At 39.9% G+C, this 288,358-nt stretch overlaps 2 protein-coding genes across 6 annotated transcripts; both read left to right on the top strand.

The window, feature by feature from the left end:
• The first annotated feature begins 88,849 nt into the window (after positions 1-88,849).
• Positions 88,850-105,931, top strand: RIPPLY2 (ripply transcriptional repressor 2). Its single transcript, XM_082474279.1, has 3 exons — positions 88,850-101,415; positions 101,730-101,794; positions 104,861-105,931. The coding sequence occupies exons 1-3, from the start codon at positions 101,047-101,049 to the stop codon at positions 105,006-105,008; spliced, it is 582 nt and encodes a 193-aa protein (XP_082330405.1). The 5' UTR covers positions 88,850-101,046; the 3' UTR covers positions 105,009-105,931.
• Positions 105,932-107,190: 1,259 nt separating this feature from the next.
• CYB5R4 (cytochrome b5 reductase 4) lies at positions 107,191-191,688 on the top strand. 5 transcript variants are annotated; one of them, XM_082474230.1, is made up of 16 exons: positions 107,191-107,422; positions 112,432-112,585; positions 134,629-134,729; positions 139,645-139,726; positions 152,866-152,895; positions 155,070-155,130; positions 156,548-156,605; positions 158,217-158,310; positions 160,126-160,158; positions 162,106-162,228; positions 174,260-174,400; positions 176,016-176,168; positions 179,175-179,325; positions 179,634-179,720; positions 188,700-188,864; positions 191,009-191,688. In XM_082474230.1, the coding sequence occupies exons 1-16, from the start codon at positions 107,348-107,350 to the stop codon at positions 191,061-191,063; spliced, it is 1,563 nt and encodes a 520-aa protein (XP_082330356.1). In that variant the 5' UTR covers positions 107,191-107,347; the 3' UTR covers positions 191,064-191,688. The 5 variants fall into 5 exon arrangements, with proteins under 5 accessions (XP_082330356.1, XP_082330352.1, XP_082330353.1 ...); XM_082474226.1 differs by lacking the exon at positions 152,866-152,895 and having other exon boundaries at positions 107,220-107,422; XM_082474227.1 differs by lacking the exon at positions 160,126-160,158 and having other exon boundaries at positions 107,220-107,422.
• The last annotated feature ends 96,670 nt before the right edge of the window (positions 191,689-288,358 follow it).

Genomic DNA, 288,358 nt, shown 5'->3' with positions numbered 1-288,358 from the left:
AAAATTAGGAAGGAAAAAGGAGAAGTTACAATGGACACTGCAGAAATACAAAGCATCATAAAACACTATTACAAGCAACTCTATGCCAATAAAATGGACAACCTGGAAGAAATGGACAAATTCTTAGAAAGGTATAACCTTCCAAGACTGAACCAGGAAGAAATAGACAATATGAACAGACCAGTCAGAAGTAATGCAATTGAAACTGTGAATATGAACTGAATATGAACTGAAGTACTAATAGAAATCAAGAGGCATGGCATAACAATACAAAGAAAAACCCAGCAAGAACATTGATCATAAACTTGTATTTAACCACATAGCCATGAAATACATAAAAAAAACCTAAGAAATAATAAGCAAACTTGATAAGTCCACAGTCATAGTGGGTGATTTAACACAGCTTTCAAAAATTTGTAGATCAAGCAGACATAAAATTAGTAAGAATATGGAAGATCTTAAAAATGTAATAAGAAGTTTGATTTAATGGACGTATAGAGAGAATTCTGTACCTTTCTATCAGACAAGCCCACATCGAACATTTACAAAATTGACCCTTTACAAGGGAAAAAGGAATTCCAGTAAATTTCAAAAAATTACTGCAACATCCACCAAATCCTCTCACCATAATAGAATATTAGAAATTAACAATTAAAATCCTATATTGAAAGTACAGGAAAATATATAGAAAAACTTAGAAAAACAGCAAGAAAAGAGTTGTCAATCATGTTTGTGAACATACCATAAAGTCACAATAGTAAAAATAGTGTTTCCCACTCAAGAATATATAGCTCAGAACAGACAACAGAATATTTTTTATATATTAAATAATTATGTATATTATATGTGTGTGGTATAATAATTGAGTAGAAAAGAAAAAGATTCAGTAAATTGTATTGAAACAAGTGGTTCATAATTTGGAAAAATTCCTTTATATTCTCATCTCGTAACACACACCAAAATCAGTTCCAGAGGGAATAAACTGTTGAATCTAAAAGTCAAGACAGAAGATAACTAGACAATAATAGAAATAGTGTATCTCTGAGCAGGAGAATATTTCCTAATCCTAGAAGCAAACAAAAGATATAGTAAGGAAAAGATAGATTTGGCTATATAAAATTTTGTTTAAAAAATTCCTGTACATTAAAATGTCTACAATAAAAAAATTTGCAACATAGATTCAAATAAAGACAATATCTATAACTATCACATACAAATCAGTGAGAAAAATGCGATGAACATCAGTAGATAAATGAACATTGGAAAACATGAATTATTTACCAAAGAAGAAGTACTGGGTTGGCCAAACATTTCGTTGGGGTTTTACCATAAGATCTTACGGAAAAACCGAAATGAAATTTTTGGCCAACCCAATACAATATAAATTTAAAATTTTCTGTTCACACTGTGAAATTTGATCTCCCTAATCAAATTAATAAATACCTTAAGCATCTGTGAGGTTCTGATGAGATGATCAGTCTTGTAAAGAATTGGTAATCAGTTTGGCAGTCTGTATCAAGAGTTTTGTAATGATGCTATGCCAAAGCATGAACAAAATTTTATTCACAATGATGATTTTCACCTCTTTACCTGAAAAGTGAAAATTGCCAATAATTTAAGTGTCTGGTAATGAAAGAATGATAAAGTAAATTATGGTGTCCAATAAAATATTATGTAATCATTAAGGTTATGATTATGAAGGATCTTACTACTTTATGACTATAGAGTATGATTATATGAAGTGTTTTTTTTTTGGTAGGCAGCCTCCAAGGTGGCCTTTATTTATTTATTTTTTTAACATCTTTATTGGAGTATAATTGCTTTACAATGGTATGTTAGTTTCTGCTGTATAACAAAGTGAAACAGCTATACATATACATATATCCCCATATCTCTTCCCTCTTGCGTCTCCGTCCCTCCCACCCTCCCTATCCCACCCCTCTAGTTGGTCACAAAGCACAGAGCTGATCTCCCTGTGCTATGCAGCTGCTTCCTGCTATCTATTTTACATTTGGTAGTATATATAAGTCCTTGCCACTCTCTCACTTCGTCCCAGCTTACCCTTCCCCCTCCCCGTGTCCTCAAGTCCATTCTCTAGTAGGTCTGCGTCTTTATTCCCATCCTGCCCCTAGGTTCTTCATAACCATTTTTTTTTTTAGATTCCATATATATGTGTTAGCATATGGTATTTGTTTTTCTCTTTCTGACTTACATCACTCTGTATGACAGACTCTAGGTCCATCTGCCTCACTACACATAACTCAATTTCGTTTCTTTTTACCACTGAGTAATATTCCATTGTATATATGTGCCACATCTTCTTTACCATTCATCTGTCGATGGACACTTAGGTTGCTTCCATGTCCTGGCGATTGTAAACAGTGCTGCAATGAACATTGTGGTACATGTCTCTTTTTGAATTATAGTTTTCTCAGGGTATATGCCCAGTAGGTGGATTACTGGGTCGTATGGTAGTTCTATTTTTAGTTTTTTAAGGAACCCCCATACTGTACTCCATGGTGGCTGTATCAATTTACATTCCCACCAACAGTGCAAGAGGGTTCCCTCTTCTCCACACCCTCTCCAGCATTTATTGTTTGTAGATTTTTTGATGATGGCCATTCTGACTGGTGTGAGGTGATATCCAATTGTAGTTTTGATTTGTATTTCTCTAATGGTTAGTGATGTTGAGCATCCTTTCATGTGTTTGTTGGCAATCTGTATATCTTCTTTGAAGAAATGTCTATATAGGTCTTCTGCCCATTTTTGGATTGGGTTGTTTGTTTTTTTGATATTGAGCTGCACGAGCTGCTTGTAAATTTTGGAGATTAATCCTTTGTTAGTTGCTTCGTTTGCCAAAATTTTCTCCCATTCTGAGGGCTGTCTTTTCGTCTTGTTTGTGGTTTCCTTTGCTGTACAAAAGCTTTTAAGTTTCATTAGGTCCCATTTGTTTTTTTTTTTGTTTTTATTTCCATTTCTCTAAGAGGTGGGTAAAAAAGGGTCTTGCTGTGATTTATCTCATAGAGTGTTCTGCCTATGTTTTCCTCTAAGAGTTTGATAGTGTCTGGCCTTACATTTAGGTCTTTAATCCAATTTTTTTTAAAGAGATTTCATTGTAATTAGTGCTGAATTCTTTTTTTTTAATAAATTTATTTATTTATTTATTTATTTATGGCTGTGTTGGGTCTTCATTTCTGTGTGAGGGCTTTCTCTAGTTGCGGCAAGTGGGGGCCACTCTTCATCGCGGTGCGCAGGCCTCTCACTGTCGTGGCCTCTCCCGTTGCGGAGCACAGGCTCCAGACGCGCAGGCTCAGTAGTTGTGGCTCACAGGCCTAGCTGCTCCACGGCATGTGGGATCTTCCCAGACCAGGGCTCGAACCCGTGTCCCCTGCATTGGCAGGCAGATTTTTAACCACTGCGCCACCAGGGAAGCCCCTTTAATCCATTTTGAGTTTATTTTTGTGTATGGTGTTAGGGAGTGTTCTAATTTCATTCTTTTACATGCAGCTGTCCAATTTTCCCAGCACCATTTATTGAAGAGGCTGTCTTTTCTCCATTGTATATTCTTGTCTCCTGTATCAAAGATAAGGTGACCATATGTGAGTAGGTTTATCTCTGGGCTTTCTATCCTGTTCCATTGATCTATATTTCTGTTTTTGTGCCAGTACTAGGCTGTCTTGATTACTGTAGCTTTGTAGTAGAGTCTGAATTCCGGGAGCCTGATTCCTCCAGATCCATTTTTCTTTCTCAAGATTGCTTTAGCTATTCAGGGTCTTTTGTATTTCCATACAAATTGTGAAATTTTTTGTTCTAGTTCTGTGAAAAATGCCAGTGGTAGTTTGATAGTGATTGCACTGAATCTGTAGATTGCTTTAGGTAATAAAGTCATTTTCACAATGTTGATTCTTCCAATCCAAGAACATGGTATATCTCTCCATCTGTTGGTATCCTCTTTAATTTCTTTCACCAGTGTCTTGTAGTTTTCTGCATAGAGGTGTTTTGTCTCCCTAGGTAGGTTGATTCCTAGGTATTTTATTCTTTTGGTTGCAATGGTAAATGGGAGTGTCTCCTAATTTCTCTTTCAGATTTTTCCTCATTAGTGTATAGGAATGAAAGAGATTTCTCTGCATTAATTTTGTATCCTGCAACTTTACCAAATTCACTGATTAGCTCTAGTAGTTTTCTGGTAGAGTCTTTAGGATTCTCTATTTATAGTATCATGTCATCTGCAAACAGTGACAGTTTTACTTCTTCTTTCCGGTTTGGATTCCTTTTATTTCTTTTTATTCTCTGATTGCTGTGGCTAAAACTTCCAAAACAGTGTTGAATAATAGTGGTGAGAGCGGGTAACCTTGTCTTCTTCCTGATCTTAGTGGAAATGGTTTCAGTTTTTCACCATTGAGAATGATGTTGGCTGTGGGTTTGTCATATATGGCCTTTATTATGTTGAAATAAGTTCCCTCTATGCCTACTTTCTGGAGGGTTTTTATCATAAATGGGTGCAAAATTTTGTTGAAAGTTTTCTCTGCATCTATTGAGATGAACATATGGTTTTTGTTCTTCAATATCTTAATATGGTGGATCACATTGATTGATTTGCATATATTGAAGAATCCTTGCATTCCTGGGATAAACCCCACTGATCATGGTATATGAAACTTTTAATATGCTGTTGGATTCTGTTTGCTAGTATTTTGTTGAGGATTTTTATATCTATGTTCATCAGTGATATTGGTCTATAGTTTTCTTTCTTTGTGACATCTTTGTCTGGTTTTGGTATCAGAGTGATGGTGGCCTCATAGATTGAGTTTGGAAGTGTTCCTCCCTCTGCTATATTTTGGAAGAGTTTGAGAAGCATAGGTGTTAGCTCTTCTCTAAGTGTTTGATAGAATTCGCCTGTGAAGCCATCTGGTCCTGGGCTTTTGTTTGTTGGAAGATTTTTAATCACAGTTTCAATTACAGTGCTTGTGATTGGTCTTTTTATATTTTCTATTTCTTCCTGGTTCAGTCTCAGAAAGTTGTGCTTTTCTAAGAATTTGTCCATTTCTTCCAGGTTGTCCATTTTATTGGCATAAAGTTGTTTGTAGTAATCTCTCATGATCGTTTGTATTTCTGCAGTGTCAGTTGTTACTTCTCCTTTTTCATTTCTAATTCTATTGATTTGAGTCTTCTCCCTTTTTTTCTTGATGAGTCTGGCTAGTGGTTTATCAATTTTGTTTATCTTCTCAAAGAACCAGCTTTTAGTTTTATTGATCTTTGCTATTGTTTCCTTCATTTCTTTTTCATTTATTTCTGATCTGATCTTTATGATTACTTTCCTTCTGCTAACTTTGGGGTTTTTTTGTTCTTCTTTCTCTAATTGCTTTAGGTGTAAGGTTAAGTTGCTTAGTTGAGATGTTTCTTGATTCAAGGTAGGATTGTATTGCTGTAAACTTCCCTCTTAGAACTGCTTTTGCTGCATCCCATAGGTTTTGGGTCATCATGGTTTCATTGTCATTTGTTTCTAGGTATATTTTGATATCTTCAATGATCTCTTGGTTATTAAGTAGTGTATTGTTTAGCCTCCATGTGTTTGTATTTTTTACAGATTTTTTCCTGTAATTGATATCTGTCTCATAGCGTTGTGCTCGGAAAAGATACTTGATACGATTTCAATTTTCTTAAATTTACCAAGGCTTGATTTGTGACCCAAGATATGATCTATCCTGGAGAATGTTCCATGAGCACTTGAGAAGAAAGTGTATTTTGTTGTTTTTGGATGGAATGCCCCGTAAGTATCAATTAAGTCCATCTTGTTTAATGTATCATTTAAAGATTGTGTTTCCTTATTTATTTTCATTTTGGGTGATCTGTCCATTGGTGAAAGTGGGATGTTAAAGTCCCCTACTATGACTGTGTTACTGTCGATTTCCCCTTTTATGGCTGTTAGCATTTGCCTTATGTACTGAGGTGCTCCTATGTTAGGTGCATAAATATTTACAATTGTTATATCTTCTTCTTGGATTGATCCCTTGATCTTTATGTAGTGTCCTTCTTTGTCTCTTGTAATAGTCTTTATTTTAAAGTCTATTTTGTCTGATATGAGAATTGCTACTCCAGCTTTCTTTTGATTTCTATTTGCATGGAATATCTTTTTCCATCCCTCACTTTAAGTCTGTATGTGTCCCTAGGTCTGAAGTCGGTCTCTTGCAGACAGCATATATACGGGTCTCATTTTTGTATCGATTCAGCCAGTCTATGTCTTTTGGTTGGAGCATTTAATCCATTTACATTTAAGGTAATTATCAATATGTATGTTCCTATAACCATTTTCTTAATTTTTTTGGGTTTGTTATTGTAGGTCCTTCTCTTGTGTTTCCTGCCTAGAGAAGTTCCTTTAGCATTTTTTGTAAAGCTGGTTTGGTGGTGCTGAATTCTCTTAGCTTTTGCTTGTCTGTAAAGTTTTAAATTTCTCCTTCAAATCTGAATGAGATCCTTGCTGGGTAGAGTAATCTTGGTTGTAGGTTTTTCCCTTTCATCACTTTAAATATGTTCTACCACTCCCTCTTGCTTGTAGAGTTCCTGCTGAAAGATCAGCTGTTATCCTTATGGGGATTCCCTTGTATGTTATTTGTGTTTTTCCCTTGCTGCTTTTAATATTTTTCTTTGTATTTAATTTTTGATAGTTTGATTAATATGTGTCTTGGCGTGTTTCTCCTTGGATTTATCCTGTATGGGACACTGTGCGCTTTCTGGACTTGATTAACTATTTCCTTTCCCATATTAGGGAAGTTTTCAACTATAATTTCTTCAAATATTTTCTCATCCCTTTCTTTTTCTCTTCTTCTTCTGGGACCCCTATAATTCGAATGTTGGTGTGTTTAATGTTGTCCCAGAGGTCTCTGAGACTGTCCTCAATTCTTTTCATTCTTTTTTCTTTATTCTGCTCTGCAGTAGTTATTTCCACTATTTTATCTTCCAGGTCACTTATCCGTTCTTTTGCCTCAGTTATTCTGCTATTGATTCCTTCTAGAGAATTTTTAATTTCATTTACTGTGTTTTTCATCAGCGTTTGTTTGCTCTTTAATTCTTCTAGATCCTTATTAAACGTTTCTTGTATTTTCTCCATTCTATTTCCAAGATTTTGGTTCATGTTTACTATCATTACTGTGAATTCTTTTTCAGGTAGACTGCCTATTTCCTCTTCATTTGTTTGGTCTGGTGGGTTTTTACCTTGCTCCTTCATCTGCTGTGTGTTTCTCTGCTTTGTTGTCTTTTTGCTTAACTTACTGTGTTTGGGGTCTCCTTTTTTCAGGCTGTAGGTTCGTACTTCCCGTTGTTTTTGGTGTCTGCCCCCAGTGGCTAAGTTTGGTTCAGTGGGTTGTGTAGGCTCCCTGTTGGAGGGGATTAGTGCCTGTGTTCTGGTGGATGAGACTGGATCTTGTCTTTCTGGTGTGCAGGTCCGCGTCCAGTGGTGTGTTTTGGGACGTCTTTGACCTTATTATGATTTTAGGCAGCCTCTCTGCTAATGGGTGTGGCTGTGTTTCTGTCTTGCTAGTTGTTTGGCATATGGTGTCCAGCACTGTAGCTTGCTGGTTGTTGAGTGGAGCTGGGTCTTGGTGTTGAGACGGAGATCTCTGGGGGATTTTTGCCATTTGATATTACGTGGAGCTGCGAGGTCTCTGGTGGACCAATGTTCTGAATATGTTCTCCCACCTCAGATGCACAGGCCTGACACCCACCTGGAGCACCAAGACCTTGTCATCCACACGGCTCCGAATAAAAGGGAGAAAAGAAAGAAAGAAAGAAAGAAAAAAAGTAAAATAAAATAAAACAAAATAAAGTTATTACAATAAAAAATAATTATTAGAAATATAAAAAGTAATAAAAAAAAGAAAGAAGAGAGCAACCAAACCAAAAAACAAATCCACCAATGATAACAAGCACTAAAAACTGTAGTAAAAAAAAAAAAAAACCGACAGAACCCTAGGACAAATGGTAATAGCAAAGCTATACAGACAAACTCACACACAGAAGCATACACATACACACTGACAAAAAGAGAAAAAGGAAAAAAATATATACATCGTTGCTCCCAAAGTCCACTGCCTCAATTTGGGATGATTCCTTGTTTATTCAGGTATTCCACAGATGCAGGTACATCAGGTTGATTGTGGAGCTTTAATCCGCTGCTTCTGAGGCTGCTGGGAGAGATTTCCCTTTCTCTTCTTTGTTCGCACAGCTCCCGGGGTTCAGCTTTGGATTTGGCCCCGCCTCTGCGTGTAGGTCGCCCGAGGGCGTCTGTTCTTTGCTCAGACAGAACGGGGTTAAAGGAGCAGCTGCTTCGGGGGCTCTGGCTCACTCAGGCCGCGGGGAGGGAGGGGTACAGAGGAGGCGGGGTGAGCCTGCGGCCGCAGAGGCCGGCATGACGTTGCAGCAGCGTGAGGCGCGCCGTGCGTTCTCCTGGGGAAGTTGTCCCCGGATCACGGGATCCTGGCCATGGCGAGCTGCACAGGCTCCCGGGAGGGGCAGTGTGGAGAGTGACCTGTGCTCACACACAGGCTTCTTGGTGCCGGCAGCAGCAGCCCTAGCGTCTCACGCCCATCTCTGGGGTCCGCGCTGATGGCCGCGGCTCGCGCCCGTCTCTGGAGTTCGTTTAGGCGGCACTCTGAATCCCCTCTCCTCGCGCACCAGGAAACAAAGAGGCAAGAAAAAGTCTCTTGCCTCTTCGGCAGCTGCAGACTTTTTCCCGGACTCCCTCCTGGCTAGCTGTGGAGCACTAACCCCTTCAGGCTGTGTTCACGCAGCCAACCCCGGTCCTCTCCCTGCGATCCGACCGAAGCCTGAGCCTCGGCTCCCAGCCCCGCCCGCCCCAGCGGGGGAGCAGACAAGCCTCTCAGGCTGGTGAGTGCTGGTCGGCACCGCTCCTCTGTGCGGGAATCTCTCCGCTTTGCCCTCCGCACCCCTGTGGCTGCGCTCTCCTCCGTGGCTCCGAAGCTTCCCCCCTCTGCCACCCGCAGTCTCTGCCCGCGAAGGGGCTTCCTAGTGTGTGGAAACCTTTCCTCCTTCACGGCTCCCTCCCACTGGTGCAGGTCCCATCCCTATTCTTTGTCTCTGTTTTTTCTGTTTTCTTCTGCCCTACCCAGGTACATGGGGGGTTTCTTGCCTTTTGGGAGGTCTGAGGTCTTCTGCCAGTGTTCAGTAGGTGTTCTGTAGGAGTCGTTCCACATGTAGATGTATTTCTGATGTATTTGTGGGGAGGAAGGTGATCTCCACGTCTTACTCCTCCGCCATCTTGAAGGTCTCCTATATGAAGTTTTGATTACGTTACAGGTAATAACCTGATAATACGCTTTGTCTTAATTTAAAATAAATCATCATACCAACCTATAAATACAGTATCATTTAAACTACATTAAAAAGTTGGAAGAAAATACATTTCACATGTTAAATGTGTTTCTCGGGTTGGAACTCTAGGTAATTTCTAGTCTTTGAGATATTCTCTTGTATTCTCCATGTAGGGCATGTATTACCTTTTATTAACAAGTAATTAAAAAATAGGGATCTGCACGTGGCTGGAGGTGAAATAATAGACCAGGTAGAAAAGTCAAGGATGAAGGGAGTAACAACTTTAGGAATCCTAGAAACTACAAAAATCTTGCCTAACGACAAAGAACTGCCTTTTAGCATTTGTATGACCCAGCTCAGGTAAAAACAAAACAAAGCAACAAACAAACAAATAAACACGGTTATATTTAAAATGGATAACCAACAAGGACCTATTGTATAGAACAGTAAACTCTGCTCAGTGTTATGTGGCAGCCTGGATGGGAGGGGATTTGGGGGGAGAGTGGATACATGTATATGTATGGCTGTGCACCTGAAACTATCACAACAATCGGTTATACTCCAGTATAAAATAAAAAGTTAAAAAACAAAAAAAAAAACCAATTTTTAATTTAATTTAATGTAAGTATTTACTGTATAGTCCTTATGATGGTGCTTAGAAATATTAATGAACTGCTGTGATACACTCCAAAGTATTCTCATGCAATTGGATTTCTCGTTCAGTTGATGGTAAAATCTTTTGTAAGGAGCCAAAGCCCTGCTTTTACTAATGTGTTGTACATTTTCATGTTATTGTTTCTCCAGGATCAATGAATGAATTGATCTGCAAATCTCTCCTGATGCATTTTATTTAGATACCTAGTTTCTCCCGGGCTCAGTTTTCTGGTACACATAATGAAGAATATTCTAGTGCTTTTCAGACTTTATTGTGTATGCAGATGACTTGGGGATCTTGTTAAACCTCCGATTCTGGTTCAGTAGGAAGGGAGCAGGGCTTGAGAGTCTGCATTTCTATCTAACACTTATTTTTAGCAGCAGGCTTCTGGAGAACTCTGAGGCGCCCAGCAGCTTCAGAGGCCTGTGGTTTCATCCGTTACTGTGAAGGTGATTCCTACAGAGGTGTAGGACTCAGGGCTAGTTATGCTGTAAAGGGCCATTCCTTCATTCTCTCCCCACTGACAATTTGATCAACCTGAGTCCTTTGGCTGGAGGGCAGAGGTGGGAAGAGATGACTGCCAGATGGTGACCATCAGTGTGGAAAAGATGGCTGAATGGTGACAGTGGAGGAGGAGGAAGGGGAATTACATGCTGACATGGGTCACTTTTGCTGACTGAGTTCTAGTTTATTGATATCGCCTCCTTCTCCTGACTTCTCACAGGAACTAATTACATAGGCCCATCAGGCTGATATGTGCTACAGCTTCAACCCCACCAAACTGTAAAATTACATTTAATAGTCCCAGTTGTCCAGGCCCTGGGGACTGTTTTATCTACTGAACTCGTGCCAGGCAATGAAGGCGGTAGAAAACAAGCCTTGTTTTTTTTTTTTTTTTTTTTTTTTGTTGCTCTGGAGGAGCTTACACTTTGGTTGAGGAGGAAAAAAGAGGGAGAAGAAGCAATAGGAGAAAGTGAGAAGAACTTGTATACTGTCACTTACTCTGAAGGACTGAGAACAAAATGTTAACCTTGCTTTGTTTGAAGAAAGTTTGCAGTGGCATGAATTTAATAAGAGGAAACATTGCATCTGAATTGCTCCTAATCAAGTTAATTGAACAAAGGGAAGAGTTCCAAGAATACCTTTAGTACTGAAGTAGAATATTTATTTTCATCGCCAGACATAGACCCCAATAAGCTCTCCATCCCTTTCTTGAATGAAATGTGACTCTGACAATAAGGTGGATGCTCTATTTTTACATCATTGATAGGATCAACCCATAGTATGTGGATTATTGATCAATGACACAAGCTCCAAATTTATAATACTAAAGTATTTTTTGTTTTTATTTCAAGAAATATTTTTGAGGAACAAACTTCCAGTTATGAAATAAATAAGCTATGGGGATGTAATGTACAGCATGGTGACCATACTTAATAATAATGTATTGGTGTACTTGTACGGTGCTAAGAGAACAGATCTGAAAAGGTCTCATCACAAGAAAAAAATGTTCTGTAACTATGGATGGTGATGGCTATTAACTACACTTACTGTGATGATCATTTCACAATATATACAACTATTGAATCATTATGCTGTACACCTGAAGCTAATATAATGTTGTATGTCAATTATACCTCAATTTTAAAAATCACACACACACACGAAATATTTGATACAATTCTTATTGACTGCCAGAGAAACAAAGGAATTTGATTTGACAGTTGGTAAGATAATCGAAAACAATGGTTTAGCATTCTAGCATTCCTGTTCTTGAAACTGTTGCTGAAAATACCCTTATCGGCCAGATACCAGAAGTGCACAGTGTGACCTTGTGAAGCCTAATGTATGGGAAACCGGTTTCAAATTAGTTCCCAGCAAAGCTCTGGTGTCCTGCGAGAACGTCCATGCTCTGCTTAGTGGACACTTTTCTTCTTGAGGCTGCTCTGCTGGTTACTGGGAGCTGTTTCAAGGAGGGAAAGCTTGGTGGTTACAGGGTCTTCACTCTTGTGATGAGGCCAAACATGGAACACTCTCAAGAGAAGAAAGGAATGAATGCCCCTAAATTAGGATTTTTAAATCGTCTACTGGATTTAACGTAGTGGTTAAACCTTTTACATGGCCAGGACAGCATTTAAATTACAGATTTATAGGATCCTGGTCTGGATTCAGGGAGATAGGATAAAGCTAAAGATGATTTTGGCAAATGGTTCCTAGATCCCAAGAGTCTGGCGGAGCCTCATTAGCTCAGAAATTAATATCTAAAGCAGGGCCTAAGGTCAAACATACTTCAGTGAGATGCCATGAATTCCCTTTTTCCCTTATCCTTTTCCCCCTGCTGATATTAAATCTCTTTTAGAGTTATATCATTTCCCTCCAAAACTTTTTTTCATACACAATCTTTCTTGAAAACCAAACTAGAAATCTCTTTCAAAAGTACATTTTAAAAAGCCCTCTTAGTGACCTTACAGTGTACCAAGAATTTAGGTCAGTGAGATTTGGGAGTATTTCCCAAAGTAAATGGAGACGTTTTGGCCCACAGTCTGGGCTGTAAATTAAGATCAGACCTGAATGAAACCTATAGTCTTTCGAGTGAAATCTGGGGTCATTTTGGAGGATTGGATCCTTTTCAGACCTGACCTAATCTGCATTCTGTCCTCATGCATCTCTGTGATGGAAACAATCCGCCTTCCAGGAAGGACTCAATGCCGGGGCTGTCAGCACCTTCTGGGTTCGCCTCAGCAGCAGACAGACCCCTCCCTCCAGGCAAGCCCTTCCCAGAGGCCCACATACAGTGACTGAAGTTGGCGGGCGAATATGGGTTCAGTGGGCACCACAATGATGAACAGGACGTGCTCTAGCTCCCTGGGACCTTGGCTGAGGCTTTGTCAGCCTGTATCACAGTCTGACGTTTCCCTATGCCCAATCTGCGTCAGCCCCTCCTTTACACATGTGTTGATTGTTTCATCAACAGATGCCAACCTGAGACAGTACCAGCAGTGGTCCAAGAACACAGATAATATGATGGGGCTTTGGAGCTGGATGACTCGCTGCCCAGCTAGCAATGAGGACTCCAATACTGGTAGCGGTGGAGCAGAGAGCCCTTGGTTCTGGCTGTGAATTAAGATGGTTGACTGGTGGGTGGAAGGGAACTCACAAGCAGGTGTGACTTATCAGGCTCGTTGAGAAGTTGAGGAAATGGTAACTATGAAGAAAATGGCATTGGATGGGTATTACTTAACACCATTGATATACTTGGAGATAAAGAAAAGCTACAGGTTAAGAACCAGTGTTCTCACCGATAGAAAAAATAAGTTGAGATTCAGATAAATAAGGAAACACATTTCAAGCCCCACAGAGCATCTTGTATAGGTGACAACACTCTGGAAGACAAAGAAGAAGGAGGAGGAGGAAGAGGAGGAGAAATTTAGAAGAGAATAAAGATTTCAGAAGAGTAAAAAAATGAGGAGTTCCCTCCATTAATACCACTTGTTTCAACAAAGCTGATTATGGTTGCTCACTCTCCTTACTAGTTTTCCTTTCCTACCATTTCTTGTGGTTTTCCAGCAGTTACTGCATCTACATTTGTGAATTTCAGCTGTGGCTGTTCAAATCCTTTCATAAATAAATGTGTCAGCTGACTTTCCTTGAGCTGTCATGATTGCTAATAACTAAGGGTGCAAAGTGATAACACAACTCTTTCGTTTATATTGGCAACACTTGAATTTTATTAATCTGAATGCATTCAATGCTGCTAATGCCAAAAGCAGAGAATATGAGTGTTTTTCTGCCTTTATCATTTTGTCACGTAGAATTAAGGCACCGAATATCCATAATAAGCATTTTTTAATAGACCAAAAACTGTTTCTCAATTCCCCGATGGAGATTGAAATTCTCCTTTTCCTAAGCCTTTTCAGAATCTTTCTAAATGATTTTTAAAACGAACAGAAAGAGGTACAAACCTCCAGTTACACAATAAATAAGTCACAGGGTGTAATATACAGCATAAGGGATACGGTCGATAATATCGTAATAATTTTGTATGAGGACGGATAGTTACTAGACATTATGGTAATCGTTTCATAATTGATGCAAATGTCAAATCATTATGTAGTACACCTGAAACTAACATGATATTGTACATCAACTATATTTCAGTTTATTAAAAAATGAACAAAAAGCCAAAAGAAAAAGAAGCTGAACACCGGTGTCAGAACATTGGTTTAACTAGTATCAGATAGAGATGTAAAATGACACCTGAGAGAAATATGTATTGCTTCTACTTCCTTCATGTTTATGGATACTCCTATGTGCTTGCCATTTTAAAATAACAAATTAACAGATAACCAACAAGGACCTATGGTATAGCACAGGGAACTATACTCAATGCTTTGTAATAACCTATAAGGGAAAAGAATCTGAAAAAGAATATATATGTATATATATAACTGAGTCACTGTGCTGTACACCTGAAACTAACACAACGTTGTAAATCAACTATACTTCAATAAAAATAAAATAACAGAAATTATCTAAAAAAGTTTTTGTGGAAAAGAATCAGAAATGTTCACTCACTCGTGAATGAAAGCCATCTCTCAGGCAGCACATGGAATCAATCTACACTGAGTGAGTTTGTTGAGGACAGTAAAAACAGCTTAGGATCTGGGATCCATGTGTTGCACATAGAATCAAGTTCTGGTGGGATCATTTTTCTGTAATGGAGGCGGCAGTATTGTTCATACACGTAAAACAAAGCTGGGAATCAAGAAAACCCGGCCAAGTCTCTTCACTTCCTGGGACCTCAGTTACCTCCCTGGCGTGTAAGTAGTTCTCAAACCTAGATGCACATTAGAATCATTCAGGAGCCTTTTAAAAAGAAAATTCTATCATCATACATTAGTTTTGCCTTTCTTTGAACTTTGTAAAATGGAAGAATACAGAATGTACACTTTTGTACCAGCTTTTTAAGTTCAGCACTATTTCTGTGAAATTATCCTTGTCATTGCATACCAGTAGTTCATCCTTTATTACTGCTGTAAAACATTCCATAGTATAAACATGTCATAAATTATTCATCCATTAACTGTTGATAGACATTTACATTGTTTCTAGTTGGGGGCTATTATACCTAATAGTGCTATGACAATTCTGATCTGTGTCTTAGAGTAAACATGTGTACTCATTTCTTTGGGGTAGATATGTAGAATTGCTGAGTCATAGAGATATTGCATGTTTCATTTTAGTAGATGTTGCCAATCAGCTTTCCAAAACAGTTGTTCCAAACAGCAGTGTACGAGAGTTTCAGTTGTTTCCTGCCCTCTCTGACCTACTGTATCATTAAAAAAATTTTAGCCATTCTGGCAGCTGTGTCACGATATTTCATTGTGACTTTAACTTACACTTTCCTACTGGCTATTGATATTGAGAGCTTTGTTCAAATTCTTATTGGGTATTTAGGTAAGCCCTTTTTTGTTTTGTTTTGTTTTGCTTTTTTATTAACCATTTCTTAAATTGAAGTATAATTTCAATGTGTGTACAGCAAAGTGATATATATATAGTTCTTTTTCAGATTCTTTTCCATTATTAGTTATCCTCTTTCATGAAGTCCTTGTTCAAGATTTTCCTCATTTAAAAATTAGATTGGCTGCCTTTTCCTTATTGAGCTATAATAGTTCTTTATACATTTTGGATACAAGTGCTGTGTTGGATATATGTATGGAAAAACTCCTCCGTGAACTGCCATTTCATTTGCTTTGTTGTCCTGTGATAAGGACAATTTCTTGATTTAATGAAGTCTAATTTATCATTCTTGCACTTTATGATTAGAAATGTTTTGTGTCCTGTTTAAGAATTCTTTGCCTACCTACCTCATGGCTATGAAATATTCCATGTTTTCTTCTCCCAGATTTATTATTTTGAAAGTTTTTACATGTAAATCTATAATGTGTTTGAAATGAGTGTGAGTTAAGGGTCAAGGTTCATTTTTTTCCCATCTGAATATTCAACCACTTATTTAAAAGATTTCTTGCATCTGTGTTCATGAGATGGACTGGGGTCTAATTTACTCTTCTTAAGATGTCCTTGTAGGTTTTATTATCTAGGTTGTGCTGGCATCACAAATGGGGAAATGTTTCCTGTTTTTCTATATTCTTAAAAAGTTTGATAAATTAGTATTATTTTTTTCCTTACATGTGAGAAGAATTCACCAATGAAGCCATCTGGGCACTTCCCAAATTAAAGTCCTGCTGGGTTACCATTATAGTTTTCTAGTAATTCTCTAGCCTGCTTGTGCCCACATAATTTTATTTGCTTATCTGCTCTGTTATAAAGCTATTTTAAAGCATGAAGGAAGAGTTGAATATAATTACAGAAGACTTTTAGAAAGTATTCACATAAATACCCAAGAAGGCAGTTTTAGTTATGGTTTAAAAAACTAGAAATCATGTGTCATTTCTCCAGAAAATGCCTTTAAGTAGATGAAACAGAAAAACAAACAAACAAACAAACCAACCAGTGTGTAGGTATGGTAAGTGCACTTTCCCTTTTGTACAAATTTGGATAGCTGTGTCTGTGATCTAAGGAAGTATTTGCTTATTTGTTAGATTTCTAAAAATGTGCCTTCAGTAACAGGCTGCTGGGTATTGGTAAAAATAAGCATTGTAATTAAACAAACGAAATGGCATGGCTGTTGAACTGTGAGAGTTTTGTTTCAGATGGAGATGACTGCAGTCCTGCTTAGGGGAGGAGTGGAGAATAAATAAGTAGATTGCCCAGGTTTGTCAGAAAATATCATCACTATCTGCTGTAGGAAGAAGAGGGAAAAATCATTGCCTACATTAACTTAGCGATATAGTAATTGACTTGAAAAGCATTAACTAATACAGCAGGTGGTAATTTTCTACAGAGACTCTCTCTCTCCCCACTTCTCGCTCTCTCTCTCTCCCTCTCCCTGACAGCTTTGACCTTCTATACTTATATTTCAGCTCCTTTGACCTCCCTGGCTCCCATCTGTTCTGTCAATACAGCCTAAGTACATGGTACAAAATAAATTCCCATCTTCCACCAAAATCAAAGGAAGACTAGATAGTAAAACAATTCAAATGGGCAGAGAATAAACCAACAAAGTCAGTCTGAAGAGGCGCTATGAGGATGCTTCCTGTATGGTTGAGGGGAAAGTACAGACCAGATGTAGTACTTGGTGAGGGGGCTGCATGGGGACCGAGGGGACCCTAAGAGGTGGAAAAGGATCATTGGAAAAATTGGAAGAAAACACGGGAGCTTTTAGAGGAGGTTTTAGAACACGAAGAAGTGGTTACATCATGGACGACATTGAGTTTCTGACCCAGGGATATATAATTAGTGAATATTTTATAAGCAAATTAAGTTACAGTTCGAGTGGGTTCAAGCAATGAAGTGGGTGTGACCTGGAAACAGAGGTGAAACTGTAGCTCAGAGAGAAGGGATTTCGCTTTCTCATTAACCAAGGAAGCTGGGAAAAGTAGCTCTGGTTTGCAAGGAAGGTGGTTGTACAAATGAATTAGGAGAGGGCCTCCAAAACTACCCTAAAACGCCATCACAGGTGTCAACTTATGTCAAAAGGAATGCAGTGCTACAAATTCATGCAGCTGTCACCCACCTGCCTTCTGTGGACTAAACTGATTGCGTATTCTATAGCGCTCACTGAACAACGGGCGGAAAGCACAACGGGAGAGCCCGAGAGCTCATGGTCCAAGGGGCACAGTCTCTTCAGGGGAAACATCTGATCTTCTGGAAGTTGGAGGCAGAAGGCAACCTAAGTCAAACTGCAGAAAGCCTTTTTGTAGCTGTCCTTGGCCACCGATTGCCCTGACACAGCAGCCGAGACAGGGATTGTTTACGAAGCATCTAGGGGAGCCCACTGTGATTGGCCGCAAGAATTCCATGTGCAATTTCATGTCGGTGTCCTGACCTCTAGGGCAAGATTTGCAACTTTGCCTTCTTGGTAGTCTATGAATTGCTTCAGCCCAAACAGAAAACCCCGGGCCCTGATAGCACCCTCTGGAATTTTCTGTCAGATACTATGTATCTCAGCTGCTGCACTGTTAAATTGTTCCCAACTGCACTTCAGTGGAACCTTGAAGCTTTCATCAGTGCCTTAGATGTATGGATACCCTGCCCTGCTTGCCAGTCACTGTGAAGCAGAGGCTGGCATGCTCTGCCGTTGATCTTCCTTGTGTGCCTTCCTCACTGGATGACCTGAATTCACCACAGCTTCGCTTCCTTTCCAGAAATAAACCAGACATACTTTGCTCAGACTTTTGAGGTGAAATGCCTTCGGAGTCAGAGGGATATAGCTTGATCCAGGTGTTGTATGTGCCCCTTGAAGCCATCCTAGGATAAAACTCAAAACAAGGGCTCAACTCTGCCCCCCTCTCTCTCTCTCTCTTTCTTTCTCTCCTCGTCCATTTTAGAGACAAGAAATCTGTTGGCAGGGAGTCATGGCTGAACACCAAGTTATGCTTGAAGAATACAGTAACCGGTTTTCTGGGGGTGGGGGGAGACTGCTAGTGATTCTGAGGAAGTTCCATGTTTATCAGCCCTGAACGGTAATTTTATTTATTGCAGATGGAGGAGATGATGCAGGTGAGACAGGCCAGAGGGGTCTCCAAAGGAAGTAGTCCCAAATAATATTTGTCTCTACCCTTGTTATTGACCACAGATAGTAAGATATGGAAACCTATATCAACTCTCCTCTGGTTTCTAAAGCATGAGATCCAGTAAAAGTCTGCGCCCACATTGAGTTCATGAAAGCCTTGCTGATGTTCATTTTTTGCTTATCCCTGTGCACTCATAAACTCCTACTCTGATCTCTTGCTCTCTGATCACTCTCTCCTCTCTGACCACAGCAGGAAGTGAGTAAATGTTCACTGACTAGATGAGTGAGGAATTTCTGGTTAATATCAGTGAAAGGAAGTGGGGAGAGTAGAGCAGCCAAGGAAGGAAAATAGAGCATGGAAGAAAGGGCTAGAAGGCAGAGAGAGCTGACGGAAAAGGGGCTTGAGGGACGAAAGTAGATAAGGTTTTGTAAAGGGGGTTGGAGAGATCTTAAAATAGTTCCTCCTCGATGTTAAATAGGAACCCTCATTCTCTCCCTGCCTCTTCTCACCCACTGTGGGAACCAATGGTCAGACATGGAAGAAAGACCTGGGCGTTTGACTAGGACCTATGTTAGTGGGTTTGGAGAGTATTTGGGGAGGTAAACCTACCAGACTCCTGACCCCTTTTTCTTTTAGATCCTTTGTGTGTATGTGTTGATTCTGTTTTCTAAATCCTTCTCTTCTTTTCCACCCCCGTCCGTGTTCCTTAATTCTGGCCCTCACATCATTTCCTATCTTGAAACCTAGAGTGACCTTCTAACTTGTTTCCCAGGTTCCAGTAGCGCAATCCACTGCCAATGTTGCTAGCAGAGATATCTTTATAAAACACATATCTGATCATATTACTACTGAATTAAAAATTCTTCCATGGTCCATTGTCTTCCAAACTCAGGACCCACAAGACACTTCATGGTCTAGCCCCTGCCTACCTCTTCAGTCTGACTCCTGCCAGGTGCCCAGGACCACCAAACCACTTGCAGCTCCAGGAGTTTACAGTGTGTCACTGACCCCAGTGCCTTTGCACAAATGGCTCCCTCTGCTGGGAATCCCCTGTGTTCTCCTCTTCATCAACCTCCCACTCCTATCACTCCTACTTATTCTCTTAAAATTAGCTCAGGCATCATCTCACCTGAGGAACTCCCTGGACTCCCAATCTGCTGGGGTGCCCTTTCGGAGTGCTTCTTTAGCATCGTTTACTACAGCTGTTATGACAATACCTGACAGCTGTTGCTAGCTTGCTTTTCTCTCCTCATGGACACATAGCTTCTTGAAAGCAGAGGCTGAGTCTTTCAAACCCTGTTGCCTAAAACAGTAATGGGCACATCATGAGTATTCAGCAACTACTTGAAAAAAATAAAGACACAAAGAGAGGAAGTTAAAAGAAGATTATACTAGAGAGTTGATCACTGCCTGCCTGACTCATAGCCCGTCTGCACCACGGGATCCTATTCCTCAGCCCCAGGGGATTAGAACCCTCAATGGTATGGCTCGTAAAGATGGGCTGAGCCAGTCAGATTCATTTCTTGGGGCTTCAGAGTTGGGGAATGAGAAACTGAGTGAATTAGGAAAGGAAACTGGAGCTGAAGGCATGATGTAGAGTCAAGAAATGGGCATGGTGGAAGCACAAATGAATAGTAATGAGAAGTCAGATAATAGAGGGGTGCAAACAGAACAGATGCACAAAGAAAAACAGATGTATGAGAGAGAAGTCATACAACCAGAGAGAGGGGAGGCAGACAGCCAGACTTCTGTGGTTCCTCTTACTTCTGGTGTCTGCTGTATTCTAACATTAAATCTTTATGGGAATGAATCTGAATGAATTTCTGCTCCTTGTAAATAAAAGAGTCTAAACTGAAACAGGAAGAGAGGAGAGAATAGGAGAGGAAAGGAGGCGTGACACTGTGATTTTTAATAAGAAATATATATTTGGTCTTCATTGCATTTTGGGCACAGAGCTCCTAAAACCCTTGGAATTTTCTAAGTGATGAGAGCAATAAAAGTGTCTTTTGTTGTGTTAGTGAGGCGACTTCTGGGCTGCACCTAAGGATGGGGGCTGGTTGCCGGGAGAACCAACCCTGTGAAAAGAGGGTTAGAACCTCCGTCCCACACCCCTGACTGCTGGGGGAGGGGAAAGGATCTTCAGATGGAATCAGCCACCAGTGGCTAATGATTTAATCCATCATGCCTGAGTAATGAAGCCTCCATAAAAACCCAGAAGGAAGGGGTTTGAAGAGTTCCAGGTTGGTGAATATTTGTAGATTCAAGGAGAGTGGCATGCTTGGAGAAGACATGGAATCTCTGTGCCCTTTCCCCATACCTTGCCCTACTTATCTTCCACCTGGCTCTTCCTGAGTTATATCCTTTTATAAGAAACTGGTAATCTAGTAAGTAAAATAGTTCTCTGGGTTCTGTGATCCACTCTAGCAAATTAATCAAAGGAGGGGTCATTGGGACCTCTGATCTATGGTTGGTTGGTCAGAGGCACTGGTGACAACATGCACTGAAGTGGTGAGTGGGGTTGGGTGGGGCAGTTTTGAGGGACTGAGCCCTTAACCTGTGGGATCTGATGCTGTTTCCAGGTGGATAGTGTCAGAATTGAGTTGAATTGTAGGACACCCAGCTGGTGTCAGAGAATTGCTTGGTGGTGTGGGAAAAACTCCCACACATTGGAATTGGTGACCAGAATTATAGGAGCGAAAGAAAGGAAAAGAGGAAATAAGACTTGTTTAGACAGCCAACTTCCCTTTTCCCTAGGCTTTTCTGCTTGCTTCAGGATTTACTCCACACCAGAAAGGATCAAAGAAACCCCTCCCCCTTCCACAAGCCCAGACCCTGGGGGATCTGATCCCCACTATTTTCTTCCTCTGTGGGCTCACCCTGGTCACTGCTCTGTTGCATTGTCATTGTGAATTGTGTACAAATGAACAGAGGTTTGAGGGAACATTGTAAATCCCTGGTGCTAACAAGAAATTAATTAAGGAAGTTAAAAATGTTAAATACTCTACTGAACTTCAGATGTAATTCATAACAGCAGAACTTCAATAGCAAAAAATAAATGCAGTCAAGAAATATTTTTGGCTTTAGGAAATTGATTACTAAATGTTTTTTAAATGGTCAAGGATTACATAGAAATGCTTTCAGAGAAAATCTGTAAAATAATAAATGAAAGACAAAGATTATTTTTTTCTAATTCTGGATCTGAACAATTGTTTTATTGTTGCAAAATTGACATTATGACCTAATGCCATAATGCCAAGAAATAGAACTCTTTTTTTTAAACTACTTTATGGATTTATTTAAAGGAATATGTTGAAAGTATGTCTTACAAAGACTTTCAAACATTTTCAGATACTAGTTGGTAAAACAAGAATTAATATGATTATGTTAAACTCCAAAAACTGATAGAAGAGTGATTTGCTTGTAGTTGGAAATATGGCTAATATTTTAACAATATTTTTAGGAAATAATTAAGAATTTATGACAAAATGTTAGATGTTGGCACAAATTCATTCATTAGCTATGTGATAGCTGCCATTGAGAGACTATCTTTGGGGGCAAAAAGTCCCTAAAGAATGTTTGTGTGGAGAGGACCAAAATTTCCAAGAAGGGTGGTTTTTTTTTTTTATTTTTTTTTTGAAGGGTGGTTTTTGACTTGCTTAATGAGAGGAAGACTCACATTTAATTCTTGAATTAGTTCCTTATGAAAAGCAGAAGCTGGAAAAATGCTAACTAGAATGATGGGTGTGCCATGCAAAATCTAACAGATCCTTTGGGAAATTCAATATGTATATTTTTTCAGCTTCACTGAGGTATAATTGCCAAAAAAAATTATAAGATATTTAAAGTGTTCATCCTGGTGATTTGATATACATACACATTGTGAAAGAATTTACACCACCTAGTTAACACATCATCACCTCACATAGCTATCTCTTTGGTTTCTTGGGGGGTAAGAACATTTAAGTTTTACACTCTTAGCAAATTTCAATTATACAATACAGTGTTATCAACTATAGCCAGCACGTTTTACATTAGATCCTCAGGACTTATTCATCTTATAGCTGAAAGTTTGTACCCTTTTACTGACCTCTCCCTATTTCCCCCACCTCCCAGCCCCTGACAACGAATTTCTACCCTGTTTCTATGAGTTTGACTTTTTTTTAAAAAAAAGATTCCACAAATAAGTGATACCATGCAGTATTTGTCTTTCTCTGTCTAGCTTATTTCACTTAGTAAAATGCCCTCAGGGGCCATCCATGATGTCCCAAATGGCAGGATTTCCTTCTTTCTCATGGCTGAATAATACTTATATATTATTATACATTGCATCTTCTTTACCTATTCATCTGTTGATGAACACTTAGGTTGTTTCCAAATGTTGACTATTGTGAATAATGTTGCAGTGAACATGGGAGTGCATATATCTCTTTGATATCCTGTTTTCATTTCCTTTGAATCTATAACCAGAAATGGAGTTGCTGGATCATATGGTAGTTCTATTTTTAATTTTTTGAGCAATCTTCATAGTGTTTTTCATAGTGGCTGCACCAATGTAAATTCCCACCAATAGTGCACAAGGATTCCCTTCTCTCCATATCTTCTTTAATACTTGTTATCTCTTGTCTTCTTAATGATTACCTTTTTAATTAGGTGTGAATTGATATCCATTGTGGTTTTGATTTGCATTTCCCTAATGATTAGTGATGTTGAATACCTTTTCATGTACCTGTTTTTTATTTGTGTGTCTTCTTTGGAAAAATGTCTATTGAGTTCCTTTGCACATTTTTTAGTTGAATATTTTTTTCTTATTAAGTTGTAAGGTTCTTCGTATATTTTGGATATTTACCCCTTATCAAATATATGATTTGCAAATATTTTCTCCCATTCTGTAAGATGCTGGAAATTCAATATATTTTTTAAATACATAGTTTATTTTATTAACAAAGAAACACATTAAGGGGATACGTTCTTTTCTACAGGAGCATTTTAGCTATATTATTCTTTATTAAGTAGTTTATGGTTAATGTACAGAAACCAAATTATATGTGCTATTCTTTCTTATAGAAAGTGTAAGTAGAGGACCCATTTTTGTACCAAATGCCATTAATTTCTAAATCCTAATCAGTCGTGTGCCATATAAAATTAAAAATAAATAAAAATAAAAAACAATTACTTGATCTCTTTTGAGAGGTACAAGAAATGTTTCAATCACTTATTTAAAAACTGACTAGGAAGAGGGAACATCACTACAGATCCCATGGACATTAAAAGGGTAGTAAAGGAATATTATGAACAACTCTATGCCCACAAATTTGATAACCTAGATGAAATGGACTAATTTTTTGAAAGACACAATCTGTCAAAACTCACACAAGAAGAAATAGACAATCTGAATAGGCCTATATCTATTAAAGAAATTGAACCAATAATTAATAACCTTCCAAAACAGAAGCACCAGTCATATATGTGTTCGCTGGTGAATTCTTCCAGAAGATAAAATCAAAGAGGATACTTCCTAACCCATTCTATGAGGCCAGCATTACCCTAATACAAAAAATGAGACAAAGATGCTATAAGAAAACTACAGATCAATATCTCTCATGAACATAGATGCAAAAATCCTCAACAAAATATTAGCAAGTCAAATCGAAAAATGTATATAAAGAATTATACACCAAGTGAGATTTATCTCAGGTAAGTAAGGCTGGTTAAACATTCAAGAATGAGTTAATGTAATTCACCACATTAACAGGCTAAAGAAAAAATATCACATCATGTATCAATAGATGCAGAAAAAGCATTTGACAAAATCCAACACCGATTAAGATAAACATTCTCAGTAAACTAGGAATGGAATGGAACTTTCTCAACTTCATAAAGAAAATCTACAAACAAACAAACAAAAACCCCTCTATAGCCAACATTGTACTTTATGGTGAGACACACGAAGCTTTTCTGCTAAGATCAGAAACAAGGAAAGTATATTCCCTCTCATCACTGCTTTTCAACACGTTACTGGAAGGCTTAGCTAACATAGTAAGACAAGAAAAGAAAATAAAAGGTATACAGATTGGGAAAGAAGAAATAAAACTGGCTTGTTTGCAGATGACATGATCATCTATGTAGAAAATCTGAAAGAATTGACCAAAAACTCCTGAAACTAATAAGTGATTATAGCAAGGTTACAGGGCACAATGTTACTATACAAAAGTCAATTGCTTCCCTACATAGAAGCAACGAATGAGTGGAATTTTAAATTAAAAACACATTACCATTTACATTAACCTCCCCCAAATACATTGGAATAAATCTAACAAAATATGTACAAGAACTATATAAGGAAAATGACAAAACTCTGATGAAAGATATTGAAGAAGAACTAAATAAATGGAAAGATATTCCATATTTATGGATAAGAAGACTCAATATTGTCAAGATGTCAGTCCTTCCCAACTTGATCTACAGATTCAATGCAATCCAATCAAAATCCCAGTAAATTATTTTGTAATTATCAAAAAACTGATTCTAAAGTTATATAGAGTGGCAAAAAATAATGAAGAAGAACAACAAAATTCAAGGACTAACATTATCTGACTTCAAGATGTACTATAAGGCTATAGTAAACAAGACAGTGTGGTATTGGCAAAACTATGGACAAATAGATAAATCGTACAGAAGACAGAGCCCAGCAATAGGCCCACATATATATAGTCAACTGACATTTGAAAAAGGCAATGCAATGGAACAAAGATGGTCTTTTCAACAAATGGTGCTGGAACAACTGGACAGCCACATGCAAAAAACTAAGTGTAGACACAGAACTTACACCCTTCACAAAAATTAACTCAAAATAGATCATGGACCTAAATGTAAAGTGCAAAACTATAAAACTTCTAGAAGTTAACTAGGAGAAAATGTAGAGACTGGGGTATGGCGATGACTTTTTATATACAACACCAAAGGCACATTCCACGAAGGAAATAATTGATAAGCTAGAATTCATTAAATTAAAAGCTTCTGCTCTGTGAAAAACAATATCAGGAGAATGAGAAAACAACCCATAGACTGGGAGAAAATATTTGCAAACAACACATCTGATGAAGAACTGTTATCCAAAATATACAAAGAACTCTTAAAACTCAACAACAAGAAAATGAAAAAGCTGAGTAAAAAATGATCAAAAGAACTGAACAGACATCTCACCAAAGAAGATATACAAGTGGCAAGTAATCATATGAAAAGATGCTCAACATCATATGTCATTAGGGAAATACAAATTAACACAACATTGAGATACCACTACACATGTATTAGAATGACCCAAATCCAAAATACTGACAAGTGCTGGTGAGGATGTGGAGCAACAGGAGCTCTCACTCATTGCTTGTGAGATTGTGAAATGTGGCAATCACTCTGAAAGACCATTTAGAAGTTTCTTACAAAACTAAACACACTCTTAAGATACAGTAATTGCACTCCTTGGTGTTTACCCAAATGAATTGAAATCTTATATCCACACAAAAATCTACACATGGATGTTTATAGTAGCTTTATTCATAATTGCCAAAACTTGGAAGCAGCCAAGGTGTCCTTCAATAGGTGAATGGATAAACTGTGGTACATCCAGACAATGGATATTATTCAGCTTTAAGAAGATACGAGTTATTAAGCCATGAAAAGACATGGAGGAAGCTTAAATGCATATTACTAATTGAAAGAAGCCAACCTGAAAATGTATGTACTATATGATTCCAACTATATTCTGGAAAAGGCAAAACTACAAAGACAGTATAAAGATTAGTGGTTGCCAAGGATTAGCAGGGAGGGATGAAAGAATAGGCAGAGCACAGGGGATTTTTAGTGCGATGAAACTATTCTGTATGATCCTACAATGGTGGGAATGTGTCATTATACGTTTCTCAAAACCCATAGATTGTACAATACCAAAAATGAGCCCTAATGTAAACTATGGACTTTGGGTGATAATGATGTGCCAGTGTAGGTTCGTCAAATGTAACAAACACATTACTCAGGTATGGGATGTTGGTAGTTGGGAAGGCTGTGTGTGTTGGGGGCATGGAGTATGTGGGAATTCTCTGTATTTTTCATTCAATTTCGCTGTGAACCTAAAACTGCTCTAAAAAATAAAGTTTATCATTTCAAAATACGGACTAGAAAACTTTATTCAATAAGCATAAGAAATAGTACATTGTTTCTGTTACATGCTTTAACCAGTTCAGGGAGAAGTGACCCTGTCACTATTACTAGTTCCTCCTTGCTCCATTTATTTATTTTTTTAAATTTCTATTGGAGTATAGTTGATTTACAATGTTGTGTTAGTTTCAGGTATACAGTTATACATATACATATATCCCCTCTTTTTTAGATTCTTTCTGGCTCCATATAAAGGCCCTAACTTCCAAAACTATCTATTCTTTTCCTAGGTCTAACAGAGGGAATTTGAAGAAAACCCTGAGAAATTTTAGAAAAACAATTTTTCAATAGACACAGTAGTTCTTCTGATTTTAATGACAAGAAACTTGTCCTTTAGAGACTCAACTAGAAAACCTCCACAGGAGCAGATGAAATTCAACCACTCAACAAACCAAATCATGAGTTAATGTTAAAACATCATTGTAGTCTTTGAATCTAGTCAACATTTATTTTCTCCTGAAACTGATAGAGGCCTTTAAATAATTTGACCCAGGCCCAGTCCTAAATCATGATTTACTTGTTAATTTACATGTCCTACAAGACCTGCAAATATCCCTAACTTACTAACATTTGATTATTATTTATGTAGCCACAGAAACGCTGAGAGAATGTGTTATAATTTCATGAACTGAGTGAGAATTTCAGAAGTAGGAAAGATCTTAGGAACCATCTCATAAGATATCTCCATTTACAGGTTAGGAAATTGAATGACAGTAAACTTAGTGACCTGACCAGTAAACTTATCATAGCTAATTAGCAACAAAGCTGAGGCTAGAACTCAGTTCTCCATAAATAAAGAGCTCTGAGTTCACAGAATGCAAAGTGTTGGCCTCAAAAAAGAAATCAGAGAATATTTGCAGACTTATGCTTTTACCAATTAACATTTTGAGCAATATGAATTACTAACCTGACCAAATAGAGTTAATGCACTGACTCCGACTTTCTTGGACTTGATATCATTTGCTTGCAGTAGCAATGCACTGTAACACAACTCAAAGAAACAAGGAATTTATAGCAGGATATGACTTCAGTTTGGTCTCTCCTTAAATAGAAGTCAGCTCTATTAGAGAACAGGTGTGTTATTAGGGTAAACACACCAACTTGACACTCTGAGTATCCTCTAATGCAGTACTTAGTTCCTGACAAAGAGAAGTGAGGAAATCTGCTGAATATTTAATGACATGCTGTTTTGTGTTTTCTCCTAAACCACAATGTTCAGGTAGTATTTGTTTGTCTTGAGTGATGATTCTACTTGGTGCATTATGTTCCATTTGGTATGTAATAATATACCATGTCAAAATCCTTAATGATGTGAGAGGAGGAACAAAACAAAAATGTGGTTGTTTGTGGTCCTAGAGAAGAGAAATGGTATTTTTTTATCAGTGGGTAAATCAGTTTTCACAGATAGAATGCATCTTCACCGGAAACAAGCAAATAAGAAATTATTCCCCTTATATGAGATTTCCAATGCGTCCTTTCCCTAAGATGACTCTTCCTTCAAGTTAAAGAATGTGTTTATTTCTTTCCCATCATTCAGTTCATTGATTTAGCACGCCCCCCCATCTATAATAAAGAGGATTCAAGAGCTTTTGTTAAGATGTTTTTAGATTTCTATTGGAAAACAAGGTCAAAGGCTTCCCACCTTGAACTTTATTCAAATATTTTGAATCTACCTGCATGACATTTCTTTCTCTTGCTCAGTCCTCAAACAGCTATTCTAATTTTAACTTTTCCCCTGACAGCTCTTCTATAGAAAGCATTTTGATTTTAGAACCAATACTCACTATGTGTAGCTCAAGCAGGCAGTGTATTGATTTTTTTCCCCTCTATTCCTTGCTTCTATGTAAGATAATATTGGCATTTTGAAAGTGTGTTATCACACCTCAAAAATTCAGTGCTAGACGCAGACTATTATATATGGGATGGATAAACAACAAGGCCCTACTGTATAGCACAGGGAACTATACTCAATATCCGGTGATAAGCTATAATGGAAAATAATATGAAAAAGAATATATATGTATAACTGACTCACTTTGCTGTACAGCAGATATTAATACAACATTGTAATTCAACTATATCCCAATAAAATTTTAAAAATTCAGTGCTAATTGTAAACATTCCTTTTGTCATATTCAAGGAAACATAACATTCTTTTCCTGTGTCATAGTTCCTTATATTGCTGAACTATCAGGCTGTTCCCTGAGCATTTGTTCATTTCCATCATTTGTCCTCTTCACACGTAGGTGTAAAGCATTGATGCCAGACATGCAAATAACTTTGAAAAACCATTAGGTGGCAGAAATTGTGTATCGATTGGCCATTCTTAAAATGTATAATTTCTCCTTCCAGACACTCCTGGTTATCCTACTGCTTCTCCTTATCACTGACAAAGCTGATGCTTTACCAAAGCAGTTATTGCACATCAATATTATATACAGAACCCATGACCCAGCAAACCAAAGCAGGAAGGAGGGGCACAGATGTCTTATGAAAAGTGAGATAATTTACGTAGAGTGATTTGTGTTTGCAGCATAAGATAGCATAAATGTAAATCCAAGGTATTCGATGATTATTAGGTCTTGTTGAAGCAAGGGCAGTCAACTGGGAGGCGGAAGCATTTATCTCCAGCCTCAGCCCTGCCACTAACCTCTTAGGTGATTCTGGAAAACACACTGAATCCTTTTCTCTTTGTATCTATTTGAAAATTAGTCCAACATCCAACCTATCATGTTTTTAGTAAAATGTATTATAATTGCTTGCCTATGGATCTTTCTCGCCTATTAAAGTTTTGTTCTCAAAGATAAAGAACCACATCACGTGAATGTCTCCACTACTCATGCATAACCCTATTACTGTTACAAAGTGTCGATAAATGCTAAAGGAACTTCAGCTGATAACTATATTTCACCAGTCTGGGCTTCTACTATCTTCTGGGTAGCCCCTAATTCTCCTGAGGCCTTCCTGACTTGTTTTTGATTTTGATTTTTTGGCCACACCATGCGGCTTGGAACCCAGGCGTGCAGCAGTGAAAGCAGCGAGTCCTAACCACTGGACCACCAGGGAATTCCTGTCCTGACTTGTTTAAGGCCCTGGGTACAAAGCCTGGTGCCTGTTTTTCCACATCTGATTTGAAATAAGATTTGTGTGATGAAAGGAGATGGAGGATACAAAGTGCAGGGGATCATTTTACAGGCAAAACCACTGTGGAATATCAGTTGCAGACTTATTCGGGGGAGGTGTTTTACACCACCGCTGTCAAGGTTTAAACGTATGCACGTGGATCTCCCATTGAAACGGGACTTCCGCACGTCAGAGCCTGCCACATGGAGGCTGCCTTCTCTCCTGCTGTCAGGCAACTCACCTCCCACAGCGGGAAAACCACCACACATGCCTGAACACACTGGGTTCGTAATGCGTTTCTGGGGTGTGCTCTTGAGCGAGCGCTATTTCTAGCTGTCCATTCCTTGTGATGTAGGTTTTACCTGGGTCATAGGGTAGTGCCTGGTTGGGGTACCATGTTTAGAAGGATTCTGAGCTTCTGTCTGGGTTCAGTAGAAAAGTGTGCCCTTGTCACAGGATGTGGCAGTACATAGGCCAACTGTTTGCCCACTCTGCTGGGTATGTCTGATATTAATAATGTCTAATATTTATTAAACACTTACTATGCCAGGCACTCCTGTAAAGCACTTTACTACTCTTAGTTCCTTTAATCCTTTCAATAATCTTCTGAGGAATGTACAAATTATTATTACCATTTTACAGATGAGGAAATGGATGCCCTGAGGTGTTGAGTAATTTGTTCAAGACGGCATATCTATTCAGCAGCTGGTCCGTGATTTAAACACAGGTGGTCATTTTCCAGGGCTTGTCCAGACTTATTCAATGTCCAGACTTATTCAATGTCCAGACTTATTAGATAAGAACTATCTTATCTACTCTCTAACAAAGACACCAAAATTTATGAGACTATGAAGTCTCTGAAGACCTCTGCCATCCGCCATGGCCTTTCCTTAAAGGGACAAACTGATGGCCACGGGCAGGGAGACTCCAAGTCTTCCTTATAAGGGGACTTGAAATAGCATGTCTCTGACATATGAGTCTTTAAAATGCATAAACTGAGAAGTTTCATGGGACTGTGGGCTTATGGCTTTCATTGGTGTTTTTCCACTTCTTTCCCAGTAAAGACACCAGCTATGTATGATATTACCTAACAAATGATTTTGCTTTGAATATACTTGCTTCTTTAGTAAAAGGCTCAATAAGGTGGCCTACGTTTCATTAACTCTAGAACAGAACATTAGCACCTCTCAAGAACTTGTGGGAAGGTACATAGTTGGACTTGACTTAGTGTTTGGAACACAACCAAATGCTATCATAAGGAGAAAAATGGAAAGTTTTTCAAATGAAGTGCATACCTCAGATGTGATTATATTAGGCTGCGGGCAGTGTTTGTGTGTGTGTGTGTGTGTGTGTGTGTGTGTGTGTACACAGCATGGATTCTGTTTCCAGATCTTTTCTGAGAAGGGGTAGCCTCATGCAATGAAGAAAAATAATGATTTCCCTCTAAATTAGCTCCATATTGCATTGAAATATCTGATCTCTCTTGTGACAAAGTTCATCAAGACATTAATAAAATGTAAGAACCTTCATGTTTGATAAGTAGGTATGTTATTGAAGAGAAGAAGATGCCCATTGGGTTGGCAAAGTATTGTTCTATGGTAACATTTAAGAACGATATTCATGGATAGTTTTGCATTAATATAGGTGAATTCTAACCTCCACAAGAAGAAGAAGATATCCTTATCTTTGCATAAGGATAAAATTTTCTCAGTCCAGGGAACTATACTCAATATCCTGTAATAACCTATAATGGAAAAGAATCTGAAAAAGAATAGACATATATATATATATATATATATATATATATATATATATATATCTGAATCACTTTGCTGTACACTTGACACTAACACAACATTGGAAATTAACTATACTTCAATAAAATTTTTTTCTCAGGCCACACCTCCAAATCCCATGTCTATTTAAAGGCACAAGTTGGTACCCATTTTGAGCCCAAGGTTCCGATCATAAAATGTAGGAGAAAAGGCTTTGGCGTATAGGATTTTGACGATTGGAGTTGTGAAATACCCTCATTCCCATGGATCCTCACAGGGCTTACTATGATGACGATGATAAAATCTTAATAGAGCTCTCCTCACTCATTTATTTGTGCAGAAATGTAAACTTACAAACCTGTCATATTCAAAAGATAGTTTTTGAGCAACTACTGTGTGCTAGCATCTGACAGATAACATTAACTGGAAATACATGCTGAACAAGTAAATGAGTTGGTATAATTGTTTGATAACATTCATTAGTATGCTAAAGCATATTTGACAAAAAGACAGTTTAGGTGTTGGAAAAATTAATATTTAGATTTTTAGAAATACGATGAGCTTCTCCTAAGGCCATTCTTAGTGCTGAGAGAGGAAGTCATAAAAATCAGTGTAGAGTGTATTTATCATCCTGTTTGTTATGGACTAGAGTCACCTGGTTTGCCTGGTTTAGTTCATGTTGATGTCTGTTGCCTGGTTTATTTTCTTGAAGTATAGTTGATTTACAATGTTGTGTTAGCTTCTGGTGTACAGCAAAGTGTTTCTGTTTCGTAGATAAGTTCATTTATGTCAGATTTTATTTACTTATTTTTAACATCTTTATTGGAGTATAATTGCTTTACAATGCTCTGTTAGTTTCTGCTGTATCACAAAGTTAATCAGGTATACATATACATATATCCCCATATCTCCTCCCTCTTGCGTCTCCCTCCCACCCTCCCTATCCCACCCCTCTAGGTGGTCACAAAGCACTGAGCTGATCTCCCTGTGCCTTGTGGCTGCTTCCCACTAGATATCTATTTTACATTCGGTAGTGTATATATGTCCATACCACTCTCTCACTTCGTCCCAGCTTACCCTTCCTCCTCTCCGTGTCCTCAAGTCCATTCTCTACATCTGTGTCTTTATTCCTGTCCTGCCCCTAGGTTCTTCAGAGGCAGTTTTTCTTTTTTTTTTTAGATTCCATCTATATGTATTAGCATACGGTATTTGTTTTTCTCTTTCTGACTTACTTCACTCTGTATAACAGTCTCTAGGTCCATCCACCTCACTACAGATAACTCAATTTCGTTTCCTTGCATGTATGTGGAACCTAGAAAAATGGTACAGATGAACCGGTTTGCAGGGCACAAGTTGAGACACAGATGTAGAGAACAAATGTATGGACACCAAGGGGGGAAAACCACGGTGGGGTGGGGATGGTGGTGTGCTGAATTGGGCGATTGGGATTGACATGTATACACTGATGTGTATAAAATTGATGACTGATTAAAAAAAAATAGTTGTGTTAAAAAAAATTACGTTTCCTTTTATGACTGAGTAATATTCCATTGTATATATGTGCCACACCTTCTTTATCCATTCATCTGTCAGTGGACACTTAGGTTGCTTCCATGTCCTGGCGATTGTAAACAGTGCTGCAGTGAACACTGTGGTACATGTCTCTTTTTGAATTATAGTTTTCTCAGGGTATATGTCCAGTAGGTGGATTGCTGGGTCATATGGTAGTTCTATTTTTAGTTTTTAAAGGAACCTCCATACTGTACTCCATAGTGGCTGTATCAATTTACATTCCCACCAACAGTGCAAGAGGGTTCCCTCTTCTCCACACCCTCTCCAGCATTTATTGTTTGTAGATTTTTTGATGATGGCCATTTTGACCAGTGTGAGGTGCTACCTCATTGTAGTTTTTTTTTTTTTTTTTTTTTTTAAATGGGATTTATTTATTTATTTATTTATGGCTGTGTTGGGTCTTCGTTTCTGTGCGAGGGCTTTCTCTAGTTGCGGCAAGCGGGGGCCACTCTTCATCGCGGTGCACGGGCCTCTCACTATCACGGCCTCTCTTGTTGTGGAGCACAGGCTCCAGACGCGCAGGCTCAGTATTTGTGGCTCACGGGCCCAGTTGCTCCGCGGCATGTGAGATCTTCCCAGACCAGGGCTCGAAACCGTGTCCCCTGCATCGGCAGGCAGATTCTCAACCACTGCGCCACCGGGGAAGCCCCTCATTGTAGTTTTGATTTGCATTTCTCTAATGATCAGGGAAGTTGAGCATCCTTTCATGTGTTTCTTGGCAATCTGTATATCTTCTTTGGAGAAATGTCTATTTAGGTCTTTTGCCCATTTTTGGATTGGGTTGTTTGTTTTTTTGTTATTGAGCTGCATGAGCTGCTTGTAAATTTTGGAGATTAATCCTTTGTCAGTTGCTTCATTTGCAAATATTTTCTCCCATTCTGAGGGTTGTCTTTTTGTCTTGTTTATGGTTTCCTTTGCTGTGCATAAGCTTTTAAGTTTCAATAGGTCCCATTTGTTTATTTTTATTTCTATTCCTCTAGGAGGTGGGTCAAAAAGGATCTTGCTGTGATTTATGTCATAGAGTGTTCTGCCTATGGTTTCCTCTAAGAATTTTATAGTGTCTGGCCTTACATTTAGGTCTTTAATCCATTTTGAGTTTATTTTCGTGTATGGTGTTAGAAAGTGTTCTAATTTCATTCTTTTACACGTAGCTGTCCAGTTTTCCCAACACCCCTTATTAAAGAGGCTGTCCTTTCTCCATTGTATATCCTTGTCTCCGTTGTCATAGATAAGTTGACCATAGGTGCGTGGGTTTATCTCTGGGCTTTCTATCCTGTTCCACTGATCTATATTTCTGTTTTTGTGCCAGTACCATACTGTCTTGCTTACTGTAGCTTTGTAGTATAGTCTGAAGTCAGGGAGCCTGATTCCTCCAGCTCTGTTTTTATTTCTCAAGATTGCTTGGCTATTCGGGGTCCTTTGTGTCTCCATACAAATTGTGCAATTTTTTCTTCTAGTTCTGTGAAAAATGACATTGGTAGTTTGATAGGGATTGCATTGAATCTGTAGATTGCTTTGGGTAGCATAGTCATTTTCACAATGTTGATTCTTCCAGTCCAGGAACATGGTGTATCTCTCCATCTGTTTGTATAATCTTTAATTTCTTTCATCAATGTCTTATAGTTTTCTGCATACAGGTCTTTTGTCTCCTTAGGTAGGTTGAGCGTTGAGATGGAGATCTCTGGGCGAGCTCTTGCCAATTGATATTATGTGGGGCCAGGAGGTCTCTGCTGGTCCAGTGTCCTGAACTCAGCTCTCCCACCTCAGAGACTCAGGCCTGACACCCGGCCAGCACACCAAGACCCTGTTAGCCACACGGCTCAGAAGAAAAGGTAGAAAAGAAAGAAAGAAAAATAATAAAACAAAGTTATTAAAATAAAAAATAAATATTTAAAAAAGTAATTAAAAACATTAAAAAAAAAGAGAGCAACCAAACCAATAAACAAATCCACCTATTATAACAAGTGCTAAAAACTATACTAAGATAAACATAAAAATCAGAAACAAGTCAGTCGCATACAGCAAACCCCAAGTCTACAGTTGCTCCCTAAGTCCACCGCCTCAATTTTGGGATGATTCATTGTCTGTTCAGGTATTCCACAGATGCAGGGTACCTCAAGTTGATTGTGGAGCTTTAATCCGCTGCTTCTGAGGCTGCTGGGAGAGATTTCCCTTTCTCTTCTTTGTTCGCACAGCTCCCGGGATTCAGCTTTGGATTTGGCCCCGCCTCTGCATGTAGGTAGCCTGAGGGCGTCTGTTCTTTGCTCACACAGGACGGGGTTAAAGGAGCAGCTGCTTCGGGGGCTCTGGCTCACTCAGGCCGGGGGGAGGGAGGGGTACGGAGGAGGCGGGGCGAGCCTGCAGCGGCAGAGGCCAGCGTGACGTTAGAGCAGCCTGAGGCGCGCAGTGCGTTCTCCCGGGGAAGTTGTCCCTGGATCACGGGACCCTGGCAGTGGTGGGCTGCACAGGCTCCCGGGAGGGGCGGTGTGGAGAGTGACCTGTGCTCGCACACAGGCTTCTTGGTGGCGGCAGCAGCAGCCTTAGCGTCTCTTGTCCGCCTCTGGGGTCCGCGCTGTTAGCCGCGGCTCGCGCCCATCTCTGGAGCTCGTTTAGGCGGCGCTCTGAATCCCCTCTCCTTGCGCGCCGCGAAACAAAGAGGCAAGAAAAAGTCTCTTGCCTCTTCGGCAGCTGCAGACCTTTTCCCAGACTCCCTCCCGGCTAGCTGTGGCGCACTAGCCCCTTCAGGCCGTGTTCACGCCGCCAACCCCAGTCCTCTCCCTGCGATCCGACCGAAGCCCGAGCCTCAGCTCCCAGCCCCGCCCGCCCCGGCGGGGGAGCAGACAAGCCTCTCGGGCTGGTGAGTGCTGCTCGGCGCCGAGCCTCTGTGCGGGAATCTCTCCGCTTTGCCCTCCGCACCCCTGTGGCTGCGCTCTCCTCCGTGGCTCCGAAGCTTCCCCCTCCGCCACCCGCCGTCTCCGCCCACGAAGGGGCTCCTAGTGTGTGGAGACCTTTCGTCCTTCACAGCTCCCTCCCACTGGTGCAGGTCCTGTCCCTATTCTTTTGTCTCTGTCTTTTCTTTTTTCTTCTGCCCTACCCAGGTACATGGGGAGTTCCTTGCCTTTTGGGAGGTCTGAGGTCTTCTGCCAGCGTTCATTAGGTGTTCTGTAGGAGCAGTTCCACATGTAGATGTATTTCTGATGTATCTGTGGGAAGGAAGGTGATCTCTGCGTCTTACTCTTCCGCCATCTTGAAGGTCTCCTCCCCTCTGTCATATTTTAGATTCCACATATAAGTGATATCATATGGCATTTGTCTTTCTCCATGTGGCTTCCTTCACTTAGTAAGATAATCTCTAGGTCCATCCATGTTGCTGTCCTGGTGTAGTTATTATTAGGACTCCATTTTACTTTCAGAATAGTCCTGGTTTGGATTAGACATTGTGTGATTACCTTAGCATCATCACGTATTGTAACTCATACAAGCTCAGGCCTGAGACATGCAGGGACTGAGCAACATGGCTGAAGTGGTGTCCAGAAGAAAAATCAACAGGATGGGAATGGAAGGAAGAGTAAAGAATCTCAAGAAACTGTAACACACTGAACAGGTCCAAAGTGGTGTATTTGGTTCAGAGCATGTTACACAAAATCCAGTCTGGTGGATGTGACCAGCAATAGGCAGTGCTCAAAACCAGGCCTACGGTCCAGGTCTGCTTAGGACAAGGCTCTGTGTGAGCGAGTGTTCAGGGAGCAGCCGGCTGTGGTAGTGACGGTGGAGGCATACTGGCAGTAACTGGGCTTGTCAGGGCTCCCCGAAGTGGACTGGCTTAGGCAGAGGCCATGACCCAGACCTGGGAAGGAAGCTAGATTGTTAGCTGAGAAAACTCAGGCATAGACTTTACTGTATGTATTGGTCTATACAGCTGGAAGTAAGAGAGAGCTGCAATGTGGTGGGTTCGTTCTGGGTCCACAACAGAAAGACCACAGATTCAATCCACCATTAGTGCTGCATCTCGTAACTGTCAGTGTTGGCTCAAGAGCTGGGTGTGAACTTCCACCGAATGACAGGTGGAAGCCATCATTGAAACTACTTATGGAAGGGGCTGGGAAAAGAGCTAAGTCTCTGGGGTAATAAGGAACCTTGATACATATTAGCTGATATTAGCTGTGCCATATTAGCTTGACACATATTAGATGGAGTGAATGAAGGCCCACATGGTGTGAAGTTTGCTACTGAGAAAACACCAACTGAAGGGAGCTGTTAATACAGATGCCGGCCAGAGTCTTGGAGGGAGATCAAGGTGTGGACCAGACGCTCACAAATGTCAAGGTCAGGAGTACAGTCACACACCACTGATGGAGGCAAGGGCCAGAAACCAGACTGGGTCAGAGGAGGAACAGATGGGAGCAAGGGAGGAAGGCCTGAGAGGATGGGCATGCCCACCACTGGATGACAGCAGCTGACCTTTGTGGGCACGCAGGTGTGGGCAGCGGAGGTGTGTCTGCTACAGATGCAGAGTGCAGCTGGGTGACTGGCAAAACCGACCACAGGAAGGAAGTAGCCTTGTTTTCTGAAAACTGACCCAGTTATGAAGCACGCTTTGAAAAAAGTGAGAGGGGCTAGGGTAACAGCCTGTTTTATGTCTTTTTTTTTAAAAATAAATTTATTTGTTTGCTTTCTCTAGTTGTGGTGAGCGGGGGCTACTCTTCATTGTGGTGCACGGGCTTCTCATTGCTGTGGCTTCTCTGGTTGAGGAGCACAGGCTCTAGGTGTGCGGGCTTCAGTAGTTGTGGCACGTGGGCTCAGTAGTTGTGGCTCATGGGCTCTAGAGTGCAGGCTCAGTAGTTGTGACGCACGGGCTTAGTTGCTCTGCAGCATGTGGGGTCTTCCCGGACCAGGGCTCGAACCCCTGTCCCCTGCATTGGCAAGAGGATTCTTAACCACTGCGCCACCAGGGAAGCCCTTATGTCAATTTAAAAAAACAGCATAATACCAGAAAGGCTTTTCTGCCCACCCTGGTTCACGTGGTGAGATTGTAATAAAGATTCAGAGAGTGTTTAAATGTTGAAATCACTATTGCAATCATAACATTTTCTCCTATATATGATTCTTGTTCACAAAGTAAAAAGGGTTGAAAGTGTGAAGGGCATTGAAGTAAAGAGAAAAGAAGAGAGAAAACGGAAGAAAACAGAAGTGATGTGGTTAAGTATCCCCCACTGTGTCCAGTTAGATGGAGAAGATGGAAGACTCATGACACACACAGAGGGAGGTGGAGTCCGCACCTCTAGGCATCTACAGAAAGCCTCATTCTAGTAAATGAAGAACAGCAGATAATTGTTACTGTCAACAATATAACATTGCAAAAGATCGAGAAAACAAAAAGAGCAACTTCTTTTTTTTTTTGGCTGCATAGGGTCTTAGTAGCTAGCAGCGCCTGGGGTTCTCTCTATTTGTGGTGCACGGGCTTCGTTGCGCCGTGGCATGTGGGATCCTAGTTCCGTGACCAGGGATCGAACCCACGTCCCCTGCATTGGAAGGTGGATTCTGGACCACTGGGGAAGTCCCCAGAAGAGCAACTTCTGATATACATTTAGTGTTAACCTACAACAAAACTTTCAGTTAAATGGAAATGATACAGACCTTGGAGAAAATCATGATACAGTTTATCATATCCGAGAGGCGAACTCCGAGATTTTCAAACCAGATCCCCTTTCGTGCTTCCTGCTATTTCCTCTACCCACTCTGCATTTCGATAAAAAGACGTTTTCAAGGGAAACACACATACATAAAAGGGGATCTAAAATTTCAAGGATCATTATGTGAGAGTGACATAAACCTAGGAGAAGATGATCAGAAAGGCTCAAATGTAGGATGTGCTGAATCTTGTAGAAATGCTGACAGTATTTTAAAAAGGGTTTCAAGTGATATTTTTATTAAGTCCAGAGCAAGAACAACAAAATAGAGATATAGCCAAGACTTGGGGCAGATGGTATGATATTAGCAGATGGTTCAAAAAAGACAGAACTAGAACTCTCTTTTTATTTCTCTATTAAGAAAATGGTATTTAAACTGGGACTCACAAAGTCAATGTAGTTAGGAGAGAACAAGAGACCAGCTTCAGAGAGGTAATCGTTGAAAATCACTTGCTTCTTTAAATGTCTCTAAAACTCCAGACACAAATCATACACAATATTCTTTTTTTCCCCCAGCTGTATTAAAAGATACTTGACATATAATATATCCAAGATTCTTAGAAATATGATCACAGAACCTCTATGGGTAAGCTTGGGGGTTCATGGTAAAGAGTTCAGGTGCCCGAAGTAGGAAAATGTAGCCACGATTTTTAAAAAGTCACATATTGAAGCGTGGATCTTGGAAATGCAGATCAACGAACTTGAGGTCAAATCCTGGCACAATTCTAGCAGGGATTATTAAATAGATAGAGAGTGAGCATTTAGGAAAGCCTATCACCAGCCACTGCTAGCCAGAATATTGAAAGGTTTTGACTCTGCTGCATCTAGGCTGCCTAGGACCATATGCCCTTTAAAGGGACCAACACCTGGCAACAAGTCCTCCCAACCAGCACTCAGTTTGGAGCATCCTACAGGTGTTTTCATTTCTTGGTGTACAAACAAAATCATATTTTGAAAAGAGAGAGAACTGCATCTTACTATACTGTGAAGTGTTTAAGATGCTGCCTTAGGGAAGCCCTGAGTTTTCCACAGCACTGAGCAATAAGCATTCACAAAGGAAAAACACTTTTCTAGACATCACGAAAATGAGTGTTGCAGAGGAAGTCCTGCCTCGCTAAATGCTATTTTGTCCTGTAACTTAACTTAAGGATGTTAGGAAAGAAACAGAATAACATGCTTTCTTTAATTAATTGCGGTGAATATGGCTTATCATTTTCAACATCAGTTTTTAAAAATGATAACTTGCCCCAAATTAGTTACTCTTGGCAAGACTGTACCAACTACTGTAGCCCATATTTCCTATATCCAGGCAATTCTTCATTAGGAGAACTTCATTAGAAGTTCAGTAACACAGTAAAAAAAAAAAAATTTATATTTATATATATATAGAAATATATATAATTTTTCCTTCTGACAGTTATATGGTCCATTCTGTTCTTAGGTAACCTTTCCTCAGATTAAACTTCCAATCTACTGTCTTGTATTTTTATCATCCTTGAATGTTTTCAGAGTTAGGAATAAAATGGATTTCTTTTTCTCCATGGGAAATCTCTTAAATTATATAACGTTTTCATTAGGTATTTTCTGCCATTTTACGAACTTCCTGACTATGTGATCAATACTTTTTAAAGAAATATGTATATAGTATTGACTATTGGAAGGTGCTTAGCAATTTCTCACCCGCTGTTCTTCCTCCTTCCTGACTCCTACCTCTAATTTTGACACCTTTTATTAGTTAAAAATACTTTCAGTAGCAAATAATAGAAAACACCCTTGCAGTGGCTTAAGTAGGCAGGAGTTCATTTTTCTCACATATCAAGAAGTCTTGAGGTTGGCAGTCTAGGGCATCTGGCAGCTCAGTGATGTCACTGAGGGCCCAAGCTCTTTCTGTCTTACAAACACCACCATCTTCAGCCTGTTAGCTTCTACGGTCAAGACAATTGCCTCATTTGGCTCCACCTTTGGGCAGGAATAGAGAGGAGGAGAGAATGGCAAAAGGCCAAAGGACCATGCCAGTCAAGTCTGTCCATTAAAAAATCCTTTCATTTACTTCATTGGCTCTAATTGGGTTACACTGGCATCCCCACACCCATCATTGGAAGGTGACCAGAGAGAAAGGTTGTGGATGGGACGGGCTCAACCAAGCAACACTATCGACCACATTCACCTATTTCCTCCTACTAGACCCTCCAGCTTAGTGAAAGAGTAGTTTTAGTGATTCCTGACATGTTTTGATTGTTCAGTATGTGCCAAGCATGATACAGAGTAAATTATCATCATTATTTTATTTAAACCCGATAAAATCCCATGCAGTAATCATCACTGTTATTATTACTATTCTCAGTTTAATATTGAGAAAAGAGAGAGGCTTGGCCAGCTCAAGGTCACGCAGCTAATGAGTGGCAGGGTGCGTGGATGGCCCAATGAAAAGTCCATGAACTTACTAACCATCCATTTGGCCTCTCAGCTGTGAGCTACAGTGTGAGAAGTGGGCTTAGAGATTGTTTTCTCCTAAAAACAAAAATGTGAAATTCTTGTGTGTTAACTCATTCAGACTGCTCTAACACTTAAACTTTTAAAAATAAAGTTAACCTGTAAGATGAAATGTGAAGAAAGGAACCACATATTTGCCTACAATCAATGATCCTTGTCCTATCCCCCTGCTGCACTTTTCTTTGAGAGGAGGGATGAGGGGTTTGAGAAGAATGCTAAGTCTGGGATGCAGGGTCTGATTTTGCATCACCAATTTAACACTCCTTAGCTGTGTGAACTTGGGCTGGGAAATGTTTAGCACCTGGTTCTCTGAGGGTAGCTCTGATGTGAATGTTGATTGATGTTACTTGCAGTTATGTTACCAAGACTAAAGTAAGGCCATGAAGATGTATGTTGGCTCTTCACTTGTTTGTCAATGATGTGACTTCTTCACTAAGTCGGATAATAGGATTTAAATACTGGAAGGACATTTTCTCAATTTTTTGTTCTATTCACAACGGAACAGCTATAGACAAAACATAAGTTTAATCTGATTTATTAACGTTTTCTTCACTTCTTTTGAAAATCTAGAAAGTCAACAAAATGATGAGTCAAATACTGACTTCCATGATGTAAATATTCTCTCTAGAGCCAGTTTCAAGCTGCCAACATGATGTTGCTGAATGTGGGACTGGAAAGACGGGCAGTAAGGAACACAACATTATATGGTGTTTCCATCATACGGATACAAGAGATGTAAGTAATCTTAAGAGAATACTAAAATAACTAGGAAGTGATGAGTTTTGGGTATCTACTACTTTTGTTTTTAATATGATATAATTATAAATTTATAAAATTTAATTTTTAATAATGGCTACATTTAACAACTAGCTCCCAAGACTCCCGAAAATTTAACGATTGGCTCTCAGGAGCCTGTTTAAGTGAACTCCAGTACCCAACTTAACCTATTTGAGTTACTGTTTCCTTACTATAAAATGGGAATTTAAATGCTTGCCTTGTCTAACAATCTCTGATTTTTGTGAGAATTACATAAAGTGATCCATTTGGTGAAAGAACTTTGTAATGCCAAAGTGCTATGTAAATATTACTTCAGGAAAAAAAAAAAACAGAGAAATGTAAGGAAGAGAAAGCAGGAAGCATGCCCTGCAGAAATGGGTACTGTTTCAAAGAAATAAAACTGAAAATAAATTTCAAATTAATCCATCACTTTAATTGTGAAGACCTCCTGCGAGAGTACTGGAAAAGGAAAGGAAATGAAGTCAGGGCTGTGGTGGATGGGAAAAATGGCCACAAGTCTTTGCATCTCCTTCCATCAAGAGGTTAACCATGGACAGACCTGGTGACTTGCTTTGGCCGATAGAATGTGGTACAATCAACATCGCGTTAGTTCTGAACCTGGCCTCGAGGCTTGGCATGCTTCTAATTGCCTCTCAGAACCCAATGACTGCGATATGACCTGGAGGCCAGCTGCAGACACCGGAGGGACCCCAGTAGAGATTAGCCAAGCCTGCCCAAGTCAGTGTAATGGCCCACTTGAGCCCAGTCCAAACTACTGACCTTCAGCACCATGAGCTAAATAAATGGTGGCTGTGGAAGTCACTAAGACTTAAGGTGGTTTGTTACAGAGCAAAAACCAGCATTGCCATGTTCAAGGGTTCAAGGGTTTATATTAGGTTCTTCGTATTACTTAAACTCAATCCTTATAAGAGTCCTGTGTGGAGGTGTTTTTTTTATTGAAGTATAGTTGATTTACAATGTCGTGTTAGTTTCAGGTGTACAGCAAAGTGATTCATATATATATATGTATATATATATATATTTTTTTCAGATTCTTTTCCATTATAGATTATTATAAGATATTGAGTATAGTTTCTTATGCTATACAGTAGGTCCTTGTTGATTATCTACTTTATATATAGTAGTGTATATATGTTCATCCCAAGCTCCTAATTTACCCCTCCCCCTCACAGTGAATAGGTATTTTTTAATCATATTTTAGTTCTTAAGGTAACTGAGGACTTCGGTTAGGGGAATGTGGTCACATTCAAGTTGAAGAGTGTGTGGAAGGACATATATGATTTGTGAAAAGAACATTCACAGGTGTGTTGGAGTTGAAAATCGGTATGTGGGAAGAGATTTGAAAGATGAGACATAGGGGAGTCTATTGTTGAGTGACTAATAAATGTATACTTTTGTGCCTGTAAAATTTGGGTCACCTGAACACATGTGGAAAATATACTCCTTCATAATTCCTCTACTTAGATTTTAAAATAAAGAATTTGGGAGAATCAGGTTTTTTTTCACAAAAAGTCTGAAATTGTATCTGATAGTTACTACTAGTGGTTCTACAAGTATAGCAATGTTTCCCAAATACCCTTGAAGGATTTTCATTTGTCCAGATATAACCTTCAATGCTTTTTAAAGTTGGATGTCCTTTCTGAATTTCATAATGATATTTTACATTCAAGGCTCATTACTGGCACAGTGACTGTTAATATTTATTGCATTGGACTAAGATATGCTGTAATTCCTTAATTTGAAGTAATAAATTCATAGAGAAATTTAAATATCTCTAAATTATACACAAACATGTAAACTCTTAGGTAATGAATTGATTCATATTAAATTAATTTAATCATGAAAGAAAAAACCCTGCCATGTCTTTACTCACATAAATGTTGGTTTTTATTAAGAAACTAGATATGAAAATGCTGAATTGCACTTATCTCTCCAATTCCCTATTGCCATCTCCTTAAAATATCCCCATTCTCACTTCTTAGCTTTTATATACATTTAAAAGCTTTATAAGAGTTCTGTGAGTAGGTATTTTTAATCCTATTGTTTTTAAGATTTTGTATTTTATTTTATTATTATTTATTTTTGGCTGTGTTGGGTCTTCCTTGCTGCGTCCAGGCTTTCTCTAGTTGTGGCGAGCGGGGGCTACTCTTCGTTGCGGTGCGCGGGCTTCTCATTGCGGCGGTTTCACTTGTTGTTGAGCACAAGCTCTAGGCACGCGGGCTTCAGTAGTTGTGGCTCACAGAATCTAGAGTGCAGGCTCAGTAGTTGTGGCGCACAGGCTTAGTTGCTCTGTGGCGTGTGACATCTTCCTGGACCAAGGCTTGAACCCATGTCCCCTGCGTTGGCAGGCAGATTCTTAACCACTGCGCCACCAGGGAAGTTTAATCCTATTTTAATTCTTAAGGGAACCTGAGGACATTTTTTGGATATGGATTATAAAACAGGAAATTCTGGTAATACTATCTGCATTCAGCAAAAAAAAAAACTGTTCATCGCTTACTTATTATCATGTTTTATTTCCTTTCTAAAGAAAATTATTTTGAGACCAGCTCTTAAAAGCCATAGGGAAACCAATGGAATTATTTGCACATTTCTTCATTAAGGGGGATTGCAGGAGCCATCAAGCTCACTCTGAAGATGCGTGTTGGTCACAAGCCAATCATGAAGATGGTCACATTTGTCTTTGAGGCTCCCATATCCTGACTCTGTGCTCATTCCCTTCTTCCACTAGTTCTCCCCCAGCATCGCCATGCTCCCTTCCCACCATCTTTGGTGGAAAAGTATTGTATTACTCATCTTAGAAAGTATTTGCATTTTTTATAAGAACCAAATTCTTAAACTAAATGGATAAAAGTTTACAGCAAGAAATTCTCAGGTTAGTTTGGCTGGGTGTGGGGGGGGCATGTGTGGTTGTGCACATGCGTGTGCGCACTCGCACATACAAAAAGGAGGGGCAAGTGATCATATGACATCACAGCATCACACTCCATGACCTGTTTAATGTGGGTGCATTTGAATCTCCAAGACTCTAAACAATGAGATTATACTGCCCTTTCTCCATTTGTAATTTAAAAGCAAAACAATATTAAAATATGACATAAATGCAAGGAGTTCAACAAAGTTTTGGCTTTTCTAATAGTGTGTACTTGAATTGGTTTTAACATCAATATGAAATACTTTCAAACATCTTTGTTTTGTCATTTTCTTTGGGCCGCTGCTCATGTCTGAAGCCACAGCCCAGATACTTAGTGCTGCCTTTGGAGATCCAGCACAGCCTGCATGGCTAAGATGAGAAGCTAGCTTTCCGGGAAAAGTAACAGCAAGACAGCCTCATCAAAGGCCATTCATCATGGGTGCAAAATGCTTACTTCTTCTTAGTCATTTTTCCAGTTGCTACATATTTGGAAAGCTCTTCTTTGGGGATAATTATCCTTAAAATCTGCACATAAATGCATACAAAGCCAGGAAGGATAGTAAAAGTGAAACATTTGGGATATCACTGGAGAGGAGAGGGGAGTGGACCAGGTTTGGATGGTTTCAAAAAAGGATTTTAACCTTACCTGTAATAACTTAGAATTTTTACAACGAATACATATTTATAATTTACTTGGGTACTTAAAAATTATTTTCAAATGAGTTCATATGTTTGAATAACTTCCAATGTCATCCAGAATTCTCTGATTTTGGTCCGCTTTAATTTTCCTTTGTCCATTTTCCCTTTGGAGTCTCAATGTGGTCTCCCTACTGTTTCTCCAAGCTTCTTTCAGCTCTCCCAGTTCCTGAGCCAATACTGTCTGCCTCATTCCCCCTCTGGTGAGATTTGGTACTCAAGCCCTAAGCTCTTGTCCTCATCTTAGAGTTGCAACTTGCCTCTTGTAGTATCTGCATTCTGAGAGTGGGGCTCTAGTATTTGCGCTCTCCTGTGGCTCTGCTTCTTAGCACTGAGCACCTATCTGCCTTGATCCCAATTCTGAGACCTTTTTGCATTAACCTGCACAGTTCACCAGTTCTATGAAATAAGTACCAGGGCTCTGCTTCTCTCTTGTTTGGTTCTTCCTCAAGATTGGCGATTGTCCTATAAACCCAATCTAGAAGCCGGAGCCTTGATCCTGTGGACAGATCTGCCCAGGAACCACTGCCCACACCTGGTATTACACCCCTGCACTTTCCCGTCACCATGCCAGATTCATCATCCTGCTGAGAAATCTCATTACAGCTGGGACTTCCTCTAACCCGGTGCTGACTGTGTGCTTGAATCCTGAATTGAGCTGTTTAAACAGGTCAGCCGGGCCAGGAGCTGTACCCCCTAATCCTTTGCTACATGAAAGAGACCCCTCAAGAAATTTCCAGAAAGAGAGAGATGTCAGGTGCAATGTCCAGTCGGAACACAGCCGAGGCAGCCAGAAAGACACCAGTTGTGACCTCAGAGGCAAAGGTGCAGATGTCAAGGCTAGAGCTAAGACTGAAGAAACAAAATAGTTAGGCAAAGTGAGGGTTGGGGGCTGTCAAGACAAATTAGGCAGAGGTGGAGCAAGGCCTGGCCGCCAAGCTGGGTCTGTACACAATACATCATGCTGATGGAACACTCAGGCCGATAGGCCTCTTTTAACCAGATTTGGTGTAATTCTGAGGATCTGGATAGGGTGAGGAAAGAGCTTAAAGTGAGGAGCTCCACTCATGCCTGCCCTTCGCCTTCTGACTTACTTCACTCTGAGTAAACTGCCATGCATGACTCACTAAAAAGAAAAAAAAAATTCCCAAAATACAGCTGTCAGATCCAGCAGTAGTCTGCTGAGTCACCAGTTCTGGCATTCTTAACCATACCAGGGGCATTTATATGAAAATGAGTCGTTTTATTTTTAAGTAAGTTTTTAAATTATTTTCTTATTTCAAAGGAACATACGATAATTGCAGAAAATTAGGAAAATGCAAATAAGTAAAAGGAAGAAACAAGAATCGGCCACAAATATACCACTTATATATGTTTTTTTAATATAAAATAATTTCTGTGTGTCCTTTTATACTTTAAACTGTGTACATGTGTAATCTATCTACCTACCTGTCTATCTAGCATCTATCTCTTTTTATTTATTTTTTACTTTATTATTTTTTTATTACTTATCTGTTTTATACATATTAGTGTATATATGTCAATCCCAATCTCCCAATTCATCCCACCACCACACCCCACCGATTTCCCCCCGTGGTGTCCATACGTTTGTTCTCTACATCTGTGTCTCTATTTCTGCCTTGCAAACCGGTTCATCTGTACCGTTTTTCTAGATTCCACATATATGCGTTAATATACGATATTTGTTTTTCCCATTCTGATTTACTTCACTCTGTATGACAGTCTCTAGGTCCATCCACGTCTCTATATCTCTTTTTAAATGAGGAGGTCAGACTATACATACTGCTGGTGGTTTTCTTTTCTTCATCCAACGGTATGTCGTAGATATCTTCAACAGAATTACTTTCAAGTAGTTCTTTTCTTTTCCCCCTTTCTTTTTCATAGAATGATCTGACAGCTCTTGAATACTGTACATTTATTTATTTTGAATGATCTGATATGGTTTTTTTAAAAGTGTTTTTTTGAACAGCCTCATACTAAGTTCAGTTGGTTTATGAAGAATTTTAACTGAGAAAGTGTCAAAGCAGGCAAAGAAAGCACAAGCAAAATGACTAAGACTGGAGAAGTGTTAACTAGAAACAAAAATAATAGTTTTTGAAAAATTTTTCCTGATTTTTAAATAGAAACAAACCACTCCAATTCCCAACTTGTCTCAGAGTTCTTATGACTTATATTTCAACTTCAATTATTCATAAATTGCTATTGTAATTGGACTCCTTTGGGTGAAACATGCAGTAAATATCGAAAAGGCAATTATTCTGTGAAAATAGAGGCCCAAGGAATGGAACCCAAAACGATTCTCAGAAGCAATCGTAATTCTAAATTTCATGTTTTTTCCAGGGCAGGGAAACCCACTGAATGTGGTCAGTGCCATTCTGTTGCATGCACTACTGCGAGATTTCTCTGCAGATGTGCCCACACAAAAGGCCTCTTGAGTTGTTTTGTTAGTTTGTTTGTTTTTTGTCCATTACCTGGAGATGTCTGCCCTGACCATGCCACTTCCCACCATCCATTGTGGAATCATTGCTTTTCTCAGTAGACCACAAAGCTCAGGCAGGTGTCAATGGTCTCTCAGTCAATTCCATTAGCACCTTCCTAAATCTTGCTGGAACATTTAAATTCTTGTCTAAATTATCTTTTTCTTCTCATCCAGGGAGATATCCTTCAATTATCAGATCGTAAATGTTTTCCTTACATACTATAATCTTGGTTTCAATATTTCCGTACTCATCTGGCCATTTTACCATGTTCAACAGCTGTGCTGTACCACTTTCCTGCCCTTACAAGAGTTAAACCGGGCTATTTGTTTCTTATATACTTGGCTGATCTGAAGCCCCTTGCAGTGAAATACTGTATGGTGCTTAAAAATAAACACAAAGATTTGATGATCAGTCATTACTTTTGGACATGTGGATTCTGTGGCTTAGCCATTCAAAGAGAATTTTTTTGAATAACAATAACCCTAAAACTTGTGGGGGAGTTTATGGCTGCTGCCTTTGCACAACTTCCTCTTGAATGGCCTATGCTTTTTGTTTTTTAATTGCTTCATTTTAAAAATATTTTTAAATTAAAGTATAGTTGATTTACAATGTTTTGTTAGAGTAATACATACATATACATATATATATATATTATATATATATATATATATATTCTTTTTCAGGTTATTACAAGATATTGAATAGAGTTCCCTGTGCTATACAGTAAGTCCTTGTTGTTTATCTATTTTATATACACTAGTGTGTATCTATTAATTCCAAACTCATAATTTATCTCTCCCCACCCTTCCCCTTTGGTAACCATAAATTGGCTTATCCTTTTGATGTTCCTCCTTCCAATTTCTTGGAGTCTCTTTGTAAATTCTTGTTATTTTTTTCCACACCTGGAATATTTACCTGTGGAATCCATGTAACTGGAGAAGCATTTTTTATGGAGTCATCGGGGGTGTTCAATAACACTTCTCAGAATTACATGACCACGGAGCTGTTCTTCCCAATTTAATTTCATTTCCTTTCGTGTCTTGACCACACTCTGCCTGTTCCCCAGAAGCAGCTTCCAGGCATGTGACTGGCCTCCTGGGCAGCCTTTCAGTGATTTGATGGAGGCACCAGCAATGTAAAGACCTCTTGGGTTGGGCTTTATAGCAGCCAGTCCTTGTCTTGCATTATAAGTTCAAATGTCAAATGGCTCTCTCCTTTTTCCTGTCCTGACGTATTCCCCAATATCAACTTGTCGTTGTTAACAATTAGAGTGACCCCAGGTTTCTAGGAGCCCACACGATGATGCTGTGTTCCAGGGTGGTCCCAGCCTCTGCTCCTCCTGGGCCCCGCCCATCGCTCACAACCCCTCTATTGTCCACACAGCTGGGTTTTTCATTTTCATTACCTTTTCCCTCAAGGGCTCTAGGAGCATTTATCTTCTCATTCAAGACCATCTATATCCACAGACCAAGTTTTAATGCTGTGTTCCATCAGATGCTTTCTCCTTCCACCATTTCTGTTCCAACGCCCAGGTTTTCTGGCACTTGCTTTTGTTTTCTCTTTGTTTTAAAACCTGTAACCTCTTCTCATCATTTTACCAGAACATAAAGTAGATTCCCATCAAACTCTTAGTGTAAGATTCTGTCGTATGCCATATTCAAGAAAGTAGTCTGTGCTTATTTATTATTGACACAGAAATGTTAAAATGATTTTTACCTTTGAAAAATGTAACATTAGCATTCCCTGGAGCCAACTCACATGGTGCAGAAGTTATAAATGTAGTAAATATAAATTCTATGGTCTTGTTCTTAATAGTTTTCCAAGCTACTATTTTTCAAAGCACATATTTACTTAAGTGTTCAGAAATTGTTCCTGGATGATTAGAGTTGTGATTCCATTCTGAGACTTTAAAAGCTTGTTAAATTAGCTTTTTGGATCATATGGTGCACTCTAGTGGGGTCTACTTGAATTACAAACAGTCCTGTTTCCAACTCTCCCACCATTTTGGGGAGGGTGGGGCATGACAAGGAGAGGCAGAAATTAGTTTAAAATATACTATAACACAATAGTCACGATAAAAAAGAAAAACAACTGGATAATTTTTTGAGTAAAAGAAGCATAGGTCTGGAAAGAGCAAGGAGATGTACAACTCACGCCATTGCTTCTAATGAGCACTTCACCCAAGACAACCCAGAAGATAGATTTCTATAGTAAGCGTTTGTCTGCAGGAGAGAAGGTGTGAATCATGTAGCATAACCATGTTTGTTTTCACTTTGAGAACATTTCAGATAGATGTTAAACACCCTTATAGTCAAATATTTACAGAGCATGGCTTGTGTACCTGAACTTGTACTAGATGTTATGATTAGTTTTTCCTGAGCCACTATGTACATTATAACTACTAACAAGCCGCTACACACAACTGTTCCTTTGCAGGTCAAATCATTTAATTAGAAACCTAAATAGATCTCTTCAAGGAGGGGGCAATATCCCACCATTGTGGGAAATACTCATGTTCTGCCAATACTGTTCAGGGGGTAAGAGACAGCCCAGCATGGGAAATTTCTAGTTCATTCACCTTTAAGATAGCACATATTTATTTCTGTCTGTTTTTTAAGAAAGGAAACACCAGTGCGGGTATGAGGTTATACAGTTTTGCAAAGAAGAGAGGACTGAAAGGTGAGAGATCTGATTCTAGTCTGTGCTCTTTCACCAGCCAGCTGGGAGACTGGGCAAGCCAATGACAGTCTGGACCTCCAGAAAGGTCACTTGCTCACCTGTCAACTTGGGAGGTTGGCCAAATATTTCTTCATTGGTTGGTTCATGAGTTGATATTATTTATGAAATTGCATGGTTCACAAGTAGAAAAACTATTTGGGTACTTTACCTCAGGAGATCATTTTAAGCCTGTTAAAACTGAGCACTAGAAAGGAACCCTCCTACACTGTTGGTGGGATTGTAAATTGGTGTAGCCACTATGGAAAACAGTATGGAGGTTCCTTAAAAAGCTAAAAATAGAGTTACCACATGACCCAGCAATCCTACTCCTGGGCATAGATACAGAGAAAACTCTAATTTGAAAAGATACATGCACCCCTATGTTCATAGCAGCACTATTTACAGTAGCCAACACATGGAAGAAACCTAAATGTCCATTGACAGATGAATGGATAAAGAAGATGGAATACTCAGCCCTAAAAAAAAAATGAAATTATGCCATTTGCAACAACATGGATGGACCTAGAGATTATCACACTAAAAGAAGTAAACTAGACAAAGGCAAATATCATATGATACCACTTTTATGTGGAATTGAAAAAAAAAAAGATACAAATGAACTTATTTACAAACAAAAATGGACCCACAGACAAAGAAAACAAACTTATGGTTACCAAAGGGGAAAGGGCAGGGGAAATAAGTTAGGAGTTTGGGATTAACACATAAGCACTACTATATATAAAATAGATAGCCAGCAAGGACCTACTGTATAGCACAGGGAACTATACTCAATATTTTGTTATAACCTATAAGATAAAAGAATCTGAAAAAGAATATATATATGTATGTACAACTGAATCTGTACACCTGAAACTAACATGACATTTTAAATCAACTATACTTCAAAAAACAAAAAACAAAAACAAAAAACTCCGAGCACTAGATACTTGTTCACATAATTCAGACAAATAAGGGCCACAGCAGAATATTCTTCAAACATTACCTTTTGTTTATGATGTTTACATTCTCTTGGCTTACCGGAACTCAGTAAGTGATAGCAGGTTTCTGGTCCTCAAAACAGGAAGGAATGCCTAATTGCAAGATAGGCACTTCTTGTTTTTGATAAGACAATGCAGTTACAAATAGACTCTATCAGAATCTTTACTATATCCTTCAGTTTGGCATGGGAAATCATTGTTCACATTTTTCTCATTGTTAATATTAAATTTATATTATATCATATAAAAATATAATATTTATATATGGATTTAAATATCTCTATATGTCTAAGGTTTTTTTTTTATTAAGCCATACTAAAATGGTTGTGGATTCTGAGTAACTATTTCCAGTTCTCCCTTAAAATTAATACAAGAGATATACTCTGCTAAGTGAAGTAAAGCTAGGGTAAGAATCAGTGACATGAAAGCTTCCTTGAAAGATGATTAAGTCCATCTCTTTGACCACAGCTAAACCTATGTGCTACGTTACCTGGGCAGAAAGAGAATATTGATCTATTTTAAAATTCCGCTTTCTAGTAGGTTCCTCAGGCCTCCTAGTAATGCTCACATTTCTGTGTTCAACTGTGTCTTCAGACCCCATCCTGCACTCCAGGATGCAATATTAAAAAACACTATCGAAGGATGAAAAATTAAGAAACAGGGTTCATACATTATTCTACAAAGTAATCTCCATTCCATACACACATATTTCCATTTGTTCTCTGGGTTTGCTTTTTTTTTTTTTTTAAACATCTTTATTGAAGTATAATTGCTTGACAATGGTGTGTTAGTTTCTGCTTTATAACAAAGTGAATCAGCTACACATATACACACGTTCCCATATCTCCTCCCTCCCGCATCTCCCTCCCTCCCACCCTCCCAGGCGGTCCACAAAGCACTGAGCTGATCTCCCTGTGCTATGCGGCTGCTTCCCACTAGCTATCTATTTTACATTTGGTAGTGTATATATGTCCATGACACTCTCTCACCCTGTCACATCTCACCCTTCCCCCCCATCACCATGATTATCAAGTAGACGTAGTTGAATTATAACTTCACTCTTCAGTCATTTGTTTAAATAATAGTTATTGGTACCTAGTAGGCTCTGGGCAGTATGTAAATGCTAGGGTTACAGCCTAGTGAATATTTTAAGCTTGCTCTTTTTTGGTTTTATTAATATCCCTAACGTCACAAAATGAGCTCTGTGGGTACCTAGTTGATACCAAGCTAAACAGTTGATTTGGTCAGAATAGTGCCTGACAACGTGTAATCACAATTTAAATAAAATTCAACTCAAGAACAAAGTCAGTTGAGAAAAAAGGAAACAACACTGTCAAAACTATATTTGGATTCACACCAAACCAAGTACACTGCTATAGCGTAATCTAAGTTTTATTAGTTTCTTGTATACACAGAAAATAAATTTTTTTTAAAAATAAATTTATTTATTTATTTATTTATTTATTTTTGGCTGTGTTGCAGCTTCGTTTCTGTGCGAGGGCTTTCTCCGGTTGCGGCGAGCGGGGGCCACTCTTCATCGCGGTGCGCAGGCCTCTCACTATCGCGGCCCCTCCCGTTGCGGAGCACAGGCTCCAGACGCGCAGGCTCAGTAGTTGTGGCTCACGGGCTTAGTCGCTCCGCGGCATGTGGGATCTTCCCAGACCAGGGCTCGAACCCGTGTCCCCTGCATTAGCACGCAGATTCCCAACCACTGCGCCACCAGGGAAGCCCAGAAAACAAATTTTTAAACATCATCAAAATAATACTGGTAAGGTACCTCTCCCTTATGCTAATGAAATATATCAAAATCAAGACATATAACATTCAGCTTACTACAAAAGCTTTAATCATCTGCATCACAGTTCTATATTAAGGCACAAGCCAAGAGCAGTTGAAGAATTTGTCATATAGACACCGAGATCAAGTTTCTACATTTAATCAGCTACGAATAGACACTATATTTAGATCATTTCTCAGAGCAGCACTTTGGTTATATCTCTATCTTGTAAAAGATATTAGTGGAAATGAATTATTTTAAAAGCTGATAAGCTTTCAGAAATACCCTAACTTAACAAATGCATGCTAAAAATGGATATTACATAGATTAGCACAGGAAACATAAAATACTGTAAGATGATTCAATTCCCCAGCAATTCACATGTAGTCCATCTCAGGAAAGAATTGGTTGTAATCCCATAACAATTACCTCCTACAAAGTTCTTACCTGTCTGTCATAGGCCATTTCCCATCATCTAGGTGTGCTCAGATTCTACAAATAAAACCATGATTAAAAATATCACACTATGGTGTCCTGGTTGCCATTTGAATAAACCGATAAAATTTAATCACAGAATTTTAACCTGTCCTTTCTATAAATGCTAAACAACCCCCAAAGAATAATCACATCTACTTTCATGAAATATTCTAATATCAAACTCATGAAGTACTAAAAGCACCATTGTGAGGTGGAAGCATTTAATATAATGGAAGACCTTGGAGGGAATATATTACATACAATAGAAATTCTCATTCGGGAAGGGTATGTATCTGCTTGAGCTGTTTTCTTCCTGTTACATAAGCACCTGGGAGTCAGCCAGTGGACATCTTGCCACGGAGAATTGACAGATGCCTACTGACTAAGATGGAAACAAGCCAGGAAATCCAAATTAGCATACTTCATATTGACTATGAGCAAAACATTTGCTGTAATGAAAGATATTCAACGAGTTTTCCAGTTTTTGACTTTATTAACACATGTATTGCCTCCTTCTCTGAGGTTTCTTAATAGCAATTCCTATATTTGCTTTTATCAGTGTGAAGGTGTTGTATTTATTATAGACCGATAAGTGTACTGCAATATGGTATGTGGCCAGAATCATAGAAGATTTCAATATTAGAGGCCTACACTGTTGTTTTGAGATGGCATGAGAAGTCTGTGTATTTGCATGGGAATTATCAATTAGCAGGGAAAAAAAGAAAAAAGAAACAAAAGAGTTTTCTGCAAATAGTCAACACTACATTTTATTAGTGAATCATGGTGCTTAAAATCCCCATTTTTGTTCTAGTTATCCACATTTCCAGTTTACCTCGTAGTTATAATGGAAAGGGCATAAGCTCTTAAATTGGACTGATCTGCCTTTAAATCCAGCTCTCCCACTTACTAGCAGAATGACCTTGGAACCTAAGGCTCAGTTCCATCACTTATACAACAGGTATAATAATATTTAATTTGAATGGTTGTTACAAAAATGAAATCAGGAAATACTGCTTGTCACAGTAAGTAGGCTATTATTTCACTTCAGATCCACCCTCTATCCTCAAAACAACAAAACAATAAAACCTGGGTACATCATGAGGGTATTGTGGTTTGGGGTGGTATGAAGCTTAAGAATACAAAATTAGTTTTAAAAAGCTGATTTTTTTAAAAAGCTGATTTAAAAATCCAGATGAAACAACATACTTTCTGTTAGCCTCCTCATATGACAACAACTTTTGTAATAGCATTTTTCTATATTGAGAAGAAGAAAATAATTTAGATTTTTTTCTACTACGTTGATGGAACTTTGGTTTTTAATTCTATTTAGTCTGGGAAAATTTTTTTCGGGGGTCATAACTTGTTCTTGGGAAAGAACATGTTGAATTGTAGAATTGTTGCCAATTTTAGAAGAGTTTTAATCAAGTTTCTTTCCTACATGAGTTACAAGATTTGGGGGAATTTCAAGTTTTCTCTAAGTGACAAATTTTAAATATCCTTTTGAAAGGATACTGGCAACACTTGACCTATTTTTTTGTTGATGTCCACGTGTCCTGATGTTGCATAGTATGGGCAGAAACTATTTCTGAAAGCTATTCTTGTATCTGGTCAACCAGCAGTAATTCAACTATACTCAGTTGTGACTTTGTAATAAATTCCAATAAATCCAAACTAAATGTATCTCCAATTCAACTTCCCCTTAATTTACACCCCATACTGAGGAGAAGTTAAAGAGGAAAGAAAATGGTCTTACAACAAATTTCAGTAAAAATATCTTGCTCTTGCAAAATTTACAAAACATACAACCATTATGGGTCCATTGCTAGCATTCCTCCCAGGGCCTTGGAAGGAGTCGTTGTAAGTAAGGGGCAGTGAAGCTTAAGCTTCATTAGCTTCACCTAAAATTCACCTTTTCTTTTCATCTTTTCCCTTTCTTTCCTGCCCAACCTCTGGTCACCTCTTTCTTTATATCCTCTCATTGCTTCAGTTCCCCATGTTCTGACTTTTTGCTCTATCAGTACTGAAATTGCTCCCACAAATGTGATAACATTCCATAGCTTTTCCTTGGTTTCCATTCGACTTGATCTTATAACCCTTTAGGCTATTATCACATGCTCCTTGAAACTCCCCCTTCCCTTTTAGTTTTTGGTGACTCCTTGGTTCCCCATTTGTCCTTCAGCCTTGCAGTCTTCTTTTTCTGCCATACTCTGGCTTGTCTCTTCCTTCACCTCCCACATCATATGCATCCCTACCATCCTTTTATCTGCCCTCTGTACTCATTGCTCTGTGAACTCCAAAGAGAACCCTCAGCTCTTACAGTTGCAGCTGGTACCTCCACAGGGGTGATCTGTTAATCTCTAATTCCCATCTTACCCTTTCAGTTTGCTCCAATTTCATTTTTCCACTCATCTGAAGGACAGGCCACTTCAAAGTCACATCAGCACCTTAAAATGAGATGTTCAAAACCTACTTCATCCTCACCTTTCATCAACTGACTCCACGTTGGTCTCAAGGATATAAATTTTACAGTAATTTTGATGAGATCCTCTTTGTCACATTTTACACCTCAGGCTATCACCAAGGCAATTCATTGAAAAGGCTTCCTTAACTCTCTCTCAGTATAAATTCCCATTTCCATCTGTTTATAAGCTTTGAACTTAACCCCAATAGTTTATTTTGAGTATTCAAATCTTACCCATCTTTCAGAGTTTCGTTCATAAACCACATCTTCCTTTAAAGTGTCCCTAAATAGGCCAATCAACATTTATTTTAATCACTTGGCCAAATCAACAACAACTCCCTTCTCTGAACTGGGCCTAATTTTGGTTCTTCTAAGTTAAGCAGTGGAGACAGAAGTTTGAGGACGCCAAGACACTTTGAGGCCAGTTAATTTCTCTACCACTCCTTTGTTTATTCTCTACTGAGAACAATAGTATACAACATTTTGGCATTACCCATTCAGGTTTTTGGTCCTCTGTTGTTGAGATTTTTTTTCCCCCCAGATGCCCAAGCAAACTGAACCTCTCTTTTGGGGGGTGAGGACCCAGAGTTCTCTGCACACCCAGGCTATTGCCTCACAGGGAGAGGTGGCGTTCTGACTATCTTTCTTGCCTCTTTTGTGACAAAAATGGCAGGTCACTGTGCTACACACTAGCTCCATGTCTTCATTTGAGGACAGTTCAGTCGGTAGGCCCCAATCTGGTCTTTAAAAGTGACCAAAAAAAAACAGCAAAGAGAAACAGCTTGTTCCACTTGTTACAGTTTGTGAAATTTATCTTCCTGAAAAGGCACTCACCATTCCTCATTGCAATAAAGAACAATCACATTGGCTATTCCCATTCATTTCCCAACAGTGAGGAAAAATTGTCCCTTGTGTGATTGACACGGTTACAGGCCCATGCAGGAGAATTTGAGCATGGATCTTCCAGAATGCAGTTCTATCACTCTTTTCTGGATTTCTACTTCACTTCTAGTCTGTATCTTGGGGAAGAGGGAGGAGGGAATGTGGGAGAAATAATGACTCCTCATATTTCCTAGAGATTCAGTACCAGAATCAGAATTTTTAGAAATGATTTCTTTATGGAGGTCTCACACATCAGCCCACAGACTGAGAGAAGGGAGAAACTCTGTTATGAGTTGAGTCCAAGCTTCCGTGGGGGGCAGGGATTGTTAGTGTACTATGCACTTGTGCTATATAATTATTTATTGATCTCTAATTAGGTATCATCTCCCCCCAAAGACTATAAATTTATGAAGGGTTAGAAACGTCTGCTGTTCTTCCTCCTCCTGCCCCCTCCACCTTCTTCTCCTTTTCTTCTTCTTCTCCTGCTTCTCCTCCTCCTCCTCCTTCTCTTTCTCCTTCTCCTGTGAATTCTCAGACAGCGCTGGTTACATAATGGCTACTTATTTAATATGTGCAGATGAAAAAATTAAAGGATTATTTTTAGAACATTGAGGAAAATTCTATACATGTTTCTCAAGTTCAACCTTGTTTGCCTAAATTGATTTTACAAGCCTAATACCTATTACATTTCCAGGAAATCTTGAAACATGGGGAAATAAGGGGAAACCACTAAGATTTATAAAATAATGACATATGTACAACACTCTAATTGTGTGGTCCTTCATTAAAATGAGAAAATCTGTCAAACACTACCATCTGCCATCCAAAGAATCATAATATTAAAAAACACAGGCAAATCAAGTCAATAGATGACTCACAAAATGGGTACACATTTGAAAGGCAACACATTACATAATGAGTAACAAAGTCTAAAACAATGGCAAAGCAGTGAGGGGAGGAGGAGGGGGAGTTCTGACGGTGATTATCCAGTTGCCATGTCACTGCTGAGCTACAAGAAAAGAATATGTAGTGGGGGGAAGATGACTAACTAAATTAACTATTCTCATCCCGCACCATTCCTGCAGAGACTCAGGAAAGATGTCTTTAATTTCAGGAAGATGTCTTGTTGTCCTTTAATCATGTGATTGTCTTTCATTTCTTGGTCAAATCTCTGATCAATGGTGGGGGAAGAAGGGAAAGGATAGAGAACCTCCAATTTACTCACAAAAACACAGTTAGACTCTAACAGAAGCATTTTGATCCACAGTTGTTCACATTTCCTCAGGGAATAACCTATCTCTGAATAAGAAAAATGTTCTTGAAAGGAGCTGGAGACTGACCTCACATGATCCAGACGGAGGAGTGATAACAATGAGAGTAAATCGTTGCCATGTACTGAGTTCTTACCAAGTGCCAGGCATCTGGAAGTGCTCTGAAATTACAATTTCATCGATCCACACAGAAACCTTATATATTTGGAACAGTTATTACCCTGATCTCACAGATAATGAAACCAAGGCACAGAAAGATTAAATAAATTGCTCAAGATTACACAGTTTGAAAGTATCATTAACCAGGATCTAAACCCAGGCAATCTGATTTTAAATTTCATGTCTTCATGAAGAAACTTCATTTTTATCCTATGCTGTTATATCACAGTGCATTTTAATGTATTTTAGGTCATGTTGTTATCATAAAAACAGAATAATATAGATGAGTTGTATTATGAAAATATCAATAAAACTGAAAATTCCGTAAAAGTAGGTGGTAGCTATTACCATTACTTCAGTTTTAATAAGAGAAACCCATGCATAAATGAATTAGAACTGAGAATCAATGTGAAATAATAAGATAATTATATATCATTTTTGTCTCCCCGGTGATCTCAGATTACATAGAGTTTTACAACTAAGTTAAAAACCTAAGTATTGTTAGGGATTTATCCACTTTAAAGTATAACTCATTTAAAATAAAAAGGAAAGAAAAGATTGAAAGCATTTATCTTCTACTCTTGCAGAAAATTCAAATACACAAATTTTATTGAGTATCTCAACTCAGAAAGTTTTGAAAGGGTTGATGAGATTTAAACCTGTGAAGTACTTAAGAACACCTGGCACAGGTATTTTTAAAATGCTTCCTTTAAGATAAAACTAATATATAATAAGTCAAATTTCCAGTGACCTTGTATCTTACTTTGGTGTCCCACAGAAGCAGACACTGAGATAAGACTTGAAAAGCAAATAGTTTGTTTGGGAGGAGAAGGATGTGACCAGAAGAGAGTGGGGAAGAGAGACAGGGAGGAGGCAACCAATAAAGGGCACATTAAGAAGCCAGTTATCACCTCGTATGAATGGGGCTTAATTTCCGTGGGGAAGCCCTGAAAGCCAGTGGAGACCATGCACCCAAGAAGGGTGAGGGAGTTGGGACACTGACACATCAACTCCCATCAGTTGTTGCTTTAGTCATCAAATGAGGGCTGCTCTGGGGAGGGGCAACGATTCTTCCATGGGTCAAGCCTGCCCTCTGTGAGGCAGAGTGGGCTCCAGTAGCAAGAGGAAGTCCTTGGTGCAGGCGCTGGCAGCTGGAAGCCCAGCCAGTGTGTGGGCACCAGCATCTGCTACACCTCTCCCCCATCCTACCTTTCACTCTAAAGGACATTAGTTTGTCTCTAAATTTTTACATCCAAACAGCATTTCCTCTTGATAATAATAAAAGGAAAGATCAAATTATCCTACAAATAGACTTCATCACATTGGTTATTATGAGGGTTCCACAGAAGCAAATGCCCAGGAAGAGAATCCAGGCTCCCTGTTTCAAGCTGCTCTGATGATCAGGGTCATCACAAGGTCTTGCACAGAATAGTGGATTATGAGTTAGTGGGAAAGAGTGTGTGCAAGAAGCCAAGTGCACTGAGTATATATCATTGATCCAGGATATCAAGATGCCTTCTGGGAAGTCTCTCTTTCAACCCTGGAAGTAAAATGATTGTTATTATTGGACCTGATGGTCATCCTTCTTACTCTATCTATTCACAAAACCCTGAAGTTCTGTGGGTCTCCAAATCCTTAATTTATGAGGCAAGGAGATTTGCAGTCCAGAGCGAGATCAAGTGGCTTATCCTTGGTCATAAACTGAGTCAATTGTTCAACAAGGGGCAGCACTGATTCCACATCGTCAAGGAGATGGCAGGATTTGGAATAAGAAATCTGCTCCAGGTCACCCACTCTCCTCTAAGTTGTATGTGTTTCCATTCTTACCCACCTTCTAATTGTCTCATTCTTTCCTTCCTTTCACATAAAAGTTCCTAAATTGGCCAAATAGCCAAATGAGTAGATAGGTGTTTCTCTTTTCTAGTGTTCTTGCTTCATTGTGGTCGTAGGTTATGACCTGTACTCCTTTCTCAGGAATGAAAAATACCTGGTAATGAAATAAACCCTCATGGGATTAGAAGGTGCAAAGAACATTTGACCATTTCTTCCTGCCCTTGTATCCTGTTTCTAGTCACCTAACTCTGAGCCATATGCCCACATAGTTAGAAATATGGATTTTTTTGCATGTCTTCTGGTTTGCCCCAGTTCTTCCCCATGTTAAACTGTTTCTTAGAACTGTTCCTTGATGCTTTGTCCTGAAACTCCCTCATTCATTACCCAAACACTAATAATCAAAATTACTTAACCTTGAAAAATCAATTATAAAGATGACCCAAGTTGGGAGAAAAAAACATTCAAGAAAGAAATGCTTTTAACAAAAAGAAAAAGGTGATGAAAAGTGGGGAATCATGTACTCAAGTAAGAAGTGTGATTTTCACTCTCTTGTTGGATGCCTGGTAGGGTTGCTTAGAAGAGGAAAAAAAGGATCAGCTATGTGATTTATATTTGCATTTTGAAATTTGTCCCTAGCCTGAAATCAGATCTCTGTGTTTACTCAGCCATAAGGTGGAGTCACATTACTCCTCCAGCTGATGACTCACAGGAAACACTGGATGATTTTTAAACAGAAAAATAAGCATAACACTCCTTTTCTGAGCATTCTGAAAGATAGGTGGATAAGAGCAGAAGGATGGAAAATGTCTTCCTACACTCATGGCTCAATAATCCTCACCAAGTGCTGGAGAGAGCAGAAACACTGAGATTTTTCTCTGGTCTATGCAATGGGAAGTATGAAAAGCTGCTGTTACATTGTAAGTGGATTTATTGGAAGGTGTTCTTCCCAGCTAAAGCTCCAGGGTGTGAGTGCACCTGTGGTTGTGTGCGTGTGTGTGTAAAAGAGAAAGACGTGAGCATAGGACCAGGAAAATGAAACTTGTAAATATTTATCCCTAGGCTTCCTATGCATGTCTCTTCTATATCTTTGGAGAGAATATCATAAAGGTCTGAAGTACTTAAACATATAGATTACGATTACGATGGAAAAGCAAAATACAGCAAAGTTATCAAAGTTGCAGTTACAACGCTGCATAATCCAAGCATGACATTGAATCATACTTGGCGGAATAGCATGCATTCCTGTAAAAAATAATATTACTTAGAGGACAACATATGCACACTACTGTGTTTTAATTGCATCAAGAAGACTGGTATTCAGCCAACATTGATTGGATTTAGAATAGACAAGAACATCCTGCCAATTTAGGGTTTATTTATTTACTATGCTTGGTTATTTAGTTGAAGCTACATCAATTATTTATTTAATGCTCTTGTTAATTTGATCTGCTCCACATGTCTTAGTCTATGGTCTAGTAGACAATGGCTCTTAGGTATGTACTTAACACAGAGACTGTAGGCTATTTATACTCAGGCCTACCGTCCCTATGAAATGCTCTGATATCCAAGTCAGACAAAAGGATGAGCACCAAGTCTTGATTTCCTAGTGAACTCAGGTTCTCCTTTTACATCCTCAACTGGACCTTGTGACTCAAGGAATACATAGGAAATCCAGATCCTTAAATATGAATTAAAAATTCTGAAAGGTAATAGCAACTTGATAGACATTCGTAATTGCCAGAAGCGTCTGGGATTAGTGCCAAATTACCTTAACTATGTCTAACAATGATCCATTTAGGCAGAAATTTTAATTAATGACAGGAGCAAAAGCACAAAAGTATCAGATTGTTCTGGCATTATGTAGAGACTTTATGATCTGCAGATAGAAAATGTAGCATGTTCTTATCCTGTAAAAATATAATCCCTTGAATCTATAGAACATAACTGTCCAATGGAACTATCTGTGATGATGGAAATCTTCTATATCTGCTCTGCCCAATGCAGTAGCCACTAGCTACACATGGCATTTGAAGTATAGCTGGTGCAATGGAGGAACTTAATTTAAAATTTTATTTAATTTTACTTAATTTAAATTAAAATACCTACAGGTGGCTAGTGGCTACCATATTGCACAACATAGTTCTAGGGAAAAAAATCATTTTTGATCATCAAAGAAAAATTATAGTAGAGTATGGCAGGGATGAGATAAAATTGGAGATTCTGAACCACTGGGCATGGAGAAAATATTTGCAAAAGATGCATCTGATAAGGAACTGTTATCCAAAATATATGAAGAACTCTTAAAACTCAACAAAAGAACACAAACAACTGGACTAAAAAAAGTCTGAAGACCTTAATTGATACCCCACCAAATAAAATATAAAGATGTATATATCCAAGTAAGCATATGAAAAAATACTCTATGTCATATATCATGAGGCAAATGCAAATCAAAACACTAATGGGCTACCACTACACATCCATTAGAATGGATAACACTGAGAACACTGATAACACCAAATGCTGGTGAGGATGTGGAGCAACAGGAAGTCTCATTCATTGCTGATGAGATTGCAAAATGGTACAGTCGTTTTGGAAGACATATTAGTGGTTTCTTACAAAACTAAACATACTCTTACCATATGGTCCAGCAACTGTGCTCCTTGGTATTTACCCAAAGGAGTTGAAAACTGACGTCCACACAAAAATCTCACATTGATATTTATAGCAGCTTTATTTGTAATTGCCAAAACTTGGAAGCAACCAAGATGTCCTTTAGAAAGGAAATGGATAAAGATCAATGGGCATAATCTGAAAATATATCGATTTTAAAGCAGGATCTAACTCTAAAGGTTTGGAGACCCTTCTAAGAAAATATATTTTTCAGTTGCACTTTGAGTTCTCTGAGACTTTGAATCAGGCAAAAAACTCCTAGAAACTCTTTTCTCTTCTTGAGTTCTTTGGCCCTGGTGTCTAGCTTCTCCCTCTACTCTTCTTTTCCTTCTCAGTCTCCATTTTTGGTCCTTTGGTTCCTATTTACTTTCATGCCTCCTATTTGGGCTTTTGTCCCCTGAGCCCTTAAGACTCTTCTCTTGATATCTGCTTGCTCCACCAAGTCTCCGTTCACTTTTCACTCCCATGACTATGTTTTGACTCCCAAACCAGCATCTTGAGCCTCAGACTTCATATTGAGCTGCTTCATCCTAGCTGCTAACTCCCCAGGACCCTTCTGCCTGAATGTTCCACACAAACCCAACATCAGAGGATTTGGCTCAATAACCCTCCAATATCGATACTTTCTGACACCATTAGGCTACAGGTCTATAATTTTATATCCAGATTGATCTTATCATGGACTTCTTTCACATCTTATCTTTTGTGGGTGGTAACACTATTCTTCTCCTCTTGCGACTGGAGATATTGGTGTCTAGGACATTATCCTTTCATTCAATTCGTCAACAAACCAACCTTCAGAAGACCAATTCTTCCTTGATAAATGTCCCTCGTATTCATCCTGCCTGCTCTTCCTGCAGGGCAAGCTGGAGGCCTGGGGCTCTAAGAATGAAGGCAGCTTGGGCCTGGGAATGGGAAGGGGGTTGGCTGTGCACTGTGTGATCAGAGCACCGGGCACTTGCGGTTCATGATCCAAGAATCAGTGAGAGGTCAAAGCAGAAAGTGCATTGGAGAGGACTGAGAACAACAGTGAGAAATATGGGGAAGGTTTTATAGCATATAACCTGCAAGATGGAACAAGTAAGTCTGAGAAGCAAGGTCTACAAAGGGTTCTAGAAGTATGGATGTAGGGCAAAGGAACTTGTATGAGCATCTGTTGATGACTCTGGGGGCAGGAAGGGTGCTGCTAAGATTACAAAGCTTACTAGACTGGCTTTTTTCTTTTCCCTGGTACGTCACCCTAGTCTAAGCCCTCATATCTCTATTACTACTTAATTACTGTACTACTGCTCTGCCTTAATTATTACCTTTGGCAAGTTAGGCAAACTCTCAGGGCCTCAGATCCTTATTAGTAAAAGTATTCCTACCTATCTCATAGAGTCATTTGAGGATTAGATGTGTTACTGTATGGAGAGCACTTAGAAGAGAGTCTGGCACATAACAAATGCTCTATAAACATTAGCTGTTGTTCTTGTAGTGTTATATTAATATTATTATTTCTGTAACAGTTTTTTAACTGGCCCATCTATTCCCAAACTCTATCCCCTCCATTCCATTCTGCATTTAATTTTGCAATCATTTTCTTCATGGTCCTTCTTTGTCCTTCAGTGGTTCCCCAATTAACTGATGATCAGGCCCAAACTCCTCTGTCTGACTATCATGACCTTCAGTAATTAAGCCCCACCCACACAACTTGACTTCTCTTTGCTCTCCAATGCTTCACCTCTCCTTTCAGAGACCTACTTACTGTCTCCGGAGGAAGTCAAGACTTTTCATACCACCTTACCTTTGTTTGGGTTGCTTTTCTTCCCTGGAAAGATCCCCTTTCTTATCGTCTACCTGTCTCAATTCTAACCACTCTTCAGGGCCCAGCTCAAATTCTACCTCTTCCACTGCAGCAGAGGTAGTGTCTGTTGTGCTTTTCCAACGTGTAGGTCTAACGACATCAAGCAGCATATCTGACACACAGTAAGTGTTTGATAAATATTTCTGTTTTAATGATCCTTTCTCTAGTAGTCAACATCACAGATTTTAGAACTATCTATTGCTTGATTAATAGTTTATGACTATATGTTATAACAGTTTAGAAAGCCTTCAGTTTCATGTCATAGAAGACCACATTAATGGAAGGTTAAACCCTAGGGATATTTATTGTCTGCTTCCAAAGTTTCATCAGCAACCTATAAATGTCTTTCTACCTTTTGGTTTCACCATTCTCAGCCTGTTGGATGTTCATCTCTGTGCTTTTTACCTCACCATCACAAGATGGCTGCTATAGCTCCAGTCATTACATACTCACTTCAGTGTCCCAAGTGGAAGAAAGTATCAATGGCAAATATGTCAACCCTAGTTGGAGAGGCTAGCAAAAGGAGTGTCTGGGAAAGGAGAAAAGGGATGCCATGATTGGCTTAGATAATTCATCACTTGGGTCAGGGCACATTGCTACCCAAACAAAATTGGAATTCTGCTGGGAAAAAAAAAGAAATGACTCTTGAATTGGTCTCTTGGTTAGAGTCTGACCCTCCCTCTCTTGCATTTTTACTCTTGACTGTAGTTTCCTTGAAGGGAGAAATAACATCTTTATTCCCAGAGCACACAGCACAGTCTTGAAAACGTAGCAGCCATTCAGTAAGTAACATTGTTGAATCATTACCCAGATAGCTACCTACTTTGTAAGTAAGAGAGGTTCAACACGCACACTGTGAGCTAACAGACACATACGTTTAACATGCTTTATATGGATTCCTGCAGAAGCTCAGAAACCAAAATACAAATATTGAAAAGTATTTTTTTGTTGTTGTCGGTACTATCTGTTTGATGTAAACATTACGTGCTTAGCTGAGCTGGGAGTCCTTTAAATATCTTTTCAGGAAGCCTTGTTGAGAGGGTAGATCCTAAAGCAACCAACCAGAGTAGCCTCCTGCCATTCTGTGCTCTAAAACAGGAGTCAACTCCAAATAACAGTTCCCTCCTGGACACATTATAGTGTTTATCTGAACGCAAAGTAATTAACATCTCCATCAAATCAAATCTCTAATTGCATCATATGGTCTCAGCAACTCTCAGGCCACTTACCCATCTGGTTGCATCGATTTAGCCATTTGCCAGCATGTGGGTCTGTGTGTGTAGTGAGGGGGGAGCAGAGGATTGTTGGGTGTTTGGAGTAACACGTTACCACATGTGCATAGACAGGGTTGTAACGTGTCCCCAGTCACTGTGTGCCTCTGCTCAAGTCAGAAAGGGACAGCTGTTCCTGGTCACACCACTCTTGCACTTAAATCCTAAAACGTTCCCTGCTCACTGCCTCTGGAGAGCATCACGGCATGGAAGAGATAAAGGTTTTACAATTAACCGGATGAAACGCTATAGCCTAGCAATTCCTTAGCTGTGAAAGGAAAATTCTACAGGTCAAGGAAACAACGGCAATTCTAGATAAAAGCCACGCTGAGATTTTGAGCCCTTGGAGAGAATGAGATATAGAAAAAGAAAAGTGATTGTTAAATAGACTCAGAGAGTGAAAAATTCCAAATATCACCAGATGATTTGGTTATATGACATTCCACACCCAGATGTTTTAGATCCAAAGTCTTACTTGACTTCGAAGCACATAAATGCGATAAACAAATCTGCACAACTATAAGGAGAACTGGCCCAATTTATACGATGTTTAGTGCTAATGCTAAGAAATATTCAACGCAGGGATTCGAATTGTCTGAAGTTGCTGGTCAGGGGCTATCCTGAGAAGTCACTGAATAAATATAGCTGACATAGCAGATGTGTTACTATAACTCATGAATGGCCATTTGGTAAATATGCTGAGACAAAATAAAAGAAACAAAATGGGCTGTGGATATTCCACACAAGCTAAACATAGCACTTGCAACGAACATCACCTAATGAATGGCCAATAAGGGTTGTAAGTTGCATCCGTTATTTCAATACGCCTTTTTGTTTAATTTTGTTTTCCACGAAGGGAGAATGCCAGCCCACCTGGAATTAGCGCTTGATATGCTCTCCTCATAGGGGCTACAGTGATCTTGCCTTGATATTAACAATTACAGCTCCCAGGCTTGGGTGGGGGTATGGGTGACTGGCAAGGGCAGAGAGGGAAATGACCAAAATGGCCCTCCGACCCACAGTGTTCATGATTGCTTTTTGCTTCTGTTGTCTCTGACTCATACTCTGACATCCATTTAGCTCATGCTGATGTTCCCACCAAGAGTGAAAGAGTGCACTAGAATAGTCAGCATAGTGGTTAGGGTGGAGGTTCTGGATGGATAGAGACCCAACTCTACGAGGCTATAACTTGGGCAAACTGCTTAACCTTTCTAAGTTTCAGTGTCCTTTTGTGTGTGTGTGAATTGGAGATAATAATAGGAACTATCTCATAAGATTATGGGCAGATTGAATGAAATAATCATATAAATGGTTTAGCCCATGATAAGCCCTATAAATGTTAACTCCTATTATTATTACTTTAGTTATATTGGTGATAAAAGAGAGGGGTATAGGAAGGAGGCCTTTTAAAACCTATTCCAGACATCATTCATTCACTCATTTCTTCATTCAAAAGAAACCCCTTGGTTGTCATATTGAGTGCCCACTTTACTGGGGTAGAAGTAATGGCATTGGATACAACACAAGATCTTGGTAAAATCTCAACTAGGTGAAAACTGCTTCTGAAATTTCTTTCCTCCCTTTCAGCTGCCCTCCTCCACAGTACTACTTTCTCCCAAGGCCCTGGTGGTTCAGAGCCACTCACCGAAGATCACCTTAATAGGCCAAACGGTCACCTCAGTCATCCCCCACCGAAGTCTCATTTCCTCAGATGTTTTCTTTGGTGACCAACTTAGTTCATGCTATGATGTTAAATTTTCTGGTCTGGTAGTACATTGGATTACCTCTTCCAGATAATAACCCTGCAGTTCAACGGTAGAGACACAGTGCCTTACACATTGGAGTCCTTCTCATATGGAATTTCAGAGCTCAGAGTGGGCCTGTGGGGTAAAGACCTTGGGGCAGATAAGCTGTTCAGCATCTCCCAGATCAGTTCACACAGGAAGTTCTGTCTATGTACATGGATGGCTTAGTGAGAGATAATGAGGTCCTATTCCGATCTGATGCTGCATGTAGTTTAGTTAGAGAGAGAAAAAATTTATCAGTTAGACAACAATAGAATAAAACCCAACGCATAATATTGTTAGATAATAACCGTGAAGTAATATTGTTCTGAGAATACATAAAAATGCCAAAAGTTATTTAGTAATAATAACTAATGTTTATGGAATGCTTACTATGTGATAACAAAGTTTCATGTGGTAAAATACATGTAACATAAAATTTATCATTAGTGGGGCTTCCCTGGTGGCGCAGTGGTTGAGAATCTGCCTGCCAATGCAGGGGACACGGGTTCGAGCCCTGGTCTGGGAAGATCCCACATGCCGCAGAGCAATTAGACCTGTGAGCCACAATTAATGAGCCTGCGCATCTGGAGCCTGTGCTCTGCAACAAGAGAGGCCGCGATAGTGAGAGGCCCGCGCACCGCGATGAAGAGTGGTCCCCACTTGCCGCAACTAGAGAAAGCCCTCGCACAGAAACGAAGACCCAACACAGCTATAAATAAATAAATAAATAAACTACATTCCTTTAAAAAAAAATTTATCATTAGTAACATTTTGATATTCACAATGTTGTGCAACCCTCACCATTATCTAGTTTCAGAACATTTTCCTCACCCCAAATGGAACCCCATACCCATTATACTCCCCATTCTCCCCTCCCACCAGTCCCTGGAAACTACTAATGGGCTTCTGTCTCTATGGATTTGCCTATTCTGGATAGTTCATATAAATTGATTCATTTAATATGTAACCTTTTGGATCTAGCTTCTTTTTCTTAGCATAATATTTTCAAGATTTCATCCATGTTGTAGCATGTATCAGCACTTCATTCCTTTTTTGTGGCTGAGTAATATTCCACTTTTTGGATATACCACATTTTGTTTATCCATTCATCAGGCGATGGACATTTGGGTTGTTCATATGTTTTGCCTATTGGGAATAGTACTGCTTTAAATATCTATGTTCAAGTCTTTGTTTGGGCACCTGTTTTCAGTTCTTTTGGGCATATACTCAGGTGTTGAATTACTGGGTCATATGGTAATTCTAAGTTTAACTTATTGAGGAATTGCCAGACTGTTTTTCAGTTTCTATTTTCCATTACCACCAGCAATATGAAAGGGTTCTAATTTTTCCACATCGTCACCAACACTTGCTGTTTTTCATTTTATTTGATTCTAGCCTTCCTAGGTGGTGTGAAGTGATGTCTTGCTATGGTTTTTGATTTGCATCTCCCTAATGACTAATGATACAGAGCATCTTTTCCTGTACTTGTTGGCCATTTGTATGTCTCTGTGATAGCATTTTAAACACCTTATCTCAGTTAACTCTTACCCTAGACCTGACAGCTATTTTGCAGGTAAACTGTAAACTGAGGCTTTGTAAGTGAATTTAATATATTGTCCAAAGTCATGGCAGAATCAGGTTCAAATCGATTGTGACACTCTGGAACTAGGGGTAACGAACCTGGCAAATAATGGTCTTGGGTAACTGAAGAGCATCTGGACCTCCCAGGTTACAAAAAACTTCCAAGGACAGCGCAGTTAACAATCAAGTAACGCTGAAGCAGCTCACCTGCAAGGCAGGTCAGTTCTAGAGGATTACCACACGCAGTGGGTCACTGAGCCAGTGGCTGCACGTGGGGCCCAAGGCAATCAGCGGTCACAACGGAAGTTCTGGGGAACCTCTGAAGGTCATTGGAAAGTTTTATTTCCATTTCGTTTCTCATTATTAGAGAAAAAAGAAGTGGCCTGTCATAACTGCACCCAAATCTAATTTCTTTCACAAAATGCCATTTTATTTGATTAACTACAACATTGTGGTCAGAAGGTGCAGGATGAAGAAGTTAAACTTACATAACCCAATAGGAACAGAATCCAGACTGTATTTCAAAGAGCACTCAGGATATTCAAAGAGCTTTGGAATAGGCCAGGTGAGTAAGGAACCTGTGCTCTTCTGACCCTCGGACTGACTCGACAGCCCCAGAGAAGAGTGTCTATGCTGATGTGTCACACAGGCCACATATGTGGATGTGCCACAGGCCACTGGCAACTGGTTAGACTTTATACACATCTTGGTTAGCTACCCTGCCTCCTCCTTAGATTATTCTGGAATTGATTACATAATTTGGAAATTAAGATAAATAATGCGCAAATAGGAATGAGAGTTCCTACAAAGTCCCTTTGATAGAGTAGTTTCTAGGAAGAGCACTCCATGGTAAAAAAAAAAAAAAAAAAGAAAAAGCCAAAGTACATGGAAATTGAGCCAAATGAGGGAGAATTTCAAGTTACAGTCTATTTTATCCCAAATACTGAATAATCTTTCACTCTCCATGAGAGGGTATTAGAGTATGGCATGACTTTGTAAATCAGAAGCAAAGAGAGTCAAATAGACACTGGGACTAGTTAGAGAAACCCAAGTTTGAATATCGGTACCTTTAAAGTAGCGACAAATCACTTGAATGGGACAAAGCTTGCTGCCCCTGCTATGTGGGAGCATTGTCTTTTCCCAGGTATTTGTGTGAGTAACACTTGCCTGTCACATGCCACCTGGACCATGTGGAGTGTTTTCATTAGCACATACAGACTGATCTCCAGCCAACACCAGCTCTTTCTGTTTACTTTAAACGAAGTGCAAAGTATAAATGTTTATCAAATCTGGACTAGACTGCCTAGTCTCCAAAGAGTTTGATTGCGGTTTCTTAAATGTGTTTGAATATGGAAGAGAGCAATTTTGGACAGAAAATAACGAGATTCACTTGAATACTTTTTCTCTTATGATCTGGACCTCCCAAGGAAAGATGAAGAAATTGTCAGGAATTTTCTTATCAAAGATGGTGACTGTGTAACATCACCCATATAAAGTACATAGAGTTATTTTTTTAAGAAATACTTTTTAAGGGTAGTCATTAAAAAAATTTTTTTCCCCAAGAATCCTCTATGCTCATATGAAAAAAAAGAAAACCTCTCAGCAAAAGTAACATGTATGTAAAGATGAGGCATTAGTGAAGCAACTGGGGAGCATTTGCTGGTGCCAGGCTGCTATCTGGAGCATTTGTTTCCTGGAGAGGGTGGTGAGATAAAGTGAGCTCTTTTATCCTCTGCATTCAAAATACAGATGCCTTAAATCCTGTTTCAGTGCAGAGCTCAATCAGAGCTGGGGTTGGACCGTGAAACCACAGATATTTTGTAACAAGGTCTTTATGTATATGACTGCCTGTACTGAGTGGGTGCAACCCAGCTGAATCTATGTGAATTCCCTGGTTGTTGTAAAAATACTTATGGACCTTTCAAAGCAGCTGTATGTTTATTTGAACTATGTGAAAAAGCCAATATATTCAACATTAAAAGCTTATGGAAAATTACAAGTAGACATTACCGGCTTTTAAAATTTTCTCTGCCTTAAAATATATTTCACTAAGAGTACACATAGCCAATGGTTTATTTGTTTGATGCTAGTCAAAAAGAACTCTAGGAAGTTTTCCCCTTCTACTTTTGATATTATTTTAGTTTAAATTTACTATTTTTCTTGATTATAAGTGGAAAGAAAGAACATTACTGAAAAAATGGAAAATGTAGAACATTATAAAGAAATAAAAATCACCTGTAATTGCAACCCCCAGCTCTAACAAGTTTTAATATTTTCATCTATTTTTTCTAGTCTTTTATCTATGATTGTATGAATACATATGCATATCTAGATTTCTGTTTGCTTACCAAATTGAATTCATACCTTAAATACGTTTTGTCCCTGATTTCACTGAATTATACAATGAGATTTTAACATGCCTTTAAATATTCTCTGAGCACAAGATTTTAAACTGCTGCATATTACCCTTTAACAATTTCATTACTGTTGAATGTGTAGGTTGTTTTTACTTTTTTGTTTTTTATGAATGACACAGTAATGAGTATTTTGATATACAAATTTTTTTTTTTTTTTTTTTTAACATCTTTATTGAAGTATAATTGCCTTACAATGGTGTGTTAGCTTCTGCTTTATAACAAAGTGAATCAGTTATACATATACAATATGTTCCCATTTCTCTTCCCTCTTGCATCTCCCTCCCTCCCACCCTCCCCATCCCATCCCTCTAGATGGTCACAAAGCACCGAGCTGATCTCCCTGTGCTATGCGGCTGCTTCCCACTAGTTATCTATTTTACATTTGGTGGTGTATATATGTCCATGACACTCTCTTACCCTGTCACATCTCACCCCACCCCCTCCCCATATCCTCAAGTCCATTCTCTAGTAGGTCTGTGTCTTTATTCCCGTCTTGCCACTAGGTTCTTCATGGCCTCTTTTTTTTTTTTTTTTTTTCCCCTTAGATTCCGTATATATGTGTTAGCATACTGTATTTGTTTTTCTCTTTCTGACTTACTTCACTCTGTATGACAGACTCTAACTCCATCCACCTCATTACAAATACCTCCATTTCATTTCTTTTTATGGCTGAGTAATATTCCATTGTATATATGTGCCACATCTTCTTTATCCATTCATCTGTCGATGGACATTTAGATTGCTTCCATGTCCTGGCTATTGTAAATAGAGCTGCAATGAACATTTTGGTACATGACTCTTTTTGACCTATGGTTTTCTCAGGGTATATGCCCAGTAGTGGGATTGCTGGGTCGTATGGTAGTTCTATTTGTAGTTTTTTAAGGAACCTCCATACTGTTCTCCATAGTGGCTGTATCAATTTACATTCCCACCAACAGTGCAAGAGTGTTCCCTTTCCTCCACACCCTCTCCAGCATTTATTGTTTCTAGATTTTTTGATGATGGCCATTCTGACCGGTGTGAGATGATATCTCATTGTAGTTTTGATTTGCATTTCTCTAATGATTAATGATGTTGAGCATTCTTTCATGTGTCTGTAGGCCATCTGTATATCTTCTTTGGAGAAATGTCTATTTAGGTCTTCGGCCCATTTTTGGATTGGGTTATTCGTTTTTTTGTTATTGAGCTGCATGAGCTGCTTGTAAATCTTGGAGATTAATCCTTTGTCAGTTGCTTCATTTGCAAATATTTTCTCCCATTCTGATGGTTGTCTTTTGGTCTTGTTTATGGTTTCCTTTGCTGTGCAAAAGCTTTTAAGTTTCATTAGGTCCCATTTGTTTATTTGTGTTCTTATTTCCATTTCTCTGGGAGCTGGGTCAAAAAGAATCTTGCTGTGATGTATGTCATAGAGTGTTCTGCCTATGTTTTCCTCTAAGAGTTTGATAGTGTCTGCCCTTACACTTAGGTCTTTAATCCATTTTGAGTTTATTTTTGTGCATGGTGTCAGGGAGTGTTCTATTTTCATACTTTTACATGTACCTGTCCAATTTTCCCAGCACCACTTATTGAAGAGGCTGTCTTTTCTCCACTGTATATGCTTGCCTCCTTTATCAAAAATAAGGTGCCCATATGTGTGTGGGTTTATCTCAGGGCTTTCTATCCTGTTCCATTGATCTATATTTCTGTTTTTGTGCCAGTACCAAACTGTCTTGATTACTGTAGCTTTGTAATATAGTCTGAAGTCAGGGAGCCTGATTCCCCCAGCTCCATTTTTCGTTCTCAAGATTGCTTTGGCTATTCGGGGTCTTTTGTGTTTCCATACAAATTGTGAAATTTTTTGTTCTAGTTCTGTGAAAAATGCCAGTGGTAGTTTGATAGGGATTGCATTGAATCTGTAGATTGCTTTGGGTAGTAGAGTCATTTTCACAATGTTGATTCTTCCAATCCAGGAACATGGTATATCTCTCCATCTATTTGTATCATCTTTAATTTCTTTCATCAGTGTCTTATAATTTTCTGCATACAGGTCTTTTGTCTCCTTAGGTAGGTTTATTCCTAGATATTTTATTCTTTTTGTTGCAATGGTAAATGGGAGTGTTTTCTTAATTTCACTTTCAGATTTTTCGTCATTAGTGTATAGAAATGCAAGAGATTTCTGTGCATTAATTTTGTATCCTGCTACTTTACCAAATTCATTGATTAGCTCTAGGAGTTTTCTGGTAGCATCTTTAGGATTCTCTATGTATAGTATCATGTCATCTGCAAATAGTGACAGCTTTACTTCTTCTTTTCCGATTTGGATTCCTTTTATTTCTTTGTCTTCTCTGATTGCTGTGGCTAACACTTCCAAAACTATGTTGAATAATAGTGGTGAGAGTGGGCAACCTTGTCTTGTTCCTGATCTTAGTGGAAATGGTTTCAGTTTTTCACCATTGAGGACAATGTTGGCTGTGGGTTTGTCATATATGGCCTTTATTATGTTGAGGAAAGTTCCCTCTATGCCTACTTTCTGCAGGGCTTTTATCATAAATGGGTGTTGAATTTTGTCGAAAGCTTTCTCTGCATCTATTGAGATGATCATATGGTTTTTCTCCTTCAGTTTGTTAATATGATGTATCACATTGATTGATTTGCGTATATTGAAGAATCCTTGCATTCCTGGGATAAACCCCACTTGATCATGGTGTATGATCCTTTTAATGTGCTGTTGGATTCTGTTTGCTAGTATTTTGTTGAGGATTTTTGCATCTATGTTCATCAGTGATATTGGCCTGTAGTTTTCTTTCTTTGTGACATCTTTGTCTGGTTTTGGTATCAGGGTGATGGTGGCCTCGTAGAATGAGTTTGGGAGTGTTCCTCCCTCTGCAATATTTTGGAAGAGTTTGAGAAGGATAGGTGTTAGCTCTTCTCTAAATGTTTGATAGAATTCACCTGTGAAGCCATCTGGTCCTGGGCTTTTGTTTGTTGGAAGGTTTTTAATCACAGTTTCAATTTCAGTGCTTGTGATTGGTCTGTTCATATTTTCTATTTCTTCCTGGTTCAGTCTCGGCAGTTTGTGCCTTTCTAAGAATCTGTCCATTTCTTCCAGGTTGTCCATTTTATTGGCATAGAGTTGCTTGTAGTAATCTCTCATGATCTTTTGTATTTCTGCAGTGTCAGTGGTTACTTCTCCTTTTTCATTTCTAATTCTATTGATCTGAGTCTTCTCCCTTTTTCTCTTGATGAGTCTGGCTAATGGTTTATCAATTTTGTTTATCTTCTCAAAGAACCAGCTTTTAGTTTCATTGATTTTTGCTATTGTTTCCTTCATTTCTTTTTCATTTATTTCTGACCTGATCTTTATAATTTCTTTCCTTCTGCTGGCTTTGGGGTTTTTTTGTTCTTCTTTCTCTAATTGCTTTAGGTGCAAGGTTAGGTTGTTTATTCGAGATGTTTCCTGTTTCTTGAGGTAGGCTTGTATTGCTATAAACTTCCCTCTTAGCACTGCTTTTGCTGCATCCCATAGGTTTTGGGTCGTCGTATCTCCATTGTCATTTGTTTCTAGGTATTTTTTGATTTCCCCTTTGATTTCTTCAGTGATCACTTCGTTATTAAGTAATGTATTGTGTAGCCTCCATGTGTTTGTATTTTTTACAGGTCTTTTCCTGTAATTGATATCTAGTCTCATAGCGTTGTGGTCGGAAAAGATACTTGATACGATTTCAATTTTCTTAAATTTACCAAGGCTTGATTTGTGACCCAAGATATGATCTATCCTGGAGAATGTTCCATGAGCACTTGAGAAAAATGTGTATTCTGTTGTTTTTGGATGGAATGTCCTATAAATATCAATTAAGTCTATCTTGTTTAATGTATCATTTAAAGCTTGTGTTTCCTTATTTATTTTCATTTTGGATGATCTGTCCATTGGTGAGAGTGGGGTGTTAAAGTCCCCTACTATGATTGTGTTGCTGTCGATTTCCCCTTTTATGGCTGTTAGTATTTGCCTTATGTATTGAGGTGCTCCTATGTTGGGTGCATAAATATTTACAATTGTTATACCTTCCTCTTGGATCGATCCCTTGATCATTATATAGTGTCCTTCTTTGTCTCTTGTAATAGTCTTTATTTTAAAGTCTATTTTGTCTGATATGAGAATTGCTACTCCAGCTTTCTTTTGATTTCCATTTGCATGGAATATCTTTTTCCATCCCCTCACTTTCAGTCTATATGTGTCTCTAGGTCTGAAGTGGGTCTCTTGTAGACAGCATATATATGGGTCTTGTTTTTGTATCCATTCAGCCAGCCTGTGTCTTTTGGTGGGAGCATTTAATCCATTTACATTCAAGGTAATTATCGATATGTATGTTCCTATTCCCATTTTCTTAAATGTTTTGGGTTTGTTATTGTAGGTGTTTTCCTTCTCTTGTGTTTCTTGCCTAGAGAAGTTCCTTTAGCATTTGTTGTAAAGCTGGTTTGGTGGTGCTGAACTCTCTCAGCTTTTGCTTGTCTGTAAAGGTTTTAATTTCTCCATCGAATCTGAATGAGATCCTTGCTGGGTAGTGTAATCTTGGTTGCAGGTTTTTCTCCTTCATCACTTTAAGTATATCCTGCCACTCCCTTCTGGCTTGCAGAGTTTCTGCTGAAAGATCAGATGTTAACCTTATGGGGATTCCCTTGTGTGTTATTTGTTTTTTTTCCCTTGCTGCCTTTAATATGTTTTCCTTATATTTAATTTTTGATAGTTTGATTAATATGTGTCTTGGTGTGTTTCTCCTTGGGTTTATCCTGTATGGGACTCTCTGTGCTTCCAGGACTTGATTAACTATTTCCTTTCCCATATTAGGGAAGTTTTCAACTATAATCTCTTCAAATATCTTCTCAGTCCCTTTCTTTTTCTCTTCTTCTTCTGGGACCCCTATAATTCGAATGTTGGCGCGTTTAATGTTGTCCCAGAGGTCTCTGAGACTGTCCTCAGTTCTTTTCATTCTTTTTTCTTTATCCTGCTCTGCAGTAGTTATTTCCACCATTTTATCTTCCAGGTCACTTATCCTTTCTTCTGCCTCAGTTATTCTGCTATTGATCCCATCTAGAGTATTTTTAATTTCATTTATTGTGTTTTTCATCATTGCTTGGTTCCTCTTTAGTTCTTCTACGTCCTTGTTAAATGTTTCTTGCATTTTGTCTATTCTATTTCCAAGATTTTGGATCATCCTTACTATCATTATTCTGAATTCTTTTTCAGGTAGACTACCTATTTCCTCTTCATTTGTTAAGTCTGGTATGTTCTGACCCTGCTCCTTCATCTGCTGTGTGTTTTTCTGTCGTCTCATTTTGCTTATCTTACTGTGTTTGGGGTCTCCTTTTCACAGGCTGCAGGTTCGTAGTTCCTGTTGTTTTTGGTATCTGTCCCCAGTGGCTAAGGTTGGTTCAGTGGGTTGTGTAGGCTTCCTGGTGGAGGGAACTAGTGCCTGAGCTCTGGTGGATGAGGTTGGCTCTTGTCTTTCTGGTGGGCACGTCCACGTCTGGTGGTGTATTTTGGGGTGTCTGTGGCCTTATTATGATTTTAGGCAGCCTCTCTGCTAATGGATGGGGCTGTGTTCCTGTCTTGCTAGTTGTTTGGCATATGGTGTCCAGCACTGTAGCTTGTTGGTCGTTGAGTGAAGCTGGGTCTTGATGTTGAGATGGAGATCTCTGAGAGATTTTTGCCGTTTGGTATTACGTGAAGCTGGGAGGTCTCTTGTGGACCAGTGTCCTGAAGTTGGCTCTCCCACTTCAGAGGCACGGCCCTGATGCCTGGCTGGAGTACCAAGAGCCTTTCGTCCACACGGCTCAGAGTAAAAGGGAGAAAATATAGAAAGAAAGAAAGAAAGAAAGAAAGAGGCTATAATATAGTGAAGTAAAATAAAGCTATTGTAAAGCAAAGCTATACAGACAAAATCGCACCCAGAAGCATATACATATACACTCACAAATAAAGGAAAAGGGGAAAAATTAATATATCCTGCTCCCAAAGTCCACCTCCTGAATTTGGGATGATTCGTTGTCTATTCAGGTGTTCACCAGATGCAGGCACATCAAGTTGTTTGTGGAGTTTTAATCCGCTGCTTCTAAGGTTGCTGGGAGAGATTTCCCCTTATCTTCCCTGTTCGCACAGTTCCTGGGGTTCAGCTTTGGATTTGGACCCGCCTCTGCGTGTAGGTCGCCTGAGGGCGTCTATTCCCCGCACAGACAGGACGGGGTTAAAGGAGCAGCTGCTTCGGGGGCTCTGGCTCACTCAGGCCGCGGGGAGGGAGGGGTACAGAGGAGGCGGGGTGAGCCTGCGGCGGCCGAGGCCGGCGTGACGTTGCACCAGCCTGAGGCGGGCAGTGCGTTCTCCCGGGGAACTTGTCCCCGGATCACGGGACCCTGGCAGTGGCGGGCTTCACAGGCTCCCGGGAGGGGCGATGTGGAGAGTGACTTGTGCTCACACACAGGCTTTTTGGAGGCGGCAGCAGCAGCCCCAGCGTCTCACGCCCGTCTCTGGGGTCCGTGCTGATCGCCGCGGCTCACGCCTTTCTCTGGAGTTCGTTTAGGCGGCACTCTGAATCCCCTCTCCTTGCGCGCCGCGAAACAAAGAGGCAAGAAAAAGTCTCTTGCCTCTTCGGCAGCTGCAGACTTTTTCCCGGACTCCCTACCAGCCAGCTGTGGTGCGCTAACCCCTTCAGGCTGTGTTCACGCCGCCAGCCCCAGTCCTCTCCCTGCGATCCAACCGAAACCGAAACCCGAGCCTCAGCTCCCAGCCCCGCCCGCTGAGCAGACAAGCCTCTGGGGCTGGTGAGTGCTGCTCCGCGCCGAGCCTCTGTGCGGGAGTCTCTCCGTTTTTTTCCTCTGCGCCCCTGTTGCTGTGGGGTCTGCGGTGATCGCCGCGGCTCGCGCCCTTCTCTGGAGTTCGTTTAGGCGGCACTCTGAATCCCCTCTCCTTGCGCGCCGCGAAACAAAGAGGCAAGAAAAAGTCCCTTGCCTCTTCGGCAGCTGCAGACTTTTTCCCGGTCTCCCTCCCAGCCAGCTGTTGTGCGCTAATCCCTTCAGGCTGTGTTCACGCCGCCAGCCTCAGTCCTCTCCCTGCGATCCGACCGAAGCCGAGCCTCAGCTCCCAGCCCCGCCCGCCCCGGCGGGGGAGCAGACAAGCCTCTCGGGCTGGAGAGTGCTGCTCGGCGCCGAGCCTCTGTGCGGGAATCTCTCCGTTTTTCCCTCTGCGCCCCTGTTGCTGTGGGATCCGCGTTGGTAGCTGCGGCTCGCGCCCGTCTCTGAAGTTCGTTTAGGCAGCGCTCTGAATCCCCTCTCCTCGCGCACCCGGAAACAAAGAGGGAAGAAAAAGTCTCCTGCCTCTTCGGCAGCTGCAGACTTTTTCCCGGACTCCCTCTTGGCTAGCTGTGGTGCACTAACGCCTTCAGTCTGTGTTCACGCCGCCAACCCCAGTCCTCTCCCTGCGATCCGACCGAAGCCCGAGCCTCAGCTCCCAGCCCCGCCCGCCCCGGCGGGTGAGCAGACAAGCCTCTCGGGCTGGAGAGTGCTGCTCGGCGCCGAGCCTCCGTGCGGGAACCTCTCCGCTTTGCCCTCCGCACCCCTGTGGCTGCGCTCTCCTCCGTGGCTCCGAAGCTTCCCCCCTCTGCCACCCGCAGTCTCCGCCCGCGAAGGGGCTTCCTAGTGCGTGGAAATCTTTCCTCCTTCACGGCTCCCTCCCACTAGTGCAGGTGCCGTCCCTATTCTTTTGTCTCTGTTATTTCTTTTTTCTTTTGCCCTACCCAAGTACGGGGGGAGTTTCTTGCCTTTTTGGAGGTCGGACGTTTTCTGCCAGCGTTCAGTGGGTGTTCTGTAGGAGCAGTTCCACGTGTAGATGTATTTCTACTGTATCTGTGGGAAGGAAGGTGATCTCCGCGTCTTACTCTTCCGCCATCTTCCCGAGGACCCACCGATATACAAATTTTTTATCATATCTCTGATTATTTCCTTTGCATAGTTTCTAGAATTGGAATTGGTGAGAAAAATATAAAAGTAAAACTTTCTTAAGGTTCAAATATATTTTGCCTGTATTCTTCTGAATTAATATGCCAATGTACATTTTATAAACTCCCACCACCAGTGGAAAAGAATGTGGCTATCTATCTCACCATATTCTCATCCAGACTACTTACTAGTATTAAAAAAGAATAGTTTCTAGTTTGATGTGCCCAAAATAGCACCTCAATGTTGCTTCAATTTGCTTTTCTTTCAAGCTAGTTAAAATAGACATTTAAACATTTTGGTAAGTTGTAATTTGTATGTTTTCTTTTAAAAACTGTTCATTTTCTTTGCCCATTTTCCTTTTTCTATTAACTTAATTTCTTCTTCAGTTTTGGTTTTTAAATAAAAAGTAGATGCTGGTTATAAAAATTTAAACAAAATAGAATTATGAATAAAAATATGAAAATTACCTTCTACCTTCTACCCGCCTCTCACCAGTATAGTTTATTTATATATTTCTTATAGAAATTTGCTTTTACAAAATACACAGGCATACATATACATCTATACGGTGTTTTATTTGTTTGTTTGTTTGTTTTATAAATTTATTTATTTATTTATTTATTTTTGGCTGTGTTGGGTCTTCGTTTCTGTGCGAGGGCTTTCTCCAGTTACGGTGAGTGGGGGCCACTCTTCATCGCGGTGCACGGGCCTCTCACTGTCGCGGCCTCTCCCGTTGCGGAGCACAGGCTCCAGACGCGCAGGCTCAGTAGTTGTGGCTCACGGGCCTAGTTGCTCCGTGGCATGTGGGATCTTCCCAGACCAGGGCTCGAACCCGTGTTCCCTGCATTGGCAGGCGGATTCCTAACCACTGCGCCACCAGGGAAGCCCGGGTGTTTTTTTTTAAAACCTAAATTAGATCATTTGCTTTTTCACTTAAAAGTGTATTATAGAGTTATTTATCAGTGTTAATAGATATCCATTTTTAAAACCTCTATAGTATTCTGAAATTTGGGGGCTGTATTGCATAATTTCTCTCATCATTTCATTATTTCTGTACACCCTTGTGCGTATATTTTTATGCTTACTGTGAATGAGGCTCTGGCCTTTTCTATGCGTCTTCCCTCTAAATGAATGCAAAATATGGATTTGATTTTCCATATGTCTTTTCCTCAGGGAAGAGGCTTCCGTCCTACAGCTGAGAACATAGTGTTCTCATCAACTAGTCAGAAGAGCCAAGGGCCAAATAAGGTGCTCTGCCAGGCCCTTCTTTGTGCTCAGAAATGACAGCACAGGATTCCTGCAAAAAACGGCAGAAGATGTCTGACAGACTTTTCGCATCCCTATTCCGAAATCAGAGAACAGGAGCGCAGCTATTCACGGCTCCAGCAGGGAGGAGAGGGGTGAGTCACCATCTTGCAGCCTGTCCTCTGCTGAACTGGTGGCTTCATGCTTGTAGCTGTTGAGCAGGTTGCCACTGGCCACACCTAGAGGCCAGGCTGACCCCGTTCCTAGGATAGAGAACTCCAAGGACAGCCCCCAAAGCCTGTGCAGCCTGTAGGCTCTTGGTTTCTACCTCCAGGAAATAGCCCAAGGGGCCAAATACCTCAAGAGGCCGGAGGAGGGAGAAGCTGCCAGGCTCAGCCTGATTTCACCTCCTGGCTCAGAGCGATCTGCCTGGGTTGCCAGCTGCACCGCACAGCCACCTGCCCAACCCGTCTCAGATGAGCACGATAGAGAGACGCTGTTATGCAGACCCATCGTTCACAATCTCTTACCCCCGGAGATCCCGGGAGGGGATCATAGAAAATCCATGCATTCATTCATCAACCAGACATTTATTAAGTGCCTCCATACTACTGGTGTGTGGCATCTTGTTGGGGAGGAGGGACACGGTGATGAAGAAAACATGACCTTCTCCCTCCGGGAGCTTGCTGTTTATTATAAAGACACAGATGTGAGCAAGTGATTATGGTAACGCTTCACTATGTTAGGTGCCAGACCAGAAGTGTGTCCAGAGTGGGGCTGGCATGAAGGAGGAGGTGAGTTATTCCTACTTGGGGGGGGTGAGGAGACTAGGGAAGTCTTCATGGAGCAGGTGCTGTTGGAGCCAAGTCTGCAGGTCTTTCCAAACACCGACTTCCTTTGCATCCCTGGAGCTCTGTCCGACTCCAGAGCAGGTCCTAGCAGTCACAGCTAGTGTCCAACAGCTGAGCATGGCCAGCCTAGTACCCAGGATTGCGGGTAGGCCTCCAGCCTATGCAGAAGGCTTCTTAACCACGAGGCAACGAGGCAAGCCTAGGAACATAGTGTGATGTCTTAGGGTTGAAGACCTGACGCTCAGAAAGGCCATGGATTGAACCCACAGTGGAGATTCATTTGACCTTTGTCTTTGTTTACGTTTCCCGTAAGAAGACCCTGAGACAAAGCTAAATTTTCCGCAAAGGCAGGATGAAAAGCAGCTTTCTTGTGTATGATTTTGTGACATCATTATCTCCAGTTCCTCCCAGGTCAGGGGTACAAGTGGGGAGATCAGGATCCATAGCCAGCTGTGGGTTCAAAAGGCCTGGGTACCACTGTCAGGGCTAATAGTAAAGAGAGAACCAGCAAAGTGGTCTAGGACGAGAACCCAGTCAAGCTGAGGAATTTCTCAGAGGTAATACTTTACTGTTTCATTTTATGAGGAAACTACAGTTATTAAGAATTTAAAGAAGTTGGGTGCTCACTAATAAAATTCATCCTATGTTTAAACTTAAACTTCAGGGACTTCCCCGGCGGTCCAGTGGTTAGGACTCCCTGCTTCCGCTGCAGGGGGCACGGGTTCGATCCCTGGTCGGGGAACTAAGATCCCTCAAGCCGCGCAGCACGGCCAAAAAAGAAAGAAAGAAAATGAAACTTCCATCTATTAACAAGTTAAATCTAAATAATTGAATCTAATATTATGGAGAGCGGAGAGCAGAGTGTGGTGCCTATTACTTCTCACAGAAAGAGCGCTCCCACACACCACTCATTCATCTGGGGACACAAACCTCCCACTGTGAAGTCAGCACTGGAGGCAGAGAGACATTCCTGAGGGGCCTGGAGCCCCTAGAGCTTGCCGTCAGACCTTCAACAGTGATTCGTACACTGTGGTTGGAGGGGATAGAAGAGGGAGGGGTTGAAGCTGAAGACGGAAAGAGCTTCTGGAACTGTAACAGTTTCCTGTCGCTGCTGTAATAAATTACCACATGCTTAGTGGCTCAAAACAACACATTTATTTTCTTACACTTCCGAAGGCCAGAAGTCCAAAATAAGTCTTATGGGGCTAAAATCAAGGTATCTCAGGGCTGGCTCCTTTTAGAGGCTCCAGGAGAGAATCCATTCGTTGGCTCCTCCAGCTCCTAGAGGCCTCCTGCTTTCCTTGGCTCATGGCCCCTTCTTTATAGCACTCCGATCTCTTGCTTCCATCACCATGTCTCCCACTACTGATATCCTCTGCCTTCCTCTTACAAAAATGCTTGCGATGATCCCGGGCCCACCCAAATAATCCAGGATAATCTCCCATCTCAAGATCCTTCACCACATCTGCAAAGTCCATTTTACCAAAACAGATTCACAGGTTCTGGGGATTAGGATGTGGACATCTTTACAGGGTGGGAGGATGCATTACTCTTCCTACCATGGGTATCATGCTGTTGAGTGCAAGCATATCTATGGGATATTGAGAACTAGTGTAAGTTTCTACTCTGTAGAATGACTTGGACAGATTTTCATGTTAGAAGATATCAGTGACTGTGTAGCATAGATGCAAAGACTCTGGACAGGTCCAGGTGGGAGATGGTGAGTCCCTGAATGGGGAAGGGAACAATGCGGATGGAGAAAAGGGGACCTGAAAGAGTCATAGCAGAATACAAATATTCAGTCACCCTGAAGGTGAAATTTGACTGCTTTGTTCTTTTTCAGCCTTTTCTTTGCTGAATGAGAGGGATGGAATGTAATTATTTCTTACCCCTGGGAGGGTTCAAAGACTGAGCCTTCTGTTCTCTTGGAGAAACGGATTTGACTATTCTGGCTGCTTTTGATTTAGGCTCTAGATTTAAAAAGTCTTTGAAGTCTGTTGTAAAAGAACATGGGGTATGGAGAGGAATAGAGGTTGTGGGGATGGGGAAACTGAAGAGAGGAGCAAGAGATGAGCAATGCCAGCTGGGACCCTAGAAGTCTGGGAGTTAAACTGGGGCAAGTGGCCCAAGAAGGGGAAAAGCCCGGTGCCCTGAGAATGGGCCTGCGGAGGGATCTGAGTCCTCCTGCATGACGGCCCAGCAATCACTGAACGAGAGCCTCCAGCCAGAGGAGAGAGAGACACTCCTTAGCTCACCAAGTCATTTCGTTTCCCTCCTGGGCACACAAGGAGTCTGCAGTCTCCAGCCCACAGCACCTGGGTGGGACCATGTGACTGGTTCTGGCCAATGGGATTGGATGGAAGTAGCACGTACCACTTCCAGGCCTGGGATGTAAGACATCATCTACGCTTGATCCTGCTTTCCCTTTCACTACACCCTTTGAATCGACAGGATGGCAAGAACTTGGAGGACACCCGTCCTGGAAAGCTGCTGGAGTATGTGCATTGGACTTTGCAAAAGTAAGAAATAAACTTTCATTGTGTTAAGCCACTGAAATCTGGGGTATGTGTGTTAATGCAGCACTGTCATGACTAAAACACCAATTGATTTTGCTTTTAGTCCCCAAGGGCACATCACTTAGGGGGCACTGGCACCAGACCCAGGGAGTGTACAGTAGGAGGGATATATTAGAAAGAAAGACTTTTCTGGGGTTCTCTCTGATTGTTCCCTGGTTACCTACCTCCCCACTGCACCTCAGGATGCCTGTGAGTCCAAGAGGTGTCATATCCTGGACACCTAATAAGATAGTGGGGTGGTGAAAAGGTCTGGCTTGTACTAGGGGTACTGAACTGTGCATGCAAGGTCTGTCCACACCAGGGACCTCTGAGATGGGACCACAGTTACCGACACCTTGGATACACCGTACAATTATTTTTCTAATATTTAAAATTAGAGTGAATAGGACCCACATAAATGCTGCTTGCTCTTTTCATGGATATAATCCCTGAAGCCAGCTTTGTTTTGGCTCCTTAGTACTTGCTCTGTCTCAGCCTGGCTTCCCTGAGAGCAGAGCCTGAAACAAAGGCTTGTGTGCAGGCTGTTTATTTAGCATGTGATCTTGAGGGGCCAGAGGAAGGAACCAGAAAGTGTAAAACAGGGAAGAAGGAAAAACTACTACAAGGCTATTTTATCAAGTTCTTCACCACAGTGGGCAACTGGGGCTTGACCCCATCAGGGCCTGCTGAGGAGTATATAGATAGTGTCAGAACTGTCTACTGAACAATTTGACCGGGAGAAATATTTCTCCATCACCCATTGGTTGAGGTTGGCCCCAGGAGGAAACGACCCTCCTGACTTCAGGGCTGAGCCGTCTGCCCTGGTCCTGGAACAGCAGCCCCGGGGCGCAGGCAGCAAAGGGCGCTCAGAGTGTGCTGGAGGCAAGGGGCTCTCAGTGTGAAGCCACACAGTAATTTGCCAAAGTCACGGCTGTGAACAGTGCTGAGGCTCGGGCTGTGATGCAGGGCCCAGCGGGTGTCTGATACACAACCCCCTTCCTGCCAGCACCCTGATCTCTTATGGGGAATTCTTGGGGGCAGGAACTCCTGGCTCTCACCTCCCGTTTCCTGGAAGCTGAAAGCCAAGAATACTGATCTGTCCTCTGCCTGATCTAAGTGTGAATGACCTTCCTTGGATGGCATGCTAAAGAGGGAGTGGAGGCGAGGAGAAAAGCTCAAGGGCACTTGAAAGCTGCACCAGCCAGATCCAGCGACGCAACTGGAATTGGGGGGATGTTTTAGATGACAACTTTCCTTTCCTCTGCCCTGTAAGACACTTTGTGTCTTCCTTCTCTCCTGTTATGTTCCAGCTGTCTCTGGGGCCACACACGTCCCTGGTATAACTTCTGCCTCTTTCATTGCTCTTCTATGTTTTAGGCAAAGAGCATAGAGTTGGGAGAAGTGTTGGGACCTTGTCATGGGACAGAGTCCCCAAGGTTCCTGTTCTTGCCTCCTTCCTGAGCCTCATGTGTGTATATCATTTCAGTATTTATTGCTAAGGGAGGGGGCTTAATTTTTTTAATGACTCAGTTATTGAGCAATTTTTATTTTTAAAATTTAGGTCCTTCCCCTTCTTTAGGGCTGGAACAGAATTAAATTTGTTTGGAAAAAAAATACTGTGTAGTTTGGCCTGCTTCATTCTCTCTAGGCTTGAATTCTTGGTTTTAGGATCACTTCAATCCATTACAGTAATACCCCCTTCCCCGCTTTTCTCTTTAAACCAAAAAGTTTATTTCTCTCTCAGTTAAAAGAAATCTGGCAATAGGCAGCCCAGGGCAGGAATGGCAGTTCCACAAAGTCGTTGGGAGCCAGCTCCCTTCCAGTTCCCCGTTCTGTCATCCTTAGGAGTGGCCCTTATCATAGCCCAACATGACAGCAATACTATTCTGATAGCGTTACTAGGCTGAAAGACCAGAGAGAGCTAGAATTCAGTTCCACTGATGGGTGAGTGGACAGCTCTGGGGGGGCAGGCTGGCCATGCCCTGGAAGGTCCTAGCAGGATCAAGTTCAGTTTCCCATGGCTGTGAGCAACTTGATATCATCCCCTTGTAGTGGCTTGGGTTGGACAGAGGCCATTCCCAGACCTTGAATCCTGAGAGGGTGTAGCAAGGATGGGGCTCTTTGACGATCATTCTTATACAGTGGCAGCCTCAACAGCAACATTCTGACCTGACTGTTCTGTGTGGGTGATGGTCCCTCTGAGTTTCCTTGTCTCTGTCATTCCCTCTCTTGCATTTCAGCCTCCTTTTGTGTCTATGAATCCCTAGTAATCTTCCAGTAAATTCCCTTTTCCTTACGTTAGCCACAGTCAGAACGATCACTGAACGAGACAGAAGACAAGGTGGGGAGTGGGCGGGCTGAGGAAGTAGTACCATCCCCCCCCCCAAAAAAAACCCAGTCAATGTGAACTCATCGTGCGACCCTCCACTAATCTGTGTAATAAACTACTAGATTCAAGATCGAGTACGCATTATGTGTATCATGGCACATTTTTAAATAGAGTTAAATTGTCTATAGAAACCAGCTCTGGAACAATCTTGTTAGAATTCGCATTCAGTAAGAAATTAACATTCAGTCAGAAATTAACATTCTACAGCAGCTTGTCAGTGATAGTCTTATCAGAATAAGAGCATATCCTTCTGAATTTGTACTGACCTAGAGATTGTTCTTGGTTCTGTTTCAATCCCACTTACCTTTAATGACATAATTAAAGAGATATCTGGAAATGTGGATTGAATACACACATTTATCTCAGTTCTCTCCTAAAACCCTACTCAAAATGATGGTAAAGGAACCACAAAAAAGGCATCCATGCTCAAGGGCAAAGAGAAGGGGAGTGAAAAGAGGATTAGTAACTGACTCATCAGTCAAAAGAAAGCTGACACCTAAACCAGCAGTGGGAGAGAGCAACATCCTGACAACAAAAAAGCTGATTCATGCTACAGAACCCCAGAGGCATCAAGCATTGGAGGTACCAGGTCCCTTTGAAGATGGGAATGTAAAGAGACGCTGAACACAGAAGAATTAGTTGAAAGTCTGGATTTGCAGCGGCCAGACACCCCCTTCCCCAGCACGTGCACCAGGCAAACACCTCTGCCCTGCCACAGCTGAAGACTGGAACGGTCAACAACCCTGACAAGTCTTGGATCTGAGGACAACAGACACAGCTGAAGCATGAGTGGGGAGGCACTATACTGAAACGACGGGGGATTAAATGGACCTGTTACAAAGAAGCGCCTGACACTCTAAAAACTTTAGATAGACTGTAAATAATCAATTGCCATATAAGTTCCAAAAATTTTAATATCTAGGTGTCTATTTTATTTTATTTTATTTTACATCTTTATTGGAGTATAATTGCTTTACAATGGTGTGTTAGTTTCTGCTTTATAACAAAGTGAATCCGCTATACATATACATATATCCCCATAGCTCCTCCCTCTTACGTCTCTCTCCCACCCTCCCTATCCCACTCCTCTAGGTGGTCACAAGGCACTGAGCTGATCTCCCTGTGCTATGCGGCTGCTTGCCACTAGCTATCTATTTTATATTTGGTAGTATGTATAAGTCCATGCCACTCTCTTACTTCGTCCCAGCTTATAGCCAGGACATGGAAGCAACCTTAGTGTCCATCGACAAATGAATGGATAAAGAAGATGTGGTGCATGTATACAATGAAATATTACTCAGCCATAAAAGAAATGAAATTGAGTTATTTGTAGTGAGGTGGATGGACCTAGAGTCTCTCATACAGAGTGAAGTAAGTCAGAAAGAGAAAAACAAATACCTTATGCTAACACATATATATGGAATCTAAAAATAAAAAAGGTTATGAAGAACCTAAGGGCAGGACAGGAATAAAGACGCAGATGTAGAGAATGGACTTGAGGACAGGGGGAGGGGGAAGGGTAAGCTCGGTGTCTATTTTAATGTAACCTTTCTTAGCTATCACGTAGAAATAAAACTTCAGGCCCTCCTAGGACTGAGGCCTGCCTTGCTCCTGATAATCCTCTGCTCTGCAAACATGATGAGTCCATGACCATAGACCCCAGCCCAGGAAAGGAAACCTACTCTTCATAGACCAGCCACCCAGCCTGTGCATTCTTCTAGTGAGTACTTCCAGTGGTCAGCTCTGATCTTTGATTCTTTATAACACAGGGGTTATAGAGCACAATCTCTGGAGTTGTGTTGCTTGGGTTCAAACTTTAGCTGTCAGTTACCTGCTAGGCGATTTTAGACAAGTTACTTCCCAGTGCCTCAGTTTCTTTATCTAAAATACATTTTTAGTTATATAATGATAGTTATAATATGCCTACGACTTACCTTGGTCACCTATAAAAAACCATCCATCAAAATTACATTGTGCTCAAAGACAGAATTTCAAGACTTTCATGTTATGAAGTGAATGTTTATGTCCTCTGAAAATTCATATGTTGAAGTCCTAACCCCGGTGTGATCTTGCTGGGAAGTGGGGCTTTGGGAGGTGAATAGGTCATGAGGGTGGCGCTCTCATGAATGGGATTAGTGTCCTTATAAAAAAGACCCCAGAGAGATCCCTAGCTCTCTCCTCCATGTGAGAACACAGCAAGAAGACAGTTGTCCATGTGCTAGGAAGAGAGCCCTCATTAGAAACGGACCATGCTGGCACCCTGATCTTGGTCTTCTAATCTCCAGAACTGTGAGAAATAAATTCTTATTTTTTCTAAGCCACCCAGTCTGTGGCAATTTGCTATAGAAGCCTAAACTAAGATACTTCATTTACAAAACCATAAATTGCTTTGTTCTTTTCCATGCCTATACACTTAAATATCAAACAGAATTCTGACTTAGACTCATAATTTCTATGAAGTTTTCAGGAATAATTTACTCCATGAGGGTGAATTCCATCAATGTATCTCTCTAGAGCCTAGCATATGAATATTTTTAGAATGAATGAAGAGTTTTTTTAATAAAATCAACTCCAAAATGTTGTCTACAACATTAGAAATTCATTTCAATTTGGTATTGTTTTGGTTATTATAATTTGCTTCAAAGGTCACATTAAATATATTTCTTTCCCGGTAAACCTTTGGTCAAAAGCAATACGGTTCTTATCTGGTCTTGCAGCTTGTTAAAATTAGAGAGAATGTTATGATTATACTGTTTGCTTCCTTGGTATTCTTCATTAATGGATCAAAAAGTAAAGTGAATCGGGCAGCACAGGCTGTGTTACATCACAGGAACAAACAACTCAAAAATCTTACTAGTTTAAAACCACAAAGGTTTACTTCTGGTCAGTGGGAGGTCCTGCTCCATATCTTCCTTATTCAGACCAATGGAATCTCCTCCATCCAGACAAGGGGGAAAGGAACATGGCAAAGTGCCCACTGGTTCTTGAGGCTTCCATTCAGAAATGAGACATATCACTTCCACTCATATATCACAAGGCCACACCTGACTTCAGGAGACAGGCGGAAAGGGCACCTTGCCATGTACCTAGGGTGAGCATGCCAGAATTACTGGAGGACACTAATGACTACCAGATAAAGCATTTCACAATTGATTCTGAGCTCAAAGACAGAATTTCAAGACTTTCATGTTATGAAGTGAATGTTTATGTCCTCTGACAATTCATATGTTGAAGTCCTAACCCCGGGGTGGGGGGGGGGTTAGGTTCTCATCTCAGTCTTCTCCTGAATTTTCTTTCAATAATTTTTCAAGTTAAGACAGATTTGGTTGGTTAATAGAATGAGCCATTTATCATGATTATGGAGAGTGAAATTTTCCTGAAAAGACAGAGGATTGGATCTAATTCTAATCTACCGTGTTTGCTTGTGACTACCTGATGATGGAAAACAAAACAACATGGATTCTCAAAGTCTTGTCGGTATAGTCTGACCATGATAGATCAGTGGGTCACGAAGTGTGCAGGACTTCTGTGGAATCTCTAGAATGCAGTTAAGGGTTCGCAAAATGCCTTCTTTTCCAGACATATCTGTTTGGGACCAGATTTTCTTCATGTACTTTGACCAAGACAACATATTGCAACAGATTGAATGCAGAGCAGACATGAGAATCCAATCATTTTTCATTAAGTCAGACATTAAAGAGATTTGCCAAAGAAATTAGTTCTGGAAAGTATAGTTATTTTTATAAAAATACGTATTTTTATATTAATATGCAACAGGTAATGGTTATTCTGAAGGAATTAATAAATATATATATAGTTTAAAATATTCTCACTTTTGATTTTTAATATAGTAAATGTTGATAGATATAATCCACACAAACTAAAGGTCTTTGGGGCCCTCAATAATTTTTGTTTTAACTTTTTATTTTGAAATAATTATCCTCAATACTTTTTAAGAGTTTAAAGGGGTCCTGAGACTAAAAGACTTAAGAACCACTGCCTTAGAAAATATCTTGCTTGGAAAATTTCAATTTAATCTTTCAAAAGAGAGAACTACTAAACAGCATTTTCTCTACAGTGAAGATTTTAAGGATCAATGAGATAATGGTAACAATTTGAATTTACCTACAAAAGGAGCAATTGCATGGTGAATACTCATCCCATTGCTGGGAAGCATAGTTTGACCTGTCTGTATTGAAATACCAAGTCAACTGTATATCTGGATTACAAAAGAGTATATTCTGTTAATCTGCTAAATACGACCTGAGAATAGAACTAGTCACTGAATGAAGATACACACAGCTGCAAATAACTAAAACTCATCTAAAAGAGGCTAAAATTAAAATAAGAAAATTCCTATTTTCATATAAGAAGTCCAGATGTTGGATATTTCCACAGATGATTATTTGATAACCTCAACAGCATTAAAATGTTCCCAGGATCTTTACATCCTTCCAACCTGCTAGTTTCAGGATCCTGGTTCATATCAGTTCTTATGAGCCCCAAATCCTAACATCAAAGGTAAATATTATACAAGATCAAGAGGTAGAAAATGGAGGAGTGGCATGCTTATTCCCATGCTTTTCTTTTAGGCAGCAAGAAAGACTTTTCCTGGAAGCACCCTGCCACCATAACACTGACTCTTTTTCACATATCATTGGTCAGAATTGGATCACATGACTGCTCAAACCAATCCCTGGCAAGTGGGATGGAGGTTACCATGATTAACTTAGACCAATCATGATTCTCCCTTTGTGGGTGACGAAGGGCTTAGCTTTTCCAAAATCATTTGACTTCTTGATATCTGCACAAAATTGGAGTTCTTTTAGCAAGAATGAGGGTGGGGATGGAGAATAGCTATGGACTAGGGAACCAGTAGGTTCCTGCAAAATCATGACAACTGAAATGTCTCATTGTGGTAACCAAGACTGTTATGAGATAATAGATAAAATTCAGAGATGTTTTATAAAGATCATAGTTGCCTGTTTTCCTTCTTTTAATTAATCAGTTGTCATTGAGAGCTTAATGAATGCCTAGCAGCATTAAATATAGAGTCTCAATTTCATAAATTTTTATTAATAGTTCATTCTTAGCTTGTAGTCTATAATTTATTCAATAATAACAAAAAGTCAATTCTACTCAATTTAATACTACAACATTTTTGTTTCCTTACTTAAATTATTATGCATGTGTCGCTGCTGATACATTATAGTATCACATCTTTTACACTTAATGTTTTCAGTTAAAATTTGGCTCCCCATTAAGCCGAGAACATTTATATATTTAAAGAATGTAAATTTCATTCCATAAGCCAAGTAATTCTCTAAGTAATTAATAAAATTCAGAAACAAATACAGAGAAAATACTATTCAACATGTCCTTGCTTTTCTAGAGCAACCCACACACCAGCTGTCTGGTCTCCCACTAATGGTATGAACCAACAAGATCAGGTAGATATTTTCTGCTATGATTCTGTATGGTCTGGCTATAGCAGGAATGATTTATAGATCATTTAGGAAATAGTCCTCTGTCATTTTTCCTTCAAGCCTCAGCTTATATGTCATCTCTTCAGAGGCCTTCCCTGACCACCATGTTTAAAAGAGGCCTCATCCAACTACTTTGTATTAAATCACTCTTCTAATTCTGCCTATAGCACTCTTGCAAATATCTGTAATTATCTTGTGCATGCATTTGTTTATTTTCTGTTTCCCAACTAGAATATAAGCCCTATGAGAGCTGGAAAACATGTTGGTCTTATTTTACACTGTATGCTCAAAGCTTAATACAGTTCCTGACACATAGTGGTTGATCAATAGATATTTAATTGAATCTAGTTTTCTTTCCTGAATCATCTATTTTATGTTATATTCTGAAAGCAAAATTTAAAATTAAATCTTGGTGCTTATCATATTTTGGCCATTGATATGTAATAACATAAGATATTAAAATTGTATAGTTAATGGATATTTAACATAAGGTGTCCGATGTGGTGAAACATTGTAAAACATAGTTATATAATGGGACAAATCAATCTCTTTTTATGTCAAATGGATACTTTTTTTTCATAGATTGTATTTTTATTTCATACAATTTATTAAGTATGAGAAATTAACCTATTTGGGGCTAACACAGAAGTTTAGAAATGTCAAGAAATTAGGTCATCAAGAACTCACAATACTCTGTCCAAATCTAAACTTCAGCAAATATTTTGTATCTTCAATATATTTTGGGGACCACCTCTCATGAACTCTCATTGTGGTTTTAATAATATACATCCAGCTGTAACTATAATACAAAGCATGGAATATTTTAGGCCATTAAATATTATACTTTACTGTTATTAATGAAGTAAACAAGTTACTGAAGGGGTACAATGGAATCTGGCTGTTTTCCATGGAGATATTCCCATGTATGAGTGTGATTAGCACAGACTTGCTAAATCTCTCTCTGAGCCATCTGTGAGCACCTTCTTGGTTTAAAACAACACACACTTGCTCTGCTCACTTCTTAGTTTTTGCCACAACTGTTATCTTTATCTTACACCTGGGAAGATTCTCAAATGCCTGAAGTTTGGAAACACCACCTTTCACTAAGAATCTGATCCTCAGACTGAAAAAAGACCTCTATTAAAGTCAACTATCTCAAATGAGATTTTATTGGCATAAAATGTTGACCACAGAAGTGCCAGTCCAACTGCAAGGGGAAGAAAAGAGAATTGTAGCTTACTATTAGGTTTAGAACACATTTATGTGTTTAACTTCCTAATAATGCAAAATAAAATTCCTGGTCACTTGAGTACACTGGCTTGTTCTTTGGTTCCATCTCAAGTTAGGGTCATTCAAATGCTCCTTTTTTAATGGCCTCAGTGTGAGGTCCTAGGTTCTGGCAAATCAGCAGTAGTGGAGACGTTGCTGACAAAGGTCCGGCAGATAATTTGTCACTGCACTACTCGATGCTTTGGAGGCCGAGGTCCTTAGGGCAGACCCAATACAATCTTTTCTTAAAAACTTGCTCTGATCGCCGTGGAGCAGGGGTCCTCAACCCCCGGGCCGCCGACTGGTGCTGGTGAGCGAGCGAAGCTTCATCTGTCGCACCCCATCGCATTACCACCTGAGCCATCATCCCCGCCCCTCGAGGAAAAATTGTCTTCCATGAAACCGGTCCCTGGTGCCAAAAAGGTTGGGGACCGCTGCCCTGGAGGATCCATCCACGTGGAGACTCAGGGAAACTGCACTGCAATAAAACTACCTAGAACTGTCCAGAGACCAGTGTAAATACAATGTCTGCTTTAAAACAAATTCTAAAGTGATCATAGACATTATAGCAATCACTTTTTCTACGAAAGATGCATGTTTTTAAAAACCAGCCAATCAGAAACATCTAAAATAGGCTTCATTCTGACCGCGGTATTTAGTTCTTCAAGCCTAGACTGAGTATGGTTAGGAATCCGTCCTTTAAGGTCATATTTAAAGTGGTTTTTTTTTTTTTTTTTCTTTTTAGGCATTTCAAGGTATTTTATTTATTTCTCAGCAGAAGTTTAAGCATATGTCGTAATGATGGCATTTCCATCATAATATATGTTGCTTCATACCCATCTCTGCAAACCCATCAAAATCTGCACAAATGACTGTGGAATGGTAGAATAAGAAGAGTCTATCAAACACACTTCCCTCTGCTTCAATTCCCAAAATTCAACTTTTATTATAAATTAAGCAACCGAAAATCAAAGTTCTGAAAACTTAATTGCCTTCCTTAAATCTTAGTTTTAGTTTAACCTTTAGAATGATCTAATATGCCATGACATAGGCATTTCCATTTTCTATTGTATTTGTACACCATAAAATTCACCCATTTTAACTGTGCAAGTTAATAATATTAGTAAATTACAGAGTTGTGCAACCATCACTACAATCCAGTTTTAAAACATTAACACCCCTTCAAAAAGATCCCTTATATGTATTATGTTCAGGGTTTTATATTGCCTTTTTCACAGCTTTTCTGTGTGAAAACATAGTTACATCATTGAAATAAAATACCAAAAATGTTAATAAGTATGATTCTGTTGGCATTCAGACACAAATGAATCCTTTTCCCAGAAAGGAACACATTTTATATGTACAATCTTTTAAAGAGGAGTCTAGCTAGGTAGGCAGCCATTATCATTTAAAAATAATAATATTCATAAGATCACGGATAAGAGGGGAGGTACAGCAACTGAGACTGGCCCTGCTTTTGTGTGAGCGAAACCGGCCTTATTCCGGAAACCGGCCTTATTCCGGAGGCACATGGTGGCAACAGCAGCTGTGAGTCACTATCTTCCCCAGATCCCTTCACACTGCTGCTTCTCACCTCAGTCTCTGAGTGGAGAATAAGTCAGGCCCGAGCTGAGGTCATCCTCTCCGTGGAAAAGAGCAGGGAAACATCAGGTCACATTCAAAATGGGAAACTAGTTGAAGCTCTAATTTTTCTTTTCATTGGTTATTATTTTCTGGATAAGATAGAAGCCCTTTTCCATTGTTTTTATGTGGTCTCGATGTTTTCCATGCTTCCTCCTCAGGGACTTTCACCTAGCACCCTCTCTCCAGGATATGCTCCCTTTCTTTCATCCTGTAGTCATTCAAAAATCCAAAGATTAAAAATAAAGCATGTTGGGTACACATGCACCATGTGTAAGGTGAATTTATAATCCTTTCTTTTTAGTAAAATATAAAAGCTGGTGGCTTCAATGTCTGTTAGAATGTAAGCTCCATGAATGTAGGGAGTTCTGTCTGTTTTGTTCACTGATATATCCCAAGCTCCTAGAACAGTGCCTGGCACACAGTGGGTGTTCAATAAGTACTTGTTGAAGGAATTAAGGTTTTTATATTTTTAATCTAATTTTAATCCTCATTGTTGTGCTATGGAAAGCATATTGATATGTTATATACAGCACATATTTTAGGAATGGATAATTTCCTAGAAACATACAACCTACCAAGACTGAATCATGAAGAAATAGAAAATCTGAGCAGACCAGCTACTAGTAAGGAGGATGAATCAGTAATCCTAAAACCTCCCAATGAACAGCTATAAAAATAAAGGAAATCCTGCCATTTGCAACAACATGAATGGAGCTTGAGGGTGTTATGCTAAGTGAAATAAGTCAGACAGAGAAAGATGAAAGTACTGTATGATCTCACTTATATGTGGTATCTGAAAAAAACCCCCAAAGACAAAAAAAAAAACCAAACTCATAGATACAGAGAAGAGATTGGTGGTTGCCAGAGGTGGGGATTGGGGAGAGAGGTTGAAAAGGGTGAAGGTGGTGGAAAGGTACACATTTCCAGTTATAAAATAAATAAGTCCTGGGAATGTAATGTATAGCCTGGTGACTACAGTTAATAACACTGTATTGTATATTTGAAAGTTTCTAAGAGAATAAATCTTAAAAGTTCTTATCACAAGAAAAAAATGTGTAACTACGTGTGATGATGGGTGTTAACTAGACTTACTGTGGTGCTCATTTCACAATATATACATACGTTGAATCATTAGGTACGCCTGAAATGAATATAATATGTCAATTATATCTCAATTTAAAAAGCACATAATTTAAATGTACCAGTGATCTCATACAGACTTCTAAAATAAACTTAAAATGTAATAAGAATATTGATTGGCCTTTGCCACACTGGAAATCAGCTTCAACGTCTGTATAAATAGGTGGCAGAAGTGGAATAAATGTATAAATGGAAGATTTAGGATCTTCTATCTCTAATAGTCCATATTTCTATTTCTCAGTTTGCCTGAGTTTGATCAAGTATAAATCTTGCCCTATTTTCATTCATTGGTTCTCCCTTTTTTCCTTCTAGGAATTCATTCTTTTTTTTTTCCTTCACAATTTTAAGACAACTGATGTTCTCTTGGATTTACGTCTCATCATCACAATACACACATCTTTCCCCGCACCATTTCTAGTCCCCTTGATTAAACTTGTTTCTCGAGTGTTCCCAGACCTGGATTACTATCATCACTGAGACACACTCTCCAGTCACATGAGAATCCTCCCCAGGGCTATTGATCTCATTGCTTACTTCCCCCTACAGGACCATGAGCCATCGTCCAGGTCCGGTGCCCTCTCTCTAGATGCTTCTCCTCCCCCGCTTCCTCTCTTCATCTTATCAACATTCTCCTGTCTCAGGACTTCCTTGGTGGTGCAGTGGTTAAGACTCCACACTCCCAATGCAGGGGGCCCGGGTTTGATCCCTGGTCAGGGAACTAGATTCCACATGTATGCTGCAACTAAGAGTTCACATGCCACAACTAAGGAGGCTGCCAGCTGCAACTAAGACCTGGCAGAGCCAAATTTAAAAGAACTATTTTGAGCTCTGGAAGACCATTAACTTCCCTTTAAAAAAAATTCTCCTGTCTCTTGCACGCTAAAAACAAAACCCCTCTACTGATCCAGGCTTCCCCTTCTCTCTCTTTTCCTGTAAAATGGTAGCATCATCTCACTGTTTTTATTTCTTTACCTCTATAGCTCAACTAACTGTAAAAAATCTTTCCCTCCCATTCACTCAAGATGGTGTTTTTAAAGTCACTTATAACCCCCTTAACTGCCAAATTCAATTAACACATGTCCTTATCTTGTTTGACCCCTTGGTAGCACTTAATACCTTGGACCTTTCCTTCCTTGTTAGAATTCTTTCATCCCGTGTTTCCACCACCCCTGCTCTATAAACGCACCTTCTACCACCTTCACCATTCCTTTAAAGTGAGGGTTTTTCATTTGTTTTATTTTTGTTTTATTTTATTTTTTGCATACCCTCTGATTTTACAAGCAAATGTTGCTTTCCAGAGCTCCGTCCTTGCTCCTGTTCTCAAGCTTACAAAATTTCTATGGGAAAATTATCAACTCCTATCGTTTTAATTTCTACTTCTTCTTTTTTTTTTTTTTTATGATTCTCACATTTAAATCTTTAGCTGTAAACTCTCTGCTAAACTCCAGATCTCATATTTCTGGTTGTCCTCTGGATATCTTCTCAATATATATGTTCCTAAGCCTTCTAAAATCTATTAATTTTATTCCCTTCTCTGTGTTATGACAACCGGCCATGTTCTAGAGGAAAGAGGTTACATCACCTTTTATCCTTAAGTGAAGATGATGTGCAGTAGCTCCCCCACCAAACAAAAGTGAATATATGACCTGAGGGAGAAGTAAATGTCTATTATTTTAAGCCTATGAAAGTTTGGAGCTATTTGTTATTGCGGTCTAGCCCAGCCCGACCTGACTGATTCAAGATCCAAAACCAAATTCATTGTTGCTTCCTTGAGCACTATTAACAGAACGAAAGAACATAAAAGCATCTCACTTGCTCTTCCTCCTATATTCAGTTCTCTTCGTCTTTTTTGAGCCATCAACATCAACCCACTTAACCAGGCTAGAAACCTGGAAGCATATGTAGACTTCGCGTTCACGTCCACCCACATTTTATGATGCAGGTAGTTCTGTAGATTCTATTTCTAAGTATCCGTCAAATATATTGTTTCATTCCCATCCTTAGTATACATCTTCTCATTATCTGTTGCCTGAACTATTGCAATGAGTTTGTAAATGATTTCCTTGTCTCTAGTGTCAGACTCCCCTAAATCCATGTGGCTGCCAGAGTAATTTTTATAAAATGAAAACTTTGATTATTCCACCCTCCTGCTTAAAATCTCTCACCAGGGCTTACAGAATAAAGCTTAAGTGTTTTATCATGGTATATGAAACTCTTAATAGATCAAGCCTTTTCTCCCTTCTCAGCCACATCTCTGCTCCAGCAACACCTAATCCCTAGAAGCACTGCTCCTTCTCCCACTCCTGCACCACACACACACACAGACTCCACTATTTCTTGACTGATTCTTCTAGAAATCCCAATTTTGGTTTCTTTTGCTTTAAGAAGGTTTTCCTGGTTGCAACAAACAGACTTATCAATTCCCTCCCTTGTACTACTTCTTTGCTTAAAATGTGCTTTTGTTATTGAACGTGGCAATTTAAAAAAATCTTTGCTCATGTGGCCATTGTGATGGCCATAGATGGCAATGACTGCGATCCTCTTGAGAATAGGGGGATATCTTATTCACAATTATATCTGGAAAGTGCAGACCTTAGCACATTACAGATACCCTAAAAGATGTTTACAAAATGGATATGATAAACCATGTCATCAGATAGCTTAGCATCTGTTAAGTGTTTAGATTTTTTATATAACAAAGTTTATTGAGAGCTTACTATGTGTCAGGCAGGCACTGTAGCAAACATTCTATAAGTTTTATTTTATTTAGCCTAACAATACTTCTAGGGCACTGAGACATGCATTAGATACCTATCCTCACTGATTTCACTATCTGAAGCAAACCGTATCTCACCTTCCTGACAGGTAGATCATTATAGGCCCTTGGGTATTAATTAGATGGATTTCTTTCGTACACAGTAATTGAATGAATAGCAGAGGCATTATAGCCTACATTTGGGGTTTTTCTCTACAACATTCAAGAGGAAGTTCAGCTCTATTATTTAAAACATTTTGGACAAAAATCATGACATTTATATATCATCTTTTCTTGGAAGCATAACTTTTTTTTTTTTTTAACCAAGATTCATGGACCTCTGTGATAAGTAAGGGGTAACAAGAGAAACAGGCACAGAGAGGTTGACTAAGTTATTCCACATCATAACTTTCCAGGATTTCATTATTATTCCACACATACCCAACACCCACAAAAGAACTTGCTAATTATCACTGAGTGACAAAATGCCAAGAGTGACAGAATTGCATAGATGACACTCAAGACTTATCTTTGGAGGACACTGATATGATGTTGGGGAAAATCGCAAAGACGAGAAGACAGAGTAGAACTCTATGCCAAAATCCTATTACTCCAGCCTCTGGTCCTGTAGGTTGGAACATTCAGTCTTTTACAATTCAACTCTTGTGAATCTTTAATCTTCAAATAATAATAGGCAGATGGAGGAACCTAGTCTGTCAACACATTAAAAAAAAAAAAAAAACAGATCCTCCCCAAACCGATATTCCTTTCGTAAGGAGTGCAGAACCAGTGGCATTTGCTGAAGGCGAAAAGCCGTGAGACTGTCGAGCAGTGATGACCCGCCACTCGGCCTTTTTTTGCAGAAATACACAAAACGTGTAGAATCGCTTAAGTTTAACCCGTCCTAGCCTCTTCACTAGGAAACTGGCCGATCGGGCGAATGTTGTTTTCCACCCCCCGCAGACAAGTGTGGAAGAGCGATTAACACTCGCTTGACAAACCCGCTCCCCGGGCCATTTGGGAGTTGCACGCGTTCGCCCCCAGGGTTCGGGCCGCTGCGCCTTCACGCGCAGCCTTTTTGTTTACGCGGCCGGCAGGGGAGAGAGGGGAGGGAGAGGACGTGTAAAGATGTAGCGGGCCGCGGGGGCTATATAAGGCTTCGGGCTCGGGCCGGGTGGGTGCCAGGGGCCAGCCTGCCCATGGAGATCGCGGAGACCACGGAGACCCCAGGCGGCCAGCGCGCGCGCTGCCGCCTCCAGCCGCCCGCCGCTCCCGGACGCCAGACGCGGCGCAGGGGTGCGGACTCCGGGTACCGCGTCTCGGCCCCGCCCTGCGCCTCCCCCGCTCCATCCCTCCCGCCTGCGCCTCCCCAGCTCCTCCCCTCCGCTCTCTCACCCCCGCACCCTCCAGGCCCTCGCTCAAATGCGGTCGGTTCTCCCGGGTCTGGGCTCACATCTTCTCTGCGCGCCTTGTGCTGCCCACCTCGCAGATCCGTAGGCTTCTGGAGACCGTGGGTGGAAGACCGTGGCGAGAAGGAGGAGGAGGCGCCGCACCACGCCGCGGAGGCGGTGAGTGAGCCGCGCCTCCCAGGGGCGCTGTGGATCGATCAACGCCGGGTACGCCGGGCCCCAGGGAGACACGCGCCTGGCCTTCCCCTCGCTTAAGATCGCGCCTGCTGGTGGCCATACCGGTGGCCCTGTCGGTGCTGATGCGACGAGTGCGTCCTCCACAGCTACTGGCACGCACAGATCGGGCCGGGAGCGAGGCTACTGAGAGCCCCGCGGTCACATTCCCTGCAGACGAGAGGAAAGCTTGGTCGCCAGGGTTTGCAGTTTTTTTAGAAGGTGAGTGCTAACTTCGATCCATTTCCTTACACCTCCAGATGCCAGATGGCCCCGGAATAACGGACGCCTCAGGAAAGCTTTGCCGATACAGACACCCAGTCAGGTGAGTGACAGGCCTCATCGAAGGTCTCCTGCTCCTGCAGCCACAGGGAAGAGCCGGGGGCCTCGTCCAGTCCTGCTCAGCAGCTGGTCCTGAAGTTTTTCTCTTTTGGAAAATCTATCTTTAACGTTTCTTTATCTTCCTCGTCCCAGAGGTCCTTTACTCATCGAACTGGAAAATGTAGGAGCTCATGCTCTCCCCTGAAAGAACTGTTAATCAGTGCACACTTAGTAAACGCTTAAAAAATATATTACGAAGAGGGAGAGTGGGCGGTATTAGTAAAAGTAGAACGGTGACATCTTGTGCCTGCAAAACAATTTCTTTTTAATGCCAAAGGGTTCAAGTGAAATTGACTTCACACCAGGCAGAGTGTGTATATTCTTATTCTCTTGCAAACCAGAAGGAAGAATGGTATTCACAATCATGGTTTACAGCAAACTGAACAAATCGAGCTTGACGTGTTAAGAGAAAAAGGAAATATGATGAAAATCCTAAAGACTACTAAGGATCACAAAAGGGACCAAAAGTTATTTGACCTAACAATTAGGAGCTAGTTTACTGTTCCTACCTACTGGGAAGTCAGCCTTCCTGCAAGATTCTTTGTAGCTTTTAATCAGGTGGAAAGTTAATTCTGCCGTTTGCCTGCCTTAGAGAGCTGTTAGATGAAGAGCTATATAATGTTTGTAGAATGTGTATATGTTTATAATAGCACATAGTAGTCGATACATGTTGATTAATTTCCTACCCTTTGCTAGAACTTGTGAAGTACAGAGAAAAAAATAATCACAGCCCTTTGGAAGTGTTTTAATAGCTTAGTTTGGTCAATTTTATGCCTAACTCTGTCAGAGGGGGTGGAGAAGGGTCAGGGAAGTGTGTATCATAGGTGTGATTACCTGGCTGAGTCCTGAAGTTAACCAGATGGATGGTAGGTGGGGAACGTGGGAGCAGAAGAAATAGTATAGAAAAAGAGAACAGCATGGTTCCTTCTGGGAGCATCAAGGAACTAGCATTTGGGTGTGTGAAGCTGTGGTCATTTCACCAGGGAAGCCAGAGGCCAGATCTTGTTCACCTTGGTACAAGAGTTTTGTCCTGATCCTGTATGTGGCATTGGGAACTCATGGACTTTATTCTGTAGGTGGTATTGGGAATTACTCAAAGGATTTTAACCAAAAGAGTAATGTGATCAGATTTATGTTTCAGAAAAATCACTAAGGAAATGGTATATAGGTTTAGTCAGAACACCAAAAGTGAAATTGGAAGTTATTGCAGTTCAGGCATTGGAAGCGGGGCTGGGACTGGGTGAGTCCGGGGAATACTTAGGTGACACAGTAGATTAGGCTTATGATGTATTGGATATGGGAGGTAAAGTAGAAGTAAAAAGACAGAACGACGCCCAAGTTGGTGGAACAGTAGATCTGGGGAGCAAGATACTGAGTCGAATTTTCCATTTGTCATATTTAATGTGCCTATGGTGCCTCCAAATAGATATTCCAGTAGAGAGCAGCATGTACAGGTCTGTGGTCCAAAGTCAAATTCTTAAGTGGAAATACAGACAGACTTGGGAGCCTTTGGTAAATGAACAATTGGGGAAATCACGGCAGTGGGTCAGGTCATCTGGAGGAGTGAGAGAGGAGAGATGATCACTCTTGATGAAATGGTGGGGGAAGGCCAGCATCTAACCTGTCTACAGAGAAAGAGACATCCACAAAGGTGACTGGGAAGAATCACTCAGAACAGGGGAGAATTCAGTAAAGTATGAAGTCCCTGGAAGAAAAATGGCCAGTGAGAGATTCCGGGGGAGAGAGAATGTGATAACAATTAAACAACGCTCTTTGGGTTTGGCAGTTTTACACATTAGAAAATCAATTGCTTCCTATATACGCACTTCGGTTTTTGAACTACTGTAGCAGTTTCTTTGTATTTCTCTTAAGTTTACTGTATTTTTATTAAGTTCTATCTTGAGTAGTAATGTGTGTTTCTGATTCTTTTTACTCAGTTGTCAACTTCCTGAAGGTAGGGACCATGATTTATTCATCTTTGAATTATGAATTATGTTTGGCGCAAGAGATCACTAAAATATTTATTGAATGACTGAATTACTGATGGTTGTTTATTTAGGCACCCAGTTTATAAGCTTAAAAAGAGACTATTTGGCTAGAAACGTTTATAAACTACACGGCCTACTTTTTTGCCTTTTAAAATAGAGTATAGTGAACATATGTAACTTTCTCTTTGTTAGAATCAGTCTATTATATGCGTATGTGGGGCTATTTATTGTATACTAAAATACTGTGTACTGTAGCTGGTGATTCAGCCTTGTTCTTTTATTTTACTTGGATGAAAAATAATAGAAGATCAGATGGCAAGATTAATATTTGTTGGAAATTTGAAGTTTTGAGGTCATCACGTTTACATACAAATTATTTGTATAAAACCAGTCTAATTCTCAACATCTTAATATGGTGTTCCAAAATTTAGTTGGGTGGGGAAAGGAGAGAGAGATGGGCTCGAGGTTGGGGTCAGAGGTAGCCTTTTGAAAAGGTTGCTTTTTGTACTTTTCTAAACTTGCTTTGGTTCCATCTGTAACTAAGAGCTAAGTCTGAGTTTCAAGCAAAATACTAGGTAATTTCTGCCTATGTGTAAGATGCATAATATTTTGACGTCTTTATAAAGTTGACTATCATCACAATTTTTAATGTCATGGTAGGATTCATTTTTTTTCCCAAAGGAATTTGGAAATTGGAAGACAAACCTTCTTCTGTATTTTGTAAGAATAAATATATCCATAATGCCTGAAGTAAGTTAAATATTGATCCTATGCTCACGAAGGGTTTAGTGTGAATTTGTTTGGTCCAATTTATAGCTTGGATAAAGATTTAAAGTAATTAACCAGTTATCGATACTTTGTCAAGAAGACTCCGTGAAAGCTGTGATAGTAACATTTTAAACTATCTAAATGCATAAATCAGTTGTTAAATATATGGAGATTTTGAAATTTGAACGTTTCATGAGTAGAAGGATTCTGAATGTGAAAAAAATAAAGCATATTATGTTGTCTGCTTCTTTCAGACTATTTTGGCCAAAATCAAAGTGTTACGATTACTTATATCAAGAAGCAGAAGCTCTTCTGAAAAAATTTCCAATTCAAGCCACAATTTCATTTTATGAAGATTCTGATAGCGAAGAAGAAATTGAGGAGCTGATCTGTGAAAATTAATCTGATTACTTTTGATGACATTCAAAGCTTGTAGGTACAAATTAGATTAGTGTACAAATGTATCATAATCCTTTTAAATTAACTTATTTGTATATAAATTATTAATAAAATGAACTATTTAGTAATTACTATGGTAGTTTGGCCTTTTTTATCTCTACACTATAATTCAATGTTGGAATTTAAAAATAGGTTTTATTTATAATGGAACCTTGATTGTATTATAAACATTTGGGGCTTATAAAAGATAATTTGGATATCTTCATCAAATTACAAATTTATCTTCAGCTATAATTTTGAAAATAAAACTTTTCAAAGAAAGACAATATTTAATTTTCAAGACTGAATCTTGTAACATCTGGTATTTCCTACTGATCCCCATTGGATGTTGTAGTTACAGATGAATATTATCTTACTAGATAATGAGGACAATCCCCTTATGTTTCCAATCACACAATATTATTATGTATTAGCTAGCAGATGGTGAAAAATGTTGTAAATAATTGTCTATAATTGAGATTGGGAATCAATGTTAGGGCTATTAAATTGTAGGGATTTTAATGAATGATGAGTCAAGTAATTCTTACTTTAATACCCTTCTGCTGTCCTCAAATCCAGTAGTAAAATAGCATGGGTGTTTAGTACTTACGGCACTACACTGAGGGATCCCCAGAATTAAAACAAAACATTTAAATGGACGTGACTTACATGGAGTCTAAAAAAGGGGAGACCAAAGGCCAGAATTTGATAGTATTGTTTTTCCATTTCTGTCCACGAGGGAGCTAAGAAATTTGGCAGATAGGAAACATTCTCCAACAGCATCACCTTCCATCGCTGCTGTGGTTCCCTGCTCCTGAGAGTCTCATGTAAAAATGTTCACATAGGAAGTGAAATAAGAAATTCTTAGAGACTAGCTTTTTTTTTTTTTAAACAGAGACTTATAGAAGAATACATCATCTTTTAATGAAAGAGAAAACAGGAGCACTTTGCATGGGAGAGGTAACATAGTAAACTATGATCATGAAGTTCTTTTAGCTCAAATACAATCTTTGCAGTGGCAAGCAATTGAAATATAAGCATTGACTTCCAGGCACTTTAAGGACAAAGCAATTGAAATAGAGCAAGTTCAAACCATGTTTCAGAGTCAGGAAAAGTTAGTAATGGCAGGAGGATGGAGAGTTACTTAGAACTATATTTCTTTTCCTGAAAACTTCTTCTTTCACTGGGTTCTGCTCTCAGGATATGTGTGTTCCCCAAGAGATATGCAAAAAACCCACCAGGTCACCAATCTGGACCTTGAGTATTAGGGACTGGTGTTTACCTGCACAGTATTTGTGCTGCTGTCATTAATACGGTGGAATAGTATGAAAAGCCACAGCCACATTTATTGAGTGCCTACTATTAGCCAGGCACTGTGCTAGGTAATTTGCACTTGACGTCTCACTTAATTCTTACTAAAACCTAAATCCATTATGCAGATGGGAAATGAGGCATTGAGATACTAAGGTAACCTGCAGAAGGATGCTCACTTACTAACTACAGGGGTGGCATCCAAACTAAACCTATCTGACTCTTAAACGTGGCTAGCTGTTCAGCGCTACATCTGGACGTGGGCTGCATCAGTCCTCAGTCCCCTTTATCTTTCAGGGAAGAGAGGAAGTTAGATGAGGACGAAGAACTTGTGAGTGGGTGAATGGAGCAGAAAGAGACTTTATTAACCTCTGCGACTCATTCGTTAATCATTAGCGAGAGTTCTTAAAGGTGAAGTGTTCTCTTCACCTAGCAGGAGTGGCTGTTTGCATTTGACATCTTAACTCTTAAAGGTTCTCTTTCCTGTACAGCGTGGTGCCTCAGAAGAGAGAATTTCTGAGAAATCAAAATGCCTTAATTGTATTATTTTATTCCATATTTCAAGCAGTGTGATGGTAGTGCTTCAACAATGGGCAGACACTTGTGTTCTGGGTTAACAGGCGTCTCCAAGAATTTATTCTCAGATTCAGTCAGCACCAAGGTTTAGGAACAGCTTCACCCTTCAATCTTTCCATGGAATAGCTGTCACCTCTTTGCGGTGCTGAAATTCAGGGTGCGGGACGAACGGAGCATGCGTACTTTGCCCTGGTTCCACCCCGCCGGCTCTCCGTTGGTCTCGTTGGCTCCGCCCCTCGCGTCCTCGACGTGCTGCGTCATGGCGCGCCTCACCCCGGGCGACCCCGGAAGTGGGTTGGGGGCTTGGCCTCTGCCCGGCCTCAGAGCCGGAGCCGGAGGTGTTACTCCAGAGGGGTCGCGCCGACCTATCCCGTTGGGCGGCGTACCCCGGGCAGGGCCCGGGCCAAGGGTACAGGATGCTGAACGTCCCTTCCCAGTCTTTCCCGGGCTCCAGCTCGCAGCAGCGCGTCTCCTCCGGGGGGCGTAGCAAGGTAAGCGGTGACTCCGGCGGTCTCGTGCCGCAGCCCTCCCTTCCCGCCAGCGTTTCATGCTCCGGCACAGTCCGTTCTCTCCTTCCGTCCCCTCTCCCACCTCCTGTCCCCACCTCTAGCTTTCGTTCCCTCCCGCCCTTGCTGGCGATCTCTTTCAGATCCCATGCCGTTTCCAGTCCTCGAGCTCTCCTAACCTCCCTCCCTCTTACGTACTGGCCTCTTTTCTTTCCCATCCCTTTATCCCGTTCTGTCAGTTCCCTTCTTCCAACTCTTTTCCCATTAATTAAATTCAGATGTATGATAGGGCCAGGCTCTGTGCGTCCCATATTGTAGGGACTCAATATTAGCTTCCTTCCTTCAACATAACCTCCTCTCCGTTCTTTTGTTCACTTTCCGAAGGGGTTGTGAGCGATGTGAGTTCCCTAGAAGAGAGGAAAGGCTGAGCACTAGCGACAGTGACCAGTGATCATCCCGCCAAGGGTGGGGACTCCGGGAGCTAGGGAAGATTGGAGAAGCGAGAACAAGTGTCTACAAACCTCCAGTTAGGTTTACGGATACTTCTCCAAGTCACACTGCCTTTCTCTCTTCCTCTGGTACCTGATTGTTTTATCACTGCCTTTTCTACTGATGTCATTTGCTGACTCTGAAGCTAATATAATACTCTTTAACTTTTTGTTGCACATAGCTTCTGTTACCAACAGGTGGAACACAAATGTGTTTTATATTTGCAGAATTTAATAGAATTGTCTCCTGTGTTCATTGCAACATGAATGCTGCTTGCTCCTGTTGATTGTTAGTTCCTCATTCAATAACCACATCTTCATGTTTTGTTTTCAAGACTTCCACCTACTCGGGCCACTCCTTTTTCATTTCTGAACTCTTGAGCCTTAGCATTGACATCATTTGGGAACTTCACCAACTTTCTCTATGTACTCCACATGGACCTGGAGTTTGACTCTAGATTAGAATTATGGGTTCAGGGATCTGTAGCTTTCATTAGCTTTTCAGAAGTCTATAACCCCAACTGTAATAATAATAAAGCTGAGATTTATTTAGTGCTTACTGAAGACCTCAGTGCTTTACATGTATTAACTTGTTTAATCTTTCTAATGATCCTATGAAGTGGGTGCTTTCGTTATCTCCATTTCACAGAAAAGAAAACTGGTTAAGAAATGCTGCCTTGGACCCAGTAGGCTTGATGTGATGTGACTCTGACTGTGACTTTTCACTTATTGCTGCATATATTATGCAGCCATCCAGTCATGTGTCCTCGTCTTCTTGGTGTTTGACCTGCTTCTCTCCTTAAGCTAAGTGCTTGGCTGAAGAGTAGAGCCTTTACAAAGAAAGCATCTCTGGATTAGAATATGAGAGTTGCTGCCCTTCTCCATTAAAACTACCAGCCATGTTCTCAGTATCATTTAAAGGAGAAAACTTAGAGGCAAAGACAAACGTTTCCCCAGGTGGTGATGGCAAAGGTGACTCTTTGGGTCCAGAAAGAGAATAAAATACGATTATTGTGCAATTCAAGAGAAAACTCAGACGGTTTTTTCCCCCTTTTTGAAATTGTTGCCAAACCGAACTTGAGTTCGCTTTCCCGACGCGCAGCAAAGGCCATCTCCTGATACTGGGTTGTGGTGGAGGAAAGTGCAGCGTTTATTTGCAGGGTGCCAAGCAAGGAGAACAGGCAGCTAGTGCTCAGAACACCCAGACTCCCCGATGGCTTTCAGGCAAGGGTTTTCAAAGACAACATTTGGGGTGAGGGTCCAGGGAGCATGATTAGCTTGTGGACATTCTTCTATTTGGTTGGTGGTGAGGTAACATGGTGATATTTTAGAAATCTTAATCCGCAACCTTCTTGTTCCAACCAGGCTGGGGCCTTCATGTTTGTGGTCAGCAGTTTCTATCCCTTGGGGTCCTGGTTGCTGTAAAAGAACTCAAGGATATGCATCATGTTGTTATCTGTATTTCTTCAGGAGGGACTAGGAGTCCTGTGACTATTGTTCAAGCTCTTTGTAGTTTTCTTGCTTGACTACTTTTCCTTGGTTTCTGCATTTTCTCACTTCTGTAGTCATTAGCTGTTTGACTCTGTTCTTTGGAACTCTGGGAAGGCCTAGGAGACTGAAGCTTTTTTTACAAATAAGAAGCAGAGACATGGAGACCCTACCATATTTGGGTCTCAATACCATATTTATTGAGACCCTACCATATGCTGGAGATGTGATCTCTGTTGGGGAGGGGGAAATTTCTACAAAATTGACACAAGACAGATTAGCAGGAGAAAAAGAAACAAACTTAATTGGCATGCACAGAAGTCTTGTAGAAATGGGATCTATTGTTATGAGTCTAAGCTCCTACTGCTCGCAGCACAATAGGCCAATAAGGGGGAGACGAATTGCTGGGGGAAGGAATAATGACATTATTTGAAAAGCCAGCAAATGGAGAAGCTGGTGGGGTCATCCCCCAAAGAACCATCTTGCCTGAGTTAGAATTCAGGCTTCTTTTATACTAGAAGAGGAGGGAGTAAAGTCAAACATTCCCTGTTTCCCATCAGCCTCCAGAGAGGATGTGTTAATTTCTTCCTCTCTGCAGTCATTCACAGGTGGTCCTGGTCAGGATGTTTCCTGTGAACTAAACAAAGGTATTTTTAGCTTAATGCTCATTGCCGGGATAGCCAGGTTCCCAGAGATGGGCCATTACGTATAATTTAAACTTATAGGCGACATCCCTTTAGTGATTAACTTGTAATAGATTCTTCCCTCTTACACTAAGAAGTGGCCAAAGCAGGCAGCTTTTATACTTTTTAGACAAACAATACATTTGAGAGGAATTGATGGGACAAAGAAACTTAGGTCTGGATACTGAAATGGTAAGGAATTTGAGCAAAGTTTGGGCTTGGGTGGTAAATTAGTAAACAAATAACAAGATTTGTTTACAGGCTTCTTGGCCCTGAATTTCCTATCTCTGGTGAGAAGGATGTCTTTCTACCTCCCAGTACAGGGAGGGCACCTTTCACATGGGAGATTTATTTCCTGCTTTCAGGGAGACAAAGAGGACAGTCAAAGTGTTTCTCTTGCATGGCCTTCCCTGGGCCCCAACATCTCTGTTGTCAAAGAGTTTAGTCCAGTAGGCTTCACAGACTAGTGAAGAGGCAGTTATAAATACCATAGGGACTATAACAGTCTGTTATGACCTTGAAGGAGTCGGGGTCAGAAAAGGCTTCTGGAGGAAGTAACGTCTGCGGGGGAGAGAGAGCGGAATCAGTTTCCATTTACCTAAAAGTATAGAATGGGAAGGGACAAAAGTTAAAACATGGAGCTAGTGAGGTAAACTATGACCAGATTATGAAGGGCCTAGTAAACCACTCGAGGGCATTTAGAGACATTATTATACGGAATATGGGGAGCCACTGAAGAAGGGAGGGTCCTAGATTAGATGTGCATTTCCAAAAGATTACTTTTAACTACCCTGCAGGTGATGGAGTGGTGAAAGAAGTGGTTTGGGATGGGAAAGATCATATGTATTCTCACACTTTACTTCATTTATGAAGACCAAGAGACCTAGAGAGTTTTAGCGATGGTAAGAATGGGATGATGTGGATTGGTAAGAAGAAATGTGAAGTTGGAGAGGCACCACAGACCTATTAACTTGGTTATTTTGGGGGCAATTGCATGTCTAAAATAGATATGATTCAGGAACGTGAGATGTGTGTTTTAGTGCTTTCGGGCTGCTCTCACCGAATATCATAGGTGGCTTATAAACAACAGAAACTTATTTCTCACACTTCTGGCGACTGGGAAGTCCAAGATCAATGCCCTGGCCAATTCTGTGTGTGGTGAGACCCCGATTCCTGGTTTGTAGCCATCTTTTTGTGTCCTTACTTGGTGGAAGGGGTGAGGGAACTCTCTAATGCCTGTTTTATAAGGGCACTAATCCCAACAACTTCATCACCTACCAGAGGCCCTATTTCCTAATACCATCACATTGAGGATTAGGATTTCAGTCTATTTTGGAGGGACACAAATAGCAATAAACTTCCTTGAATATGACTGCTTTTATGTTAAACAGGTATCTGGTACTATGTTACAAACTAGTTATACAGGTTAGATGTCTTGAAAAACTTCCACTAGGGTGTCTTAACTGGTTAAAACACTAATTGTACCTCTTATCTAAAAGCTTTGAAAATGTGTTTTGTAAAAAAAAAAAAAAAAAAAAAACCCACAAAATCCCAAACATCCTGTTATCAAACCCTCTAGGCAGGAGAAAGCAAAGTTTTGTGCAAAGCCCAGGTAATAAATAATTTAGGCTTTGAGGGCGTCATAAGGATTCAGTCTCTTCACCTCCACCACCACCACCATGGGTGGAAATTACTTGTAGCTCAAGGGCTATACAGAAACGGGCATAGGCCAGTTTGCCAACCCCTTCCCTAGAGTGTGACAGTTTAGAGACATTATTATAAGGAATATGGGGAGCCACAGTTTTATTATTTTCCATTATTTGATAACCTTTGTTTCTCAGTGGATTCTTAGAAAACATATTACCATCTCATGTGATTTCTAATATTCTGTGTATGTTGAAAATCTGGAAAATCAACTTTAGCCAGTTGTTTCTATTTTCTTCTATCAAATCCCTTGATTTTTAAGGCAAAGAAATTTTGGTCCAAATTGGTAAGCGACTAGAACATATTAGCGATAGAGCCAGGACCAAAACTTGTTTTCTGACTCTGGGTTCAGTACTATCCTTGTACTATGGTACCATTTGGATGGACATTTGTGTGCCAGAATTTCTAAGCCCCACCTCATGGCCCAGGTACTTTATATAGGGTTCCATTTATAATTCTAATACCACCTCCTAAAGCTGAAGAAGATTTTTAGAATTGTTATATTTGAGTTTTCTTATCTTTTGGAGTGGGAATCAATAATGAAGTGGCCTGAAGACCAGCAGCAGGAAGGGGAAGGGAAGGCAGCTTACTCGAAAAAGCCACATTGAATTCTTCCCTTTTCCTTTTTGAGGTCCCTCTGAAACAGGGCAGAAGTCTTATGGATTGGATTCGACTGACCAAAAGTGGAAAGGACCTAACAGGATTAAAAGGAAGATTAATTGAAGTAACTGAAGAAGAACTTAAAAAACACAACAAAAAAGATGATTGTTGGATATGCATAAGAGGTAGGTGGTATTTATTACGTACTGCGAAACGTTTTGGCTAGGGTTTCCAGTTGTAATGCTATACAACCCCTTGGTCCTGTTATTTGGTGATATGATTTATGATTTTCAATTAGATAACAAAAATATGCCTTACACTGGGCAATAAATTGTCTAATTCTGAATTTGGGCAGTATTTCTTCCCTAAGTCACTGTTCACATAGCATCCCCGTACTGTATTCCGTTTGAAAGAAAACAAGTGTTTACCAGGCAATTTAATACCAAAGTAATAAAATTATTCAATAACACCTAGTTTATATGGAATAATGTTCCACCTTTGAGCCGTGTAACAGAATTCTGTAGGAAAACATGTCTCTGAGAATCTAAAGTAAATCAGAAAACCCACCTTAAAGCCAAATCCTTAGTTCTCACTTGCAGCACTTTTTATTACTTAATCCACGCTTGTTAGCAATATGAGTTACCTGAATTTTCTAGCCCACAGCAAATTAGAAGCCCCAAGCTAGAAATGGATAGATTGGGAGAGAGTGAGCAAAGAATGATAGTTGATGGAAGTAGACCTCATGGTGTCCTACAACCTGGCATCTGGGAGGGAAGCAAAAACAATAAAGGGCTTGCACCTGTGCACTGGGTCTCCATAGCAATGTCCTGGAGTCATCTAGACGGGGTTCCATATATCCACTATCCTCAGTTTAAAGAAGAAAGGAAGTGTGTCACTTATTGCTGTTATCGCAGTTGTAATTTTATCATTGTATAATTTTGGTTTGTTGTCAGTTATCCTGATGACACTGTCACCTGTATGAGGGCAGGGACCATGTCAGTCCCCTGCTGTGTCCTCGGTGCCTGGCACATAGAGGTCATCAGTATGTGTTTGTTGAACTAGTGCAACACTTATCATTCTTAAGAAATTTGGTTACTTGAAGAGGTGTGTGGTGGTCACAGTAGATCAGTGGTATAGTAAATGGAAAGACGCCAGTAGCACTGTTAGTTTGCTAGGGATTCCCAAACAGAATTCAACAAACTGGGTGGTGTAAGCAACAGAAATTTATTATCTCACCATTCTGGAGGCTGAACTTTAAGATCAGGATATCTTCTTTGGGCTTGAAGAAAAATCTGTTCCATGCCTCTCGCCTCTCTTCTGGTGGTTTGCTGGCAATCTTTGGAGTTGCTTGACTTGTGGTAGCATCACTGTGATCTCTGACTTCATCTTTATATGGCATTCTTCCTGTGTGATTGTCTGGGTCCAAATTTGCTGTTTTTATAAGGACATGGGTCATATTGGAGGAGGGGCCTGCCCTACTCTAATATGACCTCATCTAATTACATCTGCATTGACCCTGTATCCCCATAAGGTCATGTTCTGAAGTATTGCAAGTTAGGATTTCAATGTATGAATTTGGGGGTACACAATTCAATCCATAACAGATATAATTAGAGCGTGGAATGTTTTTCAGTGGCAGAGGGTATGGAATCTTCCAGGAGGGGATGACATAGCTTGTTCTGAGACAGAAGAACAGATGGTCAACTTTTCAAAGTTTCTCAAGGATTAATACACTGTGGATAGACCAGTAACTTGGAATGAGGATTCTGCCAGACACAAAAAGCTCCTTTTGCCATTTGATAGGGTTTTTAATACCCTCCTTGCCTTCTCTCCGTGCTGCATACCTGTTTACCAGGTGCAGGTAACTGGCACAAAATGACCTCCCCACTGTGCCCAAGTGTCTTCTGCTGGCCTGGGTGAAGTGGAGGTCAGTTTCCCACAACAATTTCTCAGCTGGTCCAGTCTACGGGCGTGTCTGAGCTGTTTCTGCAGTAGGAAGCCACTTTTTCAGAAAACTCTCTCATGTGAACCCTTCACATCCTAGCGCTATTAGATAAATGCGGCATCGTTACAATACAGTCATACTTTATTATTCATTTGATGTATTGATGGAGATCAGGGACAGGTTTGCTATGTTTGAAAAGTAATACATGTTGCTCCCAGTTACATATCTCCCGTAATGATTTGAATGGATGACACTCTTCTGGTAAGGTTGTTGATTTAAGGATAAATTCTTTTAAAGTTTCTGTTGGAGAATGTATTCTACCCTACTAATAATTAGGCTTTCCCCCCACCCCCGATTGCAAAGTAAGATGTGTCTTTTTTTTTTTTTTTTCCCTTTTGACAGAGTTTGGTTTTTAATTTTAATAAAGAAACATTTGATTTAGGCTCTGCCCTGGGACCCTCCGCCCTAGGAGGAGAAGATAAATAACTGCTAGACAAGTCTGAGTGAAGTGCCCTACGAGGGCTATAAAGAAAGTGATGTCAGATTGCAGGGAGGGAGACATGTGGGTTAGGAAAATCAGAGACGCTTTTGTGATAGAGATAAGCCTTGAAAGGGTGGACAGGACTTCAACCGGAAGGGAGGGGGAAGTACACCCAAGCGGAGGGAAATGCTAACCACGGGTCTAGACACAGAAAAGCTGGAGGTATGTTCTGGAGCTTAGGCTGCCTGTTGGAGAATTATAAGAAAGAAAACTCTGAAGGCATGTTAGGGCAGATTATGGAGGACCTTGAAAGCCAAGCTGAGAAATGTGTTCTTAATTTTGATGGCAGTGTGAACTGTTGGAGGTGCTTGAATGTGGGGACAGAGAAGGCCTTGGAAAAGGTAGTCTGGTGGTGGGCATAGTGAATTGCAATGAGACTAGGAAAGCATTTAGCTCTTACAGAAGTTCAGGTGGTAATAGGTGAACCAGGATGTTGACAAAGGCAGCAAAGTAGGATGAATGAGAGACAGACAAATTCCCGGTAATTTCTAACACAATCCTCTATGAAAGTAGAAGAAAGCACAGGACTGAATGTAATTGTCTATTTCTTCTTAGCTGTTCTAATTTAAAATGTTAATGATACCTTCTTAAAGGGAATGTATGCCAATTTAGCTTCGAAGGTCAGTGCTAATGTTTGGACCCAAGTTTTAATCAAAGCTCTACCACAGGGAAGCATGGTATCAACGTATAATTTTTTTTCTTTTTTTAAAGTATTGGATTCTTCATTTTCTAACAATTGCCCCATTTTTAGATCAGTTCAAATTTCAGCTTGATCAGACCAAGGGAGACACAGTGTCTCTTTAGAAAATATACACTTTGGCATGGGTTTTTATAGCTAATATTTGGGGGACTTTTTTTTTTTGAATACATAGCTGTTCTGCTTAATGTTCAGGTGTGCTAAATCTAGTCAGGTTCCTAAAAATGATGGTGTAAAAAGAGCACTTGGCTGGCAGCTGACTGTAAAATGTGGGCATTGGTCTGGAATGATCTCAAAGGCAGGTTTATGGAGTTTCTGATTTTTTCACTTAATTCTCACCTTTCTCTGTAAATTATGTAATTCCTATAATGCAATAGGAGTTAATTGGGACATTGAGGGACTGGATGGGAGAGAGATAGCTTTTTCAAAAATTTTGTTGAATTACTCATTAATTCATGCAATTGTAGTTTTCTCTTTTATTGCTATTTCTCTCTGTCTCTCTCTCAAGAACTAAAGGTGATTTACAAATATGTGAAGCTTTGAACATGAACATTTAGGTGTTTGAATAAAAATCGAAATCACTCATCTGTGAGAGCTCTGTAGCGCCTAGATCAGACTTTGTTTTTCCTGTAGTATATTTTACTGTAGTATGTAATCAGTGTGGGTAATGATGTATTAAGTCATGAAATCATCTTTTGGCATCATTTGAATCTTAGGATGAGGGGAAGTGTGGCCTGATACTCAATAACAGTCCGTTGAAATAAATGATATTTCTAAAAAGTTGATTACAGTAAATATGTTGGCCATTCTGCTGTTAAAAATTTAGTGAATTCAGTTCCCCAAGTGGGATTTAATGGATTTCATTTATAACTTAGAAATGAACAGATTTTGATTTCTCCTAATGCTGATTGTCATATGCTAGTAAATTGAAGAGGCCTGCTTGAGACCATTGTAAAAGTGACTTTTAATGGGTTTGTATTTTTCATGTTTCAATAACTAAAAAATCTTGGCAGATTGATTCCAAGAAATGGTATTTTTCCATTACCGTTTCCTAGATTTCTAGGTTCATTTACAGTAAACTTTTAAAAAATTTACTCGTATGACAGTAGTGTAAATTTTTGTGAGTGCATCAATCCTCATTATTCCTGGGTTTCAAATTTGCCTACTCACTAAAATTTATTTGTAACTCCCAAATCAGCACTCATAGTGCTTTCATAGTAATTTGCAGACATGCACAGTGCAGTGAAAAATTGGTGCTGCCCGAGCACACGTTCCTAGCCGAGGTCAGACAAGGCAATGTTCTGCCTTCTTGTTCCAGCTCTCTTACAGTAACAAGTGTCTTTTTCGCCATTTTTTTAGTGCGACATTTTTCACATCCTGTGCTTTTCGTTGGTGATTTCACTGTATACATGCCCCCCGCCCCGCAAGGAGAGTGCTGAAGTGCTACCCAAGAATGCGGTCATGTGCCTTCTGGAGAAAATATCTGTTAGATGAGCTTTGTTCAGCCATGAGTCATGGTGCTGTTGGCTGTGAATTAAGCGTTCATGAATCTACAGTATGTATTGAATAAGATGTCAAGCAGAACATACATTAAACGAGGTTATGTTCTGATTGGTTGACAAAAATGTGACCAGAGGCTTGCAGGAACCTCACCTTGTATTAATATTTTCCCTTAGGAGCAGTGGTTCAGTGTTGGCTAATTCAGTGTTTGAAGTGAGTTTGTAGAACGTAACTGCCTAGAGTAATGAGAATTGACTGTAGTTCTTTAGGCTATCTTTTATTTATACTTCAGTAATAATAAAGTAAAATAAGTTTTATACTTTTTAGGTTAGATTCAAACCCACCAAGAAGAGACCTGACTTTTTTTAACACCAAGTTCTTTTCTCCAGGTTTCCTTAGTTCCCTGCTTCAATGCTGTTTTGAGAAACTGTAGTATTTCTGTCTCTAGCTGAGAAACTTTTTCTATCTGAAAATTTTCTTCTAGAAGCAGTTTTTCAAGTTTGGAACTAATGCTTTAATATATAATAGAAGGTATTATCACAGTAATACAGAGTGCCTCTAAACAATACTGATTGTTATTCCAGTTAGCTCAACTATTCTGTACCTTGTCTGCTTTGTGTAACAGCCTCCTTACTTGCTTCTTGACAGTTTGCAGATTCTCGAACAACTCCCTTCTGCTATCACTTGCTTGTTTAGGAAATACAAACCAACATTTTTTCAGGTCTATTTCCCTTTATTCATCCATTTCTAATCTAATCTGTAGGTTCTCAGGTTGCCTATTATACACCATTAATGCAGGTAATCTAGTCTTTGTTGATTTTATTCTGTCCTACTGACATATGAGACCATTCGATTTCTTTTACTTTTACTCTGTGTTTATCTCCTTAATTGTTATTCAATCTCTTCTTTCTTTTTTTGACTCTTCCTCTCTCTGTACCACCCTTCCATTCACTAAAAATCCACTAGAGGGGAAAAAAACTGGTGTTCTGGGGTTGGGGGGGGGAAAAAACCTCATCTAACCCTCAGGTGTTTTGCTTGATTGACACAGTGGTTTACAGACTTCAGCCAACATTTAGAAATTTCCTTTGTAAGAAAGTTTTTGATTACAAATTCAATTTTAAAGAAATTTTTAGGGCAATTCAAATTTTCTCTTTTTCTTGTGTCAGTTTTTATAAGTTACATTTCTCAGTATATTTGTTAATTTCATCTCCGTTATTTACCGTATTGGCATAAAGTTGTTTATAACATTCTCTTATTATCTCTTTAATGTCTTTAGGTTCTATAGTGATAGACCCTCTTTCATTCCTAATATTGATAGTCTTTGGGTTTTTTGTTTTTTTTCTTTATCAGTCTTACTAGAAGTTTATCAGTCTTAACTTTTGGCTTTGATTTTCTCTGTTCCTTGTCCATTTTCTATTCACTGATTTCTACTCTTGTTACTGGGGAGGTGACTGTTTTAATTTCTCTTCTTCAACATTGGCATCTATACTTCTGTGGTGATAATTTGCTTGCAATAACTCTTGTTATAGTTTTAGTTAATGTCTGAATTACCTGGTAGCAGGAAACTCAGTGTTGGGATTTTTATCCCGATTTACATTTTAGCTGTTGCCATTATCTTTTTACCAGAGGTTTTTGCTCACTTAAACTTATTATCCAGTCACATAATTCTCAGATTTTTAATTAAAATCACATATATAGCTCAGTATTCTTTATAAGAAGTGTTTTCTGTTTTTAAACATCTTAGCAAGTTGATGATGTGTGAGATCTGTGCTATGTGCTAAGTGTTTACTTTTCCCAACAAACCTATGAAGTAGGTACTCTGCTTCACAGATGAGGGCACGGAAGCTTAGCGAATCCTCATTTTCCAGATGATGAAACTGCAGCTGAGAAAGTATATTAGTGGGGACTCATGGATGTAAGTGGCAGAAAGTCCAGCCTAACTTGGTTTAAGCAGAGGGCTAAAAAGTTACAGGTGGAGCTGACTTGAGGTGAGGATTGGCACAGGGGCTCAGGTGGTGTCCTCAGGATCTGCTTTCACACTGTCTGTCAGTTTCCCTTCTGGGCTTGCTCCATTTTAGGACTAACTCTTCATAGCAGCAAGATGACCACAGCAACTGTAACCCCAGTTGTTTTCAGGTTCTCTTTTATCTAATAGCTAAAAGAAAAGTCTTGGAATTGGCTCTGATTGGCACAGTTTTGATCATGTTCTCGTTGCTGGAATTTTAGTTCTATTTAGGGGGAAGTAGTGTACTTAATCACTTAAACCTAGGTCACAAGTTCATCCTCTACCCTAGAGAGGGGCCACACTGAAGAGTCAGGGAGGAGGATGTGACTCCTTGAAGAAAAAGTGCTGCTGTTGCTGGAACGGGAGTGGACGCTGGGAAGGGAAAACATTAATGCCCACTACAGAGCAAAGAGTAACTTGCCAAAGCCATAGCTGATGAGAGTAGAGCCAATATTTTAACCTAGGCAACCTGATTCTAAGCTGTTATGCTTAAACTACACTGTACTGCTTCCTGTTTTATCATATTCAACTCTAGATTGGATCCTGGCTTAGCCTTTATGCGTAACTCACTTTGAGTGCCATTCATGAATTAATTTATTTTGAAATTATGATGGAGTGCCTATTACTTGTAGCTCTTCCCTTGTGCTAAATGGCATTGCTAATTAACAGTCATACAGGATAGCCTTCCGAGACAATTTCTATTTTTAGTAATTTAATGAAATATAGCTTTTGCTTTCTGTGTGACTTTGTGTGTAGTTGTCATTCATAAAAAATAGAGACTATAGGTTTTAACTTTCTCTTTCTCTATATTGGTTCACTCGTTTAATCAGTATTTCTTGGGGTCTACTATGTTTCATGCATGATACCAGGTTCTGGGTAGTGACATGGAAATTTAAAACAGAGCTGGCCCCTGCTCTTATGGAATTCACAATCTGGCAGGGAACACAAAGTGTTACTCAAGTCTGAGGAGTATTGTGAAGGAGAGGTCTGCTGTGCTAAGAGTGAAGATTCCAGGAGATTGAGTAGAGATGAAAGGTAAATGGGCATTAACCAGGCAGAGAGGAAGGGGAACAATATTACAGGTTCCGGAAAAAGCACGTGCGAAGTCTGGGTGGTTTGATTGTGTGAGAGAAAGAGCCCAAGTGCAGCACATAGGTGTTCACTGTGAATATGAGGAACTTCAAGTTAGTGATACCTGTATTCTTTCTTCTCAATTTCTTGTATTGGAAAGTCAAAGACATCCTTCTTTCTAAGGCACACTCTTTTCTAAGGCTTGACCCTTTATGTGCTCTTATCAGTCCTCTCCAGCCTCTTCTGTGACCTCAGGTAGTGTTTATCCTACATTGTTGAAACACCCTCAGTTCTTTCCCTTCTTTCTTCCGACAGCTTGTTCCTTTCAGCGTCCTCATCTTTTTCTGGTCCTCTTGGACTTTGCTTCTTCCCCTGGACTTTCTTCCTCAGTATTTGATGTATGTCCTCTGTTAGAACATCTATAACGTTTTTGGGCCATTTCTTCTATTTTTGTCTTTTTATTTAAATTGAGTTTCAGGGTATTAACATGCAGCTTCTCTCCCTGCCCCTAGCATCGAGTACAGGGCGTGGCTCATCGGCAGTGTTCAGTAAATGTCCTTTGAATCACATGTAGGACTTTTAAACCACATATGGTAGGGATATTTTAATGATTTCACAAAATAGTGACCAGTTGAGGGACTTTCATTTTTGCTGTTTCCAGGTTATTGGCTCTTAGAGTTAGGGAATATATCAATTCCTTAATAAAAAATTTTGTTATTTCTGGACAGATTTCTGATATATACTCATGGTCAGTTATTCATTTTTGAGCTCATAGAATGTGAGCTGCAGCCTGATGGGAATCCCATGTTCTCTCTCCTTTGTACAGCTTCATATTTCCTTTTGCAGACTTTGCACACTATAGGGGTTAAGTAAATATTGGAGATTTCTTCAGGGCCATTTTTTGCCATTAATATTTTCAATTAAACCTTTTATTTTGAAAAAGCTTCAGACTTTAAAGAAAAGTTGCAAAAGTGATGCAGTGAACTCTAGAAACCCTTCACATGGCTAGATTCACCCATTGTTGACATAGTCATCATTCTATTTTAATGAATCCATTTTATCTTCACTATTAACTTATTCTTTATACCTTTTTGTCATCTTTGTTTTAGTCATTGCTGTAAGGGTTTATGATATACAATTTTAATTTATCACAGTCTACCTTCAAATAATATTATACCATTTTACATACAGTGTAAGAATATACTTCCATTTCCTTCTCCAGTGTCTTGTGCTATTATCGTTATCCATTCCGCATATGCTATAAATCCTGCGACATGTTACTATTTTTGCTTTAGACAGTCACTTATCTTTTAAAGAGATTAAGAAAATGAAAAAAATTACCCACATTTTTACCATTTTCAGTGCTTGGTATTTCTTTGTGTTGATCCAGATTTCCCTTAAAGAACTGACTTTCACATTTCTTGCACTACAGATTTGCTGGCAATGAATTCTCAGCTTTTGTTCATCTGAAAACATCTTTATTTTGCCTTCATTTTGAGGATACATTATAATTGGGTATAAAATTCTAGGTTGACAGTTTATTTTCCTCAGTGCTTTAAAAATATCACTCCATCTTCTAGTTGGCATAGATGAGAACTCTGTTGTCATTCTTAATTGTTTTCCTGTAGAATGTAAGGCTTCTTTCTTCTCTGACTGCCTTTAAAATTTTACTTTGCTTTTCAGCAGTTTGACTATGATGTGGTTTTCCTTTTATTTTTTCTGCTTGGGGTTCTCTAAGTTAATTTTAGGAAGTTTTGGGCCATTATCTCTTCTAATACTTCTACTCCTTCCTCTCTTCTATTGGGATTCCAGTTCCATATACGTTAGCCTGTATTGTCCCACAGCTCTTAGATGCACCATTCTGTTTTTTCACTCATTTTTTTCTTTGTGTTTCAGTTTGATCATTTTTGTTGACTTTTCTACAAGTTTACTTATTTTTTCCTCTATTGTGTCTAGTCTGCTGATTAACTCATCAGAGGAATTCTTCATTCTGATATCATGTTTTTCATTTTTAGTGTTTTCATTAGGCTTCTTTGTATAGCTTTCATCTCTGTGCTGAAATTTCCCATTTATTAAGTGTCAACCTTATTTTCTACTAGATCTTTTAATATATTAATTAGAGTTATTTTAATGTCTGTGTCCGATAAGTTCCAGTATATGCACCTAAGTCTAAGTCTGGTTGTATTGCTGTTTTTCTCTGTTGACAGTGGGTTTAATCATTTTGAAAAATGTGTCTTACAATTTTTTGATTGTGTGTTACACATTGAATATAGATGAACAGTAGAACTTGTGGTATTTATACTCAGAGATGGTACACTTTTGGATGTGAGGGTGATCTGGCTGCAACATCTGTCACCCCATTGATCACCAGGGTTGATTCAGCTGATCTGGACGGCTAGGCAGGTCTCCCCTTTCTCCCTCACCGCTCCATGTGCGTCCCTCTCGAAGCTGCATGCTTGGTTGAAGAGGATGACCTTGCCCGATAGAGGGGGACTGTTCTTCCATCAAGGGGGTATATGAGTAGCGGCGCTCCCCTACTAGAACCTGCAAACAAGCTCTCAAGGTCATTTGTAGGAGAACGTAGGGTAGTCAAGCTTCCAGTACTCCACACACATCCAAATGAGCTGCTGCATGTGGCAGTCTGCCTTTCTTTAACAGAAGGAAAAAAAAAAAAGATACACTTTTTCTGGCAATTAGGTTGAGTCAGCTTAGTTAGTAGTTGATCTGGGTTTGGGGTGGTTGTTATTGTTATCACTGGTGCACCACTGACTTCAAATTCCTCCAACAGTGGGTTACTGCTACCTTGTTTTTGATGTGGGGCCTTAGTGTTGGAGGATTTTTTCATTGTCCCTATTCTACTCTCCTTAGCTGACAGCTTGCCCTATATACTTGCATAGGGTCTCTCACCATGTTCTTGCCCCTCTCCCAGTGGCAGACTGCTCTTACTTGTTGTTTGATGTAAGACTTGTGGTGGTAGAAGGGGTTTTGCAGTTTTCCTGTTTCAGCCTCAGTCTTAGTCAGGTCCTGTTACCTGAGCCCCGTGGGCTGAGCTTTCTCAGTGATCCTGTCACTTTCCCACTGCCTCTTACTCAGAGCAGGGTTTAGAATGCAGGCAGATTTCTTGCCCATGGCAGCTGAACTTTGCCTTATATCAGTAGGGGAGGAGGAGGACAGGGCAGAGGGCATGGGGTGTGAGCAGTTACTCTGCCTGCCTTCCAGTGCTAGAAGTCATCTGTTTCATATCAGCGTAGGATCTCGGCCTGAGTGGGCTTTCTGTCCCTCCTCTAGTGTTGACCTTACATTTGCCTAATGTCAATGCAGGGTGAAGGAGGATGTGTGTTTCCTGCCCTATCCAGCAGCAGCTAACCTGGGCCTCATATCAGTGCAGGAACTTGAGGGTGGGAGGCTTTACCGTCCCTTCCCAGCAACAGACTGCGTTTGCTGCGTGTCAGGGTTGATCTGCAACATGGGTGAATTTCTTGCTCCTTCCTCAGCAGTAGCTGATCACCTTGTACTCCTGCAGGCCCAAAGTATAGATGGCCTTTTCTTGGTACTCCTGCTTGTACCCTCAAGTCTTGGAGCAGGTACTACACACCTGGACCTTTCTCAGGTCTGCCCTGCTCACGCTATTTCCCATGAGCATCTCATGAAGTGCAAGACTATGAAAAAAGAATTGACTGGATGCAGAATCCCTTTGTTTCTGAGCCTCTCAGCGTTCTAAATTGGCACTAGTGCACACTGGGCCCTAAAAGAGTTTGTGAAAATTTTAGTTGTTTTATAGCAACATCTCTTTTGGCTGTGCTCTGTCAAAGGTGAAGTGGTTCATACGTCCCATTTCCTCAGAGGGGCTTGTCACCCTGTGGAATTTAGATATTTGGTTGTCTTACCACCTCACCTCACTGATGGGCTCAGAAACTTGCAGCGTTTTGGGACTTCCCTGGTGGCGCAGTGGTTAAGAATCCGCCTGCCAATGCAGGAGACACGGGTTCGAGCCCTGGTCCGGGAAGATCCCACATGCCACGCAACTACGGAAGCCCGCGTGCCTAGAGCCCGTGCTCCGCAACAAGAGAAGCCACCGCAATGAGAAGCCAGTGCACCACAACGAAGAGTAACCTTCACTCACCGCAACTAGAGAAAGCCCGCACGCAGCAACGAAGACCCAACGCAGCCAAGAATAAATAAATTAAATAAATAAATTTATATATAAAAAAAATCCTCAAAAAAAACTTACAGTGTTTTTGGATTATCTGGCTTTTTTCTTTTTGTTAAGGGTGGGAGCAATTTTTTCTTGTGGCTTTCTACTTCTTAAGTTCATCATTACACCTTTTTTTTTTTCTTTTCCCAGCCATGCCGCTCAGCTTGCAGGATCTTAGTTCCCCGACCAGAGAATGAACCTGGGCCCTCAGCAGTGAAATTGTGGAGTCCTAACCACTGGACTGCCAGGGAATTCCCCATCATTACATTTTAATTAATCTTTGCAGCTGGCTTGTTTCGGAAAATAGGAAATAACTCAAAGCATAAGGACATATTTGGGTTTTTTTTTTCCAGGTAACTAATAGCAAGGCAGTTCAGTGTTGGTAGCTGTCATTGGTAGCCCTAAGGCACAGGCAAACAGAGGGAAATGATCCCACGGAATAGGAAAGAGTGGGGTAGTCGGAAAACTGATCTTTTAGAGATAGGGTGTCTTGTTTATTACTGGTGTAAGTTGTAAATCCAGTTTAAGAATAGTAAATGTGTCTGGTGCTAATAATGTTTGGTCATTATTCTTTCTAGGAGAAGTTTGTGGATTTTTTTCAAAATACTGAGAGTGTAACTGACTGCTCAGACTGTTGGTTAATTTTTCATGCTTTTACAGGTCAGTTTCCTTTTAATGAAACTGTTAAATGTCAGGGCTCTTTTTCCTAATACTAATAATGTAACATAAGATGACCTTTGATAATTATGGCCAGTCAACCTTCTGAAGTGCTTGGAGGCCTTTATTACATTCCATTTAAATTTTCCTGGGCAAACTGAGGCATTCAGACCAGATTCTTTTAGCTCTTTTGTTAATTAGACTGGCCATCATTGAAGTCATTTGGTGCAGTTTGAAGCTCTAAGTTATACTCAGGACAGTTGCTGTCTGGTTCTCATTTCTCTGAGGTAGCGCTGGTCTCATTTCTAGTCTTCTTTTTTTTTTTTCCCTCTTAAAAACTGCACCAGAGCTTGACAATTAATAAGTACTTAAGATACTAATTTTAATTTTAGAGACTTTTGTCAAATGTTCTGCCTCTTCATGGTGAGAGTGACGGCCCAGAAAGCTGAATGGAAGTTCCATGTGTATGGGCAGAACATTTTTTTATGAATTGACTGGGGGCAGTGGCAAGGATCCCCAGCCTACTATCTGTAAATCTTTTCTTTTAGGCTACAATCTTCCAATCATCTGCAAATAAATGTTCTGCTGCGATGGGTGGTAGGAGGTGGATCTTAGTGTTTTGACGCGTAGACTTTTACTTTTCATTTTTAGTTCAAGCCCCTCCTCCACTAATTGCCACTTCCCTGAGTGTAATGTGTCTCTGGTTCCTTGTCTCTAGAGAGTAAACCTACACTTCTTGTGGGTTGGGAAAGGGGCTTATTACTTGGTTGCCTCCTGCACCCTCACTTTCAGAACTACCTGGAGTCTCTGATTACTGCACCTTTTGGGGGTTCTGCTGCACGTATTGGCTTTTTTATAGGTTCCCCTCTAATTTACACATAGGCCTTACTTCACCTTTCTTCACTCTGCTAAGTAAATTATTGCTTATCATTTGGCTTTCAGTCTTCCAAAACTTTATTGCTCTCATGTCCTCTTCTGATTTCTGTGTCTCTGTGGTTTTATGTCTTATTTATTCTTTGTAGTCATTAGGAAGATTGCAGGAATGTGAGAGGCAAATGTGTGCTTTTAATCCCAAAGTCCTGAGATACTCTATTATCCAACACCTTGCAAGCCTACATTCTATTATATTATTCTTAAATACCAAGGCCACATTTACTTTAAATCATTGTAAAATCCATTTATCTTTCATTAATATCTTTTCCATTTGTCTCTATTAAAATTAGCAAGATAATTGCCTAGTTTTCTAAAACATTAGGCAGAATTCTGCTCTTAGGTGTAACTGATTAACTCCTTTTGGACTAAAATCCCCGCAAATACTGACTATAAATTGAGAACAACATATTTAAAAAAAAAAAACTATCTAAAAACACTGGTGAGCAACCAAAAGCAGACAGAAGCTAGAGGGTAAGGGTCATCTATATTTAGAAGAAGGAACTGTCAGTGGGTGAATTGCCGTTTCCTGTGGCATTTGACTTGTCACGCCCAAGTTGGTACTGGGAAGGGTGGCTAAAATTCAGATGGAGACTCCCAGTCTTGAGTTGAAGAACTAGATGACAGAGTTTGGGGCATTTGTACTAACTGAAAAATGAGGAAGAAAATCCAGAAAAAGAGATCCAGAGAGGGATATAAACTGTCTAAATCTTGCATACGGACAAACTCTAGGCAGCCTAACTACGGCTAAAAGGATTGAACAGAGGTTTTAGTTTTCATTCCCCCAAAGGGGAAACAGAGTTTAGAGTTTGAGTCCAGTCAAGTTAATTGCCTACTAAAACAGTCAGTACTCTTTGGAGGAATGTAACAGAATCCAGAATTTCTACAACATACTATTTACAGTGGCCAGAATATAATCCAAAGTTTCTAGACATGCTCAAGAGAAAAGGCAGTTATTAGAGACTGACCTGGAGATGATCCAGATGTTGAATTTAGTTCACAAGGATTTTAAAGCACCTATTACAGCAATACTCAAGGAAGTAGAGAAACATAGATGTATAATGAATGAATAGGAAATCTCATCATTGTTCATAATGAATGAACAAATAGGAGACTATAAAAAATGGGAATGTAGAACTGAGAAATACAATATATGAAGTAAAACATTTTACCAAATGGGCCTAGTAGCAAATTGGACCTAACAAAAAGGAAGCTTAGTGAACTTGCAGATAGATTAATAGAAATTATCTGTAGAACAGAGAGGAAAATGACCCAAAGTAAAATGAATGGAGGCTCAGGAACCTCTGGGATAAAATAAAAAAGTCTAATATATATTTATTTGGAATTCCAGAAGGAGAGGAATGGCAGAATGGAACAGAAAAATATTTGAAGAAATATTGGCCAAAAATTTTACAAATTTGGTGAAAGACATAAAATTGTCAATTCACAAGCTTAGCAAATCCACACATGATCAATGCAAAGAAAATCACATAGGGACACATGATATTCAGACTGCTGAAAGCCAAAGATAAAATCTTGAGAACAGCCAGAAGAAAAACACCTGGACGCTATAAAAAGGACTGCTGAAGAGAATAAAATAACACCATCAACTCTGAATTCTATATCATTAAAGATACTTTAAGGATGCAGATGAAATAAAGAGTTTTTTGGATAAACAAAAACTATGAATTTAGTATCAGCAGACCTATACCACAAGGAGCTCTAAAGGAAATCCATCAGGTTAAAGGGTAATGATACCAGATGGAAACTGAGATTTTAAGGAAATAGTAAATATGTGAGGAAAGAGACAGGATTACTTTTTTTCCTCTTTTAAAAAATACATGACTTTCTAAAGCAAAACTATAACATTGTGTTGTGGAGTTACATAAAGTATCAGGGATGGAGGGTGGTGAATTGTTCTTACATTACATGTGAAGGGGTACAACATTAACTCAAGTAAACTGGTTAAACTTAGGGATATATTGTAACCCCTAGAACAGTCACTTAAAATATAATGCAGATAGGTATACTAAAAAGCCAATAGATAAAATAAAATGAAATTCTCAAAAAATATTTGGTTAGCCCAAAAGAAGTCAGGGAAAGAGGAATAGAGACACAAACAGAAAACCTGGAGGAAAAAAAAAGAAAAAAGAAAACTTGGGGCTGAGGAGGGAGACTAATAAGATGGTAGCTCTGAATTCAATCACATCAGTAACTAAGTGTAAATGGACCAGTTATTCTAATTGAAAGATAAGAGATTTTCTGTGTGTGTATATGTATCAAGACCTAACTACGTGATATCTGTGAGAGATACACTTTAAATATGAAGACAGGTTGAAAATAAATATGTAGGAAAAAGTATACTATCTAAATAGTAAATGTAGGGAATTCCGTGGTGGTCCAGTGGTTAGGACTTGGTGCTTTCCCTGCCCTGGGCCTGGGTTCAATCCTTGGTCGGGGAACTAAGATCCCGCAAGGCGTGTGGCATGGCTAAAAAAAAAAACCCAGTAAATATAGTAAGATTGGGCTTATATTAATAGCAGATAAAAAACTATTACCAAAGAAAAGACTCTTACTAGAGATAAAGACATTTTATAATGTTGAAAGGGTCATTAGGAAGACTGTTTATGCCTGATAACAAAGCTTCAAAATACATGAAGCAAACATTAATAGAATTGAAAGAAAAAATTCAAATCCATAACCATTGTGTATTTTAACACCCTCTTCTCAGCAGTTGTTAGAACTAGATAAACATCAGATGTAAAATAATGAAAACAATATGCAGTTTCTTTACTGAACACAGGATGGCAAAGTAGTCACAGTACTTGCAAAACTGGATCTGTGTATTTGAATACAGTGAAATATGCCCTGATTTTACTATGTGAGCACACCTTTTTCCTTCATTTATTGTAGAGCCAACAAAATGAACAGTGGTGATTAGTGAAATAAACAGGAACACTGCAGTACGCTAGCATAATACTTTCTATATACATGATAGACATTAAATAAACTTTTGTTGAATTAATGTAATGTGGGGCTTTGGAGTTACATTTGTGTTTGAATTTTAAAACAAATTATTTTAAAAGCTAATTATAAAAATACCACTTTTACTTATAGCAGTAGTTCTCAAACTTTTTGGTTTTAAGATCCCTTTACTCCTTTAAAAATCACTGAGGACCCCGAAGAAGTTTTATTTATGATGGTCATATCTATTGATGTTTACCCTTCAGAAATTAAAATTGAGAAATTGAAAGAATTTAAAAAATTGATTTAAAAATAAACTCACTGTGTTATCATAAATAATAATATTTTCATGAAAAATAACTATATTTTCCAAAACAAAACATAGTGAGAAAGTGACATTGTTTTACATGTTGGCAAATATCTTTAATGTGTGGCTTAATAGATAACAACCATATTCTCATATCACCTTCTGCATTTAATCTTATACACTTGTGAAAGAATTTTTTTAAAAAGGCAGGCAGCATCTTAGTATTGCTATGAAAAAGTTTTCTCCTTGGACCACCAAAAGAGTCTTGAGCTTTGCAGGAGCCCCCGGACCATACTTTGAAACTCTCTGACTTACAACATAGAACAAAGAAAAAGTGAAAAATTACTAGTTAGTGGGTGTGTGGCCTGAACCATGGGGATGCCCTTCCCTCCTTATTGGTGGGCTATTAGGGTTCACATATATGGGTACCTAACCTGAAAAATTGTGGGAGCCCCATCTGGGAGCTCGATTAATAGATATAAAAGGTCCACTTGAATCTCCCATTGTGCTGTGTCATCTAGAGCTGGGGGTTGAGAATAGTTTGGGTCATGCTGCAATCCAGTTCTGAGTTCAGTTATCTGAGATATGAGGTGTGATTCAGGTTCCACAGGTGGCAAAAGGCTTTTCGTCTCTAAGGGGAGTTGGAGTAGTGACTAAAAAAAGAGCGGTCTGGAATTGGAACCTTCACATATTGCTGCAGAGAATGGAAAACAGTTCCACAAAAGGTTAAACATAGATTGCTGTATGACCCAGGAAGTTCACTCCTTGGTATATACTCGACAGAAATACAAATATGTGCCCACACAAAGCCATTTGCACAAATGTTCATAGCAGCATTATTCATAAAAGCTAAAAAGTGGAAACAACCTATATGTCCCCAAGCTGATGGATGGATAACTAAAATGTAGCCCATCCATACATGAAATATTATTCAGCTGGAAAAAGGAATGAAGTACTGATACATGCAACACCATGGATGAACCTTGAAAATAGTATACTAAGTGAGAGAAGGCAAACACAAGAGACCACAAATTGTGTGATTCCATTTATGTGAAATGCCCGAAATATATAAATCTAAAGAGACAGAAAGTACCTTTGTGTTTACCTGAGGCTGGAGAGGATGGGAGGAATGCTACCTGAAGAATGTTTCTGCATGTTTTTAAATTGTACTATGTTATGTGGTCCACGACCCCTGTGTAGGGACTCAAATCTTTGCAATATCAATATCAAAAACTCGAAGGGAGTCTTGTGCCTTTAAAGAACTAATGAGTCTCTGTTTGTTTGTTTGTTGTTCCCTTTTAATACTTTTTAAGATCAGGTAATGAGACCACTGTAACTAGTGTCTCCTTTGGCCTTAGCTGCTAGGAAGTTCAGGACCACATGTAATTGCTCAATCATAGTAACGCTGTTAGCTAGGCTAGGCAACTAGTATATTTTCTTTTCTTTTACACGTTTTAGTGTGTGTTTTTAAAATTTGTACGCACAAACTTAAAGTTAATATATTACTGTAAGATGCCCATAGTCTTTATCAGTAGCAGTTGGGGTTTAAATTACAACAAATAAAAACATACGTGAAAAACCAGAGGCAGCATTTGCCAAGATGGAAGAGTTCTTTGCGTGTAAAGTGGCAACATTAGTTTTCAGGTTATACCTGAAATGATACTGATCCTTGAACTAAGCTTTTCAACAAGCAGTTTTAAACTAGGCGTTGGTACTGGATGGATCCAAGCAGATGCTGGATGACGCTGGATGCTGTGTGCACATGCTGTGTACACATCCCGTAGAGGTGAATCCTGTACCGGATGCAAGATCAGGCTAAAAATTGCCTGTAGAATTCTCCCAGTTTTAAGACTGTCATTCTGTGATTGAATTGGTAATTTTGAAGTGGCTGATTTTTATTCTAGGAACTTATTGGAGAACTCAGAGTTCCAGACATATAACAGAACAAGATAATTTACTGTGAAAATATTAGAACAGGTTCTACCAGTATCTTGCCTAAAGAGCTCAGTGTAGCTGTTGTTCTGACTGTGTGCTTTCAATTGCACTGCAGCTCTGCTAGGATGAATTAGCTATAAAATATACCCCTGAAAAAATATATATATACCCCTGAATATTGCTAGGGCATTTTAAAATAATGTATCGATATTTAAACACTAGAGTATATATTCTTAGTAGAACTGCTGTATTTCGGTTTCAGTAAGTTGTTCCTCCTCTTTTTTTTCCCCCAGTTTCATTGAGATATAATTGACCTATAACATGGTATAAGTTTATGGTGTATAACATTATGATTTGGTGTATGTATATATTGTGAAATTAAGTTGCTTTTCATCACAGTACTCAGTCAATCCTTTTCTTGTATCTACTCCTGGTTAGAGTTTTAAAAAAAAAAACTACAAAAAATAAAATATAAGCACAAAGGAGGGGATAGATAGATGGGTAGGTAGGTAGGTATCCTCCCTAAGTCCCCCTCTACCACTGAAAGTCATCCATGTAAATGATCTAAAAGCAGCAGTTGGGCTGTGACCAGAGGATCTTGGTCTCAGCCTAGTTTTGCACCATTTAGGATTGATGTTTCATGAATCCATTCCTGCCCATTTTTGTTCTTAATGTCATTATTAACATTTAGGTTTTGCAGAATTTATTAATAGCCTAGCATCAAATTGAGATTATGTCTGTTGGTTCATAAATACCATTTGTTTATATTTAATGGGCAATCAGTTGTGCAAATCTGCCACACTTGAGCAATTAGAGCTTTAGGAAGAAGTTAATTGCATCACTGCAAAATTTGGAATGTTGTAAAATTAGTTTCTAAAAATCAGGTGGTAAGAACTCATAGGAGTCTGGAAACTTGCATGTGAGAAATTACTATCTAAAAGCCATGTATCGGGGCTTCCCTGGTGGCGCAGTGGTTGAGAGTCTGCCTGCCAATGCAGGGGACACGGGTTTGAGCCCTGGTCTGGGAAGATCCCACATGCCGCGGAGCAACTAGGCCCGTGAGCCACAACTACTGAGCCTGCGCGTCTGGAGCCTGTGCTCCGCAACCAGAGAGGCCGCGACAGTGAGAGGCCCGCGCACCGCGACGAAGAGTGGCCCCCGCTCGCCGCAACTAGAGAAAGCCCTCGCACAGAAACGAAGACCCGACACAGCCAAAAATAAATAAATAAATAAACAAATAAATAAATTTAAAAGCCATGTATCGTACAAATAGAATACAGTAAAGCATGAGGGAAAAGCATAAAGCTAGGTTCTTGTTTTCTTCGGCTACAATCAGAGGTGCAAATTTTAGTTGTTAGGAAATGCTTTTGAAAAGGCAAAAAGGAGGGAGATAAGGGAGGAAGAAAAAGAGGGAATAGCGAGCCTCTGGACCAGAGGAAATGCACCTGTTGCATCTTGGGGCTGGGTTTAAAGTCTCATAATTAGCAAATTACTGACACTGCCAAGTGTGGTTGGAGCTAACATTTCTTGGGCTGAGACACTAACAATCTTAATTCCTTAAAGTGAGGGATTTTATAGGCGTTCCTGATTTCGTGCATTTGAAGGGGATGGGACATTCTTCAGGTCCAGAGTGATCCTCGTCCATCAGAAGGAAGATATGAGAGGACAAGGGTTCATCTAAAGGATTGGCAGGCAGCAGAGAACACCGTGAGATGTCTCAGGCTTTCTCTGGTGATCAGGGGTAGTTGTTAAGCTGCCTGGTCATCTTTCCACTGGTTGCTGAAATACATGGGATTCCATCACAGAAAGTTAGATGATCATGTGTTATAGATTCCATGTTCCTGAGAAACTCTAGAACCCAAGTCAAGGTTTGGTTGCAGAGAAAGTTTGGAATTCTTTTGTTTGGAATGCATTCTCTATCTTTAAAAGCCTATTGGGAATAATTCTGATCCTAATCATTACTTCAGACATTTGTGGTCTGTGGAATTTGGAGCATTAAACAATCGCAAAAATTCCTTCTAAATTTGGCGGGGAAAGGTGAATGGGGAAGGAGAGACAGGGGAACTCTGCCAGTTGTTTTTTTTTTTTTTTACTTTTCCTGACTTTTTTGGAGGATGCTGGAAGAGAGATTTTGTGAATTTACTTCTTTTTGTGAATTGCCTTTAAGCAATTTTATAAAGAAACCTGGACTGCTTGGTTATTTTCCAGAATTAAACTGGTGGAAAAATTACAGTACCTTTCTTGAGTCTGAAATTCAACTACTTTCCTTCCAAGATTATTATATAGGATGAACATTTTAAATTATCTGAGGTTATTTAAATTCATGGAAGTCATTACATAAAGAAGGAATAGTCCTGGATATAAGAAAACCAGTTGTCCTCCTTGCACTCTTGAGGAGTCTTGAGGGCTGGATTTGTCTGCTCTTTAGTTTACTACAAGTGAAGAATTAAAAAGGAATTCACTTCCTTGGGAAGGCTATTCATTGAGCTGTTCTCCTGTATTTCTTGTTCCCTATTCCTTCTTCTTAAAAGATAAAAACATAGTTAAATATATGAACAGATAAAGTAAATTTTGAGGAACATGAAAGGATTATTAAGATCTAAACAATAATCTTGGTTCCTTGGGCAACTGCAGAAAAGAATTGTGCTTGCTTTCGCAGACCGTGCCTCAGTGGCCCAGTCACCGTCTCAGCCTTTGCCGAGATGATCAACATACGGATGACAGCTCCATTCTTTTTCATCAGATTCTCCTGCCAGGGCAGTAGAGGACGATGAAGTTGTAATATGAGAGAGAGAGGTAGGGGGAGAGAGAACTGTTAAATATTATATTTGGTGTTTCATGATTTCTTTGCGTTAGGAGGCAGTTCTCTATAGGTCTTTGCACACCTGCATAGCTTGCGAGCAGACGCGCCGTCATTGTTCTAGGCAGTCTTTTCAGGGATGTTTGCATAGTGAACAACCTTAGATGGTAGAGCTAGTGTCTCCCTCTAGAGCAAAGGACAGCTTTGCTTACTGTTCAGTATAATAGAGATCATGTCTCCCTCCAGAGCAAAGGGCCAGGTGTATTTACTGCCCATTAGAAAAGGTTCGAGCTTCCTAAGCTCAAGGTTGCTTTTCCGTCATGAAGCACATTGAGTTTACAGGTGTTATCTGGCCCTCTTCACATAGCTCTGTGGGAACTGGGGTTCAGGGAACTCATGCAGGTGCTGATGTTCTAGTTACCGCTACTGATGTAAGTACTAAGCTCTCCTTTGTTTCTAACCTGGGAGTCTCGTGTTTTCTGTCAGGACCCATGAAACTGGCAGGCTAACTTGTTAGCTTGCAAGTAGGGTGAAATCTCAGACCCCTCATATTCTTAATACTTCTAAATGATGGTTTGTTAAATGGAATGTATTTGGAAAAATGTATTGAAACTTCGATTTCTAATCTGTACAGTTTGTAAGAAGTTCATTTAGGGTGTTATTTCTCCTTATTTGATGCAGGCTTTGTTTATAACGTCAGCCCGTATATGGAGTATCATCCTGGTGGAGAAGAGGAACTTATGAGAGGAGCAGGATCGGATGGTACTGACCTCTTTGATCAGGTAAGGTGCTGGAAGTGATCGTCCTCTCACAGTGGAAGAGTGCTCTTCGGTTCAGCAGCGCGACAGTGGTAGAAGGAAAGAAAATAGGGGCATAAGCTTCAGATGTGTGGCTTGAATTTTGAAGTGTGGGAAGATGCTTATAAGTAACAACTGTTCATTTAATTTGCCTTTGAATTATTTTACTAACATTTTAGAGTTGCTCTCAGATCTGTATCTGGGAGTTCACTCTTAAGTGTTTGCTGCTCCTCTGCTGGCAACAGTTTACTCAGTTTTGATCAATTTTTATTATGGTGATGACTGACTTAGAGGAGGCGGTGACCATTAGAGGAAATAACAAGTCCCTTAGCTTCTTTGCTCTTAGTCTTTGCTCATTTGGGGATTGTTACATAATCAGCCTGTCCTGCTGTACTAAGTCTGCATATTATGTAGAAAGATCATTAATGAATAGAAAACCTATTTTTCCTAGAGATAGCAGAGATTCTGTAGTATGTGTCAAAAGATATTTAAATTAGTCACTTTTCCCCCTTATATTTATTAAAAACAATGATTAGCTCTTATACTGTTTAAAAATCATGTAGAATATGATGATTACTATCAATTGGCTGAACTGCTATTTTGAAACAACTATCTTGAGAAGAATAGAAATTTGCCTTTGTCTCACAAATGCTTTATTTTGTATTTTAGCGATGATTAACCATGTTGTAGTATTGGGTTTTTACCATTTGAGATACCTGAATCAGATTGGGTTATTTTTAGAGTTGCGTTCTGAACAAATGAAATTTGATTTCTGTTCCTCTTACCTTCTCATCCATTATAGGATTTATTTTTTGACCAGGATACCAGAAATATAATTTGTTTTGTATTTTAATGTACTTACTTGCATCTGCTTAAATAACCGAATCTCATTTGCTGTTAATGTTTTTCCTGGGTTGGAGAAAAGTCATTCTTACCCATTGGTGATAATAGGATTCTCCTTGGGAGGTGCTTATTGCTGATTTAAATTCCCGTTGTCATTTGATATTTGTTATTGGCTAGCAGTGCAAGCCAAATAGAAAGTTTGGGAACATTTGCCGGAAAACTTGTCTACCATACTTTTATCTGTCCTGTGTCAACTGAAAAAAAAATTCACAATGTGAGAGTTGTGAGTTAAGTTTTATTTGGGGAGAAATGAGGACTATAGCCTGGGAGACAGCATTTCAGATAGCTCTGAGAAACTGTTCCCAAGAGGTAGGGGGAGAGGTCAGTATTGTATATGATTTTAGTGAAGAGGGGTACGTGGAGTCAAGCACACATTTTGGCAGATGCTTACTGCTAGTTACGAGGAGCAGATGTCACCTTAAATGATCTTAGTGCTTTTCGAGATATGAGAAGATGCAGGAATTTGGGCTCATAAAATCATCTCCTGAAAATATCTAACTCTCTGAAGGCCTGTTCTGCCAGTTTTTCCCAGAGTACAGAGTGCGTCATTCCTGATCTCCACCCTGCACTCCTTTCAGGGGGTGTTGAAGGTCAGCAGCTGCAGTGGCTAGTGACTTAGTCCTTGAAGAGGCAAGATGGCAGGTACCAGTTTTTAGTTGGCGCCTATAACCTCTTGATGCTGAATGTACTCTTCCACAAGAAGAATTTCCAGTAACATCTAGTCCTATTCATATTTCTTAGTGTTGTGCGATTATATGGACCTTATTGAAATAAGCTTGTTTTGGGGAAGTCACAAGAACTGCTATATTGTTAAATTCTTTAGCAGTTTCAACAATACTTGTGTTGACCAAAAAAAAATGCACAACCTAAAAGTTGAGAATTATGTTTTATTTGAGGTGTTACTGAGGACTGTAGTCCGGAAATAGCCTCTCAGATAGCTCTGAGAAACTGTTCCAAAGAGGTAAGGGAGAAACCAGGATATATAGGAGCTTTTGCTGGGAAAAAACATGTAGTAGAACATCAAAACATTACTACTAATCACAAAAAGCAGGCATCTCAGTTAATTATTTTAGTGCTTTTCTGTGTATGGGAAGATGCAAGAGTCTGGGCTTGTTGAAATTGTTCCTTTAATATGCACTTTAACTCTCTAGGGCCAGTATCCTCTTTTTCTCCATCCTGAATTCCTCTTAGGCCACACCATAGGGGGCGGCTGCAGTGGCTTGATGGCTTTATGGCTGCAACATCCTTTGATTACTGACATGTCAGGCTACACTCTTTGTCCACACTTTAGTTACCAGATTGCTGCATTCCCCTTGGCTTTAATAAGACCAGTGATGTTTATTTATGACTTTTACTCACCACAGAAGTAAACAACTTTATAAAATTCTAGAAACAGTGGTGAAGCTTCTTGTATCTTTAATATCTAGTATTTGAGTTGTACAAAGAATATTAAGTAATCTCTTTATTGTCAGACTTCTGTCTCTAGTTTTGATCTCACTTCTGACTTCTCGTTTCGTATTTCCAGTTGGCTGATGGGCAATTTGAAAACCTGTTGGCAGTTGAACTCAGTGTGACCTCAAATAATATCAACTCATCTTCTTCCCTTTGTTTTTTCTACTGTTTCCTCTTTCTGGAAATGGGAACTTGAAACCACTTGAGCAATCTTTGCCTTCTCTCATTGTGTTATTGAAGTGGTCACCTGGACCTGTGCCAGGGTCTTGGCCCAGGCCGAGATCCCTTGTCTCAGCCTGGGAGGTTCTTTTTCTGCTTGGATTCGTATAGCCAATAACAAAACCAGTGCTGAGACTGGAACAGCACAAGCTTTATTCGGTGGCCAAAGAATGGAGAAGCAAGAACTAGTTCGCAGATCAACTTCTCAACCTGACTCAGGCTGAGACACCATATATATAGGAAGGTTGAGGTAAAATGGAGGGAACTGAGTAAAGAGTGGGAGGAATATTCATGACTCATCCGAGAACTGGGGGTGTGGTTTGGACCAGGAACTGAGGCAACACTCCTTTTCAGTCCTTTTTTGGGCTCTTCTGGTTGTTGTCATGGCAGTTGTCAGCTGTCATGGCGCTGGTGGGTGTGTCACTTAGAGCATGCTAATGTAGTACAGTGAGTGTATAATGAGGCTCAAGGTCCACTGGAGTTAGGTCTTCTGCCATTTTGGGCCTAGTTAGTTCTAACCGGTTGTTTAGAAATTTCTTTAGGAACAGCTTCCTCCTTTTGTATTTGGTCCTGAAACTCGATAAGGGCAGTTAGTTTCCGTCTGAGGGAGGGGCAGGAGTATGGTTCTGGGGCAACAGTCTTGGTAACAAATGTGCCTCAACATCTAATCACTGGTGAACTTCTATGATGCTGTCTTTAAACATTGCACCTTTTCTCTCTTCCCACTGCCTTTAGGTCAAGTCATCATCACCCTCTCTAGTCCTAATATTTTAATACTGTCCCGGTATCTTTACCTTCAGTACCCATTTAGATAACATGACAGCTAGAATAGTATTCTTAAAGACAATCGTCTTAGCACCTTGCTCTACAAGTTTCAGAGGCTCACCATTGACAGTGTAATAAATTCAAAGTCATTCGTCTGGCATTTGAGGGCCTAAAAATAATGTATCAAGGTAAATATTCTCAACATGCAACTTGCTTTGGAACTGAAGTGCTTTGAGCAAATCACCAGTTCCATGACTGACAAACCCCATACCTTTGTCTCCTTGAATATCCTTCTCCTTCATCTATCTGTTAAAATTCTACCCAACCCCATAGCCCCAGAGATGGTGCTTTACACATTACTGGAGACTCCATAACTATTTGGTAAATAAAATTTCAATTTATATTAATTAGTGTGCATTTATAATTACATATATATTTTTTACATATTTGCTATTTTAGTGTATATTTATTTACTCAGGAACATACATAAAGATTCTGGTATCGGTATTATTTGACCTGATTATTTAGTGATTATATAGCGTTTATGGAATAATATATTATGATTTTCCTTTACTGGTTATTTACAATTGGACTTCTAGGTTGTTCCCAATATTTTGCTAGTATAACTAGTGCTATGATGAGTATCCTGGTGCCTGCATCTTTGTGTATATGCAAATATTTTCTCGGGTAAATTCCTGAATTACTGAGGGGAAGAGCTGCATATTTTAAGGCTTTTAATATATATTGAGGAGGTGCCCCCCCAGAAAGGTTGTTTAAATTTAATTCTCACTAGTAATTCTGGCAACAAATACTGTCAGTTGTTTCCCTTGAAGTGACAGTCTCACTTTGTTCATTTAGAAGAAAATGTCTATCAGATACCCAAGTCTGAGTAACTAGTTTATAGGTCATTCTTTTTCTTTTATGGATAAACAGCCTGTCAAGAAAAAACACAGTTTAATAGGCAAATCAAACAGTTGCCTAAGTGTTTTTCCTCGCGGCAACCGTCTTACTTAGCAGCAGAAGTGTTTTTGAGAACTTCCCATTTTGTCACGCAGCATATGAAAAAGACCTGTAACCAAGGGTTGAGGTTTAAGAAAATTAATTGTTTTTTCTACTTCATGAAGGATATTCTTAAATGAAACCAACTCCCTCCAGCCCTGTGGGTCTGTGGTGGTAAACAATGTAATGATTGAGACCACTGCCTTGATTTGTGCTAAGATGCAAACTGTTTTACCCACCATTGCTATTTCAACATCACTGCAAATGTCAATACGGTGAAAAAGGCAGATAACATCTTAGTATTATTATGAAACTAATCGAGACCTCGTGGGTATCTGAAAGGGCGTCAGGAACCTCCAGAGGTCTGTAGACAACACTTTGAGGACATTGTTCTAAAGTCCCTATATATGCTCCCATTTTGTCACTCCCTTGTTGGTTAATTGAATCTGCTTCTTAGTTTTTCAGAGCCGTGTAAGAATATTTAGTTTTCATCAGAAGAAAATTAGGGCATCTCATGGAGTTAGAGTCATGTTGCTTTTCTGCTGTTTTTCTCCCACACCAGGTTCATCGTTGGGTCAACTATGAATCCATGCTGAAAGAATGCCTGGTTGGCAGGATGGCCGTTAAACCTGCTTTTCCTAAAGGTACGTGGAGCCAGGGCTAAACTGGCATTGATGTGTGATACACATGGACTGTCTTTTAGGTGGATTTCAGCAAATAGATTTAAAGAAATCACTAAATTGTTCTCATTTCACTGGGCTCCTGTTCTAGCCACTGTAAAGATTTTACTTTAGTTCTTTAGAATGAAACAATGACTTTACCTTAAAAATTTGGCATGTTTTGAGAGAACATTCATAGTGTGGAGAATAAGCATAATGGAAGTGAAAGAACTTTATTTACTTAGTTTTCATTAGTCTTTTATTCTCTTGTTACATAGAGTAGCTCGAACAGTTGGTTAGAGGTGACTTTTAGACTAGTTTCCTAAAATTTAATTTTTTGAATATGTAATTGTATTCACATGACTCAAAAATCAGAAAATATAAAAAGTTATACAGTAAAATTTCCCCTCTCAGCTTTGTCTCCCATTTGCCTTGAACTTTTCCACTGCTTGACTCTTTACCATAAAAACTGATTTTAAAGTACTTTTAAAAAAACCGATTGCTTGGGACTTCCCTGGTGGTCCAGCAGTTAAGACTCTGTGCTCCCAATGCAGGGCGCCTGGGTTTGATCCCTGGTCAGGGAACTAGATCCCGCACGCATGCCACAACTGAGATCCCACGTGCCGCAACTAAAGATCCCATACACTGGAACGAAGATCCCATGTGCTGCAACTAAGACCTGGTGCAGCCAAATAAATAAATAAATGTTAAAACAACAAAACAAACAAACAAAAAAATGATTTCTTTCCCTTACCTTCCAAACTGCCACTCTACAATCGGCATGGTGTTGGAGATCATCTCTTTCCTCCTAAGCTTCTTTTGGAAGAGCGCCCTTTGAAAAGTTTAGACAGGCAATTGGAGTAGCAGGAGTACTTTGCTTAAATCCTTTACTGTGGATGGAACGGAGTCTTTTCTTTTGAACAACTCCTGATTTTGACATCCAAATTAAGAATACATTGGCTTGTTTGAGCTGACTCTGCTACTATTTATTTAGTTCAGTGAGTTTTGTATTTCAGGGCCTTATTGTTAGAGGCCTGTGTCAGCTGTATAGAAATAGCACAGGCGTACCTAGATTTGAGCCCTAGCTCCATGGCCTATTGGCTGTGCCATAAAGATGGCAGTTTCTCTCTCTGAGCCTCAAGTTTTTTCATCTGTACACAGTTTCATAGGGCTAAGAATTAATGTGAGTAAATTAGCATGAATGTAACAGAGGCTCAAAAAGGATTTTTTTCTTTCTCTTGCTATAAAACAAATAAGCAGTACATGCATACAGGCATACTTCGGAAGTATTGCAGGTTCAGTTCCAGACCACTGCTATAAAGCAAATATTGCAATAAAGCAAGTCACATGAATTTTTTGGTTTCCCAGTGCACATAAAAGTTATGTTTACACTCTACTCCAGTCTATTAAATGTGCAATAGCAGTATGTCTGAAAAAACAATGTACATACCTTAATTTAAAGACACTTTGTTACTGAGAAAAGCTAACCATCATCTGAGCCTTCAGAGAGTCGTAATCTTTTTGCTGGTGGAGGGTCTTGCCTTGATGCTGATGGCTGCTGACTGAGCAGGGTGGTGGCTGCTGAAATTGGGGTAGCCATGGCAACTTCTTAAGGTAAGACAGCAGTGAAGTTTGTCACGTTGATTGATTCTTCCTTTCATGACGATTTTTCTGTAGAATGCAGACCTGTTTGGTAGCATTTTACCCACAGTAGGACTTCTTTTAAAATCAGTCAGCCCTCTCAAACGCTGCTGCTGCTTTATCAGCTAAGTTTCTGTAGTATTCTAAATTCTTTGTTGTCATTTCAACAGTCTTACCAGCATCTGCACCAGGAGTAGATTCCGTCTCAGGAACCACTTTCTTTGCTCATCCGTAAGAAGCAACTCCTCATCCGTTTAAGTTTTATCATGAAATTGTAGCAAGTCAGTCACATCTTCAGGCTCCACCTCTAATTCCAGTTCTCTTGCTGTTTCTACCATGACTGCAATTACTTCCTCCACTGAAGTCTTGAACCCCTCAAAGTCATCCAGGAGGGTTAGAATCAACTTCTTCCAATCTCCTGTTAATGTTGATATTTTGACCTGTTCCCATGAATCAGGAATGTTCTTGATGGCATCTAGAACGGTGACTCTTTTCCAGAAGGTTTTCAATGGACTTTGCCCGGGTGCATCAGAGGAGTCACTATCTGTGGCAGCTGTAGCCTTACAAAATGTATTTTTTAAATAATAGGACTTGAAAGTCTAAATGACTCCTTGATCCACAGGGCGCAGAATGGATGTCGTGTCAGCAGGCGTGAAAACAACATGAATCTCATTGAACATCTCCATCAGGCATCCTGGGTGACCAGGTGCATTGTCAGTGAGCAGTAACATTTTGAAAGGAATCTTTCTTTTATGAGCAGTAGTTTTCAACAGTGGGGTTAAAATATTCAGTAAACCATATTATAAACAGATATGCTTTATTATTCCATTTATAGAGCACAGGCAGAGTAGATTTAGCATAGTTCTTAAGGGCCCTAAGATTTTCAGAATGGTTAAGTGAGCCCTGGCTTCAACTTCAAGTCAGCAGCTACATCAGCCCCTAACAAGAGAGTCAGCCTGTCCTTTGAAGCTTTGAAGCCAGGCATTGACTTCTCCTCTCTAGCTATGAAAGTCCTAGATGGCATCTTCTTCCAGTAGAAGGCTGTTTCATCTACATTGAAAATCTGTTGTTTAGTGTAGCCACCTTCATTAATTATCTTCCTAGATCTTCTGGATAACATGCTACAGCTTCTACATCAGCTCTTGCTGCTTCACTCTGAACTTTTATGTTATGTTCTTTCCTTAAACCTCATGAACCAACCTCTGCTAGCTTCATACTTTCCTTCTGTACCTTCCTCTCCTCTCTCGACCTTCATAGAATTGAAGAGATTAGGGTCTTGCTCTGAATTAGGCTTTGGCTGAAGGGAATGTCGTGACTGGTTTAATCTTCTATCCAGATCACTAAAACTTTCTCCATGTCAGCAGTAAGTCTGTTTTGCTTTCCTGGAGTAGCACTTTTGATTTTCTTCAAGAACTTTCCCTTTGCATTCACACTTTGGCCGACCGTTTGGTATAAGAGGCCTAGCTTTCAGACTGTCTTGGCTTTTGACATGCCTTCCTCACTAAGCCTAATCATTTCTAGTTTTTGATTTAAAGTGAGAGTCGTGGGACTCTTCCATGCACTTGAACACTTAGAGGCCATTGCAGGGTTGTATTAATGGGCCTAATTTCAGATTGTTGTGTCTCGGGAATAGGGAGGCCCAAGGAGAGGAAGAGAGATGGAGAAATGGCCAGTCGATGGAGCAGTCAGATCACACATATTTATAGATTGAATTTGCAGTCTTATGTGGGTGCAGTTTGTGGTGCCTCAAAATAATTACAATGGTAACATCAGATCTCTGCTCACAGATCACCATAACAAATACAATAATGATGAAAAACTTTGAAATATTGCCCGAATTACCCTAGAGTCATGAAGCGAGCAAATGCGGTTGGAAAAATGGCACCAATAGACTTGCTCAATGCAGGGTTGCCCCAAACCTTCAATTTTAAAAAACGCAGTATCCGTGAAGTTCAGTAAAGCAAAGCACGATAAAACGAGGTCTGCGTGTATACCAAAAGCAAACTAGTTTGAACTTTAGTGTCTGGCAGTTCTTCCAAACCAGTTTACTTTTGTAAACAAATCCCTTTCTTCTCTTAATTGCTCCTGAGTTCACCTATTCACTGCCAGGAGGGGCCATGTTCTTAATGAAAACTTCTAACTGACTAATTTTACCTCATCCTGAACATTACATATCTTGTTTACACAGTCCGGCACTAAAGGTCATGTGCTTCTCTGTAATACCGTTCAGTGTGGTCAGAAAGCGTGGCAGCTTCTTAGGCTTCTGTGTCATAGGAGACATGAAATTAATAAAAGGACTTTTCCGGTTTCCTTCCTTCCTCCCTGGAAATGAAAGACAGATAATCTTCAAAATGTTTCATCAAATACGGCAAACACCGTTTAAAATGAGCAGATTCCACAAGGAAGTCCCCAGATATTTCATTTAAAAAAAAAAAAAAGGAGGGTGCTAGAAGCAGCAGTCCAGGATGATAAGCTCGTTCTGATGCCTCCATTTCCCCAAAGCACTTATCAGATACTTGGAACGTAGAGCCACATGGGAATTTTAATGGTCACATAGGAAATGGGAGACTGGATCTTGGGTCTGTAAAGGCAGGGAGTTGGAGCTGAGATCCCTGCCTGTGGCTTGACTCTTGAAGTCTATATGATCAGTGAAATGGGAAGGCTTGAAAAGAAATCTGTGCAACAACAAAGGGAGATGACAGGATAGTCTGCCTTGACGTTGTTTATGAGGTGATGGAGGAGAGGAAAGAGATATCTCCTTTGAGAATTTGTAACCACAGTCTTGCCCACGTAAGAGTTGGGAATTCAAATATATATACCACCTATATGGTCTTAGAAACGCCAAACCGAGAAATAAAATGGTCTCCCATTACTGGTTTCCCTGCCTGCTTGGCAGATTTATGTACACGTTTTTAATGGTGGAACAAACTTTCAACCTAAAACCCTTAAAATTCCCACAGGGACACATCACCAGTTATTAGTGTACAGTAGAAAAATTAAACAACACTTGAGGAAGCAAGTCAGCAGAAACAAAAGCAGAATTTCACCCCTTGGACTTTATTATTTGTATACAAGTAGTTATAAAAATAATTATGAATAAAAATAATTATGTTTGAAGTGATTAGGAAAATAAGAATGAATTGGTAACATGAGTAAAACAAGAGACTGCTAAAATAATCATGTAAAATTGAAAAAAAAATAGAACTCCTAGAAATGAAAAATGGAGCTGGTGAGATTAAAAAGTGCATAGCATGAATAGTTAGAGTTTAGACGTAGTAGAAGAGTTGAGTGAACTGCCAGACTGAGCAGCAGACATTGAACAGAACGTGGTGCATAGAAACAAAATGATAGAAAAATATGCAAGAGACGCGGAGGATAGAGCAATAAGATCTAACACTTGTCATCAGATTTCCAGAAGGAAGTAGTAGTGAGAATGAGGAAGAGGCAACATCTGAATGGCTGAGACTTTTCCAGAACTGGTAAATCACAAATCTCAGATTTAGCGAGTTCAGCAAATCCCCAATCAAGATAAATAAAAAGAAATCCACACATAGACTATTCATGGTAAAACTGCAGAACACCAAAGACAACAGCCAGAGAGAGATAGGTTTACTAACAAACCAGTGATTAGTAAATTGACAGCTGATTTACTAGTGTAATTTACTGGCTGTTACTGCTAATTTACTAGAACATCAATAGGAGACAGAGAGCAGTATCTTGAAAGTTCTGAGGGAGAGCAACTGACAACCTAAAGTCATTCAGTAACAAGGATGAAATAAAGGTAGTTAAGACTAACAAAAACAAACAAACAGATTTATGAAACCAAAATCAGAAGGGTTGAGGAAACTGGGATTTCTGACTAAATCCTAATGGTGGAGAACTAAACCATAATGAATATTCCTTCTCCTTCTCACCACCTGGTTCAGGGAAGTGCAAACATATTTCTTATCCAGAATGAGAAATGGACTCTGAGATACTGTGTATTCATAAATTAAAAGTTTCCTTTTTCACACTGTCTCTGGCCCTGGGATTGGTTCCTGAGGCTGCATGATCCGTAGAAAGAGCACAAGTTTCATAGAAACTAACATGGCTTCAGATCTCATCTCCGCCTCAGATTACACTCATAAGCTGTTGGTCTTCAGCATCAGTTAACAGATCTGAGTATTTTTGCTCAGCAGTGAAATGGGGTCTTAAGAATGAAACATCCCAAAGTCATTGTGAGGGTTAAATGATGTTTGCTAACCACCTGATGCATTAGAAACAACAGGTGGTGGGAATAGTAGAAGTGGTTATTGCTGTGGTGGCTACTTTTGCTCCTCTACTCCTACAATACTGAGGCTGCTTACATTTTATATTCCTTTGTATCCCTATAATTATCAGCCTGTGTCTTACCATGGCTCTGCTTCTGGGGAAAATTAAGTATTATCATTATTATTGACAGGGCATGTGAGAACATGTTTATGAATCTCTGTTTCACTATAAAGCCTTTTTGGATTATAAGTGTTTTGCTAGGATGAGACCAGTAGCAGGTAGTGATGTGAGAGAACTTGCAAGGCATTAGGAAGCAAAGACAAGAATTTTACAAATCAGGAAAGTTGTTGACTGCAAGTAAATGGATCGGGTTTTTTGGAACAGTAGAGACTTAAGATCCAGCAAGATACAGTCTGAACTCCAAGCTAACCAGAACTAGTAGATCATATAAAAGGGACAAAGTAACTAAAGAGAAAGGTTTAATGTGTCAAGAATGTTCATGATAATTAAAGTGAATGTTGTTTTAACAGTACCTCCTGTGCCTTTCATCTACAGGCAGAGATTGATCCTTGAAGTCTGCTGGCGTGAGACTTAAGGATAGAAACTATTAGATGGGGTAACCATGTAATTGTCCAAACTGGGGCAGACTGGAGAATGAATGGAGCCTCTATTGGTAGTTACACTGAGACAACAGGGGGCAGGCAGTAAACTGTAACTGTAGCAAACTAGAGACTATGTTCACTCTACAACTAGAGCTTCTAGATGAAATGGGAACAGAGGTGTAAACAGAGATGAAGTGGGAATAGAGGATGAAAACAGATTAAGTAGGAATAGAGGATGAAAACAGAGACGAAGTGGAAACAGTAGGTGGAGACTTGCTGACATGAGGATTTATAGGGGGTTGGGGGGCTGATGGATATACTGAAGAGAAATGTTATATATGGGCTTCTTTCAATACGAGATCCTTGACACCATCTTTTAGGTGGGGTGACCTGCCAGACCCCAGTGCAGGGAGGAGCCAGAAGTAGCATTTTGTAGGCATCCCCACAGCTGAGCAGTCCTGGGAGGACAGTTTTCCATTTATCTACTGGCTTCTAGGGTAGGAGTGGTATCTGGGAAGAACACAGAAGAGCTAACATTGTCAGGATATAAAACACATAATACTAGTGGGTCCTTATCAAGAGAAGAATCAGTGGGTTTTTTATAATCCTTTGTTTAAAAAGTATTGTGGTTTGTATTGTGCTTTAGAAAGATACCAATAATGAATAAAGGGAGAAACTTTGCTTGAAAAGGTGAGCTTCAGTTATTGATTCCAAATGTGGAACACTTCATTCTCTGGCAAAGATGACAAATGTTCTTTTTGCACTTTTTTTAGTCCTTTGCTGTCATTATTACAGCCACTGACCACATGTGGCTGCTATTGAGTACGGAAATACTCTCCAAATTGAGATGTGCTACAAGCGTAAAATACTGCATTTCAAAATTTAGGATGAAAAAAAGAATGTAAAATATCTAATAACTTTACATTGATTACATGTTGAAATGATAAGATTCTGGATATGTTGCATTAAGTAAAAATATATTATTAAAATTAATTTGACCCGTTTCTTGGTACATTGTTAATGTGGTTATTAGAAAATTTTAAATTATATTTGTGGCTTGCATTATATTTCTTCTGGACAGCACTGTTCCAGATCATAAATGTACTCTTAAAATTTTAATATATTTTTTAAATAGTCACATTTTCTTTTTATATATATATTTTTATTGAAATATAGTTGATTTACAATATTGTGCTAATTCTGCTGTACAGAAAAGTGATTTAGTTATATATATACACACATACATACACATTCTTTTTTTTAATATTCTTTTCCATTATGATTTATCATAGGATATTGAATATAGTTCTCTGTGCTGTACAGTAGGACCTTGTTGTTTATCCAGTTCTATATATAAAAGTTTCCATCTGCTAAACCCAACCTCCACTCCATCCCTCTCCCACCCCCTCCCCCTTGGCAACCACCAGTCTGTTCTCTATGAGTCTTTTTCTGTTTCATAGATAGGTTCATTTGTGTCATATTTTAGAGTCCACATATAAGTGATATCATGGTATTTGTCTTTCTTGTTCTGGCTTACTTCACTTAGTATGATAATCTCTAGGTCCATCCATGTTGCTGCAAATGGCATTATTTCATTCTTTTTTATGGCTGAGTAATATTCCATTGTATATATGTACCACATCTTCTTTATCCACTCATCTCTCGATGGATATTTAGGTTGTTTCCATGTCTTGGCTATTGTGAATAGTGCTGCTGTGAACATAGGGGTGCATGTATCTTTTTGAATTAGAGTTTCTTCCAGATTTATGCCCAGGAGTGGGATTGCTGGATCATATGGTAGCTCTACTGTTAGTTTTCTGAGGAACCTCCATACTGTTTTCCATAGTGGCTGCACCAGTTTACATTCCTACCCACAGTGTAGGAGGGTTCCCTTTTCTCCACATCCTCTCCTCTCCAGCATTCGTTATCTGTAGAGTTTTTAATGATGGCCATTCTGTAAAATAGTCACATTTTCTAATGGCATAGCCCAGTGTCAGGAATGTTTCTTCTTAATTTCTCATTGTTTTATCATGGCTTCTAATACTTTATGTTTTTAGTTTTCACAAGCACTTGCTGACTATAAAGCACTTAGAACCATAGATCAGTAGAATACTTTTGAGGTGGAAGAGGGATTTAGAGCTGTTCTAACACCCTCAGTTTAAAAGGGAAGATCCTGAGGCTTGTAGGTATATGTACCTTCCTTAAAGGCTACAGTAATTTAATAGGAGAAGCCCACCATTGAGAGAAATCCTGGGTGCTTCCTTTTGTAAGGCAGAAAATCACCTCATTAAAGTTATCCTCTTGCAAATAATTTATTTCTCTTTGGTATATGCCAGTGGTTCTTAACCTGGGTTGAGTTTGCTCCCCAGTGGACATTTGGCAATGTCTGGAGATGATTTGGTTGTCACAGCTGAACTAGATGCTACTGGCGTTCCCGTGGGTAGAGGACAGGTCAGGGGTGCTGCTAAATGCCCTACAAGGCACAGGATACACTCCCACGACGAAGGATCATCCGGCCCCAAGTGTTCCTAGTGCTGACATGGAGAAACCCTCATGTATGAATTAGTTTTTTATTCTTAAAAATGATGGTATTAGTGGCATCACTAATTGGGTGGGCTGGCTGCCAGCTGGGAGGTCAGCTTCTGTATAGTCAGTCAAAGTTCCCTCTTCCAGGAGCTACCGTTTCCTCATTGATAAAATGGGGACAGTTCAGGGCTCAAGTGGGTGGACAGAACACAAGCTCAGAGGCTCAGTACGGGGGAAGCAAGACAGTTACTAGTGGAGAGAAAGGGGCGGGTGTCATGATGAAGTGGACTTTACTGGCTGAGCAGATTTGCTTTCTCAGCCAGGCTGCCTTCATTTGCTTTTGTGCTATAGGTCCCACTGTCTGAGTGATTCCTGCCAGAAAGATATAAGGGACAGGTAATTAAAAATGGGGGGTGAGAAGTCCCTGGTCAGGGGGCAGATGCAGGCCTGAGCAGGAAGTGGGTCTTGCTGTATGATTGTGACTGGCCAGTGTTTGGTTTAAGTTAGTATTTGTTTTATTTCCAGAGAGAAATGATTGTTTTTAAAGTGTTGTTTTAAAAATATTTATTTATTGATTTATTTGGCCGTGTCGGGTCTTAGTTGCAGCACGCGGGATCTTTAGTTGCGGCATGTGGGATCGAACCCGGGCCCCCTGCATTGGGAGCGTGGAATCTTAGCCACTGGACCACCAGGGAAGTCCTGAAAAATGATTTTTGAACATGTGTATATTTGTGTATAGGTAATACCAAATAAGGAAGGCGTGGTTAATCCCTCTGAGGATAGGACAAGAGTAGAAAATAACTAATAAATTGGAGAACTGAATAAAAAATGACAAGTATAGCCTTGAAAACAGAAAATACAAACTTCTAAAAATGCAGTATTTGCTGTGATTAGTTAAATGAATAGTGGAGAGAAAAACTGACCAGGAGTAAGTAACTATATACTCTGGCACTTTTAGAACTTTTTAATCCTGGAATTTTTCAGAGTATGTGTTTGAACTATTAAACCTTTCTTTTAATTCTGCTAGTAGACTACTTCTAGGATAAGGAGTAAACTTCTGGGCCTTGAAGTTTGAGAGATGTACAAAATTTGAAGATGATTCAGAAGATACTTAACGTAGATAAATTAAGGAGAGTAAAAGAGAAGGATAGTTTAGAAATACATAAATTATTAAATTTTATAGAATTTGAGAAATGAGTTTATGACTTTGGAAACAAAACCAAGAATTAGGCCTCAGTTGTGTTATGAAGAGTTAGTTCTCTTTAGAGATGAGGAAGAATTTCTGGAGAAAAATGGTTATTAAACACATTGTAGAGAACCAGGGAGTCTTCTGGCCAGGCAAAGCAGTAAAGGGAACATGGAATGGTACACTTTGGATTTTGTGACTAAGATCCCTGGTAATAAGACGGAGCTCCTATCTGATGGTTACGTGACAACGGCCTTTTGGAGTGAGAAAGGAAGATGGGGTATGTAGCTACGGATAAATATGACATTCAGATATGAAAGTGCAGTGTTTGTCTTCCTAGAATGTTTTTGTTCAGGGCCTCCTGACAAATGCATACATATTTTCAAAATGTAGCTAAAATATTATTTCCTCAATGAAGTCCTTTCAAATTCCAAGTAGCAATGCCCTCCCTCATCCCTGTCCTTCCATACCACCTTCTATATATCTCTTTTAAAACATTTGTCGTATCATATTGAAAAGACCATATTGAAGTTTTCAATTTAGTTCATTTAATTTTTTCAGTAATGCATTCACATGATTCCAGAATGAGAAGTGCCATGGTCATACCTTTGTCTCCCACCTACCCTTTTCCCTCCCGTGCACAGATGCAGGTAAACGTGTTATTGTGATCCTTCCAAATCATCTTTACGCATGTATAAGCAAACTGAACATATAGTCGTATTTTCCTAACTTTTTATCCAAAGGGTTTCATATTGTGTCACTATCCCTATTAAGATGATGGTCAACAGGTATTTGTTAAATGAATGAGTATACTAGTAAGACAGGGTTTGTTGGTTTGTTGGTTTGCTTGTTTTTTAACTTTCCTCATCCCAGGGGATCCTTCTGTGGCTCCACTTAGAAGAGGTAAACTAGATTGGGGTCACAATTAAAAATTGTCGCCAGCCCTCTTACCAAAGAAGAGTTGAGTGCTGATAGATCACAGCTCCAGCCTTCTGAAGGACTCTGACCTTTCCAGAAAGCAGAGGCTCTGATCAGAGTAATGCAGTCTAACCAATATTATAAGAAGATGCAAATTTTCTTGGCCATGGAGCCAACCAAATGATGGAATTACTTATCAAGACAGAGTGTTAGATTTCTTGTTAGAGAGGAAAGTATCTCATGTGCCTAGAGTAACTCTGATGTAAATGTGCTTAATAGTAAAAAAAAAAATACTCACTTATTTCTGTGACTCAGTTTTCAAAAAGAGTTACAAAAGTACACTAGTGGAGTTTTAAAGTTATTTTATATCATTTAGGTAGATGTTCTCTTCCTACTGGTACTTCTTGTATTAAAGAAAAAAGGACTCAGAAAAAAATGAATAACTTAGCAGGATCCATAAAGTTCTGACAGGTTCAAATCAATTCACATCAGACAGGAAGTAATCATATGAGATGACATATTTTTTCCCTAGAAACAAATTCCCTGGGGACAAGTTTTCAAAATCTGTGAGCCTCTTAGATAAAAACAAGTTGTTTTCCATGATAAATGAGATTCATCAAACTGCCAACTATGTTGTACACTGAAACTAGGTTTAATTTACTTATGTTACTGTGAGTTTGCTATTTGTTCTAAGATATTGATAAAACAAATGATCACAACTGCAGTAGCAAAGACAGATGAAATTATATGAAAGTAAGTCAGCAAGCAGGGACATCAGTGATCCCTTGCAAAGTAATGACTAGATTTTCATCTGGCAGTTGAAAAACAAAGCTCATTTTGAGGCATAATTTAAATGGTTTTTAGGTCCTGTGTCTTTTCAGAAAGTATTATCTCTCACAATGGCATGTTAAGAAAAATGGCACTTAGTTTCAGGGGAGATGAAGTTTAATCTTGGCTTTGCTGCTAAAGAGCTGTGGGGTTCATTCAAGTCCTGACCTCTGATTTTCAGCCTTAAATGAGGGGAGCGGATGATAATTTGGTGTATGTTGTTAAGATCCCTTTCAGCTATGAACTTATTTCGGTAAAAAGGGGAAAATAAAAAGAATGGTTATCTGACCTCCTTAATCATGGGTATTTTATAGCATGTGAGTGAAGTGGTAGTAATTATCGGATCTCTGGTTGATTGAAAATCAGAACATAAAAAAATTTGAAAGCTTTGATATACGTACTTTGGTTTCTTTTTCTACAAAACAAGATGATGTCACCTTAACAATTAATGTCTATCAATTTAGTTTACTACTAGAATATTTTGTGTTAGCTTGGCATTCTTTTTTTTTTTTTAAACTCTGGCAACTTGCTGAGGGTTTTATTTTGACATATGGTTATAAAACTTGTGGTGATCAAAACTATAATATAGATTTGTGAGCTGGCTGCCATCCTGAAAGAAAACACCCATTACATTTTTTTCTGGCCCTAATGATTGATTGCACTGATATACAAGTGAAAGTCTTAACATATTTTCAGCATTTTGGCCATTTAAATTTGGAGTAATAATAATCATTTTAACTGCTCACCTAGATAGGAAAGATAATAAGGTGTCTTTCTTTGGGTTAATATATATGTTTCATATATAAAGTGTAATCTAATAAACTTTGGATAGTTTTGACTAATTCAGAATATGATGACAAGGACAAGACTTGGGTCTTTATGTGCTTTCTAAAGAAATTAACCAAGATATTACAACAAGAATGTCCAAAGGAGGAGGAAAAAGCCCAGTGAAATGGTAGACAAACGCCTGCAGAAATGGCCTGCAGTCTTCAGAGATGAAATTTCTTACTTAAAGCATAGGCCATCTGTTTATCAGCCTTGTTTCTCTCCTCAGGCCTCGGAAGAAAGCCCTTCAAGAAGAGGGCTGTTATCTTTAACTCAATAATATTAACCGATCTTCTCTCTGATGTTACAATATTCTTACCTAACTTTTTTTCTAAACCACTGTACAGACTATCATGAGGAAAAGAAACTCTTAAACGGTAAGTCATATACATTTATAGTAAAAAATGAATCATATTCACATGACTGTGTACAATATTGCCTCACAGAATTATCTGGGGTGTTTAGATATTTTTTATACAAAGGATGTGTTTACTTGCCTAAGCTTAGAGGATTTGGCAGAGAACTTTGTAGATCCCTTATTGCAGCCCTCCTTTTTTTTTTATCTTTATATACTGATGTTTTTATTTTATAGGATGGATTTTTTTCAGGAGTATAATTACTGTTTACATTCTTTTTTTTATATGTATATCTTTACTGGAGTATAATTGCTTTACAATATTGTTAGTTTCTGCTGTACAACAAAGTGAATCCGCCATATGCATACATATATCTCCCCATATGCCCTCCCTCTTGAGCCTCCCTCCCACCCTCCCTTTCCCACCCCTCTAGGGGGTCACAAAGCATCGAACAGCCCTGACTCTTACCATAGTCCCTTCTATAACATCCCTGAACATGTGTTCATCTGCCCTCAGCTTGAATACTCATCGTGACTAGGAGTTCCACCCTCAGAGGCCAGGCTGAACGTGTCCCTCCCTCAGGCACGGGGCGCTCTTCCAGTGTCTACACAGATGCTGAGCAGCCAGCCTATTAATCTCCCCTCCTCTGGGCTCGGCGGCTCTGGCTTCCTCGGCTGTTCAGTATGACTTGGAATTATGACTGACACTGCCGCTAACCCCCCAAAAAAGTTTGGTATGACACTTACGAAATGCACGGGGCTACTCTGACTGAACCGTATTACTAATGTATGTTTAAAAATTGGGGGTTTTTTTCTCCCTGTTTGCACAAGAAAGTTATAGAAATTCAGCTAATAAGCTGGATTGCCAGATGAATTACCTTTTCGTTTTTAACTAGAAAAGATTGTCTTATTGTAGACTACTTTATGCAATTTGTGATGTAACACCTGAAGTTGTTTGTCTGATAGTATCACTGATAGTATCTTTGGAGCTCTTCCGTGTTCTCAGAGTTTTCGAAAACAATGAGAAAACCGGAGCCTTGAAAATGCGATGTTGAGGACTTCCCTGGTGGCGCAGTGGTTAAGAATCCTCCTGCCAATGCAGGGGACGCTGGTTCGAGCCCTGGTCCGGGAAGATCCCACATGCCGCGGAGCAACTAAGCCCGTGAGCCACAACTACTGAGCCTGTGCTCTAGAGCTCATGAGCCACAGCTGCTGAAGCCTGTGTGCCTAGAGCCCGTGCTCCGCAACAAGAGAAGCCACCGCAATGAGAAGCCCGTGCACCACAACAAAGAGTAGCCCCTGCTCGCCACAAGTAGAGAAAGCCTGCATGCAGCAACGAAGACCCAGTGCAGCCAAAAATAAATTAAAAATTAAATCTTTAAAAAAATAAAAATAAAAATATAAAATTTGATGCTGGGGCACATCCACAAGAATGTCTAAAATGAAAAAAGACAGAATGCCACGTGTCAGCAAGGTGGTGGAGCAACAGGGATCCCATACACTTCTGGTAGAAAGTGTAAATTGGTATGACCACTTTGGAAAACTGCTTAGCAGTATTTACTAAAGCTAAACATACACATGTCCTATATACCTACCAGAAATGTAGATGGATGTTCTTTAAGAATGTATATACATGTACGAGAACATTTATAACAGCACTATACGTAACAGCTAAAAACTGCCCAAATGTCCATCAACAGGAGAATGAATAGATTCCGGTATATGGTATGTTCATACAGTGTAGTAATACTCAGTAATAAAAAGGAACAAACTGCTGACGCATTCAGCATCCTGGATAAAATCTCAGAAAGCTCCAGACCTGATTTATTGTTTACTATTAATCATGCTGATTTGACATTAACTGAAACGTCTATAGAGCTGGACCAAAAAAGCCAGACCAAAAGAGAACATATTTTATGATTCCATTTTTTATAAAGGCCAAATGCAGGCAAAAACTAATCACGATGTTAAAAGAATAGTGGTTACCCTTGGGGGAGGGGCGCTGAGTGGAAGGGGGCACAGGGAGGTGCTGGCTACAAGAGTATGTTTTACTTATGAAAATCCATTGAGTAGTACATTTATGACTTGTGTCCTTTTATAATATTTCAATAAGAAGTTTGCTGAAAAGATGGGGGAAAAAAAGAAAAATGCTACATAGATGAACTGTAGCTATTTTGTTTGTTTTTCTTTGTGAAGGCATGCTTCCCAAGAGCCAAGTGACAGATCCACTTGCCAAAGAAGGGCCTAGTTCTCCAAGGTATGCATTCTTGTTTTACTTTTTTAAAGCTTAATCAGTTCGACACCAAAATATACACATTAAAAAAATGGCTCTAAGTTTGATTTATTGCTTATTATATTAATTATGCTTCTTTGACCCAAGAACTGCAGTGCCTCATTTATCAGGCATTGTTGGAGAATCAGCTGTTCCATAAATATGAATTTTTAACATAACTGAAGTTTAACCCATTTTCAACACCACAACTTAAAAAAAGAACTATTCAGAACTATTTTTTCTGATTATAAAATATACATTCATGGTAGAAAACTTGGAAAATACAGAGAAATACAAAAGAAAGTGATAAAATCAGTTGTAATCCCATCAACCCTGGATATAGACTCTTAATATTTGGTTTATTCCACACAGTTTATTCATGTCATACCTATTTCCATACTATTCTATTTTGATAATACGGTGTTACAGTATATTCTGTGATCAATTTCCTATGTCCTGAAAGATTCTGCAAAAGCATTTTTTGTCTGTATTCTATCATATGATGGAAATTGATCATAGAATATCCATAATTTATTCAACTATTCTATTTTTTGTGTGTCTAGTTTACTTTATCAGTTTTTAATGGAAATCCTTCAAAATGTATTGTACCCTGTCTTAGTAAATTAAGCAATCCATGTATATTTTTGTTAATGATATTTCAGATGCCCTTAGGGTTATGTGTGTTATTTGTAGTCTTTCTCTTACCACCTTTCCCCCTATTGTGAGTCTATAACAGCAGTTTCCGGCTCTACTTGCTATACCTGTTAAATTATTTCATATTCAATTTTAAGTTAAGGGCCTCAGGATACCTCCTAGCATTCACATTGGGGGCCTGTCTACAGGTAGTAAGTGCAAAAACAGAATCAATTTGATCAATAGCTATTACAAAACCGAAGACTTAGTTTTTCCTTAAGTTTTTACTGTTGACCATTAAACATCCTTGGTGAGTTAATTTCTTGAGGAGTAATAATATATTTGTGAGAGGGAGGAGTGAAGGTAATAAGCATGTAGATTTTGTCATGCTCAGAAACATGTCAGAAAACATGTTGTGTTATTGCTCTGATAAAAGGAATTTTAGATGTGTAACCTTTATAAAAAGTGCCTTGTCAAGGATGTTGTTTGTTTTTATCCAAGTTGGAATACATGGACGTATAAGTATTTTAAATTGAGAAATAATTGCTTTATTATTTATTTCATGGTAACACCACTGATTATTTAGAAAAAAAACTTTACCTAGAGAAATATATTTCTCACTGTAGATTTTGAACTATATGTTTTAAATCATGTATTCATTGTGTCATATTTTATTTTTTTAAGTTGTATATATTTTAAAATTATATATTTAATGATTTAATATATGTTACTGCACATAATTATTTATTCTTTTTAAAATATTTTACAGCTATGATTGGTTCCAAACAGACGCTTTAGTCACCATTGTCATATATACCAAACAGAAGGTAAACACATTTTTAAGATCAGAAAAAACAAAAAAGTAAATAATAAATGTTAGCTATGCGCAGGTGTACTTTTCTAAGAGCTCTTCTTGTATTAACTTACAGCAACTCTGTGAGGTAGATCCTTTCGTTACCCCTATTTTACAGATGAGGAAACAGAAATTAAGTAATTTACCCAAAGTCACACGGTAAGCGGCAGATCTAGCGTTTTGAACCCAGGCAGGCTGGCTCCATAGTATATGCTCTTAACAACTATGCCATAGCATCTTAGGGAAAAAATAGACTAGGAAGAAGCGTATTTTATGTGCTCTTCTGTGATTTTTTTTTGTGTTTAAGCATAGATAACAGCAGTGAGAGTCCCAGTTTAACTTCACCATACGAACTAATTTCCTGCACTTAAATTGGAATTCAAGATACAGGAGAGACTGTACTGCTGGAGCTTAGTATGCTTAAGCCACTAACGGGGTTCAGTAAATGCCCTCTGAAAACTAAAATTAAGGAGTTAATTCATTCACTAAGTATTTATTGAACCCCTGCTTCATTTGCAACACCATCGTAGAATTCAGGAATCTAATGATGGGCCAGATTCATAGAGACTGAACTCTCACCAGGCTTACAGTCCAGCTGGGAAATCAGATAAATAAGCAGGCAACTTACAGCATCTCCAGACACATCCTCCAGCAACTGGCAAGGTTCCCACACTTGAGGAGCTGTGGAGATTTAAAGACAAGTTCTGGCAGCTAGGAATTTCTGAGAATTCATGCTACTTCTGTAGCAGCAGAACCACATCTGAGCTGGTGAGTTCCTCCTACTCCTGCAGCAGGATTTGCTGGCTCCGCAGGAGTGACCAGCCTCTGCCTGAAAGAGCCAGGAGGCCCAGAGAGGCACTGCTTGTCCCGCGTTCCACTCCTTCTTGGTATTGTCTCCTAACCAAGCAGAGCTGAACCAAGAGGACAGGGCCCGGTGAGGTTGGGGTCTGTGTGCTCTCATTGGTGATATCAGTGAAGCACAGAGGATGGATGATTAAGGGAAGGGGGAAGGTTTCTACGTGGAATAATGTATTCGGTGTATGGTGTAAACGATAGGCACCAAAATAGCTTGCACCAAAGCTATGTAGAAATTAGAGACATCTAAAAATTTGTTAGTGAATTTATTATTATTATTATTATTTTGATAAGCTGAGCCTAAGAGGTTGTGTTATTTGCACAGTGTCACATAATAGTGGAAAGATAAAAATGAACGCAAATATCTTGGCTTCTTGTTTGATTCTAATTTTTTTTCCAAATTATTTATCCAACAAATATTTGAGCACCTACTTGGTGCTGAGCAATATTCTGAAGACAATATTCTGCCCCTTACACTTAGAGCGTAAAGACGAGTGTGTAAGGTAGACATTAAGCATAGACAAATGCATAGTTAAAATTGTGGTATATGCTTTGAAGGAGAAGAACTGGGTTGTATGAGACAGCAAAAAACAGGAATAATGTGTATTTAGCTTGTGGGTTCTGTAAATAAGTACCATATGAACTTCCACTGATCAGCTTAAAAGTATAGTAATAGGAGTTTGGTGAAAAATTTACTTTTTAATCTTTCTTTTTTCGATTTCCATTTAAGGATATCAATTTAGACTCAGTAATAGCTGATCACCGGGATGATTCCTTTAGAGCAGAAACAGTTATCAAGGATTATTCATATCTTATACATATTGGTAAGTACCTTATTCTGTATTAATGGAAACAACGTTTGTTTCCTTTAGGTATAGTAGTTACTGGTGTAGAGTCTCGGTACCTATAATATTTTATGTGCCATTGTCATTTTGGTTTGTCATTTTTGATCTTTTTTTTCTGTTATTTCTTTATGCTAAGGAAAGCGCTAGCAAATGGCAGTACAACCTCACTTTTCCCAAGTTTAAACAATTAGGTGCGATCAAAATCAATAATCATATGAAATACTTGTTGGCCCAGCTTTGTAAGACTCTGTAACTTAATACCTACAAATAAATCTCCGGAGGCCTGCCTGTCATGTGCTCCCGCTGAGTAGACATCACCAGGCGCTGTTCTATCAGCCTGTCTCTTGCCAGCCGCAAGGTTATACTGTACCCCTCAGCTGCCTGTCCCTTCATGGGCAAAGACCTACCGTACAGTTCACTTCTGTCTGTTTTGAGAGGTGACAGATCTATCAGGGGAAAGAAATCAGGACTAAAATCTAGAATCAAGGTAGCAGATTCTTAATGCATTTCTCACCCATAATGACTCTAGGAGTTCATCCTTTTCTCCTTTAAAGAAGGTAATGTTATTCTAGTTAGAAAGTAGAAATGAAACAAACCAAAACAGCAAGAAGAAAACTGTATTTTAAGCACACATTCTGATGTAAAGAACGTTTCATTTACTTTTGCAAAACAGAGACTGAAATTCCCCAGGCCTCAGATGACTCGAGATTCAGCTCATGGCTTTACCATATTAATGAAGGACCTTTAGTCCTGAATTTGATTGGAGTTAATAAATGTTTTTTCTTTCTTATTTTCCCCCCATTCATTAATCAACCTCAAATCTTAAACATTTCTTCTAGAAATACATGCTACCCTATTTTTTGCTAGCATAAGATCTAATATATATTGCCTCTTAGGGAGAGTTTTAATCAACAACTCAGATGTCTGGAAAAGTATACATTATTCATTAGCTCTGTCATGACTTTTCTTTAAGGAAGACCTCTGTGTCAGCATTTATTATGTTTCAAATACTTTATGGCTAGTTCTGTGCACACTGTAGCTAACCGTATCTTGCACACATATAAAAAACAAACAAAAATTCCACAGTCAAAAATGTGAAACTCCTGGTTGCTAATATTAGATCAGAAGGACTAAAATAATGCAGAATTTTAAGTTCCACATAACTATATTAACACCGTGAACTTTAGAGCAGATGTTTGTAAAAATACTTCTTGCATCACCCTCTTCTGGAATGTAAGTTCCATAAGAGCAGGGCTTTTTCTCTTTTACTAACTGTGATAACTGTAACACCTGGAAAGTGCATAACACGCACAGATGCCCAATAATTTTCTTTTTCAATAACTGAATGAATATTCAACTTAGAGAACAGTAAGAAAGGAAACGCTGAGCTAGACCCAGTCCCGGCCTGTATTCACACACGCACCTGCACACCCTGGAGTATGTGTGTTTCACGTGCTCTCTCTCCCTGCCTTGCTCCCGTCTTGGTGTGAAGCATTGTCAATCTGGGACTATCCCTGCACCAGTGTGGGTTATCCACCTGTGGGCAATTGAGTATATTTACTCCTTAATTAATAGGGAGAGAAATGGAAAAATTGAAGATACATATTTAAGTAATTTGTCTCAAAATATTGTACACAGTATTTTGGTTGTGTTCAGTTTCTTTCTTTTGATTTCTCAGGATATGTTTGAGAGATTTGAAATGGTGCATGAAAGAACCATTTAAATGATCTTATATGGTGTTTGTAGACCATAGGAACTGAAGCTGGATCTTAACTGAAATTTTTTTTTCTCCAGCCCTAAGTCATGAGATTCAGGAAGATTTTTCTGGTAAGCTACCAAAAATAATTTATCTTTGTACATATACACACACACATATATATACACACACACTTGGAGGGGTGGACAGCATTTATCTTATTATTCATTTGTATATTTTCATGTTGCAGACAAGGACATGATGTTTTCTATATAAGCAAATACGTTAATTTTTAAATGTACTCTTTTCCCTCTGGTTTCAGTTCCCCCCACGCCTTTTTTCTTTCCCCTTTTTCATCTCATCTCTTTGCCCTTTCCTTTTCCTCTCCTTAGAAAAAAAATTCCTGTCCCCATTCTTCCTTCCGGCCCTACTCCTGACATGCAGCTTGTAGAAATATACTTGACCAGACCAGACAAATTTTTCTTAGGTGTATATATTCAAATATTTAATATTGACAGAGCACATTAAATTATGAATATTTCTGCATGTAAAACTACACAATGTGGATTTTACACAGCTGTTTAGCAATAGAAGACTCATCAAAGAATGGTGGTTTCTTGTTTTTTGTGTTTTTCTTTAGCTTTATTGAAACATAATTGACAAAATTACAATATATTTAAAGATATAAAGTGTACAACGTTATGATTTGATAAAGGTATATGCTGTGAAAAGATTCACACAATCAAATTAACACATCCATCACCTCACATATTTACCTTTGTGTGTGTGTGTATGTGTATGAACACAAGTTCTGTTGTCTTAGCAAATTTCAATTATACCAGACAGTGTCATCAACTATTGTCACCATGTTATACATTAGATCCTCAAACCTTATTCATCTTGTAGCTGAAAGTTTGTACCCTTTTATCAAGCTCTCTCTATTCCCCCCTCCCCCTGCCCCAACTCCTGGCACTATTTTGCTACTCTCTGTTTCTATGAGTGTGACTTTTTTTTTTTTAATTCCACATATAAATGATACCATGCACTATTTGTCTTCTCTGTCTTATTTATTTCACTTAATATAATGCCCTCTAGATTCATCATATGTCGTTGCAAGTGGCAGGATTTCCTTCCTTTTTTTAAGGCTGAATAATATTCCATTCTATATTCATATATACATGTGGTTTCTTGTTTTAAAGTACTGTCAGAGTACCTTACACCGGTTCTATACCTTCCCTTTTCTTTATACCATAGTAAGTTCTATAAATTGTATAAATTAATCTCTTTAAAGTCAAGGACTTCTTATGTTTGTTAAGCTTTAAATCAGTGCTCATTGAATTGATTTGATTAATCTGTGTTTAAAAGTTGTTACATTGCTACTGAATTATGTGTTTACAGTGAGGAAGGACAGATTGTTTCTAAAGACAAAAAGAAATATACTTTAGGTCTTTAAAAGCACATTCAATTCATAAAATTTAATCAATTTTAAAAGTTAATTTTATTATTGTACTCAAGTATTCTAAACTATTTTAAACATTCAAAAATAAAAAGAGAATCTAAAAGATTTTTAATTATCAAAGATTGACATGCACTTTATTGGGATTCATTCTCCTGAAGCTTTTTCTCTGTTTATTAGGCTCAATATTGGTTTACTGAATTCACTCATAAGAACCCCTCAAATCCCAAGAAATGTTAAAAGAGTATAAATTAAATTTGCTTTTGTGGATCCATTCAATGGCTAATTTGTATATTTAAGTTTTTTTTTTTTTTAAGCTATGTGTTAATTAGTTGTCATGGCTCTATTTGAGCTTGTATGAAAACTAGCATTATGTATTAGTTTGACCCTTGATAAATTAATTTGAAAGAAGTTAATCTGAATCTAACATAAACTGGATTTAACACCATATAAGGCATAAACAATTTTGATGAACATGTACACAGAATTTTATTTATCTCACAAATGCTCAGTGTCATTCATATCTGATTGGGACATTTGGGTTGTTTGAGAAAGATTGGTTTAAAAGTAAAACCTTACATTTAGTATCAATGAATACAAATGGAATTTATCTTCTTTTCAGTGCGAGTTGTTGAGAATGTGGGAAAAATAGAGATTGTCCTGAAGAAAAAAGAGAATACTTCTTGGAAATGCCTTGGTCATCCCCTGGAGAATCATAATTCACTTATTCCAAAGAAAGATACAGGTAGGCTGTGCTATTATTTTGAGTCCTGGGTTAATGAAAATGTTGTGTCAGTGGCTCAGTTGTATCGGAGTTTGGAAGGCCACCTGCAGTGAGCCAAAGTGTCCTTGTATCTCTCTCTAAGGAGTTGAAAATGGACATTGTGTCTGTTATCCTCCTTTTTTTTTTTAAGCAGAAATTAAATTTCTGACTCTGCTATCTAATGTTTAGACATAACAAAGGTCATTTGGTAATGATACCTAAATGTAGAAACCCACTCAAACTCTTGTCCAACCATTCACTCCTTGAGGTTTTTTTTTTTTATAAAAGGTTCAGAAACAAGTTAAGTTTATGCCTTGTAGGCACATCTAGTTTTTTTCTGTTAGAGAAGGCACATTTACTGTCTCTCTGCTTACCTTAACCAGTTTCTGAGTTTGTTCCTAAAGGATGATACCATTCATTTCCTTCCTTTCTTTATTTTTTAAAGCTTTTTATGTAACTATAACATTTATAGGCAAAGGTGCATATTACAAGTGTTCTACTTGATGAATTTTCACAAAGTGAATGCACTCCATATTTTCTCTTTGGAAACTGGTAGGATTTGCCTCTTCCAAGTGTTTTGAAATTTCACAGTTTGATGTACCTTAATGGGGGGTCTGCTTTCAACTTCTGTGCCGAATGTTCATCCTTTTTTGCTGATATTTCCATTACGGAAACTTAAGACCCTCAGGCCTGGGGAATACTGATATTTCTTCCCTCCATGGTCTGTTCTTACTTTTTAGAAATAGTCTTACTTTAAGCCTTCTTAACCAGTTCTCTAATTATCTTGTCTTTTCTCTCTCATTTTCAATTTTGTCCTTTTCTTCTACTTTTTGGGAGATTTCTTCCGCTGTGTCTTCCAGCTCTGCTGTTGTGATACTCATTTCTACTCTCATATTTTTAACTTTGGAGAACTCTTTTGATTTTTGTTCCTTTGTTTTAGCATCCTATTTTCTATCTTCTCTTTTTAAGAATTATAGTGTTTGAGAGTGTTTGTCTCCCTGTGTAGCCTCTATTCCTACAGTTTGTATATTTTGGTCTGTCTTTCATATTAGATGCTTTCTTTGAATGTCTGCTGATCCTTGACCATCTGCTTGTATTTCAGGGTGGAACTCTAAAAGCTGATGGGAAACTCTGTGCATGTGGGTGTGGCTTGTTGACAGTAATATTTACTATGTGGCTGGATGGTTTCTTCGGGAAAAGTCTGATGCCAGTATTTTGTCAGAGTCTCTCGGGTAAACAGTCTTCTACCCCGCATCCAGCATTTCAGAAGTTATATGGGAAAAGAAGGCTGGGATATCTGTAAACTTAATTTCCTTTTTTTTGCCTAGTATACTATATTAGTCTACTAAGGCTGCTGTGAAAAAGTACCACAGACTTGGTGGCCTAACAACAGAAAGTTATTTTCTCACAGTCTGAAGGCTAAAAGTCTGAGACTAAGGTGCTGGCAGGGTTGACTTCTCCTGAGGCCCCTCCTTGACTTACAGATGGCTGTGTTCACATGGTCTTCCATCTGTGTGTGTCTGTGTCCCTATTGCCTCTTCTTATAAGGACGTCAGTCACGTCGGATTAGGGACCACCCTAAGGACCTCATTTTCACTTACTTTTTAAAATACCCTGTCTCCAAATATAGTCACTTTCTGGGGTACTGGGGGTTATGACTTTGATGTTGAAAATTGAGGGGGACACAGTTCAGCCTATAACATATACCCAGTCTAGAGACCCTTTGTTTTGCCCTCTACGGAGAGAGCAAAATTCTGATATTTTGCCAGAATAGGAGAGAATCAGTCATGTGGCCATGTGAAGTAGGGGAGGACTTCAGAAAGCGGGGGAGGCGGCATCTAGGCTTCTTAAATGAACTTTCTTCCAGAAAGTGGTTTTAGCTCTGCCTTCACTCTGATTCTAGAGATACTTGGTCCTGCCAATTTCTGAGCCTCAGAGGGATCTCATATTACAGATGGGTTGATTCTTGGCTTTTTGTTTGTCTAGCTTAGGATTTAGCTTTACGGAGTCTACTGAGTCAGTTACCAGTCGCCTCTTTGCTTTGTCAGCTCCCAAACTTCTGTTGCTTTTTTATTTCTGTTCTTATTGTCCTTGCAGGCTAGGCCTTAAAGAAACAACCACACACACAGAAAAAAAAAACATCTTTGCTGTTATTTTAGGGAGGGGTTAGAAGAAACTAACTGCATGTATTCAGTTTAGCATCTTTAAATATTTAAAATTATAAAAATATATTTGTGGATAGTATTTTAATTTTCAGTAAAGTATCACGTAGCTGTATTTTGAGTACATACTGTGTGTAGAAGGCTATTTTAGGTATTGTGATACGAAACAAATAAAAGGCATCAGAAATTATTTTCCCAGGCGGAAGAAAGAACATACACAAACATGAGACTGAAGAATACTTGTATCAAGAAATAGGCCAGTAAGAGCAAGTTACATAGTGCAAACTTGAATGTATTCTAAGGTTACCTTAAGTGAACAAACAGATGCAGATGAATTTGACCTTAAATGACTCTCCATGAATGAAGGAGGTGAATATCAAGCAGTGTTTTGAAAGTGGCTTTAAAAAACCCCCAAAAAACTATGAAGGGCTTTCCAGGTATCATTACTGGGTACTTATTGTGCCAGACCTTTTGCAGGTGGTAGAGAAAGAAAATGTAAGCCATATGTGGGAAAGTTCAAATAGAGTCATTTTCCCAGAGCAGGAGATCTCAATTGTGTGGTATAAGGTAGAGAGAGAGAACATAGAGGAATAACTGAGTGATGTAGCAGATCAGAAGAGAATAGGTAAAAGACAGTGAAAAAGAAAAGAGATATTATTAAAGTGAAATCTGTTGCCCTGAAATTATCTGACTCTCTAGTGACTGGAAAATCATAGCAAACCAGGTAAAAGCTAAGTCCTAGAAATAAATGATACTGAGAACCCAGGCTGACCTCCATTTGGAAATAGAATGAACATTGCTCAAGTATTCTTTTCTATAATTTCCTGAGGCTTTCCATGAACTCTTTCATCCCTGCCATAAATTTTGGCTTGAATCATGAACCACCGTAGTTCACTTTAGCTTTCTTGTCTGAAATTAGAGCCATGCATGTATTTTTCAGTGAATTAGATTTTCCACTTTGGAAAATGACTCAGAGTTCAGGGTTTTTTTTTTTTTAATTTGTTTGACAGAATTAGTATAGATGATTTCTTCTTTGTCCTTTCTCTTCCGTAAATCATGACAAAAACTATAGGTTAGTTTCCGCACTAGCAAAGCTGAATACTTACATGATCAGAGTATTATGATTAACTTGCTGTCAGTAGCTTCAAATGTTCAGTCTACCACGTGGCTCCTTGGTTTTCAAGGAGGTTTTCATGCTGGCTTCCTCTTACTGAAATTTCTTAGTTTAAAAATTTAAGTTTGAAAATAAGCATGTAAGTTGAAGACTTAGTGCACTACCTTCTCATGTCATTTCTAGAATTTACTTACACAAAAGATTCAAATATAGCAAAGAACATAATCAGAGAAGAGAAACTACTTTGTTTTTACCTTTAATCCAGCTGTAATAGTTAGTAAATTAAATTATATGACTAGAACCAAACTACCATTTGTAACTTGGGCGCTTCCAATTATTTTCTTCTTCCCAAAGATGAATAGATGAAGATTATGAGTGAGTAGTTGTGTGTGTGTATGTGTGTGATGACTAACGAACTTGTGTCTATTAAGAGTCAGAAACTAATAGATAATTGGATTGCTATTTCTGTATCCAACCTAAAGTTTATTATAATTGTGATTGCCTTTAATATGGGGACTTAGATCACCAGACAAAGGCAGTTATACAGATTTGCCAACGAACAACTCAGTAAATGAATATTGGGATACAAAATTATAAATAAGATTTTAAAAAATTGTGTCATAATTGTGATATGTCAGCAGCTATTTATAAACCTCTAGGTTAAATATATATAGAATCTATAACTGTCCTTATAATTCAAGTTGAACTGTATGAAATCACTGATATTTATTTTTTAACCTAAGAAAATGGCAGTTTCTCATTATTTGAACTATACTTTCATCAGGGCTTCCTAACTGCTAACACCACACGCGCGCGCGTGCACACACACTGAAGTACTGTCTGTACGTGTAAATGTGCTTGTCAGCACTCTGTGAGCAGTCACTTAATTGAGGCTTTCTGTGGTGCCTGTGATTCTGCAGGCAAGCTGTTCGCTGCCACAGGGAACAACAGCTCTCGTTGCAGGTGTAGAAAGAACCACCCTCACCCCTCCCCTCCCCTTCCTTGCCTGTGCATCCATGTTTCTTTGCTGCCTAAAACAAGCATTCAGAATGACTGGAAAAGAAAAGAATATTGTGGATAGCAAATAGGAGCTTCACTGTGCTTTGTTCTCTTAAATTGTCTGCTCGGCCCAGCAGGTGTAAAGTCGTTGCTTGCACAGTAACTGTAAGATGCTTTGGCATTTTGCTGTCTTCTTCTTACTTCTAGTGGAATGGCCTGAATAAGAAGAAACACAGAATAGATGGGGCAGGCTGTAAATGAGTAAGAAATTATGTACTATACTAAAAGATAGAATAGAAAAAGTTTAAAAACTTAGAATTCAGGCAGTTCAGGCACTTCAGTGTATAACGTTGGCTGAATTATTAGTTATGGAACCGAGGAAAAGTGATAAGCACAGAAATGTTCAAATCTAGTGACAACCTTGCTATGATGTGGACCCCATTGTCTAAGGGCCCCATTGAATCTAGTCTTGGAGAAAGAGCTTCCTTTCTCCTAACTTAATGCTAATATTTAACTCTATAAAATCCTCACTTTGAAAGAAGGATTCAGCTCACATCAGTCTAGGTGAGGTAATAAAAGACCTGAATACACTTTAGGTATATATATATATTTTTAAAATAATTTTTAATGTCTTTTTTAATAAATTTATTTATTTAATTTATTTTTGGCTGCGTTGGGACTTTGTTGCTGCATGCGGGCTTTCTCTAGTTGCGGCGAGCGGGGCCACTCTTCGTTGAGGTGTGCAGGCTTCTCATTGCGGTGGCTTCTCTTGTTGCGGAGCACGGGCTCTAGGCACACGGGCTTCAGTAGTTGTGACACGCAGGCTCAGTAGTTGTGGCTCGCGGGCTCTAGAGTGCAGGCTCAGTAGTTGTGGCACACGGGCTTAGTTGTTCTGTGGCATGTGGGATCTTCCCGGACCAGGGCTCAAACCCGTGTCCCCTGCTGTATGAACTGGCTGACCCCGGCTGTGTGAACTGTGACAGATTCTGTAAAGGAAAAACTCAGATTTTTCCTGTGTAGGAAAAAAACTCACTTCCTCCCTACTGTCTTTCTCTCCTATGTGTCTCCTTTACTGTTCACACAGAACGCTTCACTTCTGACACTTCTGGTCCCAAATACCTGGAGATTTTCCTCCACAGCAGGCAGTTTTTTGCAGTACTAGCTGCTGTCTTGCAAGTTAACTCAGTTCTGACACTGTCTACCTGGAGACACCATCGGATCCCACAGGTTAAGGGCTCAGTCCCACATGATCCCTCCCCCCGTCCCCCGAAACACACACACACTTCAGACGCCAGTGGCAAGCCCAGGTTTACCACCTGTCCTTCTGACCAACTGGCTATAGATGGGAGGTTCCAAAGACCCCTTCCCTGGGCTTGATTAATTTGCTAGAGTAGGTCACATATGATAAAGGATACAGGTGAATATCCAGACGGAAGAGATGCAGAGGGTGAGAGAAGGTCTGGGAGGGTCCTGAGCACAGGAACATCTGTCCGTGGGGAGTTGAGGTCTGTCACCCTCCCAGTGTTGATGTGTTTGCCCACCTGGAAGTTCTTTAAACCCCCTGCTATTGGGATTTTATGGAGGTTCCTCACGTAAGCATGATCAGTTATTAACTTCATTTCCAGCCCCTCTCCCCTCTCCAGAGGGTGGGACGTGGGGCTGGAAATTCCAAACTTCTATCATAGCTGAGTCTTTCTGGTGACCAGCGCTCATCCAGGAGCCCACCCAGAGTCACCTCATGAGAACAAAAATGTTCCTGGTTCTCTTATTACTTAGGAATTTACAAGGGTATTAGGAATCCCGTGTTAGAGATGAGGGTCAAAGACAAATACGGTGGTTCCCCCCTTATTTGTGGTGTTGCTTTCTGAGGTTTCACTTACCGCCGTCAGTCGTGGTCCAGAAATATTAAATGAAAAATTCCAGAAATAAACAATTCATAAGTTTTAAATTGTGCACCGTTCTGAGTAGTGTGATGAAATCTCAAGGCGTCCCGCTGGGGACGTGAATCATCCCTTTGTCCAGCGCATCCCACCCCTTAGTCACTTGGTAGCCGTCCGGGTTATCAGATCAGCTCTCGCGGGATCACAGTGCTTGTGTTCAGGTCACCCTTATTTTACTTAATAATGGCCCCAAAGCGCAAGGGAAGTGATGCTGGCAATTCCAGTATGCCAGAGAGAAGCCAGAAAGTGCTTCCTTTAAGTGAAAGGGTGAAAGTTCTTGTCTTAACAAGGAAAGGAAAAAAAAAAATCAAATTATGAGGTTGCTAAGATCTACCATGAGAACAAATCTTCTCTGTGAAATTGTGAAGAAGGAAAAAGGAATCCGTGCTAGTTTTGCTGTTGTACTTTAAACTGCAAAAGTTACTGCCACAGTTCATGATAAGTACTTAGTTAAGATGAAAACGGCATTAAGTTTATACGGTAAGATATTTTGAGGGAGACAGACCACATTCACATAACTTTTATTATGGTATATTGTTATAATTGTTCTATTATATTATCAGTTATTGTTGCTAATCTCTTACTGTGCCTAATTTATACATTAAAACTGTATAATATGTACATATATATAGGAAAAAACCAGAAGTTTCAGGCATCCGCTGGGGGCCTTAGGATGTATCCCCCATGGATAAGGGGGAACTACTGTGTAAAGAACAAGAGATGCTCCTAGTGTTCTTATCACTTAGGATATTATAAGAGCTTTAGGAACTCTGTGCCAGGAACCGGGGGCAGAGGCCAATATATAGATTTTCTCTTATCTCACAGCCCAGCCCCTGGTCTCTGGCCGTGAGCCATTTATATCAAATGATACACAGCTAAGAAGAAACCGGTGCTTTACTAGAATCTCATTAAGTCATTAATAACTCTCCAGTCCATCACCACATCATATGAAAAATGTCTCCCAGGGCAAGGCCCCTCAAGTGTGCAGAGGCTTTCTATTCAACCTTAGGTTCCAGAAACAGGAGTGGTCTCAGCAACATATGGCTTCACCCTTTCAGGCATCTGATAAAATTGAGCTAAGAGACAATATCATGTCTTGCTCTGAGCCTCTTCCAAGGTGTTAATGTAATATTGGATTTCGCTCCTTAACATAACCCAGATTCTAAATGGAATGTCTATTGAATTGAATGGCTGTAGGTTGTGGGCTTTTCTGCGTGGACATATCTAGGTATGTATATCAATATATTTTTAAGTATTGTAGATGTTAGTATTGATGTTTGGGGTTATTTATTTTCCATTGGAGCATTTTTTAAGTGTGTAGTTCCACTAACTGGTTGCCCTATGTTGGTTCAGGAAGATCTTAGAGGAAGACATGAGTAAAGGTAGATTGCAAATTAGGAGGTAAGTAAATCATACAGGTTTCCCCACTATCCAAAAGTAGAGCCTTCCTATGGAATCTTTCATAAGTGGAAATGGTGTAAAGGGAAGAAGCAGCTACCCTAGGACACATCTAGCTCACGGATGCACAAGGTAAACTGAGACAAAGCGCAGATGCTCACAGGCACAGTTCAAAGTTATGGCGGCTCGATGCTGAGATGCTGAGTGTAGTTCCCGGGGAAGGAGCTTGGGGTGCCACTCTCTCTGCTCGGGGTGCACGCCGCCTCCGTAACAGCTCACTGCAAGACAAACGCTGAATGCTATTTTCCCTTTTCACCGTTTTTCATAAAAGTGAAAATCCTCTTTGGATTTCTTTCAGTTAGGAAAAACAGGTACTAATGTAGATTTTTCATAAAAGATAAGTGACGTAAAAGGAAATTTCGAAAAGCGGGGGACACCTGTATTTAGGTAATTGAAAGTAGTAAAGAGTGCTAAGAAAAGCTGTGGTTGCTCAGAACGGTAGGAATCGGGGATGTTGAAGAAGAGATGTACCTGGGATGGATGGTGACTTGCTGAACTGGTTCCTTAATTTGGACATTAAATAGTTAGTAGGGAGTTGTAAAGGGTGGAGGGATAATCTATAAACATTTATGCTTGAACTGATGTGGTCAAAATAAGGAGGAAGATGCTAAAGAACGATGTACTGTTCTAGAACGATGATTCTCAAACTTTTTGAACAAGGCCTATGAGTTGGGGCGAGAAACTCTCATAACTTGTTGCCTCATCCCACATCTACTCAAGCGACTCTGTGATCTTGGGCAAGCTGTTTAACTTCTGTAAGCCCCTGCTTCCAGCAGGGAAAATGAGAGTGGATAGGTGCTTTAATAGTGTTATGGGTGGGGGGGCTTCCCTGGTGGCGCAGTGGTTGAGAATCTGCCTACCAATGCAGGAGACACGGGTTCCAGCCCTGGTCTGGGAAGATCCCACATGCCATGGAGCAACTAGGCCCGTGAGCCACAACTACTGAGCCTGCGCGTCTGGAGCCTGTGCTCCGCAACAAGAGAGGCCGCGATAGTGAGAGGCCCGCGCACTGCGATGAAGAGTGGCCCCCGCTTGCCGCAACTAGAGAAAGCCCTCACACAGAAACAAAGACCCAACACAGCCATAAATAAATAAATTAATTAATTAATTTTTTTAAAAAAAATAAAATGTTTCATCAATGCAATAATTCAGATGTTTCCTCTAAAGCCACCAAGAAACTTATTAGAAAAAAAAAAAAAGTGTACTAGGGGGACTTCCAGTGGTTAGGACTCTGCACTTCCACTGCAGCGGGCACAGGTTCCATCCCTGGTGTGGGAACTAAGGTTCTGCATGCCGTGTAGCATGGCCAGAAAAACAAAAAGTGTACTAGGAGCAAGAAGGAGCTGCAGGACAGGGTGAAGGCAGTATGGACTCCCAGTCCAGTGCTCTCTTTCACGTCTCTCTCCCACTGAGCTTTGTCTTTATTTTAGCCTATGAAAGTCTACTCTTTAGAAGGAAAGCTATAGTTTCTTTTCAACAAGATGAAAAAAGGATACCCAAATTATCTTATTATCCTCAGCATTTCAGTGTTATGCCGAATGTCTCAATATTATATGTATGTTATTAAAAGAAGTTAATGTGGGATTAACAGATACACACTACTGTATATAAAATAGGTAAACAACAAGGACCTCTACTACATAGCATAGGGAAATATATTCAATATCTTGTAATAACCTATAATGGAAAAGAACCTGAAAAAGAATGTGTGTTTTGTGTGTGTGTGTGTGTATATAACTGAATCACTTTGCTGTACACCTGAAACATTGAAGATCAACTATACTTCAATAAAAAAATAAAGATTAAAAAAAAAAGAACTGAGGTTTCTGGGCAGACAGTTTTCTGTCTTATGTTTTTGTTTCACCATCTCATATTTATTTTCAGTTTCTCATTTTCTTGTATAATTATGCTTATAAAACCAAAAACCTGACACTTCAATACAGGCATTATCCAGACTGAAGTCGTCAGTGCATCTGCTTTATACTCCTTTTCCCCCATTTTTCAGGTCCATGCCTGTGACACTTCTCTCCTCAGTGCAACTGAAAGACGAAAACATTCTTAAATTTTCCGTAAGACTTTTAGACCCTATTGTTAGCACGTCCTTGTGAAATTATGGCAGTTTTATTATTTTATCGGTAAGATGTTGAAATTATCTCAGTGGTGTTAAATAGCAGGAGTACTGTGTTAATTCTCTAACAAGGAAAGCCAGTCAATCACTGGAACCCAGAGTTTCCTTGTGTTTTAAGTATAGTCAAAGAGGTGCATACTTACTCTAGCAAATCCTTTCTGGTAAAGGCTAGAGGTGAAATTGTCAGGCGGGGCACCTGCCCTGGACTCCGTGCTTGGAGGAAAACACAAGGGCTCTCCTCCAGCCACACGGCTCCCACAGGATGAGGATTGTGCAAGGTGAAGAATTATCCACCTGGAGTTCAGGCGCTTTCCTTCACCACTGCACTCCAGGTATCTGGAACCCCAGAATTCCCTGCCCAAATGGCCCCAAATCCACTTCTATCCAAGAAGTGGCCAAGGCTATTTATGGAGAGAGCAAGTAGTTGAGCCTTAACATATGGGCTGGTGCGCCCACACCTGCACAGGGCTCCACTCAGGGTCAGACAGTGGCGCTGAGAAGAGGGGGGTCAGGCCATAGGCAGTCAAGGGGGTGCAGCTCTCATCCCTCCACCATCTTCCTGCGTGGAACTCTGAGGAGTTCAAGAATCCTGAATTCGAGCCTAGCCTTCTAGGACATTATGAAAGTATATTTCAAGGTACAGCGTAGAACATATTTTATTTAGCAGTTATTTGTCTGATTTATAACTTTCACGTATTTAGACATATAGATGGGGGTCTCATATTGTATTACCACTCTGGGTCCCAGGAAGGTCTAGAGGAAGGAATAAGGAGATCGTTTGAACCTTAATTTCTTCTTGGGGGTGAGCCTAGGTCCTTTGATCCTCCGTCGGTCCAGTACTGGATTAGGCCTTCTGGGATAACTCTGGGACGGTACCCTTAGCTGTAATCTGGTCTAAGCTTTGCCCTGGCAACGATGCACTCTTAAGTTTATGTGCATACTGAGCTACCATGGCGACAGATGGAAAGATTTAGTGACCAGGGTCTTTGGGAGCAAAAGGGACAAGGGAAGAAGAGAATTGGATGAAACTGTGGCCAAAATGATTTCTTAGGATTCTATGTGAATTTTAGTTTTCCACTAACCATTGATGATTCGATGTAGGACCTTCACATCCTAAGGTCTGGAGTAAATCTTTCTGCACCTACTTAAATATTTTTAGGTTAAAAAAAAGAGCATAATTATGATAATAAGATGCTTTATTAGGATTAATTCCTGACATCTCTGTAAATGCTGTTTTACAAAAGAGAGGAAATTATGAAACAAAGTCTACTCTGGCATGCTGTTTACATCCGAAAGAAAATTTACAAGTGAAAATGTTCATGCTTTCAGAACTTCTATAACAAGATCTTCCAATCCAAGTGGTATTATTTTGCTCTGTATACAAGTAATATTTCCTGAGCTTAGGGTATTAATTTCAAATATTTCCCGTATTTATAGAAATACTTGATTCCTTTTGTTTATTTGTATTTTAGTACCACAAACTTGGCATCTTCAGTTTTTAACTTAAATTAATTTTCCAGATAATCAGAACTTACACCCTTAAACCTAAGTTTATTTTTTGTTTTAATCATATTTTGACCATTGAAATGTTCTATAATTCATATGCATATGAATTTTGTTTGTGTATATATAATACACATATACAGAGACACAAGAATGTGTATTTTTCCTGCCTTTATCCAAGAAATATTTCTAAGTTATTGAATAGTGCTGGTATTGTTAAACCTTAAATATTTGAGTTTCAGGACTTTTCCATTCTGTAAGAAAAGAATTTAGAATGAGCTTTGTTGATTATCAAGTATTTTTCACATATACAATTTAATTATATAGCTGTTATAGGCTTAAAAGATGGAATTATTTTAAAAAGTAAATTTAAGAAGAAATAAACTAGACTTTAATTTTTTGGCTATAATGGTTTTAACATACTATAACGACAGACATGAGGAAATAACACTCATTTTATAGAGCTTATTTTTCAAATGACAGAAGTACTTACAGGTTTTAGAAAATGGATATCGCAGGAAATAAAATGGAAAAAACTAACACTATAAGATTTTCAAAATACTGACGAATTTTTAAAATGTCATAGGCCTGTTAGTGAAACTCAAGCTCACTAAAGAGCAAAAGCTGAGCCTGTGTTTTTGCGTGGTAGGTCTGAGAGTACTTCTTATTTAATTTATTCATCACTAAGAGAAAATGAATCACTTTCTAGGTTTGTACTACAGAAAGTGCCAGTTAATTTCCAAGGAAGATGTGACTCATGATACGAAGCTTTTCTGCTTGATGCTGCCACCAAGCACACATCTTCAGGTGCCAACTGGGCAACATGTTTACTTCAAGCTAACTATTACAGGTAAGGCAAGCAGAGGCTTGGTGGAAACATTTTCTTCTTCTATAAGCAGTTCGGAATCAGTACTAATCTCTCGAGGAAGCGCCCATTTAGGTTATAAATAAAATGTTTCTGGGCAGCTAGACTTAGTGATAGCCAAATTCTAGGTTTGTGGATGCAGTGATCCTGAATGTGGGAACTATAGCTGTGCTGCATCACTGTATGAACAAAGAAGTTATCACTCGTCACAGAGGTAGTGCCACCAGCGCTGTAATTTATTACTAACAAAGCCTTAAAGGAAAGAGGTGAGGGAGCACACAGATGGTCTTCCGTGAAGACAACTGCCAGAAACACACACTAACATCACTTATTTAGCCACTTAACGGGTCTGTCATTTAGGAAGTTGAATTTATAAAGCTGAAAATGAGTGGATGATTATAAATGATTTCCTTGCATGTGCCACTAGTATAAGAAGCTCTGTAAACGTATTCCTTACTGTGTAAATTCTTTTCCCCTCATTTTCGTCCTGAAATTACCTCATTTACTTGTTTTAAATACCTTTCTTACTGATGTCTAACATCTTCTTAGTCTTTTGAAACTGCAGAAGATAACACTCCTAGCCTTTCTAGCAATCAGCCTCACAGACTACCAGCCAGGATTTGGTGAATATGGTTTATTATGACGGCACTGTTCAGTTTTTCTCTCCATCATCACTAATGCCACGTTATCACTCAATAGCTAGTATCTCCCCCAGTGTGGTTATTGTCAATGTCTTATAATTTACACATAGATTAATTTTTGTATATGTGGTGGAACCATGTGTAAAATTTTGGTCTTTCAAATATGTGGTGACTCCTCTTTCTTTGGAATTTGGCTAGCTAAAATATGACTTCTGATTAATTTTACCCTGTTTTTTATTATATTCTTAGAAGTAGTTGGATTAACATTCTTTTCAATTACGAAAGTAATATATAAAATATTAAATTGTTAAAACAATTTGAAATATATAAAGTAAAAAGTGAAATTCTTCCCTTCCTGGAACTCAGATGATCCCACTGGCCATCGGTATCCATTGTTAAAAATTTGGTGTATGGGGACTTCCCTGGTGGTCCAGTGGTTAAGACTGCGTGCTTCCACTTCAGGGGGCACGGGTTTGGTCCTTGATCGGAGAACTAAGATCCCGCATGCCATGTGGTGAGGCCAAAAATAAATAAATAAATAAAATAAAATAAAATAAAATTTTTTAAAAATTTGGTGTATAATTAAAATTATTATGCAAGTACCTTCTTGCATCTCTGTGTAAACTTTTAATGCCATTTTTGTTGTGGCCTATTACAAAGCTTACATGCTGATGGTGTAGATGGTTGTCTAAGTTTATTAACATAAAACCCCATCACCTTATGCCACGCTTAATAAAAACAGGTTATTTATATTATGGGTAGATTCCTGATTTGTTAAAATTATCTCAGCACACATAGGTTTAGGGTATATATACATGTACTACATACATATAGAACATAGAATTAAGTTCACATTAAGTGTACAGTTTTAAATATATACTGATAGCATCATAAAATTTGTATGCTTCACCTTCATTTAGATTTTTAGATTTGAATTTCTTTGTTGTGACTTTTTCCAGGTACTGAAATTGTGAAGCCATATACACCTGTATCTGATTCCTTATTCTCAGAGTTCAAGGAACCAGTTCTTCCCAACAATAAATACATCTACTTTTTGATCAAAATCTACCCTGCTGGACTCTTCACACCAGAGCTTGATCATCTTCAGATTGGTTAGTATGTATTTTTTTAACCTAGATTGTGTTCTGGATTGGGTCACAAGTTACACTTTCTTTTAGTTACTTCCCTGTGGGAGTCTGTCAAATATCTTAAACTCATCATGTCTGCAACCAAAGTCGTGTTCTCTTAGTCCCACCAACCTATCCTTGCTTCCATATTCCTCATCTGTTATTTGCGGCATCACTGTTCATCCTCGACCCAATCTGGAGACTCGAGTCGTCCCTGAGTCTTCCCATTTTCTCCCTCCCAATCCAGTCAGTCACTAAGTTTTATTGAGTCTACCGCTCACTGACTTTTTAATCTTTCCTTTCTATCCCTTCTGCCACCTTCTTAGATCAAGCCTTCATCATTTCTCTCTTAATCTGTAATTGGTCTCTCTCAGTTGCCTCTCACTGGTATCTTTCTATTAATCTGCATTTTCCAGTTCTTTTTCCATACTGCCTTGATGATAGATTTCATCATGTTGCTCTGCAGCCTTGACGCCTTGGATGGGTCTGCATTACCTGAACAGCACAAGTATTTTGTATAGTGAGAGGTGAAGCGGGAAAAAGCATCCGAGTCTTTGCAGGCCACGAAGAGGACTTAATCAGTTAGTCCAGGAGTTTGTCATCCTCATTCTTAGGTGCTTGAGTTTTTTAGAGTGCCTCTCTCTACCTGTCAAGTACCTTTTTTAAAATATTTTTTTAAAATATCACTTACTTTATGAAGCCTCCCTCCTCTTCTGAACCCCTCAGTAACTAACACTTTGTTCATTGATCTAGGATAAGAATAAATAATATTCCTTCTTTACAGGACTTTGAGTTTAAGGATAGATATGTCTTATCTTTGTGTTTTCCATACCCAGCAGGGCAGTTAGCGCATAACAGGCTCTCAATAAAAGTACTTTGAAAGAATTAATAAAGGGACTATAATGAAATCTACTAATATTTAGAGACACCCCCCCCCCTTCCTGTTTCTACTCCTTTTTCTGTGTCTTCAACTTTTCACTGCCTTTTGCCTAACAATAAAAGAGCTCTTCTCCTTTTAAGACAGTATTAGCAGTAATATCGAGTGAAGTAGAGCACTAAAATTTGGAAATAGAGAAAATTTGTTGCTGACTGAAAGTTAAGCTCAGCAGTCTACATACAATAGATGTGATGAGTCATCTGTGGTTACATAAATCAAAATATTGAACATAAATGTGAACCTAAAGAAGTTTGGAGTACCTACAGATCTAGTGAAGGTGATATCACCTTGTGAAGGACTGACAACATGATTGTAATATGGCAGGTGGAAACTTAACTGATGGTATTATAACCTATCCATAGAGATTGTGTAGCAGAGAGCAGGGTGGAGAGTCAGCATAGAGCTTGGGAAAGGAAAGCCAAAATAGCAAGATCAGTGTTGTTTCAACTTCATCTAGGGGAACTAGTCATGGCACAGATACTGGTGCCACTTAGAGGGTTGTACACTGGCATGGCAGTGGTAACTCATGAAGCCTCATTATGGCCTATGTGAGCTACCCTATAAAATTACCCACTTCTTTGTTTCAATTCCATGTTCATCAAGCAACTTTTAAACGATTATTTTGCCCTTCCAAATGTTCCAAATGTTTGGTCTTCCAATACTGGGAATGAAATGCCTTCCAATACTGGGAATGAGATGCCCTGAAGATGCCCTTCCAATACTGGGAATGAGATGCCTTCATGAGAGCAGTGATAACTCATGAAGCCTCATTATGGCCTATGTGAGCTACCCTATAAAATTACCCACTTCTTTGTTTCAATTCCATGTTCATCAAGTAACTTTTAAACGATTATTTTGCCCTTCCAAATGTTCCAAATATTTGGTCTTCCAATACTGGGAATGAGATGCCCTGGATGGGGCATGTAATGCTCAGGTCACTAGATGCAGGTAGTCAGGCTGAAAATCCATTGCCATTCTGGCATGTGTGCTTTAATCTCTTGTGAACTTGATTAGCATCAAGTCCTTGCCTGAGTCTAATCAATTTTATGACATTGGAAGGACTGGACTGTGGACAAAAGTTATCAAGTTAATATCATTCTGTGAGGCTGCTTTAGTAAACAACCAGCTGACTTTTTCCTGAGGATGTTCTGATCTTATGGTCCCTTTCAAACTATAACAAGGAGCTTCTGTTACTTTCTAATGTTTAGCTCATCAATTACTACAACATTCTTACTATCCTGCCATGGACAAAAAAGGGAAAAATTATGAGCATCCAAACATTTAAAAATAAACCAGAGCATTTGAAATTGTTTTTAAAATATGGTCAGCTTTATTTTTTATTTTTAAAGTTAACATTGAAAATTTCTGAAATGTCCTAAAGACAGTTCTCTTATATGAGTGGTACATAGCGATTATATCAACTGCACAGCAGAAAAGGGTTTATTCAACTGTTTTGATTGAAAATTGGGAAGGAGCATGCCCCAAGTACGGTTTCTGATCTTGCTTTGTCTTTATGGGAATTAAATGCAGAACAGCTATTGATAAGTATTTTCAGAGATTTGATGGAGGCAAAGTTAGCACATTTACTAACAACATAAGATATTAGAATACATTTCTATTTCAATTTTCTCTCCTGCTACGCTTATTACTCTGGTTAGGAATCAGTATGTAAGTGTATTTTCCACCCTATACTGTACAAGACTCGGACTCTGCTTTTGAAGTGCCTAGTTTTGTTTAGCAATCAAGCCTTTATTGATAATTTGTAGTTAAATATTTGGCAGTAGTTTGTATGTTAGAGACTCCAGTTGATTTGGGAAAATAATATTGGGAAATGAGTATAATGAAATCTCATTATTAATTTGATTATAATGATAATTTGAGTATAATGACATACTTGGGAGCCTAATGAGTATTCTCAAAACGCCTTACATTCCTTAAAAACTGAGATGTAGTCTGATAATTATGCATCCTGTTTCTCCTAGTGTTCTTAATTCAGCTAGGTTAACGGTCTCAGTTTTTGTTTTTCCTGATTTTATGTATATTTCATTGTTTAGGAGATTATGTTTCTGTAAGCAATCCCGAGGGCAATTTTAAAATATCCCAGTTCCAAGAATTGGAAGATCTCTTTTTATTGGCAGCGGGAACAGGCTTCACACCAATGGTTAAAGTACTGAGTTATGCCTTGACTAATGTACCCAGTCTCAGGTATGTCATTTTGTCTTTAATTACTACCCCTTGTAAGACTGCTAGATTAGTAGAAGGTATTCTAAATCGATTAAATACTTAGTGGACCTCAACAGGCATGTTATCCCTCAGTCGTCATTTCTCACTCTTCTTCCTCCACTCCAAGCTGTTTTATTTACTTGATTCCTTTATTTTTGATATTTTTGGTTACCTAACTGGCACTAAAAAAACATTCACACTAGTTCACTTTTAGACTTTCCATTCATGCATATTTTTAATTCTATAATTGAAATAGTACTTTTTGAGTTGTTGTTGTTTTTTCTTTTAAGGAAAGTGAAGCTGATGTTCTTCAATAAAACAGAGGATGACATAATTTGGAGAAGCCAATTGGAGAAATTAGCATTTAAGGATAAAAGGTATAAAAGTGGTATTAGCTCTGTTTTTAAATATTCATACAGGTTTAGTCAGTTGATACCCTGCCTCCTTTGGTTGGAGTTTTTAACTGACCAGGAACTCCTTAGAACAAAAATAATCACTAATTCTCTTTTAAAAAAAAAACCAAAAAACTAAATGTAAGTAATGTTAGTACACCTCCCCCAAAGAAATAGTTTGATAAGGTCAATGTGACATCAAATATGTATCAATAAAATATGTACTGAGCTTTATGTTTATGTTATGTTGTTTATACTGAGTTAGGTTTCATTGAAAATGATCCAGTGTAGCCAATTTGGTAATTCAAGATTTTCTTGTTATAATGGGGACAGATCAAATAAATCTGGTGAGATAGGTTAAGCAAAAATAAACATGTTTTTTTACTACAGGATTTCTTAGAGCCTTTACTATGCCAATGTCCATTGTGACTTTCCAAGAAGGGGATTCCTTCTGCATTGTTTAGCAAGATTCTCTTCATTTTTGTTCATTTACATTAACACGTATTAAATATCACTAGTGGTCCTCAGTACACACTTTGGGAAATGCTGGTATAGGTAATAGAAAAAAGTCTGAGTCAGGCTGAATTCAGTGGTAAGATGAGGCAGCAAGGACAGCAAGGTGGCAATTTGTTTCATTGAAAAAAGAGCCCTAGCACAGTCCAAGGAAGTGAGATAATTTAACCACGCATATGCCCCATCTCCCCTAAAGAGATATGAAAGCAGTTGGAAATCCAAAACAAAATTTTCGGAAGAAGAATGAATTGGACAAGCTGTCATATTTCTGAAGCATTTTTGTAATCATTAAAAACTATTTCTAAGAATTGCAGAACTTCATAAGTCATACAAAATATCTGACATAAGTATTTATGTTTATGACAGTATGGTGGAGATAAAGTTCTAGACATTTTAAAAGTTAAAGACCTCAGAAATGCAGCTGTCGCAGGGGCTCCAGGTTCTTCTGAATATTTTCTGAACATTCTCACGAAGGTGATGCCGTGGTTCCTTTTAGTCTTTTCCTCCCTGTTGTCTCCCATCCTCCCCCTCTTTCTCTTTTAGTAAATAATTTGCACAAATGAAGGACGACCTGAATTTAATCCTCGAAGTGTTTTCTCTTCTTACATACTTAAAACATAACCTAAGAATATGTACTATACTTAAGTAGTTGCATGGCAATTTAGAGCATAATTTAAAGAAATACAAATTCCTGGGTTTTTCAAGTATCTTTTTCACTAATTTTCAAAGTGGAAAATTGGAAGCAGCATTTATCAAAAAGCCTAAAGACCTAAATTCTGGTTTTCAGTCTACCCTTTACTAGCTTGAAACTGTATTCAAAAATTACGTAGCTCTGTGGGCCTGTCCCTTTATTTTCAAAATAGAATAATGACATCTTTCCTACTTACTTCATAAGCCTGTTGTGAGGACTACAGAAGATAGTGTAAATGCTTGGAAATCGTGAAGCCCTGCCTCAGATATTTGGATTGCTGTTATGAAGGACCTCTGTATACATGTGTTCTTGTATTGGCTGTTTGAGCTCCTGTTTCCTAAACAAGCATTTAAAAGACTTTAAGCAGACATAGCTACACTTTTTTAGCTAGGTCTTTTTAAAAAAGTATTTCTGGCAGTTTTGGGACATGGTATTCTTCAAGATAGTTTGCTTGTACAAGAAAAATTCATTTACTATTATTTCAGCAAACAGACATTGTACTCTTAGTCTATCCATTGATGTTAAACTCGACATAAGAAGTAACGTGTGTATATATAACTGAATCACTTTGTTTTACACCTGAAACTAACACAACGTTGTTAATCAACTATACTCCAATATAAAATAAAAAGTTTAAAAAAATTAAAAAAAAAAAAGAATTGGTGAAAAGGCATGTGTTGACAGCTTCTGAACATGAAGTGCCCTTTAACAACGTCCCCTGTGTGTTTTGTTTTGTTTTGTCTTGCTTGGTCCACATAATTTGGGTTGGTGGAATTGCATAGGCTGCAGGATTGAGGATGAGGAAAGGCCCCTTTTTTTTTCACTTCTGGATGACTGGCTCTAAGTGAGTGAGACGCTCCAGTTTGCTGGGAGAGGTGAGAGTGTTTTGCCTCTGGCCTGCCTCTATCCTCTCTCTCTCCCGGCTCTCACCTGCCTGCTCCCGCTGCTGTGCGCTCTCTGCCCCCTCCCTTTCCTTCCACTTTCTGGAGGTACACTCTCCTTGCTGGGGGCCCTCTAGTGGCACTGACTTCCAGCATCGGATAATCTGTGCCCCCTGGAGACTCGGGGTCAGACCCTCACTGGAAAACACAAAGGCCTTGGGGTCAGACCCTCAATGGGAAACACAGAGGCCTTGTGTATGTACGTGGCTTTGGAACATTTATCAGGAACCTTCCGTATTCTCAGGTTTTATGCAGATAGAGGAGAAACCTAGCCTTAAAGGTTTACTGATGGCTGTCAGTAGTACTGTTCATTCAAAGCATAATTGTTGAGTCCCATACATAGAAGGAAAGTGAAAGTTCAGAATTAATATAAGGTAGTTTTAATTTGTCACATCTGTCATTTAGTTAACATTTAAGGCTTAATTTTTTTTATCTGTTAAACCACCCTTTCCTACATCTTGACTCTCCTATGTCACTGCTCGTTTTAGTAATAAAGTTTCTGATGGCAGAATGTGAAACTTGAACGCATCTCCTTGGTTAAATTATTATTGGATTGTGACTATTAAAAAAAGTAAGTTCTATAGTTAAAACAAATGAAATACCTTACTCTCTGTAGGATTAGGACACAGCTTTCCATTCAATCCTTTGTGGAGCAAGTAGGGATAGGAAAAATGTAAACTCAGACTGGTGTATTATCTAATATTTTCATTTTCAGCAAACATGCTGTGCTTGTCCTCAGAGTTTATCCAAATAATATAGTTAGCAAAGGAAATTCTTCGAAACGTTGTATGATGGAAACTTATTAACCTGTGACCTCGGGCAAGTCACTTGATCTGACGGAGCTTCAGTTTTTCCATCTGTATAACAGGGACATCAATATCTCCGACATAGGGTTGTTTGGGGGTGGGGGCCATGGGATAGCAGACGAGGGTGCCTCGCCCAGCATTAGCATATTTGTAACATTCATTTACTCATGAATTTCCTGTGAGCATCTCCCAGGTGCCTGTATGGGGGTATAACAGGGAACAGGATATTGTGTTGGCTTATCTTCTCATGCAATCCAGGGAATGGATCTCTTCATTTTCCCATGTTGCTAAACTTAACAGAATTGCCGAAGATAGGTAGACCATTTGTACTCTTTCAGGATGTTTCTGTTTCAATTCAGTTTTCATGTCATTAAGCATAAAATTTCAACAGAAAAAAAAAAAGTTAGCTTGCCTGAATTTTATCCAAATATTTTATTACACTTGACTGCTAACTCCAGTAGAAGGTAAATATGTACAGCAGCAGGCGTAGCTAATTACTATGTAAACTGAAATCCAAATTAAATTTCACTTATCTCTGTCTCGACTCCTGAGCAGTGTTATGAGTCCTGGTTGACTCAGTCTTACACACGGTACTCCCCCCTCCCCCAGTAGAATGCACCCGCTGTGAGTTCTCTGCTTTTGCAGAATTCTTTTTGAGGTGCAGGACAGTTTGACAATGAGATTGACTTCTGGATGGCATTTTGTAATATATAAATATAATAAGTATTTTCCTTCCCTTTCAAAGCAGTCACGTTTGAAGATAATAACCTTATTTTAGTAAAGTTAATAGCATATTCTTTTCTATAAATAGTAGAAGTTGATGATTTGCTGATTTTCCCCCTGTTTATAAAATTAATACATATTTGTATAGAAAAACATATAAGGGAAAAGATCACCCATAATCTTACCATCCAAGGAACAACATTATGGTTTGTATCTTTCCATTCTCTTTCTCTCTCTTTCTCTCCCTCTCTCTCTCACAGACACACACATACATACATGCACGCACGCACTTATACGCTTAAATGCACACATTATTTTTGTTTTGTATTTTTAAATAATGTAGCCATACTGACTATACTTTTTATAGCTACATTTTTAGTGAATTGTGTGTATTCTATGGATAGAATACTTTCAACCTGTGGCTCTCGACCTGGAGTGATTCTGTTTCTCCCTGCCCGACACCCTGACACCCTAGGGGACATTTATGTCTCGAAACGTTTTTGATCGTAACAACTGATGGAAGGGGTTCCCCTAGCACCTAGTGGGTAGAGACTGTTAAGAGCCTACAGGAATGCTGTTAAGAGCCTCCAGTGCGCAAGACAGCACGGGACAGCAAAGAATTATCCTGCCCAAACTGCCAGTAGTGCTAGTTGGGAAAACTCACACTACACCATGATTTTTCATAGCTGCATTGTATTTGGTCATTGAGTTCATACCATAATTTCTTTAACCAACCCTCTACTGTTTGACATAGTGAGTACAAATTTTTCTGTACCTCTCTAACTATGCAGGATAAAGATTCACCAGAAGAGTCACTAAGTCAAAGTGTACCAAGGCCTATTGATCCATTTTGACAATAGTCTCTCGAAAGGTAAAGTTTTTCTATATTCTGGTGTCAGTTTGGGGACCAGCAATGTGTCAGTCCCATTTAAGACAGCAAAATCCAGTGATTCCAGAAGCACGAGTAAGCTAAACAAGGTGCTTGAACGCCTTTCTTTTTCCTCAGCCTGCGAGGCAACTCAGTTATGTGGGCCCCTAATCTGGACCCTATACCACTCTCTGTTCCTCCCAGATATTCCTCCAGGGGTGATGTTTTTTTGGGTTTTTTTTAATTGAAGTATAGTTGATTTACAATATTGTGTTGGTTTCAGATGAACAGCAAATTGATTCAGATATATATTTTTTAAGTTATTTTCCATTATAGGTTATTACAAGGTATTGAATACAGTTCCCAATGTTTTTTGGTTTTTTTAAAAATTTATTTATGTTTTGGCTGCATTGGGTCTTCGTTGCTGCGTGTGACCTTTCTCTAGTTGCGGCGAGTGGAGGCTACTCTTCATTGTGGTGCGTGGGCTTCTCATTGCAGTGGCTTCTCTTTTTGCGGAGCATGGGCTGTAGGCATGTGGGCTTCAGTAGTTGCAGCACGCAGGCTCAGTAGTTGCGGCACACAGGCCCTAGGGCACGTGGGCTTCAGCACTTGTGGCTCGCGGGCTCTAGAGCGCAGGCTCAGTAGTTGTGGTGTACGGGCCTAGTTGCTCCATGGCATGTGGGATCTTCCCGGACCAGGGATCGAACCCGTGTCCCCTGCATTGGCAGGCAGATTCTTAACCACTGCGCCACCAGGGAAGTCCCAGGGGTGTGTTTCTTGGAATGTGTTCCTTGAAATTTTCATATGTTCCCCCTAAAGGGCTCTATGATTAAATAAGTTTGAGAAATAATGTATACTATGTTACCTTCTTGAAGTTTAATATGAACTTAGCATATTCAAGGCTTTGAGAAATTCGAAACAAATCTATTTAACTTCTTTTAACCCAGTAGTCCCAAACTTATTTGACAGGTTAACCTTTTGTTTTCATGGACGGCCACTGACATTTGGAGGAGCACAAATGTTTAATCAGATTCGTTTTGAGAAATATTTTTAACCCCTAGCTGTTTATTTTGTGAGCTGTTTTTCCCATGAGCAAATAGCAAGTTTTTCTGCTAGATTTTAGTATTTTTCTTTAGCTAGAGAAACCAGGAAAAGCTGGGGCCCCAAATGCTCTGAAATACTACTTTGTGGGCAGTGACAAGCCACTGAAGCTTTAGCAAAGAAGTTGTGAGATTGGATCTGGGTTTTTAGGAGAACTAGTATAACAATGATGTGCCAGATAGATGAGGGTAAGCTTATTAGAGCAACATCTTAGACAAGAGGTAGAAGGGCAGGACCTGGAGTTGTGGCAGTAAAAATGGGAAGGCAGGGATATGTATGTGTAAGAAATAGGAAGGAGTGGGTCTGGGAAGCTGATTGCCTGGAGGAGGAGGGAATACGGTGTTGAATGACTTCAGGCTCTGTGTATGGTTTAGACTGAATGCATACGTTTATATTTCAAGATTTTTTTTATCTCAGGTCATTTATCAGCCTACTTGAAAGTAATTTATTTTGGACAAGCTTGTTTACTTCCACTGACATTTAGACCTCATAGGCATTAGGCATTCATCAGAAGCAGGCCTCTCTCTCTCTCTGTCTCTCTCTCTTTCTCTCTCTTTCTCTCTCTCATGTTGCTTTGCACTTTATGGATTCTCAAAATTTATTTTCAGGTAACCTTTTCAAGAGTCCCAGTCCTTTCTGGCACTTCTGAAATCATAGGGCAGAAAGGAGTTTCAGGACGTTTGCCAGTGCATCCCCTCATGCCTCAAGGCTATAAATGCTTCAGACAGTAAGTTGCCCTTCAGAAAAATTCAGAAGCAACCATCCACAGTAACCATCTGTATCCTGATATGGTATAAGAAATCCTTCATTCATGTATTCTTGAGCCTTACCTTGGGATTGCTCCCGCTCCAGTGAAAGCTCTTTTCCAGTGCTGCGAAGGAGAAGATAAACAGGATAGCAGCCTCCTAACAATCCCCTGGAAATTGCATCCATGCCACCTGGTCACTTTTTCCATTGAGAGACCCAAAGGTATACCCAGGGGACCAATATGTGAATAAATACAAAATACATGAGGAATTTATACCATTTATGTAAGGATCACAGTTATTTTTCACCCTTTAGTAGATGCCTGCAGAAAGCATGCCACTGATTAGGCTTTTTTTTTTTCTTTTTTTCTTTTTAAAGCATCTCACTAAAGGAAAATTAAGATTTTTTTTCAGATGACGAAGGACGCCAGTATTGATTTATATATCTTAGCAGTTTTATTCCAGTGACAGACTGATTGGAAATAGAGGCAGAGGAGACTATCTTTTATTTGTAATTTAACAAGGCAATTGCTATATTTTATTGCGTTGTCTATGTATAATTAGATATGTCTTAAGATAGTGGTTCCACAGCTGCTTTTGGGTCCCCTTTGATAATCTGTTGAAAGGTTATAGACCTTCTTCTCAGAAAAATGCCCTTACAAATTCACGTACATTTTTATATGTAATTTCACAGATGCCAGCATATGGTTTTGTTCTTCTGAGTATAGTGTTTATTTTTAACCAATATGGCTTCTTGTTAAATAAATTCCTTTATTCATTCATCAAGTATTTTTTGCACACTTGCCTCAAGCCAGGCCTGGATACAGTATGAACAAGACAGGCAAGGACTCTGCCCTCATGGCGCAGCAAGCAAACATCACGTTCTAGAATTACGTAATGCTATCCTAATCATAAGTGCTGGGAAGGAAAGAACATCAGTGAAAGTATTTGGGGTACTGTTTTGTATAGGGTGGGTTCCTATTGCTGCTAAAGTGAAGTGGGAACCTTGAAGGCAAGAAATAAAACACGTCTCTGTTGGGTTTTTAAATATAAAATCAGAATATTAGAATCGTAAGAGAGCATATAGTTTTCCCACCTTGTTCCACAGATGGACCTATAAGCCCTAGAGGCTGGGTCTGGTGAGAGCTGGGACGGGTTCTGTAGCCCCGGCTGGCGCCCTGAGCTGGTCTGTATGCTTGTGCTGGCCCGTCCGCTCTTGGGAGCGTTTACCCAGCTGCAGCCCAGCCAGGCGAGGACCACAGCTCCAGCCGTGTCTTGCTTCTGTTCTGATGTTTGGCTCCCAGGGCCACCTCACGAGAGAAATTATTCACTTCAGGGTTTTCTTAAGATTGAGATTAGCATATTACTCAAGTGGAAAATGTAGAAACACATTCGATCTGGTGCTACTGAAAATGATAAGAACTAATTGTGTTTGCAAAGATGGAGCAAAGGGAGCAGGTACCGCTTAGAATTTTGAATTTGCTATGGCTGTTCATCAGCAGTTCACTTAACAGATGACAGAGCTGTGGGAAGAAATGGTCTGTTGTTCCCTTGTGAGACTTGGTTTGATGTGCTTCTTTCTGATTGTAATTCTGTACCCTTTCTTTTCTTTGAAATGTTTCACTCCATAGTGTTTGAGTGCCTCCTGTGTGATGGCCATTAGGGGTGCAGTGATAACCCAAGCAAACATGGTCCCTGCTCTCACGGAGTTTCTGGGCTAATGGGGAAGGTAGACTTTACTAGAATAATCATCTTGGTGGCCACATATTTACAGCCTGATAGAAAGGCTATAAGGAAGAGGAAAAGGGAAACATTTCTACAACACATGTAATTACGAAAGGACTCCAGACTGGTGGGGCTGCAGTGCTTCCCTGGAAATGATGCTTGAGCTAAGAAACTGAACAGTGGGGCGTGGTAGAAACATTACGGAAGGAGAAAGAGAACAGGCAGGGTGTGGCAGTGAAGGCTGAGAGAAGCAGAGCACAGACTTAGGAGCTAGGATTGGGGAGAATTTGGACGTGGAGGGTGAGGCAGATCAATCCCGGGTTTCCGGTTTGTGCAACCAAACGGACCGTGGTGCCATTCACAGCAGTGACATCGGGTGTGGCACAGGGGTACTGTAAGTCAAGGTTGAAGCCATGAAGACAGTAACAGTAAGAAGTCAGATAGGCCGTTGGTTATCGGGGTCAAGGACTCATTGGAGGGGTTTGAGTCAGAGATGAAAATGCACATGTCACTGGTCGTTGCTCTTTGCTGTGCTTTATACAAGCGAATTATTAACAAAAATGTGGAGTTCTCTGCGATCCTTTAGAGCTCTCTTTCTAATGAGTTCCATAGAAAACGTCAAATTATTCTCTTATCTGTAGCAAAAGTTTATCTTTAGTAAATGTGGATTTACCTGTATGTTTTTGCAAAATGTTTGTTTACATTCTGTTCTAGTGCTTTTCTGGCAAGCGTGTCAACCTTCATATATTCATTTGTTCTCCAGGGGAGAAAAAGATGCGTTAGTGAACTGGAAACATGTTCATAATATATTTAATGTAATAGACTTTTAAAAAATGTTTCTTTTCTCCAGATTTGACCTTGAATTTGTTCTCTCAGCACCTACTTCTGAATGGAACGGCAAACGGGGATACATTTCACCAGCTCTGCTTTCTGAATTTTTGAAAAGAAGTTTAGACACGTCCAAAGTCCTCATCTGCATTTGTGGACCAATGCCATTTACAGAACAAGGAATGATGTGAGTAGCAACGTGGTAGGAGAGAGAATCCCAGCACCGTGAAATGACGGCCTCCTATAAACAGCAGTTGACGTGGCTCTCATTTCTTCCTATTCATATGAAACTGCACTTCAGTAGTCTGTCACAGCGTAAGAAAATAATAACGAAGTGTTTAATCTGCGTACAGGTGAAGCGTCGGAGGCCCGGATTATGCACAGAGTTAGATGTGAACACAAAAGTCAGACACAGCCAGCTCTTGATGGCCTCTGGTAGTGGCTGGTAGTGTGGACGCTTTCACAAGATTGGTGCCAGATAGTTTTGGGGACACTAGATTCAACCTCCTCTTCCACCAAAGCTTCATAATAGATAATAATTTTTAAAAAATATATCATAATAAGCAGTGTTCATCTCATTGTAGCTTTTGATCTTCCATCATTCTCTGCAACTGGGTGAGCATTAATCAATAACACAGTGAGAGAAAGCCAAACAGCAAGACAAAAACCAGAGACTAGAACATAAATAAGCCAAGACCAAGAGTTGAACTCCGCACAAAGAACAACCAGTGGTAGTGACCGTCTTATTTAAAAATCACCTTGATCTTATTTAACTCTAAAATGACACTTTAAAATATTTGGTTAGATATAGCCACTATTGGGTTTCTAGATGATTTTAAAATATGACTGCCTTGAATGGCCTGCATTTCCTTGTTTGGTATATGACTGACCCTGACATTTGCTAGGTAGTTTTCTCTCTTGCTCCTTTATTTGGGTTCAGATGGTGAGAGGCTTGCGTGCCGCACCACGTTGGCCCTCGTAACCCCTCTGCCGTCCTGTCCCTTTGTCTGAACGTGTGTGTCAGCTCCGGAAGCTGCCGCTTGGGGTTGGAATCCCAGCTCCACCACTTACGGTCATCCTACAATCATCAGCTAAGTGTCCTAGGGCCAAAACCTTCTAAGCTTTAGTGCCCTCGCCTATCCGAGGGAATAAGTGATAATATTTATGCGTGTGAAATGCTTAGCACAGTGACTACAAAGAGTGAGTACTGAGTAAATGTTTATTACTTTCAGCAGCATTTTATTTATTTATTTTTTCACCTCTGTTTTTGGCCATACCACATGGCTTGCAGGATCTTAGCTCCCCAACCAGGGGTCGAACCCATGCTCCCTGCAGTGGAAATGTGGAGTCCTAACCACTGGACCGCCAGGGAAGTCCCCTTCAGCACTATTTTAAACAGAGCTACTCTTAAGATCTCAGTCTCCATTTACAGTATTTTCCAAGTTGAATTATACTTAAGCAGTATTTCTGCTTCTCCTGTTCAGCGGGGGAAAATTACGATAAGAGTGCTGGGGGATCAAGTCCTTACTTCAAAAACTGGTGAATAAAGAGGAAGAAAACCAGCATTTATTCTGCCTTTTCTGTATGAGTTATACTACTGGATAACCACATAATAGATGAGCAGAAGTTATTCTTTATAGAATTCCTCGGCTGATAAACGAATAAAGAATGATAGGAATAGAATGTCACCAACTTCGGTCCCTAATGAAACTAGTAGATGTGTACGTACGTCACCAGTGGTGGTGAGCATCCAAAAAGAGAGGCAAGCCGGTACTCTGTGCCTCCTGATGAGAGAGCACTATGAAGTAGTCTTGTCAAAAAGAATTGAACCTGTATCTGATTAAGCCTCTCGATCCAATTATTAAATTTTGGGAGATAAAAGGAAAAAGGAACATATTATTAAAGTAAACCACAGGGATGCAGCAAAATGGGAACCGTGGGAGACTCAACACTTAAAAATCTGATTTTGTCAACAAATAAATTGCAGGACAGAGACAGAGAGAGAGATGGAGGGGATGTTATAGATCAAAAAATACCCAAAAGACATATAAACCAATCACAGTGAGTAGACTTTAATTGGATCTTGATTCAAACAAACTTTAAAAAATTATGGCATTTATGAGACAATTGAAAATGTGAACACTTACTAGATATTTGATGATATTAAGGAATTACTGTTAAGTTTTTAGAAGTGATAATTGTGGAGTGTTTTAGAAAACACATGCTAAATGGGGAAAATGAAAAAATACTATGGTTACGATGGTAAACTCTGATCTTCTTTATTTTTAAACATCTTCCCTAAGAAACATGTGCTTTTTATTTGTTTTTCAGGTTGCTGCATGATTTGAACTTTTCCAAAGATGAGATCCATAGTTTTACAGCATAATGAAGAGGTGTCATTCAACTGTTTTAGCTAAATTTGTGATTACTTAGGGTTTTTTAAAAAACATTTTTGTATATAGGTTAACTAGAATCCAGGTTTTAGTTTCTTAAATGAAATCAAATGTTTCTTCACTTATAGACACCTTGTTGACTTTATTTTGTACCATAACTTATTTTACTACTGATATTTGTCCTGGAAGGTCAATCATGGCAACAAGTATATACAGGATTCTTTGTTATGAATCACAAAGTTCCTTACCATTTAAACTGTATCACTGTTCTACAATAAGCTCTTGTGTTTTATGACATGATAAAGCAAATGATCATTTTGATCACATTTCTATGCTGTAAGATGTCTGATTAGCAATACAGATTAAATTTTACATTGCACTGTAAACTCAGGAAATGATCATTTATGTCCTTGTTCTTACTATGAAAACATGGAGTGTTATAACTTATTAAGTGATCCAAACATTTTGTGTGTCTATGGCCTTGATACAGAGTAGAATAAAAAATATTCTTAAGTACTTTTTAATCTTTGTGGTAGAAATGTGTTTGAGTGCAACAGTATGGGTTAGTGTCTACGGGGAATTTTAAAAGCAGCAATAAAAGATTCTGGAGACACTTCACACACGCAGCTTTGGATTATATGTGTTTAGAAAGTTTAAGACAACCTTAACAACTATTTTGATTCTTAGCCAAAACTAGAGGCATCAGGAAAGATAATGCAAGTATAGCATCTGGTCTCATGGTCTAAAATAATCATTTGGTGCTTTGGAATAGGTTAAATTTAAATTCTTTTTGAGCCCATCTAGACCAGCTGGGAACATGAGGAACACTCCATCCTAAATGGTACCTTCCCTGGCTGGCTGCTTGCCCCACAGCTGGCGGTTCAGCAGGGAGCTCTCCTAAGCTCTGCTGTGTGGGCATCTTGTTCTCTCTCCCTGCTGCTGTGTGCAGCCTTCAAAAGCTTTCACAGATTGGGGCTTCCCTGGTGGCGCAGTGGTTGAGAGTCTGCTTGCCAATGCAGGGGACACGGGTTCGAGCCCTGGTCTGGGAAGATCCCACATGCCGCGGAGCAGCTAGGCCCATGAGCCACAACTACTGAGCCTGCGCGTCTGGAGCCTGTGCCCCGCAACAAGAGAGGCCGCTATAGTGAGATGCCCGCGCACCGCGATGAAGAGTGGCCCCTGCTCGCTGCAACTGGAGAAAGCCCTCGCACAGAAACGAAGACCCAACACAGCCATAAGTAAATAAATAAATAAATAAATAATAATAATAATAATTTAAAAAAAAAAAAAAAAAGCTTTCACAGATTGGGAATCTGCAAAGGGTATCAAGAAAAGCCACTGTATATACTACCAAATGTAAAGTAGATAGCTAGTGGGAAGCAGCCGCATAGCACAGGGAGATCAGCTCGGTGCTTTGTGACCACCTAGAGGGGTGGGATAGGGAGGGTGGGAGGGAGACGCAAGAGGGAAGAGATATGTATATGTATAGCTGATGCACTTTGTTATAAAGCAGAAACTGACACACCATTGTAAAGCAATTATACTCCAATAAAGATGTTAAAAAAAAAAAGCCATTGTGAGCTTTTCATGAGGAAACTGTGTTGGATGCGTAGGCGGCTATGCGTAAGCTAACTTGGATTTTTCAGTCGTATTCAGGATGGCAGCATTGCTGTTACAGAAATCGGGGTGTGGGGAGTCTCCAACTCCCCTGTAAATGATTTTGTAAATAGCTAAGTCTTCACTGAATGAATGGTGTACTCAGGAGGAACACAATGTTAACATTCCTCAAATTACGCATCCCCAACCCAGGAAGCTCCCCAGGTGCGAGTGGCTGGGTCAACACTGTCTTCTTTCCCTGCGTCTCCCTCTTCCGTCCATCGTCGTTCACCCAGGCCGGAGGTGGCAGTGCTCCCTGTGGCTGACAGGGACGTTTTCTACCTCTGCCTTCCTACCACCTCTTTTTGTCTCCCCTAAGATCATGAACTTTCCAGGCACACCTTTTTTCGTAGTTTATTAGTAATATATCAATTAATTCTACCTTAGCCAGCTCTCTCATCTTTTCTACCCTCCTTTTTCCTCTCTCCTCCAAACCCTTTTCTAATTACCTCCAGGTTACTCCCTGTTTGCATCTCTTCCTCCGTCTTCTTACTGTATTTTAAAGCAAAAGAAAACCCATGAGCATCTTCTGAAGGTATATGTTAATAATTCCCAAATTGGCATCTTTGAGAATCAGCTGAGCTTCAGTTTTCAATATCCAGTTACCACCTGGACGTTCCACAAGCCCCTCAAATTCAATAGATCCCAAACTAAGCTTTTTCCGTGACCACCTTGTAACCAGACCAGGTTCATGTTTGGCTGACGCTCAGCAAGCCGAAACGCTGAGACGCCAAGGTTTGCAGCAAAGAGAGGGTTTATTTAAAAGGCAGCCAGGTGAGAAGACGGGAACACAAGTCTCAGATCCGCAAGGGACTCAGGGGAATTATGGGATAATGAACGAAGAAGCAGGGCCGTCTGAGGCGTGCGGAGCGTGGAGAAGGGTGACCGGCAAAAGGGGAGGGGGGATTGTCGTTCTGCGCAGGTGTAACGAAGCTACAGGCTTCTGCACGTTCAAAAGGGGAGGCGCTTAGCACGAGCTGAGGGTGGAGTTTTCGACCCTCTGGCGTCGGAAGGTCCCTGCGTGGCCACTCATGTGTGCCCATTTGGAGGGTCAGTGGGCCTCTCCAGTGTTAATCAGGTGAGCTCCAACTAGGCACAGCTGACTCCAAGTTCCTGGAAAATAACTCGGGCAGATAGATACTTGATTGTTTAGGCTACATGCCGCTTGGAGGACATGCAAGTCTTAAAACCACCTTGATTAGTGAAGGCAGCTGAAGTGGATTTAAGCAAACCCATGGTTTCAGTCTCTCCCACGTCTATTCCTCCTCTTGAATTCTCTGATTTACTGGTGCTACCTTCCACCTAGCCAGCTCTTCTAGAACTATTCGGGATCAGTGTCTCCCTCTCCAATCTGACTCCTCCATACCAGCTAGCCCTGCCCTGTGGTCCCTCAATCACCTCAGTACAATAGCCTGACAACTGGTCTTCCTAGTGCAGGGTTTTTTTTTTTATTCCTATTGCAGTCTTGACCTCACTGAAATCATTCTCCATTCCAGTGTTGCTAGAGGGCTTTAGAAAATCCCCTAAATAGAGCCTCAGTCTCCCATTTAATACAGCCGTGTACTGAGGAGCACAGAAGGGAGTATGGATTGTAACTATTATTCTTGAGCAAAGAGCTCCAAGGCTCCTATGTCCTGTATTTGCAATAAGAAAAGGGAATTATACTCAAAGTCACTTTTCCTTGAGAATTCTGCTTGCTTACTTCCTTTTTAAAAATGTGTTTATGTGTCAGTTTTGTATCAGTTTTCTATTTCTGCAAGAACAAATTACTGTGAACTTCAAGGCTTAAAACAACACCCATTTATTCCATGGCTCAGAGGTCTGGGCCCAATGGGGCTCAGCTGGGTCCTCTGCTGAAGACCTCGCAAGGCTGAAATCAGGTTGTCAGCTGGGCTGGACTTTTCTCGGGAGGTGCTAGAGAATGTTTAGCTTCCAGGCTCCTTCAGGTTGTTCGTAGAATTCAGTTCCTTGAGGTTGGAGTTCCCCATTTCCTTGCTAGCAGTCAGCTGGGGGCCAGTCTTTGCTTGTATAGCTGCCCATGTCCCTTCTCATGCTATCTACGTGGCTCCCCCCAGCACTGGTAGATCCAGTGCGTCTCATGCTTTAGATCTCTCTGCATTTCCCTTCTGCTACAGTCTTTCTTCCCCCTGCTGAAGAAAGTTCACTGCTTTTAGGGGCTCGTGCAATTAGACGGGGCCCGCCCAGATAGTCCTGGATAATCTCCTGATCTTAAAATCTGTAGCATTACAGCTGCAGAGTCCCTTTTGCCATTTAATATGGCACATTCAAAGTCTGCAGGCAGTAGGGCGTCAACGTCTTTGGGGGACCATTCTGCCTACCACAGTCTGAAGAGAACAGAGAAACTTGTCCAAGGTAAGATAATTGTATTTTGTCTAGAGCTCGCTATGGGCCCTCAATTTTCACCTTAATGTGATGGAGGAGTGAAAGATGCTTTCCACTCCAGAATACTTAACTCCATTATGCTGGTGAAGGCTTGGCTACAGCTTCCTCTGTGGTCTACCTTCTCTGACACATAAACTTTTCCTAAACTAGTTTGGGGCTGTGTCTGTTGATAGCTGCAGACTCCCACCTTTGGGCAGATGACCCAGTCTCTGTTTGGTCTACGATATTTAGAATGGCGGCTAATTGGTTAAAAAGGAAAAGTGAAACCTCAGCCAGCCCCAGCCTCTTGGTGTCTTTCTGCTTTGGTTTTCTGGGGGTTTTTTTGTGTGTGTTTTTAATTGAAGTATAGTTGATTTACAGTGTTGTGTTAATTTCTGCTGTACAGTAGAGTGATTCAGCTATATATACATTCTTTTTCATATTCTTTTCCATTATGGCTTATCACAGGATATTGAATATAGTTCCCTGTGCTCTACAGTAGGACCTTGTTGCTTATCCATTCTATATATACTAGTTTGCGTCTGCTAATCCCAAACTCCCAATCCTTCCCTCCCCACACCCTCCCTCCACCTTGGCAATCCCAAGTCTGTTCTCTCTGTCTGCCAGAATGCCAGAGTCACCTATCTGAAATACAAAAAACACGTTTTCTTTCCTGGTTAAAGTTCTCTTCTGCTGCCCTGTCCCCACTCATGGAATGGAGGCTCCATCTTGGGGGGCAACACATTGAGCTCAGGGCCCTGGTAATGAGGCACTGGTTCCACACCCGGAGAGCAAGCCGAGGGGACCTCAGGCCACGGCCCCCAGCCCTCCACCAAGTGCTCAGCTCTTAGGAAGGGTGTCACCCCGAGAGAAGCTTCTATTGTCCCCAGAACGTTCACGCCCAAGTCTTTCTGTGGATGTATTTTTTCATTTCTCTTGGATGGATACCTACAAATGAAATTGCTGAGTCATGTGGTAACTGTACATTTAACTTTCTTTTAAACCCTATTTTATTCTGTGTATATTTCTAGATCTAATGCTGAGACATATACTAGTTAGATAATCATGCTTTTGAATGTACAGTTTCAAACTTTTAAGAAAATGCCAGGTTTTTTTTTTTTCCAAATTGGTTGTACCATTTTACATTCCTAGCAGCAAGCACTGTATCAGAATTTCAGTCCTTCCACATCCTCAACAACCTTGAATTATTAATCTTTTAAAAGTTAGTGTGTAGTGGTATCTCATTGTGATTTTAATTTGCATTTGTCTGATGTCTGTTGATGTTGAACTTGTTATCATGTGCTTATTGGCCACTGGTATATTGTCTTTTGTAGGGTTTTAATCTTTTGCCCATTTTTAATTGGATTGTTATTAAATTGGAAGCATTCTTTATACATCTAGATACAAGTCCTTTTTCAGATATGTTTCACGAATATTTTCTTCCTTTGTGTGACAGCAAATCATGTGGAGTGCTTAGGGCAAGAATAAGCTTGGGTATAAATCAATTTAAATTAAGAGTGTAAACTAAATAACAGTGCAGAAGGCAACTGTGAAGTTGATAAATGAATGACTAACATTCTAGGAAGAGAACTCTGGTGATAGCGTGGGGAGAACATTCTGGAAGGGACAGGTCTGAGAGGCGGGCAGCTAATGACAAATAGGACGATGATGAGACATCTTTAATCCCGGTACAATGGCAAACACATTAAATAATGCAAATCATCACTGTAGCCGTGGAGGCAAATACAAACCACACAGGCTTTGTGTAAGCTTGGCTGTTTGGGAGGAACAACCGTTTCCATGTTGCAGTACATCTTGTCCATATGTCTCTTAGCAACTGGACACTTGGAGGTAAATCTGAAAATGATGCTGGCACCTCTCTTCCTCTAATTTGAAGAGCTTATGTTCTGACTCAGGATTTTCTAATTAGCCATCTCAAGCCGTGGTGATCAGAATAGTGAGGGAAGTGTTTTTATTGTAGTGTTTGCTGAGGCGGCCTGTGTGGACTTCATTACAATTCCATTTCCTCTCATTTCGAACATGCTGAGAAACGCAGTTATTTGTGTTCGGTACAAATAACTCTGGCTCCTAAACATGTCTAAGGGAGAAGCTGCTGAAATTCTTAGTAAAATACATTCAGGTGTTTGTTATGCTGAGGATTGCTCACTTTCTGAGCAAGTTAATATTTTACTAATAGAAGAATTGTCACAAGGCAAGTCTCAGGATAGCCACATTCTTGCACAGTTCAGAGAAAAAAGATCACAGAAATCATTATATATCTAGATTTTCCTCATTGCCTTTCACATATTGTCTGGTGTATTTTAATATAGATACTTTCCTATTTTAAAATCTTGAATTAATTGTTCTAAACCTTCAGTGAGATGGGAATTCTGTGCAGTAAACCATTAGAAGAAGGGGCATTCTCCCTCACCCAGTTAGGAAGTGGCAAAGGCAACCAAGTACAGGGTTCCTGGTACTTACTGGGGTTTCAGGAAAAGCACAGTGCTGGTCAGGTTAGAAAGTAACACGTGAAGATACCACCTGCTCACTCAGTAATGAAGCCGTGGAGGTTGGCCCCTTTGTGCTGGACCGGCTGTGGAAAAACTGCTGTTTCCCTGGCACCCCACCGTCCCGGCTTGGGCACAGAGGAAGGCCTTACCTGTGTGTGCCGCACAGGTGTTCCGTGAGATGGAGGGCCATGTTCTTGTGGGAGCTGTTTTCACCCCTAAACATTCTCCATTTTGTCCTCTTGGTCATGACATCTTAAACAATAATAGCTAATATTTATATAGTTGACAAACCAATTCCAACAGTCCTGCAGGGGTTGCTGGTAAAACGTTTAACAACCAGCTCTTAGAAAAATAAATAAATAAAGCCCTGATTTGTAGAATTTGTCCATTTTTGTGGTTTAAGTCCTTTTGCTGCTGTTACCGACCAGGATTCTTAGCCTCCTTAATCAATAGAAATTGATAAGAGGCCAGACAAGAAATTCAGGCAAAGCTTTACTGGGCTTCCTGCTGCAGCAGAGGGGAGCGAGAACAAGCCACAGTTTCGCTGGCTTGAGCCCCGAGGCAGGGGTTGAGCTGGTTCTTTATATGGGGTGAGGGTAGGGCTGTGTCCAGGGGTCTGGCCGGAGGGGTGGCTTAGATGCTTTACCCACTTCCTTGGTGGTGTTGAGTGCAGGGGGCGTGCGCAGTGTCCTGCTTTTGTTCCTGGCTCTTCAGAAGTGGCAGCTGATATTTTTTTTGGTCTTTTTGTATCTTGTTGTCCATAATTTGCCCCAACTGCACATGCACACAGTTGTTTTTAGTCCCTTATAGTTTCTTTGCATTTTGTTGCTTGGGGAGATGTTTGCCCAGGTGCAAGCACTGCAGCAAAGGGTCCCAGGTCCCAACCTGTCTCACTATGGCCAATTTCAACGTGAGGTGACTGAATGTGGAGTTGGGAAGGGATGGGCACTGTTGGCTCTGCCCCGTGGGTAACCATCTCAGGTTACGGAGCAGGCAGGGTGCAAGAACTTCTGACATGCTTTCACTTAGCACCCTCAGACAAACTCAACAAGGAAGGTATTAAATACTCTGTTTTTTCGATGAGGCTTAAAGAAGCTAAGTGACGGGTCAGAAAGTGGTAGAACCGGGACTGGAATGCAGTTGCTTTGATTAACTCGCCCAAGGTCACACGCTGGTGGGAGCTGTCGCATGGCCTCAGAGCCAGGGGTGCCCATAGGGAGTGCTCGCTTCTCCCCAGAGAGCCCTCTGAATTTTGTTTTCTATTCCGTGACATTAGAAAGCTCCACGTTATGGTCAGGTCTAGAGATTGCCAGAAGCACGCTTATTTCATCTACCCTGGTTTAAAAATTACTCCGAGGTAAGACAGAAAAACAAGGGCTGACCTGGGTGGGGCAGAAGAGTGAGTGTGGAAAAGGCTCTGTCCCCGATTAGCTAGGTGGCTTTGGGAAATCGACTTCCTCTCTTGGTGCCCTGTTTTTCTCATACATACAGTGGGGATGATAGGTGCCTGAAGCAGAGGACATACTTAGTACATATTAGCCACTAATACTATCTCCAAATGTTCTGGGTTTTTATATATTTGATGGAACGAAGGAGCTGACCTTTTTGGAGGAAAGATCACAAGTTCTTTGTAAGTCCAAAAACATAGGGAGTAATTAACAGGCAATTTACCAACCAATTCTATTTCTCACACCAGCTTTGTGTTATGAATTCTTATAAACACATTTCAGAGTTTTGACCAATATGAGGATTGATATATATATAGGTGAGTAATAAAGTAATTTGATGCCAGTCCTTCCTTATCTTTTTAATAAAAATCAAATATTTCAGACATATAAAAAGGTGGAGAGAAACTGTCAGGAACAGGCAAGTATTGCCCACCTAACCTGAGAAGCAAAGCACTTAGATATTGATGAAGACTCCTAGGGACCCTTCCATGATGCCATTTTCCTCGACATCACTCCCAGGGTTACCATTATCGTGCATTTTGTGTTTATCTTTCCCTTGCATGTTTCTTATACTTTATCCTCTGTATGTGGTCCTAAACAATATCCCTGTGCAAAATACAGAATTGTCTTTTATGTTTTTAAACTTTATATGAATGATATTGTATATGGTCTTCTGCTCCTTGCTTTGTTTTAATGGCATGGTTTGAGGGATAAATCCATGTTAATACATGTAGCACTAGTTCCTTCGTTTTAACTGTGACATAGTATTCCATTATTATATGAATATATAACATTAAAAAATTAATTCTCCTATTGATGGACATTGAAATTATTTCCACTTTTGAAACCATCTCCAAATGGTTAGTATTCTTGTACATGTCTCCTTGTGCATATATGTGAGAATTTTCTCTGGAATTTATACCTAGGAGTAGAATTTTTAGGTCACAGATGTGTGCACCTTCCATTTTACTAGAGAAAAAAAACCTCTGTTTTCAAAATTGGTTGTGTCAGTTTCCTCGTTCACTACCAGTGTATTAGATTTCTCATACATTCACATCCTTAAAATGCTTTTTATTGTTTGACTTTAGAAATATTCCAGATCTAATGGATACGGAGTGGTCTCAGTGCATCCCCTGATGTGTTGGGCATTTACATGTTTTCTCTCAGATCTTTCCTTTCTCTTATCCTGGAGGGAACCCATCTCTAAAAGGACAGTTCCCTGGGTCCCTTGCCTGCTGGCTTCCGTTTTCATTCAGCTAATGTGAAGCACTGGTGGAAGGTTAAACGGGAGAAGCCAAGGTCTTTTTGCCCATCCACTCTGCCTCCAATGGGGTCTCCATGGCCCCAGCTCACCTTGGCCAGCCCCTGCCGTGGCTCTGACTCAGCTGGATGGCCCCTTCTCCACTCAGGGCCTGCTGGGCAGCCCCAGGTCCTGGATTCTGAAAACACCATGTCTTCTCTTTCCTTTCCAGCCTAGGGGTTCCTGCAGTTATGTCTCTTGGTTGCCTCGCCTTTTGGGTTTCCAAAGTCTCTGAATTAAATTTCCTCTGAATTGAAAGACTGGGTGTGAATGTTGCTTTCCAGTCTGAACCCAGCTGATACATCTAACCCAAGTGGGATTGAGCTTTTCTTTTTCTTTCTTCTTCCCTCCGTTCCTCTTTCCCTCTCTTCCTTTTTCTTCTGCCATTTAGATCGTCTCTGCTGTAAATTAATTGCACGTGTCTTTGTGTATTTTTCTATAGGGTTCTTTTCTTATTGATTTATAAGAATTCCTGTAAAATTCTGAATGTATATGAGTTGCAAATGTTGTATCCTGGTCTGTGGCTTGTTTTTTCACTTTTTAAGTGATGAATTTTAATGCTCAGGAATGTCTATTTTAAATGTAATCAGATGTATCAAGCTTTCCCTTTGTGGCTTGTGATTTTCACGTCATTTAAGAATCCTTTCCTACTCAGGAGTTAAAAAGACATAGTACTGTTTTTTGTTTTGCACTTTTCTAACTTTTGCTTTTCACATTTCACATTCACATCTTTGTTTTTCATGTGTCAGGTATTTAGTTCACGTGAAATTAATGTTCATATATGGTGTGGTGTACAGGTCTGATTATTTATTTCTTTCATATGGGTAACCAGTTATCCTAGAATCAGCAGCGTGCTGCAGCTACCTCGTACCAGCTCATGAAAGTTCATTGTTAATTCTCAGGCATCGCGTTAGCTGGTTGTTAAACACATTGCTAGCTCATATGGGCCACGGCAGGAATTTTTATACCACAGTTATGGGCAAACGCTACAAATCAACTCCCTCTCCAACCCCTGGGGAACCATACTAGCATGCCCACTGCACAGAACTCTCTATCAAGAACCTTGTTGCACAGTGCAGTTTTTCAAATTGAAGGTTACAACTCTGTAGTGCTTATGGAATCAACTGTATGGGTTGCAACAATTTTGTGTGTGTGTGTGTTTTAAATAAAACAGGGCTGAATAGAAAAATACCAGAATGCACTGCACATAGTAATTGTAACTATTTTCCTTGAATCTTCTGTTTTCGTTTTATGTATATATTTACCTACATACACATGACTGTATGGTTTGAGTTACAGTGTTAAATGCATCTCTCACTGTGGGTAATTGGTAAAACAAAATGTGAAAAACACTGGACTATTCTGTCCTTTCCTTTCTGATTTCCAAAGCCACTTCTGTCACGTGTCAGGTTTTCGTCTATGAATATGTCAATGCCTGAGTTTCCCATCTGTTCGTAGGTTTCTTTGGCCCTTCCCTGTACCATGTTGCTTCATTCTTCAAGCTTTAGCAAGACCTTCATAGCTGCCAGGATGAGGGTCCTCACCCACCTTGAAGGGCTTCAGAATTGTCATGTCTGTTCTTGGTTCTTTGCTCTTCTACATAAATTTTAAGACAAAGTTGTCAAAGTCCATGAACAATACTGTTGGGATTATAACTGAAGCTTTATAGCTTATTTGGGGGAGATTAACAACCTTATCATATTCACTCTCATCCTTGAAGGGGATCTATCTCCACTTACATAGAACTTCTTTAATGTCTTTCAATAAATGTTTATAATTTCCTTCATAAAAATATGCACATTTGCATTAGATTTACTTCTAGTACCTTACGTTTTGTTGCTATTATATACGATATGCTTTAAAATTGTACGCATATATATATATTTGTGTGTAGGAATGCAACCTATTTATATATATTCGTCTTATTCTGACCTCAATTTGTAATTCTAATAATTGGTCTGTTTTTCTCTTGAGTTTTCTCAAGTTTGAGTTAGATAATGAATACTAGCTGTGAATGATTGTTTTATTTCTTCCTTTAAAATAATTTTTAAATTATTTAAAACTAATGTTTCACCATTAAATAGGATATTTGCTATAGTTTTACAAATTTTACCAGGTTAAGGAAGTGCCTTTTTATTCCGAGTTTGCACAGCACTTTTGTTTTGTTGTTTTTTTAAATTTATTGAATTATAGTTGATTTACAATGTTGTGTTAATTTCTGCTGTACAGCAAAGTGATTCAGTTATATATAAGTGTGTGTGTATATATATATATGTACATTCTTTTTCTTATTCTTTTCCATTGTGGTTTATCACAGGATACTGAATATAGTTCCCTGTGCTCTATGGTAGGACTTGTTGTTTATCCATTCTATATATAATAGTTTGCATCTGCTAATCCCAAACTCCCAATCCATCCCTCCCCCAACCCCCTCCCCCTTGGCAACCACAAGTCTGTTCTCTATGTCTGTGAGTCTGCTTCTGTTTCATAGATAAGTTCATTTGTGTCATATTTTAGATTCCACATATCAGTGATAGCATATGGTATTTGTCTTCCTTTTTTTGACTTATTTCACTTAGTATGATAATCTCTAGTTGTATCCATGTTGCTGCAAATGGCATTTCATTCTTTTTTATGGCTGAGTAGTATTCCATTGTGTGTGTGTGTGTGTGTGTGTATATATATATATATATATATATCAATCACATCTTCTTTATCCATTCATCTGTTGATGGACACAGGTTGTTTCCATGTCTTGGCTATTGTAAATTGTGCTGCAATGAACACTGGGGTGTGTATATCTTTTCGAATTACAGTTTTCTCCAAATATATGTGCATGGCATTTGTTTTTAATTTTTTTTAATTGAAGTATAGTTGCTGTACAATATTATATGTTTCAGGTGTACAATATAGTGATTCACAACTTTTAAAGGTTATACTCCATTCATAGTTATTATATAATATTGGCTATATTCCCTGTGTTGTACAATATATCCTTGTAACTTATTTTATACCTAATAGTTTGTACCTTTTAATCCTCTACCTCTCTCTTGCCCCTCCCCGCTTCCCTCTCCCCACTGGTAACCACTAGTTTGTTCTCTATATCTGTGAATCTGTGTTTTTAATTTTTAATGATGTTAATTTTATCAAATGTTTTTCTTATTCTATTTTCTATATTAAGTATGATTTTTTTGTTGTGTCAAAATTTTTATTAAGTTGAGGAAATTTCCTTCTAATTTTGCAAACAAATATGCTATGTTTGTAAAATCATAAATTAAAAAAAAGTTTTTCTCCATCTACTGAGATGATTTTGTTTTTCTCTTTTATTCAGCTAATGTGATAGTAGATAAAATATAGATTTAAAAAACAATAGGTTTTTCTAAACTTAACTCATATTCTTGGGATAAAACCAGTTACCCAGGTGGGTCATAATTTTTGTTTTGTTTTCTAATCACTGAATCTTCTTTGCTAATATTTTATTAAGGAGGATTTTATCAGTGTTTGTGAGATTAGTGTTGTTATTTTCATTCTTTAAATCATTCTAACCTGGTTTTGATATCGGAGTAATACTGGTCATGTAAAGTGTGTTTTGGGGTGGACAATTCTTCCTCTTTTTCTATTTTATGGTAAAATTCCTACATGACAGGGATCTGTTCCTTCAGTTGTTGGTAGATCTCATTTATAAAACTGTTTCATCACTTTCCGCCGATCCCATGAGCAGATTTTTATATTCTTGATCATCTTTAATATTTTAAAGTCTATTTGGAGTTGTCTTAGTCCATTTGAGTTGCTGTAACAAAATGCCACAGACTGGGTAGCTTATAAACAACAGAAATTTATTTCCCACAGTCTTGGGGACTGAAAAGCCCGAGATCAAGGTGCCAGCATGGCACTATTCTGGTGAAAGACCTCTTGCTGGTTCATAGTTGGCACTTTCTTTCTGTGTCCTCATATGGTGCAAGGGGCTAGAGATCTTTCTTTTATAGGGCACTAATGTTATTCATGAGGGCTCCACTCCCATGGCTTAAGCATCCCCCAAAGTCCCCACCTACTGATACCATCACCTTTAGGGGTTAGGATTTCAATATATGAGTTTGAGGGGACATAAACATTTAGACTACAGCAGGGATTCTGTGCTTTTTTTCCCCTTTGAGTCAGTTTTGACAACATATTCATCTAGAAAATGGTTTGTTTTATCTAGCTTTTCTAACTCACTGGGAAAAAATTGTTCATAGTATTTTCTTGTTTTGGGTATTGCATATTCATTTGTAGTTAAAGGCATTTTCTTCATTCCTGTTATTTGCTAGTTATCTCTCTCTCTCATCAATCTTTTCAAAGCTTTAGCTATTTTATTAGTGTTTTTAAATAATGAATTTCTGGTTTTGTCCATCCTCCCAAATGTATTTTTGTTGTCAGTCTCATTGCTTTGCTCTTCCTTTCTTCATCTATTAACTGTGGCTGCTTTACCACGGCTCCTTTTCTTCCTGGGACCAGGCAGTGGAGCTTAATTGGAGGAAGAAGAAAATGTACTATTCTTGAAATGAAATTAAGCCGAGAAAAATTGAGGCTGGCATTTCTTCTGAGAAGTGCTAGACTCAAGTTGTTCTTTACAGGAAAAGTTTTGAAACCCTTCTTTTGAGCTATTTGGAAAGCCCTAGAAGGTATGTTCTAGGGGAATATTTTCAGAGAATGTTAGTGCTGTTTTTATTGCATAACAAATTTCTATGCAATCTTAGAGGCAAACTGAAAGGGATCACTATTTTCTTTCTTGTTGTGATTCATTGCAGAGCTCATAAATGATATGTTACAGCATGGTAGGCAAGGGAGGAGAATATAAGAAAGCGATGACTATCTATATAATTTATTCGATGACTATCTATATAATTTATTTCTAAGTCACAGTTCCCAGGCTGAGCTCTGGCATTTTGCCTTGCTGATGCATGCCTACCCACACGGAACCAAGGCCCACACAAACGGCAGGAGTTTCCCTATACTCCCAGCATCTTCAAGGACCCAAGTGATACGCAACTGTTAGGAAGTTTGTTCATCTAGATCATTATGGTCACCCACCCATCCTGTCCCTTTGTTAACTCAGAATTTCTGATGTCCTCTGAGCCCACTTTGGGCGGACACTTCCATCTCTCAATATAACATAATTTTTTTTTTTAATCCAGATGCTCCTAAGTTAGTGGGTACAAATAAGTAAACAAACAAGTGTGGTGCGTTACAATAAATGCTGCATTAGAAATGCGCAAAGGGTACCACAAGAGCTAGAGACAGAATCCTTCCCTAGTCTTAAGGAATCATAACAGGTTTCCTGGAGGAAGGCTGGTGGAATCCCTTTCAGAACGGGCATGGAGGGGTAAGAGCAGTTAAGGCCAGAGGGATGAAGGGATTGGTGGACCGTATAAAGGCAGTGAGGCCAGGCCACAGAGGAGCCAGTGTCGCATCTGCTGAAACGCTCCAGGAATAAGAAAGGAGGGAGGAGTGGAGGAGGGAGTGGTGGAGCATCCCTTTCTTATTGGATCGGCGGTGGTGCTGTCCAGCACAGAAGATGGGTACCAACTCTCTGGTTTCACCTAAAGGAGGACGGTGCCACTCACTCAACTAGAGCCCCTCCAAGGCTGAGCTATGGGCTCCCATCTCACCTGGCTGGTCTGCCACCTGCATGTGCCCTCAGATGACTAGACCCTGCCACTTGCTGACCTTTTCTCCTACCTTGTCATTTCTAGAAGAGAGTATCAGCTAAGCCAGCCCAGGGTGGTCAGGGATTGGGTCCCAGCTTGATCCAGTCAGTAAAAGCCATGCCTTAGGACATGAAAGCTAGATGAAGACCATGCTGGTTGACCAGCAGGCTGACCCCACCATGTGGGAAGGGGCCGCAAATAGAGGACCTGAACATTCTTAGAGAATGTTCTATTTCAAAAATAACTTCAAAGTTATTGCCATAAGAAACATAAGAAAATTGTGTTAGAATTTCTTACACTTACATCAGTTGATATAAAGATCTTAATCTTTATATCCGGCTCTTGGGTCTATGTGGAAGAATGTCAGATAAGACTGTAGGGGCCATCAAGTTGTTGGGGGCGGAATGTGCATAACTGATACCATCTTGGGCCCTTACTGTTTCTCCTGTCCTTCTTCTGACCCTATCCAGGACTGTACTGTGCAGTAAATCACTTCTCTGTCATCAGGGGCTTTGTAGTTAATAGGTATTATTTAATAGTCATTAGGACCAGGTAACCTGTATGCTGAGTTAGTCCCCAAACAATGATGAAAAGCTTTGGTGACGTATTCCCGGTGCCCATGAAACTAGTTATCCATTCATGAATCTTGACTTAAGAATGTACTTCCTGTTTCTAAGCACCTACCCCTGCCCCCCCCATACCCTAGGTTAACTATAAAATTGTCCCAGTGGCCCCTTGGCGGTGCAGAATGCAGCTGCAAATGCCACATTCTTCCAGATCATTTTCTTCCCCACCACCTCCCATCCAAATCCCACCCTCTGAGTAAGTTACCCTATAATAAACTGATTCATTGATTATAGGGAGCTGCCCCTCTCGCTTTTCTGTCTCATGATGTCTTCTCACTTCAGTGAGCATTTTTCCTTCCCTCTGTCCTCCCACATGACCCCACATGAAAGGCTGGTAAATTGGGGTAAGACTCTGATTCCAAGTGTTTCCGGGGCAGAGGGGCTGCAATGAGACCCAATCAAGGGAATAACTGAGATCTGTAGCAAATGTTGCAGAGCATTTTCATGAGCTGTATCTCACCTATTCCTCACCAGACCCTGCGCCCTATGCATTGCACTGTATCAATAATGCTCACCTTGCAGATGGGGAACAGGTGCTGGGGGAAGTTACATAACTAACCAAGCTGGTGAGTGGAACATTCAGGACTCACACCCAGATCTTTAGACTCAGCCCACGTTCCTCTCCCTAACCACAGCTGCGGCCTCGGGTAACTCTTGGTTAGTTATGAGAGGATGGACGTGAGCAGGAGTCTAGTCCTTTAAGGTCTGGTGGACTGAGTGGGTCTCAGTCCTGGGGAAGCACAGTGGGAGTCTGCAGTGAGAGCAGGGTCAGCGATTAGAGGATTTGATCTCGTACACCTTACATTCCTTCCTCCAAGGCCGTGGTCGGGGCAGCTGGAGTGTACAGGAGGGGCTGAAGTGGTCTCAGAGGGCAGTGTGCAGGAGAAGAGAGGGGGCAGGTAGTTACAGCAGGACTTTGGTTTTTTCACCTCAAAGTAAAGATTATTCTCATGCTGCTTGGTAACCTTGAGAACATTGTTCTACTCCCTTATTTCTCAGACTCTGAAGTTATTTGGATCTCTGAACGCCTGTTCTGTGAGGATGTCGAGATGATCCTTGTCCTCAGGATGCTTACATTCCAAAGGGATATAGTGAATTTGAAAGGTCTCTGTAGAAGGCAGAACATTAAAAATAAAAGTTTTAAAGAACCTATTCTGGGGGACCTCCCTTGTGGTCCAGTGGTTAAGGCTCCACACTTCCACTGCAGGGGGCGTGGTTCCATCCCTGGTTGGGGAACTAAAATCCCGTATGCCACATGCCTCCCCCCCCAAAAAAAGGAACTATATTTTGAAAATATAGAAGGGGAGATTTTTCAATTGAGCAACAAATAAGATTTTTGAATGGATTTGGTCTTTGAGCTGACCTTTCTCAGGCAGTAGGATTTTGATGGGCAGGGCTGGGGACAGCCTAGGGAGCAAGTACCAGAGCCTGGAAGAGCCTGGGAAACAGGTTGGCTGCCTGCATGGGGATGAGTGATGGCAGGTGATGTGTGTGGCCAGGTCATATGTTTTATGTGGCAGAATAAGGAGTTTGTATATAACTATAGTGGCAGTGGAGACCCTCTGAACATTTTCCCGCAGGGAAATGGCACAGTGAGAGGATAATTAAGAATCAGTGATACTCTTCCAGAGAGGAACCAGTGATTTAGGGCATAAGGAAGGTAATCAATGCATTAAAAAAATCAAGTTTGCTAGAGTATGATGCCCAGCTGTTTGATCAAACATTAATGCAGATGTTGCTGTGAAGGTATTTCTAAGACGTGACTAATCAGTAGGCTGTAAGCGATGCAGTTGACCCTCCATAATGTGGGTGGGCCTCATCCAATCAGTTCAAGGCCTTAAGAGTAAAGACTGAGGTTTCCTGAAGAAGGAATTCTGCCTCAAGACATAGAAATCCTGCTGACTGTCCAGCCTGCCAACTGCCCTGTCCTGCAGGTTTTGGACTCAGGACATGGCATCAACTCTTACCTGACTTTCTAGCCACTGATTTTGGACTTAGAAGTCCCCAACAGTCACGTGAGCCAGTTCCTTAAAATGAATGTTGGCAAAGACAGTGTCATGTGCACAGTATTTTCACCCCAATCTGGCGGAATAAGAACGGGCCTTGGGCCTTAGAGATAAAGAGCCCATACAGCCTGTGTAGGTTATCACCTAGTGTGGAAATGTTTTTCCCAGATGAGTGTCCCTTTGTTCTGTTTAAGCAGGTATGTCAGCGGCCCTCAGGCACACCCCCAGCTTTCGGTATTTCAGACCTGGTCAGGGTCCTTCTATTGCCGCTGGGGAGGGGCGCTCAGGAGCTTGGGGCTTCATAGGCAATTGCCTTGCATTGGCCATGGTGGAGGTGGACCCACCAGCTGTGAGGACCACGGCATACTATTGGAGCTAATCCTGCTCTGCCCCTTCTCTATGTGAGTAAAGACTTGTTCTATCTAGTGCTTGACTGCGTAGTGTCTTCCTTGGTCACTCCAATACCAAGATGCAATGGGCATAAGTGTGTGGAGTCCTTTCCTGAGGTTGGTAATCAATACAGCATACTCTGCTTGACGATAAATCTCTCTCTCTGTCAGTCAATCAATTAATCTTCTCTCTCTCTATATTCCTATATATAGATCGATGTATCTATCTATCTACCCATCTGTTATATATATCTTCTGTTGGTTCTGTTTCTCTGGAGAACCGTAATACCTACCCCACCTTTTTCCAGAAGTGTTTCCAGATGGCTAGGCAGCCACATTCAGTGCAACCTGGCTTTACATTTTGTAGGTTTAAGCAATTTTTTAGGGCAAGGTATGTGCTTGCAGTAGAGTTTGGAGCAACTCCTTTATTTCCTCTCAATCCCTTGCTCACTTTTCCAGACCATTGTCCTGCTGGCTGATGATCTTTACAGCACATACATTAAAGGAATAAAAATGATGGGTTCAGCAGAGACTGAACTCTGGAATCTGGAAATAGGATTCAGTCAGCAACTGATAGTAATAAACATTAACAGCCGACTCATTAATGCATTAAGACTGCTCATTCTGCCTTAAGACTTCAATATCATATGTTTATGAGGATGAGGTGGCATCTCTGAAGAAAACAGGAAGATTGTAGAGTAAATGTAATTAAACCATGATAAGAAGACATCTTGGAGCCATGACAAGACTCTTATGGGAAGTCTTGGTGATGTTGATAAGGGAGAGATGGAGAGTCAGGGCTGGGACACACTTTCTCCAGGGCTGATAAATCAGGGCTCTATGAGGACATAATCTCAGGCCTCCCAAATGGCACTGGTCCTCACCACACACACACTCCGAGATTTCTCCGTGACCTGGAAGACGTACTTCCTCCTCTTGGAGCCCAGTATTCTTGTCTGTAACGTGACAGGGTTGGGCCAGATGATCTCTAAAATTTCTTTCTTGTTCTGGCCTTCTATGACTCCATAATTTGTTTTCTCCCATCGGCAGTGTGATTTGGAAAAGAATGAGATGATATTCTGGTGGAATTTGACAGCTATAGTTCTCTCAGTAAATCAAGTAAAAGTATTCATGTGTTGGTATTCAAATACAACTTTGCAAGCTCTGATTAGCATGGACAAGTTCTCTTTCCCATATTAGTTCTGGGCAGATCCATCAGATTCATCAATCAAACCGTCTGACTAGTCCCACTCCTCCTTTCCACAGCACGTCACACAGCAGCATCCAAGGTTGGGAACGGGTACCCTCCCTGCAACAAACAAGGAAAATAGCTTTTAAAAACTATTTTAAAAACACAACAAAAATTTAGGCAATACGCGAAAATATAAAGGAAAAAGCAAAAATGGCCAAAATCCCGCCACTCAGAGATGATCGCCATTAACATGTCTGTGGCCATTCTTGCATGTATTTTTTATATTTAGATATATACACATATGTATTTTTGTTTAAGTGAGATCATACTATATACACAATTTTGCAATGCTTTTAAAAGTTTATTGAAAACATATTTGAAAATTTTGAGTTCAATAATTTTATTGTAAAATTTAAAATTGTAATATATTTTTCTTATATTTAAAGAAGGGATCTTGGCATAAAAAGGAAAGATTAGACGATTTGCTTTCTTAACCCACAGTTGTACCATCCATGTCTAAAGATGCTGAAGAATGTGGAAACTGACACAACAGAATTCTGTGACTCTCAAAAGAGACTGCAAAACTCTACATGAAACAAATGACAAAAGTTCTGTTTCCTTCACTTTGTGGGTGTTGATAATTTGCCAACTGGGTCTTATGCAACAGAAAATTTTCAGATAATATAGAGTATCAATTAAATTGTCATTCTATATTGCCAATTTAGATTTGCCAATTTTGAGACCAATAACTCAGAGTTTAAACAATAAATAATCGAGTATTTTAAACATAGACTTGATGAGCTCTTTAAATGCCAAAAATGATTTGTTCCAACTTTTTTTTTTTTTAATTTATTTATTTATTTATTTATTTTTGGCTGTGTTGGGTCTTCGTTTCTGTGCGAGGGCTTTCTCTAGTTGTGGCAAGCGGGGGCCACTCTTCATCGCGGTGCGCGGGCCTCTCACTATCGCGGCCTCTCTTGTTGCAGAGCATGGGCTCCAGACGCGCAGGCTCAGTAATTGTGGCTCACGGGCCCAGTTGCTCCGTGGCATGTGGGATCTTCCCAGACCAGGGCTCGAACCCATGTCTCCTGCATTGGCAGGCAGATTCTCAACCACTGTGCCACCAGGGAAGCCCCTGTTCCAACTTTTTGAACTAGAAATGAAAACTCCGTGAAGAATGTTCTAGGATAAGTTACGTGACTGAAGGAGCACAAACAACTCAGAGACAAATAAATCCTGTAACGATTTTGTAATCAGACATTGCTCACTGCCTGCTGGACAGAGAGTAAGTAAAGGAAATCCCAGCAGTACCACTTTCCAAGGTTACAGCAACTCAGTGAATTCAAGATTTAGCTACAAATGTGAAGATGGAGTTAACATCTCTTCTGCAGAATTGCACTTTTCACCCTACAAATGGATTGGTCTATAGACATGGCTGGACTGACTTTGCTGACGTTCATCTCATATCAGCACTAACTAAGCACAAAGAAGAGGTTCCTATACATGAATGTTCCGTAATAAGCTCCAGCCGCACTGGAAAATTCAAAGCATTGAACCACTTTTTCTGAATCTTATGGTTTATCCTTGGGACAAATGTGTTGACATTTTATTGAAGACGCAAAAGCAGTGGTGGGTAAAAACGCTGGTGCCTTAATACAAATTAAGGCAATTGCACTGCACCAGTGGTGTTTGTATTCTTCCAGCATCACTCACGCCCTAAAAAAACAAATGCCAGTTTCACTTAACAATGACCTTGATGCAACAGGAAAATATTATGTGAGACAAAACAGTGAGGACACATAAGACATCTCTGCTATAGACTGAAGACAGTTGTTTTAAGGAAAAGCTCTTTGAATTGCAAGCTGAGCTGGCAGCTTTATATGTAGAAGACCATTTTTACTTGATAGAACAAATGACATACAAACCATGATTATTCAGACTGGTGGATTTGGCGGGCATTTTTTTTGAAAACTAACAAAGTAGACTGTCACTGCCAGGACTGACATTTTTGGCTAATTTTGTATTTTTTGCTAATGATAAAGTTTTGACTTTCAAGAGATTCGAATTTTGGAAAACCTGTGTCTTCTACTGTGAGTTTGACAGCTTCCCAATATTTAAAGATATTTTTGGGACTTTCCTGGTGGTCCAGTGGATAAGACTCCGCCCTTCCAATACAGGGGGCCCGGGTCCAATCCCTGGTCAGGGAACTAGATCCCGCATGCCACAACTAAGAAGTCCACATGCTGCAACTAAGACCCGGCGCAGACAAATTTTAAAAAATTAAAAAAGATAATTTTTGATTAGATCGATGGAGATATTGATAAATGTGATTTTTTTGGATATTGTACAATTTGTTGATATCAACATTTGGAAAATCTGCACAGTGTTATGAGCGGATATTTACCAATATGTGATCTAGTAAAAAAAATATATGCATAAGTAAGAGATCGACTTGAAGTACAAGATAGACCAGTGGATTTTAATGTTACAAAGTACAAAAGGTTCATTGATATTTCAGGTTCCACAATGCAGTTTACCTGTAAGAAAGTACTGCTGTTGAGTTTGGGTATTGTACCAAAGAAGGTTATCCGCAGTTATTTAAAGGCTATTTAAATGCTCCTCTCATGTGGAGAAAAGGGGATCCTTGTGCATTGCTGGTGGGAATGGAAATTGGTACAGCCATTGTGGAAAACAGTATGGAGGGTCCTCAAAAAATTAAAAATAGAACTACCGTATGATCCATGAGCACCATTTCAGAGTATATATCCAAAGGAAACAAAAAACAGGATCTTGAAGAGGTATCTGCATTCTCAGGTTAATTGTAGTATCATTCACAAGAGCCAAGATATGAAAACAACCTAAGTGTCAGCAGATAAAGATGTGTCATATATACACACACACATGCACACACACACACGTATATACACACACACACGTATATACACACACACACACAGTGGAATATTATTCAGCCATGAGAAAGAAGGAAATCCTGCTGTTTGTAACAATGGGAATGGAATTTGGGGCATTATACTAAGTTAATTAACTAGATGGGAAGAATCCTTTCACAATCTATTCATGTATCTGATCACCAGGATGTACACTTTAAATATTTAAAAATTCTATTTGTCAATTATACCTCAATAATAAAGCTTTTAAAAATGCTCCTCTCCTTTCCAACTAAATATCTCTGTGAAGTTTGATTTTTTTTCTACCAAAACTGTGTATTGCAACAGATTGAATGCAAAAGAAAATATGAGAATCTCTTAAGCTAGGCAGTAGAGATATGCAAAAATGTAAAACAATGCCACTCTTGTCCCTAAACATTACTGTTTTAGAAAATATATTTTTCATAAATATGTGAACATGAAATGGGCTTATTGTTATCTTTAAATCAATTAATATATATTTTCATTCTTAGCTTTAATTTCTAAAATGATAAATATTGAATAAATATAATCCACATAAACAAAAGCTCTTTAGGGTCTTCAATGATTTTTAAGAGCATAAAGGAATTCTGAGGACAAAATATTTGAGAACCACTGGTGTAAATTAAACCCTAGTTCACCCAATTTATTTAATTAATGCCTTAATTGAAATTGCCTATTATATTTACATTGTTTATTGAAAAGCTATACTCTGCTAATGAAATAAAATTTAGCTTATGCCTTCTAAAATTGTTCATAAAAGAACAGCTGCTCAAACAATAACATTGATTTAGCATTTAAATGTATGGTTCAATAGTACCTATAATTTTTTTTTCCTTTTTAGTGAATTTGAAGTCAAAACTTATATTTTCACCTCCTATTACCCTTTCTTTAATTTTAGTATTAGCTTAGCCAAAGGGGTCATTTGACCAAAATGGTTCAATGAATAGGCTCCACATTAAATGTGTACTACTGTTGACTCACGGGCAAACGTATTCCTTTCTATCTCCATTTAAATTAGCCTTCATTTAAAAATAGGTCTAAATGTAAATTATTCCCTGGGCTTCTCAAGCAGGGATTATTTTAATTTAGGGATATTATTAATTCTTAAATTAGTGTACAGTCTGTGGTTTATTGCTATGTTTTCTCCTTGGCATTTAGCAAAGTTCCTGGCAGTATGACACATTCAGTAAATGTTTTTTGAATGACTGACTGATTTACCAAATAAATGATGAATAAATGAGTGAATGAATGTGCAAACGGATGAATGAATAGATTCCTTAATCAAACCATCAGGTTTAGCTATAAGACAAATTAGAAGCAAGGCTGAGGCTTTGAATGCGGGTGCCACATTTGGCGTTTCTGGTTCAGAGCTTCCTTCCTCACCCACATGTGGCTGGTCTGAGAGCCTGAGTCCTGGCTCTATCGTCCCACAGACTTCCTTTATACCCTCCCTTGGCCTGGACCCCTGAGTGCCAACTGCTCCCATCTGACTCTTCCGTGACTGCTGCCATGGCCCGTTGTCCACGTCGGGCTTTTCTTGGAAGCAGCACAGGTAGGGATAGAGGGAGTGGTCTCAGACACCCACTGTCAGGCTCTACCACCTCCTGGCTTTGGGGTGACTTTGGGGTCAAGCTTGTTAACCTGCCAGTGACTTTGTTCCTTCCTCTGTATAGTGAGGATCAAAACGGTATCACCCTCACAGAGCAGTAATGAAAATTTCATGAGTGAATCTGTGTAAAGTGATTAGGATGATGCCTGGCCACAGTAAGCTCTTTATAAATGTTTATTAAATACATTTGAAAATAAGTGCAGTAGGGCTTGGTCAACCTTTAGAAGCGAGTCAGACTCAGGATGGGGGTGGGGGTCTCCAGTTCTAGAGCCCCTTCCCCTAGCACCCGCCTGCCCCAGTGAGCAGTTCTCTGGACCCACGTCCTGGCTCGTGACAGACTGCCTCACCCTCCCCTATTGGGTCATGTCTGGCTGCATCTTGAGATGGACCATCCTACCCCCAGAACAAAGTTTCCACGTCTAGAACAAGTGAAAGGATTATCTTTCAAACACAACTGTTTCACGGGGTATCCTTCTGCTATGTATAAATATCAAATTCCATCGGAAGGAGGTGGAGAAGAGCATTCTCTCAGAGCAGAAATTACTCAGAGGGGGAAAAAAAAACAGAGGAAGGGAAGAAAAATAAGTTCCGACTGGGAATAAACATCTCTGGACTATGTTACAAATCCTGTGTAGTTGGAGAAAGCCATCCTGACTAAAAGGATCAATAAATCTTCCTTTCACAGGAACAGAAATATACATCAATGGAACAGGATAGAAAGCTCAGAGATAAACCCACGCACATATGGTCACCTTATCTTTGATAAAGGAGGCAAGAATATGCAATGAAGAAAAGACAGCCTCTTCAATAAGTGGTGCTGGGGAAACTGGACAGCTATGTGTAAAAGAATGAAATTAGAACACTTCCTAACACCATACACAAAAATAAACTCAAAATGGATTAAAGGCCTAAATGTAAGGCCAGATACTATCAAACTCTTAGAGGAAAACATAGGCAGAACACTGTATGACATACATTACAGCAAGATCCTTTTTGATCCACCTCCCAGAGAAATGGAAATAAAAACAAAAATAAACAAATGGGACCAAATGAAACTGCAAAGCTTTTGCACAGCAAAGGAAAACAAACAAGACAAAAAGACAACCCTCCAAATGGGAGAAAATATTTGCCAATGAAGCAACTGACAAAGGATTAATCTCCAAAATATACAAACAGCTCATGCAGCTCAATATCAAAACAACCCAATCCAAAAATGGGAAGAAGACCTAAATAGACATTTCTCCAAAGAAGATATACAGATTGCCAACAAACACATGAAAGGATGCTCAACATCACTAATCATCAGAGAAATGCAACTCAAAACCACAATGAGGTATCACTTCACACCGGTCAGAATGGCCATTATCAGAAAATCTACAAACAATAAATGCTGGAGAGGGGATGGAGAAAAAGGAACCCTCCTGCACTGTTGGTGGGAATGTAAATTAATACAGGCACTATGGAGAACAGTATGGAGGTTCCTTAAAAAACTAAAAATAGAACTACCATATGAGCCAGCAATCCCACTACTGGGCTTATACCCTGAGAAAACCGTAATTCAAAACTACACATGTACCACAGTGTTCATTGCAGCACTATTTACAATAGCCAGGACATGGAAGCAACCTAAGTGTCCATCGACAGATGACTGGATAAAGAAGATGTGGCACATATATACAATGGAATATTACTCAGCCATAAAAAGAAACGAAATTGAGTTATTTGTAGTGAGGTGGATGGACCTAGAGTCTGTTATACAGAGTGAAGTAAGTCAGAAAAACAGGAAAACAGGGGCAGGACAGGAATAAAAACGTAGATGTAGAGAATGGACCTGAGGACACAGGGAGGGGGAAGGGTAAGCTGGGACTAAGTGAGAGAGTAGCACTGACATATATACACTACCAAATGTAAAATAGATAGCTAGTGGGAAGCAGCCGCATAGCACAGGGAGATCAGCTCAGTGCTTTGTGACCACCTAGAGGGGTGGGATAGGGAGGGTGGGAGGGAGACACAAGAGGGAGGGGATATGGGGATATATGTATACGTATAGCTGGTTCACTTTGTTATACAGCAGAAACTAACACAACATTGTAAAACAATTATACTCCAGTAAAGATGTAAAAAAAATAAATAAACCTTCCTTTCTAGTTTATGCTTTTTCAGACACTGGGAAGGCGACTGGAGAAGACTTGTCTCCTGGAAGCACAGAATCTTTGTCTGCAGTTTGTTCAGGAGAAGCAGGTCATTATTATACATTTGAATTAGTCACATCATGTTGGCCAAGCCTTCAAATCACTTCAGATTGGATCAGTTGCACACGGGATTGCTGGTGGTGCCTCTGTTGATACCACACACCAGTGAGTGATTACAGTCAGTTTTTTTCAGGTTGATGGACTTACTTTATCTATTACATTATCTATTGGTAAACGCAGCAATACTAGGGTCTCCTCAAATGCTCGTTGAAGACGACCCATTTTCTCAAGGCTAATTTAGTGACTGGCCTTTTCCTATGTACAAACAATATGGTGGACAAAGCATGTGCATTTTACGATATTTCTTATAAAATGACTGGGCCCTGTCTCTAGGGCATAAGAGTCCCATGAGATCCTCTGGCCTTCAGATGCTTATTTAAGACGATTTTTTCTTTATTCCGTACACAGATGGGCTTCAGTGAACTCTTGTTGGACTGGTATTGTGTTCGATTAGGTTGGCGGTCTTAACCACTTACCCCAGCCCACGGCCATGCAAGGCTGTGGTGGAGACAGGGTGACATCGTGAAAACCAAAACAAAACGAAAACCAAAACACTGGTTTTGTAGTCAGACATACATAGTTTGATTTGAAGCCTTGCTACAGAAGGCTCTGTAGCCTTCGGCAAGTTGCTATAGAATCAGGGTAACAGCGGCTAACTCTTAGGACTGAGTGTGAGACAAGAGTAAGGAAATATGAGGGGGCCTCTAGCCCAGTACCTGTTTCTAGCAGATGCCCTTCCTGTCTCCCCTGCCCACGGCCTGCCCTGGCACCAGCCCTCCACTCTTGACCCTGACATCACCTTGGGGCATTGACTCACAGCTGCTGGAGGTCCTAGGCCTTCCTCTGGCTCTTCTCACATGGGGTTGAGTGGGCAGTGGGCATGCCACACCCAGGCTGCTGGCAGATTTGATTCCTCTAATTAACAGGCTTCTTAAAGGACTATGAGGATGAAAAGAAAAGCCATAGGCTAGGAGAAGCTCTTTGCAAATCATACAATTGATGAAGAACTTATATCCAGAATGTTAAAAAAAGCAACAACAACAACTCTTAAAATTCAAAAGTTAAAAAAAAATGCTATTAAAAAAAGGGCAAATGATTTCAACAAACATATTACCAGAGAGGATATATGGATGACAAATAAGCACATGAAAAGATGCTCAGCATTGTAAGTCATTAGAGAAATGTGAATTAAAATCACAATGAGATACGGCTACACATTTATTGGAATGGCTAAAATTAAAAAGCCCTACCATACCAGGTGTTGGTGAGGATATGGAAGAACCAGAGCTCTCAAACACTGTTGGTGGGAGTGCAAAATTGTACCACCACTTTGGAAAACTGTTTGGGAGTTTCTTAAAAATAAAAGACTGCATCAATTAAATGACCCTACCATTCCTCCCCTAGGTATTTACCTAAGAGAAATAAAAGCATATATCACACAAAGATTTGTAAACAAATGTTCATAGCAGGTTTATTCATAATGGCTCCAAACTAGAAACAACCCAAAAGGAAACTTACGCATAGTTCATTATGTTGATTGTGGTGACGGTTCACGGTATATACAAATGCCAAAACTTATCAAATTGTACACTCTAAATATGTGCAGTGTATCTATGCCAATTATACTTCAATAAAACTGTTAAACTTTTCTTTAAAGGGAAAAACAAAGACAGAAAGAGGACACTGAAGCAGTCAGGTCTGAGTGGTGCCTTAAGCATTCCCAAAAACTAAACAGGCCGCTGTTTCATCTGATTACAAAAATGCAATTACTTTTTCCCCCAATATTTCAAGTATTTTTTTAAAATTGTTTTCAAAACAAACAACTTTTTGTTGAAATATAGTTGATTTACAATGTTGTATTAGTTTCAGGTATACAGCAAAGTGATTCAGTTATATATATATATTCTTTTTCAGATTCTTTTCCTTTACAGGTTATTACAAGATGTTGAGTATAGTTCCCTGTGCCATAAAGTAGGTCCTTATTGTTTATCCGTTTTATATATAGTAGTGTTGATTTGTTAATCCCAAACTCCTAATTTATCCCTCCCCTTCCCATTTCCCCTTTGGCAACCTTAAATTTGTTATCTATGTCTGTGAGTCTATTTCTGTTTTGTAAATAAGTTAATTTGTATCATTTTTAAAGATTCCACATATAAGTGATATCATATGATATTTGTCTTTCTCTGACTTACTTCACTTAGTGTGATAATCTCTAGTCTAATAATCTCTAATCTAATGAAAAATGGCATTATTTCATTCTTTTTTATGGCTGAGTAATATTCCATTATATATATATATGTTGCTTCCATGTCTTGGCTATTGTAAATAGTGCTGCTATGAACGTTGGGGTGCATGTATCTTTTAAAATTAGAGCTTTTGTCTTTTCCAAATATATGCCCAGGAGTGGCGTTACTGGATCATATGGTAGCTCTATTTTTAGTTTTTTAAGGAACCTCCATACTGTTTTCCATGTGGTTGCACCAATTTACATTCCTACCAACAGTGCAGGAGGGTTCCCTTTTCTCCACACCCTCTCCAGCATTTATTATTTGTAGACTTTTTGATGATGGCCATTCTGATTGTGGTGAGGTGATACCTCATTGTAGTCTTGATTTGCATTTCTCTAATAATTAGCGATGTTGAGCATTTTTTCATGTGCCTGTTAGCCATCTGTCTTCTTTGGAGAAATGTCTGTTTAGGTCTTCTGCCCATTTTTTGATTGGGTTGTTTGTTTTTTTGATGTTGAGCTGTATGAGCTGTTAGTATATTTTGGAAACTAATCCCTTGTTGGTCATATCATTTGCATATAGTTTCTCCCATCCCATAGGTTGTTTTTTGTTTTGTTTATGGTTTCCTTTGTTGTGCAAAAGCTTTTAAGTTTAATTAGGTTCCATTTGTTTATTTTTTCCATTACTCTAGGAGATGAATCCAAAAAAAAATATTGCTGAGATTTATGTCAAAGAGTGTTATGCCTATGTTTTTCTCTAGGAGTTTTATAGTATCTGGTCTTATATTTAGGTCTTTAATCCATTTTGAGTTTTTTTGTATATGGCATTAGAGAATGTTCTAATTTCATCTTTTACATGTAGTTGTCCAGTTTTCCCAGCACCACGTATTGAAGAGACCGTCATTTCTCCACCGTATATTCTTGCCTCCTTTGTTGTAGATTAATTGACCATAAGTGTGTGGGTTTATTTCTGGGCTCTCTATCCTGTTCCATTGTTCTATGTGTCTGTTTTTGTGCCAGTACCATATTCTTTTGATTACTGTAACTTTGTAGTATAGTCTGAAGTCAGGGAACATGATACTTCCAGCTCTGTTCTTCTTTCTCAAGATTGTTTCGGCTATTTGAGGTCTTTTGTGTTTCCATACAAATTTAAAAAAATTTTGTTCTAGTTCTGTGAAGAATGCCATTGGTGCTTTGAATAGGAATTGCATTGAATCTGTGGATTGCCTTGGGTAGTATGGTCATTTTAATAATACTGATTTTTTCCAATCCAACAACATGTATATCAAAAATGCAATTACTTTTTAAGAACAGTTCTTGATTTGTTTTTCCTGTCCATTTGAACTACTCATGATCCATTGCTCTGGAGCTCAGAGACTGCCCAGAACCAAATAACCCTTTAAGATGGTGGCCACACTGAAAATCAGGCTTGGCTTGCCCACCATCAAGTTCTTTGTTCCACCTTTGAATTTGAATGAGAAATGACATATAATGTCCATTAATTTAGGATAAGACCAACTTCATCTCCTCCCCACTCCCACCTCACCCAGACCTCCCCATGTCCTTTTCTAACCCTGACACAATCCTTTCTTTGGTGTACTGCAGCCCCAGGCAATATGTATGCACAGAAAGTAGCTTTCTGAAGATTGTTTTTGTACAAGCTTTCTCCAGCAAATTTCAAAATTAGTTTACAAGCTCAGGAGTTCAGCCTGACCTGGAATTTTCATGTGAACATTAGATATAGTTAGAAAAAAAAAGATCAAGAACATCTAAGACCAAGACATCTTTGTTGAAGCTGCTCAGAGGGAGATTCTGTGATGTTCATTCTAGCCTCTTGGCAGTAATAAATAATTCCAAGTTCTGCACTATGACATAGAGGTGAATTCCACAAGGTCACTGGGGGAGAACCTGATGGTATGAAACTTCAGGTGTTCTGATGAAGAAGTGAATTTTGTATAAAATGTGAGCATCAGACCAAGAATTTTAAAAATGAGAACCTAAAAATGTTTTGGTCAGAAAAACATTTTACAAAATGAAGAGGAATGTATTTTATGACCTTGAATACTAAGGCCTGATTCCAAACATCGCAAAACCACATAGAAGAGAATCTCTCCAGTGTAGTACAGGAGAGAAGACACTCCATTCTTGTGCTTGTCTGGTGTGTAAAGAGAGACAGGCTGGTCCCCTGGGAAAGAGCAGGGACCTTTAACTCCTAGGACTTGAGTTCAGTACTTACGAGCTCTATGACCTCAAATTACTTTGCTAAGTCTCATTTTCCTCCTGCATTAAAATAGCAGTCAGAATACCACTTACCTCCTAAGATCGTTTTGAGATGAGCTATCATTGGAAAACATTCAGCAGAGTGTTTAGTGGTAAGGATGCAATAACTGGCAGATTTACTATTATAGTTTAACTGGGATGTGCTTTGCAATCGCCTCCTATCAGAGTTCCCCAAACTTGCCCCACCAGAGGAATCACTCGGAATACTTATGAAGTATACAGATTCCAGGGCCCTGCCCCAGACCTACTGAACCTGCATCTCCAGGGAAGGGGCCTGGGAGTCTGTTTAAAAAGATCCTCAGGGCTCCAGGCACATTTGGGAAATGTGTTATGTTAGTAAAACCCCATATTCTCTACATGGGTGGGTCTCACATTTGGGGATCTGGTTAAAATACACACTGCCAGCATCCCTACCCCCCAGAGCTTCTGATTTGGCCCTGAGATGGAGTCTACAAAATTATGTTTTTAAATAATCCGCCCTGGTGATTTATGGGGAAAAGGGCTCTCAGCCCACACTGGGGGAAACACTGCCCAATGTTGTCATACCCACATTTAGACCAAAAAGAGAACTCTAAGGAGAGACTGTTATCTGGGGGAGCGTCCTATAGCTTTACTTCTGCTACCAGTTGATGGAATATAGGAGTTAGAGGGAATCACTTTGCCGACTATTGTTCTTTCTCACAGATTAAAGTCGGTCCCTTCTGTGCCAAGTTCTTTGGCTTGGGGTTAAAAAGTAACAGTCTATTACGCATTTGATGTGTCTGTCCAGGGTTTGCACGGTTGGGCTTATACAGGCCTTTTTATCTACTCTCATCACCTAATCTGATTTCATGCCTTGTAGGCACCCTGAAGGGCAGGATGTACTTGCTTGACTTGCATGTGATGCTGAGCACTGCTGAGGCATTGCTGATGAGCAGAGGGCCCGAGGGGAGCATGAACAAACGAGCTGAAAGCTGGCCTGCTCGCAGAAGCACTCAGGTCAGAGTGAGGCTCTGTAGTGCTGCATTTACCAGCTGCTCCAGTGCCCCTCCTCAGGGTTCTGGATCCACCCAATGTGCTGAGAGAAGCAGCAGACAGATCCTTATAGTAGAGTCAGGATACATGGGCATTATCTGTATGGACTTGATTGCACAGCACTTGATGGGTCAAAGATAAACACATACTCATGTAAGCAGCTGAAAGAAAGGTCTGGAAAGATGTGCCAGGATGTCTGGGCTGGGGTGTGTGGAGGGCTGGAAGAGAGGCACAGCCCAGCAGAGGAGAGCAGGGAGCTGCTCTGCTAATCCCATGGACCTCAGCCATGCACAGAGAAATCATTTCATTGGGACAAGTGTGCAGTCGCCCACACAAAGTTAAGAGCCAAGACAAAACAGAATTTAGGGCATACGCATAACCAAAAATGTGTCACTAACATGGGGGAGCATCTTGCTAAATAACTGACATTTCTAAGTGTATATGAGCGTGTGGGATCAGTGGACCTGGGGCTTGGGTCATTTCATCCACCTCCTTTGGAAATGGATTCACTCTATTCTTAAAAGCCAACCCAGGAAGTCAGTCTTATTTTTCATAATGTTTCAATTCCAAACTCTACAGTTCTTGAAATTCATTTAAAGTAATCATTCAGGGAGTTTTAATTTCTGTAGCTATCTCTTTTATCTATGACAATACAAAAGCTTGAAATTTGCCTCTGATAAGCAACATCATTTAGAGAGTTAGGATGAAGAATAAAAATTGGGGAAACAGTAAAGTCTATTCCTCTCTCCATTCCTTGTTTGCTGGGAGAATTCTGGCAAGTGTGTTAAACTCCTAGCTCCTGAATTTCTTCCTCCTAGGTCCCCAGCCTTCACTAGCTGAGCCATGCTCACATAGCTCTCCTAAGGATGGAGATGAAAGTGTCTTTCCACAACTCCACAAGGATCATGCCCGCTGAATAATAAAGAGGATGAATAGCTTAAAATTATAGGTTATGTTGGAAATTGTCAGAATGCAGGTCTTCTTATTAAAGTTCTAGGAATCTCAGTGTACTGACTGAAGCAGGTCTCTGGTTTGTTTTTTAATGGCCACTCTGGTATCCACCAATAACAGAAAATCTCATCAGTATCCTTTCTTTCCCCACATACCTAGTCCATATAGCCTAGAGGCAAAGGAGGGCTTAATTTGTTTTGTGTCATGAGCAGAGAGGTATTCAGAAAATTAAACCATGGATCAATCTGAAGCAGGCACAGTCAGAAGGGATCTCGTCATGAAGTTCTATGTATGAATTTCCCATATTCACAGAACTCAAGCCGGTTTGTAAACCTCATGTGTTTCTTTCCTCCCAATCTTCCATCTATCCCTACTGACCTAAATATTTTTTAGACATGTTTTTAGCTACAAGTAATAAAGCCCAGCTATGAGTAGCTTAAATATCATGAGGATATTTATGGTTTGCTGAGTGAGACAACTCAGGGTTGCTTGACATCTCAACAACGCCATTAAGGACCCAGACTATTTATTCCTCTGCTTCACCGTCCTTAGAGTGTGGGCCTGTTTTCCTCTTGCCTGTTATCCAGCGCTCATAAGAAGGCTGGCGTGACTCCAGCATCACATCCTTACGTCATTTTCTTTTAATTTTTGAAAATTATTATTATTTTTTTTTTACTGAAGTATAGTTGATTTACAATGTTGTGTTCGTTTCAGGTGTACAGCAAAGTGATTCAGTTATTCATACATATATATTCATATGTATACATATATATGAATACATACAATATATTTATATCCAATATATAAATACATATAATACATACATATATATTCATATATATGAATACGTATGTACAGCAAAGTGATTCAGTTATACATACATATATATATGTTCATATATGTATACATATATATATTCTTTTTCAGATTCTTTTCCCTTATAGGTTATAACAAGATATTGAGTAGAGTTCCCTGTGCTATACAGGTCCTTGTTGATTATCTATTTTATATAGTGTGTGTATGTTAATCCCAAACTCCTTATGTCATTTTCAATACCAGAAAGTGGAAAGAGAAGGGGCAGGTGCAAAAAAAGGGTAGTTTGGCCCTGACTAGTGACACAAGGAAGGCAAAGGAGAAGACTAGCCTCTCAGCAGGGTATAATTTAGGAAAAGTTACAAGCAAAGAACAATAATAATATTGAGCACTTTGTGCCAGGCCTTGTGCTTTACACTTCTTATCTTGCTTAATTCTCACAGCAACGTTATGAGATGGATACTATTAAAAGCCCCATTCTATAGAAATAAAAAATTGATGTAGCAAAATTAAAAGGAATTTTTACACACAAAAAATGTTTTCGAATGACATTTTATCCTGCCATTCTATACAAAATGTTTTCATTTTTGTCCCAGTTATGGACATATATATATATGAATATATATGTATAACTGAATCACTTTGCTGTACATATGAATTCATATATATGTGTGTATGTGTGGCTCAGAGCCCCCTTCAAGGAAGAAATTGTTGGCTCAGCTGCTAGAAGTGTTGTCAGCAGACAGCCTTCAGATGGAGGCCCATGCAGCAGAGAAGTGCCTCTCCCGAGGCCGCCACTCTCTGGAGTGGCCCACACCCAGTGACTGAGTGCAGGGGGACCACGCAGGACAGGGATTCTGGCCCAGCGGGGACAACTCCCAGGAACCAGTTCAGCTACACTTCTCCCTGCCCTCCCTGCTTCCGCCTCCTCCTTCCCACAAATCTTGATCCTAAGGGCTCCCTGATAAACATATCGAACCCAACTCTATCTCAGAGTCTGCTTCCCATAAAAATCAAACTGGGACCATTTTTAACACCTTTCCACCCCTTGTCTACATACACGGGTTTCCTCCATAGCCAAAATAGAGGGGACTCCCTGGTGGCTCAGTGGTTAAGAACCTGCCTGCCAATGCAGGGGACACGGGTTCGAACCCTGGTCCGGGAAGATCCCACATGCTGTGGCGCAACTAAGCCCGTGCGCCGCAACTACTGAGACTGCGCTCTAGAGCCCGCGAGCCACAACTACTGAAGCCCGCGCGCCTAAAGCCTGTGCTCTGCAACAAGAGAAGCCACTGCAATAAGCCCATGCACCACAACGAAGAGCAGCCCCTACTTGCCCTGACTAGAGAAAGCCCGCACGCGGCAACGAAGACCCAACGCGGCCAAAAACTAATTAATTAATTAATTTAAAAAGAGAAACAAAATAGATCATTCCTACAAAACCTTTTGTAAATCAAAATGGCGTAAAGTGAAGACGCAATTACCCTAGGACACATCTAGCTAAGGGAGGCACAAAACAAATCGAGATTAAAGCGCAGATGCTCACAGACACAGTTAAAGCTAAGGCAACTTGATGGTGAGATGCTGAGTGTAGTTCCAGGGAAGGAACTTGGGGTGCCACTCTCTCTGCTCGGGGTGCACGCCGCCTCCGTAACAGCTCACTGCAAAACAAACGCTGAACACTACTGTTGCTTTTCACCTTCCTTCACAAAAACAAAAATCCTTTTAGGATTTCTTTCCATTAGCGAACACAGGTGCTAATGTAAGCCTTTCATAAAAGTGAAGTGGTGTAAACTGAGCTTTCAAAGAGTGGAGGATACCTGTATTGTATATTTATTTTACATTATTGCAGACATACCACAGAACTACTTTTATTCTATTTAAAATATACACTCTACCATGAATAGTTCCTCACGTTATTATATAGCCTTCATAATTACTTATTTAAAATGTAAAGCAAAAGTAATATAACCATATTACAGAACATTTGAAAAAGAGAAAATTTATACATAATTCCACTACCAAACAGTTGATCTTTTGGTATATTTAATTTTTTTCATATAAATAGTTTTTACAAAGTTACAGTCACAATGTATAAAGTGTTCTATTCACATTTTAAAATTTTTATTTGTTTGTTTGTTTTTATGCCCTCCCTTGGGCCAGAAAGTGTTAAAGGCAGGTTATAAAATTACATAAATTTACTAAAATGTATGCTAGGCATCACCCAGGGCCTCCTTCAGATAGTCAAGCATGACAAATGAGAACCCAGAGCCCTTCTATGGTTTTGAGAATTTCTTACTACTCATATATTCATAGTTTTTCCCTCAGCTCCCTGTCTGTCTCAGGAAGACAAACTGACTGCCTAAGTCCTGCCATGTCAACCTGGATGACAAGCACAGCACTTTCACCAATTGCCACACCCACATACAAACCCCACAAAATAAACAAAACCAAAATCTAAGTAAGATCAGACATTTTGTGACTTTGATCACTTCCCTAAAGTTTTCGGGGACCCTGGGGTACAAAGCCTCTGCCATCTCGCTGGTTCCCACGTCCTTCCTCTTCTGCTGAGTAACAGACAAATTCTTCCCCTCACCTCACCCACAATAGTTCTACCCACTTTCAGGCCCTCTAGCCTGAGCTTCTACCCAAAAGCAGCTGATTCTGATTCAGATCATTTCCTCAAGATGGGCAGGTCTTGCTTTACAAGCATTTCTCTGATTTTTCAAGGCTGAGAAAAGAAAAATCTTTTTGGACTTCTACATTATAATACAAGGGTTAGGAAATAGGTCAGAGAGAAAGAATATGATGCCAGGAGAGAGGTTAGCACACAAAGTGTAAGTCACAAAGTTTCGCATTTGGAAAGTTGCTGGGGAGGGTGGAAGAAGGGATGAAGTCCAGCAACACCACAAAGAAGTATCTGAAAAACTTAGCAGCTGGTGTGGCCTGAAGATCGGAAGTAAAACGTGACACCAGAATTATGAATCTGAGACCAGGGAAAAGTGGCCACACCTTGATACGAAATGAGGAACTTGGGAAAGTAGATCAGTTTGGAGGGGGAAGGGATGCATTCACTTTCACAGGTAAGGATCTAGCAGGGTTTGTTTGGACTTGGAGGGTGGATGAATTAGGAACTGGGGGTGTTACTGGGTTTGTCCTGGCTCCTGGCTGCCTGTGAACGTTTGTGAAAAACTACAAAATGACACTATCACTATCAAATCCGTCCAAAGAGAAGGGAGAGTTGTGATAAGGGGAAGGATGAATCAAAAAAAAACTTTTTTGGTAGGGATCAGGTGATGGGGTAGGTGGGGAGATGAGTGGAGTGGAGCAAGGAAGAGACAGTATCTGTGCATTCTAGAGTGTTCACAGTTAGGGCTTTTCTTTTTTGTTACTTTGCCTGTCTGAGTGTTGGTGTTATTTTGTGAAAGGGGAAGGCATCGTGCTGGGGATGGAAAATGATTTTCTGCCACTTGCTGCTTTCACCTGTTACCACGGCAACCGACTTCATCAGCCAGGAGGGAGGATTTTACTACAGAGCCATGCTATATTGGACTGTTGTGATTTCGAAGGGAAATATTTACAGCTCTGTCGGTAGAGCTGTTCCAGTTGAGACTGTGACCGCGTGGCCCATTAAACTCGATTTCAATGATTTCTAAAGAGTTTTTCCATTACTGACTCCAGGTAACATCACTGTTTTTGATCAGTTCCCAGGAGCAAACTCCTGCAGGATGTATAACCCCTATGCTGGTTGGAGTTAGTTTATCTTTTTCTTTCAGCTCTGTCAGTGATGAAATTAGTTGCTCACTTTGGGGTTTTGAATCAAACCAAAAGACTAAAATAATTGTGTGAGACAGATGTGGCTGGATCCTGGGGACAGCTTTTGTCCTCATTCCGTGACTGTCTGGGAGCAGAACTCAGAGGGTCTCCTCATTCTCCAATAAAAAGCCCCTCCCTCAAGCATTGGTGAGAAATGGACATTTTAATGAAGGCTTGGTTGGGAAGCTGGTTTATATTACAGAGCTCAGACCCTTTCACCTCCTCCCCATGGTGGAATCCTTCTTCCTTAGATAATAAGGGGTACTTATAAATAAAAAATCTTTCGTTTTCTCTGTGTTAAAAACTCTATGAGTTATTTTAGATTTCTGCATACTTTTGGTTTGAAAAACCAGGTTTCTTGGCTTTTGAAGAAGAGTATCTCTGCAGATTCCAACAATAACAAAATCTGGATATACTGTCCTGCACCAAACGTAAAGAGAGTAAGAGTCTGAGCCTTTTGGACTCCTAGTGTAAGATTCCTCCAACTTAATTAGCAAGGTGTGGTTCTAATTCTAATTGATTGCTTGATTATAGCATTCAAATGATTGCTTCACTTTCAATAGTGGTATTTTCCATCTTGAAAAATGATCTTGTTAATTAAGTTAATCTTAACTGATGAAACATATCTGTGTGGAGAGGGATTTGAAGGAAATATTGAGGATTCTTACATATTTCCTGCCCTGTCCTGAAACCAGTATTACTCCACCCTCAAACATAGTTCATCAGGGAATTAAATACATAGACCAGCCGGTAAACACTCATCACTGAAACTTTTTAACCTTTCTCCCAAAGGTTAAAATGAGAGACCCTGTGTTTTAGGTTTGTTGAGACATTATTATGGACTTTGGACATTACGGACATCCATTGTGGACATTGTCCATGTTGTGCTTGAATTTGCTTCGGCAGAGTTGCCATTTTATTTTACTTATATGGCAAAGAAAACACTAGATTCAAAACCTAAGATTCTCTACATTAACAAAGAAAAGTACCACTTTATTTTTGGAGAAGAGTAATGACTAATTCAGGACTTAGAACATTTTATAAATTTTATTTATTTATTTATTTATGGCTGTGTTGGGTCTTCGTTTCTGTGCAAGGGCTTTCTCCAGTTGCGGCAAGCGGGGGCCACTCTTCATCGCGGTGCGCGGGCTTCTCACTATCACGGCCTCTCTTGTTGCGGAGCACAGGCTCCAGAGGCGCAGGCTCAGTAGTTTTGGCTCACGGGCCCAGCTGCTCCGCGGCACGCGGGATCCTCCCGGACCAGGGCTCGAACCCATGTCCCCTGCACTGGCAGGCGGACTCCCAACCACTGCGCCACCAGGGAAGCCCTGAACATTTTAAATATTTACCGTAATAGGAAATTTCCCCTTGAGTTCTTAATCAAAATCTCATTAACACCTACAGTGTCTTTAATTCCAGCTGTCTGAATAAAAACATTTTAAGAGCACTTATTTTTATTTCCCTTCTAAATGCAGACACGGTGTTAGAAGATACAAAGATACCACAGATCAAGACACAATCTCTCTTCCCAAGGAACTTACACTAAAGTGGGGGACAGATGAGTAAATAAATATTACATAGCAGTATAATAAGGGTAATGCAGAAGTAAGGAGAATATTAAAGGATGACTAACCTGGCCTAGAAAAATTGGAAGGAATCAGGAAGTTTTCTCAGGGGAGTTGACACTGGTATTTAAGCACCAAGATGAGTTTGCCTGATTAGGGTAAGGTAGGGGGGTGACACAGGTGCTCCAGACTGAGTAAACTACAATAAGACAAAGAAAATCCTGATTAGCAGATGGAACCATGATTTAGAAAACACCCCAAAACTTATTGAGAACCTATTATATGCCAGGTACTACATGCAACACATTTCTAATTCAAAGCTCTCTAAGGCATGTTGTTATTATTGTTCCTCTTTTATAAGGCAGGAAACAAAGGTTTAATGAGGATGAGTACTTGCCCACGGTCCAACCATAGTGATGGAATGGCAAGTCCAACCCAACTCAGTCTAACTTCAGGGGAGAGTGCTTCCACTTCTTTTGTGTAGATTCAATATAAAATTGGACTGAAAGAAGGCATAGGTAGTTCTGCTTGATTCAATTTCCTGATAAATGATACGATCATGTACGATAATTATGGATAATTTACTCAATTACGATAAATAAAATGATTGCACAGGGACTCAGGTGTTTGAATAATACTTTGGATGTAAAATATGAACCTGAGATTGAATTTGCTGATTTGAACCTTTTTATAAATTAAAATGTATTTTTCTGACATGTAAGAAACCCATTTTTAAAACCAAGGCTTCTTAAAGAGGACCTATTTCTGTTTATTTTGTGATGGGTAATGTGGAAACGGGTGCTGGTAAGGTCAAGGCAGAAGCATTTGTGGGCTTTTTTTTTCTTTTTCTCCTTAAGGAAAAGAACTAAAATGCTAAAGTAAATTAGTGGTACATTAAGTTTGGAAGTTTTAAGTACACATGTTATCAGAAAATACACACCCAAATGATCATCCTTTTCAAGTAATGATGTACAACAGATGGCGCTTCACTTTCAGAGCACGTTTTTGCACATTTGTATTCCCCATCGTACAACTGCATTGATGTCAAACCCACTGTGCATCTTTTGAAATGGAATATATTCCAGTGTACTCAGGATCTGTTTAGTACATCCCACAGATTGCCTTGGATTCTATTCCTGAAGTTGTAAACATAGGAGAGCAGACCAGTAATCATTCCATCAAAGTGTTTGAAATGTATAAGCACAGAGTGAGTGCCTAAATTTTCATATTCCCAAATACATTTTTTTTATACCTCACTCTTCATACAGTAAGCATGATTTGAGGCCAGGTCCTGTGCTAACCATGGGCCACCATATTGGTTTCTAAGGATAAAAAGATGACATCTGATATCTTCCAACTTTAGTGGGGCACCAAACCTCTATTCCACTAATCATCACGTAGCCTCTTGAACAATGAAATAGAGATATGAGCATTTGACTTGGGAAGGCATAGGAGGGCCCAGCAAATTATGCCATGATTTGGGAGGGCTCCGAAACAGTTTCACAGAGGGGTTACTTCTTGGGTCTCAAGAGTGAGTAGGGACACTTTAGGAAGATAAGTAGGATATTCCAGAAAGTGAGATCAGTATCAGCAAAGGCATGGAGGCATGAAAAAGCATAGGAGATTTTAAAAACAGGAAGTTATAAACACGCCAGAGGTGAGGGTATATCATGTGAAAGGAGGAATGCAGAAGGTGTCTGGCAATAGCCCTAGTTTAAAAGGTAGCCTGGTGCAGATTATGAAGGGCTTTGTGTTCTGTTCTAAAGCAGTTGGACCAAAAGCCAGTTCAGGGTATTTAAGCAAGTGAACTGAGAGCTCTATATTTCAAGGACTGTTTGGCTTTAGTGAAAGCAAGTCCATATATTCTTTTGATAACCTAGTTCTGTTTTCATAGTCTAATTTGGATATTCAAGCTAAGCCATTTTAGCTTGGTGTTTTCAGGGAAGATGGCAAATGGCCAGCAGCCATCTTGTATGTCGGAGTTCTGTTCTATCACCTCTCAGCTTTCCCTTTTCTAGGCTGAATCACACTCACTCCTCATGGGGCTTATTCTCAAGTCTTTTGATATTGCTTTTATAGCATTCCACTGAACTTTTGCTAAGTTCTTTTCCTTCTTCAATCTTCTTCACTTAAAAAAATCATTTATTTATTTTTGACTAGGCAACACATTTATATAGTTCACCCATAAATCCCAATAGTATCTTTCCCACTCTGTCCTCCATCTGCCCATTTCTTATTGACCTCTCCCAAAGATAATCACTACTGTTAGTTTCCTATATGCCACTCCAGAATTTTTAGCATATAAAAGCCAATGCAATAATATGTGATTTTTCCTCTTTTTATAAAAACAAAAGTTAGATTTCTCTTCGTAAAGTTCTGCACCTTGATTTTGTCACTTAATGTCTTGAAACTATTTCTAAAGTGGTACACAAAGTTTTTCTCCATTTTTTAATATACATAATCATCCGTTGAAGACTGGACTGTACCATAATTTATTTAACCAATCCCCTATTGATGGACAGCTAGGTTGTATGCAGGTGTTTGCTATTTCAATTTCACATGTGTAAGTATATCTAGAGGATAAGTTCTTTGAAGTGGAATTTCTAAGTGAAATAAAATATTTGTGTGCAATTGTAATTTCGGTAGGTAATACCAAATCGCACTCTCCCACCACATACATGGAGAGTTCCTGGTTCCTCATACACTCACCAATACAGTGTGTTACCGACTTTATGATGTTTCCAAACAATGGACACTGGTATCTAGGGATACTTTCAATTTGCTTTTCTCTTCTTATGAGTTAGTATAGACATCCTTTTCTTATATTTAAGAGGCATTAAATAGGCATTCTTTTCTGTGAACTGTTATTCATACCTATACCAACTTTTTGGGAAACTGTTTATATCCTTTCACCATTTTTCTATATCTTATTGACATCTTAAAAACTTTTCATATATTTTATATTCATGTTGGATACTTTTTTTTTTTTTTTGGCAACCAGCATTCATTCCCACCCCCTGGTATGCCCTCTCCTATATCAGGTGAATTGGAAGCCAGAAAGTACTTTTACTAGACTCCCTTTGCCCCTATGGGTGCAATTTATACTGTATGAATAAAATGCACATTATAAGAATTTGGAAGATGGAAAGAAGGCAGAAATCATGTTCTCGTCCAGCAGTGAAGGCAGTTGAGTGGGCTTCAGCTGCTTTGAGTCTTTGCAGAAACCTTCAGATTCCCCTGCCGGCGACCCTCCTCAGGACTACAGGGCTGCTGGGAAGTTGACTGCAGTTTCTGGTTATTTGGCAACAAAAATCAGCTGAAAAATCTACAGTTCAGTAAAGGAGCATAGTATAGCACTAATATTCAGAAACATATATATATTCACACACACGTATATATTTCTCTATATATCCATATATATAGTTAGTATAACAATTTAATGGAATGGGTCTATTAACAAGAGTGACAAGTAAGATAAAATATCAAGAAATAAGTGTATCAATAATTAGGCAAAGACCTATGTGAAGTAAATGATAGAATACTCCTGAAGGAAAAAAAAAGACTTGGACAAATGGAAAGGCATTCATTTTCTCAGATGACGAAACTCACTATCATAAAGAATTTATTGAGATTTTCTTCATAGCTTAGTCTGGTCAATTTTGGTTGACTATACCATCGCTGCTTGAAAAGGAGATGTATTCTCTGTTTTCTGGGTATTGAATTTTTATTAATTTATCTCCCTTATTAATTTCATTATTTAAATCTTCTAAATCCTCACTCTCACTCATGGACTGAGAGAGAAATTAAACTTCTACTAGAAACATGTTTTTGTCAACCTTTCTGGTATTTCCTACTTTCTGAATTATGAAAATTGATGCTATGTTTTTTCATGCTCAAGTAAATATTTATAGCTGTTATACAGTCACCATTAATTGCAAGTTTTAGGATTATAAAATGTCCTTTTATTGTTTCATTTAATATTCTTTTTCTGATACTCCATCTATTCTGATTTTATGATTGGAACCCCTGCTTTCTTTTGGTTTCTATCTATCTGGTGTAACTTTTCCCATGCTTTTATTTTCAGTCTTTCTGAATCACTTTGTTTTAAATAAGTATTTTACACACAGCTTGGAGTTGTGTTTTACATTTTGAACTTGTCTACAATTCTTTTTCTTTTAATAGATGCGTTCAGTCCATTTATATTTATTGATATAAAAGATGTATGTAGTCTTAATTCTGTTATTTTTTAATATATGCGGTTTTCTTTTTTATAAATTTATTTATTTTTGGCTGTGTTGCGTCTTCGTTTCTGTGCGAGGGCTTTCTCTAGTTGCGGCGAGCGGGGGCCAATTTTCATCGCGGTGCGCGGGCCTCTCACTATCGCGGCCTCTCTTGTTGCGGAGCACAGGCTCCAGACGCGCAGGCTCAGTAGTTGTGGCTCATGGGCCCAGTTGCTCCGCGGCATGTGGGATCTTCCCAGACCAGGGCTCGAACCCGTGTTCCCTGCATTGTCAGGCAGATTCTCAATGACTGCGCCACCAGGGAAGACCTGTATATGCGATTCTCGTAGTATTTATTTATTTGCTGTGCTGCATGCCTTGCAGTATCTTAGTTCCCTGACTTAGGGATTGAACCTGGTCCCTTGGCAGTGAAAGCACAGAATCCTAACCACTAGACTGCCAAGGAATTCCCTTTATAGTTTTTAAAATGTATTTCAGTCTGTGATCTTTATTTTATACTGTGGATGTTTCATCTGGTATTTAGGAATTTCAGTGTTTTTGTTTTGTGGTTCCTTGTGTAATTATACAAATGTAATACCCTTAGCCCTTTTATTTCTTTAGAGACGATATCTATTTTTCCTTACTATGTGCAATAATAAAACAAGCTTATTTTCATGTTCTCCCTTCAACTTGCTGCCCCACACCTCCTAATTTTGGTAAGAAATAATTTTTAAAATTTATCTTTGTATGATTTATATATGCTAGTATTTATATTACTTCATTTTACAGCCTTAAATGTCATCCTTTGACTCAGATATATTACAGATCATTGTGCTTTTCTTCCCACCTTTTTTCCCCCATCTTCCCATTTCACTCTGTGATAGTTTAATCACTTTTATATTTTATTTAATATATTTTATTTATAGTTAAATCACTTTATATATCTTATATATCACTTTTATATACCATTTACAGTTTCTCTCTTGCAGGGGGTGTATCATGTTTATCATTTTGCTTCTGTCCCTCTAATCCTCATATTGTTTAAGTCTTTTTTTCTTTGCTTATTTGGTAATTTTAACAATGTGTTGGATTTCCTTTGCCTGATTCTTTCTCATTTTCTTTCTAATTCTTTTCAACTTCTAAAGAAATAAGTTTCTTTTCTGTTTTGATTACTTTACAGTGTCTATTTGATTTGATTTGTGCTCCCTCCAATTTTGTCTTATTTCTATGATTTTTCTTTTCCAGTTCTTTGCCGGTTTCCACCAGCTCTTGTTTCATCTCCTCCCATTGCTTTGCCATCTCTTCCCTGAGTTCTAACATTTCTGTTTTCTTTTTTTGGCGGGGTGGGGGGATAGTTTAAATCTTTGAATATTTATTTATTTATTGAAGTATAGTTGATTTATAATGTGTTAGTTTCTGGTGTACAGCATAATAATAAAAATATAGCTATATATTTATGTATAGGACGACCTTGTTGTTTATCTGTATTATATATTGCAGTCTGTATCTGCTAACCCCAAACTCCTAATTTATCCCTCCCTGCCATTTCCCCTTTGGTAACCGTAAGTTTGTTTTCTATAACATTTCTGTTTACTGATCTTCTTGTAGAGAGGGAATTGCTTCATTCAGTTTTTAAGTTTATGAATGTCTCCCTGTCCTTGTTATCTCTCTCCACTTAATCGATGAAATTCTGTGTTTTACTTGAATCTTTTTCTGTCAGAACGGGGCTATGTTATCCAGGCAATCCCTGCAATGTCAGCAACCCATGAGAATAGAGGGGGCAAGAGTGCTTTCTTTTTAATGGAAAGATAGTGTTTGACAAATATTAAAATAGAAGGTAATGCTTTATGAAATTTTTATTGGTGAGACCTAGAGTTTAAACTTGTATTTGAGAGGATTGTAGTAGAAGAAACAGTGTGAGAGATGCCCTGGTAGGGAGAGAATGATTCTGGTCTTTGGAGAGGACTTAAGTCAGCACATTCAATGTAGTTATAGGACAGCTGGGAACTTGTGAGGCCTGAATTCTGAAGCAATAGCAACCCAAGTTCTTATATATACACCCAGGAAGGGATATAGTACCAATATTTGCGAGTAAGATGTCTCAACGAGTTTTTAAATATTTTGGGTTTTTTTAAAGATTTTATTTTGATGTGGACCATTTTTTAAATCTTTCTTGAATTTGTTACATTTTGTTACAATTTTGGCCACTCGGAACGTGGGATCTTAGCTTCCCAACCGGGGACCGAAGCCGCACACCCTGCATTAGAAGGTGAAGTCTTTTTTTTTTTTTTAACATCTTTTTTGGAGTATAATTGCTTTACAATGGTGTGTTAGTTTCTGCTTTATAAAAAAGTGCATCAGTTATACATATACATATGTTCCCATATCTCTTCCCTCTTGCATCTCCCTCCTTCCCACCCTCCCTATCCCACCCCTCTAGGTGGTCACAAAGCACAGAGCTGATCTCCCTGTGCTATGCGGTTGCTTCCCACTAGCTATCTATTTTACGTTTGGTAGTGTACATATGTCCATGCCACTCTCTCACTATGTCACATATTACCCTTCCCCCTCCCCATGTCCTCAAGTCCATTCTCTAGTAGGTCTGTGTCTTTATTTCCGCTTTGCCACTAGGTTCTTCATGACCTTTTTTTTTTCCCCTCAGATTCCATATATATGAGTTAGCATACTGTATTTGTTTTTCTCTTTCTGACTTACTTCACTCTGTATGACAGACTCTAACTCCATCCACCTCACTACAAATAACTCAATTTCGTTTCTTTTTATGGCTAAGTAATATTCCATTGTATATATGTGCCACATCTTCTTTATCCATTCATCCGATGATGGACACTTAGGTTGCTTCCATGTCCTGGCTACTGTAAATAGAGCTGCAATGAACATTGTGGTACATGACTCTTTTTGAATTATGGTTTTCTCAGGGTATATGCCCAGTAGTGGGATTGCTGGGTCGTATGGTAGTTCTATTTTTAGTTTTTTAAGGAACCTCCATATTGTTGTCCATAGTGGCTGTATCAATTTACATTCCCACCAACAGTGCAAGAGGGTTCCCTTTTCTCCACACCCTCTCCAGCATTTATTGTTTGTAGATTTTTTGATGATGGCCATTCTGACTGGTGTGAGATGATATCTCATTGTAGTTTTGATTTGCATTTCTCTAATGATTAATGATGTTGAGCATTTTTTCATGTGTTTGTTGGCAATCTGTATATCTTCTTTGAAGAAATGTCTATTTAGGTCTTCTGCCCATTTCTGGATTGGGGTGTTTGTTTTTTTGTTATTGAGCTGCATGAGCTGCTTGTAAATCTTGGAGATTTATCCTTTGTCAGTTGCTTCATTTGCAAATATTTTCTCCCATTCTGAGGGTTGTCTTTTGGTCTTGTTTATGGTTTCCTTTGCTGTGCAAAAGCTTTTAAGTTTCTTTAGGTCCCATTTGTTTATTTTTGTTTTTATTTCCATTTCTCTAAGAGGTGGGTCAAAAAGGATCTTGCTGTGATTTATGTCATACAGTGTTCTTCCTATGTTTTCCTCTAAGACTTTGATAGTGTCTGGCCTTACATTTAGGTCTTTAATCCATTTTGAATTTATTTTTGTGTATGGTGTTAGGGAGTGTTCTAATTTCATACTTTTACATGTACCTGTCCAGTTTTCCCAGCACCACTTATTGAAGAGGCGGTCTTTTCTCCACTGTATATGCTTGCCTCCTTTATCAAAGATAAGGTGACCATATGTGCATGGGTTTATCTCTGGGCTTTCTATCCTGTTCCATTGATCTATGTTTCTGTTTTTGTGCCAGTACCATACTGTCTTGATTACTGTAGCTTTGTAGTATAGTCTGAAGTCAGGGAGCCTGATTCCTCCAGCTCCATTTTTCGTTCTCAAGATTGCTTTGGCTATTCAGGGTCTTTTGTGTCTCCATACAAATTGTGAAATTTTTTGTTCTAGTTCTGTGAAAAATGCCAGTGGTAGTTTGATAGGGATTGCATTGAATCTGTAGATTGCTTTGGGCAGTAGAGTCATTTTCACAATGTTGATTCTTCCAATCCAAGAACATGGTATATCTCTCCATCTATCTGTATCATCTTTAATTTCTTTCATCAGTGTCTTATAATTTTCTGCATACAGGTCTTTTGTCTCCTTAGGTAGGTTTATTCCTAAGTATTTTATTCTTTTTGTTGCATTGGTAAATGGGAGTGTTTTCTTAATTTCACTTTCAGATTTTTCATCAGTAGTGTATAGGAATGCAAGAGGTTTCTGTGCATTAATTTTGTATCCTGCTACTTTACCAAATTCATTGATTAGCTCTAGTAGTTTTCTGGTAGCATCTTTAGGATTCTCTATGTATAGTCATCTGCAAACAGTGACAGCTTTATTTCTTCTTTTCCGATTTGGATTCCTTTTATTTCTTTTTCTTCTCTGATTGCTGTGGCTAAACCTTCCAAAACTATGTTGAATAATAGTGGTGAGAGTGGGCAACCTTGTCTTGTTCCTGATCTCAGTGGAAATGGTTTCAGTTTTTCTCCATTGAGAATGATGTTTGCTGTGGGTTTGTCATATATGGCCTTTATTATGTTGAGGAAAGTTCCCTCTATGCCTACTTTCTGCAGGGCTTTTATCATGAATTGGTGTTGAATTTTGTCAAAAGCTTTCTCTGCATCTATTGAGATGATCATATGGTTTTTCTCCTTCAATTTGTTAATATGGTGTATCACGTTGATTGATTTGCATATATTGAAGAATCCTTGCATTCCTGGAATAAAACCCACTTGATCATGGTGTATGATCCTTTTAATGTGCTGTTGGATTCTGTTTGCTATTATTTTATTGATGATTTTTGCATCTGTGTTCATCAGTGATATTGGCCTGTAGTTTTCTTTCTTTGTGACATCTTTGTCTGGTTTTGGTATCAGGGTGATGGTGGCCTCGTAGAATGAGTTGGGGAGTGTTCCTCCCTCTGCAATATTTTGGAAGAGTTTGAGAAGGATAGGTGTTAGCTATTCTCTAAATGTTTGCTAGAATTCGCCTGTGAAGCCATCTGGTCCTGGGCTTTTGTTTGTTGGAAGATTTTTAATCACAGGTTCAATTTCAGTTCTTGTGATTGGTCTGCTCATATTTTCTATTTCTTCCTGGTTCAGTCTCGGCAGGTTGTGCATTTCTAAGAATTTGTCCATTTCTTTCAGATTGTCCATTTTATTGGTATCGAGTTGCTTGTAGTAATCTCTCATGATCGTTTGTATTTCTGCAGTATCAGTTGTTACTTCTCCTTTTTCATTTCTAAATCTGTTGATTTGAGTCTTCTCCCTTTTCTTCTTGATGAGTCTGGCTAATGGTTTATCAATTTTGTTTATCTTCTCAGAGAACCAGCTTTTAGGTTTGTTGATCTTTGCTATTGTTTCCTTCATTTATTTTTCATTTATTTCTAATCTGATCTTTATAATTTCTTTCCTTCTGCTAACTTTGGGTTTTTTTGTTCTTCTTTCTCTAATTGCTTTAGGTGCAAGGTTAGGTTGTTTATTCGAGATGTTTCCTGTTTCTTGAGGTAGGCTTGTATTGATATAAACTTCCCTCTTAGACCTGTTTTTGCTGCATCCCATAGGTTTTGGGTCATCGTGTCTCCATTGTCATTTGTTTCTAGGTATTTTTTGATTTCCCCTTTGATATCTTCAGTGATCACTTCGTTATTAAGTAGTGTGTTGTGTAGCCTCCATATGTTTGTAGTTTTTACAGATCTTTTTCTGTAATTGATATCTAGTCTCATAGCATTGTGCTCGGAAACGATACTTGATATGATTTCAATTTTCTTAAATTTAGCAAGGCTTGATTTGCCACCCAAGATATGATCTATCCTGGAGAATGTTCCATGAGCACTTGAGAAAAATGTGTATTCTGTTGTTCTTGGGTGGAATGTCCTATAAATATCAATTAAGTCCATCTTGTTTAATGTATCATTTAAAGCTTGTGTTTCCTTATTTATTCTCATTTTGGATGATCTGTCCATTGGTGAAAGTGAGGTGTTAAAGTCCCCTACTATGATTGTGTTCCTGTCGATTTCCCCTTTTATGGCTGTTAGTATTTGCCTTATGTATTGAGGTGCTCCTATGTTGGGTGCATAAATATTTACAATTGTTATATCTTTTTCTTGGATTGATCCCTTGATCATTACATAATGTCCTTCTTTGTCTCTTGTAATAGTCTTTATTTTAAAGTCTATTTTGTCTGATATGAGAATTACTACTCCAGCTTTCTTTTGATTTCCATTTGCATGGAATATCTTTTTCCATCCCCTCACTTTCAGTCTGTATGTGTCCCTAGTTCTGAAGTGGGTCTCTTGTAGACAGCATATATACCGGTCTTGTTTTTGTATCCATTCAGCCAGTCTGTGTCTTTTGGTGGGAGCATTTAATCCATTTACATTTAAGGTAATTATCGATATGTATGTTCCTATTCCCATTTTCTTAAATGTTTTGGGTTTGTTATTGTAGGTGATTTCCTTCTCTTGTGTTTCTTGGCTAGAAAAGTTCCTTTAGCGTTTGTTGTAAAGCTGGTTTGGTGGTGCTGAACTCTCTCAGCTTTTGCTTGTCTGTTAAGCTTTTAATTTCTCCATCAAATCTGAATGAGATCCTTGCTGGGTAGAGTAATCTTGGTTGTAGGTTTTTTCCTTCATCACTTTAAATATGTTCTGCCAGTCCCTTCTGGCTTGCAGAGTTTCTGCTGAAGGATCAGCTGTTAAACCTATGGGGATTCCCTTCTGTGTTATTTGTTGTTTTTCCCTTGCTGCTTTTAATATGTTTTCTTTATATTTAATTTTTGATAGTTTGATTAATATGTATCTTGGCGTGTTTCTCCTTCGATTTATCCTGTATGTGCTTCCAGGACTTGATTAACTATTTCCTTTCCCATATAAGCAAAGTTTTCAACTATAATCTCTTCAAATATTTTCTCAGTCCCTTTCTTTTTCTCTTCTTCTTCTGGGACCCCTATAATTCGAATGTTGGTGCATTTAATGTTGTCCCAGAGGTCTCTGAGACTGTCCTCAGTTCTTTTCATTCTTTTTTCTTTATTCTGCTCTGCAGTAGTTATTTCCACTATTTTATCTTCCAGGTCACTTATCCATTCTTCTGCCTCAGTTATTCTGCTATTGATCCCTTCTAGAGTATTTTTAATTTCATTTATTGTGTTGTTCATTGTTGCTTGGTTCCTCTTTAGTTCTTCTAGGTCCTTGTTAAATGTTTCTTGCATTTTGTCTATTCTCTTTCCAAGACTTTGGATCATCTTTACTATCATTATTCTGAATTCTTTTTCAGGTAGACTGCCTATTTCCTCTTCATTTGTTAGGTCTGGTGTGTTTTTGCCTTGCTCCTTCATCTGCTGTGTGTTTTTCTGTCTTCTCATTTTGCTTATCTTACTGTGTTTGGGGTCTCCTTTTTGCAGGCTGCAGGTTCGTAGTTCCTGTTGTTTTTGGTATCTGTCCCCAGTGGCTAAAGTTAGTTCAGTGGGTTGTGTAGCCTTCCTTGTGGAGGGGACTAGTGCCTGTGTTCTGGTGGATGAGACTGGATTTTGTCTTTCTGGTGAGCAGGTCCACATCTGGTGGTGTGTTTTGGGGTGTCTGTGGCCTTACTATGATTTTAGGCAGCCTTTCTGTTAATGGATGGGGCTGTTTTCCTGTCTTGCTAGTTGTTTGGCATAGGGTGTCCAGCACTATAGCTTGCTGGTCGTTGAGTGAAGCTGGGTCTTGGTGTTGAGATGGAGATCTCTGGGAGATTTTCATCATTTGGTAGTATGTGGAGCTGGGAGGTCTCTTGTGGACAAGTGCCCTGAAGTTGGCTCTCCCACCTCAGAGGCATAGCCCTGATTGATGCCTGGCTGGAACACCAAGAGCCTTTCATCCACACGGCTCAGAATAAAAGGGAGAAAAAATAGAAAGAAAGAAAGAAAGAGGATAAAATAAAATAAAGTAAGATAAAATAAAATAAAGTTATTAAAATAAAAAAATAAAAAATAATTATTAAGAAAAAAAATTTGTTGAAGTAAAAATAGAAGGATGGACAGAACCCTAGGACAAATGGTGAAAGCAAAGCTATACAAATTCTCACACAGAAGCATACACATACACACTCACAAAAAGAGGAGAAGGGGAAAAAATAATATATCTTGCTCCCAAAGTCCCCGTCCTCAATTTGGGATGATTCGTTGTTTATGCAGGTATTCCACAGATGCAGGTACATCAAGTTGTTTGTGGAGCTTTAATCCGCTGCTTCTGAGGCTGCTGGGAGAAATTTCCCTTTCTCTTCTTTGTTTGCACAGCTCCCGGGGTTCAGCTTTGGATTTGGACCCGCCTCTGTGTGTAGGTCACCTGACGGCGTCTGTTCCCCGCCCAGAAAGGACGGGGTTAAAGGAGCAGCTGCTTCGGGGGCTCTGGCTCACTCAGGCGGGGGGAGGGAGGGGTACGGAGGAGGCAGGGCGAGCCTGCGGCGGGAGAGGCGTCGTGACGTTGCAGCTGCCTGAGGCGCGCGTGCCTTCTCCCGGGGAAGTTGTCCCCGGATCACGGGACCCTGGCAGTGGCCGGCTGCACCAGCTCCCGGGAGGGGCAGTGTGGAGAGTGACCTGTGCTCGCACACAGGCTTCTTGGTGGCGGCAGCAGCAGCCTTAGCGTCTCATGCCCGTCTCTGGGGTCCGCGCTGATAGCCGCGGCTCGCGCCCGTCTCTGGACCTCGTTTAGGTGGTGCTCTGAATCCCCTCTCCTTGCGCGCCACGAAACATAGAGGGAAGAAAAACTCTATTGCCTCTTAGGCAGCTGCAGACTTTTTCCCAGACTCCCTCCCGGCTAGCTGTGGCACACTAGCCCCTTCAGGCTGTGTTCGCGCCGCCAACCCCAGTCCTCTCCCTGTGATCCGACCGAAGCCCGAGCCTCAGCTCCCAGCCCCGCCCGCCCCGGCGGGTGAGCAGACAAGCCTCTCGGGCTGGTGAGTGCTGCTCGGCGCCGAGCCTCTATGCGGGAATCTCTCAGCTTTGCCCTCCGCACCCCTGTGGCTGCGCTCTCCTCCGTGGCTCCGAAGCTCCCCCCACTGCCACCCGCAGTCTCCACCCGCGAAGGGGCTTCCTAGTGTGTGGACACCTTTCCTCCTTCACAGCTCCCTCCCAGAGGTGCAGGTCCCGTCCCTATTCTTTTGTCTCTGTTGTTTCTGTTTTCTTTTGCCCTACCCAGGTACGTGGGGAGTTTCTTACCTTTTGGGAGGTCTGAGGTCTCTGCCAGCGTTCAGTGGGTGTTCTGTAGGAGCTGTTCCACATGTAGATGTATTTCTGATGTATCTGTGGGGAGGAAGATGATCTCCGTGTCTTACTCTTCCGCCATCTTCTCCTCCCAGAAGGTGAAGTCTTAACCACTGGACCACCAGGGAAGTCCCTTAAATATTTTGTTGATGAAATATCTTAATATAAACCTTATAACCATGCTTGCCTTATATTTTACATATTCACTCAAGTGCTTGGGGAACGCTATCCGGACACTCACCATGAAACAAATTATCATTATGTAGGTGCTATGCTATAAATGTCTCATGATTTATGTGGCCTGTTCCACAGCTTTTTAAGCTGTGGAAATCCCCAGTTAATGATATGCATGCTGAAGTATTTAGGAGGTTATGAACTAATGTCTGTAATTTACTTTGAAATGCATACAAATAAGATAAATTGATAGGTAGATAGAAGGTTGGACCAATGGATAGGTATATGACAAAGCAAGTGTAGTGAAGTGTTAATGATAGAATCCAGGTGATGTTCACCGTAAAATTCTTTCAACTTTGCTGTATGCTTGAAATTTTTCACTGTAAAATGTTGGGGAAATTGTGGAATTCAAAGCAATTACTATATAGTTGTTGATTTCATGGTATTTATAATGTTCCCAAATTAAGGGCTTTATACATTTAATTTCAACAGGTAAAAATGGAAGAGTCAGTCACAAATGCCTGATGATTTGTCTCTACTCTGCCTTTTTCTCAAAGCTGCCTGATTGGCTGGCTTGGTTCACAGTTTGGGTTGGCTTAACTTGAATGTCCATGGCAACGTACTTCTGGCCAGGATCCCTCCAAGGATGACAGGAACAACACCCGATGGAGCCGGTTTCACTGGAATTGCTGCTAGAGCAACTCTCGTGTTACTGTTCTGAAATCAGAAAAACTACTTTCCAAGCACTCTTGTTCTGGAATTCCACGGAAGCACTCCAAGTTTGGTGGGTCATGTAGGAACCTTCCAAAGTGGATACCCAGCTTTGCTTCCCTCCTTGAGCTTCTAATATCTGAGTTGCATAAACTCCAACACCCTAAATTTTGGTCTCTTATCATACATGATAAGTCTGATGCTAGAAGTCAACTTCAAACAGAAATTTCTAGAGATTGCCCAAGTGTAGCAACTCAAATGGGTTATTTTAATGAGACCAAAGGGCACTGACCTGATGAGTTTCTTTTAAAAGCCACCCATCTGTTTTGGCCTTCTATATAAATAACTTTCTGATATTGAAATTTCATAGGTTAAGTGAAAGGTTTACATTTTTAGGGGTGAATAGGTCCATAACATAGTTTACACAAAATTGTTTCTTTCCCCTTAGTCATTTTTGTTAAAATCAGGAAAATTTTTTCTGACTGTTGTGAATTGAATAGTGTCCCACAAAAACATATGTTGAAGTCGTAGCCTCTTATTTGGAAATAGAGTCTTTGCACATGTAATTAAGGTATAAATTAAGATGAAGTCATGCCACAGTAGACGGAGCCCTTATTCAATATGACTAGCATCCTTGTAAGAATGACAGTGGAGGCAGATTATAGAGTGATGCACCTACAACCCAAGGAATGCCAAGATTACTGACAACCACCATAGGCTAGGAGAGAAGTCTGGAACAGAATCTCCCTCAGAGCCTTCCAGAAGGAACCAACCTTACTGGCATCTTGATTTCAGACTTCTAGCTTGCAGAACTGTGAGAGGATGAATTTCTGTTGTTTCAAGCCACCAAGTTTATGGGATTTTGCTCGGGCAGCCCTAAGAAACTAACACACCAACCCAAACTATGGAGTCCTGTAGTCATAACTTCAAAGATCAATATGATGATAAATAATCTCTTCCTATTTTCTACAATCTCACTACTCATTTCTTCATTTCTTAGAGTCACACCAGGCCATCAATGATGCTTTCAACTTCAATTAGGAAATACCATAAAATAAAAATACAGGTGAAGATTCGCCAGTAGAAGCAGGAACTAATGTGTGGGTCACATTTAGGTGGTGATTCCAACAAGACATTCTGGGTCGGATATTGGTTTTGCTCAGAGAAGGATGCTTATAACTCCCTTGGGAGAATTTGTACTCTCCCTGCTAAAAGACTTTCTTTCTCCAAACGAAAGAAGTAATGGGGAAAAATTTTTCTGAAAAGTCAAACACAATTTAAGTCAGCTTTTGGCTTCTTTTAAAGAAGTTTTTTCCTCCTTTTGTCCAGAGTTTCCTCTCTAAATTCATATTTTCCCAGCGTTGAACTTAGAAAGGGAACACAAATACACACAAAATTTTGATATCATTTTTCTCTTTAGAAACAAAAAAATGAGGTTTATAAAACTCATTTAGAACTGTGCGCAGAATATCCTTCATTTGTTGTGATTTTCATGATAAAGCCCTTAAAATTTGGCAAAGGATGAAAGTAAAAGAGTGAAACTTCTACTGCAATTTTCCTTTTCCTTTATTCCTTCAGAAAGACACAGAACTGAGAACCTGTGTTTCTGGGCCTCAGGAAATGAGGCAGTGGATTTTGAACTTTCCCAGACTTTAGGGTTACTTTTTGTTCATCGGGTTAAACACAGTTACTAATTGGCTAGAGGAAAATGCTTTGAATTACTTGGGTACTGCAAGGTGTATGGCTTGGGACAAGCAAGGTCATCCTGGGAATGCTAGGAGTCAGAAATTGCCTGATGAAAAGCTTTAAAATAATGTTTTCTCAAGATTTTATAGTTGCTATAAAATATAATAACTTTCCTCTATTGCCAGCTAACATACCCTGGGAATCTTGACTTCTTGCTATATTTGTAGCTCTCTCAAAGGAGGGACTAGCACTTTGAATCACAGCATCAAAAATCATGATTCATTTTTTCCTTTTCTTTGTGTTCTAGGGGACTCACTGTTCTAAAGAGACACGTGGAACCCTAGGGTAATGCACTAGCTCATTAGGAACGGACAGGCTGGTAAAAATAATCTTGAGCTCATAACTGTACTTCTCTGCTGGGATATCCAAGTGTCAGTGTTATGGCTGAAGGGGAATTTCATGGCATTATATTGGGAGAGCCGTGGACACTTTTTAGTTAGGGGTCTGTAAACCAAGTGGTCTTCTGAATCCCAAACTCTAAGCTAGTCAAAGGCTATGTAATCAATTCCATGGTTTTAGGTTTTGCCTCTCAAATCTTTATCTCTATATCCAATGGGGTTGGAAAGGAAGTATTGATTGGCCATCTTTTCCTTACCCATATTTCTTTCTTATACACTATGAATTAAAGCCCTCATGTGTCCACTAGAATGGAGGGGATTTTTTGTTTGTTTGTTTCTTTGTTTTTAAGTATCTTTTATTCAGGTGTCTCTTTGCAAATGGAAATGACATAAAAAATTTTTTTAACCCATAATTGCTTTTTCTTTCAAGGTCCTGTGGTCTCTCAACACATCCCATTTACCAACACATTGCCTATATGTAACTCTGAATCCCAGACCAGTTATACAACACCAATAATTTAACTAGATACTGTTACGGACAACTGATTTTTGCTGGGGGTGAGGGGAAGTTGGCCTCTTAAAATATAAATCTGCCAGCTCCATCAGCATGAAGCCTGGGGTTTTTTGGCCATTGTTGTTTGTACATTTCATTGCCCTTTCGTGCTGGGTTTGACCAGCCTTTCTTTACTTGCCTGAGGGGGGATCTCAGAACTTTATTCTTGGCACGTGACTCTGGCAGTGGCTCTGTGGTTACCGCAGGGCACTGCTCAGATCTCTCTTCCTACCTCTCTTTCCAAACTCCTGGTATTGTCCCAGAGAAGCAAATCTAATGGCTCACACTGCCTTGGTGTTTAACCAAATTCTGAAAGCCTGCCAGGGCCACTGAACACAGAGGCCTCGAAAGCATTTCCTTAATCAGACTTACACAGTCATCAGTCTGTAGCTGTGCCACGGGCTTCTTTCCACACTGGTAAGGCATTGAGATCCTCCAGAGGGAGATATCCTTCAGTTAGATGTACCCTATCGCACTGGTTGGCTCATTTATCATTGGCTGTACATACTTCGACACGTTTCGGTAAATCTCTGTTAGATGAATGAAGTCTTTCAAAAGGTATTGGGGCTTTGCCTAGAGAGTATGAACGTGAAATGCTAACCATACACAAGGCTTAAGGCTGCAGCCCTGACCATTTCCCTTGGAGCCAAGATGCTCTCCTGAGAGGAAATAATGGAGCTTAAAGTAAAGAGAAAGATGTTTGCTTGATGAGATGTTCCCCCTCCAAACACTTGCCTCTTGCAGCCGGATGAAGCTGAGAACAGAGAACACAGCTCTGGTGAAGAAGAGGCTTATCTCTTCAGGATTCTGATTATCTAGTTTGTTTCATTCCTGTTAGGAAGGGTCCACGTTCTCCAGGAACATAGATAGAAATTTATGAAGATTAGAGGAAGAAATAATCGTTCATTCTCTCTAAGAAGAAAATGTATGTTCGTTACACTTAAGTAACACAATCTGCAAAGACTGCAAGGTGGGTCCTAGTGCCGATCGCCACTACCTATTCTTCAGGGTTGTCTTGGTTGCAGGACAGTCTGGACACGTGTGTGTCTGTGTGGCTCTTGTCCTCACCACCTGTCCTGAATTCATTTCTGCCTTTTGCTCAGAAAGCCTCTGTCTTTAAAAAAATTTTTCTCAATTTGTTCCAATAACAGAGTTTATGTACTAAATCTTTGTCAGTTGACTTCTAGGGGAGGGTTTGCTTCCCTCACCCCCCCTTCTGCTCTGGCTGTGGCTGACTTTCTGTCTCTAGCCCTTTTGGTGGAAAGAACCCTTCCACACTGAGACTCCCCCAGTGCACCCCGCCGTGACACTGCTTCTCTCCCTACCCAGCAATGTTGACTCCACAGATTACAATTACTTAGTGCCCATTATCATGTAATCTTCCAAAAGTTCTCAGATGAGGAATTGTCAGACTGGAGAAGGAGCTCCTGGGAACATAACTGCTGGATCAGGGAATCTCAGCATTTGACAAAATCAAACCTAGAAAGGTGATTCAGAATGCTTGTAATTTAAACTCCACCTGTAATTACTTTGGCACCCTTCTCCAAAGCTTGTGTGTTCTGTGAAGCAGGGACTGAGTTTATCTTGTTCACTAATATATCCCCAGAACCTAGTACAGAGCCAGGAATGTAAAGGTAGTTAATAATGTTCATTTTGATTTGTACTCTCATAGTATCTAGCACTGGTGCTCAATAAAAGTGGATGAATTTCTGTCTTTTGTCTGTCTGATATATTCTAAATTAACTTGCATTAACTTCAGGGCTTTCCAGTCCCATTTTTAATTATATTTCCAGTAGCATCCTTATATTTTCACTCACCAAGAAGATGTTCTCAATTATTCTTCATGTCAAGTACCGGTGGGGCACCTGAAAGAAGTTTATGGAATGAATGAATATGTGATCTTGGGAGGGTTATTTGGTATCCAAGAGGTAACAATAATTTGGGAGCCTGGGCATAAAACAGGGAACAGGGAAACAGGTGGGACCCTCCACTCAGACCTGAGACAAGAGGGAACTTTCCAGGCCTTGGTAAGATGGTGGAATCATAGCAACCATTGCCCACTTTGTCCACCATCATGTGAGTGATCTCTGCCCACTTTCTGCTGGAGAATCCCAAACCCGCATGCCGAGGTTTCCATGTGTGTATCTTTATATAGAGAAGAAATATCTTTATATAGAGAAGATAGAGAGTGAATTAAATCCTTTAAAATTTTATGATTAAAATACTTAATAAGTCAGCATAGCAGAGTGGATAAGAGTATAGATTCTGGGTCAGATTATAGATTTGAATCGGGCAGGCTGCATGACCTGGGACAAGTTATTTAAACTTTCTGTGTCTGAGTTTCTTCATCTGTAAAATGGAAATGAAGATAATAATAATACCTGTCCTACTTAATTTGGTTGTAACATGGACAAAATGAGTTCATCTTTATGAAGTACAGATAACAGTAAATGATACACAAATGTTAAATATAAACAAGGAATTTTCTTTGGGAGAAAGAAGATAAGGATGTTTCTGTGTATCTTAGCATCCAAAGTCTCTTATTCTATTGCAAATATTCTGTATTTCTTTAGAAACTGCAAAAATCCATGATATCTACCTAAGGTTTAAGGAAGCATGAGTTATTTTTTTTTTAAACATCTTTATTGGAGTATAGTTGCTTTACAATGTTGTGTTAGTTTCTGCTGTATAACAAAGTGAATCACCTACATGTATACATATATCCCCATATCCCCTCCCTCTTGCATCTCCCTCCCACCCTCCCTATCCCACCCCTCTAGTTGGTCACAAAGCACGGAGCTGATCTCCCTGTGCTATGCGGCTGCTTCCCACTAGCTATCTATTTTACATTTGGTAGTGTATATATGTCAAAGCTACTCTCTCACTTCATCCCAGGTTACTCTTCCCCCTCCCCATGTCCTCAAGTTCATTCTCTACCTCTGCGTCTTTATTCCTGTCCTGCCGCTAGGTTCATCAGAACCTTTTTTTTTTTTTTTTAGATTCCATATGTATGTGTTAGCGTACAGTATTTGTTTTTCTCTTTCTGACTTACTTCACTCTGTCTGACACACTCTAGGTTCATCCACCTCACTACAAATAACTCAGTTTCATTTCTTTTTATGGCTGAGTAATATTCCATTGTATATATGTACCACATCTTCTTTATCCATTCATCTGTCAGTGGACACTTAGGTTGCTTTCATGTCCTGACTATTGTAAATAGAGCTGCAGTGAACATTGTGGTACATGACTCTTTTTGAATTATGGTTTTCTCAGGCTATATGCCCAGTAGTGGGATTGCTGGGTCCTATGGTAGTTCTATTTTTAGTTTTTTAAGGAACTTCCATACTGTTCTCCATAGTGGCTGTATCAATTTACATTCGCACCAAAAGTGCAAGAGGGTTCCCTTTTCTCCACACCCTCTCCAGCATTTATTGTTTGTAGATGTTTTGATGATGGCCATTCTGACTGGTGTGAGGTGATACCTCATTGTAGTTTTGAGTTGCATTTCTCTAATGATTAGTGATGTTGAGCATCCTTTCATGTGTTAGTTGGCAATCTGTATATCTTCTTTGAAGAAATGTCTATTTAGGTCTTCTTCCCATTTTTGGATTGGGTTGTTTGTTTTTTTGATATTGAGCTGCATGAGCTGCTTGTAAATTTTGGAGATTAATCCTTTGTCAGTTGCTTCATTTGCAAATATTTTCTCCCATTCTGAGGGTTGTCTTTTGGTCTTGTTTATGGTTTCCTTTGCTGTGCAAAAGCTTTTAAGTTTCTTTAGGTCCCATTTGTTTATTTTTGTTTTTATTTCCATTTCTCTAGGAGGTGGGTCAAAAAGGATCTTGCTGTGATTTATGTCATAGAGTGTTCTGCCTATCTTTTCCTATAAGAATTTTATAGTGCCTGGCTTTACATTTAGGTCTTTAATCCATTTTGAGTTTATTTTTGTGTATCGTGTTAGAAAGTGCTCTAATTTCATTCTTTTACATGTAGCTGTCCAGTTTTCCCAGCACCATTTATTGAAGAGGCTGTCTTTTCTCCATTGTATATTCTTGCCCCCTTTATCAAAGATAAGGTGACCATATGTGCGTGGGTTTATCTCTGAGCTTTCTATCCTGTTCCATTGATCTATATTTCTGTTTTTGTGCCAGTGCCATACTGTCTTGCTTACTGTAGCTTTGTATTATTTTTTGAAGTCTGGGAGCCTGATTCCTCCAGCTCCATTTTTCGTTCTCAAGATTGCTTTGGCTATTTGGGGTCTTTTGTCTTTCCATACAAATTGTGAAATTTTTTGTTCTAGTTCTGTGAAAAATGCCATTGGTAGTTTGATAGGGATTGCATTGTATCTGTAGATTGCTTTGGGCAGTAGAGTCATTTTCACAATGTTGATTCTTCCAATCCGAGAACATGGTATATCTCTCCATCTGTTTGTATCGTGTTTAATTTCTTTCATCAGTGTCTTTTAGTTTTCTGCATTCAGGTCTTTTGTCTCCTTAAGTAGGTTTATTCCTAAGTATTTTATTCTTTTTGTTGCAATGGTAAGTGGGAGTGTTTCCTTAATTTCTCTTTCAGATTTTTCATCATTAGTGTATAGGAATGCCAGAGATTTCTGTGCATTAATTTTGTATCCTGCTACTTTACCAAATTCATTGATTAGCTCTAGTAGTTTTCTGGTAGCATCTTTAGAGTTCTCTATGTATAGTATCATGTCATCTGCAAACGGTGACAGTTTTACTTCTTTTCTGATTTGGATTCCCTTTATTTCTTTTTCTTCTCTGATTGCTGTGGCTAAGACTTCCAAAACTATGTTGAATAATAGTGGTGAGAGTGGGCAACCTTGTTTTGTCCCTGATCTTATAGGAAATGGTTTCAGTTTTTCGCCATTGAGAACGATATTGGCTATGGATTTGTCTTATATGGCCTTTATTATGTTGAGGTAGGTTCTCTCTATGTCCACTTTCTGGAGAGTTTTTTTAATCATAAATTGGTGTTGAAATTTGTTGAAAGCTTTTTTTGTATCTACTGAGATTATCATATGGTTTTTAATCCTTCAATTTGTTAATATGGCGTATCACATTGATTAATTTACATATTTTGAAGAATTCTTGCATTCTTGGGATAAACCCCACTTGATCGTGGTGTATGATCCTTTTAAACTGCTGTGGGATTCTGTTTGCTAGTATTTTGTTGAGGATTTTTGCATCTATGTTCACCAGTGATATTGGCCTGTAGTTTTCTTGTTTTGTGGCATCTTTGTCTGGTTTTGGTATCAGGGTGATGGTGGCCTCATAGAATGAGGTTGGGAGTGTTCCTCCCTCTACTATATTTTGGAAGAGTTTGAGAAATATAGGTGTTAGCTCTTCTCTAAATGTTTGATAGAATTCACCTGTGAAGCCATCTGGTCCTGGGCTTTTGTCTGTTGGAAGATATTTAATCACAGTTTCTATTTCAGTGCTTGTGATTGGTCTGCTTATATTTTCTATTTCTTCCTGATTCAGTCTCAGAAGCTTGTGCTTTTCTAAGAATTTGTCCATTTCTTCCAGGTTGTCCATTTTATTGGCATATTGTTGCTTGTAGTAATCTCTCATGATCTTTTGTATTTCTGCAGTGTCAGTGGTTACTTCTCCTTTTTCATTTCTAAATATGTTGATTTGAGTCTTCTCTGTTTCTTTCTTTCTTTTTTTTTAAATCAGTCATCAGTTTTGTACACATCACTGTATACATGTCAATCCCAATCGCCCAATTCAGCACACCACCATCCCCACGCCACCACAGTTTTCCCCCCTTGGTGTCCATACGTTTGTCCTCTACATCTGTGTTTCAACTTCTGCCCTGCAACCCGGTTCATCTGTACCATTTTTCTAGGTTCCACATACATGCGTTAATATGCGATATTTGTTTTTCTCTTTCTGACTTACTTCACTCTGTATGACAGTCTCTAGATCCATCTACATCTCAATAAATGACTCAGTTTCGTTCCTTTTTATGGCTGAGTAATATTCCATTGTATATATGTACCACAACTTCTTTATCCATTCATCTGTCGATGGGCATTTAGGTTGCTTCCATGACCTGGCTATTGTAAATAGTGTTTCAATGAACATTGGGGTGCATGTGTCTTTTTGAATTACAGTTTTCTCTGGGTATATGCCCAGTAGTGGGATTGCTGGGTCATATGGTAATTCTAGTTTTAGTTTTTTAAGGAACCTCCATATTGTTCTCCATAGTGGCTCTATCAATTTACATTCCCACCAACAGTGCAAGAGGGTTCCCTTTTCTCCACACCCTCTCCAGCATTTGTTGTTTGTAGATTTTCTGATGATGCCCATTCTAACTGGTGTGAGGTGATACCTCATTGTAGTTTTGATTTGCATTTCTCTAATAATTAGTGATGTTGAGCAGCTTTTCATGTGCTTTGTGGCCGTCTATATGTCTTCTTTGGAGAAATGTCTATTTAGGTCTTCTGCCCATTTTTGGATTGGGATGTTTGTTTCTTTAATATTGAGCTGAATGAGCTGTTTATATATTTTGGAGATTAATCCTTTGTCCATTGATTCATTTGCAAATATTTTCTCCCATTCTGAGGGTTGTCTTTTGGTCTTGTTTATGGTTTCCTTTGCTGTGCAAAAGCTTTGCAGTTTCATTAGGTCCCATTTGTTTATTTTTGTTTTTATTTCCATTACTCTAGGAGGTGGATCAAAAAAGATCTTGCTGTGATTTATGTCAAAGAGTGTTCCTCCTATGTTTTCCTCTAAGAGTTTTATAGTGTCCAGTCTTACATTTAGGTCTCTAATGCATTTTGAGTTTATTTTTGTGTATGGTGTTAGGGAGTATTCTAATTTCATTCTTTTATATGTAGCTGTCCAGTTTTCCCAGCACCACTTATTGAAGAGGCTGTCTTTTCTCCATTGTATATCTTTGCCTCCTTTGTCATAGATTAGTTGACCATAGGTGCGTGGGTTTATCTCTGGGCTTTCTATCTTGTTCCATTGATCTGTGTTTCTGTTTTTGAGCCAGTACCATATTGTGTTGATTACTGTAGCTTTGTAGTATAGTCTGAAGCCAGGGAGTCTGATTCCTCCAGTTCCGTTTTTTTCCCTCAAGACTGCTTTGGCTATTCGGGGTCTTTTGTGTCTCCATACAAATGTTAAGATGATTTGTTCTAGTTTCATAAAAAATGCCATTGGTAATTTGATAGGGATTGCATTGAATCTGTAGATTGCTTTGGGTAGTATAGTCATTTTCACAATATTGAGTCTTCCAATCCAAGAACATGGTATATCTCTCCATCTGTTGGTATCATCTTTAATTTCTTTCATCAGTGTCTTATAGTTTTCAGCATACAGGTCTTTTGTCTCCCTAGGTAGGTTTATTCCTAGATATTTTATTCTTTTTGTTGCAATGGTAAATGAGAGTGTTTCCATAATTTCTCTTTCAGATTTTTCATCATTAGTGTATAGGAATGCAAGAGATTTCTGTGCATTAATTTTGTATCCTGCTACTTTACCAAATTCATTAATTAGCTCTAGTAGTTTTCTGGTGGCAGTTTTAGGATTCTCTATGTATACTTTCATGTCATCTGCAAACAGTGACAGTTTTACTTCTTCTTTTCCAATTTGTATTCCTTTTATTTCTTTTTCTTCTCTGATTGCCGTGGATAGGACTTCCAAAACTATGTTGAATCATAGTGGTGAGAGTGGACATCCTTGTCTCGTTCCTGATCTTAGAGGAAATGCTTTCAGTTTTCCACCATTGTGAATGATGTTTGCTGTGGGTTTGTCATATATGGCCTTTATTATGTTGAGGTAGGTTCCCTCTATGTCCACTTTCTGGAGAGTTTTTATCATAAATGGGTGTTGAATTTTGTCAAAAGCTTTTTCTGCATCTACTGAGATGATCATATGGTTTTTATTCTTCAATTTGTTAATATGGTGTATCACACTGATTGATTTGCATATATTGAAGAATCCTTGCATCCCTGGGATAAATCCCACTTGATCGTGGTGTATGATCCTTTTAATGTGTTGTTCGATTCTGTTTGCTAGTATTTTGTTGAGGATTTTTGCATCTATGTTCATTAGTGATATTGGTCTGTAATTTTCTTTTTTTGTAGTGTCTTTGTCTGGTTTTGGTATCAGGGTGATGGTGGCCTCATAGAATGAGTTTGGGAGTGTTCCTTCCTCTGCAGTTTTCTGGAAGAGTTTGAGAAGGATGGGTGTTAGCTCTTCTCCAAATGTTTGATAGAAGTCACCTGTGAAGCCATCTGGTCCTGGACTTTTGTTTGTTGGAAGATTTTTAATCACAGTTTCAATTTCATTACTTGTGATTGGTCTGTTCATATCTTCTGCTTCTTGCTGGTTCAGTCTTGGAAGGTTATACCTTTATAAGAATTTGTCCATTTCTTCCAGGTTCTCCATTTTATTGGCATAGAGTTGCTTGTGGTAGTCTCTTAGGATGCTTTGTGTTTCTGCGGTGTCTGTTGTAACTTCTCCTTTTTCATTTCTGATTTTATTGATTTTTGTCCTCTCCCTCTTTTTCTGGATGAGTCTGGCTAATGGTTTTTCCATTTTGTTTATCTTCTCAAAGAATCAGCTTTTAGTTTTATTGATCTTTGCTTTTGTTTGTTCTTTAATTTATGACCAATACAATAACTGAAATGAAAACTACACTAGAAGGAATCAATAGCAGAATAACTGAGGCAGAAGAACGGATAAGTGACCTGGAAGACAGAATGGTGGAATTCACTGCTGCGGAACAGACTAAAGAAAAAAGAATGAAAAGAAATGAAGACAGCCTAAGAGACCTCTGGGACAATATTAAACGCAACAATATTCGCATTATAGGGGTCCCAGAAGGAGAAGAGAGAGAGAAAGGACCAGAGAAAATATTTGAAGAGATTATAGTCGAAAACTTCCCTAACATGGGAAAGGAAATAGTTAATCAAGTCCAGGAAGCACAGAGAGTCCCACACAGGATAAACCCAAGGAGAAACATGCCAAGACACATAGTAATCAATTTGGCAAAAATTAAAGACAAAGAAAAAGTATTGAAAGAAGCAAGGGAAAAATGACAAATAACATACAAGGGAACTCCCATAAGGTTAACAGCTGATTTCTCAGCAGAAACTCTACAAGCCAGAAGGGAGTGGCATGATATATTTAAAGTGATGAAAGGGAAGAACCTACAACCAAGATTACTCTACCCAGCAAGGATCTCATTTAGATTTGATGGAGAAATCAAAAGCTTTACAGACAAGCAAAAGCTAAGAGAATTCAGCACCACCAAACCAGCTCTACAGCAAATGCTAAAGGAACTTCTCTAAGTGGGAAACACAAGAGAAGAAAAGGACCTACAAAAACAAACTGAAAACAATTAAGAAAATGGTAATAAGAACATACATATAAATAATTACCTTAAATGTACATGAATTAAATGCTCCAACCAAAAGACATAGGCTGGCTGAATGGACACAGAAACAAGACCCATATATATGCTGTCTACAAGAGACCCACTTCAGACCTAGACCACATACAGACTGAAAGTGAGGGGATGGAAAAAGATATTCCATGCAAATGGAAATCAAAAGAAAGCTGGAGTAGCAATTCTCATATCAGACAAAATAGACTTTAAAATAAAGACTATTACAAGAGACAAAGAAGGATACTGCATAATGATCATGGAATCAATCCAAGAAGAAGATTTAACAATTGTAAATATTTATGCACCCAACAGAGGAGCACCTCAATACATAAGGCAAATGCTAAGAGCCATAAAAGGAGAAATCAACAGGAGCACAATAATAGTAGAGGACTTTAACACCCCACTTTCACTAATAGACACAGCATCCAAAATGAAAAGAAATAAGGAAACACAAGCTCTAAATGACACATTAGACAAGTTGGACTTCATTGATATTTATAGGACATTCCATCCAAAATAAAATAATACACTTTCTTCTCAAGTGCTCATGGAACATTCTCCAGGATAGATCATATGTTGGGTCACAAATCAAGCCTTGGTAAATTTAAGAAAACTGAAATCGTATCAAGTATCTTTTCCGACCACAACACTATGAGACTAGATATCAATTACAGGAAAAAAGAATGTAAAACATACAAACACATGGAGGCTAAACAATATGCTACTAAATAACAAAGAGATCACTGAAGAAATCAAAGAGGAAATCAAAAACTACCTAGAAACAAATGACAATGAAAACACGATGACCCAGAACCTGGAGATGCAGCAAAAGCAGTTCTAAGAGGGAAGTTTATAGCAATACAATCCTACCTCAAGAAACAAGAAAAATCTCAAATAAACAACCTAACCTTACACCTAAAGCAATCAGAGAAAGAAGAACCAAAAAACCCCAAAGTTAGCAGAAGGAAAGAAATCATAAAGATCAGATCAGAAATAAATGAAGGAAACATAGCAAAAATCAATATAACTAAAAGTTGGTTCTTTGAGAAGATAAACAAAATTGATAAACCATTAGCCACACTCATCAAGAAAGAAAGGGAGGAGAGGAACCAAGATGGCGGAGCAGAAGGATGTGCTCTCACTCCCTCTTGTGAGAACACCAGAATCACAACTAGCTGCTGGACAATCATCGACAGGAAGACACTGGAACTCACCAAAAAAGACACCCCACATCCAAAGACAAAGGAAAAGCCACAATGAGACGGTAGGAGGGGCACAATCAGAGTAAAATCCCATAACTGCTGGGTGGGTGACTCACAGACTGGTGAACACTTGTACCACAGAAGTCCACCCACTGAAGTGAAGGTTCTGAGCCCCAAGTCAGGCTTCCCAACCTGGGGGTCCAGCAATGGGAAGAGGAATTCATAGAGAATCAGACTTTGAAGCCTAGTGGGAATTGATTGCAGGACTTTGACAGGACTGGGGGAAAGAGAGACCCCACTCTTGGAGGGCGCACACAAAATAGTGTGTGCATCAGGACCCAGGGGAAGGAGCAGTGACCCTGGCGGAGACTGAACCAGACCTACCTGTTGGTGTTGGGGGGTCTCCTGCAGAGGTGGGGGGTGGCTCTGTTTCACCGTGGGGACAAGGACACTGGCAGCAGAAGTTCTGGGAAGCAGTCCTTGGCGTGAGCCCTACCAGAGTCTGTCATTAGCCGCACCAAAGAGCCCAGGTAGGCTCCAGTGTTGGGTTGCCTCAGGCAAAACAACCAACAGGGAGGGAACCCAGCCCCACCCATCAACAGCCAAGTGGATTAAAGTTTTACTGAGCTCTGACCGCCACAGCAACAGCCAGCTCTACCCACCACCAGAGCCTCCCATCAAGCCTCTTAGATAGCCTCAGCCACCAGAGGGCAGACAGCAGAAGCAAGAAAAGCTACAATCCTGCAGCCTGTGGAACAAAAACCACATTTACAGAAAGATAGACAAGATGAAAAGGCAGAGGGCTATATACCAGATGAAGGAACAAGAAAAAACCCCAGAACAACAACTAAATGAAGTGGAGATAGGCAACCTTCCAGAGAAAGAATTCAGAATAATGATAGTGAAGATGATCCAGGACCTCGGAATAAGAATGGAGGCAAAGATTGAGAAGATGCAAGAAATGACTAACAAAGACCTAGAAGAATTAAAGAACAAACAAACACCCATCCCTTGATCCCGTCTTTGTAGGTCTTTTCCTTCTCTTGTGTTCCCTGCCTAGAGAAGTTCCTTTAGCATTTGTTGTAAAGCTGGTTTGGTGGTGCTGAATAAGGAAGCCTGAGTTATTGATTTAAACCCTCCAGCTTTTATAGAGCTAAACCTCTCCCACCCAAAGAGACATCTGAAATGGAGCCCACAGTTGATTGCTCTTTGATGATTCAATGTTCATTCTGTTTCCAAAATCTGGGGGGACATCCATTAGAGTTTGGCAAAAACTGTGCTCTCTAATCAGCAGTACAAGCCCTGAGTTTTCCTCAGAAGCTGAAGGGAAAAACTGGTTTTCAAACAATGTAATTGCTATCTAAAGACAGAGCTTGCCCCGTTTGTCAGATTTTTGAGTTAAATGATTTCACCTGGTCCTGGGAGGGAACTGACAGTTCAGTGTCTCATCCACCCTCTACAGATAACTGTTTCTGGTGACTAAAGGAACTACAGGCACATTCATAGTCTGAATTTAATCAGGTGACATGCTGCTTATGGATTCATTTAAGCAGTATACAGCATAATCCTCTCCGGAAGATTAAAGGGCACTGATTTTCTCAGCACGATGAGGAAGAAAGTGCTTTGTGAACTTTGGGTTTTTTCTTATAAGGCAAATAACTTACCAAGGCTGAACCCAGAGGGCTAAAAATGAAAGAGGACATGGGTAGAAAATTAAAATAATTGGGAAGTCCAGGGACAAAGGTGGACTCAGGTGGTGGGGTCGGTAAGAGGCAGAGCTGGAGGCAGGATCAAGGGATGGGTGCCCAGGGACCCACTGATCTGCGTGCTACCTGGAAAATACCTCTGTTCCCACTTGGCATGGTTGTCTTGCTTGATTGACTGCTTTTATTCAAATATTCCATCCATCTGTCTAGATTTGACACGGTTTGGTATCACCATTCTGCTCTGATGTTATGAGTTTAGCTAAATTCAGATTCCAAGAGCAGTTTATTATAAAAGCCATTTATTTATTTATTTATTTATTTATTTATTTATTTATTTATTTATTTATTTATTTATTTTTAATAGCTCTTTATTGGAGTATAATTGCTTCACAATACTGTGTTAGTTTCTGTTGTACAACAAAGTGAATCAGCCATATGCATACACATGTCCCCATATCCCCTCCCTCTTGAGCCTCCCTCCCACCCTCCCTATCCCACATCTCTAGGTAATCACAAAGCACCAAATTGATCTCCCTGTGAAAAGCCCTTTATTTGGAATGTGAGAGAAATCGGTCTGATGGGAATAACATCTCCACCTTGGTTTCTCAGTTCCATCCCTTTCTCCTTTTGATACCCATCTAGCCTATCTTGGTGGACCAAGTCCCAGGCCCTTACCTCTGGCAGATCTCAAAGGTGATTCAAAATGGGCACCTGCCCATTTTGCAAAGGGTTTATGGACCCTCCCGAGAAGGCATGAAGCTCACTTAGCAGACTGATGCCTGCTACTTGACACTTGAACAAACCCCTTCCTCTTCCTTTGCCAGACTCCTGACTGATCACAAGATGAGACTGTCCAATCAGACTCAAAGGAATCAGAGATTTTATCCAGGGTGCCTCAAGCTTTCCTGATAATTTCAAGGAGACAACTAATCAAAAGGCACAGGGTAAGCAGGGACCAGCCTAAGACGGTCAACACAGGTTTTCAGGCCCTTTCTGTTTTTTTTTTTTTTAAATTATTTATTTATTTATTTATTTATTTATTTATGGCTGTGTTGGGTCTTCGTTTCTGTGCGAGGGCTTTCTCTAGTTGCGGCAAGCGGGGGCCACTCTTCATCGCGGTGCGCGGGCCTCTCACTGTCGCGGTCTCTCTTGTTGCGGAGCACAGGCTTCTGACGCGCAGGCTCAGTAATCGTGGCTCACGGGCCCAGTTGCTCCGCGGCATGTGGGATCTTCCCGGACCACGGCTTGAACCCGTGTCCCCTGCATTGGCAGGCGGATTCTCAACCACTGCGCCACCAGGGAAGCCCAGGCCCTTTCTTGAAATACTGGACCCACTCTAGCTCAGGGGAATACAGGAGGTCTCCAAGGGACGTGCCCAGGTCATATCACATACAGAAGAGGACGTTTTAGTCTTGCAATGTCTCCTTTTTATACTTAGCTGGTTACAGAGCTTAAATGCCTGTGACAGGGAGCCCTGCCCCAGAAGTTCACAAAGCCCATGTTTGTTTACCAGAAGCAATCCTAGGCAACCTAGTACCCACAGCTAAACCTTTCCTTAGGGAAGAACTCTCCCACCAGCAATTCAATTACTTTGCTTGGCAGGAGACCTGTCATTAGCATCTTTACAAGGAGATTAGACCAAGCTACCTTCTTTGTTTCCTAGGGGCATCTCTGTCCCCTTAATGAGGAGAGTGGGTTGCAGACCTGCTGTTGAATCTTGTCCTCCCAGAGATAAAGTGCCTTCTCCCTTGGAAAGCCTGAGGGAGCCCTGCACTGGGGAATCCATGCTGAGAGCAAATGTCACAGAGTCCATTTTTCTCAGCAAAGGAAAACCATGTTCTGAGGTCTTCCAAAACAGCAGATAGTGAAAACCTTCTTTTCTGTTTGAAAACTACTGCCTGGGGATTTTTCCCCCCTCATTATGTTTTGCTTATGTGCCAGAGTTTGAGTTCCCTAAGCCATTATCACATCTTGTGAAAAGGAAGAAACCCAGCTCTAGAAAATGTTCTTGGGCACAGAGAAAAACCACAACGTGGACATGAAGTGCAGCGAGCAGCTGCATCGTCTCCCTGGGAGAGGTTCTATTTTCATGGAAAGCACACTGGAAGCAAAACCCACTCAGATCTTGGGGTGAGGCTGGTTTTTTTCTTTTTTAAATTTTTTTATTGAAGCATAGTTGATTTACCATGTTGTGTTAGCTTCGGGTGTATGGTAAAGTGATGCAGATATAGATATATGTACATGTATACATATATGATGGAAAAGATACAGGATATAGCAAGACATTCAATATAATTCTCTGTGCTATACAGTAGGTCCTTGTTGATTATCTATTTTATATATAGTTGTGTGTATATTTTAATCCCCAAATCCTAATTTTATCCCCCTGCCCCCCACTTTCCCCTTTGGTAACCATAAGTTTGTTTTCTATGTCTGTGAGTCTGCCTCTGTTTTGTAAATAAGTTCATTTGTATCTTTTTTTTTTTTAGATTCCATATACAAGTGATATCATATGATATTTGTCTGATTTACTTCATGTAGTATGATAATCTCTGGGTCCATCCATAATGCTGCAAATGGCATTATTTCATTGTTTTTTATGGCTGAGTAATATTCTGTTGTATGTATATATGTACCACATCTTCCTTATCCGTTCATCTGTTGATGGACATTCAGCTTGCTTCCATATCTTGGCTATTGTAAATAGTGCTGCTACGAACATTGGGGTGCAGGTTTCTTTTCTTTCTTTCTTTTTTTAAAAATAAATTTATTTATTTATTTTGGGCTGTGTTGGGTCTTCGTTGCTGCGCACGGGCTTTCTCTAGTTGCCGCTAGCAGGGGCTACTCTTTGTTGTGGTGAGCGGGCTTCTCATTGCGTGGCTTCTCTTGTTGCGGAGCACGGGCTCTAGGCTCACAGGCTTCAGTGGTTGTGGCTTGTGGGGTCTAGAGTGCAGGCTCAGTAGTTGTGGCGCAAGGGCTTATTTGCTCCGCGGCATGTGGGATCTTCTCGGACCAGGGCTCGAACCCGTGTCCCCTGCATTGGCAGGCGGATTCCTAACCAATGTGCCACCAGGGAAGTCCCAGGTATCTTTTTGAATTAGAGTTTTCTCCGGATATATGCCCAGGAGTGGAGTTGCTGGATCATATGGTAGTTCTATTTTTAGTTTTTTAAGGAACCTCCATACTGTTCCCTATAGTGGTTGTACCAACTTACATTCCCACCAACAGTGTAGGAGGCTTCCCTTTTCTGGGGATGAGGCTGCTTTGAAGTAGGCCATCCTTGATTCCACTTTTCATGTGACTCTGGAATTGAAACAAAATTAGTTGTTACTTGTGAGGATTGGATGGCTGATGCCTTGTCACCAAGAGGAGCATGAACAGATTCGTTGACTTGCCCAGAGCACAAAATTACTTACTTTTGGACTCAGACTCAAAATCTCGTCTTTTCTCCACAAGGCTGAGACTGTGGCCGTGTCATTACTGACAACATCATGCACAACTAGGTGTAACTGCTGCTGCCCCTGATGAGTATTTACCTGTGACAGACACCATACTAAGCTTTTCACATAAGTGACCTCCTTCTAGTTGCAACAATCCTGGAGACAATGTTTATCCCCATTTTGCAGATGAGGAAACTGAGGCACAGAAAAGTGAGTGGCAGAGCAGAGATTCGACCCTGGGTCTCTCTAACTCGCCCCCTGCCTCCTCACTGCCTGCTGCAATTCTTCTCCTTCACTGCTCGGATCCCACCAAACAACTTCATTCCGTTCATTGATTTTTAACTTTTTTTTTTTTCTCAAAGGAACAAGGGTGAGCAATTATTTTGCCAGGGCACAGACACTGTGAATTTTGAGCTCTCTTCAGGACTGAGCTTTTGCAGGGTTTCCCATCTGCTAGATAGATGTGAGTTTCACATTGTTTTCACCTGACATCCTTTCCCTTCCACTGAATATTCCCTTTTTGTCATATATTACATATAGTATATTACATGTAGTATATAAATATATAGTCTACATTTTTATAAATGTGATACATTTATGTTTATATATGTATGCATACATATGCATATGTATATGTGTATGTGTGTATATACATATGTATATGCATATATATACACACACACACACACACACACACACACACACATACATACATATATACATATCTCCTCTCCTATTCTAGGTCTAATCTGGCTTTGCCCTCAGGTAATGAGAACTTGAAGAGGGAGCATGCTACCATCTTTTCATTAACTTCTTCCTCTAAAAAGAGACCTGCTAGAGACCTGCCAGGGAAAGATGTGTTTACTTTTCTTAATTTCCAAGTGCTGAGAATGCCTGTGATGTCCCAAGATGACTGCACTTCTGGGTAAATAAAATCCAGTGGTAGTAATGGATTATACAATCCAGTTAAACTATTGGAAAGCAAAAGGGCAGCATTTCATTAATCAGAATATACTGAAATCACTGAAAAAATAATAATCATGCAATTCTCAAAATAACCAATGCTTGAAGGTGAAGGTGAGGTCAGACCCCTGCTTCATCCAGACATCACTCCTACACATGGACCAGCATTTCTGTTGTACCAAGCATTTTTGTTATCCATACACAGATCCTTATCTTACGCTTCTAGTTTCTTCGAAGTCATATGAAATGGCATAAGTTTCCATTGCTGAGGTACTGTAACTGCATGAAAAGAGCATACTTTAGAAACACAATGTAAGAACAGCATTTGATATTTATGAGTTAACGGTTCTCCATGAACAAATGTGGATAAAGCACGTGCTATGTGCTGGGCGTGGAGTTTAAAAACATGGATAAAATACAATCAGCCTTTGAGAACTTCACAGCTTAGAAAAGAAAATATATTACGCTTGTAGTGAGCACTGCTTCTGAGGTTTAACCTCTTTGCTATGTTAAAAATGCAGTAATTTTCAGGGAATTCAGGATGTGTTGCCCACTCGGGAAGTCTGAGTTGCGACAGCAGAAATCCATGCCCACAGGTCAGGAAGTGGCTTGCACGGAGCTCTGGGGCAGGGGCTCGTGAGGCTGGATTTTCCTCCTTCCCCATGACTCAGGGTGTGCTCCTGGGCCACTCACTGGACACTCTAAGCCTTTGCTTTCTTGTGTTTAGCAGGGAGAATCCCTGATCCGCTCACCTCACGCCATCATCGTGAGGTCAAATATGAAAAAAACACACAAAAACATTTTGAAGACTGTGTCAGGTATCTGTAACCTCCACGAAGGCATTTTTTTTCTTCCTGTTTTGCTCACTCTTGCATCCCTAGCATCTAACACAATGCCCAAATCATGATAGATGCACGATGCATATTTATTGAATGAATGCACTCCATAAGAAAAGAACTTGGCTTTTTGCTTTAAACTATTCCAAATTATGGTAATTGATTCTTTTCTATTTTATAAAAGGAGAAACTCATTTTATATAACTTCTAGAGTCACCGCATCTCAGGGCTGGAAATGATCTTATACAGCACCCAGCCCAACCTTGCAGGATGACTTCACTTCCCTTTGAATCCTTGCTTAGTGGCCTGTCCAGCCTGTTCCAGATCACAGCCTCTCTCAGGGCCACTGGGCAGAAGTTCCCCTCACTCAGCTGAAACCTGCCTCAACCTGGGGCCACAGAACAATTCTCCCCCCAACTCCTACCCCTTCACTTAGTAAAGTTATCATCTGTCCCTCAGATTTCTCACATCCAGCCTAAATTGAGTAATTTCTCATTTATAAACTTAGGGTACTTCATAACTATATTTCTTGTTAATGAGATAAGTAGAAATTTAGAATTTTTAAACAAACAAAAACTCTTACTAGTACATGACTGCTGTTATCCACTGCAGGCTCTTGCAAAGATGAACGCTGCTGGCGCCACCTCTTGGCAGACATCTGAAAAATGTCCTCAAATGTAAAATGAATATTCAAGTACAAAGAGAATAATTGCTGTGAATTTTCGTATTGAATTGTCGTATCTGCCATTATATAAGATAAACACGAATACCATGGCAGCAAACTTACAGTAGAAAAAAAGTGGACTCTACCAATCTATCATTAATGAGATATATTGTAGCAGCTACTCAATGAAACCTTACAGCTATTAAATGGGATGGTCATCAAGATTATATAAAAAAATAGAAAATGCCTACAATATAATGGGATTAAGTGAAAAAACATATACAAGTTTGTGAGCACCATGTGATTATGATGTAAACATAATTGTAAACAGCCATGCTTTACAACAGTCTAAAAGTAAGGGCAAAATGCTATCATTGGTAGTTTTATTGTGGTGAAATTATATATAATTTTCTTCTTTTTATCTTTCTGTAAAGTGCTGGGGCTACTTTTAAAATGATAAGAATTTTGGGACTTCCCTGGTGGCCCAGTGGTTAAGAATCCACCAGCCAATGCAGGGGACACGGGTTCGAGCCCTGGTCCGGGGAAGATCCCACATGCTGCGGAGCAACTAAGCCCGTGAGCCACAGCTACTGAGCCTGCGCTCTAGAGCTCATGAGCCACAGCTACTGAAGCCTGGGCACCTAGAGCCCGTTCTCTGCAACAAGAGAAGCCACCGCAATGAGAAGCCCACGCACCACAACGAAGAGTAGCACCAGCTCGCCGCAACTAGAGAAAGCCTGCGTGCAGCAACGAAGACCAAACGCAGCCAAAAATACATAAATAAATTTGTTTTAAAAATAGTCTTTTAAAAAAATAAGAACTTAAATGTTTTCACATTTATTTAAATATTTCTTTCTGAGATTTTATACGCAAACACGTATACCCAGATGCAGACACACTCACACAGACTCACAGACACACACACACACACACACACATCTCTTCCTCATTATTCATCTTCTTCACTTTGAGTCAGTTTCTATAAAATAGAGACATGCATTTTGCTGGAGCCAGAAATATGAAGCATAGTTTTAAGGATAGTTTGAGGAGAGGCTGAAGTATGCTGAACGCTTTCAGCTCATAGGGGCATATTTCTATCCTTGTTAAGCATTAGTTTCCACATCTATAAAATGGGGATAAGAACAACAATAGCAGCAATTTCATAGGATTGTTGTGAGGATTGAATGTGATGTCTCCAAAGCACTTGGCATGGCATGGAGTAAGAGCTCTGAGTATTACTGGCTTCTACTCTGAGATCATTGTAAAATTGCAATGGATTGAAATTGTGTGTGTGTGTGCAAACGAAGAGTAGCCCCTGCTCACCGCAACTAGAGAAAGCCCGCGGGCAGCAACGAAGACCCAACACAGCCAAAGATAAAAATTTTAAAAAAGAATAAAAGAAGAAGGTGAGTGCAAAATTCCCCTGAGGCAAAGTTACCAGGAAGAGAAAGGTGGAAGGAAGGTGGGCTCCATGGGAAGATGAAGCTATTCAGGGCTGCAGGACCTCATCTTGTTCTCACTGGTAGGGTTGCCGTGCAGGTAGGTAGCATGCAGACAGAGAGAGGCGTGCCCGTGGAAGGGACACCCACATGGCTGTAGCCTCCAGTATCAGAGCTGGCGTGAATATAGTTTTTTACTCTGGAATAATTCCTGCACGCCTTATATTGTCTGTGATACAGTTTAAGGAAAAAGAAAGTGCAAGTAGCCAGGACAAGCCAATCTCTCCTTCTTCTCTGCTGTCAGACTCGATCAGCCCAGAGCCAGCAGACTGAATTTTCCTCATTATTGTGTGATGGTAAACAAGCAGCCACCAGAAATTCACTCCAAAATTCACAATTTGATTTGGAGGAAGAGAAACATGCAAGCGTTAGAGCCTCTAGCTACAAGTTATCACCACAAGGCTATAGTTTCTCCCTGGGCCACTGTCTCTCTCTCTCCCTGCTGGTGTAAAATGTATTCTAGTTGACATTAAAGAGTGACTGGCAGCTCCATCGTCTTGACTGAATGCCAAAAATGAACTAAAATACATTAGGTGTTTTGTCCGCCTGGTGCCCCGTCTGTGGGTGGACGTCTGCACCGTTCTGCTGGAGGAACAATAGGATTAACAGCAAGGGAGAGCTCCAAGCAAATGCTCATGTCTCGGAAGGGAAGGAATGGGGTGGATAACCCGAGGAGGGGGTCTGTGTGTGCACGTGTGCGCAGGTGGCATTCCCAGGCATGCGTTTGCTCCACGCAACAAAAGGGAACAGTTTGCGAGGTAGAGCAGTTTACATGTACTCAGGAACAACTGTGCTAATTTGAAAAGAGCCACAGGATAACCAAGACAAGGCAATGAAATTCAAGTTATGCAAAGAGTAAGGAAAAGGTGACAATTCTCAAATCACCTAAGAAAATTGGTGGAGAGCTCCTACCATGGATGACTTGGGAGAGATTGTCTACTGGAACGTGGCTGGCTGCAGCCTGTGCTCCTCACGTCATAGATTTCTGAACACTCGCCCTCCTATTTATTTTCGGAAACTTCATTGAGCAACTATATAGAGGCCAGTTGTACTTTCTGCTCCCCTGGATAACTTTGCATAGTGGAGTATGTGTGTGTGTGTGATTTTGCCTTGGATTTGGGTTGATTTATTTATTTTTGACTACGGGTTCCATTTTTTTCTCTTATATTTTGCAATGAAGGGAAGAGTTGGCACACAAATAATGGCTAAGGACAAATTATAAATTTTACACCATCTTTTTGATTAAAATGGAAACTGTATAATGTTTTTATGATAGATTATCCAGTTCTTTGAAGAAAACAATTGAGTTACAGTGTTAATGCTGTCATACTATATAGTTTAACATCTGAAAACAGTGTCAGTTTTTCATTCCCATCCTTTTCTTCAGTTGATCCTCGCCTCATTACTAGACTCACTGAATCACTGCCAGGTTTCCCTCACCCAGACACATTAGCTATTAGGGATGTGTCCTTCTCTGAGACAAGTCTGGATTTTTACTGCTTCCTACTGGCCCACTGGCATGAGTCCTGGCCAACTGGAAAATAAATGGAGCTGTCCCAGGTCTTGGACCAGCACTGAGCCCTGCCTGCAGGTCCTGGAAGCTGTCCACCAGCCATCGCCAGCGGGTCACGCCAAGCCCACGCTCCCTTCTTTACTCTCCCCTTCCTTTTCCCTATCCCCTCTCCACCACTGCAGTGATTTTCCTAATGCCTCCAGGTTTTTTCCCCCAGTTCATTCTGCTTCCAAATCTTTCCTTGTTGTCCAGACACTTGGGAATCCCCTTGCTGTCTTTCATTGTCATTTATCTTTTTCCATGAGAAATTTCTTAACCAGCCGTCATCCTGAACAGCTGGAAGGGAATCTCTCTTATGTTTCCTTATATATCCACCCTTCCCTTCCCTAAAGTTTCCCATCCCCGGTAGGGTTCAGCATAAAGCATGGTACTCACCATTGAGTGAACAAATGACTGAATTTCTCAGAGGTAATCCAGATAACTATTCTTTTGTCCCCAGCTGTTCTCTGGTGTATTTCATCAATGATTTCCTATCTCAACTCTGCCTTCAATTTCTCTCTTCCCTCTGGACACTTGCTGTCAATCTATAAACAGGTTTAAGTCTCTTTTGTTGGAAACAAACGAATAAAGGCAAAACACACACAACTTCTCTCTTAACTCTGCATCCCATTCATTTATTCAACATATGTTACTGGGCCTACTGTGTGCCGGTGTTGCTGCTGGTACCAGATGAAGACAGAACAGGTACTGCTCTCATAGAGACAGTGAGGGGTGCAGGTGATAAATATACAAACACGGAAAGCTCTAGCTGCAGTTCTGTTATTCAAGGCGAGGCCACTCGGTGCCTTTGTTAGAAGACTTTCCGTCCCCCCTTCCTGCAGGTTGATATGCCTTGGTGACAGAGTGTGGGCTGGATTTCAGTCTCCTGGTCCCCTGGGCCTTCATAGGTCTGCACAGAGGTCCTCAGCAGTCCCACCCGCCCCCCTCCCCAGCCTCCTGAGAGAAGTAGCCTGCAACTGCAACCCTTATTCCTGACGCAGCAGCAACTTGGCCTCAATTCTCACCATGTGACCTCCATGTAAAGGCCAATGGGCTTTGGTTCTTAATCACATGACCTTGGACCTTAGACACTAGTGCCCATTTCTCTGTCGGGTTCCATCTTCCTCCTCTTTTCCACCCCCAATTTCCCTAGTTGCTCTTTCCCTCCCTCCCTCCCTTCCTTCCTTCACCAGCCCTCTCGTGTTTTCACTTCACATTCCCAGGGAGCAATCTCACCTCATCTCTCCACTGATGAATCCCAAGTTGTCTTCAGGTTGCTGTTCCTGTATTTCCAAGGCCTAGCACCATGGGCATGTGGCCAGCATGGAGGCCTAGGACTCCACGCTTAGGAGGGCCTCACTTGAGATTTAATGCTCTGTGGTCACCATATTGAAATTCTTAAAATTTTTATCTTTGAGTATTGAATTTGTGTTTTATAAACCTATGAGTTTGCTAGGGCTGCCATAACAAAACACCATGGACTGGATGGCTTAAAGAACAGACATTTTTTTTCTCACAGTTCTGGAGACTGGAATTCCAAGATCAAGATGTCTGCTGGGTTGGTTTCCTCTGTGGAAAAGAAAGGGCAGGATCTGTTCCAGGTCTCTCTTCTTGACTTGCAGAGGCCCATCCTCTTGCTGCCTCTTCACATGGTTATCCTTCTGAACATGCCCCTGGTCTCTCTCTGTGTCCTAATCTCTTCTTCTTATAAAGATGCCAGTCAGCTACCCCCTCCTTTTGCCTTTAGAGTGGACCTGGGTGCAGATGCTGGGAGGGTTGGGGTCCAGCCATCCTTGCCCAGGAGTGGCAGCACCACTGCATGTTTGGAGGTGATGTGGCAGGGCTCAGCCTTGCACCCATGCCCACACATCCAGAGCATCCTGGCTGATGCTGCAATCCCTTGGGGGTCACCTGTGGTCCGGGGATTGGGCAGCAGGCCATGGCAAGGGAAATTGACTTCCCTACCTCCCAGTCGTGGGTCAGTCAGCCCCTTTGAGAATTTGACTAAAGCTAACAAACCTCTCCTGTGAAAAGTTTCCATACAAAGACATCCATGATTTCATACATGTTCAGGGGGTAATGGACTCCAGTGAAGCTAATGTGTGGACCACCTGTGGTTTGGCTCTGCTTACCTTTCCAGCCTCGTCTCAACACCTGTCTCACCATACTGCAGGCTTCCTGAGTTGCTGTAGCCCTTCTCTGAATGCATTTTCTCCCATGCTTCCATATTTTGGCATATGCTCTTTACTCTGCCTACCACATGCTTTTCTTCGTTATCATTATAACAGACTACTGTATATCCTTCCAAACTGAAATTACATTCTATCTCCGTGAATCCTTACTGTCATTACCTAAGGTAAAACAAGGTGCTCCTGTCGGGCCTCTATGCATCTCTTTTATAAGATTTATAACACTAAAGTCTGATTATTTCCCAATTTCTCTGTCCCTTCTACTAGATTGCAAGCAGTTTTGAGGGCAAGACTGTGTTTTAATCATTTGCCATTTTCACAGTGCCTGATGCAGAGCTGAGCACAATAAATAGACGTATTTGTTGATCACTCAGGTGAATGCACGTGTGAATGGATAATTGAACGAGGAGATACGTGAGGTTGTGGAGGAGGGTGTGAACTTTGGAGTCACACAGTCCTGGGTTTAAATCTCGACTCTGTCCATGACTGGTCTTGTGGCCTTCGGGACATTACTCTTAAACCTCAGTTTTCCAATTTCAGAAGGCAGCAAATAGAATTTACCTCAAAGTAAACTGCTGTCCGTTTATACTGACAAACAACAACTATGACTACATATAACTGAGTTCTATCACTAAATTTCTGTGAACTTGAAAGGTATTTTGGAATGAAGAGGCCAAATTAAGGGACAGTGGACAGAGGAAGATAGATACCGTATGATGTCACTTATATGTGGACTCTAAAAAATACAACAAACTAGTGAATATAGCAAAAAAGAAACAACTCACAGATAAAGAGAACAAACTAGTGGTTACCAGTGAGGAAAGGGAAGGGAACAGTGACAATACAACAGTAGGGGATTAAGAGGTACAAACTCTTATATATAAAATAAGCTACAAGGATATACTGTACAACACAGGGAATATAGCCAATATTTTATAATAACTATAAACGGAGTATAACCTTTAAATATTGTGACTATTGTACACCTGTAACTTCTATAATTTTGTGCATCGACTATATGCCAATTTAAAAAAGGGATAATGAAACTGGGTTCTTATGGATTAATTTATGAACAAAAAAAAACCTCATTAAATATTATTTAAATAATAAATTAAAACCCTGGATGCAAGGCACTCTGCTAGGACCTGTAGAGAAATTAAATATAAAGTGGCCTATGGAGGAATAGGAGGAGTCTATTTTAGAGTGCAACTCTAAAATGACAGGTGCCATAAGAGAGGTATAAGATTTTAGAACAAGAGTTCATTTGTAGCTGGGGCAGCAAGGAAGGCTTCCTGGAAGAAGTAGTCCAGGAAGAAGTCCATTTGAGATGGACCTTGAAGAAAAGATAGGAAGATGCTGCTGGCACTGGGGGAGGGAAGAAGGAGACGGATGCAGCCATGGGGAGGCAGAGATACCTGGGAGAGAAACGGGAGCTCTGCCATCCTGTTGATGACGCTGCTCCCACTGGATGCTCTAATTTCAGCCTCTGAAACTGATGGTGTGCAGTCTTTTCCACATGGTACGACGTGCCCTTGTTCTCTGCCTCATGAGCCATTGGCACTCTTCCCAAAAGTAGCCACCTGACTCGGACAGCTAAGGCAGAGACGGTCCTGCTTGCACCACTGCTTCTCAGCAGCAGTGGTTCTGTGGCTCTGCTCTCTGACCGGCTTCACCACACCCTGCTGCCCTGTAGTACAGGCTCTACTGTGTGGGTGACGGATCGCAACCTGGTGACCAGGAATGTGCAACTGGAACCAATGTGGAGAATTAAGGAAGGACTAGTGAATCTCATCACAGATGGTCACATTATGTCACTTAGAATTCAACTGCCTTTGGACAAGGCTGAGGAATATAGTTGTAAAGATGGTTGGCAAAATATTTCATTTGACATGGAGTAATGAAATTAGCTTTAAAAAAGATGAATCAGCTGGCATTTCTAGGAATCCTTTTCTGGCATCGGGAGAGCAAGTTAATCACGCAGTCACCAACCTGCCTGCGTGTTGCTCTTGCTGCATTTCTTCCACTGCAGCGCAGTGGTGGTTAAAATTCGGTTCTGGGGCGCCAGGCTTCCTGAGCTTAAAGGCAAGCCCCTCCGTGCACTAATATGTGACCTTGGGCATTTCATGTAACATCTCTAAGCTACAGTCTCCTCGTTCTTAACATGGAAATGGTTATAATTGCTGCCTTATAGGTGCCTGTGCGTGGGAAAAGAAATGATTCATTCAGTAAAACCCATCTCAGTGGCTGGTCCACAGCAAGTGCTTTCGCCCCAGATACCAGCAGGATTTGATCCCTCATCTTTAGATCTTTACTCAAAAGCCATCTCCACGGTGAGGCCATCTCCGATCACCTGGTTTAAAACTACACCCCCCCCCCACCATCAACATTTTCCGTGCCCTTCCTGAGTTATTTCATCTCTACAGCACGTGTCGCTATCCATATGGAACATGTACTTATTGGTTCTGTTGACTGCCTGTCTCTACACTAGAATATAGGCTCCAGGAGGCTATTTTCTCAGCGCCCAAATCAGTGACCGGCATGGAATACGGACTCGATAAATATTTACTGGAAGGGAGGAGTGCGCCATGTCGCTAATTTGAAACTACGCCTGACCCAGTCCCGTCCTTTGGGGACCCCGTTTGGGGGATATTTGACTGGGTGGGCGCCAGTACCAGGAGGCAGGAGGAGATAAATTTGAGGTAGTTATTAAAGTAGCACATGATGGAGGGTCCCAGCATAACTGAACTTGAACCCTACTGCTGAGGATTTTTCCTAACCCTCATCCATCCTGCATCACTCCTTCTCGCTCAGCTCTTGGGCTCTCCTGTCACTCAAAGTTGGCCAAGGGGACGCACTGCCCAGCCGGGAGGGCGAACAATTCTCTCCAGTCCCTTTCCCTTCCTCGTGGCAGGTTCTCATCCAGATGGTGCGCGAGCGCTCCCGGGCGCAGAGAGTTCCGCAGAGCTCGCTCCTCCCGGCCCTGCGCCCTCGGGCTCGTGGGGTGGGGCTGGGGGCGGCCCCGCGCCCCGCGCCCCGCGCAGCCTCCGCCGCAGGTCGGGAGCGCGCGTTCCCGCCGCACCGCAGCGCCGGGAGCCACCCGCCGGCCAGGCGGCTGGAGGCGGCGGCGGCGCTCACGCACCTTGCAGGAGCCGGTAACCGCCGGCGGGACGGGGCGCCGCGGGCGTGCGCCTCCGGCTCCCACGGTCGGGCTCGCTCGGGTTTGGGGGTGGTTTTTAGTTTGGCGGAGTTGGAGGATGGGAGCGGGGAGGGGAGATCTGGGGCTCGAGGGTGCCCAGGGCAAGAGTGCGGGGCCGTGGAGAGCACCCAAGTTCAAAGCCTTCTTCGCAGCGGGATGATGTGCGTGTCCTGCGCTAGGGCGTCGGAAAAGGCTGAAAGCGCAGCGCTTGGGGCTACGGTGGGCTTCCTCCTCTCGCTCCCGCTCACTGACCCGTCACACCTTCTCCCGCCCGCGGGGAGAACGGCCAGCCCCGATGTGCCCGGCAAGCGAGAGAGGCCCCCGACCCGGGCGCGGGGGACCTGCTGGTCCAGGCGGAACGCGCCGCCCGCAGCCCTCGGGTGCGGGCCCCCTGCCTTGGGCCGGGCTCTGGGAATGATGCCGGTTTGACGGTTGGTTAATTCATTTCGTTTGCTCTGGGGCGCCTGCCTGCAGGTCATTTTACTGATTAGAGGGAAATATCGGTTTCGTTTTTTTCTTTTTCTTTTTTTCTTTTTTAACAACTTTATTGGAGTATAATTGCTTGACAATGGTGTGTTAGTTTCTGCTTTATAAAAAAGTGAATCAGTTATACATATACATATGTTCCCATATCTCTTCCCTCTTGCGTCTCCCTCCCTCCCACCCTCCCTATCCCACCCCTCTAGGTGGTCACAAAGCACTGACCTGATCTCCCTGTGCTATGCGGTTGCTTCCCACTAGCTATCTATTTTACGTTTGGTAGTGTATATATGTCCATGCCACTCTCTCACTTCGTCCCAGCTTACCCTTCCCCCTCCCCGTATCCTCAAGTCCATTCTCTAGTAGGTCTGTGTCTTTATTCCTGTCTTACCCCTAGGTTCTTCATGACCTTTTTTTTTTTCTTCTTCTTAGATTCCATATATATGTGTTAGCATACAGTATTTGTTTTTCTCTTTCTGACTTCACTCTGTATGACAGACTCTAGGTCCATCCACCTCACTACAAATAACTCAATTTCGTTTCTTCTTATGGCTAAGTAATATTCCATTGTATATATGTGCCACATCTTCTTTATCCATTCATCCGATGATGGACACTTAGGTTGCTTCCATGTCCTGGCTATTGTAAATAGAGCTGCAATGAACATTTTGATACATGACTCTTTTTTTTTTTTTAATAAATTTATTTATTTATTTTTGGCTGTGTTGGGTCTTCGTTTCTGTGCGAGGGCTTTCTCCAGTTGCGGCGAGCGGGGACCTCTCTTCATCGCGGTGCGCGGGCCTCTCACTGTCGTGGCCTCTCCCATTGCGGAGCACAAGCTCCAGACGCGCAAGCTCAGTAGTTGTGGCTCACGGGCTTAGTTGCTCCGCGGCATGTGGGATCTTCCCAGACCAGGGCTCGAACCCGTGTCCCCTGCATTGGCAGGCAGATTCTTAACCACTGTGCCACCAGGGAAGCCCGATGCATGACTCTTTTTGAATTATGGTTTTCTCAGGGTATATGCCCAGTAGTGGGATTGCTGGGTCTTATGGTAGTTCTATTTTTAGTTTTTAAAGAAATCTCCATACTGTTGTCCATAGTGCTGTATCAGTTTTCATTCCCACCAACAGTGCAAGAGTGTTACCTTTTCTCCACACCCTCTCCAGCATTTATTGTTTGTAGATTTTTTGATGATGGCCATTCTGACTGGTGTGAGATGATATCTCATTGTAGTTTTGATTTGCATTTCTCTAATGATTAGTGATGTTGAGCATCTATTCATGTGTTTGTTGGCAATCTGTATATCTTCTTTGGATAAATGTCTCTTTAGGTCTTCTGCACATTTTTGGATTGGGTTGTTTATTTTTTTGTTACTGAGCTGCAGGAGCTGCTTGTAAATTTTGGAGATTAATCCTTTGTCAGTTTCTTCATTTGCAAATATTTTCTCCCATTCTGAGGGTTGTCTTTTGGTCTTGTTTATAGTTTCCTTTGCTGTGCAAAAGCTGTTAAGTTTCATTAGGTCCCATTTGTTTATTTTTGTTTTTATTTCCATTTCTCTAGGAGGTGGGTCAAAAAGGATCTTGCTGTGATTTATGTCATAGAGTGTTCTGCCTATGTTTTCCTCTAAGAGTTTGATAGTGTATGACCTTACATTTAGGTCTTTAATCCATTTTGAGTTTATTTTTGTGTATGGTGTTAGGGAGTGTTCTAATTTCATACTTTTACATGTACCTGTCCAGTTTTCCCAGCACCACTTATTAGAGAGGCTGTCTTTTCTCCACTGTATATGCTTGCCTCCTTTATCAAAGATAAGGTGACTATATGTGTGTGGGTTTTTCTCTGGGCTTTCTATCCTGTTCCATTGATCTATATTTCTGTTTTTGTGCCAGTACCATACTGTATTGATCACTGTAGCTTTGTAGTATAGTCTGAAGTCAGGGAGCCTGATTCCTCCAGCTCCATTTTTCGTTCTCAAGATTGCTTTGGCTATTTGGGGTCTTTTGTCTTTCCATACAAATTGTGAAATTTTTTGTTCTAGTTCTGTGAAAAATGCCAGTGGTAGTTTGATAGGGATTGCATTGAATCTGTAGATTGCTTTGGGCAGTAGAGTCATTTTCACAATGTTGATTCTTCCAATCCAAGAACATGGTATATCGCTCCATCTATTTGTATCATCTTTAATTTCTTTCATCAGTGTCTTATAATTTTCTGCATACAGGTCTTTTGTCTCCTTAGTTAGGTTTATTCCTAGATATTTTATTCTTTTTGTTGCATTGGTAAATGGGAGTGTTTTCTTAATTTCTCTTTCAGATTTTTCATCATTAGTGTATAGGAATGCCAGAGATTCCTGTGCATTAATTTTGTATCCTGCTACTTTACCAAATTCATTGATTAGCTCTAGTAGTTTTCTGGTAGCATCTTTAGGATTCTCTGTGTATAGTATCATGTTATCTGGAAACAGTGACAGCTTTACTTCTTCTTTTCCGATTTGGATTCCTTTAATTTCTTTTTCTTCTCTGATTGCTGTGGCTAAAACTTCCAAAACTATTTTGAATAATAGTGGTGAGAGTGGGCAACCTTGTCTTGTTCCTGATCTTAGTGGAAATGGTTTCAGTTTTTCACCATTGAGGACGATGTTGGCTGTGGGTTTGTCATATATGGCCTTTATTATATTGAGGAAAGTTCCCTCTATGCCTACTTTCGGCATGGTTTTTATCATAAATGGGTGTTGAATTTTGTCGAAAGCTTTCTCTGCATCTATTGAGATGATCATATGGTTTTTCTTCTTCAATTTGTTAATATGGTGTATCACATTGATTGATTTGTGTATATTGAAGAATCCTTGCATCCCTGGGATAAATCCCACTTGATCATGGTGTATGATCCTTTTAATGTGCTGTTGGATTCTGTTTGCTAGTATTTTGTTGAGGATTTTTGCATCTATGTTCATCAGTGATATTGGCCTGTAGTTTTCTTTCTTTGTGACATCTTTGTCTGGTTTTGGTATCAGGGTGATGGTGGCCTCGTAGAATGAGTTGGGGAGTGTTCCTCCCTCTGCAATATTTTGGAAGAGTTTGAGAAGGATAGGTGTTAGCTCTTCTCTAAATGTTTGATAGAATTCGCCTGTGAAGCCATCTGGTCCTGGACGTTTGTTTGTTGGAAGATTTTTAATCACAGGTTCAATTTCAGTGCTTGTGATTGGTCTGTTCATATTTTCTATTTCTTCCTGGTTCAGTCTCGGCAGGGTGTGCATTTCTAAGAATTTGTCCATTTCTTCCAGATTGTCCATTTTATTGGCATCGAGTTGCTTGTAGTAATCTCTCATGATCGTTTGTATTTCTGCAGTGTCAGTGGTTACTTCTCCTTTTTCATTTCTAATTCTATTGATTTGAGTCTTCTCCCTTTTTTTCTTGATGAGTCTGGCTAATGGTTTATCAATTTTGTTTATCTTCTCAAAGAACCAGCTTTTAGTATTATTGATCCTTGCTATTGTTTCCTTCATTTCTTTTTCATTTATTTCTGATCTGATATTTATGATTTCTTTCCTTCTGCTAACTTTGGGGTTTTTTTGTTCTTCTTTCTCTAATTGCTTCAGGTGCAAGGTTAGGTTGTTTATTTGAGATGTTTCCTGTTTCTTAAGGTAGGATTGTATTGCTATAAACTTCCCTCTTAGAACTGCTTTTGCTGCATCACATAGGTGTAGGGTCATCGTGTCTCCATTGTCATTTGTTTCTAGGTATTTTTTGATTTCCTCTTTGATTTCTTCAGTGATCTCTTGGTTATAAAGTACTGTATTGTTTAGCCTCCATGTGTTTGTATTTTTTATAGATCTTTTCCTGTATTTGATATCTAGTCTCATAGCATTGTGGTCGGAAAAGATACTTGATACAATTTCAATTTTCTTAAATTTACCAAGGCTTGATTTGTCACCCAAGATATGATTTATCCTGGAGAATGTTCCATGAGCACTTGAGAAAAATGTTTATTCTGTTGTTTTTGGGTGGAATGTCCTATAAATATCAATTAAGTTCATCTTGTTTAATGTATCATTTAAAGCTTGTGTTTCCTTATTTATTCTCATTTTGGATGATCTGTCCATTGGTGAAAGTGAGGTGTTAAAGTCCCCTACTATGATTGTGTTCCTGTCAATTTCCCCTTTTTTGGCTGTTAGTATTTGCCTTATGTATTGAGGTGCTCCTATGTTGGGTGCATAAATATTTACAATTGTTATATCTTCTTCTTGGATCAATCCCTTGATCGTTATGTAGTGTCCTTCTTTGTCTCTTGTAATAGTCTTTATTTTAAAGTCTATTTTGTCTGATATGAGTATTGCTACTCCAGCTTTCTTTTGATTTCCATTTGCATGGAATATCTTTTTCCATCCCCTCACTTTCAGTCTGTATGTGTCCCTAGGTCTGAAGTGGGTCTCTTGTAGACAGCATATATACCGGTCTTGTTTTTGTATCCATTCAGCCAGTCTGTGTCTTTTGGTGGGAACATTTAATCCATTTACATTTAAGGTAATTATCGATATGTATGTTCCTATTCCCATTTTCTTAATTGTTTTGGGTTTGTTATTGTAGGTGTTTTCTTTCTCTTGTGTTTCTTGGCTAGAGAAGTTCCTTTAGCATTTGTTGTAAAGCTGGTTTTGTGGTGCTGAACTCTCTCAGCTTTTGCTTGTCTGTAAAGTTTTTAATTTCTCCATCAAATCTGAATGAGATCCTTGCTGGCTAGAGTAATCTTGGTTGTAGGTTTTTCTCCTTCATCAGTTTAAATATGTCATGCCACTCCCTTCTGGCTTGCAGAGTTTCTGCTGAAAGATCAGATGTTAACCTTATGGGGATTCCCTCGTGTGTTATTTGTTGTTTTTCCCTTGCTGCTTTTAATGTTTTCTCTGTATTTAATTTTTGATAGTTTGATTAATATGTGTCTTGGCATGATTCTCCTTGGATTTATCCTGTATGGGACTCTCTGTGCTTCCAGGGCTTGATTAACTATTTCCTTTCCCATATTAGGGAAGTTTTCAACTATAATCTCTTCAAATATTTTCTCAGTCCCTTTCTTTTTCTCTTCTTCTTCTGGGACCCCTATAATTTGAATGTTGGTGCGTTTAATGTTGTCCCAGAGGTCTCTGAGACTGTCCTCAATTCTTTCATTCTTTTTTCTTTATTCTGCTCTGCAGTAGTTATTTCCACTATTTTATCTTCCAGGTCACTTATCCGTTCTTCTGCCTCAGTTATTCTGCTATTGATCCCTTCTAGAGTATTTTTAATTTCATTTATTGTGTTGTTCATTGTTGCTTGGTTCCTCTTTAGTTCTTCTAGGTCCTTGTTAAATGTTTCTTGCATTTTGTCTATTCTCTTTCCAAGACTTTGGATCATCTTTACTATCATTATTCTGAATTCTTTTTCAGGTAGACTGCCTATTTCCTCTTCATTTGTTAGGTCTGGTGTGTTTTTGCCTTGCTCCTTCATCTGCTGTGTGTTTTTCTGTCTTCTCATTTTGCTTATCTTACTGTGTTTGGGGTCTCCTTTTTTCAGGCTGCAGGTTCATAGTTCCTGTTGTTTTTGGTATCTGTCCCCAGTGGCTAAAGTTAGTTCAGTGGGTTGTGTAGGCTTCCTGGTGGAGGGGACTAGTTCCTGTGTTCTGGTGGATGAGGCTGGATCTTGTCTTTCTGGTGGGCAGGTCCACATCTGGTGGTGTGTTTTGGGGTGTCTGTGGCCTTATTATGATCTAAGGCAGCCCCTCTGCTAATGGATGGGCTGTGTTCCTGTCTTGCTAGTTGTTTGGTATAGGGTGTCCTTCACTGTAGCTTGCTGGTCGTTGAGTGAAGCTGGGTTTTGGTGTTGAAATGGAGATCTCTGGGAGATTTTTGCCATTTGGTATTACGTGGAGCTGGGAGGTCTCTTGTGGACAAGTGTCCTGAAGTTGGCTCTCCCGACTCAGAGGCACAACCCTGACCCCTGGCTGGAGCACCAAGAGCCTTTCGTCCACACGGCTCAGAGTAAAAGCGAGAAAAAATAGAAAGAAGGAAAGAAAGAGGATAAAATAAAATAAAAAAGATAAAATAAAATAAAGTTATTAAAATAAAAAATAAAAAGTCAGAAAAAAAGTTTTAAAAATTAAAAAAAGGAAAAAAAAATGGATGGACAGAACCCTAGGACAAATGGTGAAAGCAAGGCTATACACACAAAATCTCACACAGAAGCATACACATACACACTCACAAAAAGAGGAAAAGGGGAAAAAATAATATATCTTGCTCCCAAAGTCCACTTCCTCAATTTGGGATGATTCGTTGTCTATTCATGTGTTCCACAGATGCAGGGTACATCAAGTTGACTGTGGAGTTTTAATCCGCTGCTCCTGAGGCTGCTGGGAGAAATTTCCCTTTCTCTTCTTTGTTCGCACAGCTCCAGGGGTTCAGTTTTGGATTTGGACCCACCTCTGCATGTAGGTCGCCTGAGGGCGTCTGGTCTTCGCTCACACAGGATGGGGTTAAAGGAGCAGCTGCTTCGGGGGCTCTGGCTCACTCAGGCTGGGGGGAGGGAGGGGTACAGATGCGGGGCGAGCCTGCGGCGGCAGAGGCCAGCGTGACATTGCAGCAGCCCGAGGCACGCCGTGTGTTCTCCCGGGCAAGTTGTCCCCGGATCACGGGACCCTGGCAGTGGCGGGCTGCACCAGCTCCCGGGAGGGGCAGTGTGGAGAGTGACCTGTGCTCGCACACAGGCTTCCTGGTGGCGGCAGCAGCAGCCTTAGCGTCTCATGCTCGTCTCTGGGGTCCGCGCTGATAGCCGCGGCTCACGCCCGTCTCTGGAGCTCATTTAGGCGGCGCTCTGAATCCCCTCTCCTTGCACGCCAGGAAACAAAGAGGTAAGAAAAAGTCTCTTGCCTCTTCGGCAGCTGCAGACCTTTTCCCGGACTCCCTCCCAGCTAGCTGTGGCGCACTAGCCCCTTCAGGCTGTGTTCACGCCGCCAACCCCAGTCCTCTCCCTGCGATCCTACCGAAGCCTGAGCCTCAGCTCCCAGCCCCGCCCGCCCCGGCGGGGGAGCAGACAAGCCTCTTGGGCTGGTGAGTGCTACTCAGCACCGATCCTCCGTGCGGGAGTCTCTCTGCTTTGCCCTCCACACCCCTGTGGCTGCGCTCTCCTCCGTGGCTCCGAAGCTCCCCCCTCCACCACCCGCAGTCTCCGCCCGCAAAGGGGCTCCTAGTGTGTGGAAACCTTTCCTCCTTCACAGCTCCCTCCCACTGGTGCCGGTCCCGTCCCTATTCTTTTGTCTCTGTTGTTTCTTTTTTCTTTTGCCCTACCCAAGTACGGGGGGAGTTTCTTGCCTTTTGGGAGGTCTGACGTTTTCTGCCAGCGTTCAGTGGGTGTTCTGTAGGAGCAGTTCCACATGTAGATGTATTTCTGATGTAGCTGTGGGGAGGAAGGTGATCTCCATGTCTTAATCTTCTGCCATCTTCTCCCCCCTTCTGGTTTTGTTTTTCTCCCTGTTTCCATCCTTTCTGCATAATCAATTGAGGAAGACAAAGAGTCGCCTCATTAGAAACTTGTTTGGAGGCTTTGTGGTGTCCGCCGCGGTTTAGATGACACGGGCAATCCCCAATAATACTGTGGATTTCATCCGACGAAAACGAAACCTTCCGTGGTGTTCAGAAAGCAAAGGGAGCTTGGGGGGAAATGTCCCTGCTACTCCAGGGAGGAGAAGGGAACTCCCACGTGTAATTTAATTCTCATGAAAACCCTAAAGGTAAGTGGTCGTTTTTCCAGTTTACATGTGAAGAAAATTAGGTTGAGATATTAAGTAAGTTTTCCCAGTTGAATCCCCCAGCTAATAGTGGGGAGGACTGGAAACTAGGACTGTGAGCCAGTGGCCCTTAGGTACATCACTTGGGGGCGCATCACTGAGAACGCAGGCAGGAAAGGCCCCTGGCTGTAAGGATTGGGTCCCGAATGCAGGAGAGGCTGCCAGGAGCTGGGGTGCCCAACAATAAAGAGTTTTGTTCGAATCGGAAATATCATCCAGTGTTTATGGAAGATGAGGTGATATTAACAGGTGACAGGGGAAGGCTGAGTTGCTACCAATATATTTCCTTCTTTTCAGTATGAGAAGGGCAGCCCAAATCCCTTTAAGAGGATCTGGAAACCCTGAAACCAGGCTGGATTGTTCAAGGCCCAAATAGCAGGCATCCTAGAGCAGTGAAAGCTTTCACAGTCCCTCAGAGCAGGCTTGAGAAATGAGAGCAGAGCCAGCAGACTTCAAAAGAAGGAAACACTGAATCCTGGCAGCCCTCCAGAACAAATTCTTAGAGAAGGTAGCTCAAGACCACCTAGGAAAGGATTTACAAATTCACTTTATGCCAAACGGACTTGTTTCTCTTTTCTAGCAACCTACTGGGGCTGTAGATTGGGGCATGCCATATCCACCGTGGGTTGTGACTCTTTAGTGGAATGCTATCAGTGTAGTGAGTTGCATCAGCATTTTTTTTTTAATTTTTAAAAACATTTTATTATAGAAAACAATAAAACAATAAAATATAAACAAAAATAGCTGTATAATGAACTCTTCTGTATCCATCATCCAGGTTCAACTCATAGTTACTCTTTTTCTTTTTTATTTCTGAGATATACATTTTAAAGTAATAACTAGAATTATGACTTATAACATTATACCAGAACATATAAGATTTTTACAAATTTCATTTAATGTCTGAAATATTTATATTAACATATTTCCATACAAATAACCCAATGAAAGTTTAGTATTAGTTGTTTTGTTTGTTTGTTTTTTTTATACTGCAGGTTCTTGTTAGTCATCAATTTTATACACATCACTGTATACATGTCAATCCCAATCGCCCAATTCAGCACACCACCATCCCCACCCCACTGCAGTTTTCCCCCCTTGGTGTCCATATGTCTGTTCTCTACTCTTGGTAATGATTTTTTGGATTTAAAACCAAAAGCAAAGGGAACAAAGGCAAAAATAAACAAGTGGGAGTACGTCAAACTAAAAAGCTTCTGCAGCAAAGGAAACCATCAACAAAATGAAAAGGCAAATTATGGACTTTGAGAAAACATTTGCAAATGACATATCTGGTAAGGGATTAATATCCAAAATATACAAGGAACTCATACAGCTCAATAGCAAAAAAACAATGCAATTTAAAAATGGGCAAAGGGCCTGAATAGACATTTTTCCAAAGAAGATATCCAGATGGTCAACAGGTACATGAAAATGTGCTCAAGATTGCTAATCTTTAGAAAAATGCAATTCAAAACCTTGAAGAGATATTATCATCTCACCACTGCTAGAATGTCTGTTACCAAAAAGACAAGAGATAACAACTGTTGGTGAGGATGCAGAGAAAAGGGAGCCCTTGTGCATTGTTGGTAGGAATGTAACTGGTGCAGCCACTATGAAAAACAGCATGAAATTTCCTCAAGAAATTAAAAGTAGAACTACCATATGATCCAGCTTTCCCATTTCTGGATATATCCAAAGGAAATGAAAGCATTGTCTCGAAGAGGATATCTATACTCCCATATTCATTGGAGCATTATTCACAATAGCCAAGGTATGGAAACAACCTAACTGTCTATTCATGGATGAATGGATTAATTAAATGTTATAGATAGATAGATAGATAGATAGATGATAGATAGATAGATAGATAGATAGATAGATAGATATTTGAGTATTATTTGGCCTTTATGAAGAAGGAAATACTGTCATTTATGACAACATTTGTGAAACTGGAGGGCATTATATGAAGTGAAATAAGCTAGACAGAGAAAGACAAATAGTGCATGATATCACTTATATGTAGACTCTAAAAAAAAGAGAAGAAGTCGAACTCATAGAAACAGAGAGTAGAAAAGTGGTTGCCAGGGGCTGGGGGATTGGGGAAATCAGGAGAGGTTGGTAAAAGAGTATAAACTTTCAGCTATAAGATGAATAAGATCTAAAGATCTAATGTATAACATGGAAAGTATAGTTGATAACACTGTTTTGTACAATTGAAATTTGCAAGAGAATAGAACTTAAATGTTCTCACCAACGAATAAACAATCAAACAAATACATACCTGAGGTGATGGATGTGTTAATTAACTCGATGGGGGGAATCTTTTCACAATATATAAAATATATCAAATTACCACTTTGTATACTTTAAATATATTACAGTTTTATTTGTCAAGTATACCTCAATGAAGCCGAAAAAAATAGATAGCCCACTTTGCAAGTAGGAGTGAGGAATCATGAATGCCAAGACAGCTTAGAGTGGCAGCGGCCAGGAAACATGAAAGAAGTGAAAGCATTTCCTTTGCCACATTTGCATCTTCAATTCTAGTCTCTCTTGTATTTCCTAGCATGTTCCATTAATCTGAGCCAGATAAGAACCTACGATTTTTGTGGTGCTGTGGACATTAATTCTGAAACAAGCAAACATCTCTGGAATATTTATGGGGTAACCACGACAGGACCCAGTAGTGGGCAGCACTTTCTGCTTATTATGTCAACTTTGCTTAAGGAAACTGAGCTGCTTCATGCTGGCCAGTCAGCAGACACTTATGACTGGAGGTGGACGGTAACCTTTCATAGAGTTATATTTCCTTGCTCTGTGCTGGATCATTAATCACTCCAATAACACAAAGCACAATGCATGCCTATAACACAGAGCTGGGAATGACTGCGGGCTATTCTGGTCCATCACTACTAACACACACAGACAGACTGCTTTCCACAGCCCCAGAAACCCAGCGGGGCTGAAAGGACGTTGTGGACAGTTACGAGAGAAGGTTCTTCAAATTAGAGTTCCAGATTCTATTTGTGTACACATTTTTGATGGTTCAAATGTTCACATGGTTTTGGAGAGCTGGCATCATTAATTTTTTTTAAATCTCAATTTGAAAGTGACATTGATTCATGTTCCCCCACTAAGGGAATCTATCAAGTTCTTCATCACTCATATTATACATCCCTGAGTAATGAGCCTATATTTGGAGGGGGTGTTTTCCAGGGATTTGGGGGTAAAGGACAGATTTCTATAAAAAGGATGTTCAGGAAAAGTGAACACTGGGGATTTCACAGGTTAAAGCAAACACACATCATGCTTACAATGGGGAATTGCACAAGACTTACATTTGTGAGTCTTCAGTCCTTCAAAGGAAACTGGTCCAACCTCATAATACTCATATTCCCAGGTGTAATCAGAATTAGATGCAGATTGCTGGGACGTCCTATTAGAAACTAACCTCTGGGGAGACACCTCCACCTGCAGAAATGGAGAAAGGCAAGTGTAGAGTCTGTTAACGCATCCACATTGTCCTTGACCATGCTCAGGAGGTCAGCAGGCAGCGGCCTCAGGGAGGTCCTATCCACCAGGTCAGGGACAGCCCTCCCTGGCTGCCTGCATTCCCAGTGGCCATTACTTCCTTTTATCTCTCCACGAGACTGGTATGTATTATTTGCAACCAGAGGCCATGTCTTCTTTCATGGTTGTTCCCCCAGAACTTAACCCAGTGCCTGGCACATAACCAACTTCCTCCAATAACTGATGAAAGAAGGAAGTAAGGAGGGGGAGAGTGTATCAAAATCTCTGAGCTCATGACTTCAGCCTCATCACCTATCACCACCTATACAGAGCCTACAGAGAATAAATAAAATCAGTATCAGAAGAGAAGAAGCTCAGCAGACCTCTGCTGGGCACCTAGCATGCAAAAATAAAGACATGCGACCTATGTCTAATGAAATAAAGGTGAAGAAAAAAGAAGGGGACAAAAAAAGTCACATCATTGGAGAAGATCCTCAGTGGAATCCCCAATCCTGGTCACTGCTAACTCCTGAAATCTGTCCTATTTTCAGGATGTCCCAATGCCTTGTTTGTTATAATTTGAGATTTAAAAATGCTGACTTCTTTGTGAGACGAGGTTGTACTGTGCAGCATGGATACCAAAGGCGGCAAATCCACAGAGCCAATATTCAGTACTGAGCACCTGCTGTATGTGAGGCACCATACATTGTGGGCTAGGAGGAGATGCTAGACCAGGACTCCAGAGACCTCTCCTAATAATGGGGAAAGAACACTAAGTGACAACAGTAATATAAGGGAAAATCTGAATAAAGTACCAGCCAAAACCAAGATCCACTGAGCAGTATAACCACTGGAACCCACTCCACAAGAGCTTTCTGAAGCTCCCCTTCTCCCACCCCCCATGGGTCAGTACCACCCACCACTGCCATTAGGGCACAACCCCCAGAGAAACTGAAGCAAAATCACCACTACCCCTCTGGCCCAAGGCACGAGTCTCACCTTTCCCTCTTCCGTTCTTCCCCAGGCCAGTCCTGGACCCCACAGAAACAGACTCCAACCCCTCACATTCTATTGTTCAAAAGATGGTGTGCTCTGACCCAGAGACGCGTGCCAGTATCAGAATTAGAGGGTGACTCTGAGTGCCCAGCCAGGCGAATCACTCCTCCAAAGGTAGAAGAGAATGCACCAATTGTCCTTTGGGAAAGAAAGCTACACAAATTTTAAGAAAAGCTGACCTTTGAGTAAGGATTCAGTTACCTTCCTAATACCGGCACAAAAATAACATAAATCATTAACACCATATCTTCTTTGGCATTTCTATTATTTGAACAAGAGTTGATTTCCCTCGACGATGAAATAGACGAGGGTCTTCATCGTTGTTCTCCCTCCATTTGCTATGTTGCCAGGAAAGACACTTCAGCTCTCCCAGCCACATTTTCCTCATCTGCAAAACCGACCATCCTGACTTCCTGTTGTTGGCAGGAAGTGGTCTGGCTACAGTCACTAATTGACACCATCATCACCCACCTGGCCCACTTCTTGAGCCTCCTGTTTTTTCTGCTTCTACTCTTACGGATCCGTTGCAATCCATTCTCCACACATCAGCCAAAGATCTTTTAAAAAGACAAATTGCCCTTGTCACTCTTTTGCTTAGTACTTTTAAATGGTTTCCCATTGCTCCAAGGACAAAGTCCAAAATCCTTAAAATGTCTTACAATGTCATGGCTTGAGCCCTGCTGTCTCCTCTCATCTTGCCTCCTACCCTATACCAAGCCGCACTTGGATTTCTTGCAGTTCCTCAAGTACTTCATGCTCCCTGCAACGGGCACACATACTGTTCCCTCTGGCAGGAGTATCCCTCCTACCACTTCATCCTAACCCACTCCTCCTTCTCTGCATACTCTTGTCATCTACACCGGAATCAGCAAATCCAGCCCACTACTTGTTTTTGTATAGCCTGCAAGTGAAAAATATTTTAATATATTTAATGGTTGGGGAAAAAAATCAAAAGAATGATATTATTTCATGACCTGAGAGAATTATGTGAAATTCAAATATCAGAGTCCATAAATAAGGCTTTATTGGAACACAGCTACCCTCGTTTGTTTTTGTATCTTTTGTCTTCTTTAGCACTATAACAGCTGAGTAGTTGTGACAGAGATAGTAGAACTGCAAAAACCTAAAATATTTACTTTCTGATATTTTATAGAAAAAGTTTGCCAACCCCTCCCCGCCTTGAGAGCCATGGGAAAAAAATGATCTGAGCTTCTGTTTTCCCATCAGGAGAATGAAGGTGATAACAGTACCTACATCATGGAGTTGCTGTAAAGATTAAATGTGATGTTGCATGAAATGTGCATAGCCAGGACCCAGGTTGAGATCAATCAAGAGTAGCCAGCACTATTATTATAAGCTAAGAAATACTAGTCTGGCATAGAAAAGCCTAGGTTTATTCTTTAGACAACACAAACTCCCCTGTCAGCCAGTTCCTAACTTCACCATGTGGTTAATTGATCTGTGTGGTCTAGACAAATGAATAAAATTACTATAATAAAAATAAGTCAAAAGGCATTCGTTTCAATGGTTTAAAAATCATAATGAGAAACGTACATCATGGGATTCATGATGTTTCATCAAGTCAAAAATATGGTAATAATTTATCTTTTTTTAAAGGAAAATAAGATGAAATCTGGTATGAGCATATAATTTTTATTGGAAATCAGCATTACAGCCAACGTAATAAGCAGAGGGAGGCACTGGGCTTCATCTGGTGTCAAAAATAGAAAATAGAAAAATAGAAAAAAAGTACATGAAACAATGGAGAAAATAAAGATGAGAGAGTGTCTTCCATGCTCTGAGCATCACTCCCCATGGCTATGCTCTTTTCCACATCCGTTCACAGTGGTTCCCCATCCGTGGCCGCCCAGGCCCATGGGACCAGAGGGTCTTCCTATCGGCTCAGGAAGAAGCATTAGCACCACCTGCACAGGGCCAGCCAGGAACTAGCAAGCAAAATATCTGTAAAAGGGTCAGATACCAAGAAGCATCAACCACTTACTTACCACAGAGAGAGTGTCTTTTCATTCCTTCTTTTTCTCTCCCTTACACCATTCCTGTTCTTCTTAGTGAACTATTTAAG

This window comes from Balaenoptera physalus, assembly GCF_965194825.1.
Source record: "Balaenoptera physalus genome assembly, chromosome: 9".
NCBI classification, from domain to species: domain Eukaryota; kingdom Metazoa; phylum Chordata; class Mammalia; order Artiodactyla; family Balaenopteridae; genus Balaenoptera; species Balaenoptera physalus.
Note: the sequence above shows the minus strand (reverse complement) of the source record. Positions and strands in the feature narration are given on the sequence as shown.

Excerpts from the sequence above, each read along its gene's own strand:
- CYB5R4 (XM_082474230.1), top strand. The coding sequence starts at position 107,348 with ATGCTGAACGTCCCTTCCCAGTCTTTCCCGGGCTCCAGCTCGCAGCAG. Across the intron at positions 112,586-134,628 it reads TTGTTGGATATGCATAAGAG|GCTTTGTTTATAACGTCAGC; the intron begins GTAGGTGGTATT and ends TATTTGATGCAG. Across the intron at positions 139,727-152,865 it reads TAAACCTGCTTTTCCTAAAG|ACTATCATGAGGAAAAGAAA; the intron begins GTACGTGGAGCC and ends ACCACTGTACAG.
- RIPPLY2 (XM_082474279.1), top strand. The coding sequence starts at position 101,047 with ATGGAGATCGCGGAGACCACGGAGACCCCAGGCGGCCAGCGCGCGCGC. Across the intron at positions 101,416-101,729 it reads CGCACCACGCCGCGGAGGCG|ATGCCAGATGGCCCCGGAAT; the intron begins GTGAGTGAGCCG and ends TTACACCTCCAG. Across the intron at positions 101,795-104,860 it reads CGATACAGACACCCAGTCAG|ACTATTTTGGCCAAAATCAA; the intron begins GTGAGTGACAGG and ends TGCTTCTTTCAG.